The sequence below is a fragment of the Haliotis rufescens genome, unplaced genomic scaffold (assembly GCF_023055435.1).
Source record: "Haliotis rufescens isolate VD_foot unplaced genomic scaffold, xgHalRufe1.0.p SCAF_4, whole genome shotgun sequence".
NCBI lineage: Eukaryota > Metazoa > Mollusca > Gastropoda > Lepetellida > Haliotidae > Haliotis > Haliotis rufescens.
This window is the reverse complement of record NW_025964112.1, coordinates 42,066,974-42,308,182: the sequence shown is the minus strand read 5'-3', so window position 1 is coordinate 42,308,182 and position 241,209 is coordinate 42,066,974. Positions and strand designations below refer to the sequence as shown.

At 40.0% G+C, this 241,209-nt stretch overlaps 5 protein-coding genes across 6 annotated transcripts in view; 2 read left to right on the top strand and 3 right to left on the bottom strand.

The window, feature by feature from the left end:
- Positions 1-3,745, top strand: part of LOC124135953 (uridine phosphorylase 1-like) — a 23,407-nt gene extending 19,662 nt beyond the window's left edge. The window contains exons 9-10 of one of the 2 annotated variants that reach the window (XR_007218060.1): positions 1,533-1,749; positions 2,815-3,745. Coding sequence is in view for 1 of the 2 variants with exons in the window: in XM_048381782.1 (XP_048237739.1) it covers positions 1,533-1,678 (146 nt within the window). In the remaining variant the exon portion in view is untranslated. Of the gene's footprint in view, positions 1-1,532 lie in introns of both variants that reach the window. The other variant, XM_048381782.1, reaches the window with a different exon arrangement.
- Positions 3,746-10,955: 7,210 nt separating this feature from the next.
- On the bottom strand, positions 10,956-36,395 carry LOC124135952 (speckle-type POZ protein-like). The gene is made up of 10 exons (XM_046501665.2): positions 36,229-36,395; positions 26,206-26,405; positions 25,504-25,625; positions 23,612-23,763; positions 22,206-22,333; positions 21,443-21,620; positions 20,377-20,432; positions 16,964-17,086; positions 14,505-14,647; positions 10,956-13,465 (listed from the first exon to the last, which is right to left on the bottom strand). The coding sequence occupies exons 2-10, from the start codon at positions 26,281-26,283 to the stop codon at positions 13,321-13,323; spliced, it is 1,125 nt and encodes a 374-aa protein (XP_046357621.1). The 5' UTR covers positions 26,284-26,405; positions 36,229-36,395; the 3' UTR covers positions 10,956-13,320.
- Positions 36,396-45,304: 8,909 nt separating this feature from the next.
- Positions 45,305-47,101, top strand: LOC124135984 (nipped-B-like protein B). The gene is made up of 2 exons (XM_046501719.1): positions 45,305-45,335; positions 46,296-47,101. Exons 1-2 carry the CDS (start codon positions 45,305-45,307, stop codon positions 47,099-47,101), a joined length of 837 nt encoding a protein of 278 aa, XP_046357675.1.
- A 17,208-nt stretch (positions 47,102-64,309) lies between these two features.
- Positions 64,310-145,566, bottom strand: LOC124135985. The gene is made up of 49 exons (XM_046501720.2): positions 145,499-145,566; positions 134,085-134,165; positions 132,907-133,185; positions 130,632-130,711; positions 129,536-129,594; positions 127,253-127,434; positions 125,993-126,065; positions 125,672-125,676; positions 125,316-125,336; positions 124,284-124,420; positions 122,926-123,100; positions 121,305-121,447; positions 120,442-120,655; positions 117,347-117,597; positions 115,416-115,635; positions 114,240-114,503; positions 104,261-104,395; positions 103,248-103,442; positions 101,687-101,938; positions 100,847-101,051; positions 100,385-100,557; positions 98,967-99,134; positions 97,857-97,979; positions 96,896-97,027; positions 96,389-96,508; positions 95,028-95,144; positions 93,016-93,267; positions 91,651-91,773; positions 88,725-88,853; positions 87,014-87,139; positions 84,328-84,453; positions 81,199-81,453; positions 80,706-80,828; positions 80,288-80,413; positions 79,428-79,547; positions 78,563-78,685; positions 77,813-78,070; positions 76,031-76,294; positions 75,443-75,562; positions 74,944-75,059; positions 74,075-74,139; positions 72,836-73,002; positions 71,422-71,521; positions 70,986-71,002; positions 70,243-70,375; positions 68,625-68,854; positions 66,448-66,524; positions 66,130-66,180; positions 64,310-64,969 (listed from the first exon to the last, which is right to left on the bottom strand). Exons 1-49 carry the CDS (start codon positions 145,503-145,505, stop codon positions 64,937-64,939), a joined length of 6,945 nt encoding a protein of 2,314 aa, XP_046357676.2. The 5' UTR covers positions 145,506-145,566; the 3' UTR covers positions 64,310-64,936.
- Positions 145,567-155,102: 9,536 nt separating this feature from the next.
- LOC124135955 lies at positions 155,103-199,767 on the bottom strand. Its single transcript, XM_046501672.2, has 50 exons — positions 199,631-199,767; positions 184,826-184,906; positions 184,122-184,415; positions 183,621-183,697; positions 183,109-183,167; positions 182,576-182,742; positions 181,975-182,035; positions 181,589-181,593; positions 181,311-181,331; positions 180,929-181,053; positions 180,124-180,313; positions 179,679-179,815; positions 179,053-179,266; positions 178,419-178,678; positions 177,610-177,802; positions 177,060-177,317; positions 176,700-176,834; positions 175,882-176,076; positions 175,473-175,724; positions 174,885-175,089; positions 174,434-174,612; positions 173,834-174,001; positions 173,132-173,257; positions 172,487-172,618; positions 172,110-172,226; positions 171,308-171,424; positions 170,748-170,999; positions 169,925-170,047; positions 169,467-169,595; positions 168,694-168,813; positions 168,344-168,475; positions 167,433-167,687; positions 166,956-167,078; positions 166,613-166,738; positions 165,565-165,696; positions 164,625-164,747; positions 163,646-163,903; positions 162,893-163,156; positions 162,124-162,387; positions 161,472-161,588; positions 160,830-160,945; positions 160,466-160,533; positions 159,424-159,590; positions 158,962-159,058; positions 158,662-158,678; positions 158,305-158,440; positions 157,750-157,976; positions 157,270-157,355; positions 156,912-156,962; positions 155,103-156,274 (listed from the first exon to the last, which is right to left on the bottom strand). The coding sequence occupies exons 1-50, from the start codon at positions 199,635-199,637 to the stop codon at positions 156,245-156,247; spliced, it is 7,188 nt and encodes a 2,395-aa protein (XP_046357628.2). The 5' UTR covers positions 199,638-199,767; the 3' UTR covers positions 155,103-156,244.
- Between the last annotated feature and the right edge of the window lie 41,442 nt (positions 199,768-241,209).

Sequence of the window (241,209 nt, the reverse complement as noted above, 5' to 3'; positions counted from 1 at the left end):
AATATTGCTCAGTGCGGCGTTAAACAACAAACAAACAAACAAACTAAGCAGGGACAAGTACAAATTTACTAACTTGGTACCTGATCCCCTGTTACCCAGCCCTCCCCGGGTACCCACTGTAAGTCGCTGGAGCCCTCGCAAAACTATTTAGATTCACATGTGATACAATGCATACATTGAAGTTGATTGAAGTTTTATCGAAATGCGAACATTAGCGACTTTACAGTGTAACCATGGAGTTCTATTGTTGTTGTCATTTACCAATATATAATGTGACTAACGTGGTCCGGGTAGTCCTTTGGGTACCGATGATCTTAGGTTCGAATCCCAGTTCGCCCCGAGTATGTTTCTAGGTTTGGCAGCACCATACCCATGCTTATGGGTTTCACCAAAGTGGTAAACGTCTGAGACCTGAATCACTTCGGGCTTTCCCCCCACATTAAGCTGTCATGCCGTGATATAACTGGAATATTGTTCAAAGTGGCGTTAAACCCAACTCACACACTCACTCTTTTGGTACTAGATCCTACTCAGGGCCTACTCGACCCGAGTACCTGAGTTACCCATCCCAGCCCTATTGTGTACACAGAAGATTCATCGGCCTGGAAAGTCACAGTGTCCATAATAATCTAATATTATTAATTTCAATGTTACATATCACCATTATGTTTGTTTTGGAGTGTATTATTTACACTCAATCTCATTAAAACCAGATCTTAGTTCTCGCTACTGCTAAACAAAGATCTAAGGACATCCCATTATGGGTCACATCAGACCGACCTTGCGCAAACTTTGACCGACCAATGGAATGACCAATCAGAAGGCAGCTTTCTCGTGCTTTACGGCGCAAATTTCAAATTGGTGACTACACTTCGAAACATATTTTGACAAATTCTCGATTACAAATTTGAAACCTGAACAAAAAAACCATTCTGGAATGGCTAATAGATGGTCTAGATTGTAAGGATTCAGTCGTTAAACCCGTAACTATCGTTAGGAATACCCCATGTTAGAGTTTTCGAGATTGCATGATTAGAAATTACATTCCAACTGTCACTTTCATAATCTGGCAAGCGACGCACTGATTGGTCGGAAGAAAGGTCGTTCAGACGTGACCCCTGATGGGATGTCTTCAGATCTTTGTTTTGCGGTGTCGAGAACTAAGGTCTGATTTTAATGAGATTGATTTACACTGAAAATTACACCAGTATACTAGTAAGTAGTTACTGTATTCTGTGTGATGTAGGAGGTTCAGGTAACCGTGTCCTCTAAGGCGCCGAATTCATTGTGTAGAGTTGCGTTCCTTAACAATGTCAGACACTGGGTTTTCAACTCCCAGTTTGCCCTGATTATGTTTCTAAGTTTGCCAGCACCAAACTCGTGCTCGTGGGTTTCACCAAAGTGGTTAACACCTGAGACCTACATCAAAGCCAGCTCTCCTCCCACATTAAGCTGACACACCGTGATATAACTGTAATACTGTTAAAGGGGCATTAACCCAACTCACTCCTCCATGTGATGTGACGTTCCAGGTGCTGTGATTTGTGTGACACTGCTGGACAGCCTGAACGGAGACCAGATCACCACGCCCCACAACGTCATGGAGGAATGGAACAACCGGCCCCAGCAGGTTGTAGCCAGACTCATCAAGAAGAAACTTGGCATCAGTGATGAGTGACACTCTATAAGACCAAGTTACTATTTAGTGTTGGATAATTCTCCTCTACAGGGAGAGGAGGTGCTTTTCAGATCAGGGCCTCGATCCACAAAGCGATCATAGCACTAGCACTCCCCTGCTTACAACAGTAGTAGCACTAATCTCGCTTTGTGGAAGAACATAATTTCCAATCTTGCCTCAAAGTGGTTGAAGCATGGGATAAATAAACTTTTTGGTGAAGTTCAGGGAGACCGATGAACACAATTCTTTAACAATCCATTACTTGGAGAGATATAAACATTTTTAATGAAACTATAATAATAATAATAATTCAGCTCCCATCATCTCCCTTTTGAAAATGTCTGAAAATAACAGTTATTTTGGTGTGTCTCATTACATGCCACATTTCCGGTGCATTATTACTTGTATTTGCCTATGTGTAAGGAGTGCTTTATACTATATGTAGTATTATATATGTGTAGTTGTGATTCGTCACAATCCACGATTGTTGGCCGGAAAAACGATAATATTTTTCGGAGTATTTTTAGAAAATCTTTGATTATATTTTTACATGGAAGATGATTTTTTCCGAGGACTACTGATTTTAAAAATGTGATTTTCACATCCCTGATACATGTGCAATGACCACATACTGTTGGCTTTTCCTATTCCTATTCAATTTGCTTAGTCTCAAACACATCGTGTTTGCTTCCCGCCAAAACTCTACAGCAAATGAATTTTTTGGGTATGAAACCAGGCTATAATTTAGGAGTATGCATTTATCATCAGCTGAATTGGTCTATTTTGCTATTTTCAAATATTTTGATTTCTCGTGTTTCACACTTTGCATCGAGTCTCCAATGATGGCAGCTGGCAATTTAATCAACTAAAATATTGACATTCAAATTTACTGTTCGCCAGCAGTGTCTTTCCATGCATACTGTTATTCTGTCACTATCTGCAACAGCTGTCCATATTTTGTATTTTGTCAATTCACAAATTCTTGTCAACAGATATTGGTGTCAGACATTTCATTATGTTGCATATAATCAGACTCTGTACTAGTATTTTTTGCTGTTATTGTTTTTCGGATTTGCAAACCGGTACTATTTAGTGTTGGATAATTCTCCTCTACAGGGAGAGGAGGTGCTTTTCAGATCAGGGCCTCGATCCACAAAGCGATCATAGCACTAGCACTCCCCTGCTTACAACAGTAGTAGCACTAATCTCGCTTTGTGGAAGAACATAATTTCCAATCTTGCCTCAAAGTGGTTGAAGCATGGGATAAATAAACTTTTTGGTGAAGTTCAGGGAGACCGATGAACACAATTCTTTAACAATCCATTACTTGGAGAGATATAAACATTTTTAATGAAACTATAATAATAATAATAATTCAGCTCCCATCATCTCCCTTTTGAAAATGTCTGAAAATAACGGTTATTTTTGTGTGTCTCATTACATGCCACATTTCCGGTGCATTATTACTTGTATTTGCCTGTGTGTAAGGAATGCTTTATACTATATGTAGTATTATATATGTGTAGTTGTGATTCGTCACAATCCACGATTGTTGGCCGGAAACACGATAATATTTTTCGGAGTATTTTTAGAAAATCTTTGATTATATTTTTACATGGAAGATGATTTTTTCCGAGGACTACTGATTTTAAAAATGTGATTTTCACATCCCTGATACATGTGCAATGACCACATACTGTTGGCTTTTCCTATTCCTATTCAATTTGCTTAGTCTCAAACACATCGTGTTTGCTTCCCGCCAAAACTCTATCTGAAAGTGTAACAGGTTTGTTTCAGGTTCAGTATTGTAATTACAAGGGTATTATTCACTCCAGGCTTTGCTAAAAACCACTCTATAATTTGCATCATAACCTTCTGAAACTAGCTCTCTGCTGCTGTATTACAGTCTGTACAAAAGCTAGGGATGTTTATCTTCATTTATCCAGTATATTATATCGCCTATTATGATAAATACCCTGGACCCATACACTTCCATGGCTTTGATTTGAGCTTGATTTGAATGGTGTGCCTCTAAAAAAAAACCATCAAATAAAATATCTCTCTTAAGCTGGGAAATTGTTTTCTATGTTAGTGATAGAAGAGACATGAAATGCTGGCAAATTGGCATTGGGTAATAACCATAAAATAATTTAAACTTATTACACTGAATAATCGCAGGTGCATCTGATAATGAGAAACACTTCAATTTGGAGAAAAGTACACACTTATGTTCTGGAACCATGTTTTACAATGCAAACCCTTCGAATAATGTACATATTATACATTGTAGAGAAACAAAACACACCAAAGCCATAATGTATTTCAAACTTTAATCCAGAAATGTGACAAATGCTCAGAGACTTGCTGTATATTAACAAATGAATGGACCAATCAAAGTGCTGGTCAGTTTTATGAGAGGTCACTGAATACCCATTCTAACTGGATGAACAAGGTAAAAACTATACAGTGCAGGTTGTCATCACTATACAGTATGGGGAGTGGGGACATACTCGGGAGTATTTTACAATGTGTATCATAACATCTGTCTGCAGTATATCTGTAGCCAGCGGGCAATACACAACATATCACACCAGTGTATAAGGTACATCAGGACTGGGAACATCACTCTTCAATGTACAACGATGGTTGGAAATATATGGTGCATCCAACAATGTGTCTCAAACATCAATATGCTAGATCATACAAGTGTAGTCGTACATGTTTGCAGTTTTTACCATTTTGCACACATGTGCCATTAGCAGGCTGAACAGAGGGCCATATGAAAAATATATATGATTTAATGCTTATATTTTCGTAAGACTATGTTAAGGCATAGAAGTTACAACAAATACAGCTATCATCATGGCCCAGTGCTTGTTATCTAGTGATGGTACATTCATTTTCAGCTCACCAAATTCTGTGCAAACTGCTCATACCACATTTTACCTTAGATTGATCCTTGCTCTGAACCTTACTGAGAACCTTTAATGTATCATAACCATACATCCCAATAACCAGTGCTCTCTGTGCAACAAGCACAGTTCTTGCAGCAATAGTTTATTTCAGCTGCTTCATATTCCAAGATTCAACACTGAAAAGATCTCGAAATGACCCATAATTTGAATCTTCCCTGTAATATTTTCTGCACATGAATTTTCTTATTTCAAACTCGGACTTCTAAAGTGAAGATCATACTACATACATGGAGTTACAATCATGTTATTAATACAAGTACTTTTCTATGATACAGATTTATTTAGAAATTCTATGATGGTCACAAGGGTTGTGCAAGTCTCCTCCTGTATTCTGATGGTGGACCTTGTACTGCTGAACAAAGCAATATGATCCTTGTCCAATCATTACAGCATATGACTTAAAAACTAGGAAAGTACAAGAATGGGGGTTGTCAAAAATGCACCATACAGTAACATTACCATAATCATATACAGTATTAAATGATTAGCACATTAAATACACAAGCATCAAAGTTGTGAAAAATATATTACACACACATTTAGCCAGCACCCGGCTAGGCTAGGAGATGAATATTCACAGACATGGAAACTAATGATCTATTGCGCACTGTTCTAATAGCAGTGCGATGGCTTCAGTTCAAACATACAACTCCCATCTTTACATACATATATATTCCACGGGATGATCATTGTTGAGGCGCATATGTTGAAATAAATAGCTTGATCCACTCATCCTTATCACATACAAAAAGACAATTCATTAAATTACAAGATTTTTTTCTAACTTTTCTTAAGGGAATGAGGCAGCATTTTATTTTGGTAGTGAAATTGAGCTATTCTGGAATGGCATTTAGCAAGTTACAGAGAAGAAAGTTGCAACAAACAGCTGTCATGGTTGTTAGTCTCAAGAGGGGCAGACTTGGGCAAACATCTTATTACTTATTCATTGTGGCCCTTTGCCACGAATACACTATTTTTAATCATATTCCTTCTGAACAGGGATAATTACATCAACAGTAATCTGATACATGAAGTGCAGTGACCAGCTTTCAATGCTAAGTTGCAGTCAAACCTGGTAGATATAGCCAGCTACGGTCATACAATTGTACACTAATGGAAGAAAATAAGGGAAAAGGCATAAAGGGATGCCTTGAAAAGCCTCTCTCCGAGCTGTGCCAGCATAAAGTGGGAGGGAAGCCAAAATGATGCCTGTTGCAGAGCTTTTCCACTAAGTGAAACCCATGAGCATTGCTATGATGCTGACAGACCAATGATAACCGGGATGATTATGTAATTCAAACCAACAATCAGTGGATCCTTGCACAGCTAAGGGACTTAACTCTACACAGCAAGTTATGTCAGACTATGACCACTTGGCTACCTGTGCCCTAAGGCACAAGGGAGCACCGGATATTAAGTTCACTCGGTCTTACTTTGTTAATCATGCTGATCTGCCATTTATACTGAAAGCAGCAGACACCCTAATCCTGCAATATTGAGATGTGTTCCCTTATTTCCTACCTTAGGCATATACCTATAAATTACAATCTTGGAAGTTTAGGTAATCCAGATTGGTTTCAGATATACATCAAGTTGGACAAGACGAAACGGGAATGAACATCTGACATAAATGTCAATTGGGATTACCATCGCTTTGAAAAATATTTCAGTTATACCATAGTGTGTCAGCGTATGTGTACGAAGCAAGCCCCAAGTGATGCTGGTCTTATACGTTTATGACTTGATGAATACGGGTATGGTGTTACAAAACTAAGAATTGTAATCGGGACGAATCTGGGGTTCAAATAAATGATCTCAGGGATGCAGCACTGCAGAGTGACTTGCTGCTGCTTAGAAGACAGGGCCATCTGTGTCACTTCCTGTAATCAGAGGCTGGTTGGACATCTTTTGTTTCGACTTATACTCATACCTTAGGCAAAATCCAAAGGCTTTCTTGAAATTTAGAAATCTATCATTTCTTCATGAAAAAATTGTTTCTGAGGCTTTAAAGAAACTAGGAATATTCCTTGTTGGTTTCATAAACATACTGTAACAATATTGACCCATAATGGTAATAAAACAGGACTTTCAATTGAGCAAAGACATATTTGTTTCCGCATTTGAGTAAAACAAGGACATGCATCAGGACTTGTAAGCATAAATTTGGACCACAAATGTCTGCAGCTCATCTACAAGTAGAGTGATATATTTTCATTTTATTGTTATCATTATATTAATATGTTTTCAATTTTTAAACCCAAATCTGATTCATTCTTCTTTAAGATGACAGCTAACCTGAACTATTTATTCATAAAATAGTGGAGTTAGTTCATTTAATCCTTAACTGAAAACACCTTAAATTTACCATGACAAAAGTAGGTTTCTTTTCAAGTTAAAAAGTGTTCTATCCAGGTGACAAAAATTACATTTCAAGGTATTAAAAGTGAAACACAAGTTTTCATGGAGGCGACTTTGCTGAGGCAGATACTGCAACAAAACTATGAAAATACAACAGTGTTCAAAACAAAGCATACAGGTCCCTTTCATATCCCAAATGTTAAAAGAACATTTTATGGGGGTCCCTAGAGCATGTGATGAAAACTATGTCAGAAAACCTTAAGGACCCTAGGCACCCCCTTATTTTTTAACACTGCATAATGAATATATAATTTCTAGCTTTAACAGTAGTTATATGCCTTATGAGGGGTTGGGTTGAGGTATGTAGTGAAGTAAATAATAACGAATGCTCAAAAGACATGATTCATGTTGTACACATTAAGGCTTACCATTCCATTGTCAACATTCACAGATCTGGGCTGAAGATGAAGGTGACAGAACAATGAGTAAAAACTCCGTACCACAGCATACCATCAATAGCAGGAGTTGGGTTGAAATCATGGAACATGAGACATGGCCGATGGATGATGGTACAAGTATACATGACATGCTACATCATGCAATGTTATTTCTTTGGTACTCATAAACATCTAAAACAACTCTTCGTCCAGAGAAACATATTATTACATGAAATAGATCGGTCCAAGATTACAACACTCCCTTAAAATAATGTTCTTGAATCAATAAGAAAACAAGAAATTAAACAGTTTTGCTTGATTCAGTAATTATCCGTATTCAGGCCAGGTGTGAGTAATGAAATTTCACAAGATTTTCTCATCAAATTAAGTTCATTAATCAGTTGGCAGAAGAGTTTAACATCTTTTCCAAATGGCAAATTTCATGAACATGCTAATAAGTATGATGACATGAACTGAATGAAATTCAAACAAAATAAATGAAACATAACATATCAGTAACAACTACATGGTAACCAAATGAGAATCAGTTTTTCCAATATATGTAAAATTGGTAGAATATGTTTGCTTTAAGCATACAATTCATGAAGAAACAAATCATCAGATCATGCTTACTGCCTTAAACACATAAATACACTTATCAGAGGTATTAAAGGAGCTCCCCAAGAATAATGACACTGCCATTCCTCATTGTAATTTGCTTACTTTTGATTGGTACATAGGTGCCATTTTAACACATTAATGAGAGTAACTGAACTCATCTTTGGGGTAGAGTGCCTTCAACCAAAACAGTAGTTATTACAATGACATTCATCATCTACAAAACAAATTACATTTACCGTATTCGATGTAATAAGCGCCCAACTCTAATAAGCGCCCACGGCGATATTTGCCGATATATTGGCCAGTGAACAATCCTAATTAGTACCCATTCCGATTACTCAATGTACACAAGACTTATTTATTCGTGTATAATTTGTGCTCGCTTGTTATATGCACCCTTAATTATGGGCAATTAAATTCTGGAAATATCAAATATCTGCCATGTAAAATACACACATTCTATTCTTTTGTATCATTTCCGGCTGTCAGCATAAACCACAAAAATTATGATCTTTCAACTTTTTTTTTCACAAAAATTATATTTAATAAGAGCCCTCTATTTCTAATTTTGAGAACGCCCTGGGTGCCTATTACGTCGAATACGGTAGTCTCAATCATCCTGATAGTGAGTTGCCCCATCAACCCCTCAGAAAACAAAGAACCTCCATTTCCGAGTGAGGGAATGAAATGAACTTCACTCCTTGAACCCATGTGGGGAAATCAACCCAGAACTTAGATGTGACGAGCAAATGTTGTTAACACTAGAATACCACGCATACACCTCTATTTTTTTACCAATATGGATTCCCTGACCCATTACATCTGACCAATGGCCCATCATTTTCACAGGACAGGTCACTTGACCAATTTTTTTGTTTGTTGTTTAACACCGCACTCAGCAATAATCCAGCTATATGACGGTGGTCACTTGACCAATAAGTATATCAAAGAAATCTGAAGCTCTGTTTGTTTGTGTTATTTAACGTTGCACTCAGCAATATTCCAGCTATATGACAGCGGTCGGTAAATAATTAAGCCTGGAGAAGACAATCCAGTAATTGACATCATGAGCATTGATCCAGGCAATTGTGATATGATGACATGCATGAACCAAGACAGCAAGACTGACCACCTGATCCGGTTAGTGGCTATTACGACAAGCATAGACGCCTGTTACGGCAAGTATAGTCTGTAGTCGGTACTGCTGATCATGGAAATATCAGGATCCAAGGCAGCTCTTTCCTTCAGCTGGGTTGTTACAGTTAATTACCAAAAAGCCCTGCCTGCTGCTCAACTCCATAAGTAGACACCTGCCCTCCTGACCAAAATGTATCAACAGCACTGGGCATTCCCAATTGGATTGTCAGAGATTGGAAATATCTTCAATACTTCCGCTTCCTGAAGAGCTCCTTTAAAAAAATATGAATGATTCCAAAGTGGTTAGAGGATGATCAACACAATGCCCAAATTAACCACAGATTACAAAAATATCATGCATGTTCTCTTTTACAGAAACACATTCAAAGAACCAAAAACATTTTCGTCAAAATGACTTGTATTTCTTTCGCACTGCTAAATATTCTATACATTCTCTTGACACTATACTTAACAGTTTGAGGTAAAAGAGAATTATTATCAATCTGAGGTAACAGTCAACATAGCCACTGATTTCAAAAACCAATGAAACCAGAACATCCCATGAAGGCTATTGCAATTAACACGATCACAGTCAGGCTTTCTACAGCTGGATTTTAACTAAATATACCTATGATAAACAGCTAAATGAAATTATCATGCTAGGTTGAGGGGAAAAGATATGCCAATACATTATATTATTTAAATGCATCCCTTCTATACATCAACACACAAGGTTGAACTGTGTACAAATGAATGTTTGCGTCTTTCAAAGTTAAGATAAAAGTCCTGTACTCAAAATCCTTACAAGAGCCACATAAAACCATATGCAGTGCATTGTGACCCATGTATCACAAAATGGTCAATAAAAAAGTCAAAAAGTCCCCTCGATTCATTACACCACATTTAGGACAAACAGAATTTTCAAAATTAACCTATAATGAGATAAGAATGAAAGGTCTTGCTTAAAGAATAACAATGTAATGAAACACAATTTGAGAACCATCAATATATTGAGTTATCTGTACCTTAAGACAAGCAGAGTGCCGAAATTAGACCAATATGCCAATATGGGTTCTACCAGATCAATAAAGGTAAATCGTCTTTGATGATATAGAGAGAAAAAGGATTTCAAGTTTTCATTGTGTGTTGTGTTCACTATTTTTTTTAGATGAATGTCAAAATGTTCCGCCAAGGTAACATTTACATGTACAAAAAGCATTTCAAAATGGTGAATTTACTCAAAATCCAACAATAATTCGACTTGACAATATTTCACATTACATTCGAGCAATTACTGCAATCACACAGACATACAATCCCTGCCTGAACAGGTAATTCAGCATTTAATTCATGGACTTCAGAATCAATGTTAGGATACAAATGACAGAACTTGGCAATGTGGAGTATTGCCAAGAATTACCCACCACAGTAGCACTTTTCTGCCCACTGGCAAAGATCATAGAGAACAGAAACACGCCCAATAACCTGCACTCAACTACACTTGACAAATATGCATGGTCAACATGAAGACTAGCTGCAGAGTATGACACTCATCAGATACACAAACCACTGTAATAATGTACAGTGTTGTGGAAAAATAATATTGGTGGGGTAAACATTAAATCATAGTTGGGTAAATATTTACTCCTGGTTGGGTAAACATTTACTCCTGGTTGTGTAAACATTTATTCCTAGTGGGTAAACATCTGTCTTGGTTGTGTAAACTCCTCGTCAGGTAAACATTTACTCTTGGTCAGGTAAACATTTACATCTGGTCGGGTAAACATTACTTCCTGGTTGGGTAAACATTTACTCCTGATTGGGAAAACATTTTTTCCTGGTAGGATAAACATTTCTTCCTGGTAGGATAAACATTTCTTCCTGGTTGGGTAAACATTTCTTCCTGGTCGGGTAAACATTTCTTCCTGGTCGGGTAAACATTTCTTCCTGGTCAGGAAAATATTTTCTCCTGGTTGGGTAAACATTATTCCTGGTCAGGAAAACATTTACTCCTGGTTGGGTAAGCAAGTAATAATGAAGATTTACTTACAAGCATGTTCTCAGGTTTAGCATGGTTGTATGCTGCTGTTAGCAACATCACAGCGGTGGACACCAGAGATGGGCTTCACACACTAAACTAACGTTGGAAATAAACCCCGGCCTTCGATTTGACAAATGAACACTTCAACCACTAGGCTACCCCACCAACCTAAAAGGAATTTACAACGAAGGTAATCTTCGTAACTTACTGAAGATAACATTCCACAATGAGTGATACAGATGACTTCCAGTACACTATGTGAATTTCAACAATGATTATTACAGCAGTTTGTGTAATGTCATATATAATAAAATATTGTAAGAAGACCATCCATTTTCACATTCACATTACCAAGTCACCCTTCTAAACTCTAGCAATGAGTTACCAATCTGTACAAACCACAGAACATGTCTCGCAAATTCACAAAGCCATGGCATATGTATTCAAATTTCTACATAGATTCCATTGCAGAAATCCATCCCAATATCGTAATAGCACAAGAGGCCATCTACAGAGTATGAAAGTTACCCAACACTTACAATGTACAATGAAAATAAATAGACAATATAACACATATTTTCAACAGGGCGATATATAGGGCAGCAGCCTTCATAAGGCTACCCAAGGGATGGGAGGCAGAAATTGTTCTTACAAATACAAGGGAGATTACCTGGGATTTTCCAATGGATAATTCCCTGCAATTCTCAAAACTTCCACAAATCCTAAAACAATAGCATGTAGACAGTATTTTTACATGAATGATTTCAGCTTCATATTTTCTGGACATATCCATGTGTAACAAGTATTTTCAAAATTCCAAGTAATCTGTTATAACAAAACCTCTTGAAATATTTCTTGGAGTATTCCCCGACATGTAATCTATGGACTTCAAAATGGAAATATTTACCCACAGATTTACAGTCTGGTTTCTATGTAGATGAACTTCATCTAATAAAAACAGTGCACACTAACATTTCCGCATCATACTCTTATTTTCTAAATCAGCTGTCTCTCATTCTAATTGAATTTAATACTGTCCAAAGATTAATTTTCTCCACATGGAGCTTAGATGGTTCTCCAAACTAAAAACTAACTGTTCAACAAGAGGTATACTCAAGCTGCATGGAATAAAAGAGACCAAAGGAACAAAGATATTTCAATTTTAGCCATTACGGTGGATAATCATATGAACCTTATTAAAACAAATCCGGTTACAAAAAGTTGGAACTACAAACATAATAAAATAATACAAATAGATTCCACCTCATGAAAGAAAAGAACAGTTACTGAAGTCCATACATTACAATTTTGGGAGCTTACATAAGGGAGGTAACTTTTGTTTCAAACACAACTGTCTAAATTGAGACAAGACGTCCATTGAAAATCAATTCAAGAGTTCCTTTCCGTGCATAACTGTATTGAAATAAGGGACATCATCAGTCTACACATTTGAGTATGTCTTTTGCTGAAACTTCAAGAGATGTATGGAAATGGCAAAATGGTTAACCCACTAGTATCATTATTTCTCAATTGACACCTTTTTGATTGACAAATTACATCAGCTGATAGATAGATCTAGACATAAAAGTTGGCACCAAATGATGAATCGTGAACCAATGGACAGAACTATTAAGAATGACAAAATTTTGGAACGTTAACATCTACCACTGTGGGACATTCACTTTCTGTGAATAATATGAAAAATCATTGCAAAAACAGTATGTGTATATATATATATATATATATATATGTGCCATGCCACTTTATGCATAGGTCTCCTAACTCTTCAAAACATTGATTCACTGTTCTAATTGCATTAACTCTCTTCAAAACTATTCAGTTTACAACAACATCCTCATCAGACACGGTATGCAACAAGTTCATTCCTGCCAGTCATTAGGCATTGTAATCTGTTCAACATGTCTTCAGACACTTCTACTCAGTCACATCCAAATGATACTGTCAAACAAAGAGGGGATGAGAAATGAATGAAACTGTGGATAACATGAACAATTTGAAATGAAAGTGAGACTGAATGATAATGGACACAAGAACATGTCTGCCATCCAAACCCTATGACTGTTTGACTCGTTTGCGAGGTGGCCCCAGGGGTGGGCTCTGCTGGCTTGCCAGAGCACGGAAAGCTTCGGCAATTAAGTGCGGGTGGGTTGAGATCATGGCTTTCCATCCTTGAGTTTCCATCACATCAGTTGCATGGCTGGAGAAAAACAATATCACATGAAGTAAAAATCATGGGTAAAAGGACATGATTTCTCAAAATGCACATAGCAAAGATATACAACATGAAGAAAGGAAACACAACCATAATAATCATAGTATAGGCTTACAATCACACATTACATCGCCTTTGATTGACTCTTTTTTTTTAAAGAAAAATATTCCCCAAATGTAAAATCCCTCATCCCCCCATTACTTCAAAGGGAGATAATTCATGAGCACAGTACCACTAGAAAACACAACTTTCTACTGTTGATCAGTTTAGAAACAGCAACATAGAGAATACACGTCACTGTAACCTGTTATCAGAGTTGTTCTTATTCAACATATATTATGCATATACTGAGGCGAATACCATTCGTATCACGAATATAGGGTAATGAATACGAATATTTAATCATGAATACAATAACATGTCACCAGTTGATGTATTATTTGTTATATTCAGTGAAGCAATAACAACATGAATTATTTGACATGGTTTGTTAATAATTAATATATTATACATTTATATACTGCACTTATCCAGGTACTAGTATCTGCTCAAATGCAACAATGACCAGTGACCACAATACTGTCAAATTAAATATTATAAGTGGGTTGTCTTTGAAGAAATCTATGCACATAATATGTTCTTAAGGGTATTTTTAGGTACAGGGTATGTAAATGCGTATGATTGCATATTCTTAAAATTTGATTCTAGTGGCCATGAATAACAAATTCATTCATGAATGTATACGGTTCGATTCCCCGAATATGCGAGTGAATCGTAACAGCCCTAGTGTATATATATATATATATATATATATATATATATATATATATATATATATATATATATAAAAAAAAGAATGTATTCTTGATGGATTAGTGAAGAGCAGGAAAGAGAGAGTAAAGATGGTCTTATGAAGTCCCTTAGTCCTAGGCTTGAATACCATGAAGAGCCCATGATGGATCATAAGATCGTTGAGGGAAAAATAAATAAATTCTCATACTGCTGATAAACAAAATGGACTTACCTATTTACAAAATCTATTGCATGTGTCTTGAGTTGGTCTGCACTATGCAGATCAGCTAACACCAGAATCTCACAGACATTTTCTATTGTTAAGTTTGAACACAGGGCCTCTTCACACATCACTTTTAACCTCTCAAGAGCATACTGGAATGAAAACAACACACAATCTTAGCAATACCATGGTAATATCCTTACATCATGGTCACAACATCATTGATACAAGGTAAGTGAGTTAGCCTGTGTTTGGTTTAATGTCACTTGGAACAGTATTCCAGTTATCACGGCGAATCAGCTTGATGTGGGAGGAAAGCCTGAAGCGTTGCAGCACTTAACGTTTACCAGTTTGGAGAAACCACAGAGCATGGGTATGGTGTTGACAAACCAAGAGACAATTGGTCAAACCCTGATACGAACCACAACCATAGGTTTCTGGTGTGAACAAGGGACGCAACTCTGCACAAGGAATTCAGCACCTTAGACTTCTGGGCCACCCATGCCTCCATTTGTACTTTTATCAGTGTTTGAAATTAAGGGGGTTCTTGATTTTCACATATTCCAGTTAAGCACATCAATTCTAATGGGAGCCTGTAAGTTCACATGGTTGACAGAATGAGCAATGATTCCGCTACAGGGGTTGAAAAATTATTAAAAATGTTACTTGACCAAGGGCAAGTATGACCAACATTCTCACTTGCCCTATTTTAAAATGTACTAGCCCAAAATCAAGCTAATAAATTTGAACATCCATCAATAAACGTTCTCTTACGATTGCAAGCGTGTATGTTTGGGTCCTTGAAACAAATGGTGCACTTCATGACTTTCGCTGTGTCATCATACGCAACCCAAGGAAACTGGTCTTTCCACCCAGCGATGAATGTTCGTTTTCGTTTACATTCGTCATACTTCTTATTCTTTGCCGATATACAACTTTCGGAATTTCCCTCTGCCTTCGTCCCCACCGCCAAAGAAACTTAAAATAGACCGCTGAGACATGATCGGCCATGTGCGGTACTGGCAATATAAATTGTTATTGCAGATACCCCTCTGGGTGCTAATGAGGCAAAGGGAGACTACTCTGTCCTTTACTAGCTTACTTATTTGAAACAACAGATTTACTTACAGTGATCCCTCGCTATTGCACTCTTCAATATAGCGCTAACTCGGTTATTGTGTGCAGTAACACATGGTTCCCAAAACTTATATACACTTTTAGTAAACTCAAGTCACTGACACGATGTCATTTCCCCATCGCAAAAACATTACCACCTGCACGCAACACAGGAAATACCAATCAACAAATTCCGAAATTAAATCCTATTATTACTATCTGGTTATAAAAAAACACGTTTGTACCTTGACATATGTTTGTAGCATATTTTATTAATTTTATTTAAAATTTCATTCAATACAGTTTAGATCAATTTTGCCGAAATCGTGCGTAAAGGGGTCGATAGATCGCACAACTCGCCGTTATTTACAGCAACCACGGTCAGGTTATCGCTATTGACGACTCGAATGAACTTTAGTTGACAACGAAAAGAAACACCTATTAAATAAATGCCATACTTTCACTCGTTAAAAGTCCCGTTTGTTGTAGTTCGACAAAATTATATTTCATCAAAGCTAGGCCTAACGGAGCATCTAAAGTCGGAAAATGTTTCAACCTCGCGTTACAATTTCCAAGAAATTCCATTTCCAAGAAACATGTGCCATATATGGAAGTGTTACTACGATTTAACAATGAAACAAGCCTGGTTCTCGTTGTTGACCTGCCTGACATCGAAATGTATTAATCCCATTGGTTGACTGGCGTAGCTGTATGCAAATTACATTGTCAGTTTGCTAACAAAATATTAGCCAATCAAATACCGTAACATGATCACATGATTACATTCGCGTAAAACCTGACCCAGTTCATTTTGGGTGCTCTACTTGTCCACGGGCATGCTAGAAAACGTATATTACACGCCCGACATCTAAACCTTACTTGGCACGGGCGTCGGGCAATGGTATTTTTCAACCCCTGCGCTATCTCACAAATTCGTGATGTGACATCTTATGTGGAAGGTGAGTGAGTGAGTATGGTTTTATGCTGCTTTTAGCAATATTCCAGCAATATCACGGCTGGGGACACCACAAATGGGCTTCACACATTGTATCCATGTTGGGAATCGAACCCGGGTTTTGGGCGTGACGAGCGAACGCTTTAAACACTAGGCCACCCGACCGCCCCCTTGTGGAAGGTGAGTAAAGGGATGCAGTTCCTGGATGTTTACCACTGTGGTGAAACCCACGAAAATTGGTATGACACACCAAGGATCATAATCAGTGATAAGCAGGACAAATCCCAGATTCTAACCCACATCATAGAATACTCCTTGCACATCCAAGGGACAGTGAAATGTGACTGTTGGGCATCTGTGGCCTGACTTATCATCTTAGATACAGTAAATACAGTACCTTGTCAGCTGCTGCTAGAAGATCATCTGCCATTTTGTCAAGGTTTGGAGCTTTGCCTGTGTATATAAATCTCAGCATCTCCCTCATCACTTCATGGTCCACGTCAGTAATGTCTACCCGGTTCTGAAAACACAACGGATATGAATACTGCATACTACTGTTTGCAAACACTGATGGGTTGTCTTGCATATGAAGATATGGATATTTTAGTATTATTTTGAAAATTTCTATAGTTAATGCTGCTAACACCTCAGTTAGCAATACTGTAGCTGTACGGCGGTGGCCTGTAATAATGCGGTGATAATTCAGGGATTGATAGTGTGACCAGTGATCCAAACTGTTGCGGTACAATGGTACACATTCAATCAAGTCACCAAGCCAAACCACCCGATCCATTAAATCGCCTCTTAGGTTGCTGGGGACCTATTCAAACCCCGAATCCCCATGGGTCGGAAGTAAGTAGACCAAGTAAGGATGAGTAAACAAAGGAATGTCAGCAAGATACATGCATTGTCTGGTCAGCTGCTATATCCACCACCAGAGTTTGCCTAACAATTACCTTCCTAGTTAAGTAATTTGCGCATTAAAAAAATGAATGAATGAGTGAGTATTGTAAACACTGCTTCTAGCAATATTCCAGCAATATCATGGCAGGTGACACCAGAAATGGGCTTCACACATTGTACCAAGGTCTTAGGGGTGACGAGCGAAAACTTTATCCACGAGGCAACCCCACCATGCCCCATTTTAAATTAGCTCAGTAGACAAGGAAATATTCTTCTTATGCAGCCCTCCTAACTACACCATTCTAGCTGTACGCATACAAATGAAGATAAATAAATAGGGATGCAGTCAAGACCCAAGTATCTCCTTCCTTGTATTGAAATAATCATGATGAAAGTTATCCAGTTTCTACTGGATGAGATTCAACTACTTTTGTCCCTAGCAAAACCAAATACAATATGAAGTAAAAGTTTAAACAATGTTTCTCGGGCGTTTTTGTATTCCTGACTCATTTTGAAGTAACACAATTCATATTTCAATCAGGTTAGTTTGGTACCTTATACAAACATGGAAACAAGAGAACAAGATCTAGGCTTTGTGTATATTGAATGGAAATAGTAAGAAGGGGCATTTGGCTGGGACTGCCAAATGCCCAAGCAAACACTTATCCCTCCACAACAGTATGCAGTTATCCCACGGAAGGACAGCGGGTTGGATAAACTGCATATCCCCATTTGCGATTCAGTGGGCCAGAGCATGGACTAGACTAGACTAGACTGCCATTGTGTATCCGACCCCAGGGTGTGTTCAACATCACTGTCACCACAATGCCTGATCACAGGTAAGGCTGGATCTGAAATCATGCTGCAACTAGAAGTACTCAAAAGATCGGGAACCGTAGTTGCCCTCACGAAACATAGTACCCTTGATACGACTTACAGCCGAGAGCAATTCCCTAAAATATTCTGTCTTCAGCAGGCCAATCTTCTTCACCAATGGTGGTCATGAGAGACAACGGTAGGAAGGACAGATGAAAGTCAGAGTCAACAGACATGAGTGATCTATCATCTATCTTGAGTCTTAGCTCTGTTGGCATCAAGGGGAGGCGCCAAAGTGGGGAATGAAATCCCATGCAATTTAAACTGGGATGGGGTGATGGTGGTTTGGGGGGTGATGGTGGTTTGGGAAGTGAACCCTTCAGGGCTACCTGCTTCAACAGAGCACGGATGCCGTTGAACAAGTTATTAATGGGAACAGTGTCAGAAGGTGTAGTAAGCTTGCGATCAAAGTTCTAAGTATTTCTTGACATGATCCTTGATTTTAAGGTCATCCATGAGGCACAGGTGGCACAAGTTCAGAGTGGCAGTTCCTCAGCCTTAGAATTAGTAATACTGGGCGCCAAGGCATAAGAGGAGGCCCTCTGTGAAGAGAGTGCTTGCATGAAAACCCTTTTGTGTGACGATGAGCGATATATTGAATGCCTTGCGGGAGAGTCTGAGGTACAATCAACCCGAGGCGCCTGCACAAGCGTTGCGGACAACAACAGAAGCAGAAGGGTACCCTGAAGAGACAAGTTGTAACTGCAGCGCCAAACTGACGACCATATCAGTATGAGTATCCTGATAAGGGAGCACCAGAGGTGATCTATCCTGAGTTGAAAACGGCAAATTCGAAGTCTTTGAGGGCTGGGCCTGAGGTGATGACGTCTGAATAGGTGGCACCTGAGGTGGCAAAGGCAACAGCACCTGAAGAGATTGCTCTTGGCGCAAGTAAATACGGAGCAGGCCAGGCGGAGGGCACCTGATAATGCTGTTGATAAGCAGGTGATATCCCATCATCCAAGGCTGGTAACCCTGTAGCTGGTGACGTGCTTGGAGATATGCCTGTCGAGGTGCCTGTGCCAGGTGAGGCGCTGAAGAAGAAGGCAGCACCTGGTGAGATGTCCGAAGTGTAGGCACCTGCTGAGGAGACTCCAGGTCAACGGACTCGAAGGGATGTGATGAAGTCTGACGCTGTAGTTATTGATGTGCCCTTTTGTGTAGTGTAGCCTGGTAAACATTGAAAAGGTTGGGGGATAAGTGGGCACAATTGGTATAACGCTGACCTAAGGTGCAGGAGAACCAGCAGTCTGGGCAGAGGCTGTGGGGGTCCTGGGCTGAACTCCTCCCACAACAATCCACACACTTTTGGAGAGGACGAACAAGTTCATCGTCAATTCCTGACACCGGACCCAAGATGACCAGAAAAAGAGAAACAACTATGGACGGAAATCATGGGAAGTCATTAAACAAAACCCAACCAGCTCGTGTTAAAACGAGGGAGGTAGAAACAAAACAGAAACTAAAACGGAGCTTCACATGCCCTAGGGAGCAATGGTGGGGAAAGAACGTGTGTAGAAGGTTAGTAGCCATTTAATCATATTTATTGAAAAATAACAGCAAGGGACCCTAATAATGATGTACTAAGGATGATAGATCAAATTCAAACCTAAATAAGAAAACTAATCCAATTGTAAATGTGGATTGGAAGCACAACCATGTCCGTTCACCACGGGCAATGATGAAAAAAGTGACAATTAGTACAGGAGCATTCTGAGAGCAAGGTGGTTGAAGGGTTTGTTCCAGTGATTAATTTACATTGTTTTACGCTGTTATATGATCAAAGCAAGAAGGAATATTGCATACTGTTGTGGAGGTATAAGTAGAAAAACAACACTGGTTACAAAAATAGACTAATTAAGAGGTGCTCATTGGTCAGATGCATTTCAGATATTGCAAGATCATAAATCAAACCCTAATTGAGGAAAAAGAGGAACACACTGCTCAGGTAATATTGGCTATGTCAAATGTACCTATAACTACCAAGAGAGACAAAAGTTAGGAACGGAAAAATATAATCTTCATAACTACCTGTTTTCTTTCTTCCATTTCATGTTCGAACATTGCACTAAATACTGGTGACCTCGCTGCAAGAGACAAATTATGCATAAGAACAAATAAACATCACCATGATCAGTGACGTGGCAGCACTACCAACAATCTGATCCTGACATTTCAGTGTCCAAAACAATTATGAAACAATTAGAAAACCAAGTCAGTGGTGAGACAAGGTCTGTGAAATGGGGTTCAGCGGCGTGTTCAAGATTATTGCACTAATATACAACATGCATCTTCGGCTGCTTGTCCTAGTCTCGACTAATGCCGGTTTTATAGTGCTAGCCCACGGATATACCAAATATACCAAATTTCGATAACTGGTAGTCTAGATCACGTACTTTGTGTACCCCCCTGGCAAATGTAAATTGGCATGGCTCCCATGGCCGAAAGCTAAGAATACACAATGCCATGTAGAAATCGTGACTGAATGAATGTTGATGCAATATCTATGACAACTATGGAAGAATATCACGGCCTAAGTCAATCCCTGCCTGTTCTGTCCCAGCATCACCTCAAGCAAATGCTTACTCACTTTCATGCTTTCAATAATTTGGACCAAGACCATTTGGTTCCAACAGGCCTCATATCTGAACATTGGTATCATTATTCAACCGTTTCAAATTGGGAGTCACTGAACTCAAACATGTTTACTTTGATGAAATCTATGATTATTGGCATTATATGGTAGACAATCTGACAAACTGAAATTTGCACCTATGACAACTTCATGGTACTAAGGGACACAACTCTGCACAGACATTGTTCTATCTTAGACAACCTGTGTCCCATTAAGAATTGGAAGCAAGTATCCCAAAGAACTGGAAGTACAATTCAAATTATCTTTCACCAGAGCTCATAGACGCAGGGTTAGAAACTAACAGTTTTTGTCCACTAGTCCTTATAATGATAACATATAGCAAAACCCTTAAAATGAGCCAATTTCTACTAGTGCTTAGGATACCTTTACTATTGGGCAGTTTGGTAAGGACTACAGGACTAATGCCAATTTCTAACGCTGTAGACATGAAAACAAACTCACCTGCGAGTATTGCTTTGTGAGCAAGGAATTCCCTCCCCGCAACACAAAGTGTGACATCACTTGATGATGACCTTTCAAACAATGCCCCTAAGTCGTCACTGAGTCGACACTCTGGTACTTTCACTGGTGTACAGTTGGACTGTCCTGATACATTCACTGTGTCACCCACGACACTCACCTGAGCAGAAAAACACACAGTTGTTATCCACAAACATTACTTAATATTTATTCCATGAACACTAACCCATAGCTAACATTTACTTTTCAAGACCCTTAGTTATCCTTCAAGATCTTGTTTAGTAGGATAATCTGACTTTTGCACATGGCTCACTGTTCCTTTTGTTGCCTACTTTACCAACAAAGCAAATCGTGAAGATGAATACACATGTATATGAGTGAGTGAGTTGGGTTAATACCACTTCGAGTTAAATAACAGTATTTTCAACACGTGGGAGGAAAGCATTAAGTCATGAAGGTTTACTCTTTCGTGAAACCCATAAGCTTCACGGTGCTGACAAGTTATGAATCAGAAATAGGGCAAATTTGGGATAATCATAGTTTTCTGGCGTCCCAGAGGGAACTGTGCACAGCATGTAGCAGGACCTTAGACGACTTGGACAACCATGCTGCCAATTATATGAGTGATATATGTTCACAGAGTGAAAATCCTGATAATAAACTGCCTGTAGCATGCTTCATGTCTTGAACAAGCTGAAGATACTGTGTGTATTGCAATTAAATATTTAGAAGAGAAAAAACTTACTTCACAAAATATTGTTAACTTGTCGTCCGGTAAAAGACCATTGGCTTCATCCATTAGAAAATCTCGACGGATGAACTTTTTAAATCCCCAGTCTTTCCCTTGGACAAAACGGTATGCTCTTTGGCTTTCTACAATGAAAATGTGACAAATTATCACCTGGGTTAGTGCAAAAATATCAAACAGTACCAAGCAAGACACCAACACCGAGACTCCTCACCATTAACCACTGGTCTTAGTCTAGTGAATTGTTTTGGTACGCAGATAAACCAACATTAGTATGATGAGTTCAGGTTAAGTTTGTTGTGGCTCTTTGTGATCCAGCCAACCCTATTTTTAGACAAAAATTAACAGAACAAAAAGAAGAAAGATTTTGACCTAACCTTGTATCAAACCTGCATTTCTTTGTAGTTCTGATTAAATTTTGATTCAATTACTTTTGTGGGAAACAAAAAAGTACCATCATAACAAACAAACATTTTGAAAAAAATATCCTGAAATCATAAATAAATTTCAACTCTAATTTTTGGACTTATTCCCTTGTAGTTTATAATTCTATTTTCCATGTAATATTTATTGGGGGGGCCTCCTGCACCAATAAAACAAAAATGAAATTTATCTAGCCTCATACATAGCTCATGAGTGAGTACCAAGAGCACTATGTAGAGCAAACATGATGTAAATCGATGAAATGAATTAGTAGTGCAAATGTTCTTGGACAAGGCTGCCACAAAAAGCAAAATTACCTGTTACAGCTATATTACTCACAATAAGGCAGGTGACAACAGACCAACAATGTCAACAGTCTTATGAGTCTACTAGTCTGATATGGCTTTTAACATCATCTTCAGTAGATTTTAGTGTTATATGGACTACCATAGCTCAGCTTACTAGACCGAATAGACCTTAACTAGAGTCGGGACTCGGACTAGTGGCTGGAGATGCAGTCTGTGTTCAGCTGTGTTCAGCTGTGATTATGGCCATCACCTGCGACAATAGTGGCTCCATGTGATAAGCATGAGTGGGGTTTAAAGACACTTTTAACAATATTTCACTTGTGTGACAGCTTGTCAGTTTAATGTGAGAATAATGCCCAAAGCGATTTTTTTTGTCAATGTTCATGACAATGAATGGAAACAAAGAGCACAGAAGAGTGCTGATAGACCAATTACCCTGACAATCATTTGGGGAGAATCTTGGATTCAAACCAACTAACGCCCAACCCTTGTCCAACTCCCCACTGTCTGTCTGTCTGTCCCAATCCTGTTAGTCGTCACAAGCAGTGTTTCTGAAGACCTACTCTAACCCGGATGGATATGTGTGAAACATATGACATACCTTGTTAAGACATTTAGACTACTTATTGATACACAAAATGGACAATTATTTTTAAACACAATACTACTTACCCATAGCTTTTGTTTCTTCTCTTTTTGCATTCAGTATTGAAAATTTGAACTTTGCTCGAACTTCACTTTTGTTGCAAGAGACTAATAATAAGTAAAGTGAGAGGTATTCTTTACTCTCTTCATCCAGACCCTTTGGATTCACACGTAAACACCTGCAAAAAGAATAAAAATGTCCAGGGTTGTTAGGAGTGCATGAACATCATCAACACCAGACCAACATGTCAGATAAACATCAAACAAGAAACTATATCAATGATCAGTGATTCAATCTATACTACTCAAAAGAAGTTAAGGACCACCCAATTCTTTCACATTACTATACTTTATTTGTTTGTTGTTTAACACTGCACTCAGCAATATTCCAGCCATATGACGGCGGTCCGTAAATAATCATGTCTGGACCAGACAATCCAGTGATTGACATCACACAATTGGGACATGATGTCATGCATCAACCAGGTCTGCGAGCCTGACCACCCGATCCCATCAGTCACCCCTTACCACAAGCATAGTTGCTTTTTACAGCAAGCATGGCTTGCCGAAGACCTATTCTACTCTGGATCTTTACGGGTCACATTACTATGGTAAATCAGTCATGGCATGACAACTTAACTTAGTAATATGAAAGAGTTGGGTGGTCCTGAACTTCTTTTGAGTAGTGTACTTTGAAAATCAAGGTCAATCATTACTTAGGGCAAAACAACTAGGATTCAGTCATAACAAATCAAAGTGTATAGTTAATGAAATTAACCATAAAATGTACAATACTAATAATACCAGAGACATCAATTTTGGACCAGACAATACAGCGATCGACATCATGAGCATCGATGACTATGTCATTATGACATGCATCAAGCAAGTCAACAAGCCTGACCACCCGATCCCATTAGTCACCTCTTATGACAAGCAAGGCTTGCTGAAGTCCAATTCTAACCTGGAATCTTCAGGGACTCTAGGACCAGGTAAAAATGGCACACACCAAAACATAATCATGCTAATCAATATTGATGTTTTGTTCATCCTTGATAAGTTCATATGATGAATGATCATGATGATGTCTGTTTGGGTAACTAACAACCCATCAAACAGCCAGCAACCAGTCCCAGAGAAATTCTGTGGAATAATTACCAAAATTCTGCAGTAAAAATATGACCATTTCCCCCTCAAAAATGACACAAACTCATATTTTGAAAACTTCAATCCATATCCGACACAAAATAATTTCACAAACTGTCGTTATAAACAGTTATCATTGGAAAAGACATAAAATTATAAAAATAAATATGCATAGTCAGCTGATAGTGACACTGATACTTATTATTGGTTAGATGTAAACATTGTTTATGTAGTCATAATACCCCAAAAAGCTTAACAAGTGAGAATTATTTATTGCAAATTTCGTTTTATTGCCGTATTCATAATTTGTATGTTTGAATAACATGTTAAATGTCTAGGCATCATTCAAGTGCAAAATTCGATAGAAAAACATGAAAATAATGAAAATTAATTAGTGTACTGATTGAAAAAGAAGAAGAGGTAAATTGCACGATTTTCTGCAAATCTTTTCGAAGAATCGCAGAATTGTGGGACTGAGCAACATATGGCACATCTACAAATACAACCATGATTACTTGTAACAAAGGGGGATCCTGGAGGTTTGCTTCTATAGTATTTCAGTCTTGGGATCCCCTGAAGGTTAATCTCTTCAGAGATAGATCCGTGTAAATCTGGGGGGACTAGTTTTTCTCTCCAAAAATCTAGTTATTTGACATTAACTAAAAGTCCGAAAACAGCTAGATTTGACCAATGGTGTCTACCCTTGCTTTTAACGTAACTGTTTCAATGACTTCCATCAACTGATTATTAGTACACAAGTCAAACACCCTTACCATTTCAGTTTATCATTGGCCCCTGCTGAGAAAGTGGAACTTTTGAGGACCTCTCCCATTTCTTCTCTACAAAAGCTGAAGTTGTTGATGGTCCATATATAGGAAAATTTGATCACTTTTACCTGTAAACAGTAACAGTGACATGATATTAAACAGAAGACAGAAGAAACATGAGTCACAACCAGCCTTGAGTCAACAGAGTATCAAAAACTAATCAAAATGTTGTAATTGTATGTTGTTTAACCCGCACTCAGCAATATTCCAGCTATAGGATGGCGGTCCGTAAATAATCATGTCTGGACCAGACAATCCAGTGATTGACATCACACAATTTGGATATGATGTCATGCATCAACCAAGTCAGTGAGCCTGACAACCCGATCCCGTTAGTCGCCTCTGACGACAAGCATAGTCGCCTTTTAAGGCAAGCATCGGTTGCTGAAGACCTATTCTACCCCGGATCTTCACGTGTCACTAATTCATTTATCCACTGTTTATCAATGATTATTTCAAATCGATTCAATGTCAAAAAACCTAAGTTGAAAACTGATCTGCTTTTGACAAAAGAACTCTCAATATACCATGAGGTCTATCATCTAATGAAATATATTCGCTGTTATATACCTGGAATATTGCTGAGTGCAGTGTTAAACAAAATGTAAAAAAATAAAAATATTAGCAAATGCTGTTCATATGTCTTACTTGTGTGTAGCACCAGTTTTCTGCAACAGGACATGACACTTCTGGTGGTGGAGGGGTCGGCACCCGACAAACCGCCATGCGGGAGTTGTCGGGCGACGAGGACGTCCCGCGGTCCAGCTGGTCCGCCAGTTTGATGCCTTAGTGAGCCACAACGATGATTGTGTCAGGCCGGTGTATAAAACTGGGTTCAGGAAACAGCACTGAAAGTAGGATGTACTAAATATTATCATATTATCTCACATAATTGCTGTCATATCATCAAAGATTCAAACAAATAACAGCTAGTCATTTACATTGACAAGTAAATGACAACAAAAACTTTTCACAATCATTATATAACATTCTGGCATACAACGAAAGATAAATAAAACTAGACAGGCTAGACGATTTAATGTTCTTAAGTGGCATTTTAGAAGCTGTAGCATCAACTATGGTATTCATGATCAAAATTTTGTTTTGTTTGTTTGTTTGTTGTTTAACATGTTTAACGCCGCACTCAGCAATATTCCAGCTATGTGACGGCGGTCTGTAAATAATCGAGTCTGGACCAGACAATCCAGTGATTGACATCATAATCATCGATCCACACCGTTGGGATATGATGACATGCATCAACCATGTCTGACCACCCAATCCCATTAGTCGCCCCTTACCACAAGCATAGTTGCTTTTTATGGAGAGCTGTATTGCGCTAAATATTGCAATACATATAAGGCCCAAATTATATATATTTCTACTGTTAGAATGGTACTTCTTAAATTAATAATCCAGACTTCTGATTGCGAGATTGGTAGTATGAATTAATGAGACTACCTATTATGTCATCAATATGGAATGTTGATGTGAACAGCTTGAAGCGTGTGCTATTTGTATAGTTTAGATAGGAACCCAGTCTATCTTAATGCCTCGAGATAGTAGATATAATAAATATAATTATATATTAATTCTTCCGCGACATTACTGGAAAATATCCACATGCATGGGGTGTATTGCTGACAGTATGCTGATGGTATACCTGTTATATTGAACAACCCTAGTAACTAGCACTACAAATTTCACAACAAACTGTCACGGCATCATAAAACTGCTGCTGAATTTATTATTTTGATGTTCTTGAAATAAGCACTAGGTACAATATTGTACAAGGCATACATTTTGTACATCTTTAAAATCCTCAGGATGTCATGAAGTTTATGTGCAAATCTATATTCATGGCAGCAGGGATAGACACAGCCACTAGTCCATTAGTCCGAGACTAGTGAAAATCCACAGGGACTTGTTATTTTGTACCAAAATCTTGCTATTTTACATGAACCACTGCTGCAAACTAATCATGCTAATTGGTTATGACCAATGGTGTTGACCCCTATTGAACACACAAATTAACAGGTCGTCTAGTGCATAACAACATGAGGGATATCTGCAAATCTGCCTTCATGTATATTCATGGCAGAGATATGTCAATGTGACACAAATTGACAGGTTGTGCAATAAACAGTTACATCACGTACATGTTTTTATCAATGAAAAATATGAAAGTTACCAGAACAAACTGTGTCAGTGAATGCACTACATGTTCAGCAGTAGGTGAACTCCAAAACTGTGACTTCATCACGTATTCAGTATGTGAACTGGAATACTAATCATGGACATACTTCATGACTCAACAAAAGTCATCAGGAGATGACATCGACCCCCCGAGCTGGTGCAATTTGGTAATACCCTACTTTTGGTTCATCGCCATTGGATACGTTCAGTTCAGTGTAGAAAAAAATAATGATGTTCACTATTTTTCAATATCCCTAATCATCATAAAGCACCAATTCACCACCAGACTGATCTGTATAGCAAGTTTCAAACAGAAATATTCAAAGGAACAGCTAGATATGCGTATAAGGTCAGCCATCAGGTGTTCATCCCAAACACTGCCTAATCTCCAAACTAGGCTAACATTATCATGCAACATGTAGCATCATGGGTTGTTTCTATCCATAAATCCTTGCACAAAGTGTTAATAAACAAACAAGCACACCAATTCCTGTATTGGTGCTTTATATTCTACTCCTATATGAAATATTGTTTAAATATTTTCTCATCAAAATTACATGATTCACGAGAAGTGTCCCAATTAAAAGATTTAAGCAGACATAGAGAAGGGGCGAAATTTTGCCTAACCAAACGGGCTATGGACTATATGTTTCAGCAAGCCTTTCGTAATTCAAACTGGCCACGGGCCAATAGTTAAATCGACCCCTGTGACTTCATGACACACTTGGGCAGTTAGTAGTTAGACATAAGCATTGTGTTAAAAAAGGATACTCCAACATTTATTCTAATAATAATAATAATAATAAGAAGAAGAATAAGAAGTGTACAATCAATGTTTTCCTTGTAGTTACAACATGTACAAAACTAGTGTCACATGCAAAGAGGGAAATCAATTGTGGATTGTTTAGGGCATGTGTTAGTTTAGATCTTCTTGCCTTCAAGCATAGCTTGATAGCTTCCTTTAATATGTTTAATGCAGAAACATTCTTGTTAAGTGTCAGGGAATTGAATCCCCGAACTTCGAATATCAAGCTTGTGTTTAAAAGACAACAAAATTGAATGATTATGCTCATGATAGCAAACAGAAAGTTATGACGGGGGCAGGTGGTAATGAGATATTTAAATATGGGTTAAGATTAATTAAGAAATAAATGACGGGGTGGGGGTGTTTATCATACAATAAACCACTGCAGGGAGAATAGACCATGAGGGACGCAGACTCAAGTGGTTTATTCATCATGCAGTGTTTTATTGTAAAATAAACAATTTCCATAAATGAGGTTTCGTTCTTCATTGTTCTTTGCAATTTATAGTGTACCTATCTCATATTAGTCCGTCTAGGAAGGCATTGCTTATTACCGTAATATACTACAGAGATAGACATGATAGCGTCAACACAGTAGAAAAAACAATGGCAAAACCTGGCAATTCTAACAGTTCTTGGTACTCTATTCAGGTTTGGCATGGAGGTACTGAAAATGCTTTTTGAATTACCAGTCTTCGAAAATACAGGGGTCCCTAGGTCCTTGAGGTTTGCTCATATAGTAGTATTTTAACATTAGGTTAATGACAAGGACCCCTTGACCCCTATTTCGAACACACTGACTACACAGCGCTATTTTGGTAAACAGCAGTCTGTATAAGTGTATTGCATTACATACTACAGTACAACTACTACCACAATACTGAACAGCATTTCAGTTATATTATGGCATGTCAGCTTGTCATCGGAAGGCCTAAAGTGAGGCAGGTCATATTACCACCACAGTCATGATATAGGATAAGTTACTCTGGTAACTTTAGACATGTCTTTAACATATTTATCTTGTTTTTAAATACGAAAATATAACATTCAGTACTTGACACTGACCAAATTTGTCAGTGGTCCAAAGGATCAGCACCAAACCAATTTACTGGTCCTGTTGGATCTCTACAAGACACAATGGTGCTTAGAGTTCAGACTCAATCTATCTCTGATTTCGAAAGTTGTACAAACTTAAATTACTTCGTCCCCAAAATAACACTAGACCACCAGATCACCATTTATTTAATCGTACTGGTCCTTAAGAAAATATGCTAGACTCAGACCAGCGTTAGTGCCGAGCATTGATATTTCCTGAATTATGAGAGCCTTAACAAGACAGTTACCATATAAAGAACTTGATTTGTTGACTAATTATAAACCAAAACATTAAACCATCCAGAGAATATAATGAGCAATTTGACAATATAATGATGAAGTAAATACTGCAATATCTATTCTTTTCAAAAGTTGGTAAACTGGTAATACCACATACCTCTGGTATTCACGGTACATTTCACTTTTGTCAAGCTGCCTCTCCAACTCAGTTTGGGATTTGTAATAGATTGGTAACGACAACAATGCCTAAGATGAGTACAAGGAAGAGATTTTCTTATAACATTCCAAATCAACAGTGCAACACCACAACCTAACACTACCGTGTACTGAATGGGAACTAAAGAACTGGGTTTTCAAAAGGAAAACTGTTGACAAGCAGTATGGAGCAGGGGTTTTCCCCTGACCACATGCACTGTCCCTGATTGGGCAAGAGTTGATGATGTAGGGCAGGAAGAAGCCATTTAAAGATTAACAACTATATTTATCAAGACTTTGATGAAGCAGTTCAAAATAGTGCTGACTACCATCACCATGATCTAATAGGACTTTATTATCATATCATTATTAGTGTCTGAAATAATTTTGACAAGCCAGAGGGTCTCCAGGGTTAGAACTAAACTGAAAAGCTTTACTAGTCTGGGTCAAGATAAAATGCCCTTGTAATGTTAAAACAAAGGGGAATTATGAAAACTTGGACCAATCCACTCAAATTTGTACTAGTCAAGCGCTATGTGTGTGGTTATGTTTATGTATCATGTGTGTGGTTGTTATGTTTATGTCTTGTGTGTGGTTATGTTTATGTATCACGTGTGTGGTTATGTTTATGTATCATGTGTGTGGTTATGTTTATGTATCATGTGTGTGGTTATGTTTATGTATCACGTGTGGTCATGTTTATTTATTGTGTGTGGTTATGTTCAGGCATCATGTGAGTGGTTGTTATGTTTATGTATCATGTGTGTGGTTATGTTTATGTATCACGTGTGTGGTTATGTTTATTTATTATGCGTGTGGTTATGTTTATGTAGGTGAGGTGAGGTGAAATTGGGTTTAATGTCGCGTCCAAGGTTATTGCACTTATATAGCGACGTGCATGCACGCGTGTGTGTGGCTGCTTGTACTAGTCCGGACTGATGCTGATTTATAGTGCTAGCTCACTGAGACACCATGCCACAGTTTTAACATGAATACCCCACTCAGACACAGTATACTGACTCCGAGCCGACCGGACGCTCTACCACAAGACCACGGAGGCGGCTTATGTTTATGTACCATGTGTGTGTTTATGTTATGTATCATGTGTGTGGTTGTTATGTTTATGTATCATGTGTGTGGTAACAACCAGGTTGTTATGTTTAACTATCGTGTGTGGTGATGTTTATGTATCATGTGTGTGGTTATGTTTATGTATCACGTGTGTGGTTATGTTTATTTATTGTATGTGGTTATGTTCAGGCATCATGTGAGGGGTTGTTATGTTTATGTATCATGTGTGTGGTTATGTTTATGTACCATGTGTGTGGTAATGTTTATGTATCACGTGTGTGGTTATGTTTATGTATCACATGTGATTATGTTTATGTATCACGTGTGTGGTTATGTTTATGTATCATGTGTGTGGTTATGTTTATTTATTATGTGTGTGGTTATGTTTATGCATCATGTGTGTGATTATGCTATGTATCATGTGAGTGGTTGTTATGTTTATGTATCGTGTGTGGTTATGTTTATGTATCATGTGTGTGGTTATGTTTATGTATCATGTGTGTGGTTATGTTTATGTATCACGTGTGTGGTTATGTTTATTTATTATGTGTGTGGTTATGTTTATGCATCATGTGTGTGGTTATGTTTATGCATCGTGTGTGGTTATGTTTATGAATCATGTGTGGTTATGTTTATGTGTATGTATCATGTGTGTGGTAACAACCAGGTTGTAATGTTTAAGTATGATGTGTGTGGTTGTTATTTTTATGTATCATGTGTGGTTGTGTTTATGTGTCACATGTGTGGTTATGTTTATGTATCACATGTGGTTATGTTTATTTATTGTGTGTGGTTATGTTCAGGCATCATGTGAGTGGTTGTTATGTTTATGTATCATGTGAGTGGTTGTTATGTTTATGTATCACGTGTGTGGTTATGTTCATGTATCATGTGTGTGGTTATGTTTATGTATCATGTGTGTAGTTATGTTCATGCATCATGTGAGTGGTTATGTTTATGTATCATGTGTGTGGTTATGTTTATTTATTATGTGAGTGGTTGTTATGTTTATGTATCGTGTGTGGTTATGTTTATGCATCATGTGTGTGGTTATGCGAAGTATCATGTGAGTGGTTGTTATGTTAATGTATCATGTGTGTGGTTGTTATGTTTATGTATGTGTGTGGTTGTTATGTTTATATATCATGTGTGTGGTTGTTATGTTTATTTATCATGTGTGTGGTTGTTATGTTTATGTATTATGTGTGTGGTTATCATATGTTATTACTAATCAGGCAGGCGGTCGGGTAGCCTAGTGGGTTAAAGCGATCGCTCGTCACGCCGCAGACCCGGGTTCGATTCCCGACATGGGTACAATTTGTGAAGCCCATTTCTGATGTCCCCCGCCGTAATATTGCTGGAATATTGCTAAAAGCGGCGTAAAATCATACTCACTCACTCATCAGGCTAGTAAATGTTCGGGATCCAGGGTAGAATAGGTCTTCAGCAACCCATGCTTGCCGTAAAAGGCCACTACGCTTGTCATAAGAGGCGACTAACATGATCCGGTGGTCAGGCTCGCTGACTTGGTTGATGCATGTCATCATATCCGAAGTGCATGGGTCAATGCTCATGATGTCAATCACTGGATTATTTACAGACTGCCGTCATATAGCTGGAATATTGCCGAGTGTGGCGTTAAACAACAAACAAAGAAAGTAAGTGTTCATTCCTAACACTGAAGGTTCTTTAACTCTTCCCTATATCATACAGTGATAGAAATTCACACTAACCCAACTCAACTCGAGTGAGATCAAACCATCTTGAATTTTATTCTCCATGGGAAATTGGGAATGTCCTTATGTCAACACTAATCAGGCTAGCAAACATTTCAGGTTTGGGGGAAATATGTAAATGCATGTACTATTAGTTTATGAAAAGATTAGATTACTAACAAAGAAATTTTGATGTCTTGATTTTCACAGATTTCAAACTTTATACATTTGTGAATGAAATATTATTACAATGAGTTTACATACTAATTTTTACAATGAATTATATTTTAACGTGTAATTGTTAGTGCAGTGAGTGACTTCTTTATACATGCATTCATATTGCCTCCATAGTAATGTTTGAATTTGGCACTATAAAAGAGATTTGAAAACACCTATCTCAGACAAAGTTAACTAAACTTAATGCATACCAGCGAACATCCTTAACAGGAAACAAAACAAAGCGATGTGTATGTTCACACTAAAACACATTTACCATGTTTACTCGACATGCTGTATGGGGAAAAATAACAAACCCATGTTCTGGCAATTTATCAAATGTACTTTGCTCCATCATGAATATATTTTTTGAGGTCACCTGGAACTGCAACAATACAGAAAGTCTGTATTGCATAAGTGAATCTGATTGTACACCATTTTTAGCAATATTCAAGCAATATCATCACAGAGGACACCAGAAAATGGGCTTCACATGCTGTACCATGGTTGGGGAATCAAACCCGGCCATTCAGTGTGATGAGCATAGACTTTAACCACTAGGCTAGACCACCATCTAAAAGTCAGTACAATGTTTTGGACCCATAAAACAATTTGATACAGTAGAAAAAAAAGAATTGCCAAAAACTGTTGGGAAAATGCCATGACATAAAGACCATTTGAGCACACTTAAGCATGCTAAGAGACGGCAGGCAAAGTTTAAAATAATATAGACTCCAAAAGGTACTGGACTGTCAGGGATTTATCAAGACATGCTCAGAGGCCAATAATCACCCCCAAGTCTGCAGCAAATGTCATTAAAAAACCCTCAATTCATGCATACATATTTGTAGGACTCAGATCTATGGCGGAACTCTAATCCATGGCATATTCTCAGATCCATGGCAGATCATCATTGATATATGATGTTTGCAATGATCTGTTACCTTGTCCAGCTCCAGCTAGCTCTATTCTGAAATCAGCATGGGGAATTTTTATTTTATTTTTAGAGTCAAGAAGGATATTGTGTTATATAAGATTTCAGAGACTAAATGTTAGTCTATCTGTTACCCTGAATGGACAATTAGTTTAAATGTTATATGACACCATGCTTGAGCTGACGTCATGACGTCATGTAGGTTCAATGTCTATTACCGATAGATGCAGCGATCAGTCGAAAATGATGGAGCATGACACCACAGAAAATGAAGGGGGAGTAAGAGTAAGAACCAATATCTGCCCCATATGTGAAATCTGAGTATACGCCAATTTCTTCCCTATTTGTGGAACCAGCCACGGATCAGAGTCATACACACATATATATACAAATATAACAAATGGTAATCATGAATGTAAACAAAATCACTGCTCTTACACACCACACATAGATACACTCATGAGTAATATGCAGTCTATAAAAGATATTTCCATTTTAACATTTAACATGTTTTTAGGAATAAGAATGTGAAAACTGCATAACATGATGAATATGACAATACCCTGCTCTTTACAGAAATAATATAATTGCCCAATCCTGCAAAACAGCATTGACCAGAAAAGTTTTCAACATCCTTAATTTAATTTCACAATATATCTTGACACATAATATGCAGCGCCTATAATGCGAAGTGTAATCAGAATTTGCACCTGTCCGTAATCATTTAATAGTCTGCATAATAAAAAAATCTGCCCTACCTACACAGCTTCACACAACTGGGATGCACTGACCGAAACAGACATTATTAATGAGGGCCAGATTATAACCAATGATGAACAGATTTCTAACACTTCTATCCTACATATATCACAAAATATGCAAAGACAGTTTTATTTACTAATATAGAACCAGTCTATTCTTCAGGTTTTATTCTAATTTGGGAAGTTTTACAAACTTTCGCTGCAGACTCAAAGTTTCAGATCAGTTCATTTTCTTGGTCATTGACTGATTGTCATCCAAAGTGTGCCAAAGATATTTTTCAAATGAGTTAAAGATATATTATAGGAGAATGTCTTTTCAAATGTTGAAACCATGAAAATGTCTTCAGGCCATTTGTTTTTCACATATTCACTAAGCCTTGGAACCATATACTGACACTGGAATGCCTAGATAATGCAACATTATAGTGGGATTAAACTAGTCCCAGAGGATAATATTATTCTGTCAATGTATCCGAAAATTCAGATGCTTTCCATGATCTATTTTGGCACTGATGAAAAAGAAGAAGAAGAAATTGATCTAGGTCTTGACGGAAACGTAAAACTTTGAACTAGATTTACTGACACCTACTTGACATAGTCTTGAAATGCATCTTTATCCTGCTTGGCAATCAAACTTGAGGTTTTTTTCTTTATTAAAATACATATGTCAAGTACATGAAATTAACCAAATAGAGTGAATATGGTCAATAATTTGGATCAATAGTCCTGACAACATTGTTTTGGCACATGTGTGGACACATACTGATTATGTCCAATCCATTCAGTCATGTGTCCCAACATGTGAATGTCAAGTACTCAGTTTCACATCATTATCAAGTAGGTAATTAGAAATGTAGAACACTAAAATCTTTTGAATAAAAACTAATACGAGCATTTTAATGATTTACACTTTTGTACACACTCAACAAATTAAGTAAAACCAATCACTGACAGCTGTGGTCTAAACATGTTGAGTCTCATAACGTATCATTTTCCCTTTTGAGGTGAGGATCCACTGCGACACTTTGTTCCAATTATTGAGTGATTCCTCAAAGTATACAGAGAATATTAAGAAGAGAAGGGTTTCAAAATGATGTACTTTATGGGGGGACAGGTCAATGCGCCCTAAATGTTTGACCTCCTACGAGGAAATGAGTGACATCGTCTGCATGTGCGAACTGACAAAAATAGAATGATCTACATCCGCTTTACAAAACAGCTGACATGAACGATGCAAATCGTTAGATTGTGAAATAAAAATTCACCTGTAATACAATAGGAAATAAATTAATGACCTACGATGCCTAATTCTAACGAAAATTTACAAAAGGTTTTGTAAACAAACAATAGAGTGCAAATGACTGCACCGAAAGCACTAAGCAGAGAAATGGGCCGAATTTGACAAAGTGCTCTCTCGTGAAAATGCGGACACTCGATTCTCACCTCACTGAAAAAAGGGTGCTGGCTTCGCTTATGGCATCATTTCTGTTTTACTATATCCCTTCTATTAATGAAAGAGTATTCCAGGGGTTTCCAACATGAATTTTGGCACATAAACCACTGTTCATGAACTTATCTTCCTGTCCAGATTCCTGAACATGCGCAGACGATTCGTGGTACAGTTTCCCAAACGAGGTTATGACCTTTTAGTCTCTAACCAAAGTTTAACTTTGATCGCTTTTCTTGAAAAACGAGAAGTAATATTTATGTATAATGATAATATCTGTTAACGAATCATATGTTTTAGTAGCTAAAATAATTTCACCCTTGAATACAGCTTCTTCTCAAATGGCAAGTTTAAAATTCTTATCAAGGTGAAGGTCAAACTAATAATGTTCTGTGTATAACTTGCTCAAAACACACGGCCCAAATGTCAAATAAACGCCGGTGGTCTCATGGTCCTGTCTATTATAAACGTACTAGACGATATCACGGAAATAGTTTAGTGTAGTGCGTCACATAATATAATCAATTTAGATGAGCTACATATTCTATGTTATTATTTGATTAGACGGGTCTAGTAATTCGAAATCTTGTATATAGATCTAGATCGATTATATCGCGATTGTTATTAGTTATTTTTTACATAGGCCCAGATGTGTTTCATCGTGTAAGTCAAGCATTTCAAAGATAGTTTCACAGGGATGAACACTCACACACACACACACACACACACACACACACACACACAGTCGAGTCCAAATTAACTACCCGGGTACCCACACCCCTAATACCCTACCCTACCCGGGTACCCGCTGTTGGTGTCAAAAGATAGGTACAAAATTTCCGATTGGGAATAGTTTGACAGTAGCCCTGGCAAAATTTATTCAGATACACGTATAAAACGATGCGGTCATGCATACACTGAAGTTGACTGAAGTTTTAGCTTTGTTCAAACATTTATAAGTCATGAAGAAATGCGAACATTAGAAACTTAAAATTGTCGTGTAACCATGTAGTTATATAATGATTTTATGTCATGAAACAATATATCACGTGACTAACCACGGGTCCGGGTAGTCCTGCGGGTACCCGGCCGGGTCCTACTCAGTACCCACCCGACCCGAGTACCCGAGTACCCGAGTTACCCGTCCCAGCCCTAACACACACACACACACACCTAATGGTGCTGATATATTTTTTTCATGCAACAATCATTTAGTCATATGAAAACGAATTATTGACCAAAAAAGACAGATGATAAATAGGGGTGCCTTTTGTCATCACGAGTTAACAAGCTATAGATGCGTTAAAAGTTCCGCATTTGTTGAAGAGAAGTGAAATGGGGTTTAACCTGGAGTTCAAGATTATTGCACTTACACAGGGACGTGCATATTTGACCGTAACCGGACAATGCTTTTGTATTTGAACCAGCTGCACCATGGGGTAAAGCCCCAAGTGATACTTTGACATTAACCACTGCATGGATAAAAACACGAGTAGTAGGAGTATGGTCCAGGCCAACCAAGAATCATTATCGTACGCACTGTGTCTCTGCATTGTAAGCATGTTTGTGTAGTTTATCTTTGTGGTCAAACCTACCTCGAAAATATCATTCCAAGGCCGTCCCCAACTTGTATTTTCAAGATACAAATAAATCCCGCAACTGCACCCCAACCCCCAATGCCGCCCCGGCTGGGTACGGCACTGCATTCTATATTTGTAGTTTGTATGGCATCGGTTTTGATTTCAGTAGAATAATTCATCTTGGATATTACTGATACATCCCAATGGTGATGCTGTTTAATCTGAACGTGGAAGGTTATAAATCTATAACAATAAACCTAAGGTCAACTATATCTGAGTACACACTTTTTAATAGTTTCATATGTCACAACATATAAAAACATAATCATGCTGCTTTGGTTGACATTTACAGAAGGAGTTGTAAGTGTATTTACAATGCTACCGATAGTTGTTGTGTTGCGATGTGTGTCTCTGTGTGTGCGTGTTGTTTAAAGCCGCACTCAGCAATATCCCAGCCATAAGGCGACGGCCTGTATATATTCGAGAGTGGACCAGAAAAAAACACAGCTCGTATAATTTTGTGTAAAAAAAACCCTCAGCCTCCATCTGCTTGAAAAAAACACCAAATATCAACACAGAGTATTTCGTAAGGAATAAACTTCGAGTCGAGACATGTGCATGATAGACAGTATGCCTGTAACACATACCTATTAAAGATCATTTCAAATCTTCCCTTCCATTTCAAGATGCCATATCATGCAAGTGACTGTGTCGTATCCTTGGACAAGATTATCGACTCCACTTGTCCCGCTGTGATATGACTGAAACAGTTGTTGACTGTGATGTGAAATGCCCATTAAGCATCTTACTTGGAAAAAAATACAACATAACATACTTATATTATCAAAAGAAATGTATTATATACCAACATCATTACACGTTATGTCGTGAATGAGGACAAAAGAGTAGGTAAAGCGTCCACAGTTTTGAGGATAGGGTCTATTGTTCGGCATTCTACCAACCATCAAGACTGAAATCATGAAGCTCCCTTTAATCCTTCAGAATGTCACAATTGTATTTCCCTTTAATCCTTCAGAATGTCACAATTGTAGTTCCCTTTAGTCCTTCAGAATATCACAATTTTAGTTCCCTTTAATTCATCAGAATGTCACAATTGTAGTTCCCTTTAATCCTTCAGAATGTCACAATTGTAGTTCCCTTTAATCCTTCATAATGTCACAATTGTAGTTCCCTTTAATCCTTCAGAATGTCACAATTGTAGTTCCCTTTAATCCTCCAGAATGTCACAATTGTATTTCCCTTTAATCCTCCAGAATGTCACAATTGTAGTTCCCTTTAATCCTTCAGAATGTCACAATTGTAGTTCCCTTTAATCCTCCAGAATGCCACAATTGTATTTCCCTTTAATCCTTCAGAATGTCACAATTGTAGTTCCCTTTAATCCTTCAGAATGTCACAACTGTAGTTCCCTTTAATCCAAACTCGACGATGTGAAGATGTAATACGTCTGATCACAAGAAATGGGATTCAACACCATTCTTTTCAGAGGGCCTGTGCACAGGAGCATTTAACTAATAATAATAACAAACTCGCAGGCGAGGCCGAAGGTTGAAAGTGTGTTTGTTATTATTTGAGCACATAATGCCATTTGGAAAATGGTCAAATGTAACAAATGTTGTATTTGGGACAACACTTTCTTAGTAAAGTACAGATTATCGTACTTATTTGGGTTGAGCCCCGTTCGGGATTCAAACCTACGCTGCCAGAGTGAGGCACCTAATCGCCAGCACACAAAGTCAGCGATCTAATCCTCACAGCCACCGATCGAGGCTTTCACAAAAATGAAAGTCCGACAACTGGTACTCTAGATCACGTACTTTGTGTACCCCTCTGACAAGTGTACCGCTCCCATGGCCGAAAGCTATGAACACACAATGTCATTTAGAAAGTGGTCAAATGTACCAAATGTTGTATTTGGGATAACACTTTCTAAGTAAAGTATAAATTCTAGTACTTTTGTGGGTTGAGTCCCGTCCGGGACTCGACTTTGTGTGCTGGCGGTTAGGTGTTACATTTGTTATTATTAGTAGTAACATGGTCCTGTGACCTGAGCGAACTAATCCTTGTCATCTGAGCGACCTAGTTGTTGCCTTAATTTGATGGTCAAGGTGATCCCACAAGAGTACTGCAGGTGAGATATACGTCTGGTGACTTGGTTGGTCAAGGCAAGATGCTGTATTGGGTCTTGTGTTATCTTGTTGAAACAGGGTCTGTCCTGTTCTGTTGCAAGAACGGAAGTACAACAGAGTAGGGAGACTGATCAATGTGAAGCTGCCCAACGATGTTTCCTTCCAAAATCAGCCACTGTGTCTTGACTTGGCTACAGATGCTGAATTGACAGGTGTAATGGTGCCGCGTTGCAGGGTTAATGGTGCTGCATTGAAAAGGCTACAGATGCTGCCACCTCCAAACTGTTCGACATCTGTCAGGAAAGGCTTGAATCTGCTCTCTCCTGTGAACATGACTTTGCCAGTTTCTGTTCTACCAGTGCTGCAGTGTCAGCGTTACGTCTCGTAGTGGTCTGCAAGCTCTGATATTGTACTGACGCAGTCTTCTGGACACTGTCCAGCGACTGACAGGATGATTGTCTCAGCTGATCACGTCACAGTAATAAAATCATTCCTCAGATGGAGGTTTACCCATGTAGCGTTTCCTGGGTGGCGGTGACGGGATGTCTGCCACTCCTAGACCTGTCTGTCTTCCGCCAAGTCTGCATAATTCAGGCCATGCGCCTGATGACAATCATTCGTCAACAGCCAAAACACCTTGTGACGTGGTCATGCGTTGCTTATTAATGTATCATAACAACAGCTTGTTCTTTCTGTTGTAGCGTTAATCTTAGCATGCTACTGTCCTAAGGTTTGGGTGTGAATGCACAGTTGGCATACATCGTTCCTGAGAAAAAAATATCTCAGCCTCAAAAATAAAGAAGAAAAAAACATAACTCTATCCAAAAAGAGGCGCGAAGGGCGAACGCTTTAACCACTATACCACCCCACCGCCCCACATGTATAGTGAGTGCGCCAGGTACACACGTCGAACGGTCTTTTTCGTTCCCAAGGGCAATAACTCCTCTTTTTGAAATTGATATAAGCGACGGTCCAAACCTGTCGCTTACGATCTGGTTCCCGGATCACTGTACCCTGCGCCCACTCGCCCTGCGACAACATAGAGATGAGCCAAGCTAAAACCTTACCCTGTTGCACCTTCATTCCAAAACGATCGTTTATAACTGAATATTTTTTAACTAACACGTAGTTTGTTGTGATTATTAGTTTAGAATATCAACATTTGTGTTGCGTGTTCAACTAAAACACGAATCCCCACGATGGAAGATAGCGGGGAAACAAAATAAAAACGTTCTTTTCCCACGGCATTTTCCAAGTGTGAGTGTATGAGGGATTCTGTCAGTCTGGGCAAAGACGTATATAGATCTTTGTATATACGTCTTTCGTCTGGGGTAACATCATTCGTCACCACTCGCCCTCCACATTCGGCTTGTCCCGGAATATAACACTAGTTGGTCACGAATGGACCGGCCGGGTCAGCGCACCTCGCGGGTAAATGAGGGGAAGATAAATTGACAAAGCTCGCCCATTTAACGAGTGCCTTTGGTGGATCTCATTTCGCACGGGGTGTTATGTTGACCATTTAACGAACGCATCTCACGAATGTATTTCACATGAATTATTTTCCCTTCCGTAATGCTATATAGCCTTAAATGGAGAAATTCTAGATTTAAATGTAGTTGGCTGTGTCTATCAAAATTAAAGATTTTCAGAGACAAAGCGTTTAAAGTCTCAATGGGCAGCTGTTTATATATATATAATGTGTCTAACCCCGTACACCAAACATTGAATCCGATCTTTTCGGATATCTATACGTTATTGGTCACAATAACAAGAACAGCGAAGGTAATAACCCCCAACGAGCAATAAAACGGTGAAATTGTATATTTGGTCCTGGTGAAAATTAATCTGGTTCCTTGTGAAAATTAATCTGGGACCTAATTTACCCAGGAAGCAAAAAAACTAATAACATTTATTGAGCTATTTGTCATATAATGGACAGTCGATGCAATAAATCAAGCCGATAAACTTGGTATCACGATCCGATGCATATGCAAATTAGGCAATCAAGCCGTAATACACTTCGTAAGGTCCATACATTAACCGGATGCCTACTTGCTCCTTAAAGGGGCACTGACCTAAAGCAATTCCCCCGGGACTGGTTGTTGCCTTTGTTATTGTTTTCCCCCTGAGTACCCGGATGATATAGCAGAAACCTAGACTAGACTAGACAATTCGTAAGCGCATTTGTCACTTTTATTGATAGTATAAGGGCGTATGGTCACATCTATCAACAAAAGGAAATACAGTTTTGGAAATAATAAGGAAATGTAGGTATTTTTGTGGGTAGCATCGGATATGGTGACGAACTTTTGATAAGTCACTTGCTTGGTTGCAACACACAAAAATATTTCTCCTGAGCATTTCTTTTTTTATCGTGTTTGTAATTTTTACAGTCACTTAGGAAAGTTATTAAAAGCCTGAATATTCAGTTATTTTACAAACTGACTGGAAAATATGTCCATCTGTATTATAATAATAACGAATTCCAAACATTTTTCTGTTTAATATCATCACCAAGAGACTGAAAATGTTACGATGAAAAGTACATTTCTATATTGTTTGGCTTCTAATCCTACATAATAATCTAATGTGATGTTTATAGGCCCTTTTGATCGTCTTAATCAGTTTTAATCAATCTGTTAAAGAAATGGACAGATTTTTCAGTCAAAATGACTGAAATATTTACACATTTAATAAATTGTCTGAGAGAATCACATTTTACAAATTGACTTTAAGAATTTCCTAACCAAGACGTAGAGGAACAGGAATGAATCTGTCCAATCCTACAGCAAATGAAGGAAAACAAAATGCAAATATCAGAAACTAATTCGATGTCACGTGTCTCTGTAACAATCAAATATTTTTAAAAATATATTTCGTTTCGGGATATTATAACCCGAACACTGGGGTTCCTATACTATTTAACGCCCGGGAACGTCCGGGAGGTTTCATCAGACGTCCGGACACGTCCGGGAGTTTAAAAATACAGTGCAGTCAATAAAACATGTCTTTCTCAGTTTGGTAAGATCGTGAGAATATCAACTGGCGTAAGTGTTTGCCATCTGCAGCGGCCAGAAAATGAAAGTACCAGTAACCGGAAGTTTGATGAAAACTCCCGGACGTTTCCGGACGTCTGATGAAACCTCCCGGACGCTCCCACCAGATGCTCCCCGACGATGCCCGGACGCTATAGTACCGGACGTTTTACACGCAGTGAACCATTCCTGGGCCACGCATGAACTTTTGAAAACGTCTGTGTTTCAGTATTAGTTATGGAATAGTATACAGAATATGACACTATAAAAGAACATTATTTTAAGCAAATTTACATTGTATCCTTCAAAGCCTACGTTACGAATTCCTCGTCAGTTCGAATAAAATCAAATCGTATTTGCTTCGCAGATTCACCATTTAAAAAGAATAGGGGTGTATGTAATTTGTTTCCAGCTGTATGTTATTTTGTATAATTAATACAAGAACACAATTATATAGAGTACACTTTATTATTTAGTATCATTCTCCCGGACGTTTCCGGACGCCCCGGGCGTTATTTAGTAGGACCGGTGTTCGTTTCTCATCTGATCACTGAGATTGTTTCAGGTGTTTCACATAGGTGTCATGTCTGAAAGGTCGGCTGAGAAAGCCCACGTGACAACTATTTTCATAACGTCCACGGTTCCTAAAAAAATCCATTGAGTTAGATAACAATGAGCAATCAATGAATATATTATCGGTTAACCCTTTGAACAAAGTATGTTGTTTTTACATCGGCACTTCACGCCATGATATGAGTGCATTCCCTTTGTTTTAGTAAACCTAGACATGTAAACACTCACTTTTGACATATCCACTGTGCAAGATAACAGTGATTAATCAATCAATGTATTTTCTGTTAATCCTTTGATGACTAGGAACGATCCGTTGATTTACAAAAAGGTTAATCAACTGATCATTCATCTCTTGCTGGGCTGCCACGTGCATATTATACATAACACACATTTCACCTCACTTGAAACCTGGATTTAGATTGAATAATTACCCCAGACACAATAAATGTCAAATGGGAACCTTTGTCAGGTATTCTGAGCGGTGCTACCACTAATTATACCTGTAATAAATTCATTAACTGAGCATCAAGTGAATGACGACAGGTACACACAAGTGTAGGGTTATACGAGAAAACGTGGATGACAACAAGGGAGTAGTAATCGTATTATCGACGCAATCCGAAATCGCTTTCACTGCATGGATATTTTTTTTTTTTAAACTATAACAATCATATAACTATTTCCAAATGACGGCATCCGATGAGCTTCTTTTTGTCTGTTTGTTTAGGCTGAAGAAATTAATTAACATGCGCCCTTTGTCGAAATCTTTATAGATCACGGTTAACCAATCAGTGTTCAAAAATGAATAAAACAATTATTGCCTCCAAGTTTATTCAGCTGTGCTTGCAGACGGTAGCCCAGTCTTTGTCACGCTCAGTTGCGTTGCGTATCATCCGGGTACTCACGAGGAAAAAACAATAACAAAAGCAACCACCAGTCCCGGGGAATTGCTTTAGATCAGTGTCCCTTTAAATCTTTTGCATACAGTTCCCAAAAGGTTTTCGGATGTATGGCGCTTGTTGTGAATAGGGCGGTTTTCCTGTATCATACATATCAAATATTAGGAATAAAAAGCATGTATTATGCTCGCCAAAGACTCGCATAGTACAATTTTCATTCCAAATATGTATATATACGGTACGAAAACACACTGGATGATAATATTTATATATTTCTGTCACCTTAATGGATTGATGATCTTTCCTGTCTTAATACGAAACATGCAATCCAAAGTACGGACGACCTTGGAGATTCTAGTTAGGCCGGATAAAAAAAGGAATTCTTGTTTCCAGAGACGATAACATATATTGCATGGTCTCTATTGTTTCTTATCACTCTTACTAATCAAACTTTAGGTCTAAATTCAATATTTTATCGTCGATTTCCCAACCACTCTAACCTAATTTCATAATTGTACCTAATGAAAACAGTGATGGGAGAAGTTGAGAGTATGTTTATTTGGTTTTCATTAGAGACTAAATCACGCACGCCATTGCTGGCGGTTTAAACAAAATGTGCAACTTCAGAATGAAAATTTACTCCAAAACTGCATAACCGGAATTTAGCCGCGTATGAATACAATATTGTGAGTGAATAGCCCCGTTTATCAGAGAGTGTCTAAGGATTTGCATCTATGTTTGTCTTCTGAAACACCCACGCATCGGGAACCCCCCGAATAAATGTATTTGAGAAGTCTGACAATAATGTATTGATCAAGCAGACATTGCATCGATGGATGAGGCTGAAAGGAAGTTCCTGTTCGGTGACCACATGTGTATATTCCTCCTATCGTAATACCATGTTTATCGGATTGGTTTGTGGTATCGACAACAGTGTCCATTGTATGCTAAATGCACCAATCGCGAAAGGCATTGTTATAAAAACTGCAACCGATCGCAAATATGCGAATGGTCTCTTCTTAACATCAGAGGCCAGCTCCATTGCCATTTACACCGGAGAACAACATATACAAATTAGAATAAAGTATAACCGACTCCATAGACGTTTCCAAACTAATTCGAACACAGGCACATCCCGATTATTCCTATTTTTTATTACGACTGAAACGGGTGTTTAAGCATGTTAAGAATCCTAGCTTTGACGTCTACTTAAGACTATATCCATATATAGACTCGGTCACAAATATCTTGTGCTTTCTATATCAGTCAATGGTGGCAGCGTAACAACAAGTATCATCTTTTAACGTCTTTTGGTATGACCTGAGACCATCGGTATATGGTCTCTGGTATGACGCGGCCGGGGATAAAACCCCCGACCTTAGAATTCAAGTGCAGAATTCTGTATGTATGCAGTGGTGACTTGAATGTGTAGGTACAATTCGGACTTTAAGTCTAGTTATTTAACGATATGTCAGCATTTGTTTGTTTAAAGCATCAAAATGATCACATTCCGTATCTGTTTGTAAGTATACAAAACCATCATCCAGAAATGTCATTTAAAACTGAAACTTTCGTCCCGAATGTACCAAAGTGACCGTATAAAACTAACCCGTACAGTCCACGCATCTAGCCAACACCTGCACACCTGCATGGTGTAATTATCCGGTCCACAACCTGCGTTGATCACACCTGTAATTGGCATTCACTGTCATAAACTAATTAAGACTATATGCCTGTTTTTACAACTGATTGGGCATTGTTCTTTCAAAGGGAATGACGTACGTGCCAAATACTCACCACGAAATAGATTGGCTCTGTTGAAGGGGAAAATGATCAAGATGTGGAGAAAGGCCAAGATGTGGAGAAAGGCCAAGATGTGGAGAAAGGCCAGGATGTGGAGAAAGGCCAAGATGTGGAGAAAGGCCAAGATGTGGAGAAAGGCCAGGATGTGGAGAAAGGCCAAGATGTGGAGAAAGGCCAGGATGTGGAGAAAGGCCAGGATGTGGAGAAAGGCCAAGATGTGGAGAAAGGAAAAGAAGGGGAGAAAGGAAAAGATGTGAAGAAAGGCCAAGATGTGAAAAAGGCCAAGATGTGGAGAAAGGCCAGGATGTGGAGAAAAGCCAGGATGTGGAGAAAGGCCAAGATGTGGAGAAAGGCCAAGATGTGGAGAAAAGGCCAAGATGTGGAGAAAGGCCAAGATGTGGAGAAAGGCCAGGATGTGGAGAAAGGCCAGGATGTGGAGAAAGGCCAGGATGTGGAGAAAGGCCAGGATGTGGAGAAAGGCCAAGATGTGGAGAAAGGCCAGGATGTGGAGAAAGGCCAGGATGTGGAGAAAGGCCAAGATGTGGAGAAAGGCCAAGATGTGGAGAAAGGCCAGGATGTGGAGAAAGGCCAGGATGTGGAGAAAGGCCAAGATGTGGAGAAAGGCCAGGATGTGGAGAAAGGCCAGGATGTGGAGAAAGGCCAAGATGTGGAGAAAGGCCAAGATGTGGAGAAAGGCCAGGATGTGGAGAAAGGCCAGGATGTGGAGAAAGGCCAAGATGTGGAGAAAGGAAAAGAAGGGGAGAAAGGAAAAGATGTGAAGAAAGGTCAAGTCGTGCGAGACTGCGACACTGTCTCTGTGTATTAGGCATATCATTAACTGCAAGATTGATATATAAACTGACGAGCAAAAGAAACTATACCTCACATTTGATTTTATCATAAGTTTGATTTTCAGTTCGCGATATAATGTCCCAAAAGAACTGCACTGGCGCTAAGTAGAATACTTCTACGTGTTTTGTTTTTTTTCAAAATTATAATTTAAATTAAAACGTATAAAAATTTATTTTTTTTAAATCGCATAATACACTGTACATTTCTTACCCTATTATTCAATGACCAATTTATTTTTACACAGAATTACCAAGCAACTGATTATTTTTCGGAAACTGTTCTTGGAATCAGTGATGATTAAAAAGATACAATCAAATTTAACAACAGTTCTTTCCATTTTTAATTACGTAAAAGACTGTGCGCTGTAATGAACTATAGAAGCACATGTTGCATGTTTGACAGTACTCTGTCTATTTAAGGAACCTCTAAATCCACGAACAACCCCTAGTAGCCGCCTGAAGTGACATATACCTGACGTTAACTGAATCTATATATACCGTGATGTTAACTCTGTGTGATACCTGAAGCAATATATACCGTTATGTTAACTCTGTGTAACACCTGAATCGATATATACCGTGATGTTAACTCTGTGTAACACCTGAATCGATATATACCGTGATGTTAACTCCGTGTGACACCTGAAGCAGTCTATACCGTGATGTTAACTCTGTGTAACACCTGAAGTGATATATACCGTGATGTTAACTCTGTGTGACACGTGAAGCAATATATACCGTGATGTTAACTCTGTGTGACACCTAAAGCGATATATACCGTGATGTTAACTCCGTGTGACACCTGAAGCGATATATACCTGATGTTAACTCTGTGTGACACCTGAAGCAATATATACCGTTATGTTAACTCTGTGTGACACCTAAAGCGATATATACCGTGATGTTAACTCTGTGTGACACGTGAAGCAATATATACCGTGATGTTAACTCCGTGTGACACCTGAAGCAATCTATACCGTTATGTTCACTCTGTGTAACACCTGAAGTGATATATACCGTGATGTTAACTCTGTGTAACACCTGAAGCGATATATACCGTAATGTTAACTCTGTGTAACACCTAAAGCGATATATACCGTGATGTTAACTCTGTGTGACACCTAAAGCGATATATACCGTGATGTTAACTCTGTGTAACACCTGAATCGATATATACCGTGATGTTAACTCTGTGTGACACCTAAAGCGATCTATACCGTGATGTTAACTCTGTGTGACACCTGAAGCAATATATACCGTGTTGTTAACTCTGTGTGACACCTAAAGCGATCTATACCGTGATGTTTACTCCGTGTGAAACCTGAAGCAATCTATACCGTGATGTTAACTCTGTGTAACACCTGAAGTGATATATACCGTGATGTTAATTCTGTGTGATACCTGAATCAATATATACCGTGATGTTAACTCTGTGTGACACCTTAAGCGATATATACCATTATGTTAACTCTGTGACACGTGAAGCAATATATACCGTTATGTTAACTCTATGTGACACCTAAAGCGATATATACGTGATGTTAACTCTGTGTGACACCTAAAGCGATTTGGGGGCACGGGTGGCCCAGTCGTCTAAGGCGCCGCGATTCGCTGTGCAGAGTTGCGTCCCTTGGGCACGCCAGAAACCTATGATTGTAGGTTCGAATCCCGGTTCGCCCCGATTATGCTTCTAGGTTTGTTAGCACCATACCCGTGCTCGTGGGTTTCACCGAAGTGGTAAACGTCTGAGACCTGCATCACTTCGGGCTTTCCTCTCACATTATGCTGACACGCCGTGATATAACTGGAAAACTGTTAAAAGCGGCGTTAAACCAAACTCACTCACACTCACTCACCTAAAGCGATCTATACCGTGATGTTAACTCCTTGTGACACCTGAAGCAATCTATACCGTGAAGTTAACTCTGTGTAACACCTGAAGTGATATATACTGTTAAGTTAACTCTGTGTAACACCTGAAGCGATATATACCGTGATGTTAACTCTGTGTGACACGTGAAGCAATATATACCGTGATGTTAACTCTGTGACACGTGAAGCAATATATACCGTTATGATAACTCTGTGTAACACCTAAAGCGATATATACCGTGATGTTAACTCTGTGTGATACCTGAAGCAATATATACCGTGATGTTAACTCTGTGTAACACCTGAATCGATATATACCGTGATGTTAACTCCGTGTGACACCTGAAGCAGTCTATACCGTGATGTTAACTCTGTGTAACACCTGAAGTGATATATACCGTGATGTTAACTCTGTGTAACACCTGAAGCGATATATACCGTTATGTTAACTCTGTGTGACACCTAAAGCGATATATACCGTGATGTTAACTCTGTGTGATACCTGAAGCAATATATACCGTGATGTTAACTCCGTGTGACACCTGAAGCAATCTATACCGTTATGTTCACTCTGTGTAACACCTGAAGTGATATATACTGTGATGTTAACTCTGTGTAACACCTGAAGCGATATATACCGTAATGTTAACTCTGTGTAACACCTAAAGCGATATATACCGTTATGTTAACTCTGTGTGACACCTAAAGCGATATATACCGTGATGTTAACTCTGTGTGATACCTGAAGCAATATATACCGTGATGTTAACTCCGTGTGACACCTGAAGCAGTCTATACCGTTATGTTCACTCTGTGTAACACCTGAAGTGATATATACCGTGATGTTAACTCTGTGTAACAAATGAAGCAATATACACCGTGATGTTAACTCTGTGTGACACCTAAAGCGATATATACCGTAATGTTAACTCTGTGTGACACCTAAAGCGATATATACCGTGATGTTAACTCTGTGTGACACCTGAAGCGATATATACCGTAATGTTAACTCTGTGTGACTGCTGAAGCGATATATACCTGATGTTAACTCCATCTGACACCTGAAGCGATATATACATGATGTTAACTCTGTGTGACACCTGAAGCGATATATACCTGATGTTAATTCTGTGTGACTCCTGAAGCGATATATACCTGATGTTAACTCCATCTGACACCTGAAGCGATATATACATGATGTTAACTCTGTGTGACACATGAAGCGATAGAGTGTATTGAACGAATGGGAGTAGCAGTACTTTCTGATAGAGTGTATTGAACGAATGAGTGTAGAAGCACTTTTTCATAGAGTGTATTGAACGAATGAGTGTAGGAACTTTTTCATAGAGTGTATTGAACGAATGAGTGTAGCAGTACTTTCTGATAGCGTATTGAACGAATGAGTGTAGCAGTACCTTCTGATTGAGTAGATTGAACGAATGAGTGTTGCAGTACTTTTTCATAGAGTGTATTGGACGAATGAGTGTAGAAGCACTTTTTGATAGTGTATTGAACGAATGAGTGTAGGAACTTTTTGATAGAGTGTATTGAACGAATGAGTGTAGCAGTACTGTCTGATAGAGAGGATTGAACGAATGAGTGTAGCAGTACTTTCTGATAGAGTGGATTGAACGAATGAGTATAGCAGTACTTTTTGATAGAGTGTATTGAACGAATGAGTGTAGCAGTACTTTCTGATAGAGTGTATTGAACGAATGAGTGTAGAAGCACTTTCTGATAGAGTGTATTGAACGAATGAGTGTTGCAGTATTTTCTGATAGAGTGTATTGAACGAATGAGTGTAGAAGCACTTTTTTATAGTGTATTAAATGGATGAGTGCAGCAGTACTTTCTGATAGAGCGGATTGAACGAATGAGTGTAGCAGTACTTTTTGATAGAGTGTTTTGAACGAATGAGTGTAGAAGTACTTTCTGATAGAGTGTATTGAACGAATGAGCGTAGCAGTACTTTCTGATTGAGTGTATTGAACGAATGTGTACAAGCACTTTCTGATAGAGTGTATTGAACGAATGAGTGTTGCAGTACTTTCTGATAGTGTATTGAACGAATGAGAGTAGAAGCCCTTTATGATAGTGTATTGAACGAATGAGTGTACAAGCACTTTCTGATAGAGAGGATTGAACGAATGAGTGCTGCAGTACTTTCTGATAGTGTATTGAACGAATGAGTGTAGAAGCACTTTTTGATAGTGTATTGAACGAATGAGTGTAGAAGCACTTTTTGATAGTGTATTGAACGAATGAGTGTAGAAGCACTTTCTGATAGAGCGTATTGAACGAATGAGTGTAGCAGTACTTTCTGATAGAGTGTATTGAACGAATGAGTGTAGCAGTACTTTTTGAGAGTGTATTGAACGAATACATAGAGTGATATAAACATTCATTGATGATTGGTCAGTTGACTTAATATGACGTCACATGCTCTATTGTTGAGAACAATATGATATGACATCCTCGATTATTAATGACGCCTTAAATTGCAAGAATGGCCTCTTTAAAGTGACAATCCGACACACAGGGGAAAGCCACTTAAAATCTCACTCATCTATTTAGGATATTAACATTGTGACAGCGAGGGTTATAGCTGCATAGTATTGTATCTTACACTGCGGTCTAAGCCATTTTGGACCAGACATCCAGTGATTGACATCATGAGTATTGATCTACGCAATTGGGATACGACGACATGAATCAACCAAGTCAGTGAGCCTGACCAGACGATCCCGTTAAACCTCTTACGACAAAAATGGGTTGCTAAATTCTAACCCGGATTTTCACGGATGTTGTGGTCTAAGCATTATGTTCAAGACCCAAAGAAGTGGATTTGTAATTGCCAATTGTATTTTTGGTGATGAGATCCTGTATGTATCGGTACTTATAAAATCGATACCTCACTCGAATGAAATAGTGAGTGAGTGAGTGAGCTTGGTTTATCGCTGCTTTTAACAGTATTCCAGTTAATAACGGTCTGTCAGCTTAATGTGGGAGGAAAGCCCGAAGTGATGCAGGTCTCAGACGTTTACCACTTTGGTCAAACCCATGAACACGGGTGTGGTGCTGACAGACCTAGAAACATAATCGGGGCAAACCGGTATTTGAACCCACGATCATAGGTTCCTGGTGGGCCCAAGAGACACAACTCTGCAGAGCGAATTGCGGCGCCTTGGACGACAGGGATACCCGTACCAACTGAAATAACACTTTATACTTTCCATCTGCTTTAACACAAGAAAATACAAATTTATTCTTTATACTTGATTTCACGTTCTCAAAAATAACCACACATAGATACACACATGACAAAGAGTAAAACGCATGAAAAACCCGTTTCTTATATTATGGCAACGACAGTTAAAAGAGTCAGTTAACATTTATAGAAAAAAATATCCAAGACGGCCAATTGCATAATACCTCATGAAGGAAATTGAAAGCTCTTCCAACATCAAAGTACAGAAATGTGTTTTCCGATAGCAATCCTCGACTGCTAATGAACGCGGGCGCGCCCAGAGGCCAACAACCAGCATTTCTTTCAGAAGCCAAGACATACGGTAGAAAAAATCAGACCTGTTCGTGGATGAAGTATCCCAACAAAGTCATTATCTATTGATGATTTCATTAGACATCTAGATCGATTCAAGGGACGCTGTATTAGCTGTGCGTGTACGGAGTATACCACTGCAACCAGTCTAAACAAACCGATCATATTACACGCCAATTAATAATTGAATACACGCAGTGCATTCTGCTTATCGAACTCATCGTAAATTACTAAACTTGTTGAAACTTGGCGTTGAACATGTTTTGATTTGCGTGGTATACATGTATGTATCGGGTTGTGTGTGTGTGTGTGTGTGAGAGAGAGAGAGAGAGAGAGAGAGAGAGAGAGAGAGAGAGAGAGAGAGAGAGAGAGAGAGAGAGAGAGAGAGAGAGAGAGAGAGATTTAAATGTTTACAATGCTACCGATAGTTGTTGTGTTGCAATGTGTGCCTCTGTGTGCGCGTGTGGTGGTGTGTGCGTGTTGTTTAAAGCCGCACTCAGCAATATCCCAGCTATAAGGCGACGGTCTGTATATATTAGAGAGTGGAAAATCCAGAGTTTGACACCCGAATAAACAAGCCACCGTGCCTGAGAACCCGAGAGGGGTGGGTGGTGGGTCTACAGCGCCATATTTCGCTGTGCCGTTTTGCGTCCATTAGGCGGATCCAATGATTGTGGTTTGAATCACAGATTCGCTGCGATAATGATCATGAGGTTGACATCACCATGCCCGTGCTCGCGAGTTTCACCAAAGTTATAAACTTCCAAGACCAGCATCAGTTCGGGCTTTCCTCCCACATCAAGCGGACAGGCCCTGACATAACTGAAATACTGTTCTTGCGGCGTAAAACAAAATTCACTCACTCTCAGGGGAGCCTCTCTGAATAGAAAAAATCAAGAAATCCTCACACTCCAATGCAAAGGATGACTCTACTTCGATTCGTGAAACCGTGTGGAAGGCTAAGAAGGCTCGTAGTTATCCCCAAACCTCATTCAAAAGGAATGCATGCATATATATGCATACGTGCAAACAATTATACATGTCCTCGTAATGCTGTCAGCCGACTTGACTTTTTTCTTATGCATTTAAGGTGAATTGTCTTTCTGTAGTGTATTTATCATCTCATAGTATAGCGAAAATATGTATACACAATACGCATTTCACATGTATTGTCTGACTGATTTCGTTTCTGACTAAGTATTGATTTTCACACGAACCTAATAAATCTATAGGTTCGCGTGATTATAATGCATACGTGGTGTTGAACATGTTTGCAACAGTGGCCACGTGTTCCGACTCGCACGGAGTCAGGAAACTAATACCAACGTTTATTATGAAATGTCAATCTGGCTCTCAGACAGGCTGATCATTATTTAACCTATAAATTATGAAAAGCGGATTCTAAATTTTAAATCACTCACGGAATAAGTGTAGATTTCACGATCGACAAAAAAACCAATGTGTCGGGATGACCTTGAATTTATTTGTATAAATATGTTATAAAAGAACTTGAGAAAATTAAAATATACAGTTCAAAATATCTTTCTGCCTTCATGGCGCGTCTGTGAACCATGTGTCTGTAGGGCTGGTGGGTATGGTTTAAGTGTTTGCTGGTCGCCGTAATACGTGCTGGGTTCGAATCTTCACATGCATTTACCGAGTGAAGGTCGTGTCGGGTGTCCCCCGCCGTAATATTGTTGGGATATAGCAAAATGCAGCGTAAAACCCTACTAACTCATGGCTAGATGACAGCAGACTCCATCAATGAGTGGAAATGGGAGTTAACTTTAACATTAGCGTTCAAGATTATTGCAATTATACAGCGACGTGCACGCACGCGCGTGTGTGTGTGTGTGTGTGTGTGTGTGTGCTTGTACTATATAGTCCGGGCCATCCCAAGTCAATCACTCAGTCTAAACAGTATTGGAGTGAGTATGGTTTTACGCCGCTTTTAGCAGTATTCCAGCAATATCACTACGGGGGACACCAGAAATGGGCTTCACACATCGAACCCGGGTTTTCGGCGTGATGAGCGAACGCTTTAATCACTAGGCTACCACACCGCCCCTCAACAGTATTGGAAAACAAACGGAATTGTCCTATGCGTACATATACAAATATATATCATGGATTGGAAATACAGCCATGATTTATATTGAGGATGTATTCACGTAGAACACTTGTTCCCTATAACTGTTTCGTTATAACAGGGAAGGCCACATAAGGGGCAGGAACATACAATAAATTAACAAAGCGATTGAGATTTGCCCAGATCAACTGATTCGGCGTGCAGCGACAGCGGCACATAACTCTGGACGTCCGTGTCATTACATCGCAGTAAAGACGATAATATCAGTTTCAGAGAGTGAGTTGGTAACTGAGTGGAGTGAAACTGGTATTGGGGGCACGGGTGGCCCAGTCGTCTAAGGCGCCGCGATTCACTGTGCAGAGTTGCGTCCCTTGGGCACGCCAGAAACCTATGATTGTGGGTTCGAATCCCGGTTCGCCCCGATTATGTTTCTAGGTTTGTCAGCACCATACCCGTGCTCGTGGGTTTCACCGAAGTGGTAAACGTCTGAGACCTGCATCACCTCGGGCTTTCCTCCCACATTAAGCTGACACGCCGTGATATAACTGGAATAGTGTTAAAAGCGGCGTTAAACTCACTCACATTTGCAAATAACATGCATGTTTCCACATGAGTGAGGGGCGGTCGGGTAGCCTAGTGGTTAAAGCGTTCGCTCGTCACGCCGAAGACCCGGGTTCGATTCCCGACATGGGCACAATGTGTGAAGCCCATTTCTGGTGTCCCCCGCCGTGATATTGCTGGAATATTGCTAAAAGCGGCGTAAAACCATACTCACTCACTCCACATGAGTGAACGGCATCGGTTTTATGATAGTATGTAAGTCTTGTTTAACGCCGCATTCAGTAACATTCCAGCAACATGACGGCGATTTGTAAATAGTCGACCTGCTCTAGACAATCCAGTGATTGAGATCATGAGCAACTGGGTCATGTGCCTGACCACCCCATCCCGTTAATCGCCTCTAACGACAAGCATCGGTTAATTTGCAGAATATCAATTCTTGTCCGAAATCTCCACGGGGCCGTGTTTTAAGGGAAACCTGACCGTGTCACCGAACAGATTTGATTTCCTGCCTTCACTCACCGATGCGTCTGGTCCTGAACGGACCGCCATAACAAATTGGAATAATGCCAACTGCAAACAACACTCAGCTAAACATCTGAGGTAGTTAATTTTGTATGTTGAGATACAGAAACGGTCTTAGAGCTTTGAACCTGGTCATTCAATCAGTTCTTGAATATTGTGGCTATAAACAACATTCACTCACTTTAATGATCGAGCTCATTCTAACAATGATGCACCGATTTTCAACGTCCACACAAAGAAAAATAAGCAATGAAGCATTAAACCTATACAGCGCCCTATTTAATAGATTTAAATTACGTACAAATACCAATTGTTCTGAAAGGTTAATTTGTTTACAGAAAACGTAGCTACACATAAAATATATGATATTTTTACGACCCAATTTAGCCGTCGGCCTCTTAGGATACAGGACTTAAATATATTTTATGTGCAGCTACGAAATCTTGTGTTGTTTTCAAGAGCAACACAACCAGAACTTCATACTATTTCAGCACGTCACGTTTACATTTCCGTTTGTTTCACACCATAAAATCTAAAACGGGGTTTTCCGACAGTTTATTCTGCACGTGGCGGAAACAAACGTCACACTCTGTGTATTGTGATGTCATTTCCACCTACGCACTAAACCTATCCCAAGATTACAAATGATCACGCTGTGTCGACTACCGTTATACTACCCTATAGATCCCGTCCACTCACATGCACAGCCGCGTGTAAGCCCAACGTGCAGGACCGAGTGCACTGGACACGATGCCACGCGCACTACTGATGATTCTTTTACGAGAGCTTCGATATATTATTTGTCAGTCGTTAATCACATTTTTCAAACGGGCTGGTACAATTTCACTATTGTACACAGACGGTATTCTATACATTGGCGGTGTGTGTGTGTGTTTGAGCGCGTGCGTACGCATCTCCTTTCAGACACCTTACATGGTAACTGAGCTCTCGGACAAGTCACCTTTTGCCTTGAGAAAAATGTGCTCCCGCCATTTTCAAAATCCTGGATCCGTCTCTGCTGTGAACACTTGTACTAATGTCGACGGTAGAGATATAATTATCTTAGCAAGGTTAATTTACGTAACTGACGTTGCAGCCGATCCTGCCAAGATAAATGACAAATATCCCCGTGTTTTTCCTACACGAAGGCGGGCAAACAAGTGCCCTTTTGTACTTTGTGATACATATCTAAATCCAGCTTTCTCTAAAATACAATAGCTTATAGTGTCAAAAGGGATTCGGTCGCAGGTCATTCCTGAACAAAAGCAACGGCACATGTATTTATAACACCATTGGAAGAAAGGATCCAGCTTTGTATTGAGTCGTCTTGTAATGGAAATCACTAGGCCAGACGGGCGACTTGTGAGTGAGAGATAGCAAGAGTGAGTTGGGTTTAACGCCGCTTTTAACAGTATTCCAGTTATATCACGGCGAGTCAGCTTAATGTGGGAGGAAAGCCCGAAGTGATGCAGGTCTCAGACGTTTACAATCATAGGTTTCTGGCGTGCCCAAGGGACGCAACTCTGCACAGCGAATCGCGGCGCCTTAGACGACTGGGCCACCCGTGCCCCTGAGAGATAGCAAGAAGTGAGTGAGGGAGAGTGAAGGAGGGAGCGAGCTATATTCCAGTAATATCATTGCAGGGGACATCACAAAGGTCTTCACAGGTTGTGTCTATGTAGGGACTGCAACCCTGGTCCATGGTGTGTCCAGCCAACCAGGTTACTTTACAGTCCAGTTTTATTTGAGACCTCTTAATTAGTTTTTATTAGCCTATAAAGATCCTTCATACAAAACCTCACATTGAGAAGAAATAATAATTAGTTAGTTATTTTTTTGTTCGATGACATGATTATTTCAGTTACATGAACGCATTTTCAAATATAATGTAGTAGTAGTAGTAGTAGTAGTAGTAGTAGTAGTAGTAGTAGTAATGAATAATGACAAACTTAAAAATTGGGTCACAGGTCAAGTCCCAAAGGCTTCAGAATTAATCTTCCGGAGGCAATGGCCTTAACTGACAACAACAGTGGAAACTGGCCTTTTATAGTCAGTTAATGCCTTTGCCTGGGAAACATGTGAGAATTCGGTCCTCTCGAATATCCCTATGCCCACAGGCTTGCATTCTCTGTCAGGAGGTTTTAGCCAACTAATATACTGTCTAAATGCAAGAAATACCAGAAAGATATCAGGATACCTAAATAGTTTGTTTGTTTGTTTGTTGTTTGTTGTTTAACCCCGCACTCAGCAATATTCCAGCTATATAAGGGCGGTCTGTAAATAATCTAGTCTGGACCAGACAATCCAGTGATTGACATCATAAGCATCGATCCACACAATTGGGACACATGACATGCATCAACCAAGTCAGCGATCCTGACCACCCTATCCTGTTAGTATCCTCTTATGACAAGCATAGTCGCCTTTTGTGGCAAGAATGGGTTGCTGAAGACCTATTCTACCCCGGATCTTCATGGGTCATACCTTAATAGTGAAATGATACAGTGAATCATGGTATAACAAGAAAGCGTGCGAGAGAAAGACCATGTGCAGTATGCACACAACTGAAGTCATGACACTTAAGATTGAACACCTTTTCATCACCTGCCCCGGTGGCTCAGTGGGTTACAAAACTAAACATGATATGTGAGACTGCAGGTTGATTCACATCATGGAATTTCCATGTGACAAAAATTGTGACTTTTAACCAATCAAAAATCAACATAACAGATTCATATCAAAAGGCCAGTTTATAAAATGAAACGGTAAAACCTTGGTCTTACAAATGAATTAAAGCTTGGGCACACAGTAGTGGTAACACAAAAGGGTTAAAAGCATATGTCCATTAGCTTGACAGGATTTGCTAGTTTTGGGTTTGAATCCTAGATTCACCTCACTTATAACCTTGGCTTAACATTCCATCCCTGTGCATGTGGGTTTCACTAAAGTGTACAGAGACTTCTTGTCATCTGGGGCTTCAACCTTAATCTGAACAAGTCATACCAGTGCCCCTGTATCAATTAGTGGCAGACAATTCACAACATACACTCACGCCCTCTGCCCATTCATAGTTACAATATGACCGAAATACTGACTTGGAATATAGATCACCCACTCATTCAAAATCTAGGTGCAATATTGCAGTTGTAAGTCAGGTCACACAGCTAAACAATTTCTGACTCAGCAAGGGAGGATTCCAAAATATCTAAACCCTCTCTCAGTGATGGGGGCATGGGGGAAAAGAGGGGTACAACATACTACATTTGGCTTTCAAAAGCGTGTGGGGGAAGGAAGGGGATAGAGACCCCCTGGACCCCCCTCTGTATCTGCCTATGACGAGAGTTTTCTTGCCTCATCCTTCCTGTCTTTGGGGTACAGAGGCACATTTCAACAAAGTCACTTGCCCAAGGAGACACCACATGTGCTACATCTGCTTCAGTGTGGGGCAGGACCGAAGCCCTAGAAACTCTCAGGAGCCAAGCTGCCAACTGGGGTCGCCCATCCAACTAATCTCCCCCAAGGTTGCCTAACTTCACCTGATCTGTGACATCTGTGCCATACATGTGTCCATGTGCCACCACTCTATGTTAAGTGTAGCAGGTGAACTGAATGTCATCACATTTCATTTTTCCTTCTCTTACAAACCTAGAGATGCGACTAATAAAACAAGGCTGTTGGCCAACCCAGTTTGATAAGCAGTGAGATGCAAAATATCAATAGGTTGCTTGGTTGTAGTATGCCTTACCTGAGATTAAAGAATAATAATTTATTATTTTAGTCTTCTTATCATGGTGTCATTAAGTCAATCTTCAGTCAATAGAAGATGATCTGGAGAATCTCCCTCCCTACCCCCCACCCCCTGCACACACCTTTTGAAATCCAAATGTAGTATGTAGAAGGCAGTAAAATTATCTGAGAGAGGATTTTTATATTTTGGACCCCTCCCTTTTAAAAATGCTGGATCCACTCTTGCAAATGATATTAAAACACTAGGAAAATAATTCCCAATATCCGACTTGTAATTTATTGCTTTTGATCAATGTGAATGCAAGCTGCATAAACATTTTTTCCAATCAGTGAATTCACTTCTCTCCCAGGGATGGCTCATACCCTATGCAGAGTTGTATCCCTTGATTGTGCAAGGATCTGCAGATCAAGGGTTCAAATCCCTGATTAAGATCCTTGGGTTTCACTAAATGGTCAACATCTGTGTCACTCTAGGCTGGGGCGATAGGGTTGTGGGTAGCCTAGTGGTTGGATTCCCCACATGGGAAAAATGTATGAAGCCAATTTCTGGTGTCCCAAGACATATAGTGCTGGAATATTGCTTTAAGCAGCGTAAAACCATACTCACTCACTTACATTCTTTTCCTCCTTTTCCTCACAAAAAGCTGATACGTCACTATGATGGAACGAGAATACTGTTACAACACAAACTAACTGACTGACTGATGGACTGTAACCACTTTGTGTGTTATCACAGCAGTAACACTTTGTCATCATGAAAATTGCTTCACATTGGGACCGCCTCCGTGGTCTAATGGTAGGGCGTCCGCCCGGAGAGCAGAAGGCCGGGGTTCGATCCCCAGCCACGTCATACCAAAAGACGTTAAAAGATGGTACTTGTTGTTACCCTGTCTGGCGCTCGGCATTAAGGGGCTAAAACAAGGACTGGTCGGCTCGGAGTCAGTATACTGTGTCCGAGTGGGGTATTCATGGTAAACTGCGGCATGGTGTCTCAGTGTGCTAGCACTATAAATTGGCATCAGTCCGGACTAGTACAAGCAGCCACACACACACACACATACATGTGCATGCATGTCGCTATATAAGTGCAATAATCTTGGGACGCGACGTTAAACCCCATTTCACCTCACCTCACCTGCTTCACATTGAAAATTAGTAACTGAGTATACTGGTATACATTTGCTCATGAAGTACCACATTGACATGTGGATTAGATAATAAATACATACCAAAAAAACCTAACAAATATTAAAATAACAGTGAATTTTTTAATAATAATTAATTCAAGGAAATCGACTTACAAGAGAACAAAGTCTACTCAGAAGTCGATTTACTGAACAAAATGGTTGTGAATATTTATGGGGACATTTTTATGGACTTGTGTGCTCAGTCTCCTCAACAAAAAAATATCCCCCAAAATATTCATGATCTCTGCCTGAGAATATTTTTTTCATTATTCATTTACGTTTCTGTAAATATATACTCAACATCCTCTACAGTAATGTGCAATTGTACAGTGGTAAAAGAGTGAGTGAGTAAATGAGTTGGGTTTAACGCCCCTTTTAACAGTATTCCAGATATATCACGGTGTGTCAGCTTAATGCGGGAGGAAACCCCGAAATGATGCAGGTCTCAGATCACTTCGGTGAAACCCACGGGCACGGGTATGGTGCTGACAAACCTAGAAACATAATCGAAGCAAACCTGGATTCGAACCCACAATAATAGGTTTCTGGCGTGCCCAAGGGATGCAACTCTGCACAGCGAATCGCGGCACCTTAGACAACTGGGCCACCGGTGTCCCCCAGTGGTAAAAGAAGGAGGTGCAGTTGTGAAGCAGTATTTCTTGTAAATCATGGCATATCATCTTCAATCCCATTGAAACCCGATCTTTCACTCTGACACGATCCCTTTCTGCCTGAAGATCTGAGGACACCTCCAGGGAAGGTGGTACCAGGCGTGTCATCAGCGAACCTGGAATGCCCAATCTAAAGGAAGGATGTATGGGATCTTGGACCAATCAGGTGTCAGCTCTCTCATTTATTTGGCTTCATTTCTTTATCTCAGTTCAGAAACTTAGATTTGAAAAAAGGAAAATCCACACAGAACACTACATTGTCTTTGAAGGTTATTCCTCAGGGTGTTTTGTTTATCTGTTGTTTAACACAGCACTCAGCAATATTCCAGCTATATGAGGGCGGTCTGTAAATAATTGAGTCTGGACCAGACAATCCAGTGATTGACATCATGAGCATTGATCTATGCAACTGGGACACGATGACATGCATCACAGGAGTCCGTATCTAAAAATAGACGCCCTCATGCATATTCATGACCATCTCCACACGCGAGCCCGAAGGGCGAGCTCGCGTGTGGAGATGGTCATGAATATGCATGAGGGCGTCTATTTTTAGATACGGACTCCTGTGCATGCATCAACCAAGTCAGCGAGCCTGATCACCCGGAAAAGTTCACCTGATGCTACCTTCTTCGCAAGCGTCCTCAGATCTTCATGCAGAGAAGTATCGTAACAGAGTAAAAGATCTGATCTGATCAGCGGATCCTGGTGTGGCAAAGTGAGATTCTGCCGCAGCACCCTCAATGAACACTCCATCACTCGCTACGGATGGAGCAATATATGCAATTGTATAATATGTCAAGACAACCACAACACAAATCCAAGTACATTTACATTTGTATATGCGAACCTCTACACCATTTACCAAGAAGTCAAACAGAATAGTGCATATTGAAAGGCAAAAGAACGTAATTTTGAGTGATATTTGACTGAATGTATGGAAAAATCGAACAGATGTTTTGATGTACAGAGAAGGATAGAAATGTGTTTTGTGACCTGAGCTGGTTCCACAAATTATCTTAGTGCTAAGATGATCGCAACTCCCTAGCTTTAACAAAGACTTACGACTTAGTGCTAAGATCATTTTATGAAACGGGGCACTATTCAGCATTGGTTTCCCACACTATGACCTTTGACATCCATGCTTTGTACAGTTTTGAGCAAATATTAATTTATTTTCAACGCTTTGGTAAGATATAGGGGAGGCTCATCTGTAGAAGAAAACATACCTCTCTATTTAAAAAAACTAATAAAAGTACATAGTATACAGTATATCGCCATCAAAAGGCGAGTTTTTCGTACCTACAATTAGTGTGGTATGTAGGGGGTTGCCCTATACACAGGGTAGAAGATCTCACATTTTTTCCTAGCTGTATCACTTTCAGGTTCCTCTAGCGACGTCAACCAGTGTTTGTTACCCGTCACGATGATGTTTGACAGTAAAACTTTGCATTTCGCCAAATATAAGTGTTCCACAAACTTTTTTTTTATATAAATACCAAGTGCATCGGATTTCCTTGTTCATACTATATATTTTTCTGCAAATATAGTTTAAATGATCCTTGCCTTGATCTAGATTGCTGAGCCAGTCAACAAGGTGAAAAAAAATCAATATCCATCACTAGAGAGCCAGTAGCTTCAATTTTATCAAAATCAATGTTTACTCTGATGTACAAAACCTCTCTGAGGACACCTCCATTGAAGGTCCTGTCAGGTGAACCCTGAATGACCTTTGACCTGCCAATCTAAAAGGAGGTGTGTGGGTTCTTGAACCGATCAGATGTCAGCTTTCTAAAACAATTTGGCTTAATTTCTTTACAACCTCGATTGTGAAATTTCAATCTTACCAGAAGAAAACCAACACAGAACACAAATATTCCTGTGATTGTACTCCCTTTTGGTTGTAAATGCCACGGAGCTCAGAAACACAGGGTGTATGAAATACCCACAACAACATAATAGCACCACCTTGATTATTTCCACTCCGAACTGCCCATTGTTTTCAAATGTGCCTCTCTGAAAGCTTTTCTTGCTTTAACAGATAATTATGAATCCTCACCATTAACTGGCAGGTCATCTTCCTGAGGCAAGGGAGTGAACTGACTATAAAAATCAATTTTCCACCCTGCCGAACCAGGCTGGAATTATGTAGTTGGGTTTTGACTTGAATAACGACTCTGTGCAAAATCCCATCAAAATTGTATAACAAAATTAACAATCAACAAGATTTCGGTCAAGAGCAAGATTTGCAAAGCTGTACTGCTAACTCAGCATCAACAGATATTTCCCAAATATTTTCATGTTTTTCATCAAGGTGCTCACCTTATCTGATGCACTTCGTGAAGTAAGACAATATAGATTTTGATAATCGATCAGATCGTCTTGACTGGATCACTTTTATTTTGCTTGAAGCAATCTGATTGGTCAATAGGAGGGACATAGAAGGGACATAACTCCTGAAAGCAACTGGTGGCGCTATGATTGAGCCAAGAAATTCCAGCCTAGTTCGGCAAGGTAGGAAACCAGACTTTTATAGTCGGTTAACTCCCTTGCTTTGGGAAGATGTTGGCAGGTTAGAAAGTTCACCCGAAACAACCTGCCATGGAGGGCTTGGGACATCTTCAAGAAAAGATACTGGATACTGGAGCATACTTCAAGCATAGATACTGGAGTAAAAGAATAAATTGAAAAAGGTTATAACTACAAGTCATCTCTTTGTTCACAACTGAATTCTGATGCATTGGCTTTCTGCTGAATCTCTATACTGCATTACCATATTCGTCATAATAAGAAATAGGGGGCTCTTATTAGAATATTATTTTGTCGAAAAAAACATAGTTGAAAGATAAATTCCGTGGTTTATGCTGACAGCCTGAAATGTTTATATACGAGAGATATATTGTTCCAGAAATTAATTGCCCATAATTTTTTAAGGGTGCATATAACACACGAGTGCGTATTATACGCGAATAAATAAGTATTGTGTACATTGATCAAATGGAAAGGGTGCTAATTGGGATTGTTCACGAGCCAATATATTAGCAAATATCGCCGTTGGCGCTTATTAGAGCAGGGCGCTTATTACGTTGAATATGGTATATCAGTAGTACATGTAAGCTCACAGTTTCTCTCTTTGTATTTGTTTGTTGTTTAACATCACACTCCAGCTGTATGACAGTGGTCTGTAAATAACTGAGTCTTGACCAGACAATCCAGTGATTGACATCACAAGCATCGATCCATGCAATTGGGATTGATAACATGCATCAACCATGTCAGTGAGCCTGATGGCCCGATCCCGTTAGTTGCCTGACAAATGTGGGATGCACTGTGACAACTTTGTGCATGTTATCCTAGAGAATCGAAAACGGGATTATGACCGTTTCCATGGTAGGGGTGTATAAGATTGAAGAATTGTATACGCTGTGCTTTGGCTAATCTGCAGTATATGAATAAGTGTTCATATATATCCAATGAGTCCTCTGGCGCATGTAGATTATGTACACGTCGATGCTGTTACTACTGTTTTATCCCAACAGAACCAGACACTGGGCATATATTCACCCAAACAGTTTCATCAGAAGGCACAGTTGCTGTGTCTAGGCAGCAGAATTGGTTTGACGGCGACCATGCTGAAATGAAGTAAAAGAATTGCAATAACAGCAAAATGTCAAAATTTCATTATTTATTGTGAAAAGTGTAACATGATCATCTCCCATATTAAATATTGAAATAATATATGTCATATTTCAGACTGTCATAATGCATTGCAGTGTTCACAATACATTGCAATACAATTTTTCTGTTTAGTTACTCTGTATATGAAATATATCATAACAGCTGGCCAGAGTAGATTGTTTTCTGCCAGCATCAGATATCTGACATTTATGATATTCCAACAATGTTTACAAAATGTTAACTACCTCTTTTTAATTTTTCCTGGCTTTATTTGATCTTTGGCGAATGTGTTGTCGTTGAGTATTAATATATAATAATATATTGTTTTGTTGGTTGTAGGGCACAGGTGGCCCAGTGGTCTGAGAAAGAGCTGCAAGTCACTTTGTAAAGTTGCCTTCCTTAGTCATGCCAGGAGCTGCTGGTAATGGTTCAAAACCCAGATTGGCTCTGATTATTATTCAAAGTGTTTACGTCACCTTTATAAACAATTATACCTTTTAAGGTCGTTTTCTCATCTGCTACCCCACTTTAAGATTCTGGAGTAGAACTAGTTCGAAATAACCTATGCTTGTCATAAAAGGTAACTTAAATTGATCAGGGGTCAGATTTGGTGATTTTGTTGCCTGCCCTGACAACCTGGGACATTGAGCATTGTATCAACCACTAGTTTGTGTGGTCCAGACTTGATTATTTAAAGGCTGCTGTGATATAGTAGATACAATTGAGTGTGGCATAAAACAACATTCATTATCGTATCCCCTTCTACACTTCCTTTTGGAATCCTCATATAGACTGGTTCCTGGCATGCCTTGTGCTCTGACATCTTGAATGATGGAATGAAGGAATCTTTTCATGATCAATTTCACTATGTTTCAAGGTTTGTCAGCACCATACCCGTGCTCGTGGGTTTCACCGAAGTGGTAAACGTCTGAGGCCTGCATCACTTCGGGCTTTCCTCCCACATTAAGCTGACACGTTGCGATATAATTGGAATACTGTCAAAAGCGGCGTTCAACCCAACTCACTCACTCACACCCTTTTAGCTTAATGATGTAATATGAGATCCCTAACCACCATCAGTAATCATCTCCTTCCGAAATATAAATGCATTTACCTTCAATCTTCTTTCCGGTGGTTTCTGGTATAATGGTCTTGGCACTGCAAACTGGAAATAAGGCATTATACACTGTAAGTCAGATTGCAGTATATTGTCAGACTCTAATAAAATAAATGTGTGATTCACTCTAACCGAATGAGGCTTAATAATTGATAATTTTATATGATTTGTGAACTTGATATGTTAGTCTTCAAACATGACCATCCTTACTGCGTATCTGCTCATACACATGAAAGGCCACTGTATAATCACAGCATACAGTACAGTTCTTCAGTTGTTTTTTACCATGTATTGTCTATGCATGGAGATCCTCACCTGGCCTTTCCTGAAGGGGTCCAGCGTGTTGAACATATTCTCCCAAGAATAGTTGGATCGCTCATTTCCCTGTCCTGCTGAAAAATGGTTACAGTCAAACCTCTTATATCTGGAGTTACATAACAGTTTTATGTACAAGATGATATACAGTAGAACCTCCTTTTTCTGGACAGTTACACAACAAAACGATGGTCTGAATAAGGTGATATACAGTGGAACCTCCTTTACCTGGACAGTTACACAACAAAACGTTGGTCTGAATAAGGAGATATACAGTGGAACCTCCTTTACCTGGACAGTTAGACAACAAAACGTTGGTCTGAATAAGGAGATATACAGTGGAACCTTTATCTCGACAGTTACACAACAAAATGTTGGTCTGAATAAGGTGATATACAGTGGAACCTCCTTCATCTGGACAGTTACACAACAAAACGTTGGTCTGAATAAGGTGATATACAGTGGAACCTCCTTAAACTCGACAGATACACAACAAAACATTTGTGTGAATAAGGTGATATGCAGTGGAACCTCCTTAAACTCAACAGTTACACAACAAAACGATGGTCTGAATAAGGTGATGTACAGTGGAACCTCCTTTATCTGGACATTTACACAACAAAACGTTGGTCTGAATAAGGTGATATACAGTGGAACCTCCTTAAACTCGACAGATACACAACAAAACGTTTGTCTGAATAAGGTGATATGCAGTGGAACCTCCTTTATCTGGACAGTTACACAACAAAACGATGGTCTGAATAAGGTGATATACAGTGGAACCTCCTTTATCTGGACAGTTTCACAACAAAACGTTGGTCTGAATAAGGTCATATACAGTGGAACCTCCTTTATCTGGACAGTTACACAACAAAACAGTCTGAATAAGGTGATATACAGGGGGACCTCCTTTATCTGAACAGTTAGACAACAAAACATTAATTGGCCTGAGTAAGGTGATATACAGTGGAACCTCCTTAAACTCGACAGATACACAACAAAATGTTTGTGTGAATAAGGTGATATGCAGTGGAACCTCCTTAAACTCAACAGTTACACAACAAAACGATGGTCTGAATAAGGTGATATGCAGTGGAACCTCCTTTATCTGGACAGTTACACAACAAAACGATGGTCTGAATAAGGTGATATGCAGTGGAACCTCCTTTATCTGGACAGTTACACAACAAAACGATGGTCTGAATAAGGTGATATACAGTGGAACCTCCTTTATCTGGACAGTTTCACAACAAAACGTTGGTCTGAATAAGGTAATATACAGTGGAACCTCCTTTATCTCGACAGTTACACAACAAAACGGTCTGAATAAGGTGATATACAGGGGGACCTCCTTTATCTGAACAGTTAGACAACAAAACATTAATTGGCCTGAGTAAAGAAGCTAAACAGTGGAACCTCCTTTATCTGGACAGTTACACAACAAAACGATGGTCTGAATAAGGTGATATACAGTGGAACCTCCTTTATCTGAACAGTTAGACAACAAAACATTGGCCTGAATAAGGTGATATACAGTGGAACCTCCTTTATCTGGACAGTTACACAACAAAACCTTGGTCTGAATAAGGTGATATACAGTGGAACCTCCTTTATCTGGACAGTTACACAACAAAACATTGGTCTGAATGAGGTGATATACAGTGGAACCTCCTTTATCTGGACAGTTACACAACAAAATGTTGGTCTGAATAAGGTGATATACAGTGGGACCTACTTTATCTGGACAGTTACACAACAAAACATTGGTCTGAATGAGGTGATATACAGTGGAACCTCCTTTATCTGGACAGTTACACAACAAAATGTTGGTCTGAATAAGGTGATATACAGTGGGACCTACTTTATCTGGACAGTTACACAACAAAGCATTGGTCTGAATAAGGTAATATACTTTGGAAACTCCTTTATCTGGACAGTTATGCTACAAAACATTGACCTGCAAAGCATCATATACAATGCAACATGCTTGATCTGGACAGTTACACTATATAACAGTGGAACCTCCTTTATCTGAACATCCAAGCAAATTTTCAGCATCATTTACCATATCTTGTCAAATATGATGTAAAAATTGTGAAAGTGTGTGACAATCAATAGATGAATATTTCACAAATTACCACAAAATTCTTTACTGTATAACTGGTTTGTACACATACCTGTGTGAGGGTGGGAGGGGAATGCATTACCCTCACGGGAACATGAATCTCGAACATCTTGTCTTGGAGGAACATTACGCCATGACTTGTGTCGGATACTACTCTCCCCGCTGTCCTGGGACCCGGCCTCGGAGAGTGTGTGTGGAGAGTACATCATGTAGCGAGAAGCACCAAAGTTTCCCTTGGTTGGTAGATTACCAGTGAAGGCACTTCTAAAGGCTTGGTTGTCACTACAACAGATATCATCAATGAATGTCTAAAGTTGTGCACAATAGGGAATGTTTCTTGTCTCCCAATCCAACATATTATGGGATGAAAAGACTAATGCTTAGTTTTGAAAATATATACCGGTAATTGGGATAGAAACAAACAACTTCATTTAAATTGAAAAGGAGCCCCAGTGAGATGGGATAGTCAGACCTGTTTAAAATCTAGACTTGCTTCATTTAGGGTTGTAGCATTTATGTAAGTGCTGGGCAGGAAAATAATAAGGTTCAGGGACTGATAGACAGACAAGGCCAAGCCTTTCATCGTTATTTAAGCCTGCAAACAGCCTGCAAATAATCAAGTCTGGACAAGACAAACCAGTGATTGATCTTGTGGACAACAATCCACACCACTGGGGTACAATGACATATTAATCAACCAAGCCTGACCATCTGTCAATTTAGTCGCCTCTTACAACAAGTATATAGTTTGGTGAGTAAGAATTATTCGAGAAATGGATGGATGGAAGGAACTAATGAGAAACCAACATAAAACGTTAAGAATAATCAGTCTCAATTATCTGCCCAACCAGAAGCCATTTGGCATAAAAGGCAGAAGAGTGATGAAAACGATATGAACAGATCACTGAAAGTCAGTGATGACACCAGGTGTTCGTGACAGGGGTAAGCATCTCCTGCTTCACTGGTAGCACCTGCCATTTTAAAAAAGAGGTAAATGATTGTTTGTTGCCTAACACCGCACCCAGCAATACTCCTGCCATACAACGGCAACCTGTAAACAACCTGGACCAGACAATCCAGTGATCAGTAAGTATCATGAGTACCAAGTCATTGCATTACGACACCACGCTGTTACCAAGCCGGACCACTCGATCCATTACAGTTAGCAGTCAGTAAGGAGGCGTGAAAACTCGCTGAAAGGTCATTGTAAGGGATAGCATCGCCTTTCATGTTGACAAGCAACGTGTCATATTTAGTACCGGTATATTCCTCTGAATGCCTACCATAATAAATTCTGGAATGACTTTACCAGGATGATGAATACACAAATGAATGAAAGCACATAAATCTCATGGAAATAGTATACTCGGAGCTGGAGATAAGCTGCGTATTTGTGTAAAATAAGCATTAAAAAAACTGAAATACGCAGACAAATAAAATCCTAGGCTATCAAATACGCAGGAAAAACTATAAATACGTTCTTGAAATAAAATTAACGCGTATATTACAACTATTAGTACAACTGTTAGAAAACATGATTGTGTATCAGCCGATTGCCAAATTCACTTACCTATAGTTACATTCGGAAAAGCTTGTGCAACAAACATACTGATAGATGCAAATTGTAATACCCAAATAACAAAATGCTTATTTAGTGCTCTGAAACTCACTCTGGTGGAGCTGGTGTCTCCTTCCTCTGTCTCCAGCAGCAGCAGTAGAGGAGGACAGTGAGACAGACCACCAGTACAAGAACAGTGGGGACGGTCACACCCACCACCACAAGCATCCTCACACCAGAACCAGCTGAAATCATTTCCAGTTTAACCAATACTATTTATGTTGTGATGCTACACATTAGTACATATATGGAATTTTCAATTATGTGGTGGACAAAAGATGTACAAAAAAATAATATCTATATCTAAACAAATATTCAAGATTGAGAAGACCTTGTCATATCTTATTACATAGTTGCATGTACACGTAAGAGTGAATATTATTCTGCCCTATTTTTTATCCCCGGGATGAAATTCTCTAGTGTCAGGATGATTCTCCCTTGTGAATTTACACCCATACCAGTGTGTTTAATCCTATCCTATACTATACTCTAGAGTAAAACTTCCCCCGGGATAATATTTAGGTAGGATATAATCCTTGCTTACAGGACACTGTGCAGTCCATAAAAAGGCAAATCTGTATCCTCTTAGTAAAATATGATATAGAATAAAAATAGACTATGTACATTTATCATACTGAAAGGTGAGATCAAATTTGACAGGATTCTAGGTTAAGAATTTATTGACAAACTGCAATATTGTCCTAAAACTTATCATTTGGATGAAAATTATTTTTAATTTTAATATATTGAATTGAAAATGTGGCTGTTAAAGAAATTGGTCCTATAAATACTCACCTTCATCAGTCTGATCCCTGAAAGTGTATCACAATATGTCTCTGTAAGTGTTATAAGATATTATCACTTATTTGTATTATTGTATGTGTATTATTATTCTGTAAACCTTGTTCTTGTTTCTTGTACTTTGTTCAACTTTTATGACACATCAAATAGAATTCATCGATGCTGAATTTTTTAAAGTACCTGTCATTATAGTTAACAACTTTTCTGTTATTTGTTATGCAGTTTCAGGGCTATTTCTTGTCCTTGCTTTAGATTGTTCACATGATGAAGGGGAAAAATGTAGCAATAAATGTTGCTACACATAATAGAGAAGTTCTTATCCGAAAAAGATTTTATGTCTTCATGTAACCCCAGCTCCTCAATGACTATCAAAGAGTTGACACTGTACAAATGTAATTGTTTTCTGTGACACAAGATAGTCGTAGCTCACCTTGTGTCTGGTACTCCACCAGGGCCAATGACACATTCAGCATCCACGGACAGACGCTGTACAATCTTCAGAACATCACAGGCGTCAGCCGAGTTAGGGACTGTTCGAAGGAAAAACATTTACTGAGAGAAAGAAAGAACATTTACTTTTAGAAGGCAAAACACCTACTTTTAGAAGAAAAAACATGTACCGTTAGAAGAAAACAACATTTACTTAAGAAGAAAAAACATTTATGGTAAGAATAAAAAAACCATTTAGTGTCAAAAGGAACAACAATAACAGTTAGTAGAACAAATAATTACTGTCAAACGAAAAAAATACAGTTAGGCTTAAAAAAGAAGAAAAAGAATTGGTTCTCAGGCAATGGCCTTTGAAAATATTGTGTGTTTTTTTTATTAGGTTTTCCAACTTATTGCCATGGAAACGTGAAAAATAAAAATATCTAAAATTCCTAAATAGCAAGAGGCACCAGTCCAGTATGTGTCTGGTAAACATGCAAAGTTTTTGTTGGAAAGTATTGAATGGGTTTTGAGTTATGCTCCGGAAACAAACTCTACCCTATAGAACCTAAGTCCAACTTGTTGCAATGGAAACGTAAAAAATAAAAATTTATATAATTCCTAAATAGCAAAAGGCACCAGTTCAGTATGTGCCTAGTAGACATGCAAAGTTTTGTAAGAAAGTATTTAACGTTTTTTGAGTTACACTCCGGAAACGAACAGCACCCTTTTAGAACCTAAGTCCAACTTGTTGCCATGGAAACGTAAAAAATAAAAATTTATAAAACTTCTCAATAGCAAAGGCACCAGTTCAGTATGTGTCTGGTAAACATGCAAAGTTTTGTAAGAAATTATTTAACGGTTTTTGAGTTACACTCCGGAAACGAACAGCACCCTTTTAGAACCTAAGTCCAACTTGTTGCCATGGAAATTTATAAAATTCCTAAATAGCAAAAGGCACCAGTTCAGCATGAGTCTGATAGCCATGCAAAGTTTCGTAGAGAAATATTTAACGGTTTCTGAGTTATGCTCCGGAAACGATTTCGGGACGCACACACACGCACACACACACGCACACACGGACGGAACCCATTTCTATATCCCCCGCCAACTTCGTTGGGGCGGGGGATAATAAAAGCGAAACATGCGGCAAACTCAGTGATAATGCAGGCGGTGCCTGAGAACCATTAGTTTTTTTAGCCTTAGAAAGAAGGAAAAACATTTACTGATAGAGGGGATAAAAGGGACTGATTAACTATAGTAATATGAAAGAACTGGGCGTTCTTTAACTTCTTTTGAGTAGTATACATCATGACATATTAGTAGACAACCAAAGTCATGTTTAAACAATTTGAAACAAATTTTCAATGACTGTCAGATTTCTAGGCTAGTCCAGCTCACGTTAAGCTACCTACTCTTGGTGCCATTATAAGCCACAGCCTGCAGAGGAACGGTCTGTCCACTGACAGGAAGAGTTGGCGTGGCAGCAAGCTTTTGCAAGATGGCGGCCAGAATGGACCAGGGGATGTCTGTGTTCCTCGTATCGACACGCAGCTCCACATCAGCTACCACACTCCCACTCCTGCAAGGAAATTATTAACTTGAAAGGGCCAAACCAATATAATTAGTTTTACAGTTTAATTTTGTCAAAATGCCAAAAGTCAGAAGGCCAAAAACATTGTTGTCAGGGTGGCTTTGGGGTTAAATCCTTAAATGACCACTTGAAATAAAAGTGTTTAGACAACGGAAAGTATGCCAAATAGGCATTGTCTCAAATAAACACATTCTGATTTTTTAAAACTTATATAAGATTTAGGGTAGATTTGACCATAAAAGAAGAAAATACGTTGGTCTTGCCTGTATTTGAGAAAAAAATTGTCATGTTTCCATGTCACTTACAAACCAATCCAAACCTTGTGATACTTATCTGTCATAGCAGAGCCCTTCTTCCCGAGGCAAGAGAGTAAACTGACTATACAAGTCCAGTTTCCACCCTTGCCGAACTAGGCTGGTATTATGGAGTTACATTTTGGCTGGACTAATGAGTCCAATCCAAATCGCGCACCGAAATCGAAATCCGGTTCGTAAACTGTTGTGCAGATTTTGGTGGATTGCAGGATTTGCAAAGCATGTACACTGCCAACTTGTTGTCAGCAGATATTTTCCAAATCTTTTCATTTTTTTAATCAAGGTGCTCACGTGATTTGATGCATTTCGCGATGTAAGACCCGTTGTATCATGATATAGAACTTGATTATCGATCAGATCGTCCTGACTGGGCGCCACCAGTTTGTGTGAAGCAAACGCCAGTGATACGAGAGGTGGAATGTGATTGGTCCATAGGAGAGGTTTAGAAGGGACATTACTGGTAATAGCCACTGGTGGCGCTACGCTCGAGCCCAGGAATTCCAGCCTAGTTCTTTTAAAGTCAGTTAACTCTCTTGCTTCGGGAAGATGGGCAGAGCCATATGAATGCATTCCTCAAGAGCCATTTTGTGAGGGCGGAATCAATAGAGGAGATGGTATTGTACAACAGTCTAAAAGCAGTGAATATCTTTGACTGCATCACCTCACGCTTTCCTCCCACTTCAAACCAGCACACCATGATATAACTGAAATACTATTCAAAGAGGGATCAAACCGAACTCACTCACCTCAGTGAGCCTGTCTTGCTGGGCACAAAGGCTTCTCGTGCCACAGTCTCCACAACAGAATCCACCTGGAAAGCAGGGCTTATGTCATGTGATGTATCATCTATTATGTTGAATAATACAAAATCAACAAGTCTAAACGTCTTCTAAGTCCTCATAGTTAAGAAAACCTTTCAAGAGATCCAAATATGTTTCTATGACCGTGAACGATGCTACTATCAGGATTACTAAGATGTTGAACTGTTTTACTAACAGGACACTGTGTATTACTAAGATGGTGAGCGATGTTACTATCAGGACACTGTGTATTACTAAGATGGTGAACTGTGTTATGATCATGACACTATGTATCACTAAGATGGTGAACTGTGTTACTATCAGGACACTATGTATTACTAAGATGGTGAACTGTTTTACTGACAGGACACTGTGTATTACTAAGATGGTGAACTGTGTTACTATCAGGACACTATGTAACACTAAGATGGTGAACTGTGTTACTATCAGGACACTATGTTTTACTAAGATGTTGAACTGTGTTACTATCAGGACACTGTTTCACTAAGATGGTGAACCGTGACATCAAGATACTATGTATGACTTGTTTCTTTAGTGTTAAACGCCCCACTCAGCAATATTCTAGCCATATGATGGGGGTCTGTAAATAATTGAGTCTTCATCAGACAATCCAGTGATTGACATCAAGAGCATTGATCCACTCAATTAGGATACGACGACATGCATCAGTCAAGTCAGTGAGCCTGATCACCTGATCCCCTTAGTCGCCTTTTACAGCAATCATGGTTTGCCGAAGACCTATTCTAACCCGGATCTTCACGGGCATACTATGTATGACTTAGATGGTGACTCACAGCGGTAGAGATGCTGTCTTGCAGACTGACATACAGGAGAGATGAGGAAATACCGTTGATGACGATGCGCCGATCCAAGTTGAGGGTGATGGTTGTGTTGTACCTGATGAATGCGGCTGCAGAATGAAACACAGGCTGTCAGAAAACTTCTTAAGCTTCTCTTCTCCATATGTTATTATACACAGCCATACTAATGATGTTCACATCTATGTGGCTTAAAATTAGGTCTTATCAGGCCAAACATTTATTTTATTGTTTCACTGACAGTTGGCCCAAACATTCAGGATGTTAGCTGAAAAAAATCCAAGTCCAATCTCAAATATATATGTTTCTTGTATGTATTGCATTTCGATTTATATTTTTTTCACTTTTCACTTTTTTTAAATTGGCGGATTTGAAAACCAAGTTTTTAAAAAAGCCTGGCCTTACATATGAAGTTTGCCTCCGAATAATTAATTTTGTCATACCATGACCAGTGAAAGTAATGAGGTATTCTTACCTTGACAGTAGTTACCTGCCCCTGAGTACCCCCGTGGGCATACACAGGCGTAAGTCCCGGGCAGGTTCACACAGTCATACTCACAGCTGTGAAGGTGGCGCTGCAAACACTCGTTCTCGTCTGAAAATATCATCAAATGGTGATGGAAATAGGAATAATGAGTCATCTGTACTGAGTGATTGTTGCAGGTTAAGTAGGTCATCCCGAATCTAAACCATTGTTATTTTGAGAAAGAAACTGCAGAAAAACTAACTGAAATATCACCTCTACCAAAAGAATATCACAGAATATGTGTTGTCAGCAACATGCAGAGATGTTTGTTTGTTTGTTTGTTTGTTGTTTAATGCCGCACTCAGCAATATTCCAGCTATATGACGGCGGTCTGTTAATAATAAAGTCTGGACAAGGCAATCCATTGATTGCTATCATGAGCATTGATCCACGCATTGAGATGCGATGACAAGAAATCAACCAAGTTACCAAGCCTGACCACCCAATCCATTTAGTCGCCTCTTGACCAGCAAAGGTTGCTGGAGACCAATATTCTTGGAATACCCATTAAACCCTGCCTATCAATGACTCACTCACCAACACACACATTATTGGCAGCTTTGACATATCCAGCATCACAGTCACATTCAAATGATCCCAGTTTGTTGCGACACTTCTGATTGGCTGCTGTGCACACGGGGGCGGAGTCTGTACATTCATCCACATCCTCATCACAAGAGCTTCCTGTCCACTGAGGTCTACATGTACAACTGCCGGTCACTGCGTCACAGGACTGGGTATTGGCAAAGACACAGGTGCACTGGCGGGCACAGTTCTCTCCATAGTGTTTGGCATCACATACTGAAATTACAACTTTTTCTGATATTCACATTTTTCTACATGCTAATGTGAACAATGAAAAATGACACAGGTCTGTCCCGATGTTTTATAAATGGCTAAAAAATCGATCGTAAGCAAAAGATTAACATAAAATGTCCATGAAATATGCCCAGTGTAAATTATAATTTTACTCTTTATCATAATTGTGTTAAAATTTCATAAAAGTCATATAACTAGATTTGATGACACAACCAAACCAGTTAGGTAATTGCAAAACATGAATTGCAGCAAGGAAACGAAAGCAGAACCAGCTGTCCCCATGTTTCCCTACGGTACCTTCCCTACAGACTGACAATCCGCAGTCACATAGAGATGAATACACATTTTAGATTCAACTCGGTTTTTTTAAATAACCTGAAAAATAAATTACTAATGACTAAAGGCCCCTAATTTTACTGACTACTGATCTCCCCCATCAGGACCCTCCTACAGATATAAAGAAAAGAGGCAAAAACAGTTGACAGAAGCTAATACAGTTCACTTAATGATGACCTGGTGAATGTTGTTTAGCGCTGTTGTCATACACATGTGATGATTACACATTTTAGATTCAACTCGGTTTTTTTAAATAACCTGAAAAATAAATTACTAATGACTAAAGGCCCCTAATTTTACTGACTACTGATCTCCCCCATCAGGACCCTCCTACAGATATAAAGAAAAGAGGCAAGAACAGTTGACAGAAGCTAATACAGTTCACTTAATGATGACCTGGTGAATGTTGTTTAGCGCTGTTGTCAGCAAAGTTCAAGCCTACAAAGTGCGCATCAGAGAACCAGTTGTCGATTGCATGTAAGTTGGGTGCGATGACACACAATCAACCAGGAAACACATAATCACCATGCAATCCCCATTAGCATGCTTTTACAACAAGCATGGGGTACTTTATAGCTTGTATACAAACCATATTCTCATTTAGTACCAGTACTACTAAACGTCAATACATTCAACAGAGTGATTGTAGTGCTAAGGTGACCGTAACTCCTATACTTCAACATGGACTTACGACAATCGTAGCACTATGATCGTTTGCTACGTTGCTACATATGCTTTGCAATGGGCTAGCTGCTAATTGCAATTGGCAGTGGTAGTTACCATAGCAACAGTAACTGTTCAGTTATCATTAACTAGTATTTTAGTATCTCACAAGCACCTGCATACATTACTCCATTTAATCCCCCTTCTCTTGTGTTGTTCTAAATAACTGGAAATATCAGGGTCCAGTTAAGTAATGAAAAGGTGTAGTGTACCTGACTCTACGATTTCATAAGTACATTTACTTTAATTACAGGACCTTTATATTTCTTTTCAAAAATTTGGTACATTGAATATTACTTTGTGTCCCTCAGATTTATTTTCTGGTCTAGATTTTTATAACAGAGTTATCCACTTAGTAAGGAGAAATCGTTTGATCTCCTGAAGTGATATTTCCTGTGGAAGCTAGTTTGGGATGATAAATGATTTTTATCCTGTACTTACCACTGCAAGAATTATTAGTTCTGACATGACCGGGTAGACAGGTGCAGGAATAGGAACCGTTCCTCTCGCTACAAACGCCGTTGGTGCCGCAAATAGCTGGGGTGTCGGTACATTCTGGTACATCCTCCGTGCACGTCGTTCCTTTCCACCCAGTCCTACAGCTACAGCTGCCATCAGTTGCATTACAGCTGATGGTGTTTGAGGCATCACAGCTGCAGGTCTGTGCACAGTTGGGTCCATACTTGCCATATGAACATGCTGAGGAGGACATATCAAGTAAAATACATACAAAATTTTATCTTCATAATAATCATGGCCATTTAGTGAGTGTGTGACTATGGTTTTACGCTGCTTTTAGCAATATTCCAGCAAGGAGAAGCAAACGCTTTAACTACTAGGCTACCCGACTGCCCCTCATGGCCATTTAAGTATTGCAATAGTATTTTGAAAGTTAAGAACATAAGTGGGATAAGTTAATAATTTGGGGTGTGGGGTGTGGGGTGTGGGGTGTGGGGTGTGTGGGTCAGACCGTCAGATTCACTGACTTTGTTGATGCATGTCATCATATCCCCATTGCATGGAACAATGCTCATGATGTCGATCACTGGATTGTCTGGCCCAGACTTACTTATTTACTGGTGACTGATGTATTTCATCGGTCTAAGGACCACATATATTTCAATCAGTGAGTTCAGACCTAAGATTAATGAGCTTTGATTCATAAGGTTTGTATGTTTATAAGACATTTACCTCGACAAGTTGTTTTGTCAGCTGCCAGGGAAAATCCTGCATCACAGGTACATGTGTAGGATCCCACAGACTCGACACAGCCTTGGGAGCACCGAGGGGGAGACAACTCACACTCCTTGATGTCTGGAACAAATCTGTCATATGAGTGCTCATCCTCGACTATCCAGGGTATCACATCTCCATTCCACTACATGTATTACAAATACCCAGACTGTTCACTGCCACGTTTCTGAAGAGACGTCACCACCTGTATTTATTTTAATCCTGTTATTTACATGTTACTGAAATTCAGTTTTGTTTATTGAGTGGGAAATTATTCAATAAAAACTTGCAAGTGATTCCATGTCATTTGAGAGCCAAACCAGGCAATTTTTGAGTGATCATGATTCCAAAAAATGGACGGGGCTTGTGTTGCATTATTGGGCTGAATGATGTCACTGATTTCCTATTGTAGTGTACAGTTACTTTGTGTAAATCATTACATAAGCAAACTGTGATGAGTGTTGTTGACACAGTTATTTATAACAACTGACTTCAATATAATTATGTAATTACACAATGTGCACACCAGTTTTCATGTAAATGCAAAAATCTTGAAGTTAATTCTTACTGGACCAGACAATCAGGTGACTGACAGCATGAGCATCAATCTACACAATTGGAATACGCAAATTTTATTGTATCCCAACTGCATAGATTGATACTCATGCTGTCAATCACTGGATTGTCAGGACCAGACACGATTATTTACTACCTTCATACAGCTGGAAAACTGCAGAGTGTGGTGATAAACAACAAACAGACAAACAAACAATCACAACTTTGGTGACTAATTTGTTCCAAGTATTTTCCAATATTGACCTACCATCACAAGTGACGCCATCTGTGTTGAGGTGATAGCCAGGACGACAGAAACAAATCTCTGCAGCACCACTGACCTGACACCCTTGTGAACAGCTCGTCCTGTTGGAGCACTCAGTCGTCTCTACATGAAAAACACATGGCGGCATGTACTTAGCACTTGCATATTCACCGCTTTGTGAGTGAGTTGGATTTCAAGCCTCTTTTAGCAATATTAATCCCACCCATATCACTGCAGGGAAATGAGGAATTAGCTTTACATATTGTACCAATGTTGAGAATAGAACCCAGGTCTTTGTCACCATGAGGCCATGCTGTGACCACTGTGCCATCCCACTTCAAATCTCATCCCAGCAAGAATATATATATAGCTTGCACTGAGCATGGTCAAACCTCTTTTAATTATACTTCTTTTATATTTATATATTACTTGATAAATGTTTAAAACAATGTAACTAACTTCAAAGTCCTGTGAGAATTTGTATTGATAATACAACCAATAATATTACCTCCGACTTTGATTTGCAAATTAATTTACATATTTCAATGTTTCCTAGAATGTTTAGTAAATAATGGCTTACTAAAACATACATTTCTTCACCTAAAATGTTCATTAAACACAATCTTACAGAAAATATTTTTTTCTGAAATACACAAATTAAGTCAAATTTTCCAATTCATTCAGACGCCATCAAAACTAAGTCAAACAAAGTGATTCCTGATGCATGGAGTAATGGCTGCCTATCCTGGCCTTGAGGTATCTTAGCTTATGCTACAGGTAGAACATTTCCAGTATTATTTCATAGCTAATTAAGATACCAGTAACTATATCTGTAAATTTTCATCAGTAACAATGCAACTTACGTATACACGATTTTCCATCACTTCCGTCAAGAGTGAAGCCCTCGAAGCACTCACATATATATCCCCCGAGGGTGTTGGAGCAGTCCTGTGAACACCCACTTGTAGCAAGGCGACACTCATCAATATCTGAAACAGTCCATTCAAATACTGTAAATCTTGAAATTAACGCAAGTGTGAATTAAATACAATAAATACGAGTGGTCATTGCTCTCAATAATTGAACATTGCATTTATATCTAAACATGACTATCAACAATATGAGTATTGACAGTATATGTTGTCTACAGTATATATACACCTACCTCTGCAGGTGCCCTTCCCTTCAAGAACAACGCCAGGGTTACAGCTGCAGTAGTAGCTTCCTTCAGTGACATGAAGGTGTGGTCACTTGTCTATAGAACAGTATATATACACCTACCTCTGCAGGTGCCCTTCCCTTCAAGAACAAAGCCAGGGTTACAGCTGCAGTAGTAGCTTCCTTCAGTGTCATGGCAGGTATGATCACACATGTTGTCTTTTGAACTTGAGCACTCATTTATTTCTGAAAAAGCAGTACTCAAACAATCCAGTAAAATATTGCAAAGTCAGATCCAAAACTAGCTTGAACATTTTTTAAGAATAGACTTGGTCCTACTTTTATTCAATATTCTGCACCCATTTTGTTTATCTGCAAATCAAAGTTTTATTATGTCTTTCAATGTTTTAGTTACACAGGGAAATGTCTTAGTTTCACACAAAACACAAAGTTCCCCTCTAAGACTGTACTTTTGTCAGATAAATAGATTAAATTTGATAAATAACAGAATGAGGAAACACATCTGTAACCAATTTAGAGGTCAAATTTGTTCATGTTTGCAAATAAAAGTAACAGTTTCAAAAGGGTATTGTTTATATCATTTAATTCAACTTACCATCACAAGTGGTGTTGTCAGCAGAGAGGGAGTAGCCAGATCGGCACCGACATTGGTAAGATCCTGGAAGGTTATGGCAGTCGGAGTTGGCCTGGCAGGTGACGGTGGAGCACTCATTCTTGTCCAGGTCACACTTGTCCCCGGTCCAGCCGCTGTGACACATGCAGCCCGTCATCTTGTCACACCCCTGGGAGCCCTGGGGGTGACAGTTGCACATGCTGCTGCAGTCACTGCCCCAGTGCTGGCTGTCACAAGCTGGGCAACAACATACAGGAAGAAGATGGATATGAATACCCCTATCAACATTGCCATAACCACAGTACTAAATATGACCTTGTCACTTTGTCTGCCATAACCACAGTACTAAATATGACCTTGTCACTTTGTCTGCCATAACCACAGTACTAAATATGACCTTGTCACTTTGTCTGCCATAACCACAGTACTAAATATGACCTTGTCACTTTGTCTTCCATCACGACAGTACTAAATATGACCTTGTCACTTTGTCTGCCATAACCACAGTACTAAATATGACCTTGTCACTTTGTCTGCCATAACCACAGTACTAAATATGACCTTGTCACTTTGCCATTACCACAGTACTAAATATGACCATGTCACTTTGCCATTACCACAGTACTAAATATGACCTTGTCACTTTGCCATCACCACAGTACTAAATATGACCTTGTCACTTTGTCTGCCATAACCACAGTACTACATATGACCTTGTCACTTTGTCTGCCATAACCACAGTACTAAATATGACCTTGTCACTTTGTCTGCCATAACCACAGTACTAAATATGACCTTGTCACTTTGTCTGCCAGAACCACAGTACTAAATATAACCTTGTCACTTTGTCTGCCATAACCACAGTACTAAATATGACCTTGTCACTTTGTCTGCCATAACCACAGTACTAAATATGACCTTGTCACTTTGTCTGCCATAACCATAGTACTAAATATAACCTTGTCACTTTGTCTGCCATAACCACAATACTAAATATGACCTTGTCACTTTGTCTGCCATAACCACAGTACTACATATGACCTTGTCACTTTGTCTGCCATAACCACAGTACTAAATATGACCTTGTCACTTCGTCTGCCATAACCACAGTACTAAATATGACCTTGTCACTTTGTCTGCCATAACCACAGTACTAAATATGACCTTGTCACTTTGTCTGCCATAACCATAGTACTAAATATAACCTTGTCACTTTGTCTGCCATAACCACAGTACTAAATATGACCTTGTCACTTTGTCTGCCATAACCATAGTACTAAATATGACCTTGTCACTTTGTCTGCCATAACCACAGTACTGAATATGACCTTGTCACTTTGTCTGCCATAACCACAGTACTAAATATGACCTTGTCACTTTGTCTGCCATAACCACAGTACTGAATATAACCTTGCCACTTTGTCTGCCATAACCACAGTACTAAATATGACCTTGTCACTTTGTCTGCCATAACCATAGTACTAAATATGACCTTGTAACTTCGTCTGCCATAACCATAGTACTAAATATGACCTTGTCACTTTGTCTGCCATCATTACAGTACTAAATATGACCTTGTCACTTTGTCATTACAACAGTACTAAATATAATCTTGTCACTTTGTCTGCCATTACCACAGTACTAAATATGACCTTGTCACTTTGCCATTACCACAATACTAAATATAACCTTGTCTGCCATAACCACAGTACTAAATATGACCTTGTCACTTTGTCTGCCATCATTACAGTACTAAATATGACCTTGTCACTTTGTTTGCCATCATCACAGTACTAAATATGACCTTGTCACTTTGTTTGCTATCATCACAGTACTAAATATGACCTTGTCACTTTGTTTGCTATCATCACAGTACTAAATATGACCTTGTCACTTTGTTTGCCATCATCACAGTACTAAATATGACCTTGTCGCTTTGTTTGTCGTTACCACAATACTAAATATGACCTTGTCACTTTGTCTGCCATAACCACAGTACTAAATATAACCTTGTCACCTTGTCTGCCATCATTACAGTACTAAATATGACCTTGTCGCTTTGTCTGCCATCATTACAGTACTAAATATGCCCTTGTCACTTTGTCTGCCATCACCACAGTACTAAATATGACCTTGTCGCTTTGTTTGCCATTACTACAGTAGTAAATATGACCTTGTCACTTTGTCTGCCATCATCACAGTACTAAATATGATCTTGTAACTGTGTCTGCCATTATCATTGTACTAAATATGACCTTGTCGCTTTGTCTGCCATTACCACAGTACTAAATATGACCTCGCCACTTTGTCTGCCATTATCACAGTACTAAATATAACCTTGTCACCTTGTCTGCCATTATCACAGTACTAAATATGACCTCGCCACTTTGTCTGCAATTACCACAGTACTAAATATGACCTCGCCACTTTGTCTGCCATTATCACAGTACTAAATATGACCTCCCACTTTGTCCGCCATTTTCACTGTTCACATAATGAGTTGATATCTCAATAATATTATGACAAATCAAACTCCAGTAAACTATACAGTTATAACAAACTCAAAGGGACCACGAATATTAGTTTGTTACATAGTTCGATATAAGCATTTCGACTCAAATATACAGCAAATGGTCGTGTGTACTATGTGCCTTGGAATCCCCCAAGGGTTAGTGTCTGTTAATCTTACTTGACCGAAAGGAATGTTACGAGACTTAGGCATCAAACTAGAGGCTAAAATCTCAATGTAGTCATCCCTTTTGCTTCAAGAATGTGTACTATTAGCCTTGGAATCCCCCAAGGGCTAGTGTCTGTTAATCTTACTTGACCGAAAGGAATGTTACGAGACTCAGGCATCAAAGAAGGGGCTACAACCACAGGCCATGATCTCACTGTCAATTAGTCATCCCTTTTGCTTACAGAACATATACTATTAGCCTTGGAATTGCCATGGGCTTGTGTCTTTAAATCTTCCCAGACTAAGAGAAATGTAGTGTCAGGCTTAGGACAATAACGAAAGTAACATTCTGTATCTTCCCTGCTGCTAAGTATGGGGGTTATGGGCCTATTCTGCCCTGGAATCCCCTGGAATGGCCTCATCTGATGCAGTACCTGCACATTTCCGCTCATCATTCTGCAGCAACATCCCTGGGGGACATGAACACCTGTAGGTGCCCGGGATGTTCTCACACTCATGGCTGCACTGGTTACTGGAGTTGGAGGTGCACTCGTTGATGTCTGGAACAGGTGAAATGTTGCATGTAACATGATTGATGGTGTCGGAGGTGGACTATGTAATAGTATTGATCATAAATCAATTCTATAGATGCATTACTTTGAGTAATTCTCATTCAGCATTATAATTTTTGCCTCAAGCAGATTGTCTCGTTCATTTCAATTGTTACAGTTTTCATTCTTTATAAAGTGGCCAAATCAACTTGATGTCTTGTGAACGCAATTTTTCACAAGTTAGCAATCACATTAGAATCAGATCTTAGTTCGCGCTTCCACTAAACAAATATTCCATTACGAGTCAAGTCAAGACCTTTCAACAAACCAAACACAGCATACCAGATCTGAAAAGTGACAGTCGGAATGAGTTTTCTAATCATGTAACCTGGAAAAGGTAATAAAAAACAGGATATTCTGAATGACAGTTATGGGCTGTATGACTGAATCCGTCAAAATCATCGTCTCTCGCTTCAATGGGACAACATTTGAAAGGAGGGAAGTACTGCCATACAATCTCAGCCATCTATAAAAATGTTCTTTTGTTGAATTTTTGAATTTTGAATCGAGAACTTTTAAAAAATATATTTCAAAGCGAAATCTGGAATGGAAGTCACCAGTTTGATACTAGTGCTGTATAGCTCAGGAAAGCTGCTTACTGATCGGCTAATGTTGATTTCTTGTTGGTCATTTCATTGGACGGTCAAAGTTCAGATGTAACCTCTATTGGGATGTTCTCAGATCTTTGTTAAGCAGTAAGAACTAAGAAATAGTTTTGATGAGATTGCAAAATATAGCATAAGACATCATCCACTGTTGATGGCATGTTGTGAATTAATGTTAAAATTTACAAAATTAATGCCCTTGGGGTAGATAATCCACAATTCCTTCAGTTCCAAGGTTATTCTCTACATTACCTAGACATGTCTTCCCATCGGCTGCCAGGGCGTATCCTCCTTAACATCCTACATTACCTACACATGTCTTCCCGTCCACAGACAGGGCTTATCCTCAGTATCATCCTACATTACCTAGACATGTCTTCCCATCGAATGCCACGGCGTATCCTCGGTTACATCCTACATTACCTAGACATGTCTTCCCGTTGGCTGCCAGGGCGTATCCTCGTTTAAATCCTACATTACCTAGACATGTCTTCCCGTCGGCTGCCAGGGCGTATCCTCGTTTAAATCCTACATTACCTAGACATGTCTTCCCGTCGGCTGCCAGGGCGTATCCTCGTTTAAATCCTACATTACCTAGACATGTCTTCCCGTCGGCTGCCAGGGCGTATCCTCGTTTAAATCCTACATTACCTAGACATGTCTCCCCGTCGGCTGCCAGGGCGTATCCTCGTTTAAATCCTACATTACCTAGACATGTCCTCCCGTCCACAGACAGGGCTTATCCTCGGTTACATCCTACATTACCTAGACATGTCCTCCCATCGGCTGCCAGGGCATATCCTCGGTATCATCCTACATTACTTAGACATGTCCTCCCATCGGCTGCCAGGGCATATCCGCGTTTACATCCTACATTACCTAGACATGTCCTCCCATCGGCTGCCAGGGCATATCCGCGTTTACATCCTTCATTACCTAGACATGTCCTCCCATCGGCTGCCAGGGCCTATCCGCGTTTACATTCTACATTACCTAGACATGTCCTCCCATCGGCTGCCAGGGCATATCCGTGTTTACATCCTACATTACCTAGACATGTCCTCCCATCGGCTGCCAGGGCGTGTCCGCATTTACATCCTACATTACCTAGACATGTCCTCCCATCGGCTGCCAGGGCATATCCGCATTTACATCCTTCATTACCTAGACATGTCCCCCCATCGGCTGCCAGAGCTATCCTCGGTTACATCCTACATTACCTAGACATGTCTTCCCATCGGCTGCCAGGGCATATCCGCGTTTACATCCTACATTACTTAGACATGTCCTCCCATCAGCTGCCAGGGCATATCCTCGTTTACATCCTACATTACCTAGACATGTCCTCCCATCGGCTGCCAGGGCATATCCGCGTTTACATCCTACATTACCTAGACATGTCCTCCCATCGGCTGCCAGGGCATATCCGCGTTTACATCCTACATTACTTAGACATGTCCTCCCATCGGCTGCCAGGGCATATCCGCGTTTACATCCTACATTACCTAGACATGTCCTCCCATCGGCTGCCAGGGCATATCCGCGTTTACATCCTACATTACTTAGACATGTCCTCCCATCGGCTGCCAGGGCATATCCTCGTTTACATCCTACATTACCTAGACATGTCCTCCCATCGGCTGCCAGGGCATATCCGCGTTTACATCCTACATTACCTAGACATGTCCTCCCATCGGCTGCCAGGGCATATCCGCGTTTACATCCTACATTACTTAGACATGTCCTCCCATCGGCTGCCAGGGCATATCCGCGTTTACATCCTACATTACCTAGACATGTCCTCCCATCGGCTGCCAGGGCATATCCGCGTTTACATCCTACATTACTTAGACATGTCCTCCCATCGGCTGCCAGGGCATATCCTCGTTTACATCCTACATTACCTAGACATGTCTTCCTGTCCACAGCCAGGTTGTATCCTCGGTTACATCCACACCAGGGCTGGTTTTGCTCCGTCACACAGTAATGGCTGCAGCTAACACCCACTGCCACCACACATGACGCTGCTACTGAAATAGTTAGTGTTTCAAAGGAATGGCTGTGAGTGAGTGAGTATGGTTTTACGCCGCTTTTAGCAATATTCCAGCAACATCACGGCGGGGGACACCAGAAATGAGCTTCACACATTGTACCCATGTCGGGAATCGAACCCGGGTCTTCGGCGTGACGAGTGAACGCTTTAACCACTAGGCTACCCGACCGCCCCCGGAATTGCTGTGGAGAGGGTGCATATTGCTAAATGTTGCACAGCAATTCATATTATGACTGGTCCCGCACTGATAGTAGTTTTCACATGAATACTAAGATACAATGTTAAGAGTTAACAGCCAGCCCAGTGTGAGGTACATCTAGATTAGTCAAGAATTTTGTTTTGACAGAACCTGGAATAGTCAAGAGTTTGGTGTGCACAGAGACTGGATTTGTCAAGGGTTTGGTGTTGATAAAGTCTGGATTAGCCAAGAGTTTGGTGTTGACATAGTCTAGATTAGTCAAGAGTTTGGTGTTGACATAGTCTGGATTAGCCAAGAGTTTGGTGTTGACAGAGTCTGGATTAGTCAAGAGTTTGGTGTTCACAGGGTCTGGATTAGTCAAGAGTTTAGTGTGCAGAGAGTCTGGAGTAATCAAAAGTTGGTGTTGACATAGTCTGGATTAGCCAAGAGTTTGGTGTTGACAGAGTCTGGATTAGTCAAGAGTTTGGTGTTGATATAGTCTGGATTAGCCAAGAGTTTGGTGTTCACAGGGTCTGGATTAGTCAAGAGTTTGGTGTTGACTGGGTCTGGATTAGTCAAGAGTTTGGTGTTGACTGGGTCTGGATTAGTCAAGAGTTTGGTGTCGGCAGAGTCTAGATTAGTCAAGAGTTTGGATTAGTCAAGAGTTTGGTGTTCACAGAGGCCTGGATAAGTCAAGGGTGTGGTGTTGGCAGAGGCCTGGATAAGTCAAGAGTTTGGTGTTGACAGAGGCCTGGATTAGTCAAGAGTTTGGTGTTGACTGGGTCTGGATTAGTCAAGAGTTGGTGTTGACATAGTCTGGATTAGCCAAGAGTTTGGTGTTGACAGAGTCTGGATAAGTCAAGAGTTTGGTGTTGACTGGGTCTGGATTAGTCAAGAGTTTGGTGTTGGCAGAGTCTAGATTAGTCAAGAGTTTGGTGTTGGCAGTGTTTGGATTAGTCAAGAGTTTGGTGTTGGCAGAGTCTGGATTAGTCAAGTGATTGGATGTGGACAGAGGCCTGGATTAGTCAAGAGTTTGGTGTTGACTGGGTCTGGATTAGTCAAGAGTTTGGTGTCGGCAGAGTCTAGATTAGTCAGAGTTTGGATTAGTCAAGAGTTTGGTGTTGACAGAGGCCTGGATTAGTCAAGAGTTTGGTGTTGACAAAGGCCTGGATTAGTCAAGGGTCTGGTGTTGGCAGAGACTGGATTACTTTTCTGAACTTGGTCTAATTTATAACCAAAATAATGTTAAGTAACAAAGTTTTATGAAACTTCAAACCATCCATGTTTGATAAACACATGGTAATTTTAAGAATAATTTTTCAAATATCATTTATTCACTGTTCATTTTTTGTCATAATAAATAAGGCAATAATTTTTTACTTACAAGTCTTGTCACATGTTTTCCGGTCATCGCTCAGTTCGTAACCATAGTGACACATGCAGTTGTAGGTCCCAGGTACGTTGACACACAACTGCTCACAGCTGGATTGGCCATTTGTGCACTCGTCAATATCTAGGTAGGAAACAACAGATGCCTTATCTATCTTTTTATAACACAGATTGTTTTTATGAATGGTTCAGTAGGTGGAATCAATAAAAAAAGAAAAATGAATTGGCAATATTGATGCCCAGAACGTATCATGTATTGATAAAACATATATTTGCAAATCTGCATCATTTGACTTGTTGGCATTTGACAGTTGTCAATAGTATTTGTGAAGCATGTTTTTTGGTTTTGAATGTTTTAATCAAATATATATAAACAAAGATGTTGAAAAAGCAATACAAATTATACATCATTCTAAATTATTTTATTCTTTAATACATGTATTACAAAATGTTATGTAGGCCTCCATAAAATTAAATGGCCTCAGGACTCAAACAGATTGTGAAATTCCTTAAAGTTTTGTTTATTGATATAAATAAATGCATATTAGAAATGAATAAATTTTGAAAAAATAATTTGCAAAGTCTGTCACCATTCATTTGAAATGCGTAGAGAGTATGTGATGATGTCGGTAATGTTTTGTTTATTTCTTTGTTGTTTAATGCCGCACTCAGCAATATTCCAGCTACATGAGCAACCAGTGATTGACATCATGAGCATCGATCCATGCAATTGGGATACGATGACATACATCAACCATGTCAGTGAGCCTGACCACCCGATCCCGTTAGTTGCCTCTTATGACAAGCATAGTCGCCTTTTACGGCGAGCATTGGCTGCTGAAGACTCATTGTAACCAGCATCTTCACGGGTCATCATGCCAGTAGCAGCAAGTGTGATTAAACATTGGAATCGTGTTCAAATTACTGATATGGCTGTCTTTGTAGTGTGGTTGGTTACTGAAATGGCGTGCCCTTATGGATTTATCAAGGGGAAATACCAATATTTCTTCATAAAAATGCAAATGAAATAGGAATTTTATTTTGTTCACCAATATTTCTTCATAAAAATGCAAATGAAATAGGAATTTTAATTTGTTCACCAATATTTCTTTATAAAAATGCAAATGAAATATTAATTCATTTTGTTCACAAACATTTGATATCAGTTATTAATATGGATTGTTTTTGAGTTCAGAGAATCTGGGGACAGATTACTTTCTGACAGCACTGATTCATCCTGACCTAGTTTGCCAATTAGGTTACTATTTTGCACTGACCCAGTTCAGTGTGACTGACATAGCTTTCTCATGACCCTCGTTCAAGCAGTAAATCAGCTGATACAAATCAATGTCACAGCCCCATATCAATGCACTTACTGGCCACCCTATATCTAGACAGAAAAATTAACATCTAGACTGAAAGACAATGCTGCCTGTGTTGTCAGCCTGTTAATTGATCTTTAGGCCCCACTTTTTGACTTGCTTTATGGATCTGCTGACTGTAAATGTTGTGGAAATGAATACATCTCTCCAGAATTAGCTCTTTTTTCTTGCAGCCAATAAGCTGACAGCATATTGCACCCAAAAATATTTTGTAAACCGGGACCCACTGAAGTTGACAAAAATTAAACATGGGAGTCTAAATAAAGTTAGTTCTTGTTCCAGAAATTGATAGTATGCGATAGTATTCCCGCTTGACAGATCAGGTTTGCATTGCTTAAGTGAGTGAGTGAGTATGGTTTTACGCCGCTTTAGCAATATTCCAGCAACATCACGGCGGGGGACACCAGAAATGGGCTACACACATTGTACCCATGTCGGGAATCGAACCCGGGTCTTCGTCGTGCCGAGCGAACACTTTAACCACTAGGCTCCCCGACCGCCCCTGCATTGCTTAAAGCAACAGCTGTGTTGCAGCTCTCCTCCCAAATTAAACCATTTATTATTTTTTTATACCAGCCGACCTGTAGCGGAGGAGAAAACTTAAAATATAATTGAATTTCCTTCTTTTTATCCCCCCACCTACTGACTGAGTAAAACATCTGTAAAATACAGCAAGTCAAAGTGTGTGGCCTCATGAATCGCTGTCCTTCAGACACAGTGTGATTTATCCACGTTTCTGTTCTCATATCTGTGCTGACTTTGGACTTGTTTTTACCTACGTGTGTTGTGCTCACTTGTACACATCATGGTTACAAACCATTGCACTCATCATGACACAATCCTTTACGCCTACTAGCTCAGATATCATGTTAAGCAGGTCTGATCCAAAACTGTTAAATTCTGTGCTATGATTCTGCTCCAGACTAATGTTTTGCATGGAACAAATGATAATCTTCTGTCACCTGCTTCCCTAGACATTTTCTGTCACCTGCTAACCTAGACACTTTCTGTCACCTGCTTACCTAGACACTTTCTGACACCTGCTTACCTAGACACTTTCTGTCACCTGCTAACCTAGACACTTGCTGACACCTGCTTACCTAGACACTTTCTTTCACCTGCTTACCTAGATACTTTCTGTCACCTGCTCACCAAGACATTACTTGCCAGCTGCTTGCCTTGACATATTCATCAGCTGCTTACCTAGACACTTTCTGTCATCTGCTTCCCTAGACATCTTCTGTCACCTGCTTACCTAGACACTTTCTGACACCTGCTTACATAGACACTTTCTGTCACCTGCTTACCTAGATACTTTCTGTCACCTGCTCACCTAGACATTTCTTGCCAGCTGCTTGCCTTGACACATTCATCAGCTGCTTACCTAGACACTTTCTGTCATCTGCTTACCTAGACATTTCTTGCCAGCTGCTTGCCTTGACACATTCATCACCTGCTTACCTAGACACTTACTGACACCTGCTTACCTAGACACTTTCTGTCACCTGCTTACCTAGACACTTTCTGTCACCTGCTTACCTAGACACTGTTGCTCAACCTCTGTGTAGCCCTCCTGACAGTGACAGCTGAAGGATCCTGCTGTGTTCAGGCACAGGAAGTTGGACTGGCAGGGGCTGGTCATAGCTTCACATTCATTGATATCTGCATTGAAGGAGTGAATCATTCTTTGAGTCATGGTAGCTTACACTGTATGATCAAATTACATAGCCACCGGGTTCTTAAATGAACTGCTTGATCATGAAGAATGCATCTTCTTTTTTATACTATTAAAACTGTTTTGGCACAATATAACTGTTTAATACCCTAATATATTTATAATCCCTAACTATTTTTGTTCAGTATATATTACTTTAATACATTGATGTGTTCTTTGGTTCCAAAACTTGTTCTTGGCGCAATATGGCTGATGCAAAACTTTACTGACTTACTTACTTACTAATGGAGGTATAACGTGTGGTTTCCGACATATGCGTATTTCCCTCACAGGCCCGCCAGGCCATTTATTGATGTGGTCAAGAAGGGTATGTACTAAAGGTAAAGCAACCTGGAGGGGCTTTATGGTTGCCTAATTAATTTTGGCGAAATTTGGAATTTTGAAATATGCCACACTAAAAAGGTAGGGGAATTAAAGGAGTTTGTGAGGTTGTGTGGTTGTGTGTTTTTTATATAGATTTATGATTTATGTTTTATTGGTAGCTTGTTTGTTGTCGGCTTTTGTTTTTGTTTCCTTTTAAATGCTTCCCGAAATAGGCCTGTTTTGATTAGTTAAATGCCTAGTGCTTTATGGGATTGTAAGTTATTTTGTAAGTTATCGAGTTGCTAGTGTCATTTGATTGTTGTAGTTCAGTATGGATTTTAGTGTTGTTCTGTGTTGTTGGTAATATATGCAATGTAGTACATGTGTATTACGTATTCAGGAGTTTCTATTTGGTTGCAATGTAGGCATTTACCGGTTTGATATTTTTAATTTGGTGTAGGTGTGAGTTTAGTTTAGTGTGGCCAGTTTGCCCTGTCAATTTCATTTGTTTCATGATGGATTTTTCGTTTCTTAAGTGGCTTTTGAAGCAGGTGTTTTATTCTGCAGTTTGATTTCTGATAGTTGTTTTGCCACTTTTGGAAGATTTTTTCCTAAGTGAAATTATTAATTTCGTTTTTAGATATTGGAAGGTTGAAGCTTACTTCTTTTAATTGTAGTGGTGATTTAGCTGCTTTGTCGGCGTGTTCATTACCAAACACTCTGATGTGGGCAGGGATCCATATGATTTCTATGTCTTTTCCTAGTTTACGGAGAGTATCTGAAGTATTAGTTTTGATACTTAAAAGCTCGAACAATCTCCGTAAACTAGGCAAAGGCATTCATGCAAAATCTTAAGCATTAAATACCAATACACTCCAGTCCCTGCTTCCTGAATCCTGCGGGGCACCTGCACTGGTAGGACCCTGGGGTGTCAACACATGTCTGCTGACTGCTGCATATGCTGGGGTCGAGCCCACACTCGTTGATGTTGACTGCACAGTTGACACCAGTCCACCCCTCGACACACACACATCCATGAACAGGATCGCAGTTGGTGGCATGCCCTTTACATTCACACGTATTGTTGCAAGATGGACCCCAAAATGGGAAAGGGCATTCTGAAACAGATTTTGAACCAGTATTTAGGACATGGGTTTGTATAGCAGTATTAGACCTTGGTAGAAACTCTCAGGGAAGCATGTAAAATCCCAGAACTTGCCTCTCCTCACATAAAGTGCTCTGGTTTCAGGCGAGGACCAGACCTTGCCAGAAACTGTCAGAAAGGCCTGTTTCTCCTCTTATAAGGTGCTCTGGTTTCATGAGATAACCAGACCTTGCCAGAAGCTTCACAGATAGGCCTGTTTCTCCTCATATAAAGTGCTCTGGTTTCATGAGAGAGCAAGACCTTGTGAGAAACTCTCAGATAGGCCTGTTTCTCCTCATATAAAAAGTGCTCTAGTTTCATGAGAGAGCAAGACCTTGCCAGAACCTCTCAGATAGGCCTGTTTCTCCTCACATAAAGTGTTCTGGTTTCCTGAGGACCAGACCTTGCCAGAACCTCTCAGATAGGCCTGTTTCTCCTCACATAAAGTGTTCTGGTTTCCTGAGGACCAGACCTTGCCAGAAACTCTCAGAGAGGCCTGTTTCTCCTCATATAAAGTGCTCTGTTTCATGAGCGGACCAGACCTTCCCAGAAACTCTCAGATAGGCCTGTTTCTCCTCATATAAGGTGTTCTGCTTTCATCAGGACCAGACCTTGCAAGAAACTCTCAGAGAGGCCTGTTTCTCCTCATATAAGGTGATCTAGTTTCATGAGAGAGCCAGACCTTGCCAGAAACTCTCAGATAGGCCTGTTTCTCCTCATATAAAGTGCTCTGGTTTCATGAGAGGACCAGACCTTGCCAGAACCTCTCAGATAGACCTGTTTCTCCTCACATAAAGTGCTCTGGTTTCATGAGGACCAGACCTTGCCAGAAACTCTCAGAGAGGCCTGTTTCTCCTTATATAAGGTGCTCTGGTTTCATGAGAAGACCAGACCTTGCCAGAAACTCTCAGATAGGCCTGTTTCTCCTCATATAAAGTGCTCTGGTTTCATGAGAGGACCAGACCTTGCCAGAAACTCTCAGAGAGGCCTGTTTCTCCTCATATAAGGTGTTCTGGTTTCATCAGGACCAGACCTTGCCAGAAACTCTCAGATAGGCCTGTTTCTCCTCATATAATGTGCTCTGGTTTCATCAGGACCAGACCTTGCCAGAAACTCTCAGATAGGCCTGTTTCTCCTCATATAAGGTGTTCTGGTTTCATCAGGACCAGACCTTGCAAGAACCCCTCAGAGAGGCCTGTTTCTCCTCATATAAGGTGTTCTGGTTTCATCAGGACCAGACCTTGCAAGAAACTGTCAGATAGGACTGTTTCTCCTCATATAATGTGCTCTGGTTTCATCAGGACCAGACCTTGCCAGAAACTCTCAGATAGGCCTGTTTCTCCTCATGTAAGGTGTTCTGGTTTCATCAGGACCAGACCTTGCCAGAAACTCTCAGATAGGCCTGTTTCTCCTCATATAAGGTGTTCTGGTTTCATCAGGACCAGACCTTGCAAGAAACTCTCAGAGAGGCCTGTTTCTCCTCATATAAAAAGGGCTCTAGTTTCATGAGAGAGCAAGACCTTGCCAGAACCTCTCAGATAGGCCTGTTTCTCCTCACATAAAGTGTTCTGGTTTCCTGAGGACCAGACCTTGCCAGAAACTCTCAGATAGGCCTGTTTCTCCTCATATAAAGTGCTCTGTTTCATGAGAGGACCAGACCTTGCCAGAAACTCTCAGATAGGGCTGTTTCTCCTCATATAAGGTGCTCTGGTTTCAGGTGATGATTACACTTACCTGTACAAGAATAACCGTCATCATCCAGGTAGAACCCTTGATAGCAGGAGCAGGTGTAGCCACCATCAGTGTTGAGACAGGTCTGGGAACACAGGCTCATCCCACACTCGTTCATGTCTAGCAAACACAGGGAGGGAAACAGGGAATAACCAACAAGCTATTAAGAAATATAAGATAGCTACATCATAAATCGCAAAGAGGAATGAAGAAGGAAGCATGGCTTATTTCACGATAAAACATTGTTCTATCATGACATCATTTCTAGAGATTTGAATATGCGCTTGCAACTTAATGTCATATATTGGACGTCGTTATTTTTTAGAGGTAATTGTCTGGTGAGTTTGTTCCCCATACGCAGATAAAAGTGGGAGAGATATGATAAATAGGTACAGTTAATCAATGTGAGGATATGTGAGATTATGCGGGAAATACAAAACTTAACCCATCTGTTCATAAAATAGACTTGTCCAACATTGCCAAGGTGTGGTATTTTTAAAGCTTGCACATTTTATCAACATCCTTAAGAGTCTGTACATAACGTTGACATCTCATATAAGAAATAAACGAGTCATTTTTTTGTCGTACAATAAAACACTGCAGGGAGAATAAACCAATCCTATACAATAACCACAAGTTGTTTATTTCCCAAGTAAGGGGATGGTGGAAGCAGTGGGCCTTGCATTCATTCACAAGGGACAGATAATCTGCAATTCTTAGTTTTGAGGAGGTCATTCTTGTAAAGGATAAAACATGACAGTGAGAGTTTGGTTGAAAATGTAAACATCATGGGAAGGGAAAAACCCAATGGCTGAAAGAAAATATGAAACAACATTTAGCAACAATTTTATGTTTCCAACACACTTTCCATAGACCTTAGGAAATGGACATAAACTATATCTTGCTGGCATTCATTTACCTGTACTTGAAAAAGTATTCTGATTTATCAGCATCTCAGTAGCCTTGTATCTAGGCTAAGTCAACATTGTAATGTGTGTTAGGTAGATAATATACTACCGGTACTCATTCCATTCGCATACAGGAAATGAAGAAAAATGCATAAAATAAAACATATGAAATGTCAGACACTTCACTGAAGTCAGCCTATTATTCTGACGATGTCATGAACAATGGATGACATCAAAAAGTATTGATCTTGACACTGAAGCAATTTGATGTCATATCACTTCAATTGACCAATCAACATAAAAAAACGCACACATACAACTATCGGACACGGCTTGGTCATGCAATGAGGTCTTTGCAGACGGTTGTTCGTCCCTTTGAGGCAGATTTATCATTTCAATGGCAAGTGTGTTGTGTCTCTTGCACGCATGCATATTGTATGTCTTGTACTATTATACCTGAGCATGTCTTTCCATCAGGTCCGAGTTTGAACCCAGCCTGGCAGTAACACTGGGGGCTGTTGTCTTCATTGAGAGCACATAGATGGGCACAGCCGAATGTAAAGCAAGAGCTCGGCACTGAAAGTGAAGCAGATGTGTGTCATAGTCATGGCAGCATTATTAGAATGTTCATCACAAGTTAATGATCAAAATCTACTTACCCTACTTCAATCGGGTGAGTGAGTATGGTTTTATCCACTTTTAGCAATATTCCAGCAATATCACGGCAGTGGACACCAGAAACGGGATTCATACATTGTGCCCATGTGGGGAATCAAACCCAGGGCCTTCGGCACGAAGGGAGAATGCTTTAACTGCTAGACTACCTCACTGCCCTCCTTACTAGAAGACAACTTGTCCACTTTGGTTATTTCTTGACATAAATGAACTTGCAGGGAACTGATATTTTAGTCTAAGAAACCCTTTTTGAACTTGTGTGCATGTTTACCTGAGTGAGAGACTCACCTTGCATCTGTGTGCAGGTTTTACCATCAGTGCTCAGCACAAACCCTGAGAGGCAGTCACAGCGGTACCCTCCGCCTGTGTTGACACAGGTTTGGCTGCAGTTGTATCGATGTTCGGTACATTCATCTATGTCTGCAGGAAAGTAGTTCAAGATACAGTAGCTTCCAAAGGAAATGAATAAACTTGTAGGTTCCTAGAGCTTTAATACAACATAGGACAATGAATTACACTTGTCGGGGGGGGGGGGGGGGGGTACACAAATTACGTGACCTAGACTACCAGTTGTCGGACCACCATTTTGTGGAACTCTCGGGGCCTGAGTTGGTGACCATGAGATGCTGGGTTTGCATGGGTCCCTGAGCATCTCATGTTTATCAAGTCGACTCAGTGAGGTGAAGTGGGGTTTAAGATTGTGTTCAAGATTACTGCACTCATACAGCGACGTGCATGCACGTGTGTGCGGCTGCTTGTACCAGTCCTGACTTATTCCTGTTATAAGGGTTTAATAATATCAAGTACCTTCATTGGTATGATGTAGCCAGAGGTTCAGACCACCAACCTTCCACCCTCCTGGCAGACACTCTATCTAGAAGACCACACAGGCAGTCCAAAAGTTGACTAAAATGGATTGGTTGGGTTGATTGCATGTCATTGCGTGTTCATAAAATAAACCACTGGTTCGTCTGTAACTTACACCTCTTTGTAACATCTATATAAAAAATGCCATAAACAAAATCTCCATATTTTAGTGTAAGCAATCTCAACAGATACTGCTGGCCAAATTTCGGAGTTTTTCCACCATTGATCTTATTAATACCGCAAACCCTTTTTCCGAGTTTTTCCACCATCGATCTTAACAAATAACGCCAACCCAATTTCCGAGGTTTCCAACATCGATCTTAGCAAATACCGCAAACCGAATTTCCGAGTTTTTCCAACATCGATCTCAACAGGTACCTACCAACACACTTTCCCTGGGAGTTTTTCCGATACCCACTCAGACAGGCGCATGTGAAGGAGCCCTTGGTGTTGTAGCAGACAGAGTTGCCAGGGCAGCCATCTCCAGCCAGGCACTCGTTCACATCTGGAACACATTACAGGACACATTACTTCATGATTGTGGTCAAGTCATCAAAAGGGATGCAATTTGCTGCGAAGAGCTGCGTCCCTTAGGCATACCAGGAACCTATGATCACTGGATGGAATCCCAGATTTGCACCGGTCATTTTAATATTCTTTGTCAGAAAACACCTTTGTCAGCAAACACCAAAGTGGTCAGCATCTAAGCCCTACATCACTTTCCTCTCACATCAATAGGGCTGGCTAAAAACAATTATTGATATGAAAATTGTGTCATATATTGTGCTTATATCTTACATAAACAATTGTGATGAAAAAATTTAAATTAACCAAAACTTGTTATTGCCAATCATGCCAACTGCCAAAGAAGAACAACTGTTTTTGTTATTACTCTAATGTCCACCAAGTAATCCATGCATAAATGTGTCACCACTCACCAGTGGCATGAAGTGAGTTGATTTCTTTCAGACTCTTTTGCATATTTGCTCAAAGTTACTTCTCCGATATTTATTGATAAATATTTACTTAACGATTATTAATCTCTATGGCCTGTATCGATAGCCAGCCCTACACATCAAGCTGACAAGCTGTGACATAACTGAAATACTGTTAAAGTGACATTAAACAAAACTCACTCACTCACTCTAATGTAAAGTAGAAATTGTTAACATCCGACATACTCTTCATTTTTCACTCTGACTGCAACAAATATTTTAACTTCATACAGAAAACCATGAAAACTGCATTTTCGTAGTGTGAGTTTCTGTTTGTAAATTTGGCATGTGCTACATTCAATACAAAATCAGGGGAGGTAACACCATGAGGTTTCACACATTTTGGAATTAAACACCGTTTTTTGTTGTGACAAGCCAATGCTTTAACCACTGTGCTACCCTACCAGCCCTGAAATATAGAATGGCCTATTAAGAACAAACTCCTATGGTTTCCATTTGGTTAAAATAATTTTTCAGTACTGTATACCAAAACTGACCTTGACATTTAACATCGCCTGGTTCACTGTAGTAGCCAATGGGACAAGAGGAGCATGTGTAGCCCCGCCCAGTGTTAGCGTGGACCATTGGAGTCTCGTCTGTACAGGTCCGCCCCTCCCCACATGGTCCACTCATACACCCATCATAGTCTTCCGAACAGGTGCTTCCTGCACAACATTTGACAAAGCTCATAGGCAAATACTCAATAACAACCAAATATATCATGTTCATCAGGTGAGGTGTGGTTTCATTCAAATTATAATACTCATATCATGACATGAATGCATTTGTGTATGTGTGGCTGCTTGTCCTAGTCCAGGTGAGGTGAGGTGAAATGGGGTTTAACGTCACATTCAGAATATTTCACTTATAAAGCAACGTGCATGTACATGTGTGTATGTGTGCGGCTGCTTGTACTAGTCAAGAATGATGCTGATTTAATAGTGCTAGGCCACGGAGATACCATGCCGCAGTTTTACATGAATACCCCACTCAGACACAGTATACTGACTCTGAGCTAACCAGTCATTGTTTTAGCCCTTTAATGCTGAGCGCCAGGCAGCGTAACAGCAAGTACAATCTTTTAACATCTATTGGTATGATGCAGTCGTGGATCGAACCCTGGACCTTCTGCTTCTCTGGCGGACGCTCTACCACTAGACCATGAAGGCGGTCCACTAGTCCAGACATATGCATACTGATTTCAAGCCAGACAGTCCTTGTATTATGCCATTCATGCCAGGCAGGGTAACAACAAGTACAATCTTTTAACATCTACTGGTATGATACAGTCGGGGATCGAACCCTGGACCTTCTGCTTCTCTGGCGGACGCTCTACCACTAGACCATGAAGGCGGTCCACTAGTCCTGACATATGCATACTGATTTCAAGCCAGACAGTCCTTGTATTATGCCAATCATGCCAGGCAGGGTAACAACAAGTACCATTTTTTAACGTCTTTTCGTTTGACACAGCCGGTGATCAAACCACCAACCCTTCACTCTCCGGGCAGTCTATCCACAAGACCATGGAGATAGTGCACATGTTTATCAATTTTAGAAGCACAATACCATACAAAAAATGCCCCAGTCAGCAAACTTCAACTGCACCATGACAGAGTGTAAGTCATCAAGTCTGAACTAGTCAAACCACTGGTCTTAAGAATAACGCTGATTTATTACTGGTATACATAGAAAAACCTATGAATGCGATCAGTGCCACTGAGAATGGCTGCCAGTCCAGCCGACCTCACACACACACAACGGCCAGTCTACATAACGCTACAGTACTGGTAAGTCACAATTTGTTTGGACAGAGAATGGCCACCTGTCCAGCCGATCACACACACACAACGGCCAGTCTACATAACGCTACAGTACTGGTATGTCACAATTTGTTTGGACAGAGAATAGCCACCTGTCCAGCCGATCTCACACACACATGTGGCCAGTTTGAAGTGTTGCGTGTTGCCCTGGGCTCCTGGATGGGGGCTGAGGTAGTCACAGCGGCCGTGTACACATCCCTCACAGAGAGTGACCTTCACATTGATCAGGCGGGACTTCATGCCACGACTGTCCTCCGCATTTAAACTAAAAAGGAACAGAAACATATCTGTCATACTAAAACAAGATAATAATAAAAAAACAGTACTTTTCTGTATACAAATGAAACTAAAATTGATTTGGTGAAACTGCTTGATAGATTTGCCCAGTTGCCTTAGTGCCATGCAGTGGTCGGGTAGGGTGCATTTCTGTATTAAAATTTTGGCCATGGTACATTTTTGTATTACAACTTTCAACCAGGATATATTACGGTATTACAGAAATATACCAAGGATACATTTCAGAGTACCCTGTGGGACAACGACCTTCAACTGACCTGATTTTGACAGGTGTGGAATCTGTCGGTGTCCATGACCCTCGCCCAGTGTCGGGGTCAAAGGTGAAGCCCGACACTGGCTGGTTCTGCAGAACATACTTGAAGCTGTCCCCTTCCGCATCTGACCCATCAAATTCCAGGTTGACTGAGTGACCCACCTCCACGCTGATGGTGTCCGTGCCGTTCACTATTGGCGCACTGTTACCTGAGAAAGAGTGTGTGAGTGTTTTTCTAAACTGCAGCTGATAATATTCGAGTTTTATCAGTGGTCTTGAAGTCACCAATAATGAAAACATGCAAATACAAAAACATTGTCTGTATGAGTGAGTGAGCTCGGTTTCATGCTGCTGTGGTGAAACCCACAAACATGGGATTGGAGCTCAGGAGCATAATCAAGGAAACCAAGGAGCATAATCAAGGGATCTGTGATTTGAACACAGGTTCATGGATTCCTGGCACACCTAAGGGGCACAACTCTGCACAGCAAATTATTGAATTGCCTCTGCTGAATTGGCAAGAAATGTATACAAGTCTACATTAGATAGAGTTCCCAAATTCTATATCTTTTGCTGTTTATGAATTGTCGTTATTGTTTAAAAACAACAACTTTGAAATGAAAGTTTTTTTAAAATACCAACTGAAAAGATCAACACAGCCTTTTTATGTTCTTTTTCATTTATCATTGGACACTTAAGGGTAGACCCATCCCATAATAAGAATATTAATTGGTTTGACCTTAAATAAAACATCTGCAGTCATGACAACCAGGTAAAATTTGTTTCCTAAAAACAATATCAACACTTTGGTAGCACAATTTTCCACATTCAAATATGAGCTTACTCATCACTGCCTGGGTTTCATCAGATTCCATCTTAATGGTCTTTGTTGACATGGCCAGCACATGGTCTCCAGTGACGGCATAGTCAAACACACACTGGTCACTGGCCCCTGACCCACAGACACCCTCTGCTGCCATACGTGCCACAGGGTCGATTTCATCCATGAACAGCGGGATGAACGTGTTGTTGAAGTAGTTGGAACTGATCATGCCAGGAGAGTAGCGAAGGATGCTATCAGAGTCTGCCACAGCCCCTTGGAAAAATCATTTGATATTATATATTATTATTAAATATTTAATTTCTGAATCCAAATATTTGTTCTGTGTACCTATTGTAAACGGAGCGGTGGGGTAGCTTAGTGGTTAAAGTGTTCACTCGTCATGCCGAAGACCCGGGTTCGATTCCCCATGGGTACATTGTGTGAAGCCCGTTTCTGGTGTCCCCTGCCATGATATTGCTGGAATATTGCTAAAAGCAGCATAGAACCACACTCACTCACTCCTATTGTAAACCTCTTCAGTTATGTACAAAGAACTTTCTCCTTTGCCGCTGCCACTGAATGCAACAATCTACCCCGATCTCTGAGAATGTCCTACCTACTCTGCTTTTGGAACATCCATCAAGGCCTATCTCTTCCACCAAAATTTCTACTGAACTGTCCTATCTTTTCTGCACTTGAGCATGCACATTTTATATGAACTACTACTACTACTACTACTACTACTACTACTACTACTAAAAGTAGGCATTATACCACATGATGCATGTACCTTACACCAGTGTTGCTGAAAGTATACACACTGATAAATTTATTCAGCCAAACCTTCGAGCTTCTTGAATATTCAGAGAAACTATATCAATGTTGAAATATCTGAGGTTTTACCTGAGGGTGTAGTGAAAAGTCTTTTATGAAAAGATTCAAAATGAGGCCACAAATATAATGTATGTACCCCCGGTATGTAAAAAATTACTTTATTGTACCCTCATACCAGATCATAATTCATCATCTCAAACAATGACAGACAAACAATCAAAGCATATTTTATCCAGGTGAGCTAAAGCAGAATTTATATTTCTCAAAACAGATGTTGATTACAGGTATATTAAAATGGTGGAATGTCATCACCTGCTTGAGCCACATACATATCAATATTTAACAGATTATTCTTGACATCCATATGGAAGAAATCTTGAAATACACTTTCAAATTAATGATGATATCGGAGAGTTACTTTCCAGTCTTGCCCATGTGATACAGTTATGTCTCTGTCATTAGTGATGTGTTACATAATCCCTGTGAAGATCCGGGTAGAGAATAGGTCTTCAGCAACTCATACTTGACATAAGAGACAAATATGCTTGTCATAAGAGGAGACTAATGGGATTTGGTGGTCAGACTCGCTGACTTGGTTGATGCATGTTATTGTATCCCAATTGTGTAGATCAATGCTCATGATGTCAATCACTGGACTGTCTGGTCCAGACTCGATAACTCACAGTCTGCCGTCATATAGCTGGAATATTGCTGAGTTCAGCATTTAACAACAAACAAACAAACTTACATGTCTTCCCCATGTCAAACAGCTGTCGCTCTGTTGCTGTTGCAGGGAGAGAATCTCCCGATGATGTGTTAAAATCATTTGTGTTGTCACCATCAAAATTCCCAAGAAGGCCACTCGTCAAACCCTGAAATTTATTTTCCAGCGCAACAGAAAAAGACAGGGACTTGGCACTGAGTGTTATGTCAATGCTGACCTCTGAAAAAAGAGTTATTGAGATTGAAATATTTAAACATAGTGCCAATCAGTCAGGTGAGATAACATTTTAGAGATAGAAATATAATTTTTTCAATATTTTCCATTACCTGCCTTTACTTTCTTATTCAATTAAAGTATATTTACAGTGATATATTTAACTGAACAAAATAATCTTCACTTGAATTAAAATGAAAATATGCCTGTTTCAACAAACATATAGAAAATATACTTTTTGCATCTTAAATATAAATTTAATGCAAACAATCTAGGGAACAATTTATGTATGTAAGCCCGAAATTTGTAAATTAATTATCTTCCCATGTTATGGGTTTTCAGATGAGTAAGATACATTCGAGTTTTCTCATTCACTTATAAAAGACAACTTTCTCTTAAAAACAAGCCATCATCTGAGAGTTTACAATGTCTGTGTAATGTTATATCCCCGTTATAGCACGAGTAATCGCTATAAACATGGCCGTCCGAAAACGTATGATGTCTGAAAACCCATGATAGGACGATGTTCTTGTTGAAACTTGTCACCAAAGGATATGCTTACAACAGGAATAGTATGCTTCAATCACAACACAAATTACTTTCAAACAAAAGATGCTAATAGAGCATGATGTTCCTGATAGTATTTATTGATGGTCGTCATTCTAGGTCAGGTGACCTTGAGATCAGATGAGACAACCATTAGCTAGGTGGCTAACGGGGAAGACAACTCTTGGAAAGGTGAACTTTCACAGTTGGTATATCTGGTACAACTTGTCTGTGATCATAGGGAGAAAGTTATTATTCTGATGGTGTTTTTGTCTCACCTGACACAGGAAAAGTGAATCTGATGGTTGATGTACTGATCCTGGTTGCATAAAGGGTGGAAGTCCACTCCACATAATGGGCTTCGCCATAAAACAGGGTTGATCTGTCAATACCATTGATGTACACTACCATTTCTAAAATACAAATAGAAAAAGAAAATTTACTGCAGTTTTATTTTCCTGCAAAGAGTTTTGATCAAAAGTAATTTTAGTTGTCCATATTGACAAATAGGGAATAAAAGTAGGTCGAAAATAAATAATTGTTTTTTTTAGCTCATTTTTTCTTTGTTACAAATGCAACTGTCCTTTGTCTTGTCAAGTGTACGTCTCATGTTAATCCAATTGTCATGTTGCTGGTCATCTACTTGTCATGTTGCTGGTCAAGTGTCAGACATGATAACCTACTTGTCTTGTTGCTGGTCAAGTGTCAGACATAACCTACTTGTCTTGTTGCTGGTCAAGTGTCAGCCATGATAACCTACTCGTCATGTTGCTGGTCAAGTGTCAGCCATGATAACCTACTTGTCTTGTTGCTGTTCAAGTGTCAGCCATGATAACCTACTTGTCTTGTTGGTCGAGTGTCAGCCATGATAACCTACTTGTCTTGTTGCTGGTCAAGTGTCAGCCATGATAACCTACTCGTCATGTTGCTGGTCAAGTGTCAGCCATGATAACCTACTTGTCTTGTTGCTGGTCAAGTGTCAGCCATGATAACCTACTTGTCTTGTTGCTGGTCAAGTGTCAGACATAACCTACTTGTCTTGTTGCTGGTGGAGTGTCAGACATGATAACCTACTCGTCATGTTGCTGGTCAAGTGTCAGCCATGATAACCTACTTGTCTTGCTGCTGGTCAAGTGTCAGCCATGATAACCTACTTGTCTTGTTGCTGGTCAAGTGTCAGCCATGATAACCTACTTGTCTTGTTGCTGGACAAGTGTCAGACATGATAACCTACTTGTCTTGTTGCTGGTCAAGTGTCAGACATGATAACCTACTCGTCATGTTGCTGGTCAATTGTCAGCCATGATAACCTACTTGTCTTGTTGCTGGACAAGTGTCAGACATGATAACCTACTTGTCTTGTTGCTGGTCAAGTGTCAGACATAACCTACTTGTCTTGTTGCTGGTGGAGTGTCAGCCATGATAACCTACTTGTCTTGTTGCTGGTGGAGTGTCAGACATGATAACCTACTTGTCTCGTTGCTGGTTAAGTGTCAGACATGATAACCTACTCGTCTTGTTGCTGGTCAAGTGTCAGCCATGATAACCTACTTGTCTTGTTGCTGGTCAAGTGTCAGACATAACCTACTTGTCTTGTTGCTGGTGGAGCGTCAGCCATGATAACGTACTTGTCTTGTTGCTGGTGGAGTGTCAGACATGATAACCTACTTGTCTTGTTGCTGGTGGAGTGTCAGACATGATAACCTACTTGTCTTGTTGCTGGTCAAGTGTCAGCCATGATAACCTACTTGTCTTGTTGCTGGACAAGTGTCAGCCATGATAACCTACTTGTCTTGTTGCTGGACAAGTGTCAGCCATGATAACCTACTTGTCTTGTTGCTGGTCAAGTGTCAGCCATGATAACCTACTTGTCTTGTTGCTGGTCAAGTGTCAGCCATGATAACCTACTTGTCATGTTGCTGGTCAAGTGTCAGACATGATAACCTACTTGTCTTGTTGCTGGTCAAGTGTCAGCCATGATAACCTACTTGTCTTGTTGCTGGTCAAGTGTCAGACATGATAACCTACTTGTCTTGTTGCTGGTCAAGTGTCAGCCATGATAACCTACTCGTCATGTTGCTGGTCAAGTGTCAGCCATGATAACCTACTTGTCTTGTTGCTGGTCAAGTGTCAGCCATGATAACCTACTTGTCTTGTTGCTGGTCAAGTGTCAGCCATGATAACCTACTTGTCTTGTTGCTGGTCAAGTGTCAGCCATGATAACCTACTTGTCTTGTTGCTGGACAAGTGTCAGCCATGATAACCTACTCGTCATGTTGCTGGTCAAGTGTCAGCCATGATAACCTACTTGTCTTGTTGCTGTTCAAGTGTCAGCCATGATAACCTACTTGTCTTGTTGGTCGAGTGTCAGCCATGATAACCTACTCTTCATGTAGCTGGTCAAGTGTCAGCCATGATAACCTACTCGTCATTTTGCTGGTCAAGTGTCAGACATGATAACCTACTTGTCTTGTTGCTGGTCAAGTGTCAGACATGATAACCTACTCGTCATGTTGCTTGTCAAGTGTCAGCCATGATAACCTACTTGTCTTGTTGCTGGACAAGTGTCAGCCATGATAACCTACTTGTCTTGTTGCTGGTCAAGTGTCAGACATGATAACGTACTTGTCTTGTTGCTGGTCAAGTGTCAGCCATGATAACGTACTTGTCTTGTTGCTGGACAAGTGTCAGCCATGATAACGTACTTGTCTTGTTGCTGGTCAAGTGTCAGCCATGATAACCTACTTGTCTTGTTGCTGGACAAGTGTCAGCCATGATAACCTACTCGTCATGTTGCTGGTCAAGTGTCAGACATGATAACCTACTTGTTTTGTTGCTGTTCAAGTGTCAGCCATGATAACCTACTTGTCTTGTTGTTGGTCAAGTGTCAGCCATGATAACCTACTCTTCATGTAGCTGGTCAAGTGTCAGCCATGATAACCTACTCGTCATGTTGCTGGTCAAGTGTCAGCCATGATAACCTACTTGTCTTGTTGCTGGTCAAGTGTCAGACATGATAACCTACTCGTCATGTTGCTTGTCAAGTGTCAGCCATGATAACCTACTTGTCTTGTTGCTGGACAAGTGTCAGACATGATAACCTACTTGTCTTGTTGCTGGTCAAGTGTCAGACATAACCTACTTGTCTTGTTGCTGGTGGAGTGTCAGCCATGATAACGTATTTGTCTTGTTGCTGGTGGAGTGTCAGACATGATAACCTACTTGTCTTGTTGCTGGTCAAGTGTCAGACATGATAACCTACTTGTCTTGTTGCTGGTGGAGTGTCAGCCATGATAACCTACTTGTCTTGTTGCTGGACAAGTGTCAGCCATGATAACCTACTTGTCTTGTTGCTGGACAAGTGTCAGACATGATAACCTACTTGTCTCGTTGCTGGTCAAGTGTCAGTCATGATAACCTACTTGTCTTGTTGCTGGTCGAGTGTCAGCCATGATAACCTACTTGTCTTGTTGGTCGAGTGTCAGCCATGATAACCAACTAGTCATGTTGCTGGTCAAGTGTCAGCCATGATAACCTACTCGTCTTGTTGCTGGTCAAGTGTCAGACATGATAACCTACTTGTCTCGTTGCTGGTCAAGTGTCAGACATGATAACCTACTTGTCTTGTTGCTGGTGGAGTGTCAGACCTGATAACGTACTTGTCTTGTTGCTGGTCAAGTGTCAGCCATGATAACCTACTTGTCTTGTTGCTGTTCAAGTGTCAGCCATGATAACCTACTTGTCTTGTTGGTCGAGTGTCAGCCATGATAACCTACTCTTCATGTAGCTGGTCAAGTGTCAGCCATGATAACCTACTCGTCATTTTGCTGGTCAAGTGTCAGACATGATAACCTACTTGTCTTGTTGCTGGTCAAGTGTCAGACATGATAACCTACTCGTCATGTTGCTTGTCAAGTGTCAGCCATGATAACCTACTTGTCTTGTTGCTGGACAAGTGTCAGCCATGATAACCTACTTGTCTTGTTGCTGGTCAAGTGTCAGACATGATAACGTACTTGTCTTGTTGCTGGTCAAGTGTCAGCCATGATAACCTACTTGTCTTGTTGCTGTTCAAGTGTCAGCCATGATAACCTACTTGTCTTGTTGGTCGAGTGTCAGCCATGATAACCTACTCTTCATGTAGCTGGTCAAGTGTCAGCCATGATAACCTACTCGTCATTTTGCTGGTCAAGTGTCAGACATGATAACCTACTTGTCTTGTTGCTGGTCAAGTGTCAGACATGATAACCTACTCGTCATGTTGCTTGTCAAGTGTCAGCCATGATAACCTACTTGTCTTGTTGCTGGACAAGTGTCAGCCATGATAACCTACTTGTCTTGTTGCTGGTCAAGTGTCAGACATGATAACGTACTTGTCTTGTTGCTGGTCAAGTGTCAGCCATGATAACGTACTTGTCTTGTTGCTGGACAAGTGTCAGCCATGATAACGTACTTGTCTTGTTGCTGGTCAAGTGTCTGCCATGATAACCTACTTGTCTTGTTGCTGGACAAGTGTCAGCCATGATAACCTACTCGTCATGTTGCTGGTCAAGTGTCAGACATGATAACCTACTTGTTTTGTTGCTGTTCAAGTGTCAGCCATGATAACCTACTTGTCTTGTTGTTGGTCAAGTGTCAGCCATGATAACCTACTCTTCATGTAGCTGGTCAAGTGTCAGCCATGATAACCTACTCGTCATGTTGCTGGTCAAGTGTCAGACATGATAACCTACTTGTCTTGTTGCTGGTCAAGTGTCAGACATGATAACCTACTCGTCATGTTGCTTGTCAAGTGTCAGCCATGATAACCTACTTGTCTTGTTGCTGGACAAGTGTCAGACATGATAACCTACTTGTCTTGTTGCTGGTCAAGTGTCAGACATAACCTACTTGTCTTGTTGCTGGTGGAGTGTCAGCCATGATAACGTATTTGTCTTGTTGCTGGTGGAGTGTCAGACATGATAACCTACTTGTCTTGTTGCTGGTCAAGTGTCAGACATGATAACCTACTTGTCTTGTTGCTGGTGGAGTGTCAGCCATGATAACCTACTTGTCTTGTTGCTGGACAAGTGTCAGCCATGATAACCTACTTGTCTTGTTGCTGGACAAGTGTCAGACATGATAACCTACTTGTCTCGTTGCTGGTCAAGTGTCAGCCATGATAACCTACTTGTCTTGTTGCTGGTCGAGTGTCAGCCATGATAACCTACTTGTCTTGTTGCTGTTCAAGTGTCAGACATGATAACCTACTTGTCTTGTTGGTCGAGTGTCAGCCATGATAACCAACTAGTCATGTTGCTGGTCAAGTGTCAGCCATGATAACCTACTCGTCTTGTTGCTGGTCAAGTGTCAGACATGATAACCTACTTGTCTCGTTGCTGGTCAAGTGTCAGACATGATAACCTACTTGTCTTGTTGCTGGTGGAGTGTCAGACCTGATAACGTACTTGTCTTGTTGCTGGTCAAGTGTCAGCCATGATAACGTACTTGTCTTGTTGCTGGACAAGTGTCAGCCATGATAACGTACTTGTCTTGTTGCTGGTCAAGTGTCAGCCATGATAACCTACTTGTCTTGTTACTGGTCAAGTGTCAGCCATGATAACCTACTCGTCATGTTGCTGGTCAAGTGTCAGACATGATAACCTACTTGTCTTGTTGCTGTTCAAGTATCAGCCATGATAACCTACTTGTCTTGTTGTTGGTCAAGTGTCAGCCATGATAACCTACTCTTCATGTAGCTGGTCAAGTGTCAGCCATGATAACCTACTCGTCATGTTGCTGGTCAAGTGTCAGACATGATAACCTACTTGTCTTGTTGCTGGTCAAGTGTCAGACATGATAACCTACTCGTCTTGTTGCTGGTCAAGTGTCAGCCATGATAACCTACTTGTCTTGTTGCTGGACAAGTGTCAGACATGATAACCTACTTGTCTTGTTGCTGGTCAAGTGTCAGACATAACCTACTTGTCTTGTTGCTGGTGGAGTGTCAGCCATGATAACGTATTTGTCTTGTTGCTGGTGGAGTGTCAGACATGATAACCTACTTGTCTTGTTGCTGGTCAAGTGTCAGACATGATAACCTACTTGTCTTGTTGCTGGTCAAGTGTCAGCCATGATAACCTACTTGTCTTGTTGCTGGTCAAGTGTCAGACATAACCTACTTGTCTTGTTGCTGGTGGAGTGTCAGCCATGATAACCTTCTTGTCTTGTTGCTGGTCAAGTGTCAGACATGATAACCTACTTGTCTTGTTGCTGGCCAAGTGTCAGACATGAGAACCTGCTTGTCTTGTTGCTGGTCAAGTGTCAGACATGATAACCTACTTGTCTTGTTGCTGGTCAAGTGTCAGACATAACCTACTTGTCTTGTTGCTGGTGGAGTGTCAGCCATGATAACCTTCTTGTCTTGTTGCTGGTCAAGTGTCAGACATGATAACCTACTTGTCTTGTTGCTGGCCAAGTGTCAGACATGAGAACCTGCTTGTCTTGTTGCTGGTCAAGTGTCAGACATAACCTACTTGTCTTGTTGCTGGTGGAGTGTCAGCCATGATAACGTACTTGTCTTGTTGCTGGTGGAGTGTCAGACATGATAACCTACTTGTCTTGTTGCTGGTCAAGTGTCAGACATGATAACCTTCTTGTCTTGTTGCTGGTCAAGTGTCAGCCATGATAACCTACTTGTCTTGTTGCTGGTCGAGTGTCAGCCATGATAACATACTTCTCTTGTTGCTGGACAAGTGTCAGCCATGATAACCTACTTGTCTTGTTGCTGGTCAAGTGTCAGACATGATAACCTACTTGTCTTGTTGCTGGTCAAGTGTCAGCCTTGATAACCTACTCGTCTTGTTGCTGGTCAAGTGTCAGCTATGATAACCTACTTGTCTTGTTGCTGGTCAAGTGTCAGACATGATAACCTACTTGTCTCGTTGCTGGTCAAGTGTCAGACATGATAACCTACTTGTCTTGTTGCTGGTGGAGTGTCAGACCTGATAACGTACTTGTCTTGTTGCTGGTCAAGTGTCAGCCATGATAACGTACTTGTCTTGTTGCTGGACAAGTGTCAGCCATGATAACGTACTTGTCTTGTTGCTGGTCAAGTGTCAGCCATGATAACCTACTTGTCTTGTTACTGGTCAAGTGTCAGCCATGATAACCTACTCGTCATGTTGCTGGTCAAGTGTCAGACATGATAACCTACTTGTCTTGTTGCTGTTCAAGTATCAGCCATGATAACCTACTTGTCTTGTTGTTGGTCAAGTGTCAGCCATGATAACCTACTCTTCATGTAGCTGGTCAAGTGTCAGCCATGATAACCTACTCGTCATGTTGCTGGTCAAGTGTCAGACATGATAACCTACTTGTCTTGTTGCTGGTCAAGTGTCAGACATGATAACCTACTCGTCTTGTTGCTGGTCAAGTGTCAGCCATGATAACCTACTTGTCTTGTTGCTGGACAAGTGTCAGACATGATAACCTACTTGTCTTGTTGCTGGTCAAGTGTCAGACATAACCTACTTGTCTTGTTGCTGGTGGAGTGTCAGCCATGATAACGTATTTGTCTTGTTGCTGGTGGAGTGTCAGACATGATAACCTACTTGTCTTGTTGCTGGTCAAGTGTCAGACATGATAACCTACTTGTCTTGTTGCTGGTCAAGTGTCAGCCATGATAACCTACTTGTCTTGTTGCTGGTCAAGTGTCAGACATAACCTACTTGTCTTGTTGCTGGTGGAGTGTCAGCCATGATAACCTTCTTGTCTTGTTGCTGGTCAAGTGTCAGACATGATAACCTACTTGTCTTGTTGCTGGCCAAGTGTCAGACATGAGAACCTGCTTGTCTTGTTGCTGGTCAAGTGTCAGACATAACCTACTTGTCTTGTTGCTGGTGGAGTGTCAGCCATGATAACGTACTTGTCTTGTTGCTGGTGGAGTGTCAGACATGATAACCTACTTGTCTTGTTGCTGGTCAAGTGTCAGACATGATAACCTTCTTGTCTTGTTGCTGGTCAAGTGTCAGCCATGATAACCTACTTGTCTTGTTGCTGGTCGAGTGTCAGCCATGATAACATACTTCTCTTGTTGCTGGACAAGTGTCAGCCATGATAACCTACTTGTCTTGTTGCTGGTCAAGTGTCAGACATGATAACCTACTTGTCTTGTTGCTGGTCAAGTGTCAGCCTTGATAACCTACTCGTCTTGTTGCTGGTCAAGTGTCAGCTATGATAACCTACTTGTCTTGTTGCTGGTCAAGTGTCAGCTATGATAACCTACTTGTCTTGTTGCTGGTCAAGTGTCAGCCATGATAACCTACTTGTCTTGTTGCTGGACAAGTGTCAGCTATGATAACCTACTTGTCTTGTTGCTGGTCAAGTGTCAGCTATGATAACCTACTTGTCTTGTTGCTGGTCAAGTGTCAGCCATGATAACCTACTTGTCTTGTTGCTGGACAAGTGTCAGCCATGATAACCTACTTGTCTTGTTGCTGGTCAAGTGTCAGCCATGATAACGTACTTGTCTTGTTGCTGGACAAGTGTCAGCCATGATAACCTACTTGTCTTGTTGCTGGACAAGTGTCAGACATGATAACCTACTTGTCTTGTTGCTGGTGGAGTGTCAGACATAACCTACTTGTCTTGTTGCTGGTGGAGAGTCAGCCATGATAACGTACTTGTCTTGTTGCTGGTGGAGTGTCAGACATGATAACCTACTTGTCTTGTTGCTGGTCAAGTGTCAGACATGATAACCTTCTTGTCTTGTTGCTGGTCAAGTGTCAGCCATGATAACCTACTTGTCTTGTTGCTGGTCGAGTGTCAGACATGATAACGTACTTGTCTTGTTGCTGGACAAGTGTCAGCCATGATAACCTACTTGTCTTGTTGCTGGTCAAGTGTCAGACATGATAACCTACTTGTCTTGTTGCTGGTCAAGTGTCAGCCTTGATAACCTACTCGTCATGTTGCTGGTCAAGTGTCAGCCATGATAACCTACTCGTCTTGTTGCTGGTCAAGTGTCAGCCATGATAACCTACTTGTCTTGTTGCTGGTCAAGTGTCAGCTATGATAACCTACTTGTCTTGTTGCTGGTCAAGTGTCAGCCATGATAACCTACTTGTCTTGTTGCTGGACAAGTGTCAGCCATGATAACCTACTCGTCATGTTGCTGGTCAAGTATCAGCCATGATAACCTACTTGTCTTGTTGCTGTTCAAGTGTCAGCCATGATAACCTACTTGTCTTGTTGGTCGAGTGTCAGCCATGATAACCTACTCGTCATGTTGCTGGTCAAGTGTCAGACATGATAACCTACTTGTCTTGTTGCTGGTCAAGTGTCAGACATGATAACCTACTTGTCTTGTTGCTGGTCAAGTGTCAGACATGATAACCTATTTGTCTTGTTGCTGGTCAAGTGTCAGCCATGATAACCTACTTGTCTTGTTGCTGGACAAGTGTCAGCCATGATAACCTACTTGTCTTGTTGCTGGTCAAGTGTCAGCCATGATAACCTACTTGTCTTGTTGCTGGTCAAGTGTCAGCCATGATAACCTACTCGTCATGTTGCTGGTCAAGTGTCAGACATGATAACCTACTTGTCTTGTTGCTGGTCAAGTGTCAGACATGATAACCTACTTGTCTTGTTGCTGGTCAAGTGTCAGACATGATAACCTACTTGTCTTGTTGCTGGTCAATTGTCAGCCATGATAACCTACTCGTCATGTTGCTGGTCAAGTGTCAGCCATGATAACCTACTTGTCTTGTTGCTGTTCAAGTGTCAGCCATGATAACCTACTTGTCTTGTTGGTCGAGTGTCAGCCATGATAACCTACTTGTCTTGTTGCTGGTCAAGTGTCAGCCATGATAACGTACTTGTCTTGTTGCTGGACAAGTGTCAGCCATGATAACCTACTTGTCTTGTTGCTGGTCAAGTGTCAGCCATGATAACCTACTTGTCTTGTTGCTGGTCAAGTGTCAGCCATGATAACCTACTCGTCATGTTGCTGGTCAAGTGTCAGCCATGATAACCTACTTGTCTTGTTGCTGTTCAAGTGTCAGCCATGATAACCTATTTGTCTTGTTGCTGGTCAAGTGTCAGCCATGATAACCTACTTGTCTTGTTGCTGGTCAAGTGTCAGCCATGATAACCTACTTGTCATGTTGCTGTTTAAGTGTCAGCCATGATAACCTACTCGTCTTGTTGCTGTTTAAGTGTCAGCCATGATAACCTACTCGTCTTGTTGCTGGTCGAGTGTCAGCCATGATAACTTACTTGTCTTGTTACCGTTCATCTCTATGTGGAAGCTCCCACCATCTGTAGGAGCAAATCCAAACTGTTTCCCTGCAAAGGCTGTGAAAACAGTAGCCTTGGATGTTGATGCATCTGCTCGAACAGCTACCTCAGTCCGGCACTGGAGAACAAACTTAAACCCCTGAGGTTTATAGTCCAGTGTGAACAGAGTGTACTCTCCCAGACCATTAAAAGAGAAATCCCGTCCATCGAAAGTTGTGAAATGGGGGTCACCAAAACATCCAACTGCAAAGAAACATGCTCCCCATTTTCACTGAATGCAGGTCTTAGTGAGGGTAAGGAAATAATAGCAAGTCTGTTCATGGTTAAAATAAATGTGTTTGGTTTTACAGGTACCAAGTCTACGAATCTACTGAAAACACTACATACTTTGTTACACAGTGTTTTTTGCTTGGTAATATGACCTCCATTATCTGTCTTAAAGACACACCATCCCAAGGCCCCTCTGCATAACAACCAGCACTGACCCTGTTAATGGAATGTCGTTTTGTAACTTGAAACTCAGATCCGAGCACATTCTGACCACTGGAGGATATAGTATACAGAAAACTACAGTTATAACGAACTCTAAGGGACCACTAAATTTTAGTTCATTATAACCATATACATATATATGAAGCATATATACAACAAATGTCCGGGACTAAAAAATAAGTTTGTTCTATCCGTCAGTTTGTTATAAGTATATATACAGCAAATGGCGGGGAACTAAAAATAGGTGTGTTTTATCCGTTAGTTTGTTATAAGCGTGTTTGTTATAAACATAGTTTATTGTAACCTTTAAGATTTCCTAACTGTATCATAACATCATTGCATTCCTGTGTGATGTCATAGACATAGCGCTGGCAGCTTGATTGACTGCAATACAATGCAGAAATGTCTATGAAATATACTAATATTAGACACAAAAATGTAAATAAACGGTCAGTTTAATAATGTCTTACTTCTCAGTTACTGAAGTTTTGTTTTTAATGGATTCATTACCATTTTATAACCTCCATGGTGCCCCGCTCATAGCACAGTCTCCTGCACATAGCGACACAAACAATAACAAAGAGTTACTTCCCTTTACAACTTAAATGAAGCCCGCTGAAAATAAAATTAACCCAAACAAATAATCCAAATCAAACAACTGACTTCTCCTCTGGGCTGGCTGTGGCAGACAGCTGGTGATGGTGGGCCGAAGCTCTTGGAACAGGGGACACAGACTGGGGGAGTCTATACAGCACTGCTGGAGTGGTAAAAGGTCCTCCATTACGTGGCCGTGGTAGTTGGAGAAGGAACCGTAGCGGTAGTAGTTGCCTGAGAAGGGCTGATCTGACCCCAGGCCTCTGGATGCGATGTTGTAGCAGCATGACTTCAGGAAGAAATCATGTATCATGAAAGATGGTCCTTGTTCCAAGTGATTTTGTAAGCAAGCAATATTATCCCGGGGGAAGTTTTACTCTAGAGTATAGTATAGGATAGGATTAAATACACACGTATGGGTTCAAATTCACAAGGGAGAATCATCCTGACACTAGAGAATTTCACCCCCTGATAAAAAATAGGGTAAGATAATATTCACTCTTACAATTTCAGCACTGTTGTTGGTGTAAGTCTATGTAAAAGAGACCGCCTCCGTGGTCTATTGGTAGAGCATGCACCTGGAGAGCGAAAGGTCTGGGTTTGATCCCCAGCCGTGTCTTACCAAAAGACGTTAAAAGATGGTACTTGTTGTTACCCTGCCTGGCGCTCGGCATTAAACAAGGACTGGTTGGCTTGGGGTCAGTATACTTTGTCTGAGTGGGGTATCCATGTTAAACTGCAACATGGTATCTCTGTGGGCTAGTACTATAAATCGGCATCAGTCCAGACTAGTAAAAGCCACACACACACGTGCATGAACGTTGCTATATAAGTGCAATAATCTTGGACATGACGTTAAACCCCATTTCACCTCACCTCACTTATGTTAAAGAATGAGATTTACAAAAGTCATACAGAGCTAAGTTTGTGGAATGCATAATCAACGTGGGACTATACTATGGCCAACTGACTACACAAGTTTCCAATCTCATTAAAATGAAATATTCGTGATTGCTTTCGCTACACCAAAGATCTGTAAACATTCCATTAAATGACAAACAGGAAGTCGACATTAGCCAATCAGAAAGCAGCTTTCTTGAGCTTTACGGCAGTGGCTTCAAAACGATGACTTCCATTCCAGACTACAGTTTGAAAGTTAATTGATTGAAAATTTGAAAAAATGTAGGAAAGAAAATTCTGGAATGTCTAACAGATGGTGGAGATTGTATGGCAGTATTTCTCAAAGGTTATGGAAAGTCTCTTCCATTTCAAATGCTCTTCCAAATGTAGCAAGAGACTGATGATGTCTACTAGGGCTGGGACAAGTCCAAATTTACTACCCGATTACCTACCCACCTATTACCCGACCCTACCCGGGTACCAGCTGTAGGTCTCAAGAGACAGGTACAAAATGTCAGATTGGAAATAGTTTGACTGTAGCCCTGTACAAAATGTATTTAGGTACACATATAAAATGATCTGGTGATGCATACAATGAAGTTGACTGAAGTTTTATCTTTATTCAAACATATAAAAGTCTGGGTTCATTATAAAAGTCAGAAAGAAATGCAAACATTAGTGACTTGTAGTGTAACCATATAGTTCAAGACCCTTTTTGTCATTAAACAACATATCACATGACCAACCACGGGTCCGGGTAGTTCCGTGGGTACCTGGATCCTTCTCAGTACCCTACCGACCCGAGTACCCGAGTTACCCGTCCCAGCCCTAATGTCTAGCATTCAAAATCAGTAGTACATTAAGCCCAGGGTTAACCATTTTGAGGTTCCATGGTCAGAAACCACATTCAGACTTTCACTTTACGATTTCATTCACTCGGATTGGTTGGTTGAAAGGTTGTTCTTTCTTGACCTGTAATGGCATTGCATTGCTAAAAGTGACATAAAAAATCTTCTCTCAGTTTCCTGAAATTGTGGTGTGTAAAATATACTAACTTTGAAACTTTAAAAAACACAACTGTTATCATTAGAATTTCATACCTTGCTGTCTTGATTCACACCATCTTTGATAAGCTCGGCACAATACAAAGTAGGGCTTTTCGTAATTTGGAAATATATCCCCATTGTCAACATGTGATCCAGTGTACAGGGACAAAGAGGTAACACTGCAGCCCGCTGAACAAATGTTGACTTCAGTGGGTAGTTTCTGATGTACCATTCCCGGCACTGTCGAGATGATGGGTTTGTCTCGGCAACCATACCAGTCTTGAATAACCAAACACCATTCTGACCTAGAAATGTATGATGAATATGACGAGAGTATTTTTTGGTTAGGTATCCATTAGGGCAGCAGATGACAAGGACATACCCCAAGTATAGACGAAACTGACAGCTTTACAATCGAAACCGTTCCATAGCCAAGTTAGTAAAACCAAGATCCTGATTGGTAGAAATTGTATATATTAGATCTGTGTCATTGAATTGATGATAAATTGTATGTATATCATGTGTATATGTTATGAAAGAGGCACTTGAGTTTTTTCTTTTATTCATGCGTTGAACATTCAACACCTCAGATATGAGGTGGGCGTGGCCAAATGCAAATGTCCGATTGGCAAAAAAATATTTCCGGATCCCTACATTCAATATAACTCCATAAACAAAAACATATATTGAAGTCAGTTCTTATAAATAAATATGTCAACTATAGTAACTTCACACTTCTATTCATTAACACAAATATAACTTTAGACAAAGATACAAAGTCCTGACATCATTCTGTGCAATAATGCAACACAAACCTTGCTCAGTCCATAATCAGTCAATACCAAAACAGCATTCCATTCGTAAATCATGGCCTAATTTGTTTTAGGCTTATACAAACATAAACACAAAAAGAATTGCTTGGTTAGGCAATGAAATGCCACAGTATCACTTGCAATTTATTTATTCTGAAATGGAGAAATCATGAGCATTTGTTTATTGTACTTCTGGAATCAATTTAACAGATTTTAGGATTTCTCCGACTTAAACCAAGTCATAGTTGATACATAATTTCTCTATAATTTTGCATCATGACCTGCTATAAATCATGAAATTAAACCAAATCGAGTGTCGACCCCTGTCTAAAATGTGTGATGAAACTAATGCAAGTAGCCCTGCCATTGAGATAGATCGGGTCCGTGATGAAGATTGTACAGGTGTCCTATGAGTTGTTATAGGACTTAGATCCTTTGATTACAGACAAGAGTGTTACGTATTCATGACTGCTTTTGCTTTATCTGACAAGTTCACAAAGTAGGTTGGCAGTTTCTAAAAAGAATTCATGAGTCATTAGATTACCTCAACAAAGACGCTTTTCAACTTGTGTAAACCGACGACCCTTTGTACGGAACTTGATAAGGAGTACTGTTGAATTCTAGCACTCAGTCGTATTGTTTATTGTGAGCTTTGTTATATATCATTGTTGGCAGCCATATATCATTGAATCTGGCACGACAATATACTCCAATATGTCCAGAAAAATATGTGTCACCATATTTATGCAAGCAAGGGGCATTTCCATTTTTCACATTCATTTCATGCTCGCAATAATATGATGATATACAGTGTATAGCTGTGTCAGTTTTATTTGATTAAAATGCATGTTCTGAAAGGACAGTAAATTCCTGTATTGGAATCAACTGCAGCAACAACAGAGTAACATCATCGTCATGGTTATACTTAGGGCTCATGCTACCAGCTGTTTGCTTGGTGCAAAGGGCAGTCAGGACACTGGAATATTATTTACTGTTGTTTAAACTTCATAAACTCACTGCTCTCAAACTAAAATGGTTGGTATAAGTTACTGTGTGGTTACCATGGAAACATTATGAAATATTTGCCTTCTGTTTTTAAATTTAAAAAATGTTACAATACATTACGACAATAATTTGATGGATCTATTTTGAGCCTTTTCCTGTGCTGAGAGTGCCCTTTCACTTAATTCTCACATGACACTGCTTAGTGTAATATTAAACAAGAAAACAGCGCTATCACTATCCCCATGTGGCACATTAGAATTTTGTTTGTTCATATATCATGGATATAAACTATAAAAAAAGACTCCAGTTCAGCCTTGTTAAGAGATAGGGTCACGTTATGTCATCAGAAAAAAATGATTAAACAAGAAAAATTAATACACACAAAATGCCCCTTATCTGGCAAAAATAATTTATGGCACCAATTCTCGAACTCAGTCTTGACATGTTTTTCTTAGATAAGCTAACTTTAGTAGTTTCTGAGAAAACTTGTCCCCCATTGCAGACACTATGCACTTAGTTGATAAGCATGGAGCAAAGGCCATAACTCTGTAAAAAAATAATACAGCACCAATTTTCGAACTCAGTCTTGACAAGTATCTCTCATAAGCATGCAAACATTTCATTCATGTAACTTCAGTAGTTTCTGAGAAAACGACCCCATTTTACACAGTATGCATTTTGTTGAAAAGCATGGAGCAACGGCCATAACTCTGTACAAAATAGATTTAAGACACCAATTTTCAAACTCATTTAAGATCATGACCAGTTATATTTGTGTGTAAAATTTCATTTCTCTAACTTAAATAGCTTTTGGAGAAAATGTGTCCCAGAACAGATGCCCCACTTTGAGGCAGGAGATACAACTGTGTCGGGGGACACGGGTGGCCCAGTTGTCTAAGGCCCCGAGATTCGCTGTGCAGAGTTGCGTCCCTTGGGCACGCCAGAAACCTATGATTGTGGGTTCAAATCCCGGTTCGCCCTGATTATGTTTCTAGGTTTGTCGGCACCATACCCGTGCTCGTGGGTTTCACTGAAGTGGTAAACGTCTGAGACCTGCATCACTCCAGGCTTTCCTCCCACATTAAGCTGACATGCCGCGATATAACTGCAATACTGTTAAAGCGGCGTTAAACCATACTTACTCACTCACTACAACTGTGTCGTATCATATGATGAGTAAACTAACATTGTCTGAGATCATATCTTCTGGTTAAGTATGTGGTGCAGCCAGTTTATCTGTTAATTCTTAACTGCAGCCTGCACAAGGAGAACAAAAAAACTCTGCTCTCTGTAATCTGATCTTGCTTATATGGCCATTTTATCCTCAGTTACCTGTGTTTCCCAGAACCATGTCCATCTGTGTGGGCTGTGAAGCAAGTGATCCTGTAGTCCGGGAGAAGGCATTGAGGGGGTTGACTCCTGTCGTGGGTTGAAACCCCAGCACCGACAGCTGTCTCTCATTCGCTACCCACTGCATGTCACCGTAGAAGATCTGCCAGTAGGACTCCACACCGTCGGTACTCAGCACTGCCTGGAACGTGTTCCTCTGTCAACACAACCTACCATGTAAGTCCAGGTAGAAACATTTTTTAACACACATTTATTAATTAACATGGCAAGACCAACTTTTATCTCGTGTGACAGGTAAGCCTACAAGATTTTTTCAAACTTTCAACAAGAAATGTGACCCACTAGGGGAAAAGGGACCTCATGAGAGCAAGGATACAATTGTGTTATAATGTCAAAAAGACGTTTGACGTCAACTTACTTCAGTGAAGATACCATGTGTGATGTCATGTATCTCTGAAATAAATATGAATTGAAGCTTGTGAATAATATTTTTCTGCTCCAAAGGATGATGTAGTTTTAAAATATAATGAAAAGGCAAACTGTGATTTTTCACCCATAAGGTCCCTTTTCTCATGGTTGGTCACAAAGTTTGTGAGTATTGTTCTGGAAGCATTATCCATGGTGGCCATGTTTAAGATCAGATTCAAATTCTGTGAGCACTTCTTGTGACACAACAGCTGGGATCACACATACAAAGTTTCTGCTTAATAGGTCTTGCAGTTTCAGAGTCAAGTCAGTTAATGACAGATAACCTCCCACAATTTAAGCTCACTTGACTTCAGTCAGGTGAGCTAAAATTCAAAACATCATTCATTCATCAGGCTAATCAACGAGCCTGTGCTTGCCTCTGGATTAGGCATGGTCTGGCCAGTGGAATCAAAGTCTGGGAGGCCGTCCCAGGTGACAACTGCCGCCCATGATGCCACGTAATCCGAGTTGGCTGTGTGTGTCCGCACCTCTGTCGTTGCCCTCTCCAAGATGGGTATAGCTACAAACAGAGCATACATCAATCATCATAGACACATATAATTTAATTAACTCAGGCCAACATCAAAATACATTCTCTTTCTGTCTTGAGTGATTTTTTATTAAGACTTTTGGTGGATTGTAAACTTTCAAATAAAATTAGTTTAGAAAGTTACTTAATATGTAAAAGAGTTAATATGTAACAAAATTAAACAAAATGAGTGGGTGAGTTTGGGTTTAATACCAATGCAAATAGTCTTTCAGTTCTTTCACAGTCTGTCATAAAGAAAAGCCAAGAGAGATCCAGGCCCAATTTGTTGAGCTTATTAGGTGAGGTGAGGTGAAAATTATTGCACTAATACGGCAACATGCATACACCATAGTGTTTGTCTGCTTGTACTGGTCCGGACTAAATGCTGATATATAGTGCGAGACCACACCATGATGCAGCTTTACATAGGGACCCCACTCAGACACATTATTCTGACTCTGTGCCGATCAGTCCTTTAGCTTGATTTATCCCAGTAATGCAGAGCACCAGGCAGGGTAACAACAAGTTCCACCTCTTTACGACCTTCCCCTCTCTGGGCAGATGCTCTACCTACTAGACTGCAGAGGATGTCCGACTTAGTGAAACCAAGGAGCACACTCAGGATGATGCTGACAGGATTATCATTTAGGCAAATCTGTACAATGTGTTTCATTATTACAATTTGAGCGAACTGAGGTTAACACATTTCTGACAACCAGGGCTGACTAGATTTAACGTAAGTTCACCACTGTTTATCAAGCATAACTTATAGTCTGGAAGGTAATTTAAGGTACCGAAGTTTACTACAAAATCTGAAAAACTATCGGACCTACTCCAGTCAAAGTTGGTATGAGATTATTAAAGTCATACATAACTGGATATTACATTTAAAGACAATCAGGCATGAATAAAAAATCTGTCTATTTAGCTATCACTATATTTCATCAACAACCAGACCTGTTCGTCACGGGTGGAACGAGCATGCTAAGGGATGTAACTCTGCACAGCAAGTTGAAGCACCTCGGACCAAATGGCCATTTGACAAATGGTAACTTAAATAGCTTCAGAAGCCAAAAGAGTAGCTAACATCAATAACAAATAGCAAATGTTCCTTCAACTTGGCCTCAAGAATGTGTGTGTGTGTGTGTGTGTGTGTGTGTGTGTGTGTGTGTGTGTGTGTGCGTGTGCGTATTACACTCAAGTGCCCACTATACACACGGAAATACAGTATTTAATAAGCCATTCTCTCAAAAAGAAAATGACAACAAAGACAATATTTAATTATAGTGAGATTTAACCCCTTACAGCTGTACAATTCCATGAATTCAGTTTGATCCTGAAGTTATTTCTTAATTTTAATGCTTTGAACAAAAGACATTATCCAAAAGACATTAACCATATGATATGTTGTTGTGCGGCAAGAAAACACTTTTCCGTCTCTTATTAAGTTGATATGACAAAAGACATACACTCAGCTTTTCCAAGAGGGTAAGTCTGGTAGAACACATTGGCAGAACTTCTTGTGTTCCGGAGATCCCCATCAGCGCAGTATGCACACAGTATGGGTGATATGGCATTCACAATGTCCGTTAACGTGTTTGGGTTGTAGGGTGTGCCGAAACTCACGCCACCGTTGTCACCTACCTGAATACAAGATGAATATGGGTGAGTGAGGGAGTTTGATTAAACCACTTCAATAATTAATGCATTTATGTTTCATCAAAATCTAGAGATTATGGCGGGACTCTAATCCATGGCATATTTTCATTGTTCTATGACGTCATGTTTATTATGATAAGTTATGTATGATGTATTATCCGTGAACGGACAATCAGTTCAATTGTTACATGTCATGCTTGAGATGATGTCAAGACTCCTTGCCTCTGATGACGTCATGTATATTTAACCTCCATTACCAACAGACACAGTGATCAGTCGAAACGATGGAGCCAGACACTATAGAAAATGAAGGTTTTCTTATGGGGATTCATGCCGGCAGATCAATTTTAAATGATTTTTCCAAAATCCAAGAAGTTCCTCTTATAAAGGCTCCAAATTTGAAGTTGGCAAGCATGAATATAGTCAGGATTTTATCATCTCTTGCAAATGAAAGGATGGTGCGGAAAGTTTTAGAAAGTTATTTCTACAATGAAACTTCGGGGCACCTTTATAAGATAAGTACCGATATGCAATCCCTACACTGACCATGCTGTTCCAAAGGGGAAATGATAAAAATAATCCAGAGAAATCACAACCTTGATCATCGAAAGTCTGCCATTATATATGAATCCATACAACATTTAGTGCAATAGAAACTGCGAAGTTTTAATATAATAATCTGCCATAGATATGAATATACACTAGTATCTACCCCATATACGGAATCTGCAATAGATCGGAGTATACGCCAATATCCCCCCTTATTGTGGAATCTGCCACAGATATGGGAATCCGCCATGGATCAGGGTCCGACCATAGACCTGAGCCCTACAGATACATTCATACAAATAAAAAGGGATTGCAGGATCATTAATTGTGTTTTCTTCACATGAAAATTGTCTACAATTATGTCATACACACTGATACAGTATACTGACTCTGAGCCAACCAGTCCTTGTTTTAGCCCTTAATGCCGTGCACCAGGCAGGGTAACAACAAGTTCCATCTTTTTAACATCTTTTGGAATGATGAGGCCAGGGATCGAACCACCGACCATCCACTCTATCCACTAGACCATGGAGGAGGTCCTTGAACCAAACAATGACAAGGTGAGCTGCAAAAAGCTAATATTTAAGTCCCCTTTCTGAGAAACATCAAAACAACTTACAGCCAAGGTTGTCTGAGTGGTTGCACCAAGAGGAAATCCTGTGTCAATCGGGAGGAGGCTGGAGACGACATCGAATGAGATTGGGAGGAGTTTAGGAAGTTTGTCATCACACACGGAGAACCCCCAGGGGAACAACTCTGTGGAGGAAACAATCCCATGCAAATACTTACACAGTGTATCTAACCAGTGTATACCATTACTGATGTAGTTACAGCCACAGGCCATCATATCCACAGCCTGGGATTTTACCCAAGTCGCAGTCTTCATATATGTTTTGAGCATTTTGTTTTCTTGTTTGTTTGTTAATGTCACGCTCAGCAATATTTTACCTATCTGAAGAGGTCTGTTCATGTATTGAGTCTGGACCAGATAATCCAGTAACTGACATCATGAGCATCAATCTATGCAATTAGGATATGATATGAAACATGAACCAAGTCAGATCACCCAATCCCGTTTTTCGGCTCTTACGACAAGCATAGGTTGCTGAAGCCCAATTCTATCACTGGGGGCTTAATATATGGTTATTTACACTATTGAAAGTGATGAGTGTTAAAAATATGAACTATATATTTAAAATTTGTCATTGAGTCATGGGCATGAGCAGGGCCCCGATCCACAAAGCGATCGTAGCGCCAAGACGATCGTAACTCTCGTACTTTAACATAGACTTACGACAGCCGCAGCATTACGATGGCTTTGTGGAATGGAGCCCAGTCCCATTATATGTTATACTCCAACAGACAACAATTGACACACATGATAACTTCTAGTCTGTCATACAGACCCTGGAACAAATATATCCAATACAGCCCATTCAAGTCTATAATGTTAGGCAAGTCTAGATTACTGCAGAAAATGAAGAAAGTCTCTGGGCTCCTCTTTATTACATTTTATAACTATAATTTAACAACTGTTTTTTTCTGTAAAATATGTTCATTTCAGAGAGTAGATGTTAGTCTAGATGACTTCCAGAAACTGGAAATGTGAATTCTTATAGCCTCATGTGTTGGCTTCAAAATGTGAACATACCCGAGCTAGAAGCTGTTGAAACTGAAATAAAGAAAGTCATATTGTTAAATAGTTTAAGGCCAGACCTATTATTTGTTTTGCATTACGGATCCACAGAACTGATTTACTGTGATTTCAACAAATAAATAATAAAAAATGAAGATTTTTAATACCCTATACCTTGTTACTTCAGCACTTAATTATAAGAAGGACAGACACATTAACATCATTCTGCCACACATACCTTCTTCGTAACAAGGGTGAAAATATATAAATTATTTATCTACAATAAAATAATTCCTCAAATAGGTTTAGTGTTTTGTTGGTAATTCCGGATGTAGGTGTCTTCTGTCTCTCCGATGTAACTGAATACTCACAAGATCTGTAAGAGAAACAGACACATGTTACTATATTACAAATATTTCTACAAGCGACATAAAACAAAACTCAACCAGACACTCTTTTAGAGTTTACACAAACAGGAATTGAACCGTTTTCTTAATCATATATACATGATAAGTGAGGTATAGTCCAACACATGTTTTTACCACACTCTAAAGTAACAACAGGTTGGGTCACGGACATCAACAGAGACATAGCACAACTGGTTGGGTCACAGGCATTGAAAGAAAAAGGGATATGATACTATGGTTTGTTTTACCACATGCTAGCGTAACAAGTAAGACGTGATGACCCACCCACAGCTGTAGAGTCCGTCCACTCCTAGGGCACAGGGCCTAGTTGCTGGGCACACAAAACAGACGGCTGGCCCTGAAGAAGTACACAAGTGTTGGGAACTAATTAAAGATTCATGGATCATGGATGAGATTATCATTACCCATAAGTCCGCCCATCTGGTTAGCCAGCTTGTAAAACCCAAGGAAGTTGGCCTGCCTGCCTGTAAGCTAGCCCTGTCTCTCCTATCACAAGTCGACAACTCGCATAGGGAGCCATGGACCAGCTTAGCCTGCCTGTACAGACATCATGATGTCTTTGTGTTTCATATGACATCACACGGTTTTACTTGACTTCAAAACTGGGAGTCTATGTCGTTAAAATCCTGCATCATCTGCTTCTGATGACATAATTAACCCTGGGTGCCATTGAATAAAGCGATCTTAGCGTGTACAATGGCAAGCTGGTCACATAGTTACCATACTGAACCCATTCGTAAGAGGGAAGCGGCAGTGGGGTAGCCTTGTGGCTAAAGCATTCACTCATCACGCAGAAGGCCTGGGTTCGATTCCCCACATGGGCACTCATTTCTCGTGTGCTCTGCCATGATATTGCTGTTATATTGCTAAAAGCGGAGTAAAACCATACTCAATCAAGTTGTAAGGCAGATCTGCTGTCGTCACACAGACTCATTGGTATTTCACCAAATATAAGTTTCTCTCCTTGTGTACACGTAATGATAAATCTGTTCCATGTGTTGCTAGCATTGACTACCTCTACGAGCAACAAAATTCCTTGAAACCATATGTTTATGTTGAGCCTTTTTCAAGGTATGGGTCGGAAACAAACCTCAATCATTTGTGACTTAGTCAAAATTGTTAGCATGGAAACATAAACAAATAAAATTTAGAAAAATTCAAAATAGCAAAAGGCACAAGTTAAGCTGATGAGCAATGCACATGCCAAACTGTGCTGAAAAACATTTAATAGTTGTCAAGTTATGGCTCGGGATAGGACAGGACCCTGACGCCAAGGCCAACGTCAATGACAATTGGAACTAAGCCAACCACAGTATGTTTCCCCTCCCTTTGGTGGGGGAGACATAATCATTATCCTAAAATACAATACCACATATCAATTTATCAATCTTTACCATGTTCAAGATTCAAAGAAGATTTATTTAATTACCTTCATAAACTGTCAGTGTAGATGGTATTGATAATGCAGTTTCGATAATACAACAAACAATTCATGTGTCAAAAACTAGTATTCTGCAGGCTCACTTTCCGTTCCTGCAGCGTTGAAGACGGTGGGGTCTGTGGTGATGGGTGCAGATGCCGGTCCTAAAGCTGCCAACATCCCCTCCTGGAGAACGTACTTCTTCAACGCATAGGCCACCAGCACCCGGTCATCTCGGTCAATGAACTGGACAGTGTGGGTCACCTGCACCTTGCCTCCGTTGTCCCTGCAGTGAGAGGGATAGCCTAGTGGAGTAGTGGTTAAAGTGTTCACTCGTCACACCAACAGCCTGGGTTTGATTCCCCACATAGTGTGTGAGGAATGTTGTACTCCAAAGCTAAAACCATTCCACTTTAGCCTGTAAAACTCGACACTGGGCCAGGCAAACCAGTGTTTGTAAGCATACCTTTTTAATTTCTTGTTTTCTAAATTTCAGAGGTATCTTACCATGATATTCAATGCAAATGTGTAAAACTAAACTATTTTTGGAAGAGAATTTATGGATGTCAACTTCTTTATTATGAGGAACAAAACGTTTCAGTGTTTTTGCTTACTCCTCCATCAGGTGAATGATGAAGGAGTAAGAATATACTCCGAAACATTGTGTTCCTCATAATAAAGAAGTTGACATCCGTAAATTCTCTTCCTTATGTGTATCACTTCTAAATGGCTTTCAGAGGCTTAAACCATTTTCTCTTTATTGGTCCTTTATTTGTAAAATATAAGCCATCTTGACCAAGCCATCACAGAAGTTTATGACACATTAACATCAGAAGTTATAACTACATTAACTTCAGAAGTTATAACAACATTAACATCAGAAGTTATAACTACATTAACTTCAGAAGTTATAACAACATTAACATCAGAAGTTATAACTACATTAACAGCAGAAGTTATAACAACATTAACAGCAGAAGTTATAACAACATTAACAGCAGAAGTTATACCTACATTAACATAAGAAGTTATAACAACATTAACATCAGAAGTTATAACTATATTAACATCAGAAGTTATACTACATTAACATCAGAAGTTATACCTATATTAACATCAGAAGTTATAACTACATTAACATCAGAAGTTATAACTACATTAACATCAGAAGTTATACTACATTAACATCAGAAGGTATACAACATTAACATCAGAAGTTATACAACATTAACATTAGAAGGTATACGACATTAACATCAGAAGTTATACTACATTAACATCAGAAGTTATACTACATTAACATCAGAAGGTATACGACATTAACAGCAGAAGTTATACGACATTAACATCAGAAGTTATAACAACATTAACATCAGAAGTTAAAACAACATTAACATCAGAAGTTATAACTACATTAACTTCAGAAGTTATAACAACATTAACATCAGAAGTTATACTACATTAACAGCAGAAGTTATAACAACATTAACATCAGAAGTTATAACTACATTAACATCAGAAGTTATAACAACATTAACATCAGAAGTTATACTACATTAACATCAGAAGTTATAACAACATTAACATCAGAAGTTATACTACATTAACATCAGAAGTTATAACAACATTAACATCAGAAGTTATAACTACATTAACTTCAGAAGTTATAACAACATTAACATCAGAAGTTATAACTACATTAACATCAGAAGTTATAACTATATTAATATCAGAAGTTATAACAACATTAACATCAGAAGTTATAACTACATTAACATCAGAAGTTATAACAACATTAACATCAGAAGTTATAACAACATTAACAGCAGAACTTATAACCTATATTAACATCAGAAGTTATCCAACATTAACATCAGAAGTTATAACAACATTAACATCAGAAGTTATAACTACATTAACATCAGATGGAAAAGCTTTAATTCCCATTTGGGAATTTTTACCCCATTTGCTGTAGACTTGGGCCCAAATATCGGCCTTTGACTGAGTCTATAAAATTCATGAAAAGATTTTTTTTTTTACTCTTCTACAGTGTGTCATTTATGAAAATCAGACATGTATGCAACTAAAAAAATGTTAAGGACCACCCATAGTACCCATAATTCATAGTACTTTAGTATTTCTATAGTTAATCTAACATGCCATGGTCCTTAACCGTTTTTTAGTAGAATCCAAGTGAAATCCATGAGCACAAACCAACAATCATAATCAGGGCAAAGTTGGGATTCAAACTCACGATCACCGGATTCTGGCATGACTAAGGGACACAACACTGCAAAGCAAATTGCTGCACCTTAGTCAAGGGACTGGACTTCCCAACAGTCATTGTTAGAGTCAGTCTGTCCATCTCTACAAGTCAACAAACTTACATTATGGCTGCCGATACGCCAAGGAATGCCAAATCAGCTTGAAGGTACTTTTGCAACAGCTGAAATTAAAATGGAGATTGGTAATGAAAATAATGTCATCAGAGTGACTCGCTTGGGCCAGTCAGTGAAGGATGCAGTGTCTGTTTTTAGTTAATGGTAATGTTTATGACCTATATTTGATAGGCATGCTCGCATCTATGTCCATCAGATACAATTTGTTTGTTGTTTAACGCCGTACACAGCAATATTCCAGCTATTTGACGGCTGTCTGTAAATAATCAAGACTGGTGCATCGATCAACGCAATTTGTGACACGCAACCAACCACGCTACAAAGTTTAAGTCATGGTCAAAGGTAGACAATTCAATAGATTTTATTCCAGGTGGTAAAGTTTGTGGTCAAAGGGGAGTAACTGTGACCCTGTCTGGGTAAAAGGGCCAAATTTGGCGACAGGCACCCTGCTCTTCGCTTCCAAAAGGCTGCACAAAGTGATTGACATCAGGAACTTCGATCTACGCAATTCGGACATGATGACATTCATCAACCAAGTCAGCGAGCCTGACCACCCGACCCCATTAGTCGTCTCTTAAAACAAGCATAGTCGCCTTTTATGGCAAGCATGGGTTGCTGAAGACCTATTCTACCCCGGATCTTCACGGGAATCTGAAACAACTGAGTTACACACATAGGCTCTTTTCAGCAAATCAGTGAATGCTACTTGTAGAATTTCATATTTTGTTGCTTTGAAATATTTCATTACTTTTGTAGTTATATTTTCAGGACAAGTTTTAATTTGCCCAATGGGGTGTTTCAACACACACATACATTGAGTATGCTGGAACAGTCTAATGTCGACATTGTTTTAGGCTAAAAAAAATTTAAAGAGGCGTTATTTCTGTGTGTATTCACTGCAAAAGTGTGTCCCTGCCATAACTGTGTCATGAAGAATACTTAACAGTGCTAGTCTTGTGAATTTGTTTTGCTTATTCACTCAAAATGTTAAAATTGTTCCATCTATACCCAGTCTCCCCGATCCTGTGGGGGAAGACATGGGTCTGAACCTTGAGTGACTGGGTGAACACAAATGTTTGCTCACCGCTACCTCCGCAGCTGACTTGAGGGCGGAGTAGTCGGCTAGTGGGTCATACGCCAGGTCCAGTGTCACAGTCGCCGTCACTGAAATAAACACAATTAACACTTTCAAAGCATTAAGTCATGGTAAATAAAACAAGGTGCATCCGATAGACATGTCAATAAGATCATATTTACTTCCTATGACCCTGGTTAGAATACATCCCCAGCAATCTATAATACTAGAAAGAGATGAGGAAATTAAAATAGGTTTCTGAGGCTTGACGGGACACTGCTCATATCAAACAAGTTATCAACAACTGGTTTGTCTAGATCATCCACGTTTAGTTATAAGCTGGTGTGATAGAGCTGGAATATTGCTGGAATAGAGCTGGAAAATTACTGGAATAGAGCTGGAATATTGCTGGAATAGAGCTGGAATAGAAGTCGAATATTGCTGAAACAGAGCTAGAATATTGCTGGTATATTGCTGGAATATAACTGGAATACAAATCAAAATGGAGCTGGAATACAGCTGGAATACAGCTGAAATAGAGCTGGAATATTGCTGGAATACAGCTGAATTAGAGCTGGAATATTGCTGGAATACAGCTGGAATATTGCTGGAATGGTGGAACTGTGAACCTGCTGTTTCTTGTGGTGTTTTTCCCTAAACAACCCAAGCTTGCCTAGAAGGTTAAGTCACATTACCATCTCATCCTACCGGGTACCCATTCACTGCTGGGTGAACAGAGGCATATTTTGAACAAAGTCACTTGTCTAAGATGATACCATATGTAACATGTGCTTCAGTGTGGGTCAGAACAGAAGCCCCAAAACCTCAGTCACCTATCCACATACTCTCTGCTTTGCTTCACCTGGTTGTGACCTGTGCACTGTACACAAGACCATGTGTCACCACATATGAATCTATTATTGCCTACACCCATGCTGGAATTCCTCTTTCATTTTAGTCCACATCAAATATAACACAAGACAAACGACTTAAAGGGGAAGTGTACACGCAAAAATCACTTTCTTTCTTTTTCTAAACAAAACGCAATTTTAGAATAAATTAGTATCTGTGTTTGAAAATATACAATCATTTTTTTTCACAGTGAAAGTAGGAAGCTCACAATAGTGTGAAAATGATATGCCGTTATGAGGCCTTCGTTTTTCGAGCTAAACAGGCCTGAGTTATCCCCCTTAGATTATGACTTAATTGGTGCCAATTCAACTGGGTCCCTGTCTATTCTCAACGCAAAAGATATCAAGTACCAGTTTGCGGTAAAACAACATGGCCTACGACACACTCCGGCGCAGTGGTGACTCAGCATAACACTATGCTGGCTGGCATCTGAGACGCTAGAATCACACACCTAGACCTACACCACGTGAAGCGGCTCTAACAAAGCATGATGACGTCATAATGTTTATCAATTGGCACCAATGACGTCATATTGCAAGGGGCATAAGCCATGGTGTTTTTGTTGTGGAAATAGAACACTTGGTAAATGTGAAAAATATAAATCGTTTTAATGCGAAAAATATGTTGATTAATTGTGATATTTTTATATTTTTGTCTATGACACTTCTAGGTTAACACTTTTAATGTGGAAAAAGTACAAGAAAAATAGGTTCATTTCCGTGTGAACTTGCCCTTTAAGTGATATTGCATATATAGCACTCCTATCATTGATATTAATGGATTCCCAAACGTCTTGAAAGAATATTTAAATCTATGCCATTTGTGAATTATGAAAATCTGAAATTACATACTGACAAACACAAACACACACACACACACACACACACACATATATATATATATATACGTACACCATTCTCTTTCCATCACCAGTGGCATCCTTTAGTTATGATTAAATTTGGTCATTCTAACACCTTAATCAAAGGGGCAAAGTTTTGCTTCGTGCTGATTTTCGTGTGGAGGTACATGTTTTCATTGTTCATTGTTTGAAAACCACCGATAGCACTGTGGCCTCATATCATCACACCGTGTTAATTAATCACGGTTTTAATGTGATCTCATTCTACAATTTGTTAGAAATGACCATGATTGACATATAAAATAACCTGCTGCCACGTCGGATTCATAAATCCTATTATCTGAAACAAGTATTCTTGCTATACTGATTTGGAACGCTTCTGGAACCGGAAATGACGTCATATCGCAGTTATCAACTTTTCAAAATCGAGGAGCAAATGGGGAAATATACCCTATACTCTTCATGTGTTAGTGAATCTCTTCAAAATTTAGGTCACGTGAAGTTGAAACAAACCTATATTTGCCGGCGTCCCCGATCCTTCGTCGGGGTCGACAACTACTTGTCGTCTCTCTCTGGAGAGGCTCTCTCGGCCAATAGGAATTAGCAAATCATCCTCCAAGTTGAATTCTTTTAACGTTCTCTTCATTGGACGAACACTACGACCAGTAGGCGGCGCGTTATTTGTCGTATGCAACTTTGGGCGATGTCGCGTGGTGTTAAACGGAGGTGACACTCGCAATAGAAGTTCTTGTTCCAGTAAATCGTCAATAGATTCATTTTCGAGGCCACTGACTGAAAAATAAAAACGTAATTTGGAAAAAAACATGGAAACTAAATTATTTATGGTCATTCCAGTATCAGCTTTTCCCGGCTCTCGCGATGTCCTCAAAGATAGGTATAGTTGAACCACAGTCACATAGACTTACTTAAACTGGGCTATAATTTGTTTTCCGAAACTGTATTCCCCAACCTACTGGCCGAAAATAAATAGCCTTGACATTAAAGACATGATGACTGCAAAATTCTGTATTCTGAAGGTCAGGTTAGGGACTGAAAATATATTATAGAGATCGATGTATGTCAAATTTGACAAGATTGTAAAGACATGATTTGAAAAAGAGCGAACAATACTTAGTATTGGGAATTTCAAGAGAAAAAAAAAGCAGATGGCCCTGAAAGGCTTCCGTAAAAACAGATCTGACATTTTTGTCACGCGCCCCCATCTTTCGCTGTCATTTTTCTCCCCTATAAAAAATGACCGGTTCCTTATCAAACCTTTCACTGCCGAATTTTGTTTTAAACTGAAATTGATTTAAATAGTATTCTATGTTTTACCCCTTTGTACATGTAGAGGAAGGACCGCCTCCGTGGTCTAGTGGTAGAAAGTCCGCCCGGAGAGCGGAAGGTCCGGGGTTCAATCCCGTGCTGCGTCATACCAAAAAGACGTTAAAAGATGGTACTCTCTCTGATCGACTCGGAGTCAGTATAGTGTGTCTGAGTGGGGTATTCACGTTACAACTGCGGCATGGTATCTCAGTGATCTAGCACTATAAATCGGCATCAGTCCGGGCTTGTACAAGCAGCCACAAACGCGTGCATGCACGTCGCTATACAAGTAATCTTGGACGCGACATTAAACCCCATTTCGCCTCATCTTCACATGTAGGGAAATACGTTAAAATAATACTGACCCATCTTGACCACTGGAGGAGATGTAGTTACCAGCACCGCGACAGCAGTGACGACAACATAGGTCAGTAACCAGGAAGTTCCTGCAAATAAAAGTACATCTGATCGACGGAAATTTTAGAACAACAGGAATTCAGGCACTTCAGAGTCGGATCCGAGATGTCGAAAAGGCAGGGTCGGTGACTATACTCCAGTCACCAAGGGAACAAAAGCGCATAACATGTTGGCATGGCATGGCATGATCTTAGACATGTACGAGCACAAAGCGACCGTTGCCCTACGACGATCGTCACTAGCATACAGTAACATAGACACTTATGATAGTCGTAGCGCTGAGAGCACTTTGTGCATGTGGCCCCAGTTAAATTAGGACCTCTTCGTCCCGTTTACAACAACAAGTGGGTATTCTGTCATTTGGCACATCAAACCCTACGTAATATTGAAGGAAGGGGTCTTGATGACGCACGGCAGGAAGTAGATCTCTATAGCAGCGTCACCGTGACTCACATCAGTAATGTGAATCATCACAGAGGTGCTATCTATCCCCATCCCACCCCCGTAATTCTTCAAGCATTGTTCCTAAGGTAAAGCCTTCCACTAACACGTCTCGCTTTAAGTCAGACAAACAGGTACTGCGCAATGTCTGCAAAACTGACAAAGATGTTCCCATGGCACCGAAAACATTCCTAAGACTCGAGAAACAGGGTCTTGGTGACGCACAGTGAATAGATCTGTATAGCAGCGTCACCGTGACTCAAATCAGTAATTCTTCAAGCACTGTTCGTAAGAGAAAGCCTTCCAGTACACGACTCGCTTAAATCTGGCAAATAGGAACTGGTTGATGTCTGCAAGAAAGATGAAAGATGTTCCCATGGCACAGAAAACATTCCTAAACCTTGAGAAGAGGCTACAGGAATATGATGAAATTCCCTTTATGGTTTTGTTTGTTTGTTGTTTAAAGCCGAACTCAATATTCCAGCTATATGACGGCGGTCTGTACATAATCGAGTCTGGACCAGTCAATCCAGTGATTGATATCATAAGCATCGATCTACGCACTTGGGATCGATGACATCAGCATCGACCCATGCGAGCCTGACCACCCGATCCCTTTAGTCGCCTCTTACGACAAGCATAGTCGCCTTTTACGGCAAGCATGGGTTGCTGAAGACCAATTCTACCCCGGATCTTCACGGGACTCCATTATGGAGTGTATCAGTGGATATATTGTATTATATTGTCACATGCCCTATATACAATATTTTATGAAACGATTCGTTTTTCTATTTGACAGGTTTAAATTAAAATTTAGTGCTTTATGAAATCTGTCAATTTAGATATATTGAATTCGGTCCATGTGTACATCCAACGTTCTGGTAGATTTGCACTAATGTGATAACTTAAGATTTAAGTCATACTTTAAGACACGTATTAAGTATTAAATAGTCTTGCTTTTATTAATGACGCCTTTCCATCAACCGCACCAAACTGTTGATCACGTGTTTTTGTTCTGCTTTAACATACATATACAAAACCAACATGTATCAATATTACTTGATAAATATAATTTTGTTTCTGTTACTCTGTACTGGAGCGGTATTAACATAAGTCAGACAATCGATTGTTTACCAATCCAGATTCAATTATTGAATATAAAAATATGTTTAAGTCGAAACACGCACCCATATGAGGCGGAGTATGTGTGGCCTCCAGTTTCAATGTGCTGTGTGTGCTGTTGTTTCAGAGTACATTGCGCACATGCATCAAATTAGGACGAGAGAGCCAGATCTCTGGAGGAGTTTGAGACTTCACAGTGAACACAATCTTTTGTTTCTTTGTTGTTTAGCGCAACACTCAGCTTGGTTGGTTTGTTGTTTAACGCCGCACTCAGCAGTATTCCAGCTATATGACGGCAGTCTGTAAATAATCGAGTCTAGACCAGACAATCCGGCGAATGGTATCATGAGCATCGATCTACGCACTTGGGGACGATGACATGCATCAACAAAGTCAGCAAGCCAGACCACCCGATCCCATTAGTCGCATCTTACGACAAGCATAGTCGCCTTTTGCGGCAAGCATGGGTTGCTGAAGATCTATTCTACCCCGGATCTTCACGGGGCGGAACACAAGCAACACTGCTCCGTTTACTTGTGTTTAAGAAGGTCGGGCCATGGGGCATCTGAAACATTATTTGGTGATGAAGATTTACTGACTCTCAGAATACTTCAATGCAATGACCGCAGATACTTGGAGCAGTGATGTGTTATTTCTCTTGAAGTTTTTGTTTGTTTATTGTTTAACGTAGGCATAGGCATGTTCGCATCTATGTCCATCAGATATAATTTGTTTTTTGTTTAACACAGCAATATTCCAGCTGTATGACGGCTGTCTGTAAATTATTCAAGACTGGTGCATCGATCTACGCAATTGAGATACAGTGACACGCAATCAACTACGCTAAAAAGTTTAAGTCATGGTCAAAGGGAGACAATTCAGTCGATTTTATTCCAGACGGTAAAGTTTGTGGTCAAAGGGGAGTAACTCATACTGTGACCCTGTCTGGCTGAAAGGGCCAAATTCGTAGACGGGTACCCTGTCCTTTGCTTCTAAGAGGCTTCACAAAGTTCGACGAAGAGCTCTAGGGCAAGAAAACCAGTCTACTACTTGCGGCACGTACAAACAGGAGAACCAGTTTACTTTAGTAATTCCAAACGGATGTACGTCCCTTCTAAAGCTCGTTGCAGGGTCAATATTTAAACTTCAGACATTGCATTGTACTATATCAAAGGGAAGTAACTGCGTTAAGAAAATAATCTGTGGTCAATGCGCATGTCCGAATTATGCCATGACGTCATTAAACCTTGCAGCAAGGGAGATAACCTGTCATTTCTAAGCTCTTTCTCAGTGCGTGAATAGACTATCGTTGTAAGGAGCTTGAATTTTCTTAAAGAACTCGCAAAATTCCATACGATGTGGGGAGTTTAATTTAACACACGGTAAGGAGCACATAAAAAGGACCTTACTCATATTTATTTTTAGCATATCATAACACGATTATCTCCCTTAGACCATTGCATCGATGGCGCGGCATGGCTTGCCGTTCCCTGTTAACTTCTATCTTGATTCATTTGATTGTTACTTGTGTTCGTCTTTGGGGATTAGGCGATGGCATTTCATGTCACACAAACAGACCTACACTAATTATCCTAAGCGTCTGATGCCTTGTTGCAAATATGATCATCTGTCAGAATAGCATTGTGGCACACTGATATCATAGAGGGAGCCTACGAGCTCCTCCCCTGAATATCGAATACCATCTAATTTTTCACTCTGAGTGTTATTGCACACCCTGAATTAACAAAATCTCAAAAGCATTGAAAAAAGGGTGCGATTTGAAACAAGATTACTGACAAAATATCGAAAAAATAAGATGTTATGTAGGAAACATTAACGAACACCATCATGTTTTTAAAATGTTGAATCTGCACACCAAATACGATTTAATTGCGTCTCGTTTACCACATTTCGGAGTCCCCAACATCCTATAAATAGACCCCCGAAATCCGCGTACCAAAAGGGATTGGCAGCCTCATCAAAGTTACCGATTTACCCCAAAACATTTTGGCACAAGACCCGTGAATTGGTAGAATAGGTCTTCAGCAACCCATACAAAGGCGACTATGTTTGTAGTAAGAGGAGACTGACGGGATCGGGTGGTCAGACTCGCTGACTTGGTTGAGGCATGGATTGATGCTCAGGATGTCAATCACTGGATAGTCTGGTCCATACTCGATTATTTCCAGACCGCGGTCATATAGCTGGAATATTGGTGAGTGCGGCGTTAAACAACAATCAAACAAATATTTTTGGAACAAGCCCATATTAGATATCACATTAGATTTAAACTTTGATTAAAATGAATGGTTTATAATGGCAAGTAATGTGCAAAGTACATGACGTATATTTTATGATTTACTGATAAAAAAACATGCAGCTAGGGCGTCTTTACTTATTTTTGTGTTTCTCGTCTCCTTAGTTTTCCCAGGTTTCCCGGGCGGTCGAAAAAAAGAAAAAAAAGGAACAAATAAACTGATGACCAATAGAAACTTTACTATAGTTTTTAAAAAAAATCACTCTCGTCTAAAAACCGCAAAAGACATACGCATGATGTAAAGAATATCTGGTGTGTTTTTTATCAGAGTGAGTCTCTGACATGCCGTCCCTATAATTTATATACTCTTATTTCACGCGTTGTTTCCACTGACCATGTAATTCACTTTTGCGCATTTTCTAAATAAAAAAAACGTGCAGTGGACGTGTATCACTTTCTGCAAAGAGCAACGTTGTGTTTGGACGATGTGTTTTGCATCGATTTAGTTTGGACTTATGTTTTTAAATTTCAGCAATTTCATTTTTAAAGTGGTAAAGTTTCTTTTGGCCGTCAGTGTAGGTTCCTTAATCAGAATACCTATTCAAGGCTTTGGCGTAGCGAGAATTAAGATCTGATTTTAATTAGATTGAGGCTTATGCGGTCCATACGAAATATTTGACAATTTAAACATATGTCTGGTCGACGTTTGAGAGCAAGATGAACTCGAAAACCGAAACTGAAACACATTGCGGAAACAGATTTATTAAAGAGGAAATCCCATGTAAATAAAAAAGAAACCATTATCATAAAGTCATATTGTAATTATAAAACATTCTTACCATTAACCTATTCAAGTCATAAAACTTTAGACACATTTTCGAATCAGTTCTTAATTTACTTTAATTTTAAGTTTAATATTGTAAATCTACGAACAAGGGAAAAACCTTCTACATAGGTTTACCTCAAGTTAGTTTCTTAAATACCTTTTATGTATTAAATTCGAATGACAGATGGACCTGATCTTGTATTTATAGCAAAGAAATGCAAAATATATATTTCTTTTTCTAAAAATCATTCGTACCCTTAATTCCTACAATATTTATATGGATATATTATCAATTTTTTATGAACATCTACAGTCTACTTAATAACAAAATACATCAAACAGATGTCAAGGAAATTCGAAAAAATATTTAATATTACAAGTTTCTGCCCCCAAAATATATGAAGCAGAATGTCTTGTATATTCTTTAAATAAGACAGTTGAGCAAAGCACTTTCTGAAGCATCAACATTGCTCCTGTGTTGATATATATGAACTACAGGGGAGGCGAATCTTATATCGCAACACAGAAATAAAAGTAGCAAAGAAATGCTTCCATTCCAAGTTTCAATTCGCAATAGTTCACTTTAAGAACGCATACTGTCATCTATATGTAGGACCGTAGATTTCAAACCATTGTGAAACTTGAGATTTTTTTTAAAGAAGCAGCATACAAGTACATATGGATTCGGGAACAAGATATTATTCTATTCTTTCGGTGGGAGGGAATATGCAGGCGGCGGAAGGTGAGAAACAGAAAAATAAGTGACGACGTCCGAACACCGGGTAGAGTTGAATGATTTTACGCCCGCTTTAAATAATCTATAGTACACAATGATGTCATACATGTAAATGTTTGATTTGCGCAGCAACCACAAATCTCTCTTTACAGGTAATAAAAGTTGATTAGCTGGGAGCTAAATCGTACCAAATTTAATAAAATGATAAAATGAAGGCTAAACATTTTTTACAAATTTTAATTTTGAAGATATGGGTCGGCAGAAATTCTGTAGCTAAAAACAGTTTGTTCAGGTGGATTTCATGACAACTTTAATTGTAGTCGAGTGTACTGTAAGTTAAACATTACCTCGGTATAACCCGGTAGAATTGAACTGCCTAATATAAACTATATAGACTACGTGATTGGGCGATCTACCGATAATACCAGACTTACTCCCCCCTTTGACAATCTGGCGTGTTGTGGCGGGAAGCTTGTTTGTTGGAAACACAGGCCATCTTCCCGAGGCAAGGGAAACTGACTATAAAAGTCCAGTTTCCATCTTTGTCGAACGAGGCTGAAATTTCGTGGCTCGATCGTTGCGCCACCAGTGGCTATTATGTCTCTTATGAATACCCACCTATTGACCAATCATATTCCACCTCTCATATCACTTGCATTTACTTAAAACAAAATGGCTGTGCCCAGTCAAGACGATCATATCGACAATCAAGATCTATACTGTGATAACAAAGGTCTTACATCTCGAATGGAAAGATTTGAAAAATATCTTTCGAGGCCGGGTTGACGGTACACATACTTTGCAAATCCTGCATCGACTGAAATCTGCACGATAGTTATTTGCGAACCGGATGTCGATTTCGTTACGCGATTTTGATTGGACTATGTATAGACCCGTTATTCCAGCCAAAATTTAACTCTGAATTTTAACCTAGTTCGACAAGGCTGGAAATTTGGACGTTTGAAGTCAGTTAACTCCCATGCCTCGGGAGGATGATCACAGAGAGTGTCAGAAAGGTTTAGAAAACTGCTACCATTGAGCAAATTACGTTAAATTACGTTTTTAAAGACGTATTTTGATTTAAGGCGCATGGTCCGCATTTAACTCTCAAATTATGTACCCGAAATAATCTTCGAAAATATTGAATGTAATAAATATTGATAATCTATAGAATACAATCAATGAACATTAGATGATTATTTTTCTTAACCTTTGCTTCCAGACGAAGGCATGCAGTCAATTAATTGATAAATTAAGCAATTGTGTTGTATGTAATTTGAATATTGGCTCCAAATTCATGTAATTAAATTGACATGACACTTTAGCGATATAGAATTTACAAAGTATTTTTACACTAATCAAAACGCTAAACTATTTAAACACGAGTGAGTGAGTGAGTGAGTGAGTGAGTGAGTGAGTGAGTAGGGTTTTACGCTGCTTTCATCAAGATTCCAGCGATATCACGGCGGGGAACACCGGAAATGGGCGTCACACATTGTACCCATGTGGGGAATCGAACCTGGGCCCTCGGCGTGACGAGCTAACGCTTTAACCACGAGGCTACCCCACTGCCCCACGAGGACAAAGGTTTTCACATTAGCTTGCCTCCCACGGAATCGAGTTCTATTCCCAACATGGTGTGTCCATGGTGTGCCCATCGTGCAATGGTTGTCATACAGAAAACACGGCAACGAACTTCGCCTCGCATTCCCCATTAAAACGATCAGTCCAAACCTCGTGCAACAGTGATACAAAATTAATAAAAAAAGGTTTGACTAAAAAGTCAATGTCGCATTTAAGTTTTCATTCAAGCGTTCCTGTTAGACGTCAAGATCTTTTTCGTAATGCGATTATATTTCTTTGTACATATCAGTCAGAAATTCCCTATTAAACGATCAATCCAAATCCCTTGCATCAAAGAAACAAATAACAAGTCATTTTCAGATTTTACTTTTTACAAAAGCGTTCTTGTTACAAGTTAATGTCTTTCTAACAATGCCATCATGTTTACTTTGTACACACTATTAACCTACATTTATATAACCTAATGTCAATGAAGGGACACGAGGACACCACAGGACGCTCAGCTCTCGAGTATACACGACAACAAGTAAATGAAAGCAAATCAGCCGCGGAACATTAATGTTCCCATTGTCAGCGGTCGAGATACTTCGCCCACAGCAGGACACGCCTGTGGTATCACTGGTAGTCGCTGAACCGTAATAATGACGGGTCTCAGGAAGGATAGGTGCGTAGTTTCGCGATGTCAAATTAACATTACCGTATTTATGACAGTTACTTGTGTTCAGAGATTAGATACACCCAGCTTTATTTGTGATGTGCGAGCTCCAAGACCACACACGGTTCATGACTGTGTTCATATTATTTGTTCTTGGAGAAAACAGGCTTATCTGGAGCTGACGTTCCCACGCCTCTGAGAGGATTCCAGGGAAGAACTGATTCACAGAAACCATTGCTGGTCGCAAGAGTCGACCAACTGGATCATGTGTTCAGGATTCATGGCTTGGTTGAATGCTTGTTTTCGTACTCACCTAATCGTTGCTCACAATATCGATCACTGGATTGTCCGACCCACACTCGATTACTTACAGGCCGCTGGAATATTGCTGAGTTAGGCGTGAAATAACAAACAAACAAACAAACGGATCGACGACGAGCCCATTTTCATATTTCTATTCAGTGTAGAAAAACAATGTTCACAAAGTTGATGCATTGAGATTAAAAAGTGTCAAGGAAACTGAAAATATTTTCTTTTTTTAGGGCAGGCGTTGATCACACCACCCTCACATAAACTACTCTCTTGAAGTTGAGCATCCCGTCTAAAAACTTGAATGGATGTACTGTAGCTGCGTAAAAGACAATGTCATGCTTAAAAAATGTGCCTGCGCAACCAAATAATTTACGATCACCTCCGTGGTCTAGTGGATTAGAGCACCTATTCAGATAGCGCAAGGTCTGTGGTTCGATCCCTGGCAGCATCACACCAAAAGCGTTAAAAGAGGTTACCCTGCCATTTCATCTCATCCCACCTTCAAATATGTACGCTGAAATTGGTCTTTGCGTATCCGCAAATGCTATTATACTATTAAACAGGTTTTCGCAGTCTGTCGGAATACTCATTGCCTGAGAACCGCGTCGTTTTACGTTGAGGATTTAAGGAATGTTTCCAACAGAACTGATGTCGCCCAGCCCGTACTGTCTTATGGTTAAATAGGGTTCATGTTTGAACACGCTTGTTCCACCAGTGAGTGGGTGAAGTTCGTCTAACGCCGCAGTCAGCAATATTTAAACTGCATACAGCAGTCTGTTCAAGCTTGAACAACCTAGTGACAGATAGTAAGAACAACGATCCCCATCATTTCTTGCCCCATGACCTGCAACCAGCCAAGTCTCCGGGCCTGGCCATCTAATCCTCTATTTGACGCTACGCCGTCTATTAATTTTCGCGAGAGCCCTTGACTCGGCGTCTATTAAAGACCTGGCTGGTATAAGAGACCCAGGGTGTTTTAGAGGAATTATAGAGAATTGTTTCACAGTTCATATGGGGGTGATCGATCTGCAGCCATTTTGTTATGAATCGATATTTATGTATTCAAACGCACGTTTTTTGTGAAAAGGATTAATATATTTGAAAGGGGTTTCCGTAGCAAAAAGGAAACTTCTTTTTGACCAATCAGAATCAAGCATTCATCAATGTCATGGTAGAATCCACTTTAGTCGGCCTTACCACACTCTGATTACGGCTTATTCGTCTGTTCAAGAATGATTTATGTTTTAAGTCATTCTCAGAGGCGATTACAGCGCTAAGATCATCGCCAAAAGAAAGTGTACAATTAAAAATTGGATTGGATAAAAATTAGAAGCGTTATCAAAACGCTACTAGGCTGAAAACAGTCCCCGAAACATTGCAAAAATAGAGTCCAAAACACAACTATGATACCTGTATCAAGTACCAGTACATCACCATCGAATAACCTTTCTTGTTTGGGAATAACGATAGTCCTAAAACTAATTTTGAACACGACCCTGATCTATTTTAAAAAGAAGGATTTGACTTTGCAACGAGAAACAGTTTAACGCAAAAACATCACGAAAGTTGTATCATTTTAAAAGGATTTACCGAAAGTGTTAAAGAGATATGTTCAACTAAACTTGGCAATCTATAAAATTAACACGACTCTATAATAACAAACCCTACTTCAACCCTATCGTTCTATCCTCATATATTACCCTTCAAAAGATGCACGACTGTAAGAGACAATTAATGTCCACAGAACGTCTTTGAATATCGAATGCGCATGTCACTAACCCGTTAAATAAACGTTATATTTACACAAATCCAAACCCTTTAAGTGCGGATCAATCCAATGCTTTCTTATATACCACATACTAAAATAGACACCGAATAGAACCGAGTATTTCTAGATCCCCCCCCCCCCCCCCCGGGATATAATCACAATCTTGCGCATACAATGTTGCGGTTAAACACAAATTCGTACTTCGTACTAAAAATGACTGAAATGGATGCAAATACAAATGTGCGAATTAGTTGGGGATTTAGGAATCCTTGAATTATCAGTTCATTGAAAATGTTGATACACTGATGCCAAGCTACAACATCATATGAAATCGATACCAAACTTCATATATCCATGTGACTTGCGTTTCCATTCAGAACATAAGAACAACTAGACTAAAACCAGAGTTAATGCAACCTGTCCCTTGGGATTACATCTTTTTAAAGTCAGACATTTACGATACGATACACAGAAAAACTGTTTTAATAGTTCAAATTGCCCCAATACTCACAGACCTTGAGATGAAGATGACCTTTTGGTCTAAATCGCTGCAACTCAGTGTGCAGAGATGCGTCCTTTGGATGACAGTATCCGTTGTTTGTGGAATCAAGTCCGTTTCACCAAACAACAATGAATCTTATCACGTTCCACCTACAGTAAGGTGACACATCGTCGCATCATTTTGATGTTGTTAAACAGGCAATTAATTCACACACCTATATTTTGAACATGTCCCAAATAAAGTCCCCGAAACCACTCTGCAGGTGAGGTGCAAGTCGTCCACTTTAAAATACTCAACTCAACGTTACGAGGCACCGTTAACCTTCAAACTCATCATCGCAGGCGACATCGACACAAACCGAAAGACCGAAATGTAATTGTGGGCTTTCCTTCCTCATTAAAATAACCCGCCATAATATAACTGAAATACCGATTAAGGCGGCGCAAAACACCTTTAAAGATGCTGAAATTAATTGGTAAATGTACGTATACAGTCACTTGATGGCACGATGGTATTGCGGATGCAGAAGTATTCTCCTTAGCTTTCAGCATAGTGGTTCGATTCCTTGACCTAAACTGATGTTTCGGTCAGCACCCATGGTCAATGGTTTTAATGACTTTGTAAACGCTGACTACCCACATCCTTTGTCGTATTTACTTCAATACTAATATGAGTCACACACTTGTTATTTCGGACTCCGCTTTCTTCTACCACTGCGGTGGTGTGGCCTTGTGGTTAAAACGTTCGTTCGTCACTCTCATTGGTACAATGTGTGAAGCCTAATTCTCGAATATTGCGGTGTAAAACCAAACTCACCCACTCACTCTAAAAAAAATGGTTATCCGACTAAATCTAGAAAGGAGTTTTCAAGGGTACATACCACGTCCACAATAACTGCAAATATGGTAACCCATCCACGGCAACTATGCCAGGAATACCATATCATATTTTTCTCCTTTTTGTGCGATATGTTTGGGATATTATGTACAGCGAAACCCCGTTAATCTAAACTCCCGTTAATCCGGAAACCTTACCCTAGGTTTTGTTCAATCACAAATATGCAACGCATATATCGACATATTTGGATTCTTTAACCGAAACGATTTTAGTGGAAACTTTATCTTCCGGATTAACGGAGTTTCACTGTATGAAGGTGTACCTGTCATGTTTGTACGACGCTGTCGACTGCGACGAAGTAGTCCAGATACCTAGAAAAGTGAATGGTCGTCCTCGTTCCTTGTTCTGTCTGTTGGAAAACCGCCGCCGTCGCCTTAAGGCGAAGGATGTCATCGGGGAGCATGTCATAAACTCGCAAAGATATTTTCTTCTTTTGTGGAATTCTTTTCTTTTTCTGTCGACAAAGTTTTTATCTACATATAATAATCAATACTGGAAAATACATACATGTGATGACTACCACTCTTTCATTAATCTAATCGCAAATGATGATTATTAAAATTCATTTTGAAACTGTCCCCAACAGAATTTGCTCAACTTTCATTTCATTGGTCAACCAAAATGATCAGAAGCAACAATCTCATTGGATGCTCTGATTAGCTCGGTGACACCTCGCACTAGTGTCCTGACGTGTTCATGAGTTCTTTTGATGCTTCATAAACAAAAGTCTTTCCTAATCAACCAAAGCTATATGGCAGGTTGCATGTGAGCGAGCGTTAAGTGCCTCGCGACATGTGGTGCTGTAAATTAACCAATCTAACAAAGACAGGACAAGCCACCCATGCCGAGGAATACTGGACAAGATACATTTCTTCCCAGGGTGGGGGCAACTATGACAAGTATTTGTGAGTCTTGCCACACCTAGTCGTCAGAAAAGTACATTTCTCTTGATGTTCTTTTCCGTCGAATTGGTTTTTATACCTTGATAAACAGTGTTTCAGTTATACCGCCATGAGGTCTGAGGTGTTTATTAGTTCGTAAAAGTCACAAACATCGATGTTGTCAATCCTACAAACATAATCAGGGCGAATCTGGAATTCGTACCAACGATCAAAGTATCCTTGCACGCCTGAGTCACGCAACTCTGCACACCCAATTGCAGCGCTTTAGACGACAGGACCACTTTTACCCCCAGTTTATATGTATGATATTGTATCAAATATTCATTTTAAATCATAACATGGATAGTGTTATGGATGCGATAAAGCAATCCGATAAGCTAGGCATCGACATCCGATAAATATGCAAATGAGGCCGTATAGAAGCTACATACAGTAAACTACGGTTTTAACGAACTCAAAGGGACCACTAGATTTAGTTCGTTATATCCGTCAGTTCGTCATAAGCGTGTTCGTTGTAAACGTAGTTTACTGTACATCAATGCAGCATCTGTTTGCTCATTAAACTATTGATTCATGTTCTCCGTAGCTTGAGATAGGGGTTGCCAAATGTATGAGTGATTCCGTAGGCAAAGATTGCTGTAAATCATTTGCATTATAACTGAGCAGATCACCCAAACATTGTATTCATATGCAATTTCTAAAGTTACTTCATTGACTGAACTTACATTTCTTTATGTTAAACATATATGAAAAAGAAATTATTGCCCTTGTGTGCTTCCGTATCGTAAATATCATTTGGGACAAAATATATTTATCATGCTCGCCCAAGGCTCATAACACAATTTATGTTCCTAGCAAGTGATATTTACGATACAGAAACACACGAAGGTAATAATCTTTTTCTCCTATAAGTATATATACTACACTCACTCACTCACAAAAAAACATCGTTCATATCAGTATATTTGTCATTGGTGTTCAGCTAGAAGTATTGTACCGCTTCAATAACTTGAAGTTCCTTAAATCGTTTTGATATGTAGACCGTTACATAAACGTTTTCACTTTTTCGGAATCTCCCCATGATACTTTCGAAAACAAAATAATTTTTGGGAGGGTTATTTTCTGAAGAAGGTCATTTAACAATCTTTAACTACTCATTGTCTAACATGGCGGAGACACCCTGTGATGATTGTTGAAAGAAAACCAGTGTTCCTATATTGTTGGATGAGAAAATAGACACTAACTAAAGAAGACGATCTTATTTGGAAACAATTTAGTTTTGCATTTTCTTACGTTAAATCAGTATCGCTTCGAAAACCACCTAAACCCAAATAATTGATTGGCTCAGGTTTAAAACAAGAAATAACATCAAGAACAAGAACTTGCAGTTTATTGATTACAGACATCTTGTATTGTTCGAAATGGTTGTTCAAATGTCATCCTATCCGATTATACTTCAGGACATGTTCGGAACATGCTTCGGATCTTTTCTCAGACAAAAACAGAAGACAATTTCTCTAATCCTGGAGATTAGAGTTTTGTCGGTGGCTATGAGCTTTATCACGAGCGTCCGTAGTTTTATCTGCTCAGAGAACAATACGGTGATGGCTATAGACCTGTAGACAACATGGGGGACTCCTTAAAGTACTGATGGGTCACACATGGGAAGTGTCATTCTTCTAGAGGCAGGCAGGCAGGTGGAAATCACGCAGGAACAGCCATACTGTCGATGTTCACACAGCAACAAATGAAATATATGCCGTTTGTGGCCCCTGGAGCGGGTAACGCCTACCTCTTATATCAGCCCCTACTGGGCCGGGCGTAGAACAAGCAGCACACTTGATGATGGAAATCGCATGGCCGAAATGTGGCCATAAAGATGGACATTATAAGGATTCATTACACAATTTACATTTGAACCTGATAATATTTGCTTTTTATTGCCTAAATTATTTTTTATATTCAACTTTACATTAATGTTAATTTATTTTATGTTTTGATCATGATCAATTTTAATTATGATGTTTTGCATTTTATTGTGATAGCCCAATGGTAGGGTTGATTCAAACAACTTGTGAATGCTAAAAGGCGAATAGATCATGTCATGTTCAGTATTGAGAGAATGAGGGATATTTTACAGTAGTTTTATATCAGCATCATGGCGGCATGTACATAAACCGGAGGTTGACATCATGAGCAAACGATCCACGTCGTTTAAGCATGGGGTACAAAGAAGCTAGTCTGGCCAGGTTATCTTCCATTTGTCATTCACCAGATCAGGCCAACATTCAAGGCCTGCGTGGAAGTGTTTTGGGTACCAGGGACCGATCTTCACTAAGCGATACTTGCAGTAGGATTGTCAAAATTCATGGATGAAGTACGGGAGCTATGTATGATTCTATGCATCACATAAAAGGACATATGCTTGTCGTAAGAGGCGACTAACGGGATCGGGTGGTCAGGCTCGCTGACTTGGTTGATGCTTGTCATCGATCCCAATTACGTGGATCGATGCTCATGATGTCAATCACTGGGTTGTCTGGTCCAGACTGTATTATTTACAGACCGCCGTCATATAGATGGAATAAAGCTGAGTGTGGCGTTTAACAACAAATAAACAAAGAAACAAACACATAAAAGGAATTGCGTATTGTGAAATCTTTTGTTGTGGTCCTCTCTGTGACACCCCTTTGGAAAATGGACAAACTTGAGGGACGTGCAGTGACTATGGGTAGCCCAAAGACACCAAAGGCTTGAATTAGCTAATTAGTGGCGGCGATCATCTATAGTCTATAGTGTGGAGAACATTTCCAAATTTGACGCATCAGTGACACAATGTCCGATGCAATTTCCTATTTTGACTTATACCATATGTTCCCGTGTCTTTTCAGGTGAACAACTGACTTGCCTTGGCGTGTATTTGTGACGGGGTCAACTGGTGGGGAAGGACACGCTCACCTTTTCTCGAACACCTGGTATCATCACTATTTCAAAGCATGAACACGTGCTCATGACATGGTGGAAATCGTACAATCGACACTGCTTTAAGCAGAGATCGCTTATGAATATAGAAACGGTTTGGACACTTTTATTTCCACATATAATGCATGGCAAAGACTTCTAACATTCGACCGCTTCCGTGGTCTAGTGGTAGAGCGTCCGCCCGGAGAGTCGTTAAAAGATGGTACTTGTTGTTAGCCTGTCTGGGGCTCTGCATTAAGGGGCTAAAACAAGGACTGGTCGGCACGGAGTCAGTATATTGTGTCTGAGAGGGGTATTCATGTTAAACTGCGGCATGGTGTCTAAGTGGGCTAGCACTATAAAATCGGCATTAGTCCGGACCAGTACACACAGCCAAACACACATATGTGGTCTGTCATTGTTGCTGACGCCTTGCACTTGTGTGCAACATATACCCGCGGAAAAGCTGCCTCACGGTAAATCCCGTAACGTGTAAATATTGCATTATCGTACATGTAGATAGCTACACCGTTTGTACAACATTTGCACATCTGAGCATGTATATAGTCTCTGACAGCGATGGCTCAAACCTCTGACGACGAGCTCGTCTCTACTGTCATGGCGTCCCAGGTCCAACCGATCTGTGTTGAGATTGACCATGGTGATAATGGCCGTAAACGACGCTATGAAGAACAAAGCGATGACAAGGCGGACAACATGAATAAGAAAAACAAAGGTGAGAACGAAGTGGATAGTGATGATTTACTTTTACGTGACGATGCACGACTTAGTGACGTGGTGAGAGCTATGCATCTTTTGACCACAGCACTCACAACACGTATGGATACCTTTGAAGATGGTATGATCAAGAGCATTCTTTTGACAGAAAACTGAAAGAGGTATTGGAGCATATGAAGACGCAACTTTTAGTGTTTCAGTCATGTGGTACAGTACTGTATGCATGTGGAGACTTCAATAGCAGGGTCTCAGACCTGAATGATTTTATAGACGGCGTGGACATGCTACCCGAAAGGCAGGTCGTAGATTATGTGACTAACGCCAATGGGCGGAGACTGATTGAATTTCTGATAGATGCAAATTTCTGTATACTGAATGGAAGACATACAGCATCCAATGACTTTACCTACATACATGTATCTACGAGAGGTGCCTCCGTAGTTGACTACTGCATGATACCATGGGAATCTCGGTTTTTAGTTGTTTTCAGGTACTAAGACCTTCAGCGTTAATAGATGGCGCTGGTGTTGAACAGGTAAATACAGACTTACATAGTAAGCTTGATCACTGGCTGTTACAGTGGTCAGTGTAATGTGATGCTATTAATATTGGCTGTCAGGTAGCAGATACGGTTTATACAACACGCTTTATTACATCTGATATACCTTCTGACTTTTTAGCATCTGATAAATGTATAGCACACTTGAATGTCATCATATTTCCGCTCGAGAAGTCGACCCAGTCACAGAGTGACCTAGATCTAGGTGCGGAGACTCTCACAGACTTAGTTCAGAGAGAGAGATGCATGAAAAGTTAAAGCCACGTTCTCATGTTGTTTTCGGTGGTAAGAGCAATAAAAAGCGTCGTGTGAGAAAGCCATGGTGGAATGATGACCTGCGTGTGTTGTGGGATGACATGTGCGAGGCAGAGAGAAAGTGGTGTAAATGTAAACGCCCTGGTAATGAGAGAATGTTTCTGAAACAGTTTTGTTAGAAAGCGAAAACATTTTGACAAAGTAGTGCAAAATTGCTAAACGAATGTATGCGAGAAAGGAGAGTAAACGGTTGGATGAAATGTGTGAGGATAATAATAGAGAGTTCTGGAAGAAGATTGGTAAGATTGGGGTAGGTGGGGAGAGACAAAGACAGATGAGAGTGGTTTTAGAGGATGGAAATGTATCTGAGAAATGGAGTGATGTACTAGATAAGTGGAAGAAAGATTAGTGTAAACTGTTGAATGGTGACGTCAGGATGCAGAATGTTAAGTGTGACAGTGAGACTGGTGACACACATGTGTTGTTCCACGCTAAGATTACTCTCTTTGAAGTAACTAGAGCGGTTGATTGAAGCCACTATGGCAATGCTCCTGGTGTTGACGGTATCCCGATGGAATGTCTTAAATCACAAAATGTTATTTCGGCTATGCACAATATTTTTTATATCTGTTTTTGCACAGGGAAAATCCCTGCATTATGGTTAAAGGGCATATTAACCCCACACCAAAGCGTTCTACTTTAGATCCTTCGGATCCTTTATCGTATAGAGGATTGACCCTCACCAATTCCATGTACAAATTATATTCGTAATATTTTAAATAACCGTCTGCTGAAAGCACAAGAGCTCTAAATAATGCCCAAAATAGGTCAATGGTCAACTACGGATCATATTCACTCTGTTTGTTCTTTTATTGAAACAAGAAAATGTATTAAAAAGACACTTTTTCTGCTTTTATTGACTTTCATAAAGCGTATGATAGCATTAACAGAGGTGTGCTGTGGGAGAAATTATCTAACATTGGTGTGAAAGGGAAAATGTTTCTAGCACTTCAATCGTAATATGATAATGTGAAATGCAGTGTACCTATAAATGGTATGCTTACACTCTGGTTTAATGTCAATCGGGGTTTAGAACAAGGATGTTTTCTCTCGCCAATTCTGTTTTTTTATTAATGATTTGCTTGACAGGCTAAATGAAACTGGTATTTGTATTTGTGTTGATGATATTACTATTGCAGCCTAAGCATATGCTGATGATCTTATTTTTCTTGCAGAATCGGCAGATGATTTGAATAGTCTATTACATGTTATGAATACATGGTGTGTTGATAATAGTATCCTTATTAATAATGACAAATCCAAGATTGTACAGTTTAGAAATGTAAGCGTTCCAAGAACTACATCGTTTTTTTTTTAAACATTGGTAAGTCTGTTTTAGATATTGTTGATAATTATCTAGGCCTCCTGCTCACGGAACATCTTGACTACAATGCTATGGCAAAAGCAGCAGCTAAATCGGCTAACAGAAAATTAGGTCTTCTTATATGTAAATATAAGGCAATCGGAGGTATGCAATCCACTACTTATTCGAAATTGTATGATACGATGGTGTGGCCAGTCTTGAGTTATGGGGCATCTATTTGGGGTCATCGTGACATTTCTACTGTAAATGCCGTTCACCATCGTGCTTTGAGATTTTTCTTAGGGTTGGGGAAATACGCTCCAAATGTTGTTGTTAATGGAGATATGGGATGGATTCCTCCGATAGTTAGACAGTGGATGTGTATTGTTAGACAGTATTGTCGTTTTACTAAAATGTCCCTTAGATTAAATAAGTATGTTTTTATGGGGTCTGAACGGTATGCTGGTGGACGTGTGAAAAACAGGAATTTTCGTGTGAGGGCAAAGCTGAACGAATGGGGTCTGAATATTTCTGAGAATGTTAGCGTGAAAAGTGTAGTTGTACGTGTGCATGATATATGCATTGGAAACTATGTGTCTGATTGGAATGAACTATTATGCAAGCCTGGCGAAGAACGGGTGGTAATAAATTACATACGTATAGAATGTTTAAAAATGTGTATGGGTGTGAAAGTTATGTAAGTATGTATGTGCCTCGTTCTTACCGCTCTGCCTTTTCCAATTACGATCAGGCTCCTCTAAAGTTGAAAACAGGCAGATATACGAACATGACTGGAAGAGACTGTTTTCAGTGTAAAGAAAGTATTGAGGATGAATGTCATGTATTGATGGATTGCCCTGTGTACGATGATTTGCGAGAAAGTTTATACGAAAACGTCAGTTTTAGCTATCCCAAATTCCTAGAGTTATGTAATACTGATAAAGTTATTTTACTTTCTAAATATTATGTATACTTTACAGCCCAAACCTGCTTTTTAATTCTCCAACGAAGAAAATGTATTTTATATGTTTAGTAACTGGTAGTATATTTTATATACCTTTTTACACTAATATCTTTATGTTATATATACTGTGACATATTTTTAATCTCCCGTAACCCTTAACGGGTCGCTCACTTATATGTCCTGTCATATGTATCTATGTAAATATTTTTGGGAGGTGAGACTCAAATAAACAATCTGTCTGTCTGTCTGTCTGTCTGTCTGTCTGTCTGTCTGTCTGCATGTCGCTGTATAAGCGCAATTTTGAACGTGTCGTTGAACCTCACCTTCGACACAAGCCTTATAAAAAAGACCATACCAGATTCGGCGTTACGTCACAGCATAAAACGTGACATAACGTGGATGTCCATAGCTGTTTCGTGCCCCGGCGCCGCAAGGCACTGTGTACCATTTGGGCATGCTGAATTCTTATGATGGTGAGCTCAACCCCCTGATCCACCTTGAGAATGTTTCTGGGTTTTTCAGCACCATACCCGTGCTCGTGGGTTTCACCAAAGAAGTAAACGTCTAAATCCCGAATCAATTCTGGCTGTTTTCCAGCATGAAGCTGACAGGCCGTGATATAATTGAAATATGGTTCCAAGCGAGGTCAACCAATCTCACGCACTCACTAACCCCAACAACGGACTTGTGAACGACTTGAATCAAACCTGCATAGACCCAAGCCTCCAGTCCTCCACTGCTGCCACCGAAGATGGCCTTTCAAGGTCGGTACACCGACACAGGTAACTACATACGTCATTCTGTCCTGGCGGACATTTTCAACAAACAATTTGGATGGTAGATTTATTTGTTTCGAAAATTATGTTTCAAACTGTCATTGTACATGATCTACAACAAAGATAATTTGGAGGGGGGGGGGGGGGGGGGGGGTAAAGGTTCCTGACTTTCCGATTCCAAAACAATAATTTCAATGATTATTTCATTCGCATTTACATCACCAAAACCAGAAATACATATTAAGCATCCAGCGTTTCGTGTGTGCATGGTGGGTTTGCATTGCCTCAAAGAATCTTGATTTTCAGTTGTTAATGAATAAAAATATTCGATTTAGGAATCCCGTCGACATTAACTACAGACTATGAGTGAGTGAGAGAGTGAGTGAGTGAGTGATTTAATCAAGCGTTATCAAGTTGTGTCAGCTCCAGTTTAGAAGAAAGACCAACTTGGCCAAAGCGGCGGGTGTTTTCCACTTTCGTTATAACCAAGTACTATAGTGCTAACAGTCACGATCACAATAGACACTGGATTCGAACCGACAACCTGCGGATCCTTGTACGTCCAGGGTGCCGTTGTACAAAGCGATCTTACCTCTAAGGAGACCGTACCTCCCATACTTAACATAGACTTACGACAGTCGTAGCGCTAAGCTCAACACTCTTCACTTTAGTATCATGCAATTTGGAAATCTCATCAGTTTATTGGATTTTGCGAGGAAAAAAACACCCTGTTAAATGATTGTTGTCCAATTTCATAATGATTTAAGATGAAAAACTCTTTTTCTTGATCATATGCCTTATGAGAATGTTTTAACAAGTGAAAACAAAATTGTTTTGTTGCTTTAAGTCTAAATCAATTGTTTTACTGTTGACGTGTGAATCAAACAGACGACGGTGTGTTGTGTTGAGGCGAATGCTCTTGTGTAATATAAGTGTTAGTATAATCTCATGGGGTATAAGAGTAATATAGTCATTTGTTTATAATACCTGCATGTCTATTGAACATGATTAGAAAAAGACATTGTCAATTTCCACATTCAAATTAACAACGTAAATAATATATTATATACCATCGGGTATTGTTCATCAATGCAAACTGTTGACGTATATTTCTTTTCCTTATTTTAAATGGATCTGTACATTGACGCCAAAATTCAGAATGTCACTATCTCAAAAGACTATATCGTGAGCATGTATTTAGGAATCATATTATGCACCCATTTTGAATGACGAGCAATTAGAGCAGTCTGTTAAGAAATTATGTATGTATATATTTTTCAAGAAATGTGAGTAATATGCTCATGTCCTTGTATTGCTATCGGAACTTATAAATGATAACACACCTATATTTTTTAAGTTTTTAAAAAGTTTATTAAAACAATAAAAACAAAATCTGCACTGTCTATGGAACTCTCTTCAAAATCAAAACAAAATTATTTTTTTAATTTGTAAAATGAAGAAAATCGCATGATAGTGTGTCATATAAAATATATGTCAAATTTTGTTGAAATAGTGTTCAAAGTAGAAAAATAAACATCACTGTATTATAATACATATGTACAATTGTAACGTAAATAACAAAAAATAAGGATTTCAGCGATTATAAAGTCATTAGCCATCTCGTCACAAGATGTCACAAAATCATCATATACATGATATAATATATACACTTTACATGAATATGGAACGACGATCACCTATGCTTGAAATGTATATAATATATCATTCATTTTAAAATATTGCTTCATAAAGGTTATATTTAACATTGTAATAGGATAGTGCACACGTGTAGCAATATTTTTTCAATAAAAAAGGCATTCACTAACTGTTTCATATCATTGGTAGAAACAGTTAATATCATTAAAAATAATCCGGTAAATGAAAACATACCTTCACATTTGAAGTTGCCAAAGTCAACAAGGTTCTATTTCAATTATTTTCCTGATAATAAACAAGTCAAATATTGACTGTGATTGGCACAAAATGTGAAGATGTGTTTTGTGTTCTATTATATATGGTTAAAAGTATAGCACTGATAGGATTAACCTTTGAATTGTCATGCTAGATCAATATAATACCAATATATGTCGAGAGACAGTAATATATCCAGTGTAATATATCTATGAATAACAGTTCACAATGCCAGTGCTGAGCGTGGGGCAATCACACCAGTAGCAAAAGCAACAGTCCACATTGCAGGTATCCAGATACCACGTCCCATCAAGCTGGTAGCCAGAGCCGAACTCTCTTGAAACCACAAGCATGTAGCCAGATAAACAATAAGCCATCCAGAATTGAAAAAACGACATCTATCCGCACACAGGGTTTAAAGAAATTTCTCTTGGTAATCATCCTTTTGATTGTCGAACAACGATGTTGGAATTGTATTCCGAAGAAGAAATATATTGCTTCCATGCCGTTTTCCTGTTGTCTTTGACACATGCGACATATATTAACCATCGTGGAATAAATTAGACAAACTTCTGTCTTCTATGCTAATGAATCGCGGTGTCTTCCATTCTGAAACAGAAACAAAATACACAAATGAATATTTTTCATAACGTTCTATACCACTTCCGTGATAACTATCCCTATCGGCTTTCCTTGACACCCAAAGTTAATCTCGTCCAACATTGCGGGGAATCCATATTGGAACTACATCTCGTCACGTGACTTTCAGAACCCAACAAGGCGACAGTCGTGACCCTAATGTAAGTGTTTTTATATGCAGATTCTTTAAATCAAATTGTATTTACTTCAAAATTCAAAATCTAGTTTCAAAATCAGCCGTCATGTTATTTGAATTTTATGCGGCGGGATCTGTCGGCACTTGGCTTAAGTGAAAGTATGTATCACTACGCCCGAGGTATTATCATGCATGAAGCGGAACAAGTCGAGGGGTCCAACATGAAGATGACAAACATAAAAATGAATTGTAAATAAGATATGTAAATTGTAATAATGGGTGATGAAAATAAACCAGTTGCAGTTGTAATAAAGTTTTCCTGTATTAAATATGTGAACTGTATTATACGATATGCAAATTGTAATAATGGGTGATGAATATAAACCAGTTGGAGTGAGAATAACGTTTTCATATCCTAAATATATGTCCCATTATTACTCCTGTACATTAACATGATTCCTACGTACTTACCCTGTATACTCGGTTTGGTGAACTGTTCACATTCGGCCTCGGTACCTCAAACTGAAACAATTGACGGTCAAATAATATACTCTCTCCTTCCTGTATTCTACAAATACATATATTTGTCATGTTACAACTGTTGCTGTGTATGTGTTATTTAGTTAATGAATGTTGTTTCAGATCACTTGAAAGTACTTGTGTTATCAACTCCCTTCTGCGTTTCGTCAGCGATAACATCCACGTCAAGAATGTACTCCTTGGTAACATATTGAATAATTGGACTATATCATTTGAGTAAAAAATGGTTTATTGAGAATTGTGTTGGAAGAGATTTCCGTTATTTAAGTTATTCAAAACACAAACTTACCGGCCCATTTCTTGTAGGCTCCAATACATTGAACATATTTTCCCATGAAAAGTTGGATCTGCTTGTGTCTGGATAAGCGCCTCCGTCTGTAACAGTAAATACATTTTGTTTACATTTCACGTCGTGATAACTGTCTAAATCAATGCCCAAGAAACTAGGACCTATCCTTGTGTCTTCCTTCTTGTATAATAAATAATATTATGGGTTTACAATAAATATTTAAAGATAAAAATACAGATTTGTCTACACCTTTATTTTGCATTATCATTTATCAGCGTTATTGACTAACTGGATGATTAATTAATTAAATTAATAAGGTATTATTTTTGTAAAAATATAATTCACGTTTGTCTCCTCCTGTTTTGCCTTTACTTTTTTAGCATTATTGTCTTATTAATGAGTTACTCATTTTGTAAATTGTCAAGGACAAGTCATGCCTTGATCTTTTTGTGTGATGGTTGTCATGGTTACGTAACCTACCTCTTGGGCTGGAGTAAGGGTACGATCTGTCATCGGGGCCCGGCATATCCTGGAAGTCCGAGCGTCCTTCCAGAACCTTTGGTCGGCCATATCTGAAGTTTTCCCCGCTGTCCTGGGACGCGGTCTCGGAGAGTGTGTGTGGAGAGTACATCATGTAACGAGAAGCACCGAAGTTGCCCTTGGTTGGTAGATTACCCGAGAATGCACTTCTAAAGGCTTGGTTGTTACTGGAATAGATATGTAACACTCATGAACATTTGGTATACATAACCGAAAACATTGTATCTTGGAGGCATTTGATGCTTATGTTGTTTGAAGGTTATAATAGGAATCGGAAATGGTCGTGTTGATCGGGTGAAATCGGGTTGATTCGGGGATTATCGACAGAGCTCGGATTTGATCGGAAATGTCGGTGTTGATCGGATGGGATCGGTGTTGATTGGATTGATTCGGGGAATATCGACTGAGATCGGACATGATCGGATTGGTTCGGGGTCTATCGGATGGAATGAGGAATGGTCGAATGGGTGTGATCATGGATGCAAAGAAACATACCGTTCTTCAACAAGGAAGCGGCGAACAGGCGTGGGCTTGTTTTTGCAACAGCAGACGTATATGAGGATGATCAAGATGATGATGACGACGAGAGCGATGGGAACAGTCAGACCGACAATAAGGGGAACGTTCAGCTCTGTAATATAAGGAATTAATTGTATAAAGATACAATACACAAAAACAAACACTCATTGATATAGAGAAATGAAATATTTAAAAGAATTTTCAGGCCTCTCTAACTGATGTCTTATTCATGTGTTACTTTCATCTACTTTTCACAATTGTGTCGAGAGTCATCTGGTTACGAAACAAGCTGAATGAATGAAGAAAATTACAGAACGAAAAACAGCTACTTACGTTGTGCGGGTAGCTTTCTGGAAAAGAGAGAGGTAAAACAATGTTACACACAGAATTTTCATTTAATGACATAGAGATTACTGCATGGATGTCAGTAAAATACAATATATTTTACGAGTTGTTTTAAAACGTATCTAACGAGCGAAAGAAACATAATCATTGCGAACCGGGATTCGTACATACGATTACCGGTTTCTGGCACGCCCAAGGGACGCAAATCTGTAAAAAGAATTTCAGCGACTTATAAGAGTGGACCACCCGTACGTCTGAGTGTGGATATCATATGTCTGACTGTCGTACCTGACAACTGGCAGTCCGTTCTCAACTTCACAATATTCATCACTTGCAAACGTTCTCAATATCTTCAGTGTATCACATGCATTTCCAGAGGCGGGGACTGTAACAGACAATATATCATCTTGTACCTGAATATACAGTTACAGAAATCAGAAAAATATCAAAGATACTGAAATGATATGTAAATTTATATATTTATGTATCATTAACAATCTCAAAACAGCAATACAGTTGAACCGCGGTAAATAGAGAATATACACCGATCTATTATAGGTCAAGACAAGTTGATACTACTGTAGGGTTACAGTGCCGGTAAGGATTCTTCAGATTCAAGTTAAATACATAGTCGTTACCGATCTACTGAGTTAACAGAGTATAATAATGTTATGATTTCATGTAAAAAAAATTTTTTTTCAAAATTCAATGTGAGTATATGTGTCAGTCCTACAAAATTATAGAACTTACTGGTTTGTCCCTTGTATGTGACGCCTGAAACAGGAAAGGAGGTCGAACCAACTGTCACTGTGGGGCCATCGGCTAAGGCTTCGACAATGGCCGCCGCAAGACTCTGGGTGTTGGTTGTTGCGGTTGGGTTGATATTGAGTTCGGAGTAGGCGATGACGCTGCCGATACTGAAAAGAAAACAAAATCGACAAGAATATAGACAAGAATATAGATAACGTATTCGGATATCACAGTTGTATTCACGTTTCTCTGTGCTTGGCATTTAAACTACACAAGGGCGGTCGGGTAGCCTAGTGGTTAAGGCGTTCGCTCGTCACGCCGAAGACCCGGTTCGATTCCCGACATGGGTACAATGTGTGAAGCCCATTTCTGGTGTCCCCCGCCGTGATGTTGCTTGAATATTGCTAAAAGCGGCGTAAAACCATACTCACTCATTCACTAAACCACACAAACGACAACAACAACAGTCATGTGACTGGTGAGAATGAGTGTGTACGACTTTACGCCGCTTTCAGCAATATTCCAGCATAATCACGGCGGAGGACAACAGTAATGGGCTTCACACATTGTACCCATGTGGGGAATCGAACCCGGGTCTTCGGCGTGACGAGCGAATGCTTTAATCACTGGGCTATCCCCCCACAAGGTTATCCCTCGGTGAGAGAAATGGTTTCGTGAATTCTTTTCGGGAAGTAATATTGTATTCGCCAAAAATAACACAAACGTCGTAGTTTGTTATAAACATTAACGCCATGAACAAACTGTCAAACTGTAGTCATGTCTCCATGTATATTTCCATTCGTAATACGCATGCGCACTATAACCGAATATGATCGCCGACCTTAGGCTGAAAGCGCTAAGCTTGTTGCGTGAACCAACAGCGGCACAAGATTTGGCAAGCACATGCATGTATTGTACTTCTTGCAAATGTTTTTATTCCTTAATTACTTTCTTAATATTTTTGTTTTTATTTTTCATTCCATAGATAGCAAAATTGTCGCGACGATGAATACTGATATTGCCCAAGGAACATGTCACTCACGTCAAGTTGTACACTTTAGCGGGCACGAAGTTCTCTGAAGGGATAGTGGCATTGGCCACGCTATTAATCTGAAACAGATAGAAAATGGTATAGATACTTGCCTCAACAATATGCTACACGTAGTCTTTACATTAATAATATCCCCTACATCTCTATGATTCCCCGAATTTGTATGCAAAATATACATTTATTATGCCAAACTAAAATATACTAAGCTTTTGTAACCGTCATCGTAACTCTTTAAATTCTATATTTTGTCATTGTTGATAATGCTCATGTGCGACCCTTCATGTGCTTTTTGAGAAACAAATGAATAATGAATATTGATAGGCGTATTGCAACACAACTGGATCAGTGAACCTACCGCAGCTTCTATCTGTACGACGAGATCCTTGTATGCCTGTGATGTTGGCCCCTGGTTGATAGCGGCGCTTCGGTCCACATTGAATCGTACGTAGGCACCAAAGGCTTCGGAAACCTCTAAATAATGTAGAATACGTCCATTAATAAATGCACCACTCAAGCCCTTCTTGAAATGTATATCTCCTCAAATTAATGAGAGTTATTTTATTTTAACCTATATTTCAGCTATATCAAAACAATGATAAACTTGCCAGAGAAACCAGTGATTTACACTATCAGGGTACATATATACGATCATCCATTCAGTAATTATGACCGATGTTTTTTTTCTGTCGAGTCTACAGGTCTACACCTACTCAACGAGAGACGATACCACCAATGTATATGTATGTAATAATCTAGAGACTGAAAATGGTTTAGTGGTACTTAAACTCTGATTATCATCAACACATTGTTGAATGATTAAAGATAAATTTATTCTTAATCCGGCATGAAAGATATGCTATATATTTGATATACATACTGACTTGTTAAGATGGAATTTTAACACATCCTTTCACTTACAATACTTTCATTTGATGGACACTATGGCCTTGACCTACTCGACAGATTCCGCTACCATCACAAAGACCGTGACACTTACTTGTGCATGCATTTCCGGTTCCAGTATAACCCGATGGGCATGAGCAGAAGTAACTTCCGGGGGTGTTGTTGCATTCATAGGAACAGTTTCCATTGCTGCTGCTGCATTCGTTGACATCTGAAAATGCAAACCCAGGAAATACAGCGTTCCTTCTCGTATGTGGCGTTCATGAGGACATTCCAGTGAGTTCGTAATCGAACCCGGACATTCGGGTGACGATCGAACGCCTTAACCACTAAACTACCCCACATTCCAGTAGAAATATAATTAAACCTATTGTAAACAGTTCCGAAATGATTCTTATATCCAGTAGATTTGTTTTTATTGTTATCGGTTTATATACATGTACATATTTTAAAGGATATTATTTTAAATAAAACATTTCAATTTAATATATATATATGCTAGTGAGTGAGTGAGTATGGTTTTACACATTTTACTCATCCAGTTAATCGAACCAGGTACCCAAATGCGTTTCTTTTCCCAAACAATCACATACTGTTAGTGGGAACAATATCTAAAGCCCCATGTGTGCCCCCTCCGTGACGTCACTGTAATACTGCTAAAGGGGGAATAAAAACCCAAATATGCACTCAACCGAAAGACTTTACAAGCTTGAGTAACGGTAAACAGGCGGATCTCTGAGACTTACCTTCGCATGTATTTCCAGTCGCCGTGTATCCTGTGTTGCAGTCGCACGCGTAGGAGCCATTGGTGTCCCGGCACGTGGAGAACGTGGCGTTGCACAAGGGGGTGGCGGTGTTCAGGCACTCGTTGATGTTGTTGTCGCATCTGGTGTCGTTCCAGCCGGCACTGCATGTGCACGCCCCATTCAGATTGTTACACGATGAGAAATGGCCCGCGACGCAATCACACTGGGTGGAGCACCCGTCACCAAAGAAACCAACGTTACACGCTGTAAACAAGACGCAACCAAACTTGTCAAGGTTTCTTATATATCCAACGAGACAATTTTAATTTTCATACTTTCTTCAACACTTACAATATTGTTTACCGATCAAGTGTGAAATAATTTGTTTGATCCTCAATACATTATTATGAAAATATACACAGTGTATTTATTTGATGCAAAAGCTCGACAGTAATATTTACACCCAATCACGTCTCAAAACGTCATATCTCATTATATCGACATGTTTAATTTCAAAATATTTTTTGTCGGAGGATTTTTTTTATAAATCAAATACAGTTTGATCCTGATATAGTCATAAGCAACATATTAATATATTCATATTAATATGCCCCCTTATCTCGGTATTGATGACACTTGGACACACAGTTCGTTGCAAACAGCTTCTAAACAATTTTCCACTGACGCTCGCTCACAAGACATGGCCTGAAGTTTACAGATTAAAGATTAAATTTAATGATGGTAGAAAGTCCAAGAATATGACACTCACGGACGCAGGTATTGTTGGAAGCTTTGATGTAACCCCTTGTACAGTCGCACTCAAATGACCCCTGGGTGTCTCGACATTGCTCGTTGCTTCCGGTACATACAGGCGAACTGTTGTTGCATTCGTTGACGTTATCGGTACAAGTGGAGCCTGTCCATTCGGGGTTGCACGTACATGTTCCATTTTGAGGATTGCATGATGTCGTCCTGGTAAAGTCACATGCACAGCTTTGGGTACAATCCGCTCCAAAATGTTTCGAATCGCATGCTGAAAGTAGAAATTGATCACCACTGAAGAGGATATTTAACATTGTTCTCGTGAAATTTATCCCGAGATGTTTATTATGATGTAAAAGTAAATGTGTTAAATTAAAAAATAGCAACCCGATTATTTTATATTATGCAACTGGACTTTTATAGTCAGTTAATTGCCTCGGGAATATGTCAATGGTAATTTCTTGATACATGTATCATGGGTGTGTTTCTGACCTTACGTTTGAATTTTTTCTGCGACTGGTTTCAGCTTTATCACGTTTTGATAACGTTTGTAATGTTTTGGTCAAATCAAAGTGTCAAGTATATACATTGTACTTTCTTTTGCCCTTCAGTAAAGTTTCTTCTGTTTGTAGTCATGCAATGATGCACCATGCATTTCGTGATAAATTATTTTAATTAATTCGGTTTTATGCATACGCGAACAAACATTCCCCAACTGAAACCGTAATGCTCAAGCCATAGCATCCTATAGCAAACTCACCGATACAGGTATCACCGCTCCTGCTGAAGCCGGCAGAGCAGGTACAGGCGTAGGAACCGTTCCTCTCGTTACACACGCCGTTGGTGCCGCAAATGGCGGGGGTGTCTGTACATTCTGCTACGTCATCCGTGCACGTCGTTCCTTTCCATCCAGTCCTACAAGTACAGCTGCCGTCAGTTGCGTTACAGCTGATGGAGTTGGCGGCGTCACAGCTGCAGTTCTGTGCACAGTTGGCGCCATACGTGCCCGCGACACAAGCTAAAACACAACGTCCAATTATCAGCATGATCTGTTCAGTTAGCCATATTATGAGTGAGTGAGTTGGGTTTAACGCGGCTTTGAACAGTATTCCAGTTATATCAGCTTAATGTGGGAGGAAAGCCCTGAGTGATTCAGGTCTCAGACGTATACTACTTTGGTGAAACCCACGAGTAAGGGTATGGTGCTGACAAACCTAGAAACATAGTCAACAAGTCGGCGTGACATGTGAAAGCTTTAACCACATGACTACCCCTCATTTGCAAAAAACGCTAAAGTGCTACACACCGGTCTATCAAAGAAAACTAGCAGAGAAAGTAAGTAATAAGAATCACTATATTGAGGCCTATCAAAGTAAACCAGTAAAACAAAGCAGAGAGCAACCCAAATATGGAAATATGTTCACACTTTAATTAGAAATAATCAGAAATTACAAACAAGACACAAACGTTTTTAAAGCCATTTCTATTTAAAGTGTGTACATATTCCATATGTGGGCTGCTCTCTGCTTTGCTTTATTGATTTACTTTGGTAGGCTTCTATACAGTGATTCGTATTACTTAAGTAAGTGACATGAACTCTCGCTCTCAGTAGAATAGAAACAGGTTTGTCACAAGAACGGCTTTGGGTTATTAAGTATTTTGTCCTTCATTCATTCACTTGATATTGGTTTGCAAGTGTGTCATACATCTTTGTATCAAGTAGAATCAGATCATCTTACCAGTGCACGATGATTTGTCGGCAGCAAGGGTGTAGCCATCGTTACAAGAGCAGCTGAATGATCCCTGAAGTTCGGCACAGTTCTGGCTGCAGCGTTGGGGGGTTTCGTCACATTCCTTGATATCTGGGAGTTAAAGAAACTACATTAACCAAAATATTCTCATCCAAAAAATTCTCGAATCACAAAAATCATTATTTTATATTACTTATATTGCTTAAAGATTGCGTGAGTATGGTTTTACGCCGTTTTAGCACTATTCAAGTAATTTCACAGAGGGGACACAGGAATGGGCTTAACCTGACGAGCGTACACTGCAGCCACTTGATTACCCCACCGCCCCGGTGCTTTATGAGTGACAAGGCTTGGACAAATAACTCAAATATAAGAACCAATAGTTCGTTATAAGCATACATACAACATTTTTCAACAAATGCCCTGGACTGAAACATAAGTTCGTTATATTGGTAGTTTACTGTAATAGCAGCCAGTATACAAATAAAGGGAGGTGAAATGGGATTTTGTGTCTCGTTCCAGATTGTTGCACTCAAATAGCGACGTGTGTGTGTGTGTGTGCGTGCGTGCGTGCGTCCGTCCGTCCGTGCGTGCGTGCGTGCGTGCGTGCGTGTGTGTGTGTGTGTGTGTGTGTGCTCTTGTATTAGTCCGACTAAGGCCGATTTTACAGTGCTAGCCCACTGAAACACCATGCCGCAGATTTACATGAATACCCCACTCAGGCACAGTACACTGACTCCGAGGCGACCAGTCCTTGTTTTAGCCCCTTAATGCCGAGCGCCAGGCAGGGTAACAACAAGTACCATTTTTTAACGTCTTTTGTTATGACGCGGCCGGAGATCGAACCCCGGACCTTTCGCTCTCCGGGGGGACGCTCTACCGGAAATTACTAATACAGCTTTTCCTACTCATGACGAGAGAAACCTACCGTCACAATTCAGGCCGTCTGCGTTGAGGATATAGCCCGGGTTGCAGAAGCACGTGTCGGTGCCATTCTGACGGCGACAGTTTTGCTGACAGGTGGTGTTTTTAGGAGCGGAACAAACAGCACCTTGACCCTCTGAAAAATATAATATAATGGTGTTAGGCATTCACCACAACTTGTATTCCAGCATAATCCACGCTGAATATATTGATCAACTAGCGTACATAAACCCTTTACCATTCCCGAATGTTGTAAACACGTGCTGTAACATTTAGATAAACAATTTGAAACAATTTTCATGGCTAATTCGCAACTCCAAAAAGGACTTCACAGACAGACTGATACACTTGCTCTCAGTACAATAACTAGAACTTTGGTCCTCGGTATTCTGTTTCTGTCGAACTCTGTTTAACTCGATATATCGTTTAAGACAAACTCCTCATCTGTATTCTCTTTGGGAGGACTCCGCATGACTCGGAATATAGTTTAAGACGATGTCACCCTATGGTCCCGACCTACTCCTCAACAGTATTCTGCTTGTGTCGAACTCCGATATATCGTTTAAGACAATGTAACTTTATGGTCCAAATAAACTCCTTATCTGTATTCTCCTTGGGCGGACTCCGCATGACTCGGTATATAGTTTAAGACGATGTCACCCTATGGTCCCGACCTACTCCTCAACAGTATTCTGCTTGTGTCGAACTCCGATATATCGTTTAAGACAATGTAACTTTATGGTCCAAATAAACTCCTTATCTGTATTCTCCTTGGGCGGACTCCGCATGACTCGGTATATAGTTTAAGACGATGTCATTCATTCTATTGTGTCGGATTACTCGATATAAATAATATATTTGGTTTCTAGGATCTTCGGCAATCACTATCTTGCGCGTGATTGTTGTCGTAATGTTGAAACACGGCTCTCGGCTTTCATAGCGTTGTCACGGTGTATCGTATACACGAGTTATGTATCTTAGCAAAAACATTGTATGGTACTGAAAGTCCACAATGATCGCTTGTAATCAGTATATGAACTAAATGTACTTACGAATGCAGAGGGTCGTGTTGGTTGGGTCGATGGTGTAGCCTTCAAAACATTCGCACGAAACACTCCCGATTGTGTTCCTGCAATTCTGACTGCAGCCGCTTGTTCCAAGGGTACATTCATCAATATCTGCGATTTACAAAAGAAAAACATTTCAACGTTGTTTCAAAATTGTTTTAACCAAAATTTGCCAATATTTTCAATTTATATCAGACTCTTTTACCAACGAAATATGAATTATTCTTCTGAAAGTCCCAGATTCCTAGATATTCCTAGAATAATATCGAATTTGCTAATGAAGAGATGCATATTGCATGTTGTTTTGGAGTCCAAAATTCTTTCTTACCGTTGCAGTTTCCTTTCCCTTCAATCACGAAGCCAGCTCTACATAAGCAGGTGTAATCCCCGTCAGTATCCGTACAGTCTTGAGTACATACGTTATCACCAGCGTTTGCACATTCGTTGATGTCTGGGGGATTCAAATATGGTTCAATCAGTTCACAAACATCGCTGAGACAATAATGATTATGATCAAGTTGGATGTATGTTTCAAAAGCACATAGTAATTGTTTAAAAATCGTTAATGGAACCATTTAACATTCTGAAAGAGGACGTCTTTTCTTCTTTCTTAATTAGATCGGGGTCGCAACATGTAGAGATGCTGCTGCAAACCTATAGACAATATTTCTGTTGACTCAAGAAAGATGCTTTGGTAAGCATATTCCTATAATCAGCATCACTAGATATTGAAGTAAGCTACTATTAAAATATATGGAGCGATGTGCTACTGAATAAGAACGCTGCAGTTGAAGGATAAACTCACTGTCACAGGTGGTGTTGTCAGCAGAGAGGGAGTAGCCAGATCGGCACCGACACTGGTAAGATCCTGGAAGGTTCTGGCAGTCGGAGTTGGCCTGGCAGGTGACGGTGGAGCACTCGTTCTTGTCCTGGTCACACTTGTCCCCGGTCCAGCCGCTGTGACACACACAGCCGCTCGTCTTGTCACAACTAGCGGTACCCAGAGGAGCGCAGCCGCACTCGTTGGCGCAGTTCAAACCCCAGTGGTTGTCGTTGCAGGCTGAAAAAACCCCGAATGATTGAATAATGTTTAATGCAACAGCCTAACATACCATAGAATATGTCGCTAATGGCATGTGCAACGAACGACGCTGGCGAGTACGATGACCACACGCGGTAGCCATCGAATCATATGGTAGTATTTCTGTATGTTTAAAGAGTCCTTCTCTTCTCAAGTAGGTTTGCATCTAAATCGCTGCGCTTGCCACATTAATTGCTCTTGTGAGCATCATGTCATACTGAGAACCGGGAATCAACAGGTCCGTGGGTGCAAATGGATGGCATCTGAAGTCGGCTGCATAATGGTCTGCGAAATCATATTGAACCCCCAACTGACACATGGTGACTTCGTGAACGTTAGAAGATTTTAACGCCGCTTTCAACAGTATTCCAGTTATATCACGGCGTGTCAGCTTACCGTGGGAGGAAAGCCCGGAGTGATGCAGGTCCTAGACGTTTACCACTTCGGTGGAACCCAAGAGCACGGGTATAGTACTGACAAACCTAGAAACATAATCGGGGCGAACCAGGATTCGAACCCACAATCATACATTTCTGGCGTGCCCTAAGGCTTTGCACAGCGAATGACGGCGCCTTAGATGACTGGGCCACCCGTGCCCCCTGTATTCAGCAGAGATTCAGGGAGCATGTACATACCTATACATGACCGTTCGTCGTTTTGAAGTTTCTGCCCCGCGAGACAAGAGCAGTTGAATCCTCCGGGAATGTTTCTACACGTGGTATTGTCTGTGCACGTGTTCATTGAGCTGATTTCGCATTCGTTGACATCTGGTTACAAGACATAAAGCACTATAGAACAACTTGGACAATTACATAACAAGTCATGTGAGACATTTTAAATAACTTAGAGCAAATACATTTTTAATTGAGGAAAACATGGGCATGACGTTTATATAAATTACACTTCTCTTTTTACTTCATTGAGGACATTTTGAAGTTACCTTAAGAAATACGCATTCTTTCGCCATACACCTGAATTATCTTACCGTCACACGCCATATTGTTAGAGGCTAGAATATAACCTCGGTTACATCTGCATGATGGGGCGCCGTTCTCAATGACACAAAAGTCTTGGCATCCGCCTAGGCCAAGACAAGGGTCAGATCCTGAAAGAACAAAACGGTTTTTTTGCTAGATGACGGAACACTCCAACAAAGATTGAGAGAACAATATAGCTGATATATGCCACTGATATTTGAAGAGCTGTTTGTTTTCCTTCAAGTTTAAACAATATCGGAGGTAGAGGGCACAAAGAATTTTCCTATCCACGTCTTCAGCTTCTGTAGCACGACGAAACGTCAACACCAGAGAATAATCAGTCTCGGTTATCAGCAAATGATTTCTTTGCGTGTTAAAGGCGAAATAGCGATGAAATTGATATAAATGGATCTCTGAAAACCAGTGATGACAACAGGTGTTCGCGAATTGGGTAATGTCCTGCATTACTAGCTTGGAACAATCGAGTCTTGACCAGACCAGATGAGTCTTGTATGACAAGACAATCAAGACCGTCCATTCTCTCCACCCTTAAAGCTTGCGATGGTGGGCCTCGTTCCACAAAGTGATCATTCCTCTTCGGCTATCGTATTTCCTATATACTTTTGGCGTAGAGGTAGGGTAGCTTTTTAAACGCCCCAGGGGGATTAACATTCCGACCTCGTGCAATTCAGCTCTATCAGTTGAATGTTATCAGAACAAACCTATTGATAATACTTTTTGGCGGTCATTCGGGCGTACGTTGTAGGTGTGTATCTCTTACCGAATTTTCTGCACGTTTTTCTGTCGTCGTTGAGTATGAATCCGTCGTTGCACCCACAGTTGTAGCTGCTGGGGGCGTTGTTGCACACCTGATCACATCCTGCCTGACCCGTGCTGCACTCGTTAATATCTTAAACATCAAACATACTCATCACTAACATGGGTAACATATTGTGACATATTGTATGCACTAACCAACTTTCATCTCCTCAAAATGAAGCTTTTGTCAGCCTTGTCTTCTCATTTTAAGGTTTTTGGCAGCGTTGCTTTATCAAAATGATGTTTTTGGCAGCGTTGACTCGCAAAATATCAGTTACTCTCAGGGTAGATATTTAATCTGAAAGGATATTAGAGAAACAAGCGCATTGCCATGTTTATTAACACATGTATCTGACATGGGTATGCATATTAATGAAACGTGCCAGTAGGTATCCATAAATATATAATCGTGTACTTTACCTTCGCATTTTTCAGCAACGTTATTGTATCCCAGGAGACAGTTGCAGACGTAGGATCCCACTAAATTGACGCACTGCGAGTTGTCGGGGCATGGGTTGACGGTCGCCGCGCACTCATTGATATCTGAATAGATAAAGACGATTTCACATTACTCCCTTTGCAAAGCGGCCAGTAAATGTGGACAGTGTACCCTACTGACTCCAACTCATAGTCTCGATGCAATCCGTATGTTTTATATTGACAATCCGCTTCTCTGGCTGTGGGTAATTCTATTTGTTATGGTCCCCGCGATTTTGTGTTCATTGGGATTCACTGTATTGAAGAAAAACACACCCAAAACCATCATATGTTTTATATCATACTCTTGATGAATAATGTTTGTTAAATGAATTGATCGTTTAAAATAATTTAAGGTTATCGTCCCGACACACTATGGACTAATATATATGTAGTAAAGCGGAAATCGCTGCTTATAAAATTAATCATAGACTGTCTGGTCCTGACTATTTACAGCCTCCTTCATATATAGCTGAAATGTTGTTGAGTGTAGCATTAAATAATAAACAAAACAAATGAAACTACAGAAAAATCTATCTGTTTTCGATAGTAACGAAATGTTCACGTTAAAGAGTGTTAACTGTACGTCCGAAATCCAATTTCAGTTCAGCGATAAGTTTCCACTCTGTATCGATAGAACTCCAAAGAGAGACAGTATATACTACTCAAAAGAAGTTAAAGATACCTTCTTTAAGTTCTTTTGTGTAGCAAACACATATTTCTTTTACTGTTGCCATAACGACGCCGTCGCTTCAACAGTACGTACCGATGCAGTCGGTTCCATTCTTGGCATAACCAGTTGGGCAGTTGCACATATAACTTCCTTGGTTGTCCACGCATATCTGCTTGCTGCCACAGATGTTGGGGTTTACTTGACATTCGTTGACGTTGGTGACGCAGTTGACGCCGCTCCATCCCGACACACATTGGCAGCCCTTGACAGAGTCACACCCTGAAGCCCGGCCTTGACATTGGCATGTGTTTCCGCACTCGGGTCCCCACTTGGGAGGTATACATTCTGAAAAAGTACATTGCATAACGAATCTCATTGTTTTAGCGTCCGACTCTCCGTGTTAATGAACGCGACAAGCACTGTGGGGACTACCAGAAACCAGTGCTTGCCGTAAGAGCCGATTAATGTTGCAGGATCCGCTATATTCCGTAAGGGCGTGAGTCTATTCACTGCTGCAAGATCTGTCAAAAGATATGGTGTTTTGTGCAAAGGTATAAGTCTATGTACTGCTGCAGGATATGTCATAAGATCCTTTCCGTTAAAATGTCTGTTGTAAGACAAGGTATATTGTGTAAGGATCTGAGTATACTCACTGCTGCAGGATCTGTTATCGGCGTCCAGGCTGAAGCCATCAACACAAGAGCAGGTGAAGGAACCATCACTGTTGACGCAGGTTTGAGAGCATAGGTTAAGGTTGCACTCGTTGATATCTGCAATACAACACAACACAAAAGTGAACAATAGTTTTTTTGTTTTTTTGTTGTTTTATCGAGTCGGACTAGACAACCCAGTGATTGACATCATGAGCATCGATCTTCGAAATGGGATACGATGACATGCATCTACCAAATCAGCCAGTCTGACGACCTGATCCCGTTAGTCGTCTCTTACGACAAGCAAGAGTTGCTGAAAATCAATCTTAACCCGAATCGTCACGGAGGGAGACAAGCATGGGTTGCTGAATACCAATTCTAACCCGGATCTTCACGGATGTGAACAGAAGGTATATATGCCAAGCACATGACTAACATTTTCAGACAGGAAGGTTAATGTTGAAGAAAATGATATACGTTTTTTTTGTTCTTTCTGTGATCAACATTTTGAGATTGTTTCAGTCCCATTCAAAATTTGAAACGATTTGAGTGATTTACACTTGACAGCGCATTGTAAATATCTTACAAGAAATAAAGAGAAAGTCCGTTGTCAAGGTTTACCTTCAAAATGATTATATTGCTATTAGTAATTGTTGTATATAAGAATAGTATAATGTTTTTTTTCTTAACGGGAATAGCTGTAATTACGATTTCTGTAAATGTGTTCAGGAGAAATAGTTTCTAAGTTATGCTCATCCGGGTCACACAGTTGTGAATAGAAATGTTCAAACACAAATTATACCTTCACAGGCCTTGTTGTCAACGGCGAGTTTGTAGCCTGGCCTACAAAAGCATGTGGGGGCACTGTTCACCTCAGTGCAGATGTGGGCACAGCCATGTGCCGAACAGCTTGGTGGCGCTGAAAATAAATGCGGTCGTAAGTCAGATAACAAATTATATCACGCCTGGTGAGCGTTGTTAAACTGTTGCCCGAACACTTGAATGACGTGTTATGTACGGTTTTGTTGATGTCCATATGTATATGCACACAGTGGGTTTACGGGAGAGCTCTGCAATCAGTTCTTGCGAAAAATCGTGGGGGGGGGGGGGGGGGGGGGGGGGGGGGAGGAGGGGGGGGGGAGGAGGAGGGGGGGGGGGGGGAAGATATTGGTAACTTACCTGTTTGCTGTGCACAGGTCTTCTGGTCGGAGTTAAGAATAAAGCCAGGCAGACAACTACAGGTGTAGCTGGCATCAATGTTTTCACATTTCTGTTCACAGCCGTCAGAACGGTCCGCACACTCATCAATATCTGAAAACACAAATTTGCCTATGATAAAGATAATGATTAATTTCAACATCAAACGCAATACTGAATACCAGTATACCATTATTGATACTAATAATGAAGTATTTGAATAGAAAACCTGACATGATCTTTCACCATTTCACAACGAGTGATTACTTAACAAGGGAAATGTTGAAAGTAGATTCCATGGATTTGGAAACAATCAATTGGTACAGTATTGAACATAGTGTTTTGAACCCATAGACGTGCCGCCGAATTCAACAGTAAAGAGAAGTATTGACCCGCTAGATCTAAAATGACCCGCACGACGACGTTAGCCTTTGTGTAATGGTAAGTGGCAATTCACATATTTTACGGAGTGGCCCAGCGTGTATTTACGAAGCACCAGCAACCGGATGCAACGGAAGACGTACAATGATCACCGAAACTTTAAAACGTCGGGTAGTTGAATTTTTTAATGTTTTCAAATACAAACTTCAACTTCCGTATCTGCATTCAATTGTTTTAATGCCTTACCTGCGCATGTTCCGTCCGTCAACTTCCGGTAGCCAGAGATGCACGTACAAGTGAAGCTACCGACGGTGTTCGCGCAGTTGGAATTGGCGGGACATGGCGATGAGCTTCTCTGGCACTCATTCTCATCTGTTGGAACGGAACAACAATTGCAAATGGTATTAGTGACATACACATATATGCTTGGTAAACGTATGAAGCATTCGCATGTACTTGTAACTTCATAGCATACTGAAAACCTAATAATTTTTATCTTAAGGGAACCGTGATCTGATCGGGTCTAACAGACCAACAGAGTGAGAAACAGTTAAAGGGGATTCAAATCCACCAGAAAACACCATTATTTTTTTCTTGTTGACATTTTGTGATTAATATCAATTCAACAGTTAATGCTTTCTCTAATTACACAGTGACAAAACCTCAGTTTCACCCTGAGTATTAATGGCTAGAACTGGGCAACGGACGGTGGAACAGAGCCCGCCTTTAACGCTGGCGCGATATGTTGACATGTGACAAGGTCCTATCTGGAACAAGTAGCCTCCATCAATAACTATTTTTATCAGACGCCAAAGATACCACGATTTAGGTGTCTCTAATGACAGGAATAGATGACTCGGCATCTCATCTGTCCTGGCACTCTCCTACCCACAGTTCCACAGGAGTGTGCTGTCCTGGGTCCATTTGCCTAGGTCTATCTTTGTGTACCTTCACATTTGACGTTGGCGGCATCGCTCTGGTAACCAGCTGGGCATGGTCCACAAGTGAAAGCCTTTCCGGAAGACACCTCAACTGAGGGAGTGACGTCAGTGCAACTTCGGAGAGATCCACACGGCTTAGTCTCGCAGCCATTTTTGTCGGTGTTGCAATCAGTTCCTGGTGGAGAGAAAAGACAGTACGGGCATTGTTTCAGTCGTATAAATTCGTGACATTTTACAATACTATCGTATCATGAAGTTCATAACATCTAATCATTACATAACATTAATCATTTCCACTTTCTTAATATATACAGACATCAGTAATAAGAGTTATATCACTCCAATTGAACATCAAGTGTACTGGCACACATTTTGAATGGTCATCACCCTACGTTAAGGTTACATATTGTAACGGTATCTATGTGATGAATGTACTCCTTTGTTTTTCAGCATTCTATATCCGTTTTCATGAACTTTATGGGGGTACACATCTACGAGCTTTGCACGAAGCTGACACGCTGTTATTTAACTGACATACTGGAAAAACGTGGCGTTAAACCAAACTCACTGGCTCAATGGTTTTGCGAAACCGAATAGAAGTGCTCACCTCCCCATCCTGTTGTGCACTTGCAGGCAGCAAGTTTAAATGTGTCTGGCGAATTGGCGGTGGTGGAAGATCTGGTATTTGTGAAGTCGCACGTTCCGCCGTTGTTACAGACCCCACACAGGTTAATCTGCACGTCGATCTGGTTAGAAGCCAAACCTTTAGCATCCTCCGATACCAAACTGAAAATAATAGTTATTATATTTATGACATTAAAAACAATGAAATAACAGAGAATAATAGAAATAATACAAATATTAATAAAATTAATAATATACGATGGCACTTAATATAATAACACCAAGAAGAAGACAAACAAACCAAATTAATCATCAGTCTTCCTCGCTGCGGTGTTGAAGCTGAAGTTTTAGGTTTTGCAGTGTGGCGTGGCTCTGGGGGTATTTTGGATGTACTCCATCTGGAGCCTGACACACGAAAAAGGGGAACAACTCACACAATCCGGACAGGGTCCAGGGAGGCAGGGGTCCAGACCACGGCCCCGCTATCCGCATTTAGATTCAGGCCCGTGGGGGTGGTGCCAACGACAACGTATCTGACGGTATCTCCCTCGGCGTCGGTGCTGGAGTACGACAGGCTTGAGGCTTTAGATACCTCCGCGTTCACCTGGGCCGTGCCGGTGAGCTTTGGGGCACTGTTGGCTGCAACAGAAATCCATAGTGTGTCAGTGAGAACTTAAATATGCATCCCAATTATGAAGGGCTGGAGTGCATATGAGGAAATCTGTTGTGACGAGCGCTCACAAACTATGTTATTTAAAAATGCCAAAAATTATTTGAATTCTCCGAAATTCAACGTATTCATTCATATACTCAATAACAACATAATCTTGATCAAGCCACTCATTACAAAACCAAATGTGGCACAGACCTGTATGTTTTGTTCGTGAATTTGTTGACAAGCTAAGTGGTGGTCCAACGTTTTTAATTTTTCTTTGTTGTTTAGCGTTGCATTCATCAATATTACAACTATATGATGGCGGCTTGTAAATTGAGTCTGGACCTGGTAGGGGTGGGGGTCTTACCCAGGGTGGCTCGCACTGCCGTGGCTGCTACCTGCAACGCTTTAGTCGACTCTGCGAGGGCCTGGTTGCCGGTGGCGGCGAAGTCAAGGATGCACTGCTTGTTGGTAGTGCCACCACACACCTCTTCAGCTTTAGTCCTTGTAGCACTGTCGATCTCGTCCAGGAACACTGGCACAAAGCTCAGATTGTTCGCAGCGGCGTATGTTAAGCCTGCTTCGTATCTCATGACACTTTCTGCTTCAGTTACACGCCCTGCAGAACAAATACAATATTATTCTCGTTTCTATAATTACTTGTCTGGGGCTTCGGTTTTAAAAGAAATATAGGGCTGGTGGAAAATATGGATATAAACAGTTAAACAATTAGCCACCGAGGGAAAGAAAATAGAAAGTAGTTATTGTGTACTCACATGTTTGCCCCATTTCAAAGATCTGTCTTTCAGTTGACGTCGATGGAATTGTCTCCCCTGTTTTCTTCACCAGATCGTTTGTCTGGTCAAGATCAAAATTGCCCATTAAGCCTTTAGCCAGGCCCCTATACAAAGTGTTTATGTTGGTCTCGATGGATAGGGTTTGAGCGTTTATACTAATCGCAATTGAGATTCCTGAAATGATAGAGATAATTGAATAAAACTTATTTTTAGAAGCAATATTCGTTAATCAATGTATTCACTAATCAGATGAAATAGCTACCATATGTAAATGCTGTGTTAACGATCAGACATTGAAATCCAATCAGTTCTGGACGAACATGTCATTACCGCTTCTGTTGTATGAACAATCTGCATCTACTATTCGAATGCGACATGATGCTGATAACACCTTCCAGGTGTTAATGGTCAGTTTCGGGAACACATGGTGTCGCCATTGTACTTTTTACCACAGTAAGAAGGCGACTAACGGGATCGGGTCGTCAGGCTCGCTGACTTGGGTGATGCATGTCATCGTATCCCAAGTGCGTGGATCGATGCTCAAGGTTTCAATCAATGGAATGTCTGGTCCATACTCGATTATTTACAGATCGACGTCATATGGCTGGAATATTGCTGAGTGCGGTGATAAACAACAACTAACCAAACAAAAACTTTTCACCGCAGCCGTGACACCAAGTGTTCGCGAAACTATGCGGGTGTTGGATGTTAGGTTCACTGGAATGCGCAAAACAATATGAACAAGAAACCTCGCGTCAGCTGTCAAAAGATATTAAAAGATATAAAATTTGTCTTACCCGACTCTGTGAAGTAGAAGCTGACTTTGTTAACCGCCTCCTTCCTGACCACCAGGGAGGCACAATCTTTCTTGTAATTATCCGTCTCGTCGAATTGTGCCGAGATATCAGTCCCGTTAGCAAAGATAATCATTTCTGTAAAGGAACGTCTTGCTTTAGTTCATTTTGTACAATTTATCGTTAAGTGCTGTGGTTTGTTTGACGTTAATCAACCTAAACGAACAATGTTCTGTTTGTTATTAACGTGAATCTTGACTGAGCCTTAACTATTTGCATAAACAATTTTTCAATGGACTATATAGATTTTAGGAGGAACACCCCCGTTTTATGTTATATATTGCGCAGAAACAAAATGCATACTTGTACGGTCGACGTTCATCTCCACAAAGAAAATGGCGGGATATGAAGCTCCGACAGTTGTCTCCGAGACACCAAAACCCTGGAAAATTGTCGCTTTTGAGTCGTCTCCTGTTTGGGTTTTAGCCGGGACCGTACGACACTGGAGCACCATTGTGAAGTTTCCGTTAGTAATTTCGGACAATAGGTATTCGCCGTACCCGTTGAAGGAATATTCAAAACCATCCAAGGTGGTTATGTGGGGATCGCCTGCAGCGTTGGCTGTAATAAACAAACATGGGTGTCAAATGCAATGGAGGGGAGTTCAATGTATGGCAATGGCTTAAGGAACAGGGATGAGTGGGATTCCCGTTATACGCCGTGATAAAACTGGAATACTGTTAAAAGCGGCGTGAAACCCATCTCACTCACTCACTACAAAAAGGGACTTCGTGGTTTGGGATACAATAGGTTGAAAGTGTGGGATGGGAAGGGAATATAAACCCAATGCTATTCCACAGATTTGTGATAGGCCTGTCACAAGGGAGATGGTCCTCTAACTAGGGGGACTCACCTTCAGATACTGAGGAGGTGGTGTCACAAACTCCTCCAGGCCTCATGTCTCTGAAGAGCTGACACATGCTGTTCTGGACACAGCAGTTATCGTAAGGGTCGATGTCCTGAGTCTGGTGAGCGCTGTCTGAGCTTCTGAAGCGGAGGTAGTGACTCGTAGCTTCGTCAAGGACTTCATTGCTGTAGCAACATTGCTGAAAGAAACGGCAGATTTAGAATTAATTAATGATTAATATACAAACTCGTTGACCACATCCATGAAATTCGTTTGATATATGGTACCTGTGCTATCCTTTGACGAAAACCTCATCTGATGGGACGAACCGACCTGATAATGCCAATTTATAAAAGAAAATGAATGTGTGTTTGTTGTTAAATGCCGTGCTCAGTCATATTCCAGGAATAGGACGGCGGTCTGTAAATAATCGAGTCTAGACCAGACAATCCAGTGATAAATAGCATGAGCATCGGTCCACGCACCAGACAATTCCAGTCATTTGCATAATGAACATCGATCTACACGACATGAACCATCAAGTCAGCGAGTTTGATCACCCGATCCCGAACTTATCCAGACATCAGAACAGGAGTAGAGAAGAAAACCCTGCTTTTAGTTACCAGTGCACCATTGTATTGAATGGTAAAAAGCGTTCGCTGGTCACGCCAAAGGCCCGGGTTCGATTCCCCACATGGGTACAATGTGTGGAGCTCATTTTTTGTGTCCACCGCCGTGATCATGTAAACACCAACTCCGTCACTGTGATATGTGTCCTGTTAAACTTATTTATACAGAGTAAAATCTTATCCTACCTGTGTGTCAAGCTTGTTCTTGTTCTTGATGAGTTCGTAGCATTGCAGACTTCCTACGGTTGTTGGGCCGTCGAAACTCTTGTAATTCTTTATGTGAGCTTCAGCACATGGACAGGAGACCATTTTCGCGAGAGATTGGCGAAACTCCGACATTAAAAGGTAGTTTGTAGTGTACCAGGACCCGCAATCAAAGGCGGCTTGTCTCGACGCTTCGACTACTGCCAGTTCTCCAACTTTCAGAAGAAACACGCCATTTTGTCCTGCATCAGAATCGACAAGGAATGTATTTCACACCGTTGATGATAAATATATCAAAGTCCACGTTAACAATTGATTAACCTTGTAATGTGTTAATTAACATAATTACCATTTGTTGAGTCAACTCGTGGAGTGTTTTGTTTTTAAATACAGGTTAAGGTACGTGTTTTCTAAATATAACGCCAGAAAATAGCCAGTCTCGAGTATCCGACGAAACGGATCCCATTGGACGTAAAAGGCACATATCATATGAAAGGATAACAGAAAATCATTGATTACACCAGGCGTTCGCGAAAAGGGCAAGAATGACCTACCGTTCTTGTAACAATGCAGAAACCCACACAATCCTATGTTATGAATACAAAGCAAATGTCACCTGTATTTCCAGTGATTAGATCCATGGGAACAGATTCCCTTTGGTCGCCATCTGTCTTGTATTGCTTGTAGTTTATTAGAATTCCAGCAGTTAAATGCTTATAACCAATGACAGAACGATCCAAGAAGCTCTGGGGCCATGCCATGTCTTTGTAGTTGATGAGTACGTAGGAATCAATTCCGTCAGAGATCAGAACGGCTTGGAATGTGTTGCGCTGTAATTGGAAATACACAATTGTGGTGGAACATCTGGTATTGCAATTTTTGGTCTGGTACCCAAATTTTGATGGGTATATTTTGAGTGATCAGTTCCCCACCTTAACGCTATGATATTTTTGTGGAACGAAGGCCATGTGGGGACCCGGTTTCACATAGTTATTTGAAGACAAACAGTATTTTAAAATGCCACTAAATATTTTCAGCTTTTTAAGTAAAGGTAAATACTGTATACAGTGTAATTTCCCTGCTGATTAAACATCACATGAGATGGCCTTGACAAGCACGTACCAGTCTTGCTTGACAACCGTATAAGGATCCTTACCGAAACGTCGCCCCTACGGTAATTAAAAAAGTTGTTATCCATAAATTGTGTCAACTTCTAAGTAATGCATGTCAAACAAACCGTACCAGAGTTGATGGGGTGGTTTTGTCTGTCCTCTCAAAGTAGGGAACATCGAACCACGTGATTACGGCGACCCACATCGCCTCAAACGTTGGGTCGACAACCTGAACCTCATTTGTCGCTCTCCCAAGGATTTCAAAGGCTGGAAAAAAACAGAACATGAAGAAACCAAACACAAACACAGTTGATACAGTGATACATTTAGAAACTACATAATTGATTGAAGGATGTATTAGTTTTGAAGTACTTCAGCTGAGGGTCTCGGTTGGAACAGGGGTCTAAGACGTGTAACTTTTTCATCTGTCAGCTTGGTCTGTCAGCTTAATTTGTTCCATAATTAATAAAATGCATGACCTGCGTTAATTTTGAGATTTGAGATTTTTTTTAACGCATGCCGTGATGTAACTTAACTACGAGTGCAAGCTATTAAAACCTTCATGAAAGACCTACCTCCTGCATCGCCGACCTGATATTCGCCGTAAAATACCTCAGCGGAAGTGCCAGCATAGAGATGGTTGGCGTCAGCGCAGAATACACATATGAAGTCCTCAGGTTGGGTGTCGATGCTGGCCAAGTCAGAGGGGTTATAAGCAGGGTCGCTGAGGGTTGTTCCGAAGCTCAGGATGCCGTTATCGCCCACCTAGTCGTATACAGATCACTATTTATATATCCATATATTTCTTAAGGCTATTGTGCGAAAGTTGCCTGTAATACTACTACACTACATGTACAAGCTAAAGACAACCATTATACGTTTTCAAATTTGCTACTTCTACTTCTACTACCATTACTACTACAACTACTACTCCTACTACAACTACTAGTATTACTGCTGCTACTCCTACAACTACCACTTCTACTACTACTACTACTACTACTCCTACTACAACTACTAGTATTACTGCTGCTACTCCTACAACTACCACTTCTACTACTACTACTACTACTACTACTACTACTACTACTACTACTACTACTACCACTACTACTGCTACAACAACCACTATTACTACTACTACTGCTATCACGAACTACTACTTCTGCTAATACAACTACTCAACCTAACCATGGTTACTTCTACTCTTTCTACAGTTACTGACAATACGCCATTATTTCTGCTTCATTAACCATTGCTACATCTACTGCGAATTTTACATATAATATTTCTACTGCTGCTACAGCCGTTGTTAGATTTCAATTACTATCGCTTGTGTCATTACGTATTTCTACGACTTTTCCAGTGTGCGTCACTTACCGAGTAGTAAGACTTGGATGCTGTGTTGAAGGTGAAACCAGATCGGATGAAACGACTTTCGGAGTTGGCGTCGATACCTCGTGACAGCTTATTGTCAATGGTGGAGAATCCCCAGGGAAATAAATCTACAATAGACAACCGGTTTTGATATATAGAAGAATTACAAGCAACATCTTACTTGGTTTTACTTAACTATCTATTTACTGTATTCAATAATGTTCTTAAGAAGTAACATGAAGTAATATGTCTTGCAAAGTTAACAGCTTGTGAAATTAGCTTCATACCGGTAAGTATAATATATGGAAGCGCAAGAACACTTTGGGTGTATCGTTCCATGAAGAATGTATTATGCTGAAGTATCCATTGTAATGAATATATTTACCTGTGCTGGATGCGGTTGAAACTGAAAGTGAAAAAACCCAATCATTTACATGTGTACAATATGCAGTTACGATGTGTTCAAAAGTTATTTATATTTAATTTATATGATAACATTATATCAACCCTTCTTTTCATTTTTCTAAACAAATATTTATATATTTATTACAGTATGTACAAAAAGCTGATCATTAGTGTGCAGATGTTACTTTCGCCATATAAGGAAGATATTTTTATGACTACTGCCTTCTTTAAAACCTCCGATTGCTGCTCTGTACTTACTGGCCCTGAAACATAACAATAAGAACCATTATAGTAAAATGTAGTAAGTAGCAACAGTCGTATACTAAGATATCCTTTTGAAAGCCATCATAATGTGATATGATAGTAAGAGCTATCCAACCAAGATGTAGTGGTTATCACCATCATACAAAAATATAATAAAACTAATCCATCAATCTTTGATTTATTACTAAGAGCAATCATACTAAGATGGGAACCATAAGAATTTACGTTGATGCTTTAATTCATGATTTATGTTGTGATCATTGGTTTGCTTTTTGCAGTGGCTGTTGCTATACCATTGCTGAGAAAGTTACACCTATCGTTAATGGTTCTTGTATGATATTATGTTTAATACGGTCGACACAAGGGTTTGGGACACTTACTGACAAGATGTCCCTGATCCACAGGGTCTTGTCGACGGGCAGAGGAAACATGTTACGGTCTCTGTAAAAAATATGAAGAATATTGAAATAAAATCAGCCTACATATACATACATATTATTATTATCATTCTTGTCTTGTGATTTATGTGATACATCAATGATATGCAAAATAAGCTCTTGAACCACCGTGGCTGGTTCTTATGAGAATGAAGTTTGATAACAGGTAATTGATTGATTAGAGGGAACGGATTCTCAAATTAAATGAAAACTTGGTCGTCTCCAATATACACACGCGGACATATGCTAATCCGGGCGATTTCACTTTCACGGCAATATCAGCAAGGTTCTATTGTATTCACTCAATCATTCAAGCAATAACAATCCTCAAAATAACACTGTATCGTGGTAATACGTAAGAGTCGTGTGTAATATTACAGCAAAGAGACAACAGTCCGAAGGCCATTGCCCTGTGTGTACCTTTCAACTGCCAATCAAATGATTTACAAAATCAACCAATTATTTATTGGCATAAAAGAATAGTAAATCTTTAGTGTGTGGTCTTTTCAATCAATACAGGTTTTAATTGTCGCAATGGACTTACTCTCTATGTTGTTCGCGTTCCACACTGTTGGTGATCGTGTCTGGGTGTAGGCACCAATGTTAAATCCAGAGATAAAGTTCTTGAAGACGTAGGCCACGAGAACCCGATTGTTGACGGAGTTGAATTTAGTTGTGAACACCACGCTGGTCTCGCTGTTGCCATTGTCACTGAAAAATGAAATCAGCATAAGAACGCGATAGACTCAATCGAATAAAAAAATGATTCTTAATCAGAATTAAAGAGGATCTATAATATTTAAAACAATGAAAAAGCAAACTCAAATGTTAGCTTTAAGTGGTCAAACTCGGAAGGAAATATTTCTTAACTTTGGTTTTCGTTGCAACTTCGGATATGACAAGTATAACCAAAACATAATCCTATTGCACTCGTAATTCAGACTGTATTGTATTTATCTTCATGTTCATCTTCCCCAAATGGTTTTATGTCCAACCAACTTCTTAAGCCACCACAGTTGTTATATTGGTGTCTTCCACCACACGTTGTGGCTGCCCATAACTGATCTAAATACTTACGACACGACGGCAGTGACTGTAGAATAGTCAACACCTTGTTCATCAAACTCGGCTTTCACCTGCAAACGGATCAGATGCATGGTGTGAGAAGGTGATCAAATCATTTCATAATTACTATATTAACAAAAGATAAGATATATATGGATGAAGAACTTCTTTTTCACAATTAGGAGAGACGTTTCCGTGTAGGTTATAACACCGTTATAAAGTAAGTACATTCATATATCTTCTCCTTACCTAGTACTTAGTACTTCGAAATGCCCCTCAAAGCTCAAAGAAGTTACATTAACATATTTGATGAAAAGTAGAGGCATATATTTGGCTAAAACGTTTAAGAGTTCATCTTTGGATTCTTTCTGGGAAGCAATAACTTAAAGACCTGCTTGCTAGGTGATATCTGTGTTTTGTGACAGTTGTTGATGATGATTTATTTTAGCGTTGGCTTGAGTAGAGACATATAATTAACTCCTAATGTTCAAAGACACAAAGTTGAAAAGACTAAAACTGCTTACCAGTGTCTCTGCGTCACTCTTGATTGTAGGCGAAATACCAGAGCTGAACGCTACATCAAGAACAATCTTGGTGTCAACTGAAAAAGAAAATGCAATGTATACTTGTTCAACAACTTGAGTGTATTATATATCAATACCGTAATTGAAAAATCCTTCTGTTGGATCTTCAATGAAATTTTATTTCTTTTGATAATCATGTCCACTGTGTTGAACCTTTTGGGCTGCACGCATCCCGTTGTGCGAGGACCTGTCACACAAACAGGACACTAGAATAATACTGGTCTTTAAAAATCATTTAGAAGTGATACACATAAGCAAAAGAATATATGGATGTCAACTTCTTTATGAGGAACACAACGTTTCGGAGCATATGTTTACTCCTTCACCTGAAGAAGGATAATAAAGAAGTTGACATCCACATATTCTCTTCCTAAGATTAATACTGTTCTTTTAACATGACTTTCTACTCGCCATAAAAGCATATTCCCCATGTCAACTTACCTCCTGCATCCAGAGTTCCGGAACCCCCCTCCTCTGTTATAACCTGACGCTTGCGCCTGTGGAGGCGAAGATCGTGTTCTGTGGGCAACAGGAAGTCTTCGAACTCAAAATCGAGTTCTTCGTGTATCAGTCGACTTGGCGCATGAGTGAGCGTCCTCGCCCTGGAGGTGTCGGGTAGCCTTGGATCTCTGACAGATGTATTTACACTTGCATGGTATGTTCGTGTTCGATGGCCCTTGCGGAATTGAATCAGATTGTCCGTTGCAAGCAGAGTTTCTAGTTGATCGTCGTCAGCTGAAAAAACGGTAAAATGACCGCGTTAAAGGAGCTCTCCGACTACATTAATGTGTGTATGAAATGTATTTTTGACTGTCTCACATCGTTATACAAGCAGCTTCAAGTTCCGGAGTTATGATCATTAATAGTGTTTGGGGTAATGTCCTAGGAATGCTCCTCTCTAATAATTGTCCGAGGAGCGGGTTTTCTTACAAACCTGGTGTTTTTCAGTGAAACAGTCATATAATCGTCACCACTAGGTTGCCTTTTACGTTCAATAGAATCTGTTTAGGCAGATAATCGAGACTGATCATATAATCAGGGACTGGACACTTGTTCAGCGTATGGCGATTATATACGGGTGCGATGTATACTGTTTTTAAAGGACCTATGAACTTTACAGAGATAATTGAATGTTCAATACGAACCAAGCTTGACCACTGATTGCGTCGCGATGACCAGCACCACGAAAGCGTTGACGACCACAGCGGACAGAAGGAGGGGGGTTCCTGCAACAAAGAAAAGTTACAATAGACAGTGCCTTGAACCTGGTCTATGCATGAACGCTTAGTGGCCCTTAAATGAAAAGGAGTATCGACTAATACTACACAAATATATCGATAAACACGAAACAGAGTTTTCATAAGAGTGTTTTGGGTGTGGTTCTGTGCACTGTATGAGTTCTGAAATATATGTCAAATAGTTGTGTGGTGTATTTTGTTTTCTTCAAAAACCCGCATTATATACAGATGGGTCAAGTCAAATCTGTGTTTTAGTGTCAATTTTATCGCAGCATCGCCGTTCCAAACAAAAACTGAAAGACGAAAAGTTTCAGGAAATATATGAAGCAGCTGAGGTTGATATAACAGAGTACTTTAGAGTAACCAAGAAATATAAAAGAAAGAAGGAACAAACCCAGACGCTTGTGTATAATGAAGAGTCCTGTAATACACAGGAAGGAATTTGTAATCTGTTTTCCAAATATTTCAAGGATTTATCAATGCCAAATCATGATATCAATTTTGACTCAGATTTTACTGATTATGTGAATATTCGCATGGAACAGATTGAAAATGACTCGTATAATGACCAAGGGAACAGCGACGTTAGTTCCACGTTGATTTGTCCTTTCACATCTGATGAGTTATTGGCAACTATAAAACGTCTAAAAAGTGGAAAATCGCCTGGTCCCGATGGCATAGTTAATGAACATATCAAATACTCTGGTAGATCTATTATCCAACACCTTGTTATATTTTATAATAAAATTGTTTCTCATGAATATGTACCTAAAATGTTTAACGTTTGAAAGATTTTACCTATCCATAAAGGCCATGGTAAACGTAAAGACGACCCCACTAACTACAGAGGTATTACCCTCACTCCAGTATTAAGTAAACTGTTCGAAAGACTTCTGCTGAATAGAATTGAAGAGTGGGCAAACAAATCTAAAGGCTTCCCCCACCGCTTTCAGTTTGGATTTAGGAGAGGGGCTGGGGCAGAAACTGCCCTGTTTACATTAATGGAAAGCATAGCTTATTATAACGAAAGACAGTCTCCAGTTTACTGCGCTTTTCTCGACAACGAGAAAGCTTTTGACAGAGTCTGGCTTAATGGTCTTTTCTTCAAACTGTATAACTTTGGTATTAATGGAAAATTATGGCGACTTCTACGCACAATATATACCTCAATGCAGTCATGTGTAAGCATTGGAGGTTTTACCTCAAATGTGTTTCATGTTAAGCAAGGTGTTGGCCAAGGTCGCGTTTTATCGGCATGTTTTTTTACTCTATATATTAACGACTTGTTGTATTCCCTTGATGATTTAGGGCGTGGCTTGTGTCTTCCATGGGGTAATACACCCGGCATCCTATTAGCAGACGATACTACGCTGTTGAGCAGCTCCTCTGACGGACTGCAATGTCTACTGAATAATATATACACCTATGCTAATAGATGGCATTTGAAATATAATGCCAGTAAAAGTGCATTTCTACTGTTTGGGAATATTCGCAAATCTGTCTCTCAATGTGTCTACATTGGTTCACAAGTACTTCCTAAAAAGGAAAATGTAACTTATGCTGGATTGCTTCTAAGTACATCAAAGAAAACCTTAGAACGTAGCCATCTAATATGTGAAAAACTCAGAATGTTAGTCAATATAAATTATAATCATGGACTATACTTTGGTGGCTTAAATCCTATCCCAGCTGTTCGTATATGGGAAAGGGTAATTTTACCATGTGGATTATTTGCTTGTAGTGTATGGGGTAAACTGTCACCGAAGGAATACGAAATGCTTGAAATTATTCAACGTTATTTTTGTAAAAAGATTCAAGGACTGTCTAGACGCACTCCTTCCGTCGTCACCAGAGATTGTCTGGGTTTAATTTCTCTCCAGGCGTACATTGATCAACGAGCTCTCTTATTTCTGGGAAGACTATGTAATAGTGACATTAACTTTGCATTTAAAAGACTATTTCAGCACAGACTTGTTCAGTTTGAACTCGATACAATTAAAGAAAAAGATGATAAATGTAAAATGTCACCCTTGTACCACATGCTTTCACTTGTAAACAAGTATGAACTCAATAATGACATAAACACATATACCATTTATTCTCATTTCCCCTCAAAACATGCATGGGCGAGTCGAGTTAAAGAACAATTAGCGTAGGTGACCATAACATAATTCATGCAGAGATTCATTCAAGAGAAAACCTAAAACGATACTCTCTTATACGATCACCTAAGGTACACAGACTTTGGTTACTAACAATTGAAAGGCCGGAACACTTCTATGATTTAGCATATTTATTATGCCTTAGCACCTACAGTATACAATCTGATGAATGTTTATGCGGCACATTTGCTTTTGATATTATCAAACATGTGTTTATGTATTGTAAAAAGACTCAACAACAAAGAAATATTCTTGTTGAGTCTATTATTGATTTGCTAGATGTGACAACTTTTTCTAGTATCTGGAACGATGATGACGATACCTTTCTGTCCTTTTTACTTGGCGGTTTGCCAACAGAAAGTACTATGGCAATTGAATACAATCTATGGGCAAATATCATGCTTCGTGTATGTAAAACTGTTAAAATGTGGAAAAACCTACTAAGAAACATTATTTGATAACGATGTGAAACTGTCTGTACATACAATATATCAGCTGTTATATATATATATTTATATCTCATATCAATGTATCTTCATCAACTGGAGGAAATAAAGATGATCTATCTATCTATCTATCTATCTATTCTAAGTTCCTTACACATCATCGAAGCATTATTCCAAAGCATCGCATATTAAGCATTGAAGATAACAAATAATCAAGAACAATCGTCATTCTTACGTTTGGCAACAAACAAACAATTTTACACCCAATGGAAAATCCGTTTCGGCAGATAATTGAAACTGATTATTCTCTGGAGTTGACGTTTTATATTTGACAAGAGCTAAATGTGAAGCCATGAAGCATATCAAAAGATGGTTCTGTTAAATAGTAGCAAATGTAGATGATATGACACACTAAACATACAGATTACAGTGCCGAAATTTACTTGTAAAGTTTAATGGTTCGGTCCTCATTACAAAGAGTTTCAGTGCGGGGCTCAACAAACGAATACAATGTCATGCATGGTGTCTTGTTAACGACGGAAAACTGGAGAATCAATCTGATGTTTTATAGTTTGCACGTGTAAAATGGAAATGATACTCTTCTTCGATAATATTTAATCGCACAATTCATAACAATTAAGTGACATTTAGATGTTGTAAATATTTATCAATAAAGGTGGGGTTGCCTTTCGAGATCGGGTGCTATGGCAAGTACTTTTATGAAATGGCTTTCTCTATTTAGGTACAAGGACCTACACGATGCATTGACAAAAATTGTTGTTCTTTGTTTAAATCGGTGTCAACCGTCTTAGAATACTCTTCAATTTTGCATTTCTATTCTGAATAACAATATTACACTGCTACACTCACACATTGCAGTATTCTGAAGATTCTCTTCGAGTGTGTCATTTTTATATAGTAAAACATTATTAGAAAAGCATTACATGGGGACATCTGAAGGCTGAAATGTTCGCTGAAGATTTATTAACACAAGTATTTTGAATGAACGCTTACCCGAAAACATGGTAGCACGATTTGATGGGAATATATCCAGGCACAGTTATAAAGTTCCTATTGGGGCAATCCAGATGTCTATTGCACAAACATGGTCTTTTCTTAAAGCTACTTTGAATTTCTTCTGCTTACTACCTTCACCAACATCCAAGTTCAACACTAACTAACGCTCTGTCCAGTTTTCGCTTTTATATGGTTGTTAAAACAATGCCAATTTCTAAAGATTAAAAAAACCCAGTAGGAAGCGAGTAATTAAATACCAGACATCACAGAGACGGGTTGCGATGTGTTTGTTTTAAGAGTTTAGATGACTCGTTGATTTCACAGCCGAAACGCCTGGGGGAAACCATGTAGGACTAATCCCCTTTGTTCTCTTGACACGGACAACAATTAAACAGCAGCAATTGTTTCAATTAAACAGTAATGACACCTGTCGGGGATGTTCAAGGATAAGTAATGTAATTTAAGCAATTCACAGACAAGGCGAATACAGGTATTTGATTTGCTTGAAGACATAATCTTATGCGTGTTCCCTGTGATATACACAGGTGTGTTTTGACGACCGCTGGGAACTGGGTATATGTGAAACTTTACATTTTCCTTTTGGTTATTAGGCTATTATATGTTTATTGTTTCTTCTAAATTATTTTTCCATTTGTTATTAATGCGATGACTATATAAACCATATGCATGTCATGTAAGTAGAGGTCTGGATTAACGCATTCATTTAGCACATTACAATTTTATTATAATTCAAATAAGAAAGGAATTGAAGTATTTTTTCTTGGTAAAGTTTTTGGGTCGTCAATTTATACTAAATTAAAATTATGTTTAAAAAACGCCACAACAGTAAATCGGTTTAAGTCTCTGTTTATATAATAAGGGACCTAGAATTTGATCGACTGTATTCGTTGCCTGTCTATTCCTGAGACATGTATGCCTGTAAACTAGTTCTCTGTACTAATATCATCATTTACTAAACATGCACTAAGATCATACATATGGAATATATTCATTAAATACTAACAATCCCAGTTACGTCAAATCAGCCTGGTAGTTGTCCACTTTGAGAACACATATTCAATTTTTTCACAGGTGAGTGTTAATTAGCTCTAGGCAATTGTTACCTTCGCATGACCCCTTATTGTCCGACGTCGACCAACCAACAATGGCGTCACGACAACGTAGCATGCTTATAACAACAATCTGCCAAAACAGTAGTCACTAATCTAACAACACTTCAGTATAAGACGCTCTATATTTAACCTAGTTATAATCTATTATTTTCTCTTACATTACGACATTTATGGAACAAAACGAAATTATGTAATTATTTGTCTTTGGGTTCAATTACACAATCTCTTTGGTAACCGTTTACGTTAACATTGTTGGTTGGTGAACATCACTATCTGAAGAAAAAGTGCAACAGATGTGAAATGTTTAATTTAATTTAAAAAGTAAGTTTTCCATAATTTTGAATTGTTATATCATTACTCACAATATCGGTATTCTCAAGACATTATGTAAAATTTATATTGGATTATCAAATGAGGTTTTATTGACCATTTTTTAATAACGTGAGCGAAACACGGGTACTCTCCCTTACTCCATATATGCGTTTGCCTGAGATCTATGCTAAGTTTGGGGTATCTTTCGATATATAGCGGGTAATCGTGATCTTATGAATATGATTGTTTGTTCTTCAAACGTATGAAATAAAAAAGAATGCATTTGGTCTGTATTATGTAAACAGATATAAGGTCACTCTACAGCAAAACAAGTAGTCCAAATAAAGGCAACCAAACCCTTTCCATAATCATAAGAGTCAATTTTAAGATTTCGACTACCTGTATATTATGAGCATGTGTTTAAGAATCTATATCAAATGGCCATGATGCCAGTGGTTCGCGAAAAGAATGGATAATACTTGTCTGTATTTGATATACTTATCGATATACTTATAAAGTTATCCAGAACTTGAAGCGACAAAGGTAAACACCTTACCTATCTCTATCCTTCATGGCAATACTCGATTGGATGGAAATAGCAAAATCTTGGATGAAAAGTGGTTTGTTTGCTAAACCACAGTCATTACTATTATTTAATGCACCTCATGCAAACAATGTATATTTCATACAGCACCCTGAACATTGACAAAATACGTGACCTCATCAATGACAAAGCTGTTAGAATGTTAAGTATTTTAAAAGAGATTTAATTGTGCATAAATGCATCGTTAGTATCTGTTGGTTACGTGATCCTGTGTTTCACAAAGTACAAGTTACTTTCCGCGAAAAGCACCGTGTAACTCTTTATAAATAAGTGATGAAAATCAAGGAAAACCTGTTTTATACCGGCCTATTTTGGGTGTGTCCATGCTTAGCGGGAATGCTCTCTAGAGTATGTTTTGTATCGTTCTGCCTTTTACTTTTCACTATGCCAACCGAATCGAGGACACAGTATCGTTCACCCCAGATAATTGCACGTTTGAATATGAGAACATACCTTGATATGTAAAAATGTTGATGTGGAAGAGGAGTGAAAGAATCACATCTGTGTCTGCACATGAACAGGAATCTCATTCGACAACGATTCACAAGGATGCTGGCATCTAAAGATCTCTAATCATATATATATATATACACTCACATACCATTTAATTCAATCTCAACACCAACAATTACCATGGCTATGAGTAATAGTAAATTTGATATGTTTTTAAAAGTTGAGCGAAATTATGCTGTTTGGGACTCTGTTGTCTGATTACCCCACCCATGTTGTTATCATTTATCTAATTTCATTATTATGTATTGTAAATTGTTTGCCCGATGAACAAAGTAGAACTATTATAAGACATGAGCACGGCGGTTTGGGATTTTGACTACAGATTCGATTTTTTGTGAAATAAAATTGGCGACTATACGAAATAATGCAATATATTCCATGATACTTTCCCTCTATGCATCGTTGTAGTTGATGTAGTAACATTGAAGTAGTGTTGAATCGCGATATGCGATGGCAGCCCAGTTCAAGCCATGTTTATATGGTTGGTAAATACGTTCAGTGTTTGTACAATGAGGAAAGGGAACCAACTTAGGTTGTATTTATTTGTTTAGTGTGTCAGGACTCCAGTCTGCCACTGTGTATGATAACAATATGATCTATAGCTAGGAATTGTGCAATAACGACACGCCTAGTGTGTGACCTTGGCACACAGAGTACATAGCAGTCTATAGTTGAAGGCTCAACGTGCTTTGGGGGGGAGGGGGGGGGGGGGGGGGGGGGGGGGCGAGATATCTGCACCAGTGTATGGGATGGGTAATCCAAGTGTCACCAAACCCTTGCTCCATTTCATTCTCTATCTTACCATCTGTAATCAAAGATAAAATTCAAAACATATACCCCATCGAAATATGAAATAAAGGACACGACAATACTCATATGATTTGCAAGCCAGATCCAGGTGTTTTATTTAAATTTGTGTGTCACTTTGTTTTCATTTTAACCTTTAGTTGGTGGATGTATGTATGATGACATTTTTGTCTTTCTTTCTGTCTTTGAGTCCATACTTTGAGGCCCATAATAAGATAAAGTTATTTACAAAAGCTTTTAGAGGGGATCGACGAGCTACTCCACCAGCTTAACACATTACTGATTTTTCTTAATTGTGAGGGTGGGCTAAAGTGGTGGGATGGTTAGCGTGTTCTTTTAAAACACAGAGCACCTGGGTCTGTTCTTAAACATGGGCTTAATGTGTTTTGGTGACAATAGGATCAACGTGAATCTGATTAGGTAACGAAATATTAACCGTCAAGCCACACAAAAAGAGTCCCGATTATCCGACGAAACAGATTCCATTGGACCTAAAAGGCAAATAGTGTCAGTGACGAAACCAGGTGTTCGTTAAAAAGGCATGTCCTGTCCTACCGGTATCACCCGCCACTCACACAAATCAAATGATGTGTTTTGATGCAAGTTTGTCCAGGCTGTACAATCTTGGATTACACAATTGACATATTTTCCAGTTTGACCCTTTACTTCAATCTTATATCTATTCATATGGTTAGATAGTATTCCACTAATGACCAACAGATTTGGTTAATGTGAAAAGGAAAGCCGCTTATGTAGGGAAGAAGGCGAAACTTGAACACCCGCTTGACTTCCACAGAATACATATGACCTGATAAGCCACATCTTGTCGTTACCATTTGAATAACATCGCCTCACAAAGTTGATCGACCTTAGTCTACCCTTTCATCATTGACAACTTCTTACATTTATTGACTGGTCAAGAGACCCAGTATTATCACATATGCCCAATTGTAATATCATGGGGAAATATTCTATTGAGAGTACCATGCGAGTCAATATGTACTCAGCGACACTCACGATATAAGCAAATATATTCTCACGCCATGCTTAGTGACACATGGTTTAACGCACTCCTACATAGCCTACATTGTGTGACACTTTGCTGGCTTATGTTGGACGTGTACAACAAGCTTCTGTTATGAATGACAACCCCGTGCTGCAATGTTTGATATCTACTGAAGCGAAGAGACTCATAACTCGACAGAAATTTAGCTTGACGGGAGTTAATCCTGGGGGATCGAGATATGTCATATCATGGTCACAGGGAGCACAGTTTTTTTATATTGCTTTTGATTGCTGGATATTGCGTGATGACTATATATTGCATTTGTTCCGTACCTCATTTACTGACACGGAGGCCAGATATCAGCATTGGGAATAGTATATGAAAAGTATCTGACCACAGCATGAATATGTGTATGTATGTTACACATATGGGATTAACCCTCATACCTCATGTTGTTTTTAAGTAAATGCATTTTTGGCCACAAACTTCAGATCTGAAGGTGGTTAAAGAAACATAAATCCAATTTCAAAATTATATTTTAGTTTTCTTGAAAATGTAACGTAGGAAGGAAAATAGTGGGGACGGAGTTTTTAAGATATTTTTTCAACAGGTTTTAATTATTTGTATTGATAGCCCACAGTAAATGAAGTTTTTTTAAAACATTTCACTTGCATCTTCAAGTCGCTGGAATAAAAAGAACACACACTGCTTTTTATTTATTTATGTCGGTGGATTCGTAAACCAAGTTTACAAACAGTCCGACCTTTAGATTATTAAATTTCAGCAGTATCCTTGGTTTTTACTGAACTATTTCCCGGACTTGCACGGTTGTAGAATTATTATTTTTCAGTTGGGCAACTATATATACTCGGAGAGTGCATTGTCTTTACATCACAGAGTGTCAGCTTAATGTGGGAGTAAAGCCCGAAGTGGCGTATGTCCCAGACGCTTACCACTTTGGCGAATCACATGAGCACGGATATGATGCTGGAAAACCAAGCATAATAACTTGAGCCAGGTGTCCTAGGTAGCTTAAGAGCCGAATCCCTGTACATTGAATTGCGGAGCCTAAGACGACTGTGCTTCCCACTATATAGTCTTCCCTCATCATGGAATTTTGCTGTTTATATACGTCAATGAAACCATGACAATATATCGCCAATAACTTGATACACCCTTATGCAATATTGCATTACTCGTAATCTGTATAGGTATGTACAATTTATCTTATATAAGGACTTTTTTCAAATAGCCAACGAGACAAATGTCCTGATTAATCCCAACAATGAAAGTGGGCGAAAAGACGCAATCGACCAACGCTTGTCTGGGAACACGTGTGCCTATGAAATGTCACCGAACCAGTTTCTGAAAAAATGTTCTGGGTCAAGATCCGAGACAATGGCAGAAAGGGTATGGTCCATCGATCTCCCTCGCACCCTAGCCCGTCCCTCTAACACGGTCGGGTGGGTGAGGACAATCGAAGTCAGACTCAACTTACCCGTGTCAACAGTTTCATGAAATGAGCATTGGGTAAAATTGGACAAACTGGGTGTCCCGCGTCTCAAAATGCATTATACAAAAGGACATTATTTATCATGTGGTTATCAGATCTTTTGAATATAGATTTGATACAGCGTCATTTTAATTCCGTTGTATACGTGCGTGTTTCTTTTAACAGTTATTCAGTTATAAATGTACAGGTGGTAATTGATTTCGTGCGTACTTTCGTTTCAACTCAGTATTCGTAAATACATTTTTACAAAAAACAAAACAAAAACAAACTTACTGTAGAACTAACAAATAAAAATATAATCACTTGAAATCCTACAGCATAAACCCTATAGTACCCGGTTAGACGTTCCCCAAACATATGGCATACCTTGTTTTTGCGTACAGTACTAAAAACAGATTTCATAAACTTAACACCACAATCAGCAATATTCCAGCAATATGAAGGCCACCACCAAATATTTGAGTCTGTGAAAAAAGTAAGTGATTGATATTATGAGCAACGATCAACGCCGTCGTGTACGATGAGACGCAGGCAGCCTAGTCGCCGAGCCTGACCACCCGATCCATTTGGTCGCCACGCACGACCAGCATAGGTTGCTTATCCCAACGAATGATCAATACTAGTTATGAAACTAAACTTCGGATAAAACGATTTGATTCGAGTAATTCGAGTACATTAAAAAATGTTTAATATTAAACTCCGTGGTTGTATTTGCGAGCGAAACACACGTTAAACAAGTTCCCTTAACGACATCATGCTACATAGAATTCGTCATTTCAACGTCTCGATGGAAAGAGAATTATAAACGCTTCGTTGCTATCAATGAATAACATTAAGAAGTACTTCACAAACCTCCTCGGTTGACTGTTCAAGATTGTGATATTTATCTACAACGATGAACAATTAAGAAAGGCATGATCATCAAATCAAAATTACTACCATAAACATGATTTGTTTGCTGGGTGTTAAAGTCAGTTTCAAAATAAGGTATGATGTTTTTGAAGTGATGTTTAAGTCAGTTTCAAGTTTAAGTATGACTTTTAGATTTTTTGTAGCGATATCAGTATGAGGTATTGTAATTAAACCTTCATTTTTCATAACGAATCAACTTGTCTAGAATTATCCCGAGATTATAGAGATAATCTGAGAATAATTAGTATATAGCTTATGGCTTCTACCATGTCTGGTGGGGTAGCCTAGTGGTAAAGGCGTCCACTCGTCATGCCGTAGGCCTGGGCCCGATTCCCACACGGGTATAATGTGTGAAGCCAATTTCTTGTTGTCTAACGTCGTGATATTGCTTGAATATTGCCCCCCCCCCCCCCCCCCCCCAAAAAAAAAAAAGAAGAAGAAGAAAAAACAAAGCAAAAAAAAGCAACAACATCAAACAAACAAAATCCGGCATAAAACCATACTAACTCACTCTATCACTTCAGTGCAAATATACGTTTATCGCGAGTGATCTATCGTTCCCAGCATACATATCATTTCGAAACTCATTCGGATCGCCTCAATCCCATTATGTCATCTCGGTGCCGGTAGGAATCCATATTAAAATATTGGATGACTTGACTAGTTCGGCTTCAACCGTTGCCGTAACGTAAAACTGAAAGTTCACTTTGCTTTCGATTTGCCAATCATACAAACATGTTGTTTCTATGAACCTAATTGTAAGTCGGGATCAGGCGGTAAACGGATCTGGCGGCCAGAGCTATTATGTCATATCGCTTATCCTGTCCTGACCAGAGTAGCTGAATAAATCGATCGAACCCGAGAGTACGAAGCAAGTTCTATTGAACCCAAAGTCGAAACATGAAACATTTCCCATATTTTGTACAATAATTTAAGAAAAGTAAGAAATAAAAGGGACTAACCCCTTTCCATATTCGATAGAAATCTCAGCTAAAAGCAGAGTCTATTGTACGATTCCGAAATAGTGATGATGCGAGGTGTTCGCGAAAAGGTAAGACATATACTCACCGTCACTACCCATATGTTTCGAAATCCAGTTCAAAGTGTGTGCTTTAGTTACTGTTTTATCACTGAACAAGGGAGATAGTTCTATGGATATACAACTTCCTTATTACAATGATTGCGACGTTTCTGTGCTGATGCGAACGGCGTTATCATGCAAGTGCTGTAAAAGAAGTTACCTGCCGTCTTCGTGGCAATTACAGCCATCATCAACAATCACTTGCTTGATAACGCTGTTCGCATCAGCACAGAAACGTCGCAATCATTGTAATAAGGAAGTTGTATATCCATAGAACTCTCTCCCTTGTTCAGCATACTAACTTCTAAATGCCACTTGGGTGGTCGGGTAGCCTAGTGGTAAAAGCGTTCGCTCGTCACGCCGAAGACCCGGGTTCGATTCCCGACATGGGTACAATGTGTGAAGCCCATTTCTGGTGTCCCCCGCCGTGATATTGCTGGAATATTGCTAAAAGCGGCGTAAAACCACATTCATTCATTCACTCACTCCCTCACTCACTCACCAAATGCCACTTAAAGAAGTTATGCTTTATCATCGTCCTGTAACGACTATATAGATTATCTAAAGCATCTAAAAATAAAACGTCAACGTGGAAAACAAGTATCGATTATCAGACGAAACAGATTCCACTGGCAAAGAGACAAAATAGCTGTGACAAGACAATGTTACAATCATAAACTAAAATGTCTCTCATTTTGTCTCAGAGCTGCATGCGGCCCATTTACCCACTCTTCAAATAAAGCCACAGGTAGCCGAACGTCCACTGTGAACTACAGCCTGGGTTATATTAGTTTTAACTTGGTTTTCAGACCACAATGAGAGCAATCCAATTACTATTGTGAACTATTCATGCAAAATAACCATTTGCCATTAGTCACTTGTTACATTGCAAGGTTTCACTGTAGAGACCAGAAGGTCACCAGTTATAATGGCCAGTCCTTACAAGACCGACCCCTGCTTTGTGCAACATCCAACGGATGCTGTCCAGCAGACAAACACACCACCCTCCACCCCTCTCCCTGAACCAGGGTTAAGTTACCCTGGTCATAGCTCAATAGAGGAGTGGGCGGTGGTCAATGGTCTGGTCCAGTGGAACCATTGTAACGCTAGACGCCAGGCATGTGGACATTGGCTTAATGCGACTTCTAAGAAAACGAGAGGCCCTATACTATGCTTAATTTGAGTTCTTTACAAGCTGGTGTGTATCCCAGTGTGAAAATAAATCTCTTGGCTAGAATTACCACTGGGTAGTGATATTTCGACCTTTCGAGTAATTTAGCGTACAATATCAAATTTGTAAATGTTTCATAGCCACTTCTGGATGACTAGATCCTTATGTCGTTTCGATGTCGCTTACAGCATATTCCGAGTGGTAAAAGTGTGGATTGGTTGATCAGATCACAAGACGTCACGAACTGTTTCGTTTGGCGGAAAGCACTTCAACATTATTATGTTAAAGCAGTATTTGGTCAGTTAGAGGTTGATCAAAGTGAAACATATGACACTTTAGGGATAATTCATCGTTTTTATTTGTACTGTTTCAGGGAAACTTCGAGTCTCTTCATTATTCACTTGACGAAGGGAAAAGAAGTAACCTCGAAACGTTACAAACCAAAATGAAGTTGTTATCAATAAAGTTCCATGTCGTCATGTTCTTCCAACTTCTAAATGACCATGAAAGACATCATAATCTCAGCCATTTTCAGACCGTTTTCTCTTTTTGGCGTTCCTTTAGCGTCAAATATGATCTGCAGTGCCATGCTTCTATGTTAGGTAGTGGCCAGTGTAATATATCTGTATTATATGTTCGTATTTCGCATCATAAAGCAAGGATGCGCAATTAACCTCATCCTTCCGCACATCTTGGGAGATTGCGTTCGTAGTATTCAAAACTTAAAGCTTCTGTCTTAAAGAACTATATCCCTAATCCTAAAAATGTTCCATTCGTGTGAAATGTTATTATAAAAACCGACTGACAGTCGATGGTAGTTTCAAGCATGAGAACAAGTCGTGTGAACTGTTCAGTCTTCTGTGGGACTTGGAAGATCTTCATTTGTTTGTAGTCACGATTCTTCCCGAGGTCGATGTCTGGTCAAGAATAATACATACCTACACATACATTAGACCCTACCCACGTGACACTAGCCTTGACCCCATACCCAACCAAAGTGCCCAAACCCCAGACGACACCCAAGGCAACAATGAAAGAAGAATGACAAGTTATTTGCAATAGGAGCTTGCCAAACAATTGGCTTTTTTCTGGTCCAAAACTGGACTTGCAAGGTGCTGACCAGTCCCGGTTTTCATGCTTGGTTGCTTGCTCATGTCTTGAATAGAAGGCATGATTCAAACAAGGCCAATTAGCACGTATTGACATTGAGCGAAGCTAGGTATTAACGCGGTACGAACATTACAATGGGGGATTAATTCCGGGGATTATGGTGAGGTGCTACTAGGACTCTCACGCTTGCTTTAATGTCAGCGATGGGAGTTTATATATTTACATATCAATGACATAAATGACCACACCTGTACACGGGTAGATCTGGATATCAACTGTGCGTTTGTTTTTGGACTTGTATCACTAAATCATATGATATCCATATTCAACAATGCTTGATATCAACTGTGCGTTTGTTTTGGGACTTGCATCAGTAAATCATATGATATCAATATTTAACAACGATAAAGAAGCAAGTAATGTTGTTCACGATCAACAATAATTTCTAACGAGTTTTCAAGTATCTTAAAGCTGAACGTATATTGAAAAGTAGGAATAGATTTGTAAACATAATATGCCTTAATGGCTAGTTTTATCGTTTGAATAAATCAGTTTTGCCTATTCAAGATAAAAAAACTCTTTCTTTACTCCCTTGGTATATACCAGGGGTCTCTGATGTCTTCAAGCAATTTGAGAACAATATCATATGACAAAAAACATCCTAGACCTTTTGTCAAAGTGGCTGAGGAAAGTAAAGTGGTTTGCTGATAACTCCGGTTAAGTTTGTTAATTGATAAAAAGTAAACATATAAAGTTTTCTCACATCAATATATGATACCAGTAAAACAATAAATAGTGTCAGAATTTCTATAAAAACGTTAGGTGTTCGAGAATTATTCATAGAATTCCTTCGTGTATTAATATATGTGTGTGTGTGTGTGTGATATTAATTAATAAATAAATAACATTAGATATAAAAACTCACTTGTCATCTTCTCTGTTTGGATTTGTAACCAATTCAGGTAGATGGTATAATTCCTCGGAGAGTGGCGTCCGGCGCCAGTAAATCGTGGTAGTGTTCTGGTTTGCCGGACCTGGGACTTAGATTAAAACCTTCCTCGGAATGGGGAGAGGGGATATCGGAAGTAGAGACACGTGACTGCTCAGGTAATTTGGTCTTTGCGGATAATTACTGACCTGTGATTGGTGCAAGTGAAAATGTGCTTGCACGGTTCAGTTGTCGTGGTTAAAGCCTTGACACGGCTAAGCAAAGGCGTACCTCATTAATGCAGAGCTTTGAGAGGAGATCTGTGTGGTAATAAGGGGTTGATAGACACTCACGCCTCCCTTTGAGCTCTACACATATACATGTTTATTTTCGAGACGTACAGGTTCATCAAATGCGGTGTCATTTGTATTACATATTTCAGCTTTCATTTAACCTTACAACAATTTGTAAATTATATGAAAAAGGTAAAGTTTGTATACAAATATCAAACTGAATAGGCGAGAAGAATGTCTTAAAAATAATCTACTCTGTTTTTTATCAAGCATGACATATATGACTAGTAAATACTGGGCATGTATTACTAGTGTGTTTTAGTGTGTTTATGCGAAAGGTTATCTTTTGTTATGTGAATACACATATTTAGTGCGACTTTACGTGACTGTGATGTTTTGGTGATTTGGAATTATTTTGTTGGTCAATGGATTACTTTTCATATTTACTCCCTTTGATGTTTGATCATTTCACCAACTACATTTGACACATTATGTGGGGAAATAAAAGTCGTCCAGAATGCTTTAGAATCTACACAATTATATTATCCAAAATTGGACCCGTTTAATGGCACTTTTGCAGTGAACAGAGAGCTAGTGAGAGCTACAAGTGGATTGGAGCATGTGTTTTTAACACTCACTTGAATTCACTGATGTCTTTGGCACTCTTGATGTCGATAGGAATGTTGCTCCAAAGTGTTGAACCGGTCTTCGTAAAACATCAGTCGTCAAATGACTTAGTGCTGGTTTTAGGTACAACCAGGAGTTGATTGTTACCAGACCTAAATAATCTTACTGGTTGATGGCGCTGTATCAGTGTGGACCAATACCATGAAGTGCCTTGTACAGCGCATTATTATTACCATCATCATCATCTTTATTATTATTATTATTATTATTATTTATCATCATCAGATGAAAATAAAAAAATGCAAAAAAGAGGGTCTGGGTGATCCTGGCACAGTCCGGCTGGTTAGGCTCATCATCAGCTCAGGGCCCATCCCCCTCTACACGCAGCCCAGACAGCGAATGGGACTTCTCCCAGGAAGCGCTGCCTGGTCAAACCCACCCAGAACTTTTCGGAGAATGTGAGGACTCCCCAACACTTCAGCCTTCTGCTTTACACAGATTGTCAGAGGGGCTGTATTCCTGGTAGCAGACTCGGGTACTCTCCCAATGTTAGTCAACAGATTGGCACCGAGAACAATTGGGAGTCGGGCAACTTGGTAGTTGGGATGCAAACGTGACATTTCGAAAGCGAGGTCCGCATATTTGCCATGTTTTTCTTGTCAATCACATTAGTGTCAAAATTGTGGAATGCCTTGTTTTCATCATGAGTCTTGACATGCTTCACAAGAGGATCACCAGACAAGGAAATGTGTGCAAAAGTGCACAAAACAATTCTATCATGATGAGCCCCAACTTTGATCAAACCACGTCCTCCAATAATGATTGGTAAATAAAGCGATTGAGGGAAGAGCAAGGGTGGTGGGATCTATTGTCTGACATGATTCTTCTTCTTCTTCTTCTTCTTCTTCTTCCAGCGTTTTTAAACTCGGATGTCAGTGTCGCATGAGTACATGTTAAAATGAACATACTTTCCAGGTCGGGTAACCACTCTTGGAGCCTCGTTTTGAACACCCTAATTCTTTGCGATGTTGGTTTTGGGCAACCTTATTAGAACAGCATTACAGTAGTCCAGACGAGATATCACCAATGCCAGAAAGCGAGATGCAGCCACACATCTGTCATAAATTGATAAATGAATTGATGTATTTCCTGACAAGCTCAATATTTCTGATTGAAACATGCCAGTTTACAGGCGTCACTGATGTGATAGTTTTTCACATTCATACCACATTTATGTAAGGTGGTAACAATTGGCATTTCAAATAACCGAGCTGCTAGTACTTAATATACATGCACAATCTTCAGCATACTGAAACTTGAAATTTACGCAAACAAATAGATCATGGTTACTCACTCACTCACTCTCTCACTCACTCACTCACTCGATTTCAAGGGAGGGTGGGGGTCGATCTGATTCTTTTTTATCCTGCGGCCTTGATAACATTCCATCTGCGGTTTCACAGATTGTTACCACACAGCTTTCAGTCCGCTCACGTGACAAACATGGAACCGTGGTGCAATAAAACCTATCCCTAAACCATCTAAAGACAGTGACCCTCGGGACCATCTCAGCTACCGACATATAACGATATATAAAGCTGTCAATACCATCTAAAATATTTGCTGATATTATTAACCAGCGTCTTTGTAAATACCTTGAATTAAATAACTTCATTGTAGATGAGCAAAACGGCTTTCGAAAGGATAGATCCTTTCTCGACCATGTCTGTACTATTTACAGTATTACAGTATTATACAGAAATTATTTTTTATTTTAAAAAGGCGTTCGACTCTGTGAACAGGGATCTCTTATGGTTTAAACTTGCTGAGTGTGGTATAACTGGTAATATACTACAAACAATTAAGTCTTTTATCATGTTAATGTGTTGTGTTATGTGCATGTCAATCATTATCAGACTAATGTTTTCCCTGTTGATTCTGGTGTAAAACAAGGTTGCGCATTATCGCCTACTCTATTCATTATTTACATTTTTTACCAAAGTTCTATTTTTACAGTTACTGTACATTTTATAATTATGTTAAAAGTATCGAAAATACACGTTTTAGTGTATAGTGTTTCCTATGTTGGCCTTGCATAAAAATATAAACATAGTTTTTATGATGTATATAACTCATGTATATTTATGAGAGACACTTTCATTCATTCATTCATTCATTCATTCATTCATTCATTCATTCATTCATTCAAAGCTGACGAGTGACGCCCAACGAAAGCCATAGAACGTTTTCCCATATTTACATGCAGGTTGGTGGGAATATTTTAAATAGTAGGTGTTCCCCATTAATCTAACGACACGCCGGGGGATAACTAAAATACTGTTCAAAGCATCGTTACGCTCACCCAGTCACTGACCTTAACGCGGTTTGAAGTAAACGTTTCCTATACACTATATAAATAACGAAAATATCTCAAAATGGCTCATAATTCCATACATTCTTTAGTACCAATGCTTTCTACTGTTTCCAACTGTGTGGTGTAAATGTTTTGACAACGACCTCAAGCTACCCCACAGTTTGATCCTGCCAAGCTCACCGAAAGTCCCTTGACCACCAATCTCTATTACCACAAACGGTCAACATATTAAATACCTATCGAGGGATAAATGCAATGTATTTGATACAAAGAACCAATCATTACACTTCTCATTGATGTTTACCTTGACACTGGACGGTTATTTGTATGGTGTACACAATCCCGAAAATACACATTTTGTGATTGACTGCACAAAGTTGTATTCACGTAATCACATAAGTTATTTTTCACGGATCCCGTCTGCTGCCTGAGTGTGTGATTTTATGTTGTTTTACGCAACAGTTCGCAATATTTCAGTTATATCGCGGCGGACAGTAAATTCAAACGACAACAGGCCTAAAGGGCAACATGGTGATGAAAATTATATGAATGGTACAGACTCGACCAATGATTTGTCTGGTACAGATTCGACTAATGATATGTTAGGTATATCAGATGAAATATGCGGAGTACAAAGTTGATTATGGAGCATTTGGTCACATCACTCAGAGCGCTGCTCAGGGGATCTACCCTGTGTGACCAGGTACGGGTGTACTGCCAGGTACTGTGACCTTTCTGTTTGAGACTTTCTGAGCACAGCTGCAGCTGAGTGCAGGCGAACTGAGCTGTATGCAAACAGAGTGAAGGCAAATGTGCTGTAGGCGAACTGAGTTAAAGGCAAACTGAGAAGACACCGCCAGAAACATAGTTTTGGCATCACTCTGCCGTAACATGGTGCCGTGACGTAGTTTAGCACAGCACTTCCGTAACATGGTGCCGTGATGTAGTTTAACATCACACTGCCGTAACATGGTGCCGTGATGTAGTTTAACATCACACTGCCGTAACATGGTGCCGTGATGTAGTTTAACATCACACTGCCGTAACATGGTGCCGTGATGTAGTTTAGCATCACACTGCCGTAACATGGTGCCATGGTGTAGTTTAACATCACACTGTCGTAACATGGTGCCGTGACGTAGTTTAGCACAGCACTTCCGTAACATGGTGCCGTGATGTAGTTTAACATCACACTGCCGTAAAATGGTTCCGTGATGTAGTTTAACATCACACTGCCGTAACATGGTGCCGTGATGTAGTTTAACATCACACTGCCGTAACATGGTGCCGTGATGTAGTTTAACATCACACTGCCGTAACATGGTGCCGTGATGTAGTTTAACATCACACTGTCGTAACATGGTGCCGTGATGTAGTTTAACATCACACTGCCGTAACATGGTGCCATGGTGTAGTTTAACATCACACTGTCGTAACATGGTGCCGTGACGTAGTTTAGCACAGCACTTCCGTAACATGGTGCCGTGATGTAGTTTAACATCACACTGCCGTAACATGGTGCCGTGATGTAGTTTAACATCACACTGCCGTAACATGGTGCCGTGATGTAGTTTAACATCACACTGCCGTAACATGGTGCCGTGATGTAGTTTAACATCACACTGCCGTAACATGGTGCCATGGTGTAGTTTAACATCACACTGTCGTAACATGGTGCCGTGACGTAGTTTAGCACAGCACTTCCGTAACATGGTGCCGTGATGTAGTTTAACATCACACTGCCGTAACATGGTGCCGTGATGTAGTTTAACATCACACTGCCGTAACATGGTGCCGTGATGTAGTTTAACATCACACTGCCGTAACATGGTGCCGTGATGTAGTTTAACATCACACTGCCGTAACATGTTGCCGTGATGTAGTTTAACATCACACTGTCGTAACATGGTGCCGTGACGTAGTTTAGCATCACACTGCCGTAACATGGTGCCATGGTGTAGTTTAACATCACACTGCCGTAACATGGTGCCGTGATGTAGTTTAACATCACACTGTCGTAACATGGTGCCGTGACGTAGTTTAACATCACACTGCCGTAACATGGTGCCATGGTGTAGTTTAACATCACACTGCCGTTACATGGTGCCGTGACGTAGTTTAACATCACACTGCCGTAACATGGTGCCATGGTGTAGTTTAACATCACACTGTCGTAACATGGTGCCGTGACGTAGTTTAGCACAGAACTTCCGTAACATGGTGCCGTGATGTAGTTTAACATCACACTGCCGTAAAATGGTGCCGTGGTGTAGTTTAACATCACACTGCCGTAACATGGTGCCGTGATTTAGTTTAACATCACACTGCCGTAACATGGTGCCGTGATGTAGTTTAGCATCACACTGCCGTAACATGGTGCCGTGACGTAGTTTAGCATCACACTGCCGTAACATGCTGCCATGGTATAGTTTAACATCACACTGCCGTAACATGGTGCCGTGATGTAGTTTAGCATCACACTTCCGTAACATGGTGCCGTGATGTAGTTTAACATCACACTGCCGTAACATGGTACCGTGATGTAGTTTAACATCACACTGTCGTAACATGGTGCCGTGATGTAGTTTAACATCACACTTCCGTAACATGGTGCCGTGACGTAGTTTAACATCACACTGCCGTAACATGGTACCGTGACGTAGTTTAGCATCACACTGCCGTAACATGCTGCCATGGTGTAGTTTAACATCACACTGCCGTAACATGGTGCCGTGATGTAGTTTAACATCACACTTCCGTAACATGGTGCCGTGATGTAGTTTAGCATCACACTGCCGTAACATGGTGCCGTGATGTATTTTAACATCACACTTCCGTAACATGGTGCCGTGACGTAGTTTAGCACAGCACTTCCGTAACATGGTGCCGTGATGTAGTTTAACATCACACTGCCGTAACATGTTGCCGTGATGTAGTTTAGCACCACACTGATGTAACATGGTGCCGTGGTGTAGTTTAGCACAGTTCTTCCGTAACATGGTGCCGTGATGTAGTTTAACATCACACTGATGTAACATGGTGCCGTGATGTAGTTTAACATCACACTGCCGTAACATGTTGCCGTGATGTAGTTTAGCATCACACTGCCGTAACATGGTACCGTGGTGTAGTTTAGCATCACACTGCCGTAACATGGTGACGTAGTTAAACATCACACTGCCGTAACATGGTGCCGTGATGTAGTTTAGCATCACACTGCCGTAACATGGTGACGTGGTGTAGTTTAGCATCACACTGCCGTAACATGGTGATGTAGTTTAACATCACACTGTCGTAACATGGTGCCGTGATGTAGTTTAGCATCACACTGCCGTAACATGTTGCCGTGATGTAGTTTAGCATCACACTGACGCAACATGGTGCCGTGATGTAGTTTAGCATCACACTGCCGTAACATGATGCCGTGGTGTAGTTTAGAATCACACTGCCGTAACATGGTGCCGTGGTGTAGTTTAGCATCACACTGCCGTAACATGGTGCCGTGATGTAGTTTAGCATCACACTGTCGTAACATGGTGCCACCGTGTCGTTTAACATCGGACATCATATCTTAGTACCCTAGTTTTGCATTGAACTTTCAGTGTAGCAACATATTTAGGTATCAGTCTGTCGACATCGAATCTTAGTATCGTAATTTGCCATCAGACTGTTGTGCAGCAACCAGTTTCGGTATCAGTTAATAAGAATTACATTTTACACAGACTGTAATAACAAGATATCCAGCCCTTTGATGTTGGATGTCGGGTTGTGAATTGCAAAAAGAAACATTACCATTCTATCACCTATCCGTGCTAATTAACCCCGGCCTCCCGTTTGCCCATTGTCCATTGCCCGTAACCAGTCAGTAATGGCTTCCAGTTGTCCGTCGCTATCAACCATCAGCGCTAATTTACTGAGTGAGTGTGGTTTTACGCCGCTTTTATCAATATTCCAGCAATATCAGCGGGGGACACCAGAACTGGGTTTCACACATTGTACCCATGTCGGGAATCGAACCCGGGTCTTCGGCGTGACGAGCGAACGCTTTAACCACTAGGCTACCCGATCGCCTCGCTAATTACTGACCTCCTCATTGGTAACATCTATGCGAAAGTTGGAGATAAGACATATAGGCAAGAAGGTCTCATTGTGGGTACCAACTGTGTTCCCATCCTTGCTGGTGTTTTCTTTATGTACATGAATCAGAATGTCTCAAAACAAGGAATCAGAACAAGGGAGTATGACCATGAAGTGGGGTGGTGCATGCTTGGTTTCGCGGACACTTGGTATCAACACTGATTTTCAATGGTCCATTCGTATGCTTTTCACAGCTATTTTTCCCTTTACGCCAAATGGAATCTTTGAGATGGATAATCAAGACAAGACTGGATGCTCTCTTCTCTTGACGTTTAATATTTAACTTAAGCTTCAGGTATGTCGATGCCTCATTGCGTTAAAAATTCCCAATTCCCGTCAACAGATTTATGTACCTGAACTTGAAAAACAGAATCATTCATTATAATTTTTTAGATATACGACTTTCGTATGGATTTGAAGTGAATTTATCCTTGATTTGATACCTATAGAATTTATTTGAACCTAATGCCTCCCGATTTTTAATTTCTTTCTACTATTACATTATTCACGTACTCAGGGTTAAGCGCGGATAACGAGTGCATTGGTTCAGTGTACTATTAGAAACATCGCCGATTAAAACTAATGGGTTTTCATCCATATAATTTACTCGTATTAAAGCATGTGACACATATGTTTATAAAACAAATGAAAAGGTATACGAAAGTTAAGTGAACCTTGAATGATCTATGTCCAATGACGTCACAACCATCCAAGTGGCAAGTTCTCTCTATTCCCAGATGTTACAACACTTCCAGAAATTCTAGGAAAATCAACTCCTCAGTGTGTAGGATCGGTGAAATGAGGTTTAACGTTGAATTAAGAATTACTATATTAGTTGTTTGATCAAATAATACCACAAATAAGGCCAGTATGTTAACTGAGGAAGAAATCTGCCAAAGACATAAATCCGTACTGTCAACTTGTCTCTAAGACCTGAAGACATGTCAAATCCTCTTTTGTACAGGATTCCAAAGCTCCATACAAATTCGTACAAAGAGAGGTATTGCCGGGTCCTGCAAATGTACGACCAAATGCTTGTCTCAAAGACTCATAATCCTCAAAACAATCAAGGAAGGACTTTCTTTATATTCACAGAAAGTACTTGAGACAAGTCGTGAGTGAGTATATTTTTACGCCGCTTTTAGCAATATTCCAGCCATATCACGGTGGGGGACTCCAGAAATGGGCTTCACACATTGTACCCATGTCGGGAATAGACCCACTAGGCTATCCGACCGCCCCTGAGACAAGCGGAATTAATACCATGTAGATTCTCAAAAAATCAAAGGATTTGCTTAACTTTTTGCAATATCAGAAAAGAACGAAGTTCCTTTCTGCCAAAACATTTTATTTTTCAACTTTGTACACCACTATCCCACATAACAAATTAAAGGAACATCTTCATTCCTTGATCCATGGGGCTTTTGTTACAAAACGTGGTGAACACAGATACAGATACCCATCTATATTCAGAGGTTCAGGACAATTTGTGAAAAATGAAAGCAAATGCCATCTGAAGTTTACCGAGAAAACAATCATTGAAATGCTGGACTTCCTCATTGATAATAGCTACGTAAAACTTGGGGGTAAGACATTCGGCAAGAAGTAGTCATCCCCATGGGCACCAATTGTGCTCCCCTTCTAGCTGATCTGTTTCTTTATGCATTTGAATCGGAATTTCTGTTCGGATTGGCCAAGCCAAAGTCTAACTTTAGCTTCAGGTATATCGATGATCTGATATCGTTCAATAGCAATCAAATAGCCAGTTCCCTTCCACTGATTTACCCACCTGAACTAGAAATAAAAGAGACCAGTGAGACCGCCTCATCTGTTTCATATTTAGATCTATGTATTCAGATTCAGAGTGACAAAACACTCTCCACAAGACTGTATGACAAGAGGGATGACTTCAACTTTCCAATAATCAACTTTCCCTTCATGTCGAGCAATAATATTCCAGCAGCTCCAGCCTTTGGTGTTTACATTTCACAACTTTTGAGATACAATCGAGCAGGCTCTTTCTACTAAGATTTTGAAGAGCCTCTCATACGATTTGTGCTCAGAAATTGTTTGATCAAGGTTACAATTTTCAAGGCCCCAGTAAAGCTTTCAAAAAGGTTTATGGTAGACATGTGGAGGACATTTCTAAATTTGACGCATCAGTGACAAAAATGATGTCCGACGCAATTCCCTATTTTGACTTGTACTTTCTTTTCAGGTGAACGATTGACTTGCCTTTGCATGTGATTGTGCCGGTGCCACTGATGGGTAAGTATCCGCTCACCGTTTCGCGAACACCTGGTATCATTACTATTTAATAGTGATTCATAAACACATGCTCATGATATAGTCGGAATTGTAAAATCGACTCTGCTTTATGGAGAAATTTCTATTGGTTATGGAAAGGGTTTTGTCGCTTTATGTAGTTCAATATTATTGCTCGTATATAGCGACGTACATGCACGTGTGTGAGTGTGAGTGAGCGTGCATCCGTGTGTGCGCGTGTGCGCGTGTGCGCGTGTGCGTGCTCTTGTATTCTAGTTCGGGCTTATGCCGCTTATATAGTGTTAGCTCACTGAGATACAATCCCGTGGTTTAACATGGATACCCTACCCAAACACAGTATGCTGTAAATTCCGAGCGGTTCAGTCCTTGTTTTATCCCTTTTATGACGAGCTCCAAGCAGGGTAAATGACCAACGTAACCACCTACAGAACGTCACTGGACATTCAAAACATGTTTTAAGACGCTATTCGGTTTCTTTTGAAGGTGATTTGGTTGCATAAATCAGAAGCATGTTATTGAGATTTGAAACATCTGACTGTACAGTCTGACTGGCCCATCCTCAAATAAATAAAACCGACAAAACTCTTGCCATGATCATAAAAAGTCTTTGCCATAACAGAGTCATTTTTACGATTCCGACTGTCATAAACATGTAGTTATGAAATGTTCGCGAAAAGGGTGAGCGTATCCTGTCCCACAGCTGGCACCCTCACAAACACACGTAAAGGCAAGTCAAAATGTCACCTGATAAGAACTAGAACATATGGTAAAAGTCAAAATAGAGAATTGCATCGAACATCATTATGTCACTGATGATAAAGATAAAAGAGATGAGACTGTTTTCCCGGTCTCTTGTATGTCTAGTTCGGGTGGGAATTGGCTTTTTGACAATCATTGAGCACATCAGATCATCGATATACCTGAAGCTTTAGGTACACTCCTTCGCCCAACTCCTTTCTTTAGATTTTGAAATTTGGATTCACACGCAATGACATTATGAAAAAAAAGAAGATTGTTAACCACAGGAATGTTATAGGATAGTTACGTGCGCAGTCAACCTGTTTAACAATGTCAAGTCGGTGTATCAGAGTACCTATATACCCAGGCCCCCGTGAGAATAGAAGTGATGCTCTAGTAAACCTGATGAATACGTCCAAACAAGGCCGTGCCAAGCTATTATCCGCATCTTGCCATCTTATCATCAGCTGCTGGTGTTATTCTTCAAGAACATTTCTCGCTCTGGAATACGTTCTATAAAATATTAAAGATGGTTTCTCATTGTAACAATAACATTTCAAATACCATATTCTAAATATAATATTCTGTTATGTTTGCGCATGTATTTCATTGATGCATCACCTGTGATCCGTTCACTTATGAATAATTGTGTGTAAGCAATATTTAAACTTGATTTTTGTAGTGGAGGGCTATCGTCCGCGTGGGTATGGCTTTGGCGGGGTATGAGGGTGGTAGTGGTATATTTTCGTGCACTGTTTTTATTACAACATTTATTACAATTATGAATTTGTTTGTATTTTTCTTCAACCAATGTTTTAAAAAATTTCAAACGCGCATATAAGCACACATGCACGTACGCAGTCAGACACACACACAAATACACACACATAAACGCACATACTAGTGAATTAGTTTCACCGTAGCTCTTACCAATATGTCTGTGATACTTAACGGTTGGCTTGTGTTACTATTGTTTGAAAATCAACGTGGTGACGTGCTGAATTGAGAACTATCTGCTTAACTAGAAAAAAACCCAATTACGTTTATCTGAAATGGAGGATGTCGGACTGAAGAGACTTGACTATGTCCAGAATTAAAACACCCAGACTGAGATAGAAGCATCCTACGGCGATCTAAAATTAAGATGTCGGCGTAAGTGCATACAAGATCCCCAGGACAGACTTGACAAGGCCCGTGCCCCGAGAGCCTGGCTTCGGAAGATCCCAATCTTCCTAGACATGCTGGAGTAGGTTTTCTGTTCGTCAAGACGATGACATCTCAAAGAAACCGCGCATAATTGAACGTGAGATCACTAATACCTTTTATATGTGTGATCCCAGATTGAGGCAAATATCCCCGGGGTGGGGAGCGCCTGTGTGTGGACGGGACGCGGTGTGACAGAGGGACGGGTAAGGACGTTCGACCTTGGGGGGGAGGCAGCGTGTGAACATCTTAATTGATACCTGGACAACGCTGTGTCAATAACACAATAAGCAGGGGTCACTAAGCTGGGTTTATCACGGTTCGCCGCACCATCAGACTTACCGACATTCTGGGAGTGTGATATGCTATTTAATGGTGGGTGGATAGTATGTAGGTGTGTATTGTTTGTTGGCTACGTGTATTGATGATAGCTAATCTATTGCAATACTGTCTCATTAGCTCACTTCAGCAAACGCTCACAACAACCTCACTCTTATTTGGTTTATTTATAGAATAAATATTGATTTTACTTCTTTATACATTCCCCAAATGTATAAATTATATGACCTTCTGTACCATAAATAACTTTGATTGCATTTTTGATTTCTCATGTCCCAAAACATGATGGTGGATTTGACTATCTTTGTGAAAATGTAATCATGTCAAAACGGTAATGCGACCCGTGAAGATCCGGGGTAAAATAGGTCTTCAGCAACCCATGCTTGTCGTGAGAGACGACTAACGGGATCGGGTGGTGAGGCACGCTGACATGCTTGATGCATGTCATCGTATCCAAATTGTGTGGATCGATGCTCACGATTTCAATCACTGGATTGTCTGGTCCAGACTCAATTATTTACAGACCGCCGTCATATAGCTGGAATATTGCTGAATGCTGCGTTAACACACACACAAACAAACACAACGGTAATGCAATATGCATGGTTGTAGGTTAATATTACCATCCTTGATAACAATATTGGAGTTTTGTCGGAATGAAATCAAAGTCATGCTGAAGTTACAGTGATAAAATAACACCCAACGGTCTTGTTAATCTCTCTTACATACCCCAGATCATATATATGTAAGAGATCATTATCACCCACCTCACAGCTCTAGCAGCCTATGCTCACCCCCATTTCAAATTTCGGGGTTTCCGTGATACTTGAGGGTTCCTTTATAGAACTGTTCCTGTTTATCTGTTTTCATTCGGGTGGAGCAAGGGTGGCCCAATCGTACCAGGCGCTGCAATTTGCTTGGCGGAGTTGCGGCCCTTGAGCACGCCGGCGACTTATGGGCGTAGGTTCGAATCTCAGTTCGTCCCGATAATGTTTCTAGGTTTCTAGGAATACTGTTTCGCCCCGTTAATGATGCCTCATATGTAAACACCGTGCTAGTGAGTTTCACGTACGACAAGGCCACTTATATTAACACAAAATGAGAGGGGTGGTTCAGTCGTGTGAGGCGACGCAATGATCAGTGCAGAGTTGCCTCCCTTATGCGTGTCAGAAACCTATGATTGTGGGATTGAATTCCGGTTCGCCCCGATCATGTTTCTTGGTTTGTCAGCCTTATACCCGTGCTCGTGGGTTTCACCAAAGTGGGAAAGAAATCAAAGACCTACATTACCAGAGACTTTCTTCCCACATCAGTAACATGCCGTTCACAACCTGCGCTAACGCAACCTCACCACTCACAAATTGACGCATCTTCCCGATGTAAGCGTATCCACTAGCCTGTATCAAAGACTAGTTACTACTGTGGAAACAAGACTTTGATAAAAGGGTTCCCTTGCCTCGGGAAGATGACAATGACGTATTATAAATATAACTGAAACGCAGCCCACAGTGCAGATAACCAACTCCCATAATGGAAGACCGCCTCTGTGGTCTAGTGGTAGAGCGTCCGCCCGGAGAGCGAAAGGTCCGGGGTCCGATCCCCGGCCGCGTCATACCGGCTACTGGTCGGCTCGGAGTCAGTATACTGTGTCCGAGTGGGGTATTTATGTTAAACTGCGGCATGGTATCTTAGTGAGCTAGCACTTTAAATCGGCTTTAGTCCGGACTAGTACAAGGCAGACAGCAAGAGAACACCAATGTACAATTCACAACATTCATATTACCACGATAGAGACAGAGACGACATTCATCAAACGCCTCCGTCATATCACGGCTCTCCTGTTGTGGCAGAAGAATTCATCACCACACGCAACACTGTGGGGTATTGCATGTATTGTCGCATACACAATACTGTATGGGTTATTTGAAGTATTCAAAATCCGGGAATAAGGGAGTTAATTATTTCACCACGTACAGGTACTTCTTCTGTTGGGGCGTTGCCCAATATTTCTCATTGAGATTGCTGGCATCAAATTACAATTATTAGACTTTGAATCAACAATATTTGCATCTGAATCATGTGTTACAAACAGTCGTAAAAAATTGTAAGATCTTTTTAGACCACAATGGCTATGGAAGACACCACTACAATGAGTAATCACCCACGCCGATATACCACACAGGGTTTCTACAGACATCCATCAACTTATCATATTTCTCACTCAGTCTAAAAGGATTCGGGGTCCACAGAATCCCCTGTTGGTCCCAAAACAATTATTTACACACAGTTTGGATGTACCTGGATTATTGCTAGATGCTTGTTGTAGACGCACTCAACACTTTCATCCCCAAAGTAGAGGTGTGTGTACTACTCAAAAGAAGTTAAAGACCATCCGATTCTGGAAAAAGTAGATTTTCAAGGTGTTCTGTTCTTAATACCTTGAGTCGACACGGGTGGCCCAGTCGTCTAAGGCGCCGCGATTCGCTGTGCAGAGTTGCGTCCTTTGGGGACGCCAGAAACCTATGATTGTGGGTTCGAATCCCAGTTCACCCTGATTATGTTTCTAGGTTTGTCAGCACCATACCCGTGCTCCTGGGTTTCACCGAAGTGGTAACCGTCTGGGACCTGCATCACTTGGGGCTTTCCTCCAATATTAAGCTGACACGCCGTGAAATAACTGGAGTACTGTTAAAATCGGCGTTAATCTTAACTCACTCACTCTTAATACCTTGAATAGCCACCATTAGAGTCCAAAACTGACTGGCATCGTCGTCCCCTGGAAGCAATCAGATCCCGACTACCAAGTGACCATAGATTGACCACCATGTGACCACCGAGTGACCACCAGGCCACCATCAAGTCTCCATCCAGTGACTACCTAGTGACCGCCAAGTGACCATCAGTGACCACCCATTCCACCTTTAACTTAAACGTCAATCCTTTTCACCACGTACCGCCAACCATCACCAGGAATCTACTGGCTTCAGTTCCTGCGCCAATCTCATTAAAATCAGATCTTAGTTCTCGCTACCGCTAAACAAAGGTCTTTATTTAGCGGTAGCGAGAACTAAGATCTGATTTTAATGAGATTGGTTCCTGCGTGGGATTGACTTCAGCTTTACAGCTGTTATCAATTTGTACTTTTTTTACAAAATTTGTCAACGAGAAGAATCGAACCTAGGTATTCCGCATTACAAGTGAACGCTTTTGCAATTAACCCACCTCTGCCCACGATAATCCCTGCTTAGCGCCTACGATTTCAAACTGCATTAAACGTCAATTAATACCTTTACCGTATAAGCCTACATTAACGTAGCGCAACATTAGAGTGCCGACTACACTCCATTTTGATTGTTGTTGTGTTCCGTGGTTTCTTCAGTTAATAATCAAATGTTTTATTTAAATGTAAGTATTGGCTACCTTTTTATTCTGCTGCAATAATTCGATGTGACATATATGCTAGGCTGGGTGCCCGATCCTGTTGTCGGAGAACCGAAGGCGTTAATGTTCTTATGAAATGCATGGGCTATTTGAAACGGTCAGGTTTGCCCCCTCGATTCCTTACCAATGCACTCTTACATCTATTAGTCACCCTTGGACAATTCCCTTAGGTCAAGGCTTAGTGACCGTACTAATACCTCGCATGCCTACATAACTGTGAAACTATGTGATACACACACAACAAACTTTGACGATCACATCCAACACCCCTCGTGGGGCTTCCTTGAAAAAACAGATCCCAAATGCCCCTGACAGCCGATTAGTGAAGACTGGATGGTTACCATGGTGATGATTATGATTATATGGTCTTATGCAGTTTATAAGTTAATGGCCTGTTTCCTGGACCAAAGTCGATTTTTTAAAGGTTATTCAAGTACTGAAATAGATGGAATATTGCAGACGCATTAAACAACATTCGACTGCTCCTTAGGGGCGAGAAAACGAAAATATAACTGTCTCCTCCTGCAATGATAATTCTTCAGTGAGTGAGTGAGTGAGTGAGTGAGTGAGTGAGAGCTTGATTTGGGAGGAAAGCCTCAAGTGATACGGTTCTTAGATGTTTACCCTTAGGGGAAACCCACGAGCACAGGTATTGAGCTGACAAACATTGAAACATAATAATGGCGAACCTGCATTCGAACCCACAATCATAGGTTTCTGACTATGCACAGCGAATTGCGGAGCCTTAGGCGACTAGGCCATCCGTTCCCCTTTATACAATACCAACACGCAATCGTCATTACTTCTATTTCGGTTAGCGCGGTGGGTTAATTATTTCACAAAGATGGGCTCACTCAGTGAACCCACGTGGAGAGACGAACCCGGGTCTTCCGTGTGACGAACCATGACGTTATCCAGTTGGCTTGACATTAGACAGAGGATGATATTCGTGACCCGATTAAGGTTTATAGGTTCCCATTGCGGGGCTTTCATCCGTGAGTTGAGATGTTGTATGGTTACAAATATACATTACGACCACACCTGGGTAAAAAAGGCTTGCTCGTGAAAGGTGAGGTGGGATGAAATGGGGTCTAATGAGGCGCTCCACTATTCCACTCATAAATATATACAGATAGATATATTGGACCTCTAGATAGACGCCCTATCCACCAGAGCATGGAGGCGGCCTATGCATGAAAGAAGATGAGATAGTGAAGGTTGTTTGATGGAACGTGTCGATATAAAATCGCACCTCTGAGTGAGGGAATTGGTCTCCACGTTGCTTTTAACAGTATTCCAGTTATACCACAGCGTGTGAGCTTAATGTGGGAGGAACGCCTGCGTGATGCAGGTCTCAGACATTTACCGCTTTGGTGAAACCCAAGAGCACGGGTATGGTGCTGACATACATAGAAATATACTCAGGGCGAAACGGGATTTGAACCCATAATGATAGGCTTCTTCCATGTCCAAGGGACGCAACTCTGCACAGCGAATTGCGACGCCTTAGCTGTCAGTGCTCCCGAACCCGCAAATCTGATGTCTGCAGCGATTCATTGAATCATATTCACTGACTTCATGGGTTGGAATCTTATATTCGTTGCGGCAATGATCCTTGGCAACAATCATTGAAGAACAAATGCATGGGGGCACGGGCACGGTTAGTGAATTTGTCTAAGGCGATGCGGGATTCGAATCTTAGGTTTCGCTGGGTTGGATCCTAGACACGCTTCGATAATAATCCTTGGTCTCTCAGCACCTAGCTCGTGCTCGTGGGTTTCAATAAAGAAATATGGCATTCGTCAAACATTAAACTGACGTGCTATCATATAACGGAAACATTGTTCAAAACGGCGATATACCTCAATCTTTTTACTCAAAGTTTATGCTACATTTTGTACGGCCTGAAAAAATTAATGGTTTATACAGAGTGAATTTACTTGCAGAAAATATGCAGAAGCAGTCCTTTACATGCGGACAACGTTAATTGAGGGATGTCATTTTATTGTATGCAATATATGAAGAAATGTGACATTAACTACGAGTATGCCTCTCACACAGTTCATAACCACTTATTAGACTGATGTTGGCTTTCAAACATAACTATTCAAAGATGAGTAAGCAATTGCAAGAGCTCCCTTGACGCAACTACATGAGTATAGAAATTGAAGATCGACGGTGCACAGCGCTCACGGTCTATTTTTGGAGGCTATAAAAGATGCGTACTGGACTCAGCAGAGCATCACTTGGACGTCGAACTGATGCGGAATAGAGGCTAGGATGATCTTCTGATCACATATCTCCAACATGACAGTTTCATACGATGTAATGATAGAGCAAATATTCAACACGCTATCCTTCACAAGATCGGTACGATAATGTGAATATTGATATTAACACTTGAGAGGTAGTTTGAGTCTTGGAGACAGAATCCTATATTTGCCAACAGAACTAAAATTGAAAACCTCAGGTATTTCGAAAACGACTTTGGGGACAGAGCGCTATATTTACCAACAGAACTAAGTTAAAAACTCATTCTCATGAAGTATTCGAAAAATAAGTAAACATAAATACCTCATTCTCAGTTATTTCGAAACAGAACCCTATATATGTCACAAGAATTGTAGTTAACTTCGTGTACATTCTATGTAGACTATATAATTCGAACAACAACCCGAAAATCTTCAAATACATAAAAATATACAAAAACGACATCCATATATGTTGTCACACATACATTACCTCAGACCAATAACATCCCGCCCTGGTCTTAAAGGCCTTCTATACTTGTTTCTGGTCAAATACAACGACGGTCTCGTTGGAGCTGTTTTGTTTGATATTCTACACAATTGCCTTGAAACGAAAACAAGCACCTAACATATCTATAAGTTCAACCTTTCATCTACATCAATAAATGGAAAGAAATGTATTTATATGCGACAATCCCAAGCATCTTGAAATGAGTATTTGCTTTTTACTCTATATAGAAGGAAAGAACCAATAGAAGTACGAGAGTTGTGCTGCAACAGAGCAAACATTATATTTTCTTAAGTTAGACTGGGCGGGATAGGAGGTTTGCTTGTTATGTTTAGCTATCGTATTGAAGAACGATCGCGTATCCTCATGACTGGAGAGTGTATTGAAATATGTCACGCCCCATGCTGCAGCATACACAAAGGCTCCTGAATGGGGTGTAGATTGCCTGGAAGGTACCTGAACATGGGGAAGATTAGCAGACGTTGGGGGGTACCTGTTGAAGGTTGTCCAGGCGTTACTCCAGACGGGTCAAGGTTGGGCTTGTGATGTGGGGTTAAAAGCGTTCAGAACCATGTTTCTGTATTGGGTGTGGTCACCTCTAGGTCATTGATGGATGTTTTTGCCCTTCCGGGTGTATGCTTTATGTACCAGTTGATGAAAGTCTGTGAAAAGAGGGTGATGATTTCAATGCATAAACTAATTGCGAGCAAACAAATAGCAGGCTTCGTTATGTCGCATGAATGTGTGGAGCGCGCATTGTAGACATGAAACTCCTTTTGCTTGTTGGGTTTCTAGAAATGAGTTAGCATGTGTTAAAATGGAATGGTGGTTAAATGAAGATGCAACAAAGCATGAATAGCACAATGTATTAAAAAATAGGCACATGGGGAAGGGAGACTATTGAATCTCTCTCTATCTCTCTTTCACCTCGTGGGAGAGGCAGACAGAGAGAGAGAGAGAGAGAGAGAGACAGAGAGAGAGAGAGAGACAGAGGGGGGGGGGGGCAGAGACTGACACAGACAGACAGACAGACAGACAGACAGAAACAGAGGTTTGCGGTTAAGAAATGATCTTTTCCTCGTTCATCTAATGCACCTGTGGTATATTTGTCAATTTGTTCGTTATCTTTAACATAAATGTTTTTATGTTATTTTTATACGGGGCCGGCAACATCCTCATCTTCACCTGAACTTAACCACCTTGTCACTGTTGAACGCAGTTTGGTTCTTTGAGCCCTTGTGATGAAATATCAAACGGTCCTTCACTGTAAGAATAAATAGATACCTTAATCATAGTTCTTTGTGATGAATGTAAACAGTTAGGTCCGTGAGATCAAGGAGTGCCTTCACTAGTGGGTTAACTGTGTCTCCGCGTAAAGAACTAGCTGTTGTAAGATTCAATGAACCTCCCCCACTTTTCCAGGATCTAAAGATGAAGATCCAAGTCTACCCACGGGTGTTGACAATCGACAATAAATTAGGTTAAACTACCCATGAAAACTATGTAAATACCAAAAACCAAGCAATATTGACCATAACCAAATGGCATGGTTAAATGTTCATGTCTCGCGGGAGGGGTGGGGGAGGAATCTATCCTCGGGCAACCACGCATGCAACGAAAATGAGTTATGGTATTAAAATAGGTCATCTGTGAAGTGAAGAATGGCTCTGTCTTTTCCACTCAGTATATGGAATGTATTCATTTTCTCTCCCATTAGTAAAAGAGCCACACCAAAGGATGAAAGTGTTTCAGAATTCTATAGAATAATCATACAAAGTTATGTTTGTGTTTTGAAATGCATACAAGAGAGTGCACCAATGTCTTTCTTAGTGCAGGTTAACAATTACTCGTATGACTATTGATGTTTTAAGTGCAGGGTGTTTATGTGGTTTAGAGCGTTTACACATTTTTCGTTGATCCAATTTTTATCATTATCATCGCCTTGATAATCCACAGATTTGTCTGAAGCATTTAAGTGAAGGGTCACACTCGCCATTACTAGTAAGCATTTATTCCATGCTGTACTCTCATGCGATTATGAGAATAGAAAAAAATATATACATCGATTCGAAATAAGGATGGTGCGATGTTAGAGTGTGTAAGAAACAGATTACCATTTACCGCATTGGCTCGTTATAAGATAAATGGTATCTGACAGACAGTCGTGTAGTAGTATCTGTGTACCATTTGATCTTGATGTCAAGACAAGTGTCCCTGGAATCTTAGAACAACGGTCACCTTGATCACAGTCTCAGTGCACATTGCTAATTTAAACTGCTGGGTAAATTCCCTTAATAAATTTACATTTTAAAGATGGGATGGTCTTTCCCAGAAGGCACGCAAGAGGGTAAATAGCGTTTATATCTAATCTTGATGGCGTCGCTGACATAACTCATATTAGTATTATATGCAGTCACTGTGAATGAGTCATCTCAAAGCAGCAACATAGAATTTCTTTAAATATAGATATAAAAACTAAATACTCGGCCTCCTGTGTTGCTTATATGAACATACTTCTAAAGCAAAAGGGATAGCCGTCGTTAATTCGCCATCATTTCTCTCGCTTTTGTTAAATGAAAGGTTTCAACTCTTAGTGTTTACTCGGCTTTACCTGAAACACCTGAGACCTTATGTATCTTCGTTCCGGCAGTTTAGGCGTGGCTCTGTACAATAAATAACCGCTGTGGTGCCCTGTTTGTGAAATTGTATCAACTATTGATAAATGTTGTTGACGGCAAGCAAACATCCGAAGGGGAACGAAACGATTTTCTACTTATATATGTTAAAGATGGATTTTTTCATCATGACATCCATAAATTCTCTTCCTCGTTTTTATTTAGCTTTCGGATTTTCTAATTTAATTTCATTGAGTTTGAGCAAACATTTGCAAAAAAAACATGTTGTGTGGCTCGCGGTGCAAAGATACATCCTTTAATCTTGGAAGTACCTAACCCGTTGTCCTAAATGTAGTTTTGAATCCCATACTCCCGAAATGCCTAATTGTAGCAGTCGTTTACCACTTTGGTGAATCCCATGAGCACGGATATTGACCTGACAAATGATCCTTATGGGGACGAGTCGTGAAAATGCGGATCCTGGCAGGGTACAAAGTGAGGTGCGGTCACACCAACCCTGTAAACTTCGTTATTTGAAGAAAAATAAAATATCGAAGCTCAATTGTCATTACATTGTAAGAACAACTTCTAATATATGTTTCACTGGGGCGAGTGTTTGTTTTTTAACGCCGCACGCAGCAACATTCCTGCTATATGACGGCGGTCTGTAAATAATCAAGTCTGGACCAGACAATCCAGTCACATCATGAGAATCGATCTGTGTAATTGTGATACGATAACAAGCATCAAGCATGTCAGCGAGCCTGACCACCCGATCCCGTTAGTCGTCGCATACGACAAGCACTGAAAGGGGATTTGCACCCTACATTTGCCTTTGGATATATGATACTACGCGCACACTGATAGTGTTGGATAAGTCCCCGTAGAGTTTAGTGATTACCTTGTGGTGTTTGGATTGTGTTCAGCATTCAGTGCAGAAAGTGTTCCACCATGTCTATATATTGTGTTTAGTATGATCCCCGAAACATTAGCTAAAACAGGGCTGATATATGATTCCCTGATTTTAATTATTCTTTGTTAGATTCAGTTCGTAAGTTATAACACGTAATCTTCGATGAGCATCGTTATGAAGCTTATGCCATGCCGCATTAATCCTGAAGTCATAACCATGAATATGTTAATGAAGTCTGGGTCATGTGATTTAAACCTTTACCCCACATTGGCTGGTACAATAGTCACGTGACAAACACTGAGTGATTGACGTGGTTTAAAATTAGCCTCATATATAAAGGTACAGTTGGCCCCATTGACTCCCGTGTGGTGGGGGAGGAGGGGGGGGGGGGGGGGGGGAGTGTGTGTGTGTGTGTGTGGGGGGGGGGGGGGTCGAGGGTACTCGGGGACCAACTTGCATAAGGGTATTGATGTACACAGTACAAAAGAAAATGACATAGTCGGAATCGTACAATGGGCTCTGTTTTATGTTTACTTCTATGAGTAAAGGGGCAAGATATTATAGCACTAAGAATCCTTACATTACCACCGGTATTGTTGTTTCTTGTCTCTTGCGATGCCAGGTCCAGGGTCACATTCCTCAGATTCGCTAAGAGTTTGGGACTGTCATGACTTTGATGATTGTACCAAAAGAAATAAACGCCGTCGAGCACCTTCGGCTTTCTGTATCTTCAAAGTTGGCAGACATCATCTAATCCGATTTTAAACCCCACTCTCTCACTCTTGCTGACTGTGTCTATATTTGAATGAACACACTAAAGAAGTACTTGTCTGTGTATAAGCATCACCTTTGTCAACTATCCACCGATTTATAAAGATGTTACAGTTTGTTTGTTTGCTTGTTTGCTTGCTTGCTTGCTTGTTTGTTTGTTTGTTTGTTTGTTTGTTTGTTTGTTAATGACGCACTCAGCAATAGTCCAGTTACATGACGGCGGTATGTAAATAATCGAGTCGTACCCGACGGTGTGGGAATTTGCTCATCAATTACTGGTCAGGTGAACAATTGACTTGCCTTTGCATGTGTTTGTGACGGGTGCCAGCGGTGGGGCAGGATATGCCCACCGTTTCAATACCTGGTATAATTACTATTTGATAGTGATTCATAAACGCATGTTCATGATATAGTCGGAATCGTACAATCGACTATTATTATTATTCACATAGCGTTTATTTATATCCGTAAAGTGTTCGTGGGTTTCTCTTTAAGCTTTTCTCCCACATCAACCTGAAAGGGCGTGATACAACTGACATTCTGTTCAAAGCGGCCTTAAACCGAACCCACTCACTCATTCATATCACGCTTCGTTAAGCCAGGAATTGACTGACGGAGAGAGAAATGGGACTGCATAAAAACATAATAGTTACTCGGTTTTACGTTCATAGGACATGGTAGGTATTGGCTATCGGTTCTCAATCTAAGCTGTCATGGGTGAACACGTCTGTATTGCCGTAATTGAGCAAGCCTAAGCAAGATCTTATGTTTGGGGTTCAATTTAACCTCCCCGCGGGCATCTCACATAATATGTTGTATTGCCCTTTCTTTATGTCCATCTGGGCATCAAACACAGAGTGATAACCAGTGAAGCCTAATTTAAGCTAGTGTAACGCTGATTATTTGATTAAACTGTCTACAACCTTGTTGTGACTACAGACATGTATAAGGCTGTAAAATATCATTCGTCATCATGATGTCTTTCTGAAATACCCTGTGTTGGAAGTGCTTGTTACTTACGGTTAATGATATGCTACAATGTTAGCTTCTTGATTACACGAAATACAGTGTCATGTAATGGCTTTCCTTAACCAGTCGGTAGGATGTATGTTCAGGGCATTGTGTTCAAGCTTCACGCATGCTCACTGGTCTATAGAAGAGTGTAATCATGCCCACATTATAGTCATGTGACGGAACAAAATTGTTCTAACAATAAACTTGGTTATATATCAAAGTATAGCATGTTTGGTGACACACGTTCTTGGTGTTTGGGTAGACGAATGAGCCTAACTTCCAGACGCAATATTTACAATGAATCGGTGTGATTTATGTATGATTGAATTTTGAGTTTTTACGTTACGTTTTAGCAATATTCCAGCAATATCACTACGGGGGACACCAGAAAACACAGTTATTAATCTGGCCTGTGCCAGCATCACTTTTGTGACATTACTTTGCTGGTGTAACTGCTGGTATATTTATTCTATCCCAAGCTTATATTTCAATCAAGCACACACATTGACACCATGTGTATCCAAACCATAGTAACCCCATCTTTGCCTAATCATGGAACTTGTTGCATCACAAATTCATTTTATACATTGTGCGGGTATATGCCATGATTTTCACATATTAATTACCTACAGCCTTCAAATCTATTTACCCCCGTCGCCTAAATTCATCATAAAAACCTGTTTTGAATACTACATGACAGGTGGGTCCGCGAAAAAAGCCCACGTCATTATTACAAGCCGTATACCATCCTTTTAACTCACGCCTGTCTCACATGGATGAGCTCGCCCTGGTGGGTTCTGGCGTGATTGAGAGTCTCAATATGAGGGCGGCCATTTTGAATCTGTTTACCCGTCACGCCTAGCTTTCCATTTTTCACAGCTTTCACTGCTGTAACTGGCCTAGACGCCATCTTGTGGCTACATACCTGCATTAGATATTGTACACAAATTCCCAGATAGATAAATATTGGCACACGGTTTGCACACCTGATGTCATCCCTAGAACAGCGCGTCTTCAGGGTTCCTTAATTTTCAGATGTCCTTTAATATTTATTGTGACAGATATTCGAATATGATTATTTCTATGTCCCCAAGGGATTTGTCTGGAATTGAAAGCTATAAATTGGACATCTACGCTGGTAGTGCTATATTGAATCATGAATATAATATAAAGCTATCTTTCTTACATATCTTGCTGAAAAAAGAGGACCTAGATATATGAAAGGATGATCGGAAGGATAATTTGTTAACTTGGTGTTGATAGTTTTAGAATTATATAATATAATATTAATATACATACATTATTTCCTCGATTAAAAGCCCCGGGGTTATATTTCTCCCCGGCACACTTTACATCCGGCGTTTAATCGCAAAGATGATAATGGGGAGAATTCCGTGCCACCTTGCGTTTAATCGAGGCTTGGCGTTTGTTTGAGGCCAGGCGTTTAATCGAGGAAATAAGTACGCGCATTCTCAGAACGTTGAACATGTTACAGTGTGGGTCGTTTGTGAAAAAACATTATCTATTGGTATAAGTGTTGATCGAACCGTGTATATTTTATAAAACGGGATATCAAAACCTATAGAAAATACGCAATAATTACATTTAACAAAAAGCGAGGAACAATTCGGTTTTTCCGGCGATGATGATACTACACACTTGAGGCTGCATGTGAGGCTATCGACAGGCTATGCGATCTCAGTGTACAACAAACAGCCCAGTGTGTGATACAGCAAGAAGCAAATATGCGACTATAACTGAAATGTAAAGACCTCAATATATATTCATGTCTGACGTCCTCAAGCAGTTTAGTTTTTGGGCAATGTACAAGGATAATCTGTTTTTTTTCTATAAGGGAAAATGAACGTTATTATCGTAACATGTAATAATATCATTGTGAATGAAGGTTACAATTAAGGGTCTTTGACTCTTGCAACACGAAATTTCTGTTGGGGATTTAAAAAAAATAAATATTATTATTGTAGTGAAGCTATTGCGTTTGATTAGTTTTACACACACACACACACACACACACACACACACACACACACACACACACACACACACACACACACACACACACACACACAGACACAGAGTTAGTTTTACCGTCTCCTTGAAGAGTATTTCAGTTAGATCACAGCGTGTCAGCTAAACGTTGCAGAAAAGCAAGGTAACAATTAATGCTTTAATTGGATACTTGCTAAATGTTATTTCAAGGTATGTTGCGGTTTCACCCACACAGAATGTATCAGATTCCTAAGGGTATTTGTTTCGCCACATTAGACAAATAGATTTCACACACACCTTCACTAATAATACACATACGTAAGCTAACATCGATGATGACAATGACCCCAAGACCCCACTAAATTACACCTGGTCAAATCATTCACGAATGGCAGTTTAACCTAATACATTTAAGACCTTGTTAGCCGAACACAACGACAACATGATTTCAAAAGGGAGATAACTGCTTTGTACTTAAATATCAAGTAAATATATTTCAAATATGAGTGATTTCGGGTTGTTTTTTTCAATTCATGTTGCTCAGTGGAGTCGAACATGTTCAAAATTGAGAGAAACCAATCAGAGGCCGAGTTATTTTTTGACAGGTATATATATCCACCCGGCGAGATACGGGTGGCTTATTCCCTGACGGCGAGACAAGGGTAAATTGATCTGGGAAACCACATGGCCTCCCGTACACTACAATCATCTACTTTGGGTTGGGCATGTCTAGATATGAGACTTTAGGTTCAAGGAGCATTCTACCTTTCAGTTGTATTTGTTAGCATGTCACGATAAAGAAACGAAAATACGCGGCCACGTCACGAACTATTGTATACAGACAGCGCTATCGTGGAAACAATTTACCACGGATTTCATGAATAGATATGCAATAACAACCCAGATCCCCTTCTTCCTGATCTGGGCCCACTTGCACAAAGCGATCTTAGCGCTACAACTATTGTAAGGCTATGTTAAAGTATGGGAGTTACGATAATCTTAGCGCTAAGATCGCTTTGTGCAAGTGGGCCCAGGTTGTGTTGCTGTTTGAATACTGAGCATCTTCTGAATATCTGCCGTCGTGTTCAAAATTAAAGCCCTTTTTGCCCAGAGGATCTGCATTGTAAAAGAACTGATCAAAACCTTTAGAAATTGTTATTAAAGTTATAAAATGTGTAAATAGGAATACGAACAAGATTTGTTTATTTTAACACTTGCATATTTTAGACTTATGTTTGTTTGTTGTTTAACGCCGCACTCAGCAATATTCTTGCGATATGACGGCGGTCCTCTAAATAATCGAGTCTAGACCAGGGAATACAGTGATCGACATCATGAGCATTGATCCACGCAATTGGGATACGATGACAGCGTGCCTGACAATCCGATCCCGTTAGTCGGGTTGCTGGTATGGGTTGCTGAAGACCTATTGTAACCCCGATCTTGACAGATCTTTTGGACTTATGACCACACAACTTGTACCAAGAAAAATGGGTCGCAAAGGTGATTTTAGAGATTTTCAGGAAGGTTTTCTAAAATTTGAACATACGCAAGTCTTTGAACCAAGATAGTTTTTTTCGGAGACGTTTCAGTAAGCCAAAAAGGCAGATATCCACCGTGTCCGTAATGGGCATTGCCTATTGTACCAAGAAAAATGGGTCGCAAAGGTGATTTTAGAGATTTTCAGGAAGGTTTTCTAAAATTTGAACATACGCAAGTCTTTGAACCAAGATAGTTTTTTTCGGAGACGTTTCAGTAAGCCAAAAAGGCAGATATCCACCGTGTGCGTAATGGGCATCAGTTTTCTAATAACCCCCTCAAACATGAAAAACCCAAATTACAGCTTATCTCCTTAGGGAAACAATATGGATGTTGTGCACTTACCAGCAAGTTAATGGCGATATGTCATCTGATTCTTGACATGAAAAATCACGTCTAGTTAAAAGATGAAATATTATCTAAAAGTGTACAGAAAGTGATTCTAGTTATTCTAAATCGCTCAGCGGAATACAACGAAAGTTTTACAACTCGGCTTTTCTTTGTGTTTTATTTTGTGTTGCATACAACGCGTTCCCTGTACGTTGATGTGAGACCCATACAACAGCATGGGCATTGCCTGTACGTTGATGTGAGAATCATACAACAGCATGGGTATTGCCTGTACGTTGATGTGAGACCCATTCAACAGCATGTGTATTGCCTGTACGTTGATGTGAGACCCATATATCAATCTGGGGATTGCCTTTACGTTGATGTGAGACCCATAAAACAGCATGTGTATTGCCTGTACGTTGATGTGAGACCAATACATCATTCTGGGTTTTGTCTATACGTTGATGTGAGACCCATACAACAACATGGGTATTGCCTTTACGTTTATGTGAGACCTATACATCAATCTGGGGATTGCCTTTACGGTGATGTGAGACCCATAAAACAGCATGTGTATTGCCTGTACGTTGATGTTAGACCCATACATCATTCTGGGTATTGCCTTTACGGTGATGTGAGACCCATAAAACAGCATGTGTATTGCCTGTACGTTGATGTGAGACCCATACATCATTCTGGGTATTGTCTATACGTTGATGTGAGACCCATACATCAATCTGGGTATTGTCTATACGTTGATGTGAGACCCATACATCAACATGGGTATTGCCTATACGTTGATGTGAGACCTATTCATCAACATGTGTATTGTCTATACGTTGATGTGAGACCCATACAACAACATGGGTATTGCCTGTACGTTGATGTGAGACCCATACATCAACATGGGTATTGCCTATACGTTGATGTGAGACCTATACAACAACATGGGTATTGCCTGTACGTTGATGTGAGACCCATACAACAACATGTGTATTGCCTGTACGTTGATGTGAGACCTATACAACAGCATGGGTATTGCCTGTACGTTGATGTGAGACCCATAAAACAACATGGGTATTGCCTGTACGTTGATGTGAGACCCATACATCAACATGTGTATTGCCTATACGTTAATGTGAGACCCATTCAACAGCATGGGTATTGCCTGTACGTTGATGTGAGACCCATACATCATTCTGGGTATTGTCTATACGTTGATGTGAGACCCATACATCAATCTGGGTATTGTCTATACGTTGATGTGAGACCTATACAACAATATGGGTATTGCCTATACGTTGATGTGAGAATCATACAACAGCATGGGTATTGCCTTTACGTTGATGGGAGACCCATACAACAGCATGGGTATTGCCTTTACGTTGATGTGAGACCCATACAACAGCATGGGTATTGTCTATACGTTGATGTGAGACCCATACATCAACATGGGTATTGCCTATACGTTGATGTGAGACCCATACATCAATATGGGGATTGCCTATGCGTTGATGTGAGACCCATAAAACAGCATGTGTCTTGCCTTTACGTTGATGTTAGACCCATAAAACAACATGGGTATTGCCTATACGTTGATGTGAGACCCATACAACATCATGGGTATTGCCTATACGTTGATGTGAGACCTATACAACATCATGGGTATTGTCTATACGTTGATGCGAGAATCATACATCAATATGGGTATTGTCTATACCTTGATGTGAGACCCATACATCAACATGGGTATTGCCTATACGTTGATGTGAGACCCATACAACAGCATGGGTATTGCCTATACGTTGATGTGTGACCTATACTAGGGCATGTGTATTGCCTGTACGTTGATGTGAGACCCATACATCAACATGGGTATTGCCTATACGTTGATGTGAGACCTATACAACAGCATGGGTATCGCCTGTACGTTGATGTGAGACCCATACAACAACATGTGTATTGTCTATACGTTGATGTGAGACCTATACAACAGCATGGGTATTGCCTATACGTTGATGTGAGACCCATACAACAGCATGTGTATTGTCTGTACGTTGATGTGAGACCCATACAACAGCATGGGTATTGCCTATACGTTGATGTGAGACCCATACAACAACATGGGTATTGCCTATACGTTGATGTGAGACCCATACAACAACATGGGTATTGCCTATACGTTGATGTGAGACCCATACAACAACATTGGTATTGTCTATACGTTGATGTGAGACCCATACATCAATCTGGGTATTGCCTATACGTTGATGTGAGACCCATACATCAACATGGGTATTGCCTATACGTTGATGTGAGACCCATACATCAATCTGGGTATTGCCTATACGTTGATGTGAGACCTATTTATCAACATGTGTATTGCCTGTACGTTGATGTGAGACCCATACAACAGCATGGGTATTGCCTATACGTTGATGTGAGACCCATACAACAACATTGGTATTGTCTATACGTTGATGTAAGACCCATACAACAGCATGGGTATTGCCTATACGTTGATGTGAGACCCATACAACAACATGGGTATTGCCTATACGTTGATGTGAGACCCATACAACAACATGGGTATTGCCTATACGTTGATGTGAGACCCATACAACAACATTGGTATTGTCTATACGTTGATGTGAGACCCATACAACAGCATGGGTATTGCCTATACGTTGATGTGAGACCCATACAACAACATGTGTATTGTCTGTACGTTGATGTGAGACCCATACAACAGCATGGGTATTGCCTATACGTTGATGTGAGACCCATACAACAACATGGGTATTGCCTATACGTTGATGTGAGACCCATACAACAACATGGGTATTGCCTATACGTTGATGTGAGACCCATACAACAACATTGGTATTGTCTATACGTTGATGTGAGACCCATACAACAGCATGGGTATTGCCTATACGTTGATGTGAGACCCATACAACAACATGTGTATTGTCTGTACGTTGATGTGAGACCCATACAACAGCATGGGTATTGCCTATACGTTGATGTGAGACCCATACAACAGCATGTGTATTGCCTGTACGTTGATGTGAGACCCATACATCAACATGGGTATTGCCTATACGTTGATGTGAGACCTATACAACAGCATGGGTATCGCCTGTACGTTGATGTGAGACCCATACAACAACATGTGTATTGTCTATACGTTGATGTGAGACCCATACAACAACATTGGTATTGTCTATACGTTGATGTGAGACCCATACAACAGCATGGGTATTGCCTATACGTTGATGTGAGACCCATACAACAACATGGGTATTGCCTATACGTTGATGTGAGACCCATACAACAACATTGGTATTGTCTATACGTTGATGTGAGACCCATACATCAATCTGGGTATTGCCTATACGTTGATGTGAGACCCATACATCAACGTGGGTATTGCCTATACGTTGATGTGAGACCCATACATCAATCTGGGTATTGCCTATACGTTGATGTGAGACCCATACATCATTATGGGGATTGCCTATGCGTTGATGTGAGACCCATAAAACAGCATGTGTATTGCCAATACGTTGATTTCAGACCCATACAACAATATGTGTATTGCCTATACGTTGATGTGAGACCCATACAACAGCATGGGTATTGCTTATACGTTGATGTAAGAATCATACAACAGCATGGGTATTGCCTATACGTTGATGTGAGACCCATACAACAGCATGGGTATTGTCTATACGTTGATGTGAGACCCATACATCATTATGGGGATTGCCTATACGTTGATGTGAGACCTATACAACAGCATGGGTATTGCTTATACAATAGCATGGGTATTAGCTTTTCGTTGATGTGAGACACATACAACAGCATGGGTATTGCCTATACGTTGATGTAAGACCCATACAACAGCACGTGTTTTGCCTATACGTTAATATGAAAACTATACAAAAACTCTTCTCATCTGTCAGGTGAATATGCAACCTGCAGCTTAAACGTCTGTTAAAGTACAGATACCGTATAGTGGATGCATAGAATTACCCACGTCGAATTATGCATTGTGACCGAAATGTCCCGAGATGAGTAAACTAAAAATATAATGAGTTGAACATGAAAGATGTCTACCATAGGAAAAATCCATTAAAGTAAGCTTTGAAAAGCACTTGGTTCAAATCACCGGTTTTTAACGGAGAAGGATTCGGCTGACTGATTTGATATCGACACATTGTGCAATTATGTATTTAAAAATATATATATAGACAGGTATACATCACGCACGCAGACATGACTAACGCTAGGTGAGTTAGTGAGTGAGTGAGTGAGTGAGTGAGTGAGTGAGTTTTACGCCGCTTTTAGCAAAATGCCATCAATATCAGGACGGGAAGTAAATGTTTACACACACACACACACACACACACACACGCACGCACGCACGCACGCACGCACGCACGCACAAACACACACGCACAGTGTTAGTTTTACCATTTCAGTTATATCACATTGTGTCAGATAAACGTTGCAGGAAAGCTTATCGCGAATCACGTCTTAGACACAGGTGCCAAAATACACGTGCACCATATAGTTCTGACAAAAGTACATGATAAATCGCGTGAATATCGGGTTCGCGCAAACCCTAGAAAGGTTAAAGAACCACGAATAATGAATTGCCGCGCCGTAGGCAACTGGGACAGCCGTGGAACTTGATATAATGTGTTTTTATGGTCAACAAACAAAAACACGCAAAAAAAACAGACAAGCGCATTTATGCATAGTGAATGTTTCGCTATACAAATGCATATTATAATTACTATTATTATTATTATTTACAGATAAAAATAAACAATGCAGCAAAGAGGGTTTATGTGACCCTGGCACAGTCCGGCTGGTTAGGCTCATCATCAGCTCAGGGCCCTTGTCCCCTCTACACGCAGCCCAGACAGCGAATGGGAGTTCAACCAGGAAGCGCTGCCTCGTCAAACCCACCCAGGACTCCTCGGAGAATGTGAGGACTCTCCAACACTGCAGCCTTCTGTATTACCCAGATTGTCAGAGGGGCTGTATTTCTGGGAGCAAACCCGGGTACTCTCCCAATGTCAGTCAACAGATTGGGAGGTACCAAACCTGAGGCACCGAGAACAATGGGGAGTCGGACAACTTGGTACTTGGGATGCAAGCGTGACATTTCGAAAGCGAAGTTTATTATTAAGTAAGGGAACAGTAAAGCACAACTGTTTTGCCTTTAACGCTAAATAATCCAGACTGGTTATTTTCGCTTACATTGATAATTAGTACATATATTATCATTTCAAAGTGTATGGAATAATCGCTGGTGTTTGAAAAATACAACCGACTATCTGTTGAAATGTTGAATAATTGCTGGGGTTTGAAACAATACATCGACTATTTGTTGAAATGTTGAATAATCGCTTGTGTTTGAAACAATACATCGACTATCTGTTGAAATGTTGAATAATCGCTGGGGTTTGAAACAATACATCGACCATCTGTTGCAATGTTGAATAATCTCTTGTGTTTGAAACAATACATTGACCATCTGTTGAAATGTTGAATAATCTCTTGTGTTTGAAACAATACATCGACTATCTGTTGCAATGTTGAATAATCTCTAGTGTTTGAAACAATACATTGACCATCTGTTGAAATGTTGAATAATCTCTTGTGTTTGAAACAATACATTGACCATCTGTTGAAATGTTGAATAATCTCTTGTGTTTGAAACAATACATCGACTATCTGTTGAAATGTTGAATAATCGCTGGTGTTTGAAACAATACATCGACTATCTGTTGCAATGTTGAATAATCTCTTGTGTTTGAAACAATACATCGACTATCTGTTGCAATGTTGAATAATCGCTGGTGTTTGAAACAATACATCGACTATCTGTTGAAATGTTGAATAATCGCTAGTGTTTGAAACAATACATCGACTATCTGTTGAAATGTTGAATAATCGCTGGGGTTTGAAACAATACATCGACTATCTGTTGAAATGTTGAATAATCTCTAGTTTTTGAAACAATACATCGACTATCTGTTGAAATTTTGAATAATCTCTTGTGTTTGAAACAATACATTGACTATCTGTTGAAATGTTGAATAATCTCTAGTGTTTGAAACAATACATCGACTTACCGTTGCAATGTTGAATAATCTCTTGTGTTTGAAACAATACATCGACTATCTGTTGTAATGTTGAATAATCTCGTGTTTGAAACAATACATCGACTATCTGTTGCAATGTTGAATAATCTCTTGTGTTTGAAACAATACATCGACTATCTGTTGAAATTTTGAATAATCGCTGGTGTTTAAAACAATACATCGACTATCTATTGAAATGGTGAGTCCATTAGTCAATTTCTTACAGAAATATAACTTAATGTCTTCCTATTGTATAAGTGAACGTCATTCACACAGGAAGATGCTGTTGTTATGTTGAATACTGACATGTGGATTCTGAAAGAGGATTTAATTTTGTGATCTCAGTCCACTGCGTACTGATATCCAACTAAAATCATCATTCTATTATAATTCCCATACTCGTATATCGAACTTTCATGTTAACAAAGACGCTACAGTTTGAAACTATAGATCTGGTCTACTTCGTGGCTTTCCGCTCAATTACATGGTCGCGTACCCCAACACTGTAACGTTTTTGTACTCGGAAAGTGAAACAGAAGACTAACACATGTAAAAAGGGGCATAACTCAAGTTTCGCGTTGTTTTAAAATAAAGTGTCAATCCGATTCCTTTATGGATGGGGCTAATGGAGGTCGAGCCGTAACATATACTGAACAAACAAGTTAGGGATCATGAGTAGTTTTAGGATGATTTTTTTTTGTAGTGAAGACTGAGCACGCGATGTCATAAAAATATCCCAAATATATTCATGAGCCCTACATTTTTTGTTCAGTATAATAAAAAGTAAAAAGGTTAACATATCACTGACAGTCGTTGTTTAAAAGACGTTGTATGATTAGGGTATTTTTGTCTCATATGAAATATAAAATTTATATTTGACTAAAACATTAAACCATTTTCATGAAGGCGACGAGATATGTCAGCATAACAGACAGGTTTTTTGTGTTTCTGTCACTTTCTAACTTTTAAAAAATGAAGGGGTGTGAGGGCCAGCATGGGGTTTTCACTTTTTTAACCTGCTGTAGCAAGAGTCTTGCAATTGCTTATTGTCAAATATAGTAGGAAAACAACTGATTTTAGAAAACAAAAAAGGCGACATATTTTATCAATTAATGTAGATGACTGAACAGGTACGTGTTGAAAAGAATAAAATCAATTTCTCATTCACAGACGCTCTATAAACAAATAAATTGTCCCAGAAAATGCTGTAATAAAATAATTATGCTTCAGACTGTTGGACAAAATGAACTGTTTATCACGCAAAATGCATTGTTGTAGGATGTTTTCTTAAAACTTGTTCTGTTTTTTTGCAGCTGTCGTTGAAACAATATCCAGTCTCCATGGAAAATCCCTTCAATGGTCGTTCCTCAGAGATGAGTGAAACTGGCAGATAGATATGCATCGTGAAATTTAAGTTTGCAGGGGAGCAACTTGGGTTTCGAATTGCCAGATTCAAATTGCTAGGCCTGCAGCGTGGCTCCCTTTGACACTCGAGGAGATCGATTGATGTGCACATAGATAAAAAGTGACAAGAAACGTTTCTATAATCTTAAAAAGATCTCTGCTTGAAGAGCCCACCGTATAAATATGTGTTTAAGAATCGCTATCAAATAGTGATGATACAAGTTGTTCGCGAACGGTGAGGATATCTTGCCGCAGCTTGGCACCCGTCATAAACACATGCACGGGCAAGTCAACTGTTCACCTGAACAAACACGGGAACATCTTGTACCAGTCAAACTCGGGATTTGCCCATCAAAATTCTGCCTTCTGCCATCACGCCCTTTATTGACAAAGTTTAAACTTAAACAAGAAATGAAATTCAATATATTTACAAAGACGTTCAACCATATCAAGTGCTCCTTTAAACTAACATTATCTTTCCCACACGTATGTTAGGTCGAACCCTTGAAGCACCCGTGGGAACAGTCGATTAAAACTTTAAATCTGTAGTCATTTCAAAAGATCGGGGAAGGCGTGTTTACTTAGTAGGACTATGAGTTTGTGCTCAAGTGTCTTCCATGTAGAAAAAGAAGTTAAGCCCCGTTAGTACGAAAACTTCGCCAAACGGACGAGTACTGTTTACATCTTTAATATTACACACACACGAACGCACGCACGCACGCACGTACGTACGGTCATACGCACGCACGTGAAAGTCAATCAACTTTGGTTGAGGATAGAAGTTGGATTGGTAACCGCATTTGGAGTGAGTGAGTGAGTGAGTGAGTTGGGTTTAACGCCGCTTATAACAGTATTCCAGTTATATCGCGGCGTGTCAGCTTAATGTGGGAGGAAAGACCGAAGTAATGCAGGTCTCAGACGTTTACCACTTCGGTGAAACCCACGAGTACGGGCATGGTGCTGACAAACCTAGAAACATAATCGGGGCGAACCGGGATTTGAACCGATCATAGGTTTCTGGCGTGAACAAGGGATGCAACTCCGCGCAGCGAATCGCGGCGCCTTAGACGACTGGGCCACCCGTGACCCCAACCGCATTAAAAAGCTTGGCTTCGTTTATAGGGCTTTGGTCCTGCCCATCACTAAGGCCTATCTGGCACAGATGGTGTCTCCGTGGGCAAGTGACTTTGTTCGAAATATGACTCTAAAGGCCAAATGAAAACACTAAATGGTCATATAAAAATACACAATGATTATGACAGTATTAAGATTAAACAGTATAAATACTGAGACAGTTATTTTAAGCTTCTTTTTAACGAATGTTCAATTATGATACAGCGTAATATTTTGCGTGATCATAAGGTAAACAAAAGTTTGATATTTGATATCGCGCCCCGTATGTTTCTAAAAATTTCGATAAAGTTTAAGATCAAATATTTATGTTAGGGGTTGGACCGTTTACACATGTGTCACGTTATGTTTTTTCCGTGTCGGATAAATAAACTTAATACACTGGTATGACAGGTAACCCTCCCGACTCACAGGTGCCTGACCCCCTGTCAACAGTGATAATCTGAATACCTACATATAGTGAGTGAGTGAGTGAGTGAGTGAGTGAGTGAGTGAGTGAGTGAGTGAGTGAATGAGTGATGTACTCCTTTGTCGACATGGATTCTATGAATACTCACATATAATCTGTAAGAGTGAGTGAGTGCTTGACTCCTTCGTCAACATTGATTCTATGAATACTCACATAGAGTCTGCGAGTGAGAGAATGGGTGGGCGGGTGGATAGATGAGTGAGTGAGTGGCTTCCATATTTCCCTTAAAAATAACAGTCAGCCTTTCGCAGGAATCAGAAAACCCATACACAATTATTAAATAACTGCTCACTGTGAGCTATACGAGTCCATTTATCATGTTTAAAGGTCAGGTGTAATGTGATTTTACCATAAAAAACATATATGAAGGGCGGACCCCCTGGATCGGCATACATAGTAAGCATACTTGTCCAATAAATTAATGGGGCAGTTCCACGACAATCTTGAGTGTACTTAACATCGTCTGTCAGACAAACCTTGCTAAGTCACAAGACTACCAAGGTGTGTTGACACACTTTGAGCCAACAAAAGATAACAATCTGTAGTCACAAGGAGTAGTCATCTTTCACAAAACTTTATCATATAATGTATAGTGTTATCGACGCGATAAACCAGACGGATAAACTTGGTATAACGATACGATAAATATGCAAATGAGGGCGCCCTGTAGGATCTACTCCATACCGCGATGCAGTGCCTTCTTCCTCAATTAGGGGCGGTCGGGTAGCCTAGTGGATAAAGCGTTCGCTCGTCACGCCGAAGACCCGGGTTCGATTCCCGACATGGGTACAATGTGTGCAGCCCATTTCTGGTGACCCCCGCCTGATATCGCTGGAATATTGCTAAAAGCGGCGTAAAACCATACTCACTCACTCACTCTTCCTCAATTAACTATTGGACCGGTGAAAATTCCGGGTTAGAATTGGTCTTCACAAACCCATGCTTGTCGCAAGAGGCGGCTATCGGCATCGGGTGGTCAGACTCGCAGACTTGGTTGATGCATGTCATCGTTTCCCAATTGCATATCCTGCCCCATCGGTGGCACCCGTGACAAACACATGCCCAGGCAAGGCAAGTCCACTGTTGACCTGAAAAAGACACGGGGACATCTTGTACACGTCAAAATAGGGAATTGCCTGTAAAACTATATCATTACCACCTCCCTTCACGCTGTAAATAGGGGATCGTATCTGACATAATTTTGTTGTCACTGATGAGTCAACACAAACACCATCAACAAACAAAATCTTAACACGCCTATTTTCTTCAACATCAAACGGCCTGAATAGGACTTTTTCTCATTTTGTTTTTCAAATGCAATACATTTTGGTGGTATTGGGCAGGACAAAGGTGAAGTCTACAAGGAAGTACTCGAAGCTCGTGACAGTTAAATGCAAGTTATATCAGGATGCAAGGCCGATTGGGTAAAGAAATAAACCGGTTTGTATTTGAAGGCGTCACGTTTTGAGGCTCTATGCTCACAATACAAATAAGTTAAGTACAATAGTTGCGACACCCTAACTTCTTAACATCTGTATAGGGATATGTTGGGGACCATGTGTTTGATTTGTTGATTCGAGAAGACGATATCCCTAGTAGGCTTGTCAGGCGATCTTGGATTCGAAATATCATCTGGATATTAAACAAAATCCCAATTACGCCTTCTAGTACGGCGGCCTGTAGATTATCGAGTTTGAACAAGAGAAACCAGAGGTTGATACTATGAGAGCAAAGTCCAAAGCAATCGGAGTATGATCAATCAAGCCACCGAGTCTGACCATTCAATCCACTTTAGTTGCCTGTGACGACACGCATACGTTAACGGGGACCAAGTGAATGCCTGAAATCGACTCGTGTCATTTTCTCTGTAATGTTTAACACAGTTCGGACAGACACGTGAAGATCCGGGGTAGAATAGGTCTTCAGCAACCCATGCTTGCCGTAACAGGCGACTATGCTTGTCATAAAAGGCGACTAACGGGATCGGGTGGTCTGGCTCGCTGACTTGGTTGATGCATGTCATCGATCCCAAATGCGTGGATCGATGCTCATGATATTAATCACTGGATTGTATGGTCCAGGCTCGATTATTTACAGACCGCCATCATATAGCTGGAATATTGCTGAGTGCGGCGTAAAACAACAAACCAACCAACCAGTTCGGACACCAGGGGTTCGCAATAGGGTCAAGGGTGAATATGGGCAATAACTATTTAAAAAAGTAAAAGCTGGGTTTGTTTCATGTTAAATCAGTTTCCTTTTAATATGGACGCCTCACAATCCTGGCGATCAGGAACATTAATCTAAACTGTCGGGCAAAAGAAAGCATACACTTGAAAATTGGATTTGATCATTTTACAAAGTTATCAAAACGTTACTAGGCTGAAAACAGTCGCCAAAACACTACAAACTTAAGGTCCAAAAGCACAACTATGATACCCGTATCAAACACATCACCATCCAATGAGCATTTTTTGTTTAATTGTCATGTGTGTATGTGAAAGGAACAATGCCACGTTTGAATGGTTAGTTAATTTGGACGAGTTTGCTTTGAGCATCGTTCGGATTCATGGGATTTCACTGAGGGTTTCAACTGTGAGTAGAATAACTCCACATAGTTACTCAGGGTCTCAGGGTTTACTGAGTGGATGTATGGATCTATGGATGTGTGTGCTTGTAGCATTGATATCATTAATATTCTAAATGTGAACTGTTGGATTTGCCAAAACAAAACCCATTACAACGTTACTTGGCTGAATGCAGCAAACATTTTAGCCACCATAAAATACAAGACTTAGGGCATACACTCTTTCCCGTAGAATTTAGATAACTTTGTGTTCCTTCTATCGCCATATTTGTCTGTTATGTTATTTGCGTATACCAAAAAAGGATATAACCGTACCATTTGGTTGGATAAGTCTCACCGTGATTTGCTTCTTTTCTGGAAATACAATGGAATAAATCAGATAACATGGGTGTGGGTGTGTCTAATGAGTGAGTGAGTGGGGCGGGTTTGGGTGTGTCTAATGAGTGAGCGAGTGAGTGAGTGAGTGAGTGAGTGAGTGGGGCGGGTTTGGGTGTGTCTAATGATTGAGTGAGTGAGTGAGTGAATGGGGTGGGTTTGGGTGTGTCTAATGAGCGAGTGAGTGGGGCGGGTTTGGGTGTGTCTAATGATTGAGTGAGTGAGTGAATGGGGCGGGTTTGGGTGTGTCTAATGAGCGAGTGAGTGGGGCGGGTTTGGGTGTGTCTACTGATTGAGTGAGTGAGTGAATGGGGCGGGTTTGGGTGTGTCTAATGAGTGAGCGTGTGAGTGAGTGAGTGGGGCGGGTTTGGGTGTGTCTAATAAGTGAGCGAGTGAGTGAGTGAATGAGTGGGATGGGTTTGGGTGTGTCTAATGATTGAGTGAGTGAGTGGGGCGGGTTTGGGTGTGTCTAATGAGTGAGCGAGTGAGTGAGTGAGTGAGTGGGTGAGTGGGGAGGGTTTGGGTGTGTCTAATGAGTGAGCGAGTGAGTGAGTGAGAAAAAAGGGGTCACTTTAGTACATGCCTGGAATACATTGATCAAAATAAGTACTCGCTGGAAGTGATTAAAGCAAAATGATAAAGGCGAAATATCTCAAGAATATGTCCAGTCTAACTCGATCACTGTTTTGTTTTGTGTGATTTATGTCCAAGTCGTTTGATTTAATGCATTATTCTATCGTATTTCCAGTGTACAAAAGCACTTAATGTAAAGCTTGAATGTATACTCATTGGAATTATTAACGCTTTGAGCACATGTGATTTGCAGTGTCGTAGTGTACGTGCACGGCAGTAGCCCCCACATATATACTGAACAACAAAAGTTCCTGTGACATTGAATAAGATTTAATGCAAAGTTCTGTTTTTTTACCAAATCTGAAACAATTTCGGTTTGCAACAGATAAAAGACTCCTGTAAGTGTTCAAATGGTTTAATTTGCCATACTGACTTCAGAAAATGCGTGATTTCATTAAAAAAAACATGAACATGCCAAAATGTCAGTTTACACATCAATAGCGTGTGTGTCCACCTCTGGTTGCGATGCAAGCAACACATCTTCGTCTCGTGGAATGGACCAGGCGTCGCTCAAAGTCCTGTGGGATATCTGTCCATATCTGCTGGAGCATGTTTCGAAGTTCCTGGAGTGTCTGTGGAACACGTGGTTGACGAACAAGTCAACCAATATGAGGCCCGGCATTGTCATGTTGAAAGGTACTGCCTGGGCCATGACGACGCAAAAACGGTTAGAACAACAGGGCCGATGATCTCGTCGCGGTAGCGCTGCCCATTGAGATTTCCCTCTACCACTATCAAACGGGTCCTCTGTCTTGCTGTAATCCCACCCCAGACCATAACGCTGCCGCCCCCGAACCGATCTTCTTCCATGACACAATGATTGACGTAACGTTCACCTCGACGTCGGTACACTCCATTCCATCCATCGCTGTGCCTGATGTGAAAACGAGACTCGTCAGTGAATAGAACTTGTCCCAACTGCATGGCCGTCCAGCGTAGACGCTGTCTGCACCACTGTAGGAGTGCTTGACGGTGGTTTCCTGTCAAAATAGGACGTCTGGTGGGTCTTCTGACGACAATCCCTGCACATCTGAGGCGACGACGTACGGTTTGGGAAGATGTTCGTCGAAGGCCAGGTATGCTTCTTGCAGTCACTGTTGCTGGCTGGAATCGATTTCGTAGGTGTGTTGTTCGAATCCAGTTGTCTTGTCGATTATTGGTTACGCGTGGCCTGCCACTCCGAGGATGGTCTCTGACTGCATTCGTCTGTTGCCAACGTTGCCATAAACACCAAATGGTGTTTCTGTGGACGTTAAATTGTCTTGCATCACCACGTTGACTCGATCCTGCTTGAAGCATACCAATGGCTCTCAGACGCTCATTTTCGAACAGGCGTGGCATTTCGTAATGTTGACTAATTGCGTAATTTTGTTGTTTTTCTGAGTGGTTATTGTCAGCACGATGCTAAACAATGCATATGGAATCC

What these genes read in the sequence shown, in the direction of transcription:
- LOC124135984 (XM_046501719.1), top strand. Translation starts at nt 45,305, where the DNA reads ATGGATGAGGCTGAAAGGAAGTTCCTGTTCG. An exon ending in TGAAAGGAAGTTCCTGTTCG is followed by an intron (nt 45,336 to 46,295) that starts GTGACCACATGT and finishes GCTCTGTTGAAG; the next exon opens with GGGAAAATGATCAAGATGTG.
- LOC124135955 (XM_046501672.2), bottom strand. An exon ending in CTTCTACTTCACAGAGTCGG is followed by an intron (nt 176,077 to 176,699) that starts GTAAGACAAATT and finishes CTATCATTTCAG; the next exon opens with GAATCTCAATTGCGATTAGT. An exon ending in TCGTACAGATAGAAGCTGCG is followed by an intron (nt 160,534 to 160,829) that starts GTAGGTTCACTG and finishes TATCTGTTTCAG; the next exon opens with ATTAATAGCGTGGCCAATGC.
- LOC124135985 (XM_046501720.2), bottom strand. An exon ending in CAACGCTGCAGGAACGGAAA is followed by an intron (nt 126,066 to 127,252) that starts GTGAGCCTGCAG and finishes GTACTTCTTCAG; the next exon opens with GGCCAGCCGTCTGTTTTGTG. An exon ending in GTGTGAATCAAGACAGCAAG is followed by an intron (nt 115,636 to 117,346) that starts GTATGAAATTCT and finishes TTCTTCCTGAAG; the next exon opens with TCATGCTGCTACAACATCGC.
- LOC124135952 (XM_046501665.2), bottom strand. Translation starts at nt 26,283, where the DNA reads ATGGCGGTTTGTCGGGTGCCGACCCCTCCACCACCAGAAGTGTCATGT. An exon ending in AGTTAACAATATTTTGTGAA is followed by an intron (nt 21,621 to 22,205) that starts GTAAGTTTTTTC and finishes TTTTCTGCTCAG; the next exon opens with GTGAGTGTCGTGGGTGACAC. An exon ending in TCACAAAGCAATACTCGCAG is followed by an intron (nt 20,433 to 21,442) that starts GTGAGTTTGTTT and finishes TGTCTCTTGCAG; the next exon opens with CGAGGTCACCAGTATTTAGT.